Source organism: Podarcis melisellensis, assembly GCF_964234715.1.
Source record: "Podarcis melisellensis genome assembly, chromosome: 15".
Taxonomy (NCBI): Eukaryota; Metazoa; Chordata; class Lepidosauria; order Squamata; family Lacertidae; genus Podarcis; species Podarcis melisellensis.
This window is the reverse complement of record NC_138532.1, coordinates 29452005-29735942: the sequence shown is the minus strand read 5'-3', so window position 1 is coordinate 29735942 and position 283938 is coordinate 29452005. Positions and strand designations below refer to the sequence as shown.

The 283938-nt window shown below is 48.8% G+C and overlaps 6 protein-coding genes across 18 annotated transcripts; 3 read left to right on the top strand and 3 right to left on the bottom strand.

The window, feature by feature from the left end:
• The first annotated feature begins 45585 nt into the window (after positions 1–45585).
• On the top strand, positions 45586–103668 carry ELN (elastin). Of its 7 annotated transcripts, none has more exons than XM_081889462.1 (35): positions 45586–45760; positions 70636–70683; positions 71494–71535; positions 72829–72861; positions 74324–74359; positions 75630–75746; positions 76278–76388; positions 76717–76779; positions 78000–78047; positions 78958–79029; positions 80026–80058; positions 80202–80273; positions 81622–81669; positions 82219–82281; positions 83080–83124; positions 83380–83472; positions 84245–84310; positions 88475–88597; positions 88969–89007; positions 89652–89804; positions 90698–90754; positions 92224–92316; positions 92767–92823; positions 93718–93846; positions 95219–95269; positions 95772–95876; positions 96021–96068; positions 96654–96692; positions 96979–97050; positions 97730–97771; positions 98715–98741; positions 100052–100096; positions 101549–101578; positions 101682–101711; positions 102854–103668. In XM_081889462.1, the coding sequence occupies exons 1-35, from the start codon at positions 45676–45678 to the stop codon at positions 102868–102870; spliced, it is 2232 nt and encodes a 743-aa protein (XP_081745588.1). In that variant the 5' UTR covers positions 45586–45675; the 3' UTR covers positions 102871–103668. The 7 variants fall into 7 exon arrangements, with proteins under 7 accessions (XP_081745588.1, XP_081745590.1, XP_081745591.1 ...); XM_081889466.1 differs by having other exon boundaries at positions 45587–45760; positions 92224–92325; positions 92761–92823; positions 93718–93783; XM_081889463.1 differs by having other exon boundaries at positions 45587–45760; positions 92224–92325; positions 92761–92823; positions 93718–93828.
• A 4491-nt stretch (positions 103669–108159) lies between these two features.
• Positions 108160–149437, top strand: LIMK1 (LIM domain kinase 1). 3 transcript variants are annotated; one of them, XM_081889477.1, is made up of 16 exons: positions 108160–108587; positions 110703–110799; positions 128096–128234; positions 129758–129867; positions 130988–131182; positions 138945–139050; positions 139624–139799; positions 140987–141170; positions 142370–142456; positions 143209–143340; positions 143838–143897; positions 144487–144552; positions 144672–144819; positions 146292–146347; positions 147220–147377; positions 148199–149437. In XM_081889477.1, exons 1-16 carry the CDS (start codon positions 108530–108532, stop codon positions 148359–148361), a joined length of 1935 nt encoding a protein of 644 aa, XP_081745603.1. In that variant the 5' UTR covers positions 108160–108529; the 3' UTR covers positions 148362–149437. The 3 variants fall into 3 exon arrangements, with proteins under 3 accessions (XP_081745603.1, XP_081745602.1, XP_081745604.1); XM_081889476.1 differs by lacking the exons at positions 108160–108587; positions 110703–110799 and adding an exon at positions 113895–114132; XM_081889478.1 differs by lacking the exons at positions 108160–108587; positions 110703–110799 and adding an exon at positions 118228–118316.
• A 5377-nt stretch (positions 149438–154814) lies between these two features.
• On the bottom strand, positions 154815–211336 carry LOC309357422 (septin-4-like). Of its 5 annotated transcripts, XM_081889563.1 has the most exons (12): positions 187361–187625; positions 175613–175939; positions 174033–174126; positions 173080–173166; positions 172117–172240; positions 170020–170154; positions 168749–168866; positions 167236–167337; positions 166226–166322; positions 163928–164090; positions 156512–156611; positions 154815–155666 (listed from the first exon to the last, which is right to left on the bottom strand). In XM_081889563.1, exons 1-12 carry the CDS (start codon positions 187496–187498, stop codon positions 155607–155609), a joined length of 1545 nt encoding a protein of 514 aa, XP_081745689.1. In that variant the 5' UTR covers positions 187499–187625; the 3' UTR covers positions 154815–155606. The 5 variants fall into 5 exon arrangements, 3 of the variants coding, with proteins under 3 accessions (XP_081745689.1, XP_081745690.1, XP_081745688.1); XM_081889564.1 differs by lacking the exons at positions 154815–155666; positions 156512–156611 and adding an exon at positions 163527–163775 and having other exon boundaries at positions 187361–187617; XR_014163126.1 differs by lacking the exons at positions 154815–155666; positions 156512–156611; positions 163928–164090; ... (6 more) ...; positions 174033–174126; positions 187361–187625 and adding exons at positions 198870–198972; positions 202605–202649; positions 205500–208501; positions 210733–211336 and having other exon boundaries at positions 175807–175939.
• A 1422-nt stretch (positions 211337–212758) lies between these two features.
• Positions 212759–223779, top strand: VPS37D (VPS37D subunit of ESCRT-I). Its single transcript, XM_081889647.1, has 4 exons — positions 212759–212957; positions 217055–217226; positions 220028–220110; positions 221050–223779. The coding sequence occupies exons 1-4, from the start codon at positions 212829–212831 to the stop codon at positions 221545–221547; spliced, it is 882 nt and encodes a 293-aa protein (XP_081745773.1). The 5' UTR covers positions 212759–212828; the 3' UTR covers positions 221548–223779.
• An 8869-nt stretch (positions 223780–232648) lies between these two features.
• Positions 232649–234344, bottom strand: DNAJC30 (DnaJ heat shock protein family (Hsp40) member C30). The gene has a single exon (XM_081889569.1). It carries the CDS (start codon positions 234255–234257, stop codon positions 233589–233591), a length of 669 nt encoding a protein of 222 aa, XP_081745695.1. The 5' UTR covers positions 234258–234344; the 3' UTR covers positions 232649–233588.
• Positions 234345–237362: 3018 nt separating this feature from the next.
• MLXIPL (MLX interacting protein like) lies at positions 237363–282871 on the bottom strand. The gene is made up of 17 exons (XM_081889565.1): positions 282429–282871; positions 271935–272041; positions 271281–271363; positions 269564–269653; positions 267871–267915; positions 267488–267683; positions 265910–265990; positions 249517–249698; positions 247880–248444; positions 246510–246583; positions 245935–246100; positions 244083–244189; positions 242836–242955; positions 241751–241878; positions 241042–241165; positions 239649–239778; positions 237363–239001 (listed from the first exon to the last, which is right to left on the bottom strand). The coding sequence occupies exons 1-17, from the start codon at positions 282716–282718 to the stop codon at positions 238880–238882; spliced, it is 2610 nt and encodes an 869-aa protein (XP_081745691.1). The 5' UTR covers positions 282719–282871; the 3' UTR covers positions 237363–238879.
• Positions 282872–283938: the final 1067 nt, after the last annotated feature.

Genomic DNA, 283938 nt, shown 5'->3' with positions numbered 1-283938 from the left:
GTTATGCAGAGGTAAATGGGCAGTGCTGGACATCAAACATCATCATCATCATCATCATTATTATTATTATTAATGATGATAAATTGTCCTTCATCTGAAGATCTTGGGGCGGTTCACGAGATAAAAATACAGGATAAAAGCACAAAATAAATAGTTAAAATGAAAGCAACTGCAGGCCCCTCTCAGCTTCCCCAACCAGCCGTCTCTGAGGCCCGTTCTCGTGTTTTACTTCCAAGCGGGCAAGGGAGACTCTAGAAAGAGGAGGGGTGGGGGAAATGAAGCAAGCCTCAAAGCAGCTTACAACAATCCGGTTGAAGTGAGGACAGCATTAGCTTGGCTTGGCCATGTAGGGCCTTGACACTCGAAGAGGCACCAGGGTCGCTCGCACCCCACAACCCAGCTCCAGGGCTGATAAAAACAACCCTGAGCAGGATTGATAGAGTGGCAACGGAAGAATGTAAGCACACGGATGTGTCGGGGATTTAAAGGATGGTGCGCAGGCATGTTTTGAGAGCCATCTTTTTCTATAAAGGGAAAAGGGAGACGGCTCACAAATTAGCCAGCTGGGACTTGTGGGGAGAATGCCGCACATTCCTCAGGGCCTGGGGCAGGGGGATGCCACTGCTAAAGTGTCAGTCAACCCTGATTCCAGGAACAGAGATGGAGTGGACATCGGCCATCTGTAAGGAAGGGACAGCTTTCCAGGGGATTTCCATCAGCGCCACCATTCCTGTGGCTGTTTGCCACTGGGAGTTATTGTAGAGTTGGGAAAAGGGCAACCTGAATAATCAAGGGAATAGAGGGGCTCCCTGACGTGGGAAGGTTGCAGCCTGTTGCCTTTCAGCTAGAGCTGCTATCTTTCAAGCACTCCAGTGTCGTCTTCTGGAGCGACCCGTTGTGTTTTACACTGTACCCCAATTCCCTAAAAACTGAAACATCCCTTGGTGCTTTCAATGTGCAGCTTTGGGGGGTGTGCAAAACAACCTCCTCGCTCTTCCTGCGCACCTTCTCCAGAGGGACCCTGGGAACCCATCCTCACCTCCTTTCACTCCAATTGGCATGAAGGGTGTGAATACTGTGTCCAATTCTGGGTGCCACAGAAGGATGTTGACAAGCTGCAAGGTGTGCAGGGCAAGGGCAACCAAGATGATCAAGGTTCTGGAAACCAAACCTTATGAGGAACAGTTGAAGGAGCTGGGCATGGTTAGCCAGGAGAAGAAGGGACTGATAAGATAGCCATCTTCGAATATCTCAAGGTCTGGCACATGGAAGATGGAGCAAGCTTGTTTTCTCCTCTCTGGAGGGCAGGACTTGAACCAATGGCTTCAAGTTACAAGAAAGGAGATTCTGACTAAACATCAGGAAGAACTTTCTGACAGTAAGAGCCCTTTGACAGTGGAACAGACTCCTTGGGAGGTTGTGGACTCTCCTTCCTTGGAGGTTTTTAAGCCGAGGTTGGATGGCTCTCTGTCATGGATGCTTTAGCTGAGATTCCTGCATTGCAGAGGGTTGGACTAGATGACCCTTGGGGTCCCTTCCTACTCTACAGTCCTTTGATTCTATTATTCTATGATTTCTCCATCGCTGAAGAGCTCCCCTTTCAGTGGCTCTAAGATACTGGAGAGAGGAACCCTGCAGCAGAAAGAGAAAGGGATCTTTAACCCCAGACCACTACTCCACCTTCCAGGGGTATAGGTAACCTCAGGCTAAATGTGCCCCTCTCAACTTTCCTGTCTGACCCTCAGGAATCTCCCTAGGCCACACACACTCTCCCAAGCTACTCCACTCCCTGGGCCTGCTCTGCATCTGCCTCAGGTGAGTTCACCTGGCTGCATTGTGCTTTTGAACAGGGATCATGTCCCTTGCTTGCCTGAATGGAGCGATGGGTACGTGCGAAAACCTCAAACTTTTGCATGGCTGGGACACACCCTGTGGTTCAAAGGCCAGAGATGCACCCATTGGCCAAGCGCTTTTGGCCCCTGCCCACCACAGCCATGAGGAACACAGCACACACCCATCTTGCTGTGCTACAGTCTCTCGTTCTCTCCCCCCAATAACTGCCCCAGATTGTCGTTCAGCTGTGGGAGCATGAAAGGGCTCGCTCTCATGCTTGAGTGTTGATTAGGCATGTGGCGAAGGAATGCAATGTGGAAAATTGGCCCGGAGGAAGGTGGGAGAGAGAAAGAGTTTCCAGCAACTGCCCCATCTGGGAATCACAGGGCAAGTCATCCACATACACAACCCAAGCTTTCATCTTCACCTTCATTGCTGCCTGTTCCTCCAAAGTTGGCTCTCTAAGCCCACTCCCAAGTTGTCTGCTGGTGCAGAAGCCCTCTTCCAGGCTGCATGGTGATGGCTTGGGTACTCTTCATACCTTTCCTCCCTGGGGATCCTGGTTACACTGGACTGTTATGGACATCCTGCCTGCTGCAAAGGAGGAATGGAAGGGATTGCGAGCTTTCTCCGGAGCCGTGCCAAGGAAATGCTCAGGCAACCCCTGCCAAAGACTCAGGACAGATTTAAAAATGTCCTCCTTCATGTAGTGCCTAAACTACAGAACTTGCTTGTGCAAGAGGCAATGGTGGCTACCAACCTGGATGGCTTTCAAGCAGGATTGGACAAATTCATGGTGGAAAGGACTGTCAATGGCTACTAGCCACTATGGCTGTGCTTTGCCTCCACATTCGGTTTCCCACAATGGGTCTCTGGTTGGCCATTGTGAGAACAGGATGCTGGACTCGATGAGCCACTGGCTTGATGCAGCAGGTTGACTTATGTCAACCTTAAGAAAACATTCATCTTATCTGTGTGGGGAGAGGCTCACCCGAAGACGAGAAGGTGGGGGTTGCTGAAAAGGCGATTCCTTCCCCACCTCTGTCCTCTTAACACTCACTGTGGAGAGAGCCAATGAGACCACCCCATGCACCTGCTTCCTTTGGGTGAAGGGTGAACATCCTGGTTTCTGCAGGGCCATTGGGCACTTCCTAGGTTCTGCTGCCCATTGGGCACTTCCTAGGTTCCTTTGGTGGTGGACTGGTTGGGCCCGTTTTGTCCTGACCCAACAGGCTCTTCTTGGGTTCCTATGGAATCTGCGGAAGGGGAGAAGGATCCTGTGCTCAGGTCCTACTTGAAGGTTTCCTGCAGACATCTGGGTGGTCACCAGGAGAACAGGATGCTGGACTAGGCGGGGCATTGACCCATCGCAATGCAGGAACACGCAGCTGCCCCATAGGGGGATCGAACCTGCAACCTTGGGATTATCAGCACCACCACACTTCAGTGCTGAGAAGCTGAGATGTCCTTCTGGCCTGACTCTCCCCTCTCTTTCTCTCAGGCAGGGTTTGAAAAAGAGGCAAGGATCCTGCGAAACCTGCCAGCTGCGTCCCCACTTCTGCCTCATGCAAGCAGGGCCGGGGTGGAAGCGGGGAGGAGAGAAAGGGTCTGGGGAAGGATGGAGCTCAGCAGAGAAGAATGTGTGCTGGGTCCCTGGAGGCCATTGTGTATGTGTGTCTTGCTGCCCCATGGAGCGAGGTAGAGGAATGTCTGCTGCGCTTGGGAGACAGCCTTCGTACGGCTGTCCTTGGAGACTTCCTTGCCCCCAGGCAAATACCAGAACAACTCGCACAACATCACACGCAGACGTTTTCTGGACTGGCACAGAGTTCCTCTCCCAGGCCAGCGTCTCGGCGAGTCCCCCCGAGGCTTGCTTCTCCTCCTCGCCCTGCCAAAGGCCCTGATTCATCTCCTCCGTCCTGTCAGCTTGGGAAGAACAGAGTCAGAACCCCGCCGGATGAGCCCAAAGGCTGGTCCTTGACCCGGGCCTGATTTCCAAGAGGAGTTGGCCAAATGCCTCTGGGAAGCTCGCAAGCAGGAGGCCAAAGCGACAGCCCCGCTCCCAGAGCTGCCCGCCAGTGACTCAGACTCAAAGGTAGACAGCTGCTGAACGCAGATGCTCCATTTCTAACTGTCGTGGATAATGGCCCAGCTGGATGAGATCAAAGGTCCATCTAGCCTAGCATACTGTCTCCAACAGTGGTCAGTACAGATGCCACTGCACAACCTAACCAACAGGCCTTGAAATCCTTCCCTCTTTCAAAGGTACGCTGCGATAAAATGATTCATCTGCCAGTTTACTCCATCAAGCCTCCCAAACTGCTTCCATCCCAGCTGGTTGTTACAATAACTATCACTTTAAAGAATTGTTGTCTGAGCTTGCTTTTTCCCTCTCCCCTCCTCATCTCTTTTTCCTTTTGTGCTATGTTTTCAGTTCTTGTAAGCCCAGGGACAGGACCCCTCTTCTTTCTTCTTCTTTCATTCACTTTTAAACCTGCCAGCATGGCCTGTGTTCAGGGGTGACAGAAACTGTAGTTCACATCCAAAGGGCACCATCTTGGTTATTACTGAATTAGCATGTGCAAATCCAGCCCAAATTTGTGCAACGTTCCGATCACTTCTTTATGTACCTAGCAACACCCCTGCACCTTAGGAGCCATGAAAACCCTGTGTATAATCCTGTTGTGGTCCATATGACAACCCTGCGGGGCAGAGTGCTGTTATTATCCCCAGGTTGCAGATGATGAATACTGAGGCCAAGAGAGGGGACTTGCCTCTGGCTACTGAGTGAGTTGACAGCAGAGACAAAATCTGAACCAGGGAGACAGCTTGATTTGTAAACTGGGTCTTTTAACCACCAGTGCCACAGCTTCGCTTGAGAAGCAGGGCTTGTGGATGTGGTGAGAACTGTTTCCTTTTAAAACCCAACCACAAATTGCATCCCCAAGGAAGTGGGGATGGGAGAAAGTGCTCCTTCGCACAGCTCTGCCTAGTTAAGACTCTGGAATCCGCTCCCGCAAGAGGCACCAATGGCCACCAACTTGGACGCCTTTAAAGAGGGTCAGACGAATCATCCTTGGAGGAAAAGGCTGCGAACTTCCTTCAGGGCGAAGCTTCCCATTAGGGCATCTGGGGGGGGGGGCACTGTGAGAGCAGCATGCTGGTTTGAGATGGGCTCCCTTTGCTCTCACCCAGCAGCCAGGCCCTTTGGAGGCTCTGCACTTTCCGATCTCAAAAAGTCGCATGTGGGTTAGACAAATTCATGGAGAATAAAGCTGTCACTGCCACTAGCCAGGATGACTATGTCTCTCTCCACAGCTGGAGGCAGTTGCTGGCATCCATCTGAGGAGAGAAACAATGGGGGGCGGGGTGAAGTCTAACCGCTGCATTAGCAGCACCAAAGTGATCTCTCTGGAGTGCAAGCCTGGGCAGTGTGTATGGAGGTCTTGGGCTGCCTAGAGAACAAGACTCGATGTGGTCCAAAGCAGAACAATACCAGCTTGGCTGAGGGAGTTGCAAGAAGGAGTGCCATCCCGTTGTCTAAGGGACTCCAGATTTGTGTAGGGTTTACTCCTTAGCCTTTTCTCTCCCGAATATATGCTGCAAGGTTTAGGACCAGAGTTTTCCTTCTCTAATCAGGAGAGTTGCTGTTGCCCTAATACCCTGCTTTTGGGCTTCCCCAAAGAGGCATCCGGTTGGCCATTGTGGAACAAGGATGCTGGACTAGATGCCCCCCCTTTTTGACCTGATTCAACAGGACTCTCTTCTTATGGAAGCTCCAGCTCCGGAGGCAGTCTACCTGGATTCCATATGATGGCTGTGCTCTGCCTCCCCAGTTGAAGGCAGCAGTGCTGCTGAATACCAGTCGCTAGAACAGGGGTCTGCAACCTTTAGGACAAAAAGAGCCACTTGGACCCGTTTCCGGGGGGGGGGGGTGACCTGGGAGCCGCAAAACTCGCCATTATAAAAATAACCTTTTTGTCACTTTTTTATTATTTCTTTGACCCCTCAGAATTACTCCTCCTCATAGAAATAAACGTTAAATTAACAAGTTACCTTTTTTTGTGTGTGTGTTCTTCACTCCCCTTCAAAACAGTGACCAGCGTACATGCCCCTTACAATGTAGCAGGCGACCGCCCCCATGCGACGTCACAGCCAGTACAGCGCCTGCCACAGTGGGGAGTGTCGGGGAACACAATGCGCCTCCTCCCCTCATTAGTATCCGCCCCCGAGCCGCGGCAAAGGTGTAAAAGAGCCATATGCGGCTCCGGAGCCGCGGGTTGCAGACCCCTGCGCTAGAAGCTGCAGGAGGGGAGAGGACTCTTGTCCTCGAATCCTGCTTGCGGGTTTCCCTTTGGGGCATTTGGTTCGCCACTGCGAGGACAGGCTGCTGGACTAAATGGGTCCTTTGCCTGACCTGGAGAGCCAGTGTGGTGTAGTGGTTAAGAGCGGTGGACTCGTAATCTGGTGAACCGGGTTCGCTTCCCCGCTCCTCCACATGCAGCTGCTGGGTGACCTTGGGCTAGTCACACTTCTCTGAAGTCTCTCAGCCCCACTCACCTCACAGAGTGTTTGTTGTGGGGGAGGAAGGGAAAGGAGAATGTTAGCCGCTTTGAGACTCCTTTGGGTAGTGCTAAAGTGGGATATCAAATCCAAACTCTTCTTCTTATTATTATGTTCTTATTTTCTAGGTTCTTGAGGTCATTTGGCTGCAAGAACTGCAAGAACTGGACTAGATGGACCTCCTTCTTTCGCCAGATCCAACAGGACTGTTCTTAGGGTCTCATGGAACCTCCAGGTCCAGAGACAGTCTATCTAATTTCCTAGGTTCTTAGGATCATTTGGTCACTGTGAGAGCAGGATGCTGGGCTAGATTGGGGCCCCCTTCTGCCTGATCCAGCTATAGCATTCTTCATCTGCCTTTATTTCTTTTCTTTTTTTAAAAAAAAGAAAAAGGCACGAGCAAGGCATCCTCAGCCCTTAATTTGACCCTCCTTTCCTGCTCAGATTGAAGATGAGGCTTTGGATATTTTGAAAGCGTTGTCTGCTGTGAAGTGGGGGGGGGGAGAGCAGGGGGCGGGGCAAGGGGCGGGGCAGCCTCATACCTTCCATGTTACTTCATTCATTCCTGCCTCCATTAAGAATTGTGTTTATTTCTCTGGGAGACTTTTGGCCCCGGTGCAAAGTTCCTTTTCGCACAGCGAGCGAGCGAGACGGCAGCCAAGCAGCGGGGAGCCACCCCCCCACCCACAGGAATGCGGCTCCTTTGACAAGGCTGGCCGGCCGGGACCAGACAGGGAGTGCACCTGCCAGGATCCGAGCCCTCCTGCCTCCTCCTCCTCCTCCTCCGATAAAGGCATCCGTGCACAGGAAAAGCTGGGTAGAAACGTGGGAAAGCAACAGAAAAGGGCTGGATCCGGAGCAGAAAGAATGCAGGGAAGCAGCAAGCACCTTTGGGATTGGAAGGGAAAAACCCAAACCCCTAAATATGCTCTGCTTCCAGAGGCTGTGGGACCTTGAGACTGACCCTTGCTGGTGCAGGAGGGCGAACCATGCCATGCCAGGTTGTAAATTGGGGTGGGGGCAACTGTGGTCCTTCAGATGTTGACAGGCTGCAATTGATGGGAGCTGGAGTTCATCAACATCTGGAGGGCTGCAGATGTCTCCCACCTTGACATCCTTGGCCAAAAAGGGCTCTGCACACACACTTTGGGGGGGGGGGCAACAGAATGAGCCACCCTTGGAAGAGCTGCTCTTAATAATCCATTGTTCTGATCCGGATCGCTTTTTGATCAACTTCTGGATAGAGAGCAGATGAGAAGATGGGAACGAGCTTTCCTTCTCCCTCTCTCATCACAGTGGAGCTGGCGGGCGTCCCATAAAGCTGTTGGAAGATTCAGGGCAGGTAAAAGGAAGTCCTCCTTCATACAGTGCTGTGGAACTGTGGAACTCACTTCCGCAGGTGGCATTAATCAATGGCCACCAACCTGGAAGGCTTTGGGAGAGGATGGGACAAATTCATGGAGGAGGAGAGGGCTACCGATGGCTGCTAGCCACAATGGCTATGCTCTGCCTCCAGAGAGGAAGCAGAGCTTTTGAACACCAGTTGCTGGAAGCCACAGGAGGGGAGATGACTTTTGGACTCAGGTCTTACCTTTGTGTTCCCCCAGCGGCATAACGGGGCAGGGCTGGGGGCTGTCACCTCCGGCACCCCCTACAACAGGCTGTAGGTCAGAGCTGTGGGGAAGGAATCTGTGCCTGGGCCGGGCCTTTATGCACTGACGGCTCGATGCTGCCCTGCTGGAACAACACTCTCTGATCAAGCCTGGCCTGGCAGTGGGAGATGAGGAAAGCAGAAGCAGCATCTTTGTGCCCCTCTTCTGCTTGGCTCCAGTGCGCAAGGAACTTCCTCGTGCAATGGCCCAGCACCACTGGGCTGCCCAGTCTACCTGCTCTTCCCCGGACAGCGGCAACTGGTGCTACGCTGCTGCATTAAGGGCATCTGGTTGGCCACTTTGAGAACAGGATGCTGCTGGACTAGATGGGCGAGGGGCCCTATCCTGCAGGCTCTCGTTCTGTACTTCTGTGGCCATGTTCTGCTCTGGAGGGCCACAGGTTCCTGCAATACTCTCCGTCCTGGGTCTCTGAGGAGCAGGTGGGAATCTGGAGAGGAGAAGCCCCCCTCTCTGCCTTTGCGCTGGGCTGGGATCCCACTTGGCAGAGCTCGCCCCTGTCAACCGGGAGCTGGCCGGGCCGCCACTCTCTCTGAGTCACCCTCCGTGTTTTGTCTGCCCCGATCCAGCCCGCCTGGAATCAATTAGCCTCCCATCTATCTGCACTGGCTCTTCGCTGAGGCCTGTTTGGTTGCGAAACGGACAAGCCAGCATCCCCACATTGCCGTCCGTTGGACCCTCTGCTTCCTGCGAGGGACGGGTGGTGGAGGGGAGCCCGGAGAGTCGCTCTGGACAGCTTGATTTGCATCTGTCCGGCGAGCTGAGCTGCACGCCCTGGAAGTATCAGTGTGTTTGGGGGGGGGGGACGGGACAGTCCCCAGCCCCGGCAGCAGGGACAAGACAAGACAGCGTGCTTAGAAAACATGAGTCCTGGCAGCGGTGCTTGGACAGGAAGCGGCGTAACCCCCCAGTCCTCATTAAGGCGGCTGCATTCCTCTAACTGGACCTCCGAACCACGGCCTCCTCCCCACAGCCCGCCTGTCCCTCTGCTGCTCTCAGGCGCCTGTCAGCACCCCCAGTCTCAGCCTCTTTTGGTTCCTTATTATCCTGAACACAGACTCAGCCATAAGGGAAAGAGCTCCGTGACGGACTGCGTTGAGGCAGGGAAGCAGGGCTGGAAGGGTTGCCTATAGCCTGGGCTAGAGCATCTCTTTTGAATGCCTGGCCCTTGGCTGAAAACCCAGGAGAGCTGCTGCCAGCCAGTGTGGACAGTACTGGGGTAGATGGACCCGAGGGTCTGCCTTGGCAGAAGCTGGCCTCCTGGGTTCCTATTTAAACCCTCCCTTTCCTCAGAAGCATGAGGTCTTGGTTTTTGATGAAATGATTAAGCTCGGTTTTACAGCGCATGTATTGGACAGCAGAAGGTAGCAGGTTTAATCCCCATCATCTCCAGTTAGGGAGAGACCCTGCCTGAACACCCTGGAGGGTTTCTGCCGGTCAGTGTATGCAGCACTGGGACTAGCTCACTTAAGGAGCTGCCTTTCTTCCTAAGGTTATTGCATTGGCTGCCCACAACTCCTCCAGTGCTGAGAAGTGCTGAGCCGGGAAAACGAGGGCCAAGCCCCCGATCAAATGAAGGCAGAACTGAGTCTGAAATCTGTGCACTCTTTGGGTCAGAGAGAGGAGACAGGGATGCAATCGATTCAAAAGGCGCTCTGCACGTGCTCAGAGGTACCCTCTTCTCCATCATTACTGCACAACCCAAGAAGGAATGTGGGCCTCTTGCATTGGAGGGGGTTGCAATAGATGGCCCTGGAGGATCTCCCCAACTCTATGATTCTGTGATCTTCATTCAGTTTACACAACACATTTGTCAATAAAATGGTGAGAATATAGCAATGTTCTGGTGGATCAGAGCAAAGGCCCATCCTGCTTATTACCACCAGTGTCCCTAGGACAATGTAGCATTTAGTTTTTATAGGCAGAATGTTGTTGCATAGGAGGCTGTTACTCAACGATCAAAGCAAATTGCTGCTACAATTAGCTCAATGCTTTGAGTTACCTGGGAGGAGAGTGAGCACTCAGGTCTCAGCAGAGCCCTCTTCAGGTCTGGAGAGGGATTGCAGTGTTTAGCCTCTGGACAGCCGAGACCCAGGAAGAAACCAGCCTGTGAAATGCAGTTTCTCTCTGTTCAGATGCAAACAGGTCTGATCTGCACCTCCCAGGCTAACATATAACATTCAGGTTTCACACTTCTCTGTCGTTTGCGAAATAAGAACATAATAAGAGCCTTCTGAATCAGCCAGTGGTCCATTGAGCCCAGCACCCTCTTCTCACAATGGCCGACCAGGTGCCTTTTCTGGGAAACCCACAAGCAAGAGACAAGCACAATAGCCCTCTCGCCTCCTGCAGTTCCCAGAAGCACTGCTGCCTCCCAACCATGGAGTCAGAGTCAACATGGTTAGCAGCCTTCAATAGCCCTCTCCTTCACGAATTTGTCTTATCCTCTTTTTGAAGCCACCCAAGTTGGCGGACATCACTGCCTCTTGTGGCAGTGAGTTCCGCAGTTTAACTCTGTGCTGCATGAATACAGACTTACTTTTTTTCTGTCCTGAATCTCCCAACGTTCAGCGGGAGCATTGTAAAAATCTGAAGTTGCTGGCAGGCCTAGATACAGAATGACTTCTGCGGAATAGTAGAAAACCTTAGGAAAATAAGACAATTGTGATATATTATGATGGAAAATGGAAAGTGTGTTATATCAAATGTGTTGTGGACCCATGATGGGGTAACTGGAAGTCACTATAGAAATTATAGATTCAGGTGGATAGCCGTGTTAATCTGTCATAGTGATAATAAATAACAAGATGAAAAAATCTTTTAAAATAATTCCAGTGGCACGTTAATGATCAACTAAAGCTTTCAAGGTATGAGCTTTCGTGTTCATACCTTGAAAGCTTATATTTAGCTGATCTTTAAGGTGCCACTGGAATTATTTAAAAAGATTTTTCCATCTTTCATCTTGTTATTTATTATAGAAATTATGTAAGAAGAAATTAAGTTAATTTTTGGCAAGGTGGATTATTCTTTTGATGACGGTTTGCTTTTTAATCTCAATAAAGCATTAAAAAGAATTTAAAAAGAAAGAAAGAAAGAAAGAAAGAAAGAAAGAAAGAAAGAAAGAAAGAAAGAAAGAAAGAAAGAAAGAAAGAAAGAAAGAAACAGAGGGGTAAACTTTTCTTTCCCCATGCAGTTCTATCTGTCGTGTTGCCAGACCTCAGCCCTCCAGCTTGTAAGTTCTGCTTTGTAGCCTGGTCTGCCCAGATTCCAGGGCTGAGCCCAGCGCTTGAGCTGTGACAACAGGCAGGCCTTTGATTCCTTTAACAAGTTGTGCCAGGCGGCAGGCCAGCTGAGCAGCTGCACGCCCAAAAGATCTTCCTTAATCCCAGATGCGTGGGCAAGCAGCACCCCACACAGACCTCCTTTTCTGCCTGGGTTGCTGTCTCAGTGAGGATTGCTGAGCAGAAGCCGTTTACCCCACCCCAACCTGTTTAAGGTGTATACCAAGAATACTCCAGCAAATTATACATGGAGAAAGTGGACAGAGGAATCATTTTTCTCCCTTTCTCTCATAATGCTAGAACTCACGGACAGAGGCGGTTTTAGGGTAGTGTGACTGGGGGGGTGTTGCACTGGGCGCTGCAGGAGGCACCAAAAAAACATTGTAGGACTGGGCGCGAGAGGTCGGGGTTGCGAATTTTAGCGTCACCTGGGGCGCTGCTGAAATTTGAGAGTCTGCCACTATCATGGACATCCAAAAAGAGAGTCCTCCTTCATGTAGTCAATTGTTAAACTATGGAACTCCCTGCCACAGGAGACAGTTATGGCCACCAACCTAGATGGCTTTCAAAAAGGATTAGACAAATTTGTGGAGGAGGAGAAAAAGACTACCGATGGCTATTGCTGGAGGCAGCAATTGCTTCTGAATACTGGTTGCTTGAAAACACAGGAGGGGAGAGAACTCAGATCCTTCTAGCGGGTTTCCCATTGGGACATCTGTTTGGCCACTGTGAGAACAGGATGATGGGCCATGGGCATGATCCAGCAGGCTCTTTATACATATTGATGTTCCTTTTGGTTTTAGGGTTCGGGGGAGTTGTGTCTAAGGTAGGGGTGGCTAACCTGTGGCCTTCTGGATAGGGCTGAACTCCATCTCCCATCATCTAGGCCCATTGGTTGCTCTGGAGGGGCCCAGATTTTTACCCCGTCCCCTGTTCTGGGGCACAGACATGAGCACCCCTGCTTTTGAGTCTTGTGTCCATTGTGCTTCATTCGGCCCTCTCGTGCCTCTTAAGGACTCGGACCCAGATGTATGTGGGTCAACAACATGCTTGCCTCTCTCTCTCCCCCCCCCACTGCTCCATCCCATTCCTCTATATCTACCTTGGCTTGTAAACAGACCCCCTTCCCCAAACGCTCCGGCCTGCGCGCCAAGTGGCTCTGTTATGTGGTAAGATGTAAAGCATTTTAATCAAATATTCTCCTTTGCTTTCCCAGGCTAGATTCCTAGAAGACAGGAATTTATGGTATAATCCCACTCCAGCCAGGGCGAGAGCCAGCCAAGGTCAACACCATAAGACAGGCAGCTCTTGCCAAGCGGAGAGAACAGCTCGCTCCGCGACGGGGGTGAAAGGGGGGGGGGGAGAGATAGAACAAGAGGACCTGGAAAGCAGACAAGTTGAAAAACACACTTGGAAATGAACGAGGCCCAGGCGAAGAGGAAAACAGCGGAGAGGAAGAGTCCCACCCTGTCTGCCTGACTCCACCCCTTCGCTCGCTTTCCTCCGGTGGGGGCCCCCACTTGCATGGACCCCAGAAGCAGGTTTTCCTCAGCACCAAAGGGTTTAGCTAGGGATGCACAGACCACCTCTCCTGAGGCATCTGCCTCGTCTCACTGAAGCTGTTTTTGTTTCTTGGCACGGCTTCAAATTCCTCAGATGTTTTGCCTGAATCCAAATCTGTTTGGGGTGAAATTTCAGGGCCAGCACGTGCTTTAAGAAACACGTCAAATTGCATTCGTGCTCGTGAAATTTTGGTGCCAATGCGAGTTTAAACGAATACATCAGTTTGCATTTGGGCTCGTGAAATTTCAGGGCCAGCGTGAGTTTAATGAAGACATCAAATTGCACTTTGCTTGTGAAAGTTCGTTGCTAACATGAGTTTAATGAAGACATCAAATGGTACTTTGCTCGTGAAATTTCAGTGCCAACATGATTTTAATGAATACATCCAATGGTATTTTGCTTGTGAAATTTCAACATGGGTTGAATGAATACATTAAACAGTGGTTTGCTGGTGAAATTTCAGCGCTACATGACTACATCAAACTGTGTTTTGCTCGTGAAATTTCAGTGCCAACATGATTTTAAAGCATACATCTAATTGTATTTGTGCTTGGGAAATGTTGGTGTCAACATGAGTTTAATGAATACATCAAACCATATTTTGCTCGTGAATTTTTTGTGCGAACATCGGTTTAATGACTACATCAAATTGTATTTTGCTCGTGAAATTTCTGTGCCAATGTGAGCCTGAATACATCAAGGCTCTCTTGCTTTCTCTCTGTGCACGTGCTAAGAAGGTTTCTGTGTAATTGACCAGAAAGCTATTTGCTGCTAAAATGACTCTTGGGAGATTCCATAGCAAGACACTGTTACATCTCATGGGATGCTTGAAAGAGCCCTGGAACACTTAGGTCCTCCTGGGCAGAAAGAATTGCCTAGAACAGCCTTTTCTACTAGCAATCCCCATCCACCTATGTATGTGCAGAGCATTGCAGGATGAGACACAATGGCTGCCCTTTCCTCCAGAGGTATCAACTACAAAAGAACAATAGCTGTTCTACCCCCATAGAAGTACAGTGGACCCTCTGGATATGAATGTACCATATTTTTCTGTATATAAGGCTATATTTTTTCCTAAATTTTTGAAGTTTAAAGTAAGGGGTCAACTTACACATGGATAGTGCATAGTGCATTTTCTTAATTTTGAGTCTCCCCAAAATAGGGGGCATCTTATACACGGGAAAATAAGGTAATTCATTTCAGGGGTCCATATGTATCCCAAAAAATTCGCAAGTAGAGATGCCGCTTCTGCGCACGCATGCGGCATGATAGAGCGCTTCTGCGCATATGTGCGCAATGAAACCTGGAAGAATACACTTCCGGGTTTGCTGCATTCGCAACCCGAAAGTTACATTACCTGAAGGTAAGGTAACCTGAGGGTCCACTGTACTAATATTTGTGTTGCCTTGATGTTAAAATTCACGCAGGGGGCACACAGCTTGTTTGAAAGGAAGCCAGCGTGGAGTCATGCATTGTGGGGAGAGCTGGATTCAAACCCTGACTCAGCCCTGAAGCTCATTGGGTAGCCTCAGACTGGCCACTTTCTCTCCCAGCCTGACTTACATCGCAGAGTTGATGCAGTGACAAATCAGAATGTTTCACCTGCGCCCCTTGTAGGAACAGCAGGACGTGATTTGAAAAGAAATAAATTTGGAAGTTGTAAACTCACCTGTTAGCTGACCAGAGGGATAACCTTGTCAACATCTGCTTTTAGCTCCAAACAAATAAAATAAGTCTGCTTATTTTTTCCCTTTCCTTTCCTTATCATAAGCATTCTGTTACACACCACCCCAATATTTAAGTGGCAAGAGAAACTAGGGGTTCCAGGTGCTTATTCAGGTATGGTTGAGCAGGTGGTCGTGGACCAGATCCAGGCACTCGTGGAGAAAATTGGTTTTCTAGATCCATTTCTCTCAGGCTTTAAGCCTGGTTTTGGCACAGAAAGTACCAAATGATGACCTCTGTCTGGGGAGAGACAGGGGAAATGTGTCCCTGTTAATTCTCAATACCATCGGCCATAGCATCCTTCTGGAACTGCTGTCTGAGTTAGGGGTGGGTGGCACTGCTTTGCAGTGGTTCCAGTCCTACTTGGGTGGTTGTTTCCAGAGGGTGATGTTAGGGGTTGATGTTAGGGTGATGTTAGGTGTTAGATGTTAGATGTTAGGGTGATGGTAGGGTGATGGTAGGGGTGTTCTTTGGCCCTGTGGAGCCTTCAATGGGGGCTTTGTCAAGCTCTCCCCATATGAACCAATCTGGATCCTGCGATCATCATCTGAGGCCCTTCTTTGGGTGTCGAAGAAGAAGAAGAAGAAGAAGAAGAAGAAGAAGAAGAAGAAGAAGAGGAAGAAGGGGAGGAGGAGGAGGAGGAGGAGGAATTTGGATTTGATATCCCACTTTATCACTACCCGAAGGAGTCTCACAGGAGGTCCAGAGGGTGGCAACACAGAAACAGGCCTTTTCTCTGGTGGCTCCCTGTTTGTGGAATGCTCCCCCCAAGAAGGCTCACCTGGCCCTTCCATTATATATATTTTAGGCACCAGGCGGAAACATTTCCCTTCCACTAGACACTTGGCTGATTAACAGTCTATGGCCTTTTAAATATGGCTGTTGGAGGAGGGCTCTTGGTTTGTTTTGTTTCTGTGTTATTAGGTGTTTTGTGTTTTTCATTTTGTATTTTTATGTTGTGAACCACTCTGTGATCTTGCGATGAAGAGCGGTATACAAATGCTATTATTATTATTATTAATAATAATAATAATAATAAATATCATCATTCAGACTGACCCCACCCCAAACTCATGAAAAATATGGATTGTATTTTTCTTTCTCCTCATCGAGCTGGGCTGCAGGGCAGCATGTTGTGTAGTGGCTAGAGTGTCAGACTAGTGAGAGCTGAGTTCAAATTGCCACATGGCCCCGAAGTTCACTGGGTGAACTTGGGTCAGTCGTTGCCTCTCAGCCTAGGCTACCTCATGGGGTTGTTGTGTAATGGCTGGTGCCTTTGCTCTGAATGAGTTTCTTTAAGCAACACCACATCCCTGAACAGGATATAGATATTGATATATAGATGATATAGATATTGATATTGATATAAGCATGCCAACAGAGAGAAGAGGCTTTGAAATGTTTGTGAAATGTTCCCCTGGTTCAGTGAAGTGTATTTCTGAGCAGCATCTTAAAAAGCCGAGACATCACCTTGCCAACAAAGGTCCGTATAGTTAAAGCGATGGTTTTCCCAGTAGTGGTGTATGGAAGTGAGAGCTGGACCATAAAGAAGGCTGGTCGCCGAAGAATTGATGCTTTTGAATTATGGTGCTGGAGGAGACTCTTGAGAGTCCCATGGACTGCAAGAAGATCAAACCTCTCCATTCTTAAGGAAATCAGCCCTGAGGGCTCACTGGAAGGACAGATCCTGAAGCTGAGGCTCCAATACTTTGGCCACCTCATGAGAAGAGAAGACTCCCTGGAAAAGACCCTGGTGTTGGGAAAGATGGAGGGCACAAGGAGAAGGGGACGACAGAGGACGAGATGGTTGGACAGTGTTCTCGAAGCTACGAACATGAGTTTGACCAAACTGCGGGAGGCAGCGGAAGACAGGAGTGCCTGGTGTGCTCTGGTCCATGGGGTCACAAAGAGTCGGACATGACTAAAAGACTAAACAACAACAACAATTTCTGAGCGCTGCCTTTCCGTCAGTGCTGAATGAACACAGCCAAGCACTCTTCCTGGTTATTATTCCAGTGACAGGCTCCCAGTGTGGCTTCTGGGGTGGTGGGCCCCCAGCCCCTCTCCCTCCCACAACTGAGCCATCACAGTCGGGAGGGTTAACTGGAAACGTCCCATGTTTCAATTCTTCCATTGACAGCAGCTTCCAAGGGTGTACTTAGAAAGCATGGAACATTGAATGGGACTGCCTCCACCTCTGCGAGGCGGTCCCCTTGGCTTGCGAGATGGCTCTCTTGTCCAAGAAGCTCAAGGGCTCCCGGCGGCTTTGGGGAATGCAATTTCTCAAGCTCTCCTTTTGTGGGCTCTGCGAGCGCCTCTCCTCTTCATTCCTCCCCCCCCTTCATTGGATGCAGGACCCAGCCCTGAAAGGGACCCTCAAAATTGGAATTGGCACCCCTAGGTAAAAGGTAAAGGGACCCCTGACCATTAGGTCCAGTCGCGGACGACTCTGGGGTTGTGGCACTCATCTCGCTTTATTGGCCAAGGGAGCCGGCGTACAGCTTCCGGGTCATGTGGCCAGCATGAATAAGCCGCTTCTGGTGAACCAGAGCAGCACACAGAAACGCCGTTTACCTTCCCACCGGAGCGGTACCTATTTATCTACTTCCACTTTGACGTGCTTTCGAACTGCGAGGTTGGCAAGAGCAGGAACTCACCCCGTCATGGGGATTTGAACCGCCGACCTTGTTTAACCCACAGCACCACCCGCATCCCTGGCACCCCTAGAGGTACCATTTAATCCCCATTCCACATTGGTAAGAATGATCTTTTTGTATGGCAGCATCTAACCTTTGGAACTCCCTGCCCATTGACACCAGGCAGGCACCTCTTTCTGGTGCCTGCTAAAAACATTTTTTGTTTTGGCAAGCCTGTCCAGATGTTTAGGAAGTCGATGCAAGTTCTGATCTGTTTTTAGTCTGTTGCTATTTAATTTTTTTTGAAAGCCTTAAATTGTTGTTGTTAATTTTTCTTAGTAACATTTTTTTTTGTAAAAAAACACTTTGACTTTGATTAAATAAAATGCACATGACAAAGCGAGAAATGAGCATGTGCAGAGGGCTGTCTCCTTGTGGCTTAAACATTCCAGTCAGCAGGCAGGTTGTGGAGGCAACTCTTTTTCTGGAATGAGAAACACTGCCCCGAATTTTAATCCTACACATAGCTGGCCTGGCTTTTCAGTTTCTGATGGATCTCTCCTGATGTTTTATTCTGAAAATCAGAACCCAAATGATCAAGGGGAAGGAGCGACTCCCCTGCAAGGAAAGGTTACAGAACTGGGGGCATTTTTAGGCAAGAAGCAAAATGACAGGAGTTTATAAAAGTTTGCATGCATGGAGAAAATGGATAGAGAAAGCTTTTTGCTCCCTCTCATAATATTAGTGGACATCAAGAGAAGCTGAATGTGGGAATATTCAGGACAGACGTCCTTCTCCATGCAGCACATAGTTAAACTATGGAACTCACTGCCACAGGAAGCAGCGACGGCCACCAACATGGACGGCTTTAAAAGAAGATAAGGCAAATTCATGGAGGAAGATGGTCAGTGAGGATGCCTGTTTTGCTTGAAAGGGAAGAAAACCTCTGAGAAGCTGGAAGAGAGGTTTTGTCACAGGATGACATTTAAAGGGGAAACGATGGAAGAATTGGCAACTTGCTCAAGAAATCCATGGTGGGGGTTAAATCTTCCCACACAAAGTATGGTTACTGTAGCTAAGACTGGATGTACACAGGCTGAAAAAGTCCAGTGAAAAGTGTTGGCCGTAGTCCCCCTCTCCTGACATCAACAATGAAATTTTGGAGAGATTTATCATCTTGGTTTTTATTTATATTCCCCCCTGCACTTAGGCCCATTGTCAAATATAGGGACACAGGAAGCTGACTTGTATGAAGCCAGATCCGTGGTCCATCTAGCTCTGTATTTTTTAATTTTAATTTTTCTGCATTTATATATTACCTTTTCCTCCAAGGAGCTCAAGACGAGGTACATGGCTGAACCCCATCTCATTTAACCCCCACAACAACCCTGTGAGGTAGGTTATGATGAGAAGTAGTGATTGACCCAGGGTCACCCAGTGTGACCTTCAGGGCCAAGTAAGCATTTGAACCCTGGGCTTTCCCACTCTAACTGCTAGACTACACTGTGACAAATGGCCTTCCAGGGTTTTAAGCAGAGAACCTTTCCCAGCCATATCTAGAGTAAGGATGGGGGGGGGGATTTAATTTATTTCATATTTGAAGACGAACTCGGATACCATTTGCGAAATGAAACACATCCCCCCCCCTTTGAAACTTGCATTTTTCATAATTTTGCAACGCATGTCCACAGCCAAGTAATGTGTTTGGAAACATAACAGGGATGCATTAGTGATATGCATTACATTCTAGGCAATTGCTTTGCAGAAATGTGTACACGAGGCAAAATGGCCCACAAGAAAATGTGGATATTAAGGTGAATTTGCATGACAATGCTGATGAATTTTCAGGAGGACTTAAAAAAATTAAAAAGTCCTGAACTGAACTGAAGATTGGGAAAAGGAACAACAGGGAGAAGCTGAATTGACAAAATTCCCCCAACCCAGAGATTGAACCTGAGTCCTTCTTCATGCAAAGGCAGGTGTCCTACCAATAAGCTTTGCCTCTTCTGCTCCTCAATATTCTGAATCGGAGACCTATTTAAAATGGAACACAGAAAACTGTCTTGTACTGAACCAAAACCAATGGTCCATCTAGCTCAGGAGAATCTACACTGACGGGCAGCAGCGGCTGTGGAGCGTTTCAGAGAGGAAGTCTCTCCTAATCCTACCTGGAGATTCCATTGGGCAGAGGCACCGACTTGTGCAGAAGATTGGGGGGAGGAGCGATGACACATGCGTGATGTTGGGATGTCGCACAAGCGATGCCAGGACGTCTGGAGGAGCCAGGGGCAGAACCGAACGTGGCAGAAGGGTAGTTGCAGTGGCCAGAAGCTCCTCTACCCTCTCTCTTGGCCTCCTCCTTTTGCTGTCCTCCACTGGCCAGGGACTGCTTGCCCCTTCTTTCCCTTACACAGCAGCAGGAGGAGAAGGAGCTGTGGGCCACTGAAGCCTCGCCTCACCACACCATGCTGGACTCCACAATTGGCCTCTCCTTCCTCTTCCTGCCGTCGCTAACCACTAGGTGCTGCTTCCCCCTTCCTTGCCCTCTGAGGGGCTGGCTGCCGAAGCCACACTCAGATCCACACTTGGCCTCTTCTGCCCCCCTGATCATTCTGAACATTTTTTGGGGGGTGAGGCTGGGCCACCTAGGAATTGGTGCCTATGCCATTGAGCATCAAACGTGGGGCCTTCTAAACACCAAGCAGGTGCTCTGCTTCTGAGCTGCGGCCTTTTCACATGGCAACAGCAACAACAGAGGGAAACGTCATCTTCCCTGCCAAACGAGGCAAAAACAACATTTTACGGGAAAATTTGCAGGTGTTTTGAGCCTCAGTTATTCCCATGGGAATCATCTTTTCGGGATACGAAAGACAGACCTGCTTTCTGAGCGCACGCAGTGATGAGTTCTCTGGGAGTAAAAACGGCCCCTCCGAGGGAGAGATGGTGCTTGCGATGCAACAGGATCCCTCGCCTCAATGTTGGACGCGATTTACTCATTCATTTAAACCGTTGCTGCCCCGCCTGTCATCGAACTCGATCCCAGGGCGGGGTTCGAAGCACAATTAAATAATCTCCTGATGATTGAAACATCTGTTTCAATTATAATAAACCCTGTCTGGTTTTAGAGAAGGGGTGGGTGGGAATCATTGCACGCGGGAGGCCTTGGGTTTAAATCCTGGTGGCGTCTCTAGGTAGGGCTGGGAACATCCCATGCCTGACACCCTGCAGGGCTTATGCCAGCCAGTGTAGGCAATATTGAGCTAGACGGACAAACAGTATGACTTCGTATAAGACATGTTCCTGGGTTCCTCTTTAAGTTGCCCCATATCTTCAGAATCATGGGGGCTGGAAACCTATGTTGTTAATGGGGGGAGGACCACAGTTCAACTCATCATACTTTGCATGCAGGGAGTTGCAACTTCAATCCCTGGTATCTCTTGCCCGGACCCCACCAGGAGTCCTGTGTCAGTTTAAGAAGGATATTGACAAGCTGGAACATGTGCAGAGGAGGGCAACCAAGATGGTTCAGGGTCTGGAAACCAAGCCTTAGGAGGAAGGGTGGAGAGATTTGGGGCTATTTAGGCTGGAGAAGAGAAGACAAGACGTGGTATGGGAGCCACCATCAGATATCTAAAGAGCCATCACATGGAAGATGGAGCAAGCTTGTTTTCTGCTGTTTGGTAGGGACCCAAACCAATTGATTAAAATGGCAAGAAAAGCGTTTCCAACTAAAGATCAGGAAGAACCTTTGATGGCCAGAGCTGTCTGACAGTGAAATGGACTCCCTTGGAAGGTGGTGGACTCTCCTTCACCGGAGAGGTTGGATGGCTGCCTGTCAGGGATTCTTGAGCTGTGATTTCTACATTGCAGGGGGTTAGACTAGACAACCCTTGGAGTCCCTTCCAACCCAACAATTCTGATTTCTAGGCAGGAATAGGAGAGACCCCTCATATCCTAGAGAGCAGCTGCTAATCTGTTGTATACAGCACTGAGTTTGGCTGATCAATGATCTGACTCAATAAAAGGCAGCTTCCGATGCCCACCTAGTCCTGAGTTGTAGCAAGGTCTCTGAGGGAATGGGTCTTTCCTATCACTTGCCTGCTACCTGCAGGGATATTCTGAGGTTCTGATACTTCCCTGCTGAAGACTGGGATTGGATGGCTTAAGGCTGATGACGCTTGACTCTAAATGGCCTTAGCCCTGAATACCTGAAGGAGCATCTCTGCCTTCACCATCCAGCTCGGACACTGAGGTCCAACTCCGAGGGCCTTCTGGTGGGTCCCTCACTGCAAGAAGTGAAGTTACAGGGAACCAGGCAGAGGGCCTTCTCGGTGGTGGCACCTGCCCTGGGGAACACCCTCTCAAGAGATGTCAAAAAGATCAACAGTTATACAAGCATGATTTCTGTTCTCACCCTGAAGCAAAGTTCTTAACCTGAAGCACTATTTCTGGGTTAGCGGAGTCTGTAACCTGAAGGGTATGTAACCTGAAGCATATGTAACCCGAGGTACCACTGTATTGGGAACTTTTTGGTGAATTGTGTGCTCTTTTATGCTATGTTGGAAGCTGCCCAGAGTGGCTGGGGCATCCCAGTCAGATGGTTGGGGTAAATGTAATAAATTAGCAGCAGCAGCATAAACTTTATTGCACTAGCCAAAGGCCATGGCTTCATAAAAAACTCAACCATCACTACATATACAATAAAACCACCACCAAATCTACTAAAATTCTTTGTCACCTCCAACCTTTTCCATTCATAAAGAGCGCCTCTTTAAAATCCTTGCCACATATCTTCTGAAACATCTGTGCAGAGAGACTTCAGAGTCATAAGGTCAGGAGCTGGGGAAAATTTGGGGCACTTGGGTTGAACTCTGGGACCCCCTGTTCTTCCCTGGGTCTCCCTCTCTCTCTCCCCTCTCCCATCATCCTGTCTCTGAGACCCCTTGCCTGGGCGGGTTGTGGATGGACTCTCTGAGATCATTCCTTTCCAACTCCCCGCCATCTCTCCCTCCATCTCGCTCCCTCGGGTGTTGCCTGGGCCAGGGATCGGTGACTCAAGCAATAGGCATCCCTAGCGCTGTCCTCTGGGATCTGGCTCCAGGGTTTAACGAGGAGCGGTTTGTGGCAGTGAGCAGCGGCCGGCGGGGGTGTGGGGAACACACACAGATGCACGCAGATTCGAGACACGCTGCCCTCTGCTCCAGCCTCTTCCTTCAGCTGCAACCCTGCTGCGGTTGCTCCCTGGTGGAGGACCCAATCTGCCACAGGGTAGGCTTGGAGTAGTCATGGAGGGATCCTTCCCATGGTTCAGAAAGCCCGCTGGAGAGGCCAGGGGCCCTGAGCCAGCTCTGATCCTGGTCATCATCATCATCATCAGTGCTATTTTTCTAGAAAAAGAGGTGCCAGAACTCAACACAAATACCTCCCTTGTTCTCTTATAATGGGAATGATGCCTACCTGAGAGCTGCCAGAACTGAGTTCTGGTGAGTTCCCCCTGAAAAAGAGCCCTGAATAATAATATTAGTCAGTGGTGGTGGTGTTAGTGTCTCAGATTAGGACCTGGGTTCAATTTTCTCACTCAGCCACGTAGTTCACTGGGGCCTGTCAATCACAGGGTTATTGTGGGGATTTAATGAGGAGAAGCCCCACATGCACCACCTTGAGCTCCTTAAAGGAAAAGGGGGGATATACAGTTGTACCTTGGTTATTGAACGCCCTGGAACTCAGACGTTTTGGCTCCTGAACGATCAAAACCTGGAAGTAACTGTTCGGTTTTCGAACGTTCTTTTGGAAGCCGAATGTCCGACGGGGCTTCCGTGGCTTCCGATTGGCTGCAGGAGCTTCCTACAGCCAATCAGAAGCCGCAATTTGGAAGTCAAACGCTTTGGAAGTCAAACAGACAGATTCCATTCAACTTCAAAGGTACAACTGTAAATGCAATGAATGAATGAATGAATGAATGAATGAATGAATGAATGAATGAATGTTTTGGGAGGATGATTCTGGGAGACCATCAACTGTGCATGAAATGAATATAGGATGGGGGACACCTGGCTTACTAGCAGTACATGTGAAAAGGATCTAGGGGTCTTGGTCAACAGTGTGATGCAGCAGGGGGGGGAAAGGGGGGAAGCTAATGCTATTCTAGGCTACATCAACAGAAATATATTGTCCAGATGTAGGGACGTAATAGTACTGCTTTATTCTGCCTTGGTCAGACCACACCTGGGGTGCTGTGTCCAGTTTTGGGCACCACAATTTAAGAAGGATGTTGACAAGCTGGAACATGTGCAGAGGAGGGCAACCAAGATGATCAGTGGCCTGGAAACCAGGTCTTCTGAGGAACGGTTGAAGGAGCTAGGTATGTTTAGCCTGGAAAAGAGGGGACTGAGAGGAGATATGATAGCCATCTTGAAATATCTCGAAAGGCTGCAACATGGAAGAGGGAACAAGCTTGTTTTCTCCTGCTCTGGAAGGCAGGACTTGAACCAATAGCTTCAAGTGACAAGAAAGGACATTCCAACTAAACATCAGGAAGGATTTGCTGACAGTAGGTTGTTTGACAGTGGAATAGGCTTCCTCGGGAGGTGGTGGACTCTCCTTCCCTGGAGGTTTTTAAGCAGAGGTTGGGTGGCTATCTATCATGGATTCTTTAGCTGAGATTCCTGCATTGCAGGGGGTTGGACTAGATGACCCTTGAGGTCCCTTCCAGCTCTCTGATTCTATGGCTATTATGCCTATTGTCACGGCACTGTCAGGAATTAACTCTATATTGTCAAAAAGCACACTTACAAGTTAGGAGAAGGCAGGTCCACTAGTCCTACGTCTCCCAGTTACTTCTAGGTGTGCGTTGAAGGCGTCTTAGCACTGCTTTTAAGAGGCACACCTCTTGTAAGGCAAAGCACTGGATAAACTGCTGGCTCTGGGCATCTTGGGGGAGATTTAGCCTGTCTCTGAACCGAGGCTTTTCCGTCCACACCCACCTGCCCACTCGGGGCACGTCTGGGTCAGCAGCAAGGCGGGAGGGGGTTGCGGCCAGCTCCACGAAAAGGAACCTGGGAACGGCCAGAGGACGGCGATAAGCCGGGCATTTCACACCCTCCCGTGCCAAGGAAGGGAGCTGGGCGGGGAGGAGGAAGCTGCAAAGGTGCCAGCGGGGCACAGAGGGGAAAGTGGGCGAGGTGAGTCAGAGGAGGAAATGGGGCTGGCCAGAGAAAGGAAATGCCTTATTGCTCTGGATAAGGTCCCATGGACCGAGTGGCACCAGGGAGAGGAGGGTCCTTCTGGGTTCTTGTGCCAGGATTCCGCAGTGGGCTCCCTGCAAAGAGGAGGAGCTCCTAGGAATGTGGGCAGGGGTAGCCACAGATATCCCCCCCTCCACTCCCATGTGGTTCAGCTGCCCCATATACAGTGGTACCTCAGGTTACATACACTTCAGGTTACATACGCTTCAGGTTACAGACTCCACTAACCCAGAAATAGTGCTTCAGGTTAAGAACTTTGCTTCAGGATGAGAACAGAAATTGTGCTCCGGTGGCGCGGCGGCAGCAGGAGGCCCCATTAGCTAAAGAGGTGCTTCAGGTTAAGAACAGTTTCAGGTTAAGAACAGACCTCCAGAACGAATCAAGTACTTAACCCGAGGTACCACTGTACCTCGGGCAGCCCCGATTCCAGGTTCCAAACGACTGTTGCTATTTTGTCTCTAATTTCCCCCTTGGAGAACATCTCATTTTTGAAAACAGATATTTGCAGAAGTAGGGATGGAGGGGTTGTTGTCGGCCTCCATCTGTCTCGGAAGACAATGGAGGACAATGGCGCCTTCAGGGGTGAAGTCAAACCGTTGCAGAGTTACAGTGCCTGCTGTAGCTGTAGAGACCAACACGGTAGAGACAGGTTTTGTTGCAGCTGGGGAAGATGGAGGTGTCCACTTGTACTGATGTAGGGATGAAGTAGGGGTATTTGATTCAGTTGGCATGTAAAGGAAAATCTACCCCATTTGCAAGATCCAGAACTGAAACACAGAACCAGCCTTTGAATTTGGTCTTTTCCTGAAATTTGCAGTGTACTTCTCCAGCGAAGTAGTGTGTACAAAAATGCACGTACTAGGGTAAAGTGTGCATAAAAATGCATATATATCCGTGAAAATGACATTGTATTTGGGAAATATTCTGAAGATGGTCCCTTTCACTCTGGCCTTTGACAATCTGAGATGTGTGTTTTCACACAGGGCTGTCATGTGTATATTAGGCAAAATCAAATACAAGCACCTGTACTTTAGGAGACATTCACTGGTGAATAGGCACGTGAGAGCCACTTTAACTCACGTGGTGGATTCTGCACATGGAATTTGACATTTGCGAAGCTGATTTTATTCCAGTTCTGATACAAAATGAGCTAACCTATCCCTCTTGGCTCCAGATTGGAACTCCGCTCCTCAGTGGGCGTTGCATTATTACTGATTGTGGCCACCTAGTTTAACTGTCTCGGAAATTTGCGTTTTGGAGAACGAGGAAGCCAGCAAAGGTCTCTCCCCCCCGTTTTTTTGCATTTTATATCCACCTGCTGCTCTGTAAACACTTGGGCATCACACCTTGTGCGCAGTGCCTGTGTTCAGGCTGGCAAAGACATCTCTTAGGTGGGCAGATGAGAAGGCTGCCTCTGTCTTGGAGACAATGGTCCTTTCAGCAAGAGAGGGAGGCTGTGTTGGACAACCCAAGCCACATTGCTGGGCTGGCTTGGATGTGGAATAAATGGCCAGCCAAATTTGAAGTGTCCTGGCTCAGATGGTTGGACCAAGCCTCTCCCCCCCCCCCAAGCAGATGGGCTCTGTGTGTGCGCGCACATGCAAACCGTACATTTTTCCGCATGTGCGCTCACCCGTCACATATCTCCGAAGCAACCCCAGCGCTCTGTCCTGCTCTCCAACTTTCCTTTAAGAGTCACCACGGGCTCGCTATCAAGCCGAGCGAAAATGCAGCCCGGGTGGAATTGGTTTGAATTAGTGGCAAAAGGCTCGGGACGGAAATGGAACATCAGCCTTAATGAGGCCTGTCGCTTCTGGTAACGCTAATGGCCCTGGAGTGACGCTTGCAGGGGTTCCATATGGGCAGGGACCTCCGTCACCGTCTCCTGTGACGTTTGCTCCAAAGCAGCCACACGAAAGCATCATGGACACACTGAGCGAGAAGGCTTGGCGTGGGCGCCTCCAGCGCACTGCGGAAGATCCTCAAGCATGCCATTCAGTGCGCAACGCGTGTGCATTGCCCCAAATGCGGATGCCGGGCTGTTAATGAGAGCCAGATGTATGGAACATACAGTTCCAGTGTTCTTCCCTGCAGGGCATTGAAAGCCAGGAGGTGGCCACCATCGCTCTGTGGGGCTGATGTTCCCCTGTCCTGCTCTTATGCAGCCATGCAGAAGTCAAATGGGAGACCCAGGGCCATGCATTTTTTAAAAATGACTACCATCCCATGTGAATGCCGTTTAAAATACCTCCCCCTGGTGGTGGTCACCCCATGGAGAACCTTACTCGTGCACAGCTTTGCAGCAGGACTTTGCAGCAGGACTGTGGAGTGCAGGAAGCTGCCGTAGACTGAATCAGACCGCTGGCCCATCTGGGTCAGTGTTGCTTACACTGATTGGCAGCAGCCATAGTCACTGGCTCCAGGAGGCTGAGGCTCTGTGGGTCCTCAATTCTTTTTTTTTTATGGGGCCAGGCCCCCTATCGTTGAGGCCAGGCCTCCCTTGAGACCATTTGCTTGACAATACATGTGACTCCTGCCTTAGATTAGATGGCCCTTTGGGATCCAACTCTGCAATTCTGTGATTCTTTTGGTTCTATGATTCTATGACCTGGCCATGGTCCGCCGAAGCCTTCAGACTTTGGTGCCACCCTGAATATCAAAGCCCGAGTCCCACATGTATGCAAATGAAAAATCACATCTGTCTTTTTCTGCATCAATTGCGCAATTTATTCCAAGCCCAGGCAAAGGAGACGGGGATGGGTGGAATTCCTTCCCACTGAATTCTGGTTGCTGTTGTTGTTGTTTTCCAAGGAGGAGATGTTTTCAGCCTGGTTTGTGAGGGAAGCTGGATCTCTCTGCCATCCCCCACGATGCCACAAGGCTTTCTTCTTCTTAATATCAGTGGGTGTGTTGTTGCGTCTCATTGTGAAGCCCTCTGCTCCAAGGAGGACCATGTGCTGCAAATTAGGGATTCTTTCTTTATTTGCTACCCAAGGCAAAAGCATCTGCTTGTGGTGGAAGGCAGGCTGAGGTTGCATCAGGCTTTGCAAACAAAAACACCTGATCCTCAAAATGGGGCTTGGCTTGATCAAAAAGCAAGATCCATTTAATCCAACACCCTGTTTCCAGACATCCAGCAAGCAGGAGATGAAGGCAAATTTCGCATGTTTTCTTCTTCTTTTTCTTCACGAATAGACACATTTTTGTGCATTCTTTCCCTTAATGGGTGCATTTTTGTGAAGAGCGTTCAGTTCAAGAACTGCACTGCAAAATTCGGAGAAGTGTGAATTTATGCATGGCATGGAAAGAGCGGCTAGAGAAAAGTTTCTGTTCTCTTTCTCATAACACCAGCACTCTAGCATCCTGTTCTTCCAGTGGCCAGACAGATGCCTCGTCTGGGAAACCAGCAAGCAGGATTCTAGCACAAGAGCCTTCTCCCCTCCTGTGGCTTCCAGCAACTGGTATTGAGAAGCCTCTGACCGTGGAGGCAGAGCAGAGCCATTATGGCTGGCCAGCTTCATGAATTTGTCTTGTCTCACTAGGTTGGTAGCCATCCCTGCCTCCTGTGGGAGTGAGTTCCATAGTTTAACTAAGTGCTACACGTCATGGTGCGGATGCCCACCATGTCTAGCATTATGAGAGAGAGAAAAGCTTTTCTCTATCCACTTTTTTCATGGCAGGCATGATTTTAGAGATCATATAACAACAAAAACAACAACAATTATTATTATTATTATACATCATGTCACCTCTTACTTGCCTTTATGATACTAGCAGTGCTGTTTTCCTCTCCTAATGATCCCAGTAAGAGTTGTTCTCCAGCAGAATGGACTCTGTTTGGAGGTTGTGGACTCTCCTTCACTGGATATTTTTAAGCAGAACTCGGATGCCCATCTGACATGGATGCTTTAGGGGATTGGACTTGATGACTCTGGGGGTCCCTTCCAACTCTACAATTCTATAATTCTGTGCTTTCAAAGTTGCCACCAATAGGCTTCCCTGAAGAGAGAATCTTGAAGCATACTGTACATATGGGTGAGTTTGGGAATGTCATTCTGGATGATGCCCTGAGTCTCTTCCAATTCTTGGGGTTCAGTGAGGTTTGGAATCTAATAGAGGAAGTTGTTGAAGTGGTCAGACAAGTTTCTTTGTAGGACAGTGACCTTAGCTCATGGGTAGGCAAACTAAGGCCCGGGGGCCGGATCTAGCCCAATCACCTTCTAAATCCAGCCCATGGATAATCTGGGAATCAGCGTGTTTTTATATGAGTAGAATGTATCCTTGTCTTTAAAATGCATCTCTGGGTTATTTGTGGGACCTGCCTGGTGTTTTTACACGAGTAGAATGTGTGCTTTTATTTAAAATGCATCTCTGGGTTATTTGTGGGGCATAGGAATTTGTGTTTTTTTTGGTTTTTGTTTGTTTTTTCAAAATATAGTCCGGCCCCCCCACAAGGTCTGAGGGACAGTGGACCAGCCCCCTGCTGAAAAAGTTTGCTGACTGCTGCCTTAGCTGGCCACTTAAGTGCCCTCATTAGCATCCCAAAAGAATGAGCAAAGTTGCAAGAGCTGCACCTAAGTGATGAGGCCCTCCAGTCTGATGGGTGGGCTCCCCCCCCCCCACCTCCTTGCTTGGCTGCTAGGTAGGAGAACAGGAGCCTGTGTTTTTTGGGTGTGAGCTAAGCTGGAAGCCTGCATGCTCTGCACTGGCTCCAAAGCTGTGACTAATGGAGAAGCAAGATTTGTTGCGGAGGTTAATGCTGTGTCTCCGGTCGTATCCATGCATCAATAAAACCATATATCCTAAAGACACCACAGTCTCCGCTGGCTTTCATTCCAAGGAAACTGAACTCTGAGCAGTCTCCCACCGCTCAGAGGGTGGGGTGGAAGGTAACTATTCTGTGCATGCTCAGAGGTCACCTCCCCCTCAACGAACATGACTGCATTTTCCAGGACGGCGCCCTGATCAGGAAAAACAAGCTCACATGTGTGAGCTCACAGGTTCAGGGGCTGACCTCTGGCTCAAGCAGAGCTGTTTCTTCAGAACTCTTGTCAAAAGGCCTGGACGGTGGGTTGGTCTCGGAACAAGCTGCCAAGGGTTTATTTTATTTTTGAGAAAACGGAGACTGGGTCTGTCTGGTGGGCCCTACAGCTATGCCGAGCAGGAGGGGCTGGAAAGACCCTAGAGGGGCATAAATTCTGGGGGCTGCTGGCACCAGGACCCCCATCTTCTTTCTCCTGGACCCTCTTCTTCTCCCACCATGGTTAACTCTCCCAACTGAGGTGTGTGCCCCTCTCTCTGGAACGCGGTCACTGAGCACCAAGGGGAGTCTTGCTGGAATATCTCAGCCCTGTTTTCCTTTGCAAACATGCCCAGCCCATGAGAGCCACACACCGCCTCTCCCAGCTTTGTGCGGTTTCTGGAGGAAGGGCCCATCTGCCTTGCCAACCATGTTCTAAGCCTCCTTTTCCTGTGATCTGGAATGCTGCACCTGGAGACACACAGGGGCTATTCATGTCCGATGCAAGAGAGACTTATGTCACCCTCGAGGCCTGCCAAGGTCCCATTCAGCCTGACAGGTGCTTGGCACACGGAGAGGGAGAGAGAGAGCTGGGAGTGGGAGATGTCAAGCAGCCAAGGCACCTTTGCAGCAACAGGCAGAACGAGCAAGAGGAGCCCAGAGGGAAAGAGCGCTGACTTGCCTGCCTTGTTCAAAACAGCTTCTCCCCCTAGTCTTGTCTAAAGGCAGCATTGCAAAGAAAGTGATCCGTAATGTCAATGTTATTATCTAATGTCTTTATATCCCGCCTTGGAATTCAAGGCGGCTTGCAACATTGAAAAATAGAAAGTGATAGAAACTCAGTTAAACCAATAATTCAAATGCATTTTGAAAATACAGGTAGAAGCAGTTAAAGTCCACAGTAATGCCCAGTTGGCCCTGACAGCAGCACAGGGATCAGCATTGTCTGCACCTTAGTGTTTCACAGCAGTACACGTGAAAAGGATCAATGGATCATAGTAGACCATGAGTCAACAGTGTGGTGCAGCAGCAAAAAAGGCTAATGCAATTCTAGGCTGCATCAACAAAAGTCTGGTGTTCCGATCAAAGGAAGTTATGATACTGCTGTATCCTGCCTTGGTCAGAGCCCACCTGGAGTCCTGTGTCCAGTTCTGGGTGCCACAGATTAAGCTGGAAGGTGTGCAGAGGAGGGTGACCACGACAATGAAGGGTCTGGAAACCAAGCCTTATGACAAAGGAGTTGGGTACGTTTAGCTTGGAGAAGAGAATATCTTCAAATATCTGAAGATGGAGCAAGCATTTTTCTGCTGCTCCAGGGAAAAGGATCCAAACCAATGGATCCAAATTTCACGAAATTCTAGGAAGCACTTTCTGGCAGTAAAACTGTTTGACTATGGGATGTACATCCTCAGAAGCTGGTGGACTCACCTTTGTCTGAGATTTTGAAAGAGAGGTTGGGTGGCCATCTGCCAGGTCTCCTTTAGCTGTGATTCTGGTGGTTCCCCCACTGCGAGAAGGGAAGTTACAGGGAACTAGGAGGAGGGCCTTCTCGGTAGTGGCGCCTGCCCTGTGGAAATCCCTCCCATCAGATATCAAACAGACAACCACCTGGTAGGCTACTGTGAGGTCAGGAAACGGGGCTGGATGGGCCATTGCCTGATCTAAGAGGCTCTTATGTTCTTCTGCAAATAAATCCAGCAGTTAGAGCAAGACATGAAATACCTGGTACGTGTGTCTTGGGCAGTAATCATTGTCAGGAAAATAGGTGTGTTACAAGCACTCCCCTATTTTTCTCTGAAAATGGTTGGAGAACATGGCAAACCCAGATATCATTTGCAGAAAGAAGCAAGGCCACCAGGTATCGTTTTTTCAGGACCTTTGAATTGCGGCGACCCCTGGGATGTTTATGTCCTCCCAGCAGCTATTGACCTGTTATATTCATGCAGGTTGCACTTCCTCCCTGGTGGAGTTTTAATCCGCGTCTTTGTTTTAAGCTGTAAAGATGGCCCCGGATCCAACCTGAAGCCTTTGGGGGCCGTGCAGATTGAGCGCTGAGTGCCTGCACTGTGACTCACCCTCCGCTATGTTTAGAAGCCTTGCAGGATGCATTTTGCTCCGATTCCAAAAACATCTTTCCTTGCCCGAGTCAGGGCTCCAGTAAAAAGGGCGAAGATGAAAGGCCGGCTAATTCCAAGAGTTGCTCATGCTGGGGCCGGCAGGCGACTGGAGCTGTGTTGACCTTGGCTCCTCACGGGCTTGGCATGCTCTCGCCTCGCTCGGAATCGGCTTGTGGAGCTAATCTCTGTCTCCCACACCAGTCCCAGCCTGCCTTGTCCAAACCGCCCCCCCAACTCAACAAGAGAGGGCGGGGGAGATGAGGAGCAGGACAAACTAGGCAACATCTTCCTCAGGAAAGGGAACACTCTGGGTACACATATTTACAGTGTGCTGCTTTGCAAGGGGGAGGGGGCACCCTTGTCTGATCTCAGCTGGAGCCAAGGTGGAGGAGACACCTATAAGGGCTCGAATGTCCATGCAATAATACAATCATAGAATTGGAAGGGACCCCAAAGGCCAAGTAGTCCAACCCCTTGCGATGTGCAGATGGCCATCCAACCTCTCTTTCAAAACCTCCAAGGAATGAGAGTCCACTGCTTTCCAAGGGAGTCTGTTCCACTCTGGAACAGCTCTCACCACCAGAAAGTTCTTCCTAAGGTTTCATTGGAATTGCCTTTTGTGTCCTTTGGATGCATTGGCTTGGATCCTCCCTAATGTTTAGTCAGTGTCTCCTTCACACAAGGGGCACTTGGCATAAGAGCCCTACAGCTGGACCCCTGTAGTCCAGCATCGTGTTCTCACCTTGGCCAACAAAGCTGCCCCAAGAAGAAGCTCATAAGCAAAACCTGAGCACGACAGACAGCAGCAAATCTCCCCAGCGACTGGCATTATTCAAAGATGCCCTCAGATTAACAAGCCTAAATTAGTCATGTCCATTAATTCCCATGGGTTTACTCTAAGACTAGCCTTTGGTGCAACCTCTAGGCAGCTATCTGTAATTCAGCAAGGAAATGGAGTTAAGTTCCTCAATCCCTAGAAAATTCAGTTAGATCAAACAACTTTACTAGTTTGAAATAAGAAGCTAAGAGGAGCTTGCTGGATCAGGCCAATGGCCCAGCCAGCTTGTCCTCACAGTGGCCCACCAGATGCCTGGGGGGAAACCCACAAGCAAGACCTGAACACAGGAGCATTCTCCCCTCCTGCAGTTTCCAGCAACTAGTAGTCAGAAGCTTCTACTGCCTCCAACCATGGAGGAAGAGAATAGCTTTCACGGCTAGCAGCCATTGATGGTCTTACCCTCTGTGAGTTTGCCTAATCCTCTTATCTAAATTGGTATCCATCACTGTCTCCTGTGGGAGTGAGTTCCAATCTGCGAAGGGGAATTTCCTCTTACCTGTCCTGAAACTTCCAATATCCTGCTTCATTAAATGGCCCCACCTGAGTTCTAGCATTATGCTGGAGGGGTTATGGAACTCATTGCTACAAGATGTGAAACTGGCTATTATTTCAGATGACTTTTCAAGGGCTTGCCAAGGATCTACAAAGGATAAGTGTATCAGTGGCTATCGGTCATGATTTTACTTTATTTGTAGGCTACTTTTTACCACAGTGTGTTCACAAGGCAGTTTCCAACAACAGTTATTGAAACAAATAAAGAACCCAAGTACCACAATGTTTAAAACCACAGCATTCATATTCTCCCATACAAGCCTGCCTGGATTCTGAGATCTTCAGCGGAGGCCTGTCTCTCAGTCCCCCAACCCTCACAGGCACAATTGATGGGGATGCAGGGCAGGGCCTTCTTGGTGGATGCTCCCAGGTTTTGGAACTCCCTCCATGGAGAAACCAGACTAGCTTCCTCCTTGCTGTCCTTCTGCCGGCAGGTAATACTGCTTTATTCCAACAGGCCCTTGGGAACTGATTGGCGTTTAAGGAAAGGGCTTTTAATAGCACTGCAATTTCATTGTCTTCATTTTAATCCTTTTTAAAATACAGTTGTACCTTGGATCCCAAATGCCTTGCGAGTCAAACGTTTTGACTCTTGAACGCCACAAACCCGGAAGTGAGTGTTTCGGTTTGTGAACGTTCTTTGGAACCCGAATGTCCAACAGAGCTTCCTGTTAGCTGCAGGAGCTTCCTGCAGCCAATCGGAAGCCGTGCCTTGGTTTCTGAACGTTTTGGAAGTTGAACGGACTTCCAGAACTGATTATGTTTGACTTCTGAGGTACGACTGTATTGCTTTAATCCTATAAGAATTTAATTATTGTCCTTTATATGTTTTCAGCTTTTTGTATTTCATCAGCATTTCAAATCGTGTAAGCCACTTTGAGTCCCAGTCGGGGAGGAAAGGTGGAATATAAATAAATACATTAACAAAACAACAATAACAGAACAATGGAACTCTTGAAAGGCAAAGCTGGGCTCCTTTCTTGTCACTTAAATCCATTGGTCCCACGCTCTTGAGCAGCAGAAAGAAGCTTGCTCCATTTTCTGTGCGATGGCCCTTCAGATATTTGAAGATAGCGATCATCTCTCCCCTTCTCCAGGCTAAACATACCAAACTTCCTCAACTGTTCCTCATATGACCTGATTTGCAGACCCTTGGTCATCTTGGTTGCCCACCTTCCAGCTGGTCAATATCCTTCTGAGAAGGTGGTGCCCAGAACTGGCCAAGTGTGGTCTGACGAAGGCAGAATAAAACGGGACTATTACTTTCCTAGACTTTTGTTGATGCAGCCTAGAATTGCCTGAGATCTTTTTGCCGCTGCAGCACACTGTTGACTTGATGTTAAACATGCGGTCTCTTTGATCCTTTCCGCATGTCCTTTAGGTATGGCCTGCTGCTACCTCCCCACCACCCCACCCTGCTCTCTCAATTCCACCGCCATGCCTCTCCCAGCCCAATCCCTCCCCTGCAGCACATCAAAAGAGGCAGGTGCCGTGCGCAACTTGTGTGTTCCTCTTGCGCAGCCCCGAGCACGCTACAGTCAACCTGCCTTGGATCCCTCTCTGCATGCTTGTTTTGCAATACTCCACCACAGCTGCGTAAAAAAGGAAAAAGGGGGGGAAAGAGAGAGAGAGGCTGTGTTCATTCAGAAGCAGAATCCACATCCGCCCAGACAGGCCATCTGGAGCCATCCAGAGCCAAGTGGAAAAGATAGAAACCCACTTGAGAGAGAGAGAGAGAGAAGAGCAACAGGCAAGCTCTTGAAGAGACAGAGGCCGTCTCTAATTGAGGGCACTTCGATTGCTTCTTGGTCAGTGACCGGAGGCTTCCCGCCAGGCTCAAAACAGCTGGGCGTGCAAACATCTGGCCGGGGTCCCTCACTGGCTGCCCCCTCCTCCCAAGACAGCGCATCGTCAAGCTGCGCAGTTATTGCTGCAGAGAGCCAAGGGCGCTGTCTTTCCTCTCCAGCACGGTTTTGCTTTTTGCCCATTGCACCTCGCCCCTTCAGAGCTCCTGGAGGGGGCCTGCACAGAGACAGACCAGCATTTCAAAAATCGGGCAGGGACTGAGTTGCCGCGTGCCATCACAAGACACGCCCAGCCTTAAGCCGTAGAATGGGTGATGGCGGCAATTTGGGGTCTGCAGGGCACACGAAGGGGCCACGAGGGCTGGGAACTGTGGAGGCAAGATGGGTTGTGCACACATTGGGGCCAGATAGACTTCTGATGCATAGGGTGGCAGCGGGGAGAGCATGAAGCCATCTAGATGTGGTTCCCTGGTAACAGACCATACCGGTTGGGCTAAGGGCAGCTGGAGTCCAGAAACATTTGGCAGGCCCCCAGGGCTGCAGCGCCAGTCATTGAGCAGGGCAGGCGAAGTGGACCACATGCTTAACATGAGCCAACAGTGTGATGCAGCAGCAAAACAAGCTAATGCAATTCTAGCTGCATCGACAAAAGTCCAGTGTCCATATGTTGTTGTTTAGTCATTTAGTCGTGTCCGACTCTTCGTGACCCCAGGGACCAGAGCACGCCAGGCACTCCTGTCTTCCACTGCCTCCCGCACTTTGGTCAGACTCATGTTCGTAGCTCCAAGAACACTATCCAACCATCTTGTCCTCTGTCGTCCCTTCTCCTTGTGCCCTCCATCTTTCCCAACATCTAGACCCTAAAGCACAGTTTAGGAAGGATATTGATAAGATGGAAGATGTGCGCAGGATGGCAACCAAGATGATAAAGAGTCGGGAAACCAAGTCTTATGAGGAACAGTTGAAGGAGTTGGGCATGTTTAGCCTGAAGAAAGAGAAAATCGAGAGGTCATATGATAGCCATCTTCACATATCTGAACGGTTGTCCCTTGAAAGATGGAAAAAGCTTGTTTTCTGTTACCTCAGAGTGGAGGACCCAAACCAATGGATATACATTGGTACCTCGGGTTACAAACACTTCAGGTTACAGACTCCGCTAACCCGGAAGTAGTACCTTGGGTTAAGAACTTTACTTCAGGATGAGAACAGAAATCATGCGGCAGCAGTGCGGCGGAAGCAGGAGGCCCCATTAGCTAAAGTGGTACCTCAGGTTAAGAACAGTTTCAGGTTAAGAACGGACCTCCAGAACGAATTAAGTTCTTAACCAGAGGTACCACTGTAAGTGACAAGAAAGGAGAGTCCCAACAAAATGTTAGGAAGATCTTACTGCTGATGAAATCTGTTCAGCAGCAGAATGGACTCCCTGCTAATGGTGTGGACTCTCCTCAATGGAGGTTTTGAGAGAGAGGTTGGGCGGCCGTCTGTCAGGGCTTCTTTAGCTGTGATTTGTGCATTCCACGAGGTTGTACTAGATGACTCTTGGGGTTCCCTTCCATCTCTTCAATTCTATGATTCCATGAAGAGAAGGCTGGATAGAGCCACATTTGGCCCCAGGGCCCCAGGTTCCCGACCCCATCTCTACAGCCTGAACACTCATCGTAGTGAGTCACATGCTGAGCAAAACCTCCACACCAGTAGTCTGAGTACCTGTCCTGGGGAAAGGAGAAAGGCAGGGTAGCCAAGCTGCTTCATGGCGTGGTTATTCCCTCCAGCCTCATCCTATGCAAGGTCTTTTTGTTTCTGCCTGCACATTCCAAAGCACCAGTTCAATCTGAGCTGAATCCTGCTCATGCTGCTGTCTTTGTGGCTCTCTCCTGCTACATGCAGAGCTCCGCCGGCCACAGCGCTGATGGCAGGAAATCTCACCTGTGGCTGGGCATCTCTAGAGAGTGCGGCCCCCTGTGTCCTGTTAGGTCCTCTGCAGAGGTAGGTGCAGCAAGCAAGAGTGAGAGGGTTGCTTCACTGGCGCCACCTATAGGTTCAAAGAAGACCTTGGCGAGCTTTTCAAACTCTTGAGCTGTGCTATTCTAGTTACAGATGGATGATTCTGTACTTTCCAATTTCTCTCGGTTTATCATTCTCTCCCCCACCATCTGAAGTTCAGTCACCCCTTTTCTGCATCCGTTTGCAATATATTTAAAAAGTCTGCATGGAAAAACAATTTGGTGCACAATTTTGGACTTAATATACACACTCCATTTTTGTGAGCCATTTCCCTGTAAAATGATGGATTTTTGTACATGAAATGTGTGTTTGCTATAATTCACCTTTTCTGAAAGCACTTCCCTTAAATAGTACACTTTTTGGAGCACCTTTCCATCGGAGAACTGCACTGCTATATTCAGAGTGCAGATGGGCAATTTGGGTGGTTTCTGATTTTTTTTTGTTCACTTGCCCACATTTTCACATCAGTTTGGGGATCTTTCTTTTTTCAGTCTTTGTCAGCATTTTACTGTGAAGTCCTCCCCTAATATACTTTGCCTAGATGCACATTCCTCTACCTACTAAAAGGCTTCTGGGTATGCCACTCTCACTGATAAATGCACAGTGCATCGTTATAGACACTTTACGTTGATATATAGGAACATAATAGGAGCCTGCTGGATCAGGCCAGTTGCCCATCTAGTCCAGAATCCTGTTCTCACAGTGGCCAACCAGTTGCCTCTTCTGGGAAATCCACAAGCAGGATTCGAACCCAAGAGCCCTCTCCCCTCCTTCCATTTCTAGCAACTGGTATTCAGAAGCATTGCTGCCCTGACTGTGAAGGCAGAACGTAGCCATTGATAGTCCTCTCCTTCATGAATTTGTCCTGTCCTCCTTTAAAGCCATCCAAGTTGGTGGCTATCACTGCCTCCAGTGGCAAGGAGTTCCACAGTTTAACTATGCACTGTATAGTCTTTTATCTGTCCTGAATCTTCCAGCTTTAAGCTTCATGGGGTGTCCACAAGTTCTAGTGTTATGAGAGAGGCAGGAAACTTGACTGGAGAACTGCAGCTCAAGATTAGGAAATGTGTGTCTTTCAAAGATTGGCTGTGTTTTGAGTCTGCATATTGTTTAGGAAACTGTGAAAGCAGGAGGTGAACTGAAACAAGTTTCTCTGAAATACAAAGGGATGCTGAGTTTCTTCCACCTAGGAGGTTGGGAACAACGGACAAGTTGTCCTCAAAACCAACTCGGTCAACTCTGCTTCTTGTTCTTTGCGGCCTGGGCTGCCAACTGATCACCCAAAGCCCAACCTGCAGCATCCTTGTGCCATTGACTGCAGCAGGTCCAGTAGGGGGAGGTTTCAAATGCAGGGATCCCCTGCTATTATTGCCCAAAATGAAGTACATAAATGCATTCTATTGGAGGGAAAGCGCTGACGAAAATGTATGCTTGATACTAAAATGCATACAAAAATGTGTTTGTTGGGAGTACTGCAACACAACACAATTTGCACATGATGGTCCAGAAAATATGCAGGGAATCTCCCTTTCTCCAGATTTTACCTGTCTGAATGTGCTGTTTCTATTCTGCTTCTTTATGTTGTGTCATTTTTTAAAAAAATTAAAATACTTTTCTAGCATTTTATGTCACTAATGTAAGGCCTTTCAAGCTCAGTGGCAGAGGACCTGCTTTGCATTAAGAAGGTTCCAGCTTCAATCCCTGGCAGTGTCTCTATGTAGGGCTCGGGAAGCCTGAAACTTTGGACAGCTGCTGCCGGCCAGTGTAGACAGTACTGAGCCAGATGGACCAAGGCTCTGAATGTAGCTTAGAGGCAGAACACCTGCCTTGTATATAGAAGGGTCCAGGTTCAATATACAACATCTCTAGGGAGGGGCTGGAAAGACCCCTGCCTGAACCCCCGGCAAGCTGCTGCCAGTCAGTGTCGACAGTATTGAGCCAGTGGACAAAGGGTTTTAATGTAGCTCAGTGGCAGAACACCTGCCTTGCATACAGAAGGACTTGGGTTCAATCCATGGCATTTCTAGGTAAGGCTGGAAAAGACCCCTGCCTGCCCCCCCTGGATAGCTGCTGCTAGCCAGTGTAGACAATACTGGACTAGATGGAGCAAGTGTCGAGGCTTTCCATAAGGCAGCTATATTCCTATGTTCCTATGAGTGGTACAGTCGTCAAATAAAATGGTAGACTGGTAGAAAAATGACAAAACTTCAGAATGTTCATTTTGTTTAATAGCCTGCCCCATCTCTCAGGTTATGCAGATAACCTCAGATATGCAGATGACACAACCTTGCTGGCAGAAAGTGAGGAGGAATTAAAGAACCCTTTAATGAGGGTGAAAGAGGAGAGTGCAAAATATGGTCTGAAGCTCAACATCAAAAAAACGAAGATCATGGCCACTGGGCCCATCACCTCCTGGCAAATAGAAGGGGAAGAAATGGAGGCAGTGAGAGATTTTACTTTCTTGGGCTCCATGATCACTGCAGATAGTGACAGCAGTCACGAAATTAAAAGACACCTGCTTCTTGGGAGAAAAGCGATGATAAACCTAGACAGCATCTTAAAAAGCAGAGACATCACCTTGCCGACAAAGGTCCGTATAGTTAAAGCGATGGTTTTCCCAGTAGTGATGTATGGAAGTGAGAGCTGGACCATAAAGAAGGCTGATCGCCGAAGAATTGATGCTTTTGAATTATGGTGCTGGAGGAGACTCTTGAGATTCCCATGGACTGCAAGAAGATCAAACCTATCCATTTTGAAGGAAATCAGCCCTGAGTGCTCACTGGAAGGACGGATCCTGAAGCTGAGGCTCCAAGACTTTGGCCACCTCATGAGAAGAGAAGACTCCCTGGAAAAGACCCTGATGTTGGGAAAGATGGAGGGCACAAGGAGAAGGGGACGATGGAGGACGAGATGGTTGGATACTGTTCTCGAAGCTACCAGCATGAGTTTGACCAAACTGTGGGAGGCTGTGGAAGACAGGAGAGCCTGGCGTGCTCTGGTCCCTGGGGCCACGAAGAGTCGGACACGACTAAACGACTAAACAACAATCTCTCAGGACTTGGGGTGACTCTCAGTTGAAAACCGCACTTTGAAAAAATCAATCAATCTGTAAGACATTGAACTTTCCCCTAATACTTTTGAGTGCCCCCCCTCAATTGCTGGAGCCTTTCCCTGCACCCCAGGGGAGAGTCGGCCCTCCTCTCTTGGACCAAACTGAAGTCCACCTAATCTAGCATCCTGTTTCTGACAGCTGCAAGCCAGATGCCTCCAAAACGGCTACAAGCAGCACATAAAGGCAAAGGCCCTTCTCCGTTGGTGGTCCCCCAACATCTGGAGGTACTCGGAGATAGGTTGCCCCTGAACCTGGAGGCTCCACATAGCGTGGCTAATCCAAAGATTTGACACCTGTACCCAGCGACAGCTGGGCGGATGCCTCTGGGGAACTCAAATGCATGGCACAGAGGAGAGAGCCATCTTGTGTTGTTTCAGCATGCGGGATTTGAGGCTAACTGCTCCTGGACCTGGAGGTTCTACTCAGGGTGGACTTGAGTGAGCACATTTAACAGTTGAAGACGTGGGTGTTTGCTGCTGAAAATGGCAGGCCCCTTCTCCATCCACAACACAAGAGACAGCATGGTGGAATGGCCCTAGTGCAGGGTTCAAATTTCTCCTCCATAAGAACATAAGAGCCTGCAAGGTCAGGCCAATGGCCCATCTTCCCAGCATCCTCTTCTCACAGCGGCCAACCAGATGCCTCTTCTGGGAAACCCGCAAGCAGGATTTGAACACAAGAGCATTCTCCCCTCCTGCGGCTTCCAGCAACTGGTATTCGGAAGCACTGCTGCCTCCAACTGGTAGCCATTGATAGCCCTCTCCTGCTCCATCACTTTGCCTAATCCTCTTTGAAAGTCATCCGGTTTGGTGGCAATCACACCCTCTTGTGGGAGGGAGTTCCAGAGACAATGTGCTGTGTGAAGAAGGACTTTCTGGATGGCCGTAGTCCAGCTGTAGTTGCTCAGCCTGGCCTACCTCACAAGGCTGTTGGGAGGCAAAAGCAGGTTGTTGTGGAGGAAAGATTGGATAAAACACTTGGAGAATTGTGGGGTTTGTTTGGTTTTGCAATCAATAAATTCCTCGAAATGAATAAAGAGATAACGAGTAAGTGGGAGGAGGAACTCCTGATGGTGATGATGTATCACCTCACAAGGCTTTTCCCTTGGCACCCCCATTATGGGCTATGGAGAAAAGGAGGCCTGAACGCCACAATCTCTGGTGGTGAGGGATCTCCGACCTGTGATCTTAATTATCAACATCTCCCCTTTTGGCTGGTGAGGACATTCTGGCTAACCCGTATATGATGTTTATTCTTCCTTGGAAAACCCCACCTGGAGTGTATCTACACACAGGAAAAAACCACTATAAATAAATCAGAAATTAAATCGTTATAATAAAGGAAAAAGAAAAACGCTATGTAAAATTGCATAGGAATTGTTTTTTGCTCTCCAGTGCCCTCTGGTGTTGCATGTTTATAACGCATTCAAAACACTGGTTGTTGTTTTTTACCAATGTAGCTGAGTCCCTGGAGTCCTGTGTCCAGTTCTGGGCACCCCAATTTGAGAAGGATGTTGACAAGCTGGAAGGTGTGCAGAGGACGGTGACCAAGAGGTTCAAGGGCCAGGAAGCCAAGTCTTGTGAGGGAATTGGGGGTGCTTAGACTGGAGAAGAGAAAACTGAGGTGGGATCTAAGAGCCATCTTCAAGTATTGGAAGGGATGTCGCATGGAAGATGGGGCCATATCCTGCAAAAAAATCAAAATCCAGGATGCCATCTTTCCGGATGTTGTCTTCCCGCTTTTTATCACAAGAGCACTGCGGCTATTTTGGTTGCCATGGTTTGTCAGACACAGTGCCCCAAAACATGCGTTTTGGGGTCACTTGAAGCCTGGCATCTCCCAGATGCAGCCTGACACTCTAACCACTCTGCCACACTGTCTCTCTTAAGATAAGGCTCTGGCCTAGTTTGCACAAAATAGAAAGTCCACCTATTTATTTATATTGCCCCTTTTTCTCCAAGTATTTCGAGCTGTTATGCATGCCTCATCCTCCCCCCTTAATCCCCATGGCACCCCTGTGAAGTAGGTTGGGCCAGTGAGGTAGTCACACCCAGTGAGCTTTGTGGCTAAGAAATAGAGATACAAACCTTGAGATCTTAGCCCAACATGCTGATCACTGTGCCACACTGCCTCTCAGCCATCGCTTCTACATGTGACAGGGAGTTCCGTAATTGAATGGCTGCATCCTTTGCTCATTCTGAACCAACCAAATGGACTTTGATGAGTGCCTGCGAGCTCTGGCGTTTGGGCAAGTCTCCTGAGGCAGGGAGTTCCATAAGTGAACGGATGCATCACATTAGGAAAAGAGGCTTTCTTTGCCTTGTTGAGTGCCTGCAAGCTCTGGCCTTCTGAGAAATATCCTCCTCGCCTGCCACCTTGTACATGTAGGGAGAAGGAGGCCCACGTCTCTTCCTGCCTCCTCCACTGTGCCCGACAGTTTGGCACAGGCGCCTAGGTGTGGCTGGGGAAACGGGCAGGCCCCTGCCCAGCTGCCTGAGCCAATGCCACTGGAAAGTCTTATTCTGCCCGGCGGAGGGCTGCCGTGTTTTTCCAACCCTGCAAATATTCTGGGGCTCAGATTGCCAGGCCTCCTCAGGGAAGTCGGCTGAGGAAACTGTCAGATATTTGCAGGGTGTGGCTTCCCAAATGTCTGATATTTGGTTTCTCTCTTTCTCAATTGAAAATCGCTGGTAGGATGCTCCGTTCTTGAGCCCTTGTTTCTAAAGAAAACTTGCTCTCAGAGGAGTCTGTTCTCTGGGTTTCTGCCGGAGTCACTGCTCTGGGTGTGCAGCAGAGGGGTGCAGCGGTTTTGCCTGGGGAGGAAGGGCCCAACTGCAGCTCATGCAGGGTAGCAACGAAATTGCTGATTCAAAGGAGGAGAGCCCAGACCAGTGAATCATGCAGGTTTGCAACAGGCAGCCTCCTCCGGATCGGGTGATGGAATGACCCAATTATGCCCCAGACAACAATAGGGACGAATTGCCCACTGTAGACCCAAACAGCAACCTCCTCTGAGATGGGGACGGATGCATCTGTCACCTTTGGGTTTTAATTCTTCTTAAATTCAGTCTGCCATATTTCTGAATCGGTTTGCATATTTTTTAAAAAATAGCTCTCATGGAAATTAATCAGTACCTGGCTGATGGTCACCTGCCTTTTGATCCTTTCCAAATGTTTTTTGTCTATCCTGAAACTCCTGCTAGCTTCATGCCACATCCTAGTATTTCTGAGATAAGAAGCAACATTCCTCTCTACACCTTAAATAATGTTTTGTGGTCTTCGGCACAAAATTTCAAAAAATAAATAAATCGGAAAAGGGGCATGCCCTCTCCGCTCTTTAAGGATGAAAGGGAGACACGCTCCAAACTCTGGCTAATCACAGTCCATGTTTCTTAGATTCATAGAATTGTAGAGTTCAAAGGGAACCCCAAGGGACATCTAGTCCAACCCCTAATCACAGCTAATGAACCCCTCGCAGACGGCCATCCATCCTCTTGTCTGAAGGCACTGAGATGAACCTTTTTAAAAAAAAAAAATCCCATCCAACAACCTGGCTAATGTCTTCCAAACACTGACATCCTGAAAATGATGGGATCTGGCGAATAAATTTGCCAGACGGGGGTGGGAGGGGGCAGGGAAGGCACCCATTTCTGGCATCGAGGAAAAAAGTCAACAAAATACAGGCTTTCTAGGAGGCTGGGAAGAACAATTCCTTGGAAGCAAAAGGTTCCAGAAATTCTTGAGTGGGGAATTCTGCGCCCCATGCCAGATTTCTGTGGATGGGGGGTTATGGCCATCTGTCTTCTCTATATGTGACCCTACACATAGTGGTGGAGCAGTCCTACTCTATCTGCCACTGCTGCCCACACCAAGGTGGGTGGCATAGCAAGGGATGGGACTCTATCAAAGGTCACACCTGGTTTCTGGGGCCTAGAATGAAGATTTTATTAGCATCTTGAAGATGGCAAGAGTTCTCCTAGGCATATACAAACCGTGCTTCAGTCATTATGGTCCGGTATGCCCGAGGCGTCTCTACTCCACCTTCTGTAGCAGGATGGAGAGATACTCTTCTTCTAGGGTCTGCCCCGAACATGTGCAGAGAGCATTTCAGTCACCAAAGTGAGAAGGAACATCATTTGGAAAGATCTCCAATCCTGCCATCTCCTAACCACCTTCTTCATTACAGCTTTCCTTGTAATCGCTTTTACTAGGAATTTTGTCAACGGGTTGATGGATGTACCCATTTCACAGAAGGGCAACTGAAGCCTAGAGAGTTGCCCAGCACTTTGTGGTGAATGCAGCAAGGCAAGACATCTTGAAATTCACCACCTACGTCCCCAAGATGTTTGGGTCTCTCTTACTGCCCTGAAGGTGGGGGAAGGGGATAAATTTTGCAGGCGAGACTATCTAATTCGCACGTTCCCAAACAACCTGAGAACCGAACCTTTGACATATGCACTTCTCTGAATTTTGCAATGCAGTTCTCCAGCCAAGGAACAAAAATGCATTCTTGTTAGGCAAAGTGTGCCTAACATTGCATCTATTAGCAAAAAGGACATGCCCGAAATGCATAAGATTATGTGAAACCGTTTTGCAAAAAACAACAACAACAACCCCGCACAGAGCCAGGCCAAAAATTGCATGCAACAAAATGCATGTAACTGTGTGCATTCGGAGCTGACGAATTCTCGTGAGGGCTTTTCGGAATAAATAAACAAATTGCAAACCGATGTGGAAACATGCAGAAGCAGACTGGGCGACAGGAAGAACAAGGACCTGGAATGGACAAGTTTATCTGTGCCACTCCGCCTTTGCAAATGTGGAAACGAGAGCATTGGTGTTGTACTTGTTGTTTTGCTAAAGGTCAGGGGTCCGCGACCCCCTTGGCTCAGGGCCACTTTCAGGCCACGGCTCCCTGTGTTGCAGAGCACCGGTCCAGGTGTAGGATGTCTTAGCTCAAACAAAACTGAAGCAACCGCTTAGCGGGGGCTGGCTGGCTGCGGCCCAGGGGTTCAGCTGCTCAGAGCTGGAACCCTTTGGAGATAGCTTATCTCCAGACTCTCCGACTTAATTTCCGCCACCTTCCCCCACCCCTGCTCTCTCCCCCACCCCTAGTCCTGTCTGTTCAGCGGGGACCCATTTCCATCCGGCTCCCATCCTCAGGGCCCCTCACATTCCATTCCAAGACACCCCCCGCTTCCAAAACCCATTCCGATGTGGGACCCTCGCCCCCCTCGTCCCACAACCTGACTGCCTCCTGGCCCGTCCTCTTGGCCTCAGGCCTTGATGCCCTGCATTGGTCCGGGGCATCTGATTCAGCCAGAACTTTATCCCCCTCCCTAAAAGGAGGGGGGGAGCCGCTGTACCAATCTGGATCCCCCCTCCCTCCAGCTCCCTCCCCCTTTTCCTGAAATCTCTCTTGGCAGCAGAGCTCGCTTTTGGCAACAGATCCCACCCGCGCTGGGGAGAGAGAAATTACAAAGGCAAGCCAGGCTCTTGGAGAGAGAGAGATCCGTGTGTGTGTGTGTGTGTGTGTGTGTGTGTGTGTGTGTGCCCCCTCTCCCAATGACGTAGTGTCCTGAGCCTTGTCCCCTCCCCTCATCCCTCCCCTCTCTCCCCCCCCCTTTTACATCCTTGGAAGCCGCAATTAAGCAGCTCCGCTAGGATAAAACACTCCGGCGGCCAGCGGGCTGGGGCATTGCGTCGAGAGAGATGGCCAGGCTACGGACTCCTTCCTTCCTTCCCGGGGCTGTCACTGTCCTCCTGCTCTCCAGTCTCCCAGCTTCGTGGCAAGGAGGTAAGAGGCAGCGGGAGCAGCAGAGAAGGCTCAGGACCAAAACCGCAGACAGCCTCTGACCAGATGCTTTCCCCCCCGGCCCTGGAAGGGGTCGCCGAGCTGCCTCGCTTCCAAGCCATCTGCGGCGGAGGCAGTTCCGTCTGGGCAATTGGGGCACCTGACCTCCGCCTGCACCCAGCTTTTTGCTTTCTTGCAACAGGCCACTGGCTCTCACAGGCTCCCCTCTGAGGTGCACTTGTAGAACTCGGCAAGGAGCAGGATGGGGGGCAAGACTGAGAGGAGTCACTGCTACCTCCCTCTGCTGTGGGTCTCTACAGCTCCTGCCCCACTGGTGGGCACCTGCCATCGCACCTTTTAAAAACTCAGTGCCCGCTCCCCCCCCCCCCGCCTCTGGAGCAAGACTCACTGCTCCAAATCTCAGACCAATCCTTCTACTCCCTGCTTGTTGGTGACAAGGGGCAAAAGTCTGGAGCCCCCGGTACTGCCCCTCACCACCTCCAGGGTCTCTGAAATCTTCCGGGTGCACCCTGGAGGTGGCTGAGGTGCTGCCTGCCCACAGGGAGTCACTAATATTACCATTGAAAAACTTTAAGGGTCTATCGTGGTGGTTGAATGGAAGGGGGGCAGGATATGAAGCCAGTGGACTCCAGGAGAGGACAGGAAGGGCTTAACTGAATCCCCAGAAGGTGTTTGCCAAACACCAAACCTCAGCCCCTCAGATGGTGCAAGCATGTAATGCAGTGTTTCTGAGCATGTGCAGAGTGCATTGAGGAGCCATAGCAGTGCTTTGAGGATTGGGGCACAGAACGTCAGAGTAAAAAGGGTTCCTCTTGAACCCCAACATTTACTTTCATCTTCCTTGGTGTTGGGGGGGGGGAGTTAGCTCACTGCTTGCCCCTACAAGTGAGTTTGGTCATTGCTGAAGAATTAGCTGTGGTTCCTGCTTTGCAGGGAGTTGGACTAGTTGAGTCGCTGAGTCCCTCCCAGCTCTACAATCCTATGAATTATTGCATGTCAGAAGGATGTGCCACCTGCACAGCCCACACAATTTGCACAGGTCGCTCTCCTGTGGTGACGATGTGGCTCTCCCCGGGCGACCACGGACGCTTTGCCCAGTCGGAGAGCAAAGGGAAGCCCATGGGAAGCGGGAGGGCAGGATCCGAGTGAGGTTCCTGCCTTGCACCCGATCCCAAAAGGGGAAGCAGGCAGGAGAAGTGGGTCGTGCCCATAGGATCCCATGGGGTTCATCAGAAGGGATGCCCCTATCCCGGACGCCTTTGTCCCATCTCTGGGAACACCGCGGTCCCGCCAAGCAGCCGCCGCCTTTGCCTGCAACTTGGGTGTCCTCTTGGAAAACATGCTCTTCCCGGGTTTTGAACACAGCAAGAGGCATTAATGAAACACACTCTCTTGCTTTTCTATTTTGGCATTCCCCGCGAGATCGTACTGTCTCCCCTTGCCGCCCTCAGGAACTGTCATCGCTTCAGTCCAAGCATGTGGGGTGATGGCTTGAGGATCCCATTAAAAAAAAAATCTCTTTGGGAAGACTCAGATCTGATAGGCTGGAAGAATTCCCCATCTCTGGGTCAAACTAGACAGAGACCTGCTGTTCAGAAGGCTGGGCTTTCTCACTCGAGCAACCTGCTTGACAGATCATCTCTGCAGTAGGGGAAGGATTGCCTAGGGCTCAGATGTTGGGACCTGGGTGAAGAAAGGCACCCAAGGATAGCCACGGTCAGGGCTGGGGAGCTGGTGACCCCAGAGACATTGCAGGACTCCAACTCTCATTATTCCCCATCGTTAGCTGCTGGGAGTTGGAGTCCGACAGGGTCTGTAGGGTCACAGATTTTCCCTTTGCTATAAGGGGCCGGGGGTGGCAGCCAGACAACTGTTGAGACATCATGGGGGAACCTGTGAGGTAGCTGTGATGGGTGAAGCAGGCCCACTCAAGTTAAGAGAGGGTCAGACTAGATGACCGTTGGCACCCCTTCCAACTCTACAATTCTGTGATTCTAAGTCTCGCTTGTGGAGCACTCCCGAAGTGAACTAGAGGAACGCACACGACCCGTCTCCATCTGTTCCTTCTGAGCGGGTTTTTCCACGCTGGTAGACCGAAGTCATTTTGCTGCGAGAGTCCATTTATTTATTTCCTTCCTTATTACAATGGTACCTTGGTTCTCAAACTTAATCTGTTCCGGGAGTCCGTTCAACTCCTGGAACAGTTCGAAAACCAAGGCGCAGCTTCCAATTGGCTGCAGGAGCTTCCTGCACTCAAACAGAAGCTGCGTAAGCTGCGTTGGATGTTCGGCTTCCAAAAAATGTTCGCAAACCAGAACACTCACTTTTGCGGCGTTCGGGAGCTAATTTGTTCAGGAACCAAGCTGTTTGAGTACCAAGGCACCACTGTAAATTTATATCTTGCCCCATCCTCCCAAAGGAGCCCAGGGTGGGGGCGAGAAGGTGGTCCCCAAAGTCACAGGGAGACCCTGACTGGACGGGCAGCGGGATCCTTCTTTGGAGTGAGGTGGCTGGCTCACTCCTCTGCCAAGCCCCCTAAGCTAGCCTCTACTCTGCACCCCCTAAGCCGCCCTGCTGCCTCGGGAAGAGCTGAGGATCTTGTCAAAATAAGTCATTCATCAGTCCAGTCAGATTGTGTCAGGGCCACTGGGACAGGGCAGAGATCTTGCAATCCAGCCCTTTGCTTCGGGTGGTAAAATGTCATGACCAGCACCCCATTACTGCCAGCCAAGGGTGGCAAGTCAGCTGAGAGGGCAGGGGTGGCCAGGCTGCTTGGTGTGCCCAGCTGGTTCCTTCATCACCTTGCCACCGTTCAGTGCTTCCCTGCCACCAGAAGCAGCCTCCTCTTCATTTTGCCCAACAGTAGAGCCGGCCCCGATTCCACCGGGAAACTCCTGGCTGGAGCTGGGGGTGCCCTTTGCATGTTTGCTGTTCAGGCTGCCTCGTACGAATTGCTGCAAGTGTGGCAGGTCTGGGAGCCAGGGCGTTTGGAGTGTGCAAAGCAGGTGCCAATTGGGATTGCTCCCGAGTATGGCTACACATGCATAAGGTCCCATGTTCTCTCCCCAGCTGGGAGAGACCCCTGCCTGAACCCCTAGAGAGCAGCTGCCGGTCAGTGCAGACTGTCCTGAGCTAGATGGACCAAAGGTTTGACTTGGTAGAAGGCAGTTTCCTGCGTTCCTATGAAATAAGTTGGATTTCCGCCCTCCACTTTTCCTGGGCGCTCCTGGGATGTAACCAGAAAGTCAGCCTAGTAAGTTGGCTACTGATGGTGCTGATAATGCTAAGGTTCCAGGTTCGATCCCCGTACGGGACAGCTGCATATTCCTGCACTCCAAGGGATTTGACTGGATGGTCCTCAGGGTTCTTCCAGCTCTACACTTCTATGAAATAGCATCCATGAAATAGTTTGAAGGTTCAGGACCTTCAGACCCATGATATGGATTAATTTCTGGGCATATGAACATAGCGGCTGGCTGGGTTCTCAACAGCAGTTTATAGAGGGCCCTAAGCACCTTGCAAGGAAAGGGGAAATTGTGGTTAAAAAGTGGGGGCAGGAAATCTGGGACCCGGGGCTTGGTCCCCGCTAACAACACCCCTGTATTTCGCCACCATTCCTCCGATAGCCGCTTCTCCACAAATATTTATCGGGGAGAAATTGTCTCTGAAAGCCAGAGGCATGCCTGCCTGCACTTTTTTGTCCTTCCTACAAAGGTGTGTCCATTATGAGAGACTAGATGCCCCTTTGGGTCCCTTCCAGCTCTACAGTTCAGCTATTTCCTCCTGCCTAAACAGGAGTTCTGTGCACAAAAGATCTCATGAGAGTTGGCAGAGCTCTGATTTCCCCTTCTTTCATTCCTGGAAGGGAAACGACCACAGAAGGGGAAGCTGGCTCCCCAATAGCTCTTTTCCTAGTCGCCAGGGGTGAGCCGAGATTGCCTGCTGGTTGACCACAGCTTGCAAATGATCAAGAGGGTGGTTTTTCTTTATGAGGTGCTAGAGTGCTTAGAGATCCCTAACAGTGGCTAGTAAATTCTTTTGGTAATGAAAAAAATGGGCCGTTTTTTGTTTTTAACACAAGCTAGTATTCTCTTCTGTGGTCAGAAGGTCAGTTTATGTATGTAATTCCTACTCTGTGTTGCTTTAGGCAGCGGATAAATTGGATTTAACTTTCCCCTCTCACACAGACACCCATTCGAAACCTGGAAAAAGCCACATTTTCCTATACATTAAGGATCCTCAAGGCCTTTTCACACCCACCCGCTGTGTTCTGAAGTGAGCGCCAATGAATTAAATTGTGGAGCTCTCTCCCCCTGGAGGCAGTGACCCACCACCAATAGGGATGGCTTTGGAATGGAGAAATTCACAAGCTATTGGTGGCTACTAAGCATGATGGCTCCACAGTTGGAGGCAGCAATGCTTTTGAGTAACAATTCCTGGAAAACACAGGAGGGGAGAACGCTAGCTGCCTCTAAAAGTGCTCTGATGTCTTTTGATTATTGCTTTCCGCTAGTTTGCTTTCTTTACTTTGCATTTGATAGGTTGGACACTGCCTCAAATCCCAGCTCTGGAGAAAGGCAGAGAGTCCAAATACAGTAAATTTAAAAGATAATAACTTACAAATACACCCACCCCCACCAGAAAGGATCCAGATTTGCATAAAATGTGCACCTGCTGATTGTTATGCATTGATAAAAATTTAGGGACAATGACTATAGTTTCAGAAGAAATGCAATAATCTCACCCCAGTGGCCAAGTTCGCTGAGCCTGCAAGCTTAACCAGCTGCCCAGGTGCTGATGACTGTGGACGGCTCATTTCAAGCCTCCCAGATCCCCCTTCGGTGTACGGGACTTGGACCACCTGGTTCAATGGTCCTCAAAGTGGATAGCACTCCCTGGCAGGTGGTCAGATTACCTGGTGGGGGCGGCGGCTCTGAGATGCAAGGGTGTGGCGGGGGGGGGGGGGCGCTGGAGGTGGAAATGACCACAGCCTTTGAAAAGCCGAGATTTTTGTGGTTCCTGCATTGCCAGGGGTTGGATTCTTGGGAGTCCTTCCAACCTTGCAATGCTGTGATTCCATCAGTTTTTGTTGCATTGATCAAAATACTTTTAAATGGCTTTTGAATGAATGTGCAATTAATTGTTGGTGCTTTGAATTTTATTGGGCTCTTGCCTTGCTTAGTGGGTCGCGCAAACCACTATTCTGAAAAATGTTTTTTGTAGTGTTTTTTTGTTTGTTTGGTGGTGGCCAACGGAGATGGGTTTATTTTCTCTTTCAGGGAAAAAGGTTTGGTGTAGATTAACAAGTGACCATAATGATAATAGTTGGCGGGGGGATGTGACCCCAAAAAGTCTGGGAAACGCCAAGCCAGTTTTTCAAATCGGAGGGCCGTTGGCTGCAAAATAGGGCACATATGAGGCCACGCTTGTCCCAGGAGAAGTGGCCTCCCGTCGGCTGATCCTTGGCGTGTTTACTGGGAGGTAGCTCTCACTTGGTCCATGTGGCCTTCCTCCCACATTGAAGCATTCAGAGAATTGCAGGGAAATTGCTTAAGGAAAACAGGACGGTGCATTTTTTGAGTTTGGCAGGCCTTCAGATCCTTTAAACCGGTCAACAATTTTGAGGAATCAGGGCTTGGGTTCTGTTCCAAAGCAATCTTTAGAGTTCAGTGAGAGCCTGGGCCTACGTCTAGGAACCATGCACTCCGCTGGACTGGACTGTATATATTAAAAAGCACTGTTGCAGACACTGTGCAAAAACATAAAGATACAGCAGCCCTGCTTGCAGGATTGCAGGCTGATGGGCCTCTGCAAAGCAGTAGCTAGGTCACAGGCTTCCTAAAACTCGGCCCTCCAGATGTTTTGAGACTACAATTCCCATCATCTCTGACTACTGGTCCTGCTAGCCAGGGATCATGGGAGTTGTAGGCCAAAAACATCTGGAGGGCTGAGTTTGAGGAAGCCTGAGCTAGGAGGATAGGAGGCGGAAGGGGAAGGGAAGGTTGCTTAACCCCTCCTCCTCCCGCCCTCCCCTTGGCTTTCTCCCACCTTGTTTTTCCCTCCCGCCAAGAGGCTAGAAATATATGTGTCCGGCTGCCTTGGGAAGCAGAGGGAGGGAGGCAGAGAAATGGTAGCGGCTGGGAGGGAGGGGCAAATGTTTCTTGTTTTTTCAAATCGGAATCATAGAATTATGCAGTTGGATGGGACTCAAAGAGCCCTCTTCTCCAACCCCCAGCAATCTGAATTTCAGTTCCCCACATTTCAACATCAGTCTGCAAATTTTAGTGATAATAAAAAAAGTCCTCATGAAAATTCATTTTAGGAGAGATTTCTCCTAACTGGGAAGGCTTGAGGGAGTTAGGGGTGTTTAGCCTGCAGAAGAGAAGACTGAAAGCTGGTAGGATAGCCACCTTCAGATATCTGAAGGGCTGTCACATGGAAGAAGGAGCCATCTTGTTTTGCACTGCTCTAGAGGGGAGGATCCAAACCAATGGATCCCATTGTGAAGAAAGGAAATTCTGATTAAACATTAGAATCTAATATAGCCGAAGGAGCGTCTCCACCCCCATCGTTCAGCCCAGACACTGAGGTCCAGCTCCGAGGGCCTTCTGGCAGTTCCCTCTCTGCAAGAAGTAAAGTTACAGGGAACCAGGCAGAGGGCCTTCTCGGTGGTGGCACCCACCCTGTGGAATGCCCTCCCACCAGATGTCAAGGAAATAAACAACCACCTGACTTTTAGAAGAAATCTGAAGGGCAGCCCTGTTTAGGGAAGTTTTTAATATTTGATGTCTTATCATGTTTTTAATATTCTGCTGTGAGCGGCCCAAGTGGCTGGGGAAACCCACCTAGATGGGCAGGGTATGAATAGATGATGATGATGATGATGATGATGATTATTATTATTATTATTATTATTAACTTACAGTAAGAGCTTTGGGACATGGTAGCCTCTCTCTCATTGGAGGTTTTAAAAGAGAGGTTGGGTGGGCACCTGTCAGGGGTACTTGAGCTGTGATTCCTGCATTGTGAAGGGTTGGATTAGATGACCCTTGGAGATCCCTTCCAATTCTTCAATTCCATGATTCTCTGAAATCTTGGAGACCCCCTGCCAGCCAATGTCGGCAGTACTGAGCTAGATGGACCAACAAGCTCAACTGGCTCTACAGAGTGGCAGACTCTGCACAAGGCATTTCACTGTGTTCTTATGAGTGGGGCCTCCATCTACAGAGGAAGTCTACCTCTGAGAACAAAATCACGGGAGCCAAAACAACAGGGCTTGGTTGTCATCTGCAGGTTCTTCTTCCATGGTTCCTACGGGGCCTCTGGAGGCAAAATGAGGAGGCTGGACTGAACGGGCCAGGAAGGGAGGGAGAAAAATGTTTGCTCCATCAACGAAAACCTCACAGATTTTTGGAGCTGGCACCAAATGGGACTTGCAAGGCTTTGGAGGTGGTCGGAAACTGAGCAGCTGCTTGTTAGAGCTGGGGCAAATTAGCAGCCCCAATGTTTTCTTTCCCGATGTATCATGGGCCCAATGTTATTTCTTATGGTGTCCTCGAGAAACCTTTGTTAAGAAGAGGCCTGCAAGATAAGATAACGACCCTTACTAGGCTTTCTATCCTCCTTCTGTAACCAAAAAAAGGATTGGGATCTGAGGCTTGCATGTGGGGGGGAAAGGAAAGTCTCGCCTCCCTGATCCCATAAAGATATTGTGCTTTTCTTGTTCCTTTCCTTCCTAGCTTGCATGCCCTTCATGTGTTTTCTTAAGCTGTTCGGGACATGGCAAGGCCTTGCTTAAGCCGTTAAGTCAGTTTCTTAAGCTGCCTCTCCCCTCCCTCCTGAGTAGCGGGAGCAGAGGAGGGTTTGGGAATTAATGCAGCAATTGGCATAAAGGCACCCAGTTCATAGCAATAGACCCACTGTATTCTGCTTAACGCAAGTCAACAGTGTGATGGTCAATGCGATTCAGCAGAAGTCTACTGTCCAGATCAAGGGAAGTTATAGGGCCGATCTAGTCTGCCTTGGTTGGACACCACCTGGAGTCCTGTGTCTGGTTGTGAGCACCCCTGTTTAAGAAGGCTATTTTCAAGATGGAAGGTGTGCAGAGGAGGTGACCAAGATGATCAAGGTTTTGGAAACCGGGTCTTATGAGAAACGGTTGAGAGAGCTGGGCATGAGTTTAGCCTGGAATAAAGGAGATTGAGACGTGATATGAAAGCCATCTTCAGATACCTGAAGAAAGATCGGGCAAGCTTGTTTTCTGCTGCTCCAGAAGGCAGGGCCCGAACCAATGGATTCAAATTGCAAGAAAGACGATTCTGACATCAGGAAGACCTTTACGGCCATAAGAGCTGTTTGACAGTGGTGGTGGGCAGAAGCTGGTGGGCTCACCTTCCTTGGAGGTTTTTAAGCAGAGGTTGGATGGCCTTCCTATTGATTCTATTACGCATTTTTTCTTGCCTTTTCCCCAAGGAACTCGTGACAGTGTAGAAAGCCTTCTCAGTCACTTGAGCATCAAAACAGCCCTGTGAGGTGGGTGCATCATGCTTAAAGATGAAGACTGGGCTGAAACTGGAAATTGTGCTTCATGACTCAGTGGGGATTTGAACCCAGTTTTTTTTTTCTGATGCAAGTCTGACACCCACAGTGCTGGGTTGGGGGGGTCTGTCAATTTCAATTTCTACCAATTTATCATTTTTCCAGTCTTCAGTTTTCCACGTTTTCCTATCAGTTTACAAATTAGTCCTTCAGAAAATTTGTCAGCTTTTTGTGCAAAGCAATTTGCCCTTCCATAATGCTTGGGTGTATTTTATTATTTGACTATTAGATGCTCTTTAGCCACACTCTACCCCAAGAGTATGGATTTTTGTACACATAACTTGGCTGGAGAACTGCATTGCAAAATCTGGAGATGTTCAGATTTTGAAGGATGGGTTCTCTGTTTCAGTTTGCATGTTGCTTTGTGCAAAGTGCAAATTAGGGAGGCTTGCTTTTAAATGCAAACTGAGCTGTACTTCTCTACCCATCCCTAGTCATAGCTCAGTGGCAGAGCATGCAAATGTTCCCAGGTTCGATTCCTGGCATTTCCAGGTAGGGGTGGGAGAAATTCTCTGCCAGAAACTCTGGTGAGCTGCTTCCAGTCAAAATACTGAGGTGGCAGGACAGGGTATAATAGAAGGCAGCTCCCTGCATTCTTGTAAGTGGAGCCTCCTTATACCAAATTAGTCTACCTCTAAGAACCAGTGACGGGACGTGGGTGGCGCTGTGGGTTAAACCACAGAGCCTAGGACTTGCCAATCAGAAGGTCGGCGGTTCGAATCCCCACGACGGGGTGAGCTCCTGTTGCTCGGTCCCTGCTCCTGCCAACCTAGCAGTTCGAAAGCACGTCAAAGTGCAAGTAGATAAATAGGTACTGCTCTGGCAGGAAGGTAAACGCCGTTTCCGTGCGCTGCTCTGGTTCGCCAGAAGCAGCTTAGTCATGCTGGCCACATGACCTGGAAGTTGTACGCCAGCTCCCTTGGCCAATAAAGCAAGATGAGCGCCGTAACCCCAGAGTCGGTCACGACTGGACCTAATGGTCAGGGGTCCCTTTACCTTTACCTTTAAGAACCAGTGATGAAAAAGCACAGCTGCACTGACCAGGGTGGCTGATGGGAGTCGTGGTCCAGCAACATCTGGAGGGTACTGAGTTGACAAAGCTGGTTCTAGTCCCAGAAAAAAACTATTATTTGGGCCAGAAATTTGGCTGCACTTGCTTGACTGCAGATGCAGACCTGATTTGTCTAAGTCATAATGCAGGGGGTTGGAGGAGATGACCCTTGCAGTTCCTCCCAGCTCTAAAATTCTATGATATTCATCTCTGCCACGGCAGTCTTGGGCCTCCTGAGCCTGGCGTGTCTCAGCACTAAGGCGATTAGCTTGGCTGTTGTTGGGACACAGAGGGGAGGGAGGGAGGCCGAGGCAGCTGGGCACGAGATGCCGGCACTTGGTGGCACTCTCAACTCCTGACCTCTCTTCCCCAATCTGAGCTTTGGCCTTGGGGACGTGGGTGGAGGAAAGGAAGCTTTTTTGTGAAGAAAGGTGGCAGCATTTGGGACTCTTTAGTTGAGAGAAATGGCGAGGAGGAGGCGACTCGATAGAAAATGACGCCTGGAATGGAGAAAGTGAGTAGGGAAAAGTTTTTCTCCATCTCTCATAACACGTGAACTGGTGGACACCCAGTGACGCTGAGTGTTTGAATATTCAGGCAAAAGAAAGTCCTTCATTCAGTGCAGAGTCCAACCATGGAGCTCTCCATGATGGCTGCCAACTCTGATGGCTTTAAAAGAAGATTGGACAATAATAAGGCTGTCAATGGCTATTGGCCGTGATGGCTATGCCCTGCCCCCGTGGTTGGAGGGAATACCAGTTCTGAATACCAGTTCCTGGAAACCACAGGAGAGGAGTGTTGCTCTTGTGCTCAAATCCTGCTTAATGTACTTCCCAATGAGACATCTGGTTAGGAACTGATTCTATGGGTGGTTTTGTGGGGTAGACCATTTGACCTCTGCTTTTCTCATCTGTGAGATTTGGAAAGTCAGTGTCCGGGAGATCCACCAGAATCCCAATTCCCATTTGCACGCCCACCCGACCAAATCTGTAGGTTTCAGAAGGGCAGCTTGTTGGGGGTCTCCTCAATGTCTCTCCAGACTTTTCCCTCTGGCGGGAATTTGCATGAGGCGCCATCAGAAGTCCTTGGCAATACATTGGATTGGGGTGGGTGGGAAATGACCTCCAGAGTTGACAAATGTATCCCTTGGCCCCCCCACCCCCAAATGTTAACACCCACCAAGAGAGCAACCTTTCTCGCTTCCTCTCAATTTTATACCCCCGAAACAAATCTGGGAGGAAAATGAGAAAATGATCCCTTAATTTCCCTGTGACAAGAAAACATTCTCAGTCTGAGATCACGGCAAATGCAAACATTGCTCTCCATCTTTGGAACATGGTGGGGTGTCTGTGTGTGTGTGGAGGGACAGAATCTGATTATCTTGCCAGAAAATGTCCCCCCTCTCCCTTTTGAGACACCCCAGGCCACACCTTCAGCTGAACATACGTTCCCAGACAGGAGATAAACACAGACCCGTGTGGGGATCAGATTGGCTAGAATAGCAGCCAACTTTCTCGATTAAAAACATGACTTAAGAGCCTAAGAAGAGCCTGGTGGATTAGGCCAGTGGCTCATTGAGTCCAGCATCCTGTTCTCACAGTGGCCAATCAGATGCCCCAATGGGAAAACCTCAAGCAGGATTCAATCTCAGAAGCAACTCTCCCTTCCCACGGTTCCCACGAACTTTCATTCATAAGCATTGCTGCTTCCATCCATGCAGCCGTCATGCCTAGTAGCCATCAATAGCCCATGAATCTGTCCAATCCTCTTTTTAAAGCCACCCAAGTTGGTGGTCATTGCTGCAGTGAGTTCCACAGTTTAACTCTGCTCTGCGTGAAGAAGGAGTTGCTTTTTCCTGTCCTGAATCTCCCAGAGAGAGGGAGGAAAAAAAACCTTTCTCTACCCACAGGAGGCAGTGACATATACCAGCCTGGATGGCTTTAAAAGAGGATTAGACAAATTCATGGAGGAGGACAGGGCTATTGATGGATACTAGCCGGGATGGCTATGCTCTGCCTCTGTGGCCGGAGGCAGTAACTGAATACCAGTTTTTGGGAACTGCCAGAGGAGGGGAGAGGGCTGGTGTGCTTGGGTCCCGCTTGCAGATTTCACAGAAGAGGCATCTGTTGGGCCACTGTGAGAAGAGGATGCTGGAACAGATGGGCCAATGGCTGGGCTGTGGGGCAGTGCCTGGCATCATTTCCTGCTCTGTAGCCTCTGCCCATGTGCTCCTCTTGCCCTCCTTGTCCGCACCTGGCAGGCTTTAGCTTAGCCTGCTCCCTTGCAAGGCAGCCAGCTACAACACAGAGACACAAGCATCCAGGCTGCCTGCTATCATCCCCAGTTGCCTGTTGCCTGAGGAACTCCATTATCTCAGGGCCTTAGGCCAAGTGGAGGCATCCAGTCGAGTCCTGATTGGCCAGCCTCGAAGGTGTGTGAGTAAGAAGGAGCTGGGAGGCCCATAATCCTTTCCCAGAGGGAGGCAGGGCGGATTATCGGCGTAAAAATCACCATTCCTGGGTCCAGTTTCCGAAGGCCATCTGCGTGTGAGTCAGGTCTCTCTCTCTCTCTCCATCCACCGCCCAGGAGCTCTCTCCAATTGCTGCTGGATGTGTGTGTCTGCAGACACCTCCATGCCAACACAATCATATCTGTAAAAATAGGAGAGGTTAAAAATATATTCAAGTTGGTTTGAAATATAACAGACAAAGCTCCCTCCCTTGTCTGAAATGCCAGCTTCCAGGCTTGTATCTTGCGCTGGCCAAGAGATGAGGCATCTGTGCCGTCTCCAAACTGAAGCAGGTGAAGAATCAGAGAATTGGAGAGTTGAAAGGTCACCCTTGGGGTCATCCAGTCCAGCCCCAGTAATGCAGGAAACACAGCTCAAGAATCCGTGACAGATAGCCGTCCCACCTCTGTTGAAAAACCTCAGTGGAAGGAGAATCTGTCACCTTCTGAGGTAGTCCTTTCTACTGTCAAACAACTCTTACTTTCAGAAAGTTCTTCTTAAAGTTTAGTCCTTATGTCTGCAGTTATTTTGCTCATGAAAGCCACCTTTAGCCCCAGAACCTCTTTTGAATGTCAGTTTTTCTCCCCTCTGTTGTATGAAAAAGCAGGCACAGAAATCTCTGGGCATGTGCCGAGTGCATTTTGCCTTCACAATCTACATTGTGTCAGTCGCCGCTGAGTTTTGTTCAGAGTGAAATATCAAGGTGGGTTTTGCACATTACTGAGGAGAACAGCTCAGGTGGCAGAGTTTTGACTCTCCGCCTGTCTGAATTGGGAGGCGGGTTTTGATGCCCAGTGCCAGTTTTAGAAGAGGCAAGACATCTTCCTGAGAGTAAAGGCCAAGATCTCCTCTCTGTGCCAGCATCTTTATGCCTGGAAGCTGAGATCGTTCTTCCCGCCACCTCTAAGCTATGGAACTCATTGCCACAGGAAGCAGTGATGGCCGCCAACCTAGATGGCTTTAAAAGAGCATTCAAGAAATCCATGGAGGAGGGGGCTATTAACCATGATGGCTGTGCTCTGCCTCCAAATTCAGAGGCAGCGCTGCATCTGAATACCAGTTGCTGGAAACAACAGGAGGGGAGAGGGCTCTTGTGCTGGGGTCCTGTTTGCAAGTTTCCAATTGGGGCATCTGGTCAGCCACTGTGAGAACAGGATACTGAACTAGATGGGCCCCCTTTGGCCTGATCCAGGAGTGTCTTCTTATGCTGCTACAGGACACCAGTCGCAGCCTACTTGGCACCGAGGCTGTGCAAAGCTTTGCTGCAGCTCTGCTGGAGGAGCTGGAAAGGTCTGCTGAGAGCCGCCCCCACCCTGCTTGTCTGCGGACTGCTCTCACACACAGCAGGCGCCTCAGTGTTCCCCAAGGAGATCAAGGGAGGCCGCAGCATTGAGCCCACAGCACCAGCTCTCGTGCCAAACCCTCGCCTCTTTGACCTGTCGTAAGCTCTGGGAAACGGGCTGGGGGCAATTGGCGAGGATGTCTGGGATAGAGGGACACACCATCAGGATAGTCAAAGCGGAATGGCCACAGAGAAAGCCAGGGAGGCCAGCTCTTGGGTGTTAGGGGTGGGTGGGGGGCAGTGGGGTCAACAAGGCCCCTTGAGTTGAGTCGAGGACTGTGGCATCTGGCTAACAGATGCCTATAAATAGGAGACGTTCATGAGAAGCGCCCATCATTGCTCGGGAATGCTAAGAAACCTAACAGATCAGTGCAGTTTTCAAGTCTGTGCAGTTTGGAAAGGTTCGATCCACCATCTTCATTCCAACTGCCAATATCAAAATTTAGATGCAAACATGCCCTTCTATTATGGATACCAATATCTCAAGAGAACAGACAGACAGACAGATCGTTATCTAGTAGATGTGAGGCATGCTGGAATCGTAGAATTGGAGGGATGAACCCTCTTTAATCCAACAGTGATCTTTTGGTGGCTGTATCTACAGGGCAGGCTTAGTGTGGCTTCCTATTCACTCATTCCTCTCAGGAAATCCCTGCGAACTGATGTTCTGCAAAGGGGACAGAGCAATGAGGGTTCCCTGCCTCCCACATGCCCCAACCGAAAGAGTGACTCCCAGAATGCTTTGGGAGGCATCGCAACATATATGAAACTTGATGCAAGAACATAAGAAGCGTCGGTTAGATCAGGCCAGTGGCCCATCTAGTCCAGCATCCTGCTCTTAAAGATGCCAAAGCAGCTGCCTGTGAGAAACCAGCCTGCAGGACCTGAGTTCAAGAGCCTTCTCCCCTCCTGTGGTTTCTAGAAAATGGGATTTGGGAAGCATTGCCATCTCCAGCCACGGAGGTGGAACAGAGCCATCCTAGCTAGTAGCCATGAAGAGCTCTCTCCTCCACAAATGTGTCTAGTCTTCTTTTAAAGCCATCTAAGTTGTGGGCCATCACTGCCTCTTGTGGGAGGGAGTTCCGCTGTTTAAAATACGTACACTTCCTTTCCTCTGCCCTGAATCTTCCATGTTTCCTTTAATTTCACTTTGCAGTCTGCATGTTAGTATATGGGTTTCATTGGAGCTTAGACCTTGGCAACTGTTTACAGCCGAGCCACTTGAGAGCAGGGACGGGGTGGAATCCAAGCAAGAAAGACTCTGGGCTCACGCAGAGTGCCTTTCTCTTGTTCCTAAATCGCCAACTGTAAACAATTGTTTGTCCGTCTCCAGCTGTAAAATTTCTGGCAGAGGAGGGGGGGAAAGGCACACGCCCCGTTTTATTTTCATTTTTAATGAAAAGAAAATACGTAAACATTGCAGCAAAACAATGAGCTCTTCGGAGGGTTTGCTGAGTCCCATCCCACCCTTTGCGTGCAAACGGTTACATCCTTTGCAGGGAGAGCATTGATTTGCAAAATGGCACCCCCTCATCCCTGAAAACACTCATGTTTGCAGCAAACCGCCTGGGGGGTTAGTGAGTTTAGGAAAGAAGTCTATTTTCCAAATCCCCCATTTTGTTTTTCATAGCAAGCCATGGAAAAATGGGGAGGTGGGGGGCGGGGAGAGAGCATTTTCCAAAAGTTGATTCATTTTCTGGGCACAAACATCAGTGATACAATTAAGCAGCCTTTGACTGTCCTTTTCTGTTTGGTAACAGGGAGTGAGGGTAGAGCAGGGCTTAATTAGACTATGGTTGCATCCTCGTTCCAATGCCAATCGTATGGGGGAAATCGAGCACCTCTGAGCATGAGAAGAGTGCCTTCCTTTGCAACAGTCCATAAGTATGGCATGCATGGCCTGGAGAAAATGGACAGAGAAAAGCTCTGCTACCCCTCTCATATTAACACAAGAACTTGCAGATATTCAATGAAGCGGGATGTGAGATGATCAGGACAGATAAAAGACTTCTTTATGAAGCACAACTCATTCTTGCAGGAGGCCGCCATGCTCACCAACTTAAAAATCATAGGATTTTAGAATTAGGGTCATCTAATCCAACTCAGAAACGCAGGAATCTCAGCACCCAGTCCCCCATCCAATTTGAAACCAGACCCTCCAAGTGTCACTATTTTCCACGGACAGTCACGGGTTTACAGAAGCTCTCCCGGTTTCTGATTTGATGTCTCATTTTTCCTGAGGACATTCCTTCGGATGTCCCTATTTTTATCAGGAAAATGTTGGAGGGTATGGAGTTATGCGACCCCCGAGCCAAGGAGATAAGTAACTGTACTGTACAACCTTTAGCAGACATCGGAAAGCAGCTGTATGGGGACTTTTTGTTCAATGTATAATGCTTTATTATGTTTTTAAATACAGTATGCTGGGACAACCCAATCAGATAGGTGGGGAATAATAATAATAATAATAATAATAATAATAATAATAATGGAATAGGACATCTCTATTTTCACTGGACAGATGTTGGAGGGGTATGTTATTTTCAATTCCTCTCCTAATGATCCCTAGCCTTTTTCACGCCCTCCTTGGGAAAGGCATTGTAGGCCTCTCTCCTTTTGCTCGGCAGTTGCAAAACCCAATGCATTTAGACTGAGGAGACGGCGAGATATAAGCCGAGTGATAAATACAAATAAATCTCGGATAGTCGTCCGTCTGCGAGGCATCAGATTCTGGCTTGCCAAGTCTCTCCGCGTGCAGCCGCCTCACTTCCTGGAATCGCTCTCCATGGCTGCCCATTCCTGAGTCACATTGCACAAGGAGTGTGTGTGTGTGTGTGTGTGTGTGTGTGTTGCAACAACTCCATTTTATACATGTTCACTGACAGTCCAGCAGAGCTGCGGTTAGAGAGAGAGAGAGACAGAGAGAGAATGATGGCCTGTCTTGCGTCCCCTTTCCCTGGAAATTCAAGAGCAACACTTTGGCAGAGCTTTATTTGTTAAACAAAATCTATATGCCACTTGATCAAGGCTCCAAACGGTTTACGAGAAGTCATCCATCAAAAAACAGTAATTGAAAACATTTGGGAAATGATTAAAATTAACGGCAGACTAAAGAGAGATTTGAAGTACATACGTACATGCCTGGGCAGGCTTGCCTGAGCAAAATCTTTAAGCAGGTGCTGTAGAGAGTGCAGCCGAGGCTCCTGCCTGATGTCAAAAGGCAGGGAGTTCCAAAGTTTGGGTGGTGCCATGCTAAAAGAACAGATTCTCACAAGTGCAGAGGTTGTGTGGCACCTGTAAGTGGGCCAATTCTGCAGAGCAAAGCAGTTGAGTGGGCACATTACGGAGTCAGGTGGTCCTGCAAGGAAAGCGGTCCTAAGTTTTCAACAGGTATTTGTACCAGCAGCAATGCATTGCTACCTTGCCCTGATAGCAAACTAGCAGCTTGTGCAGATTCCAGCTAAATGCTAGGAAGAATTTTCTGGTAGTAGGAAATGTTCGATAGGCGAGTGGACAACCTTAGAAAGTGGCTGGACTCTCCTTCCTTGGAGGTTTTTAAGCAGAGGTTGCCATCTGCCAGGTTATCTTTTGCTGTGATTCATACATTGCAGGAGGTGAGATTAGATGACCCCTGGGCTCCTTCTTAAACTGTGGTGCCCAGAACTGGACAAGCTTCCCTTTGCCGATTCATCTTCTCTGGTCTGGAGAAATAGCTCCTGCTGTCAAAGGTTTTCCGGGGCAGAATTCTGGACCCAATGGGCTGTGTTTGATGGCAGGCCTATTTTCTGGGGCGGAGGGGGGGGGGAGAGAGAAAGAGAAAAAGAGAAGCATGTTCTGATTACAGGCAAAGGCAGAGGGGAGCTGGCCCGCAGCCACTGACAATTTTGGGAAGGAAACAAAAGATTGTGTTTTTGTTTTGATTTGATTTGTTTCTTACAAAGGAGACACAGAGAGCTCTAGCGAAGCCAGCTGCGAGGGAAGGCCAGGATTGCTCCAGCCACATACCTGGGCAGATTGAAGCCTCAGCGACATCTGCTGGGCAAGGCAGAAGCGGCACAACTAATTGTTTCCTGGGCAGCAGGTGATTGTGCTGATCTTCCTCAGGAATGGCCACAGCCTGGCGGTCGGGCACCTGCTATGCATGCAGAATGTCCCAGGTTCAGTACTGAGTGGCGTCTCCTGGTAGAGCTGGGAGACCCTTGTCTGAAACTCTGGAGACACTGTCAGTGTAGACACTGCTGATCCAGATAATAGAATCAGAATTGTAGAGTTGGAAGGGATCCCCAAGGGTCATCTAGTCCAACCCCCTGCAAGGCAGGAATCTTTCGCCCAACGTGGGGCTCGAACCCTTGGCGCTGAGATTAAGTCTCATGCTCTACCAACTGAGCTATATGGACCAGTGGTCTGACTTTGTCAAAGGCAGTTCTCTATGCTCCTATTTGGGAAATGCCTGCTTAAACCAGCTCTTTGTCTAGAACCATGAGGACTAGAATCTTACTTTACTTCTGGTGAAAGCACCGTCGCTCAGCAGTGCAGCATCTGCTCTGAATGCAGAAGGTCCCAGGTTCCATCCCCAATGGCATCTGCAGGTAGACCTGAGACTGTCTCCTCCTATGAAGAGCCATTGCCAGTCAGTGTCAACAGTACCAAACTAGATGGATCAGTGGTCTGATTCTGTACAAGGTTGCTCCCTGTGTTCCTCACAGAGTAGGCAAAACTGATGGGCAGGGCAGAGATCCCACATTGGCTGGGATTATCTAGTGTGACATATTTTCAGTATTATTACGTATTCATTGTGTTTATGAACCACCTTTTTTCTCCAAGGCAGTGGTGTAGCGTAGGTTGCCGATGCCCTGAGCAAGGCAACTTTTGCACCCCCTAAACCATGGACCATTAACACAGATGCCAAGAGGAAGTTTTCTAGGTGGGGCTTGGCGATCTCACATGGGGCTGAAATGGACCAAGTTTGAGAGTTGTAGATAACCTTAATATCAGAGGCAGGCAGAAAAGCAAACACAACTTTCCGCTTCCCTGTTTCTTTGTTTGTTTTGGGCAAGTCTGTGCAAGGGCTCATTTCTTTTAAAAGAGGCGCTATCTGAATCCAGGGAGGTGGGAATCACAGCATGGAAGAGGATAGCAGCAAGCTGGGAAGTGCCAGTATTTTTTCTTTTGAAATTTTGTGCCACCTAATAATTTTGCACCCAGGGCCTCTATCCTCTCCTCCCCATGCTAGACCACTGCTCCAATGAGCTCTAGGTGGTGGACATGGCCCCCCTGCCTCATTTAATCCCCACAACAACCCTGTGAGGTAGGTGAGGCTGAGAGGCAGTGGCCAGCCCTCAATGAGACCTACATAGCTGAGTAGGGGCAGAATTCGAACCCTAGTTTCCCAAGTCCTTGTCCGATACTACAGTACATTGGTCCACCAAAAAGGCAGAAGGGGATACATCTGAGCCTCTTCCTGCTCCTTTCTCCTCCCTCAACGCCATCCCCCCTCGCCGGCAGCCACGCTCCTCCTCGGGTCTCTGTTTATTTCATCACCCTCCTCTTCCCACCCTCCTTCCCTCCATCCGTTTTGGCGAAGCCTCTTGCCTGTTTCCCAGTTCACCCTGGCTTGCATGTCTTGGGGATTCTGGCTTGTGTTGACTTCACTTTGGGCCGCTGTCCAGCAGCCAATTAAGCTAGAATGCCGGAACTTTAAACCAGTTCTAGACCCGCTCCGGAGAACGGGGGAGGGAAGGCAGTTAGAAGAGGCATCGGTGTGTTTTGGGGTGGGAATGGGGGGGGGACCAACCTAGAGAGTTTTGCTGATCTAGAGATTGAAGGTCTGTTTCTTATGCTGGTTTCCAGATGTTTTTTCACTGCTCTCTCCAACACGGACAGAGCAGATGTTCAGGCGGTAGTGCTTAATTGAACATGAGAAGAGGCTGCTGGATCAGGCCACTGGGTCGTCGAGTTGCAGCCTCGTGTTCTCCCAGTAGATGGCCTGATGCACCACTGGGAAACCCAGAAGCAGGATTCGCCACTTGTGATCCCCAGCATCACTGCCTCCAACTGTGGAGGAAGGACATAGACATTGTGGCTTCAATAGATGTCCAGTCCTCTTTGGAATCCATCCAAACTGGTGGCCCTCGCTGCCTCCTTTTGGAGGGAGTTCCTGAAGAACCTAGGGAGATCCTGCTGGATCAGGCTGAAGGCCCATCTAATCCAGCATCTTAGGAAAATGAGATGGGTTCAAATGAGAGATTCTGACTAAACACCAGGAAGAATTTCTGGCGGTAAGAGCTGGTCTGGACCCTATTGGAAGGTGGTGGACACTCCTTCCTTGGAGGTTTCGAAGCAGAGGTTGGATGGCCACCTGTCAGGATTTGGCCTAGGACCCTTGTACCTACGTGACCACCTCTCCTGGTATGCCCCGCAGAGGACCTTAAAGTCCATAGATAACAACACTTTGGAGGTCCCAAGCCTCAAGGAGGTTAGATTGGTTTCAACTAGTGACAGGGCCTTTTCAGCACAGGCCCCGATGTGGTGGAATGCTCTGTCACAAGAGGCTAGGGCCCTGTGGGATTTGACATCTTTCTGCAGGGCCTGCAAGATGGAGCTGTTCCGCCTGGCCTTCGGCTTAGATTCACTCTGACCCCTTATATGGGATTTGGTATATAAATTTTCCCTTGGCTTTTTTTACTGGCCCATGTAGGACCAGCATGGATAGCTGGCTCGGATGAATATCTGACGTTTCCTCCCTTTATGATCTTGATTTATGGGCTACTACTAAAATGAGGCTGCATTTTAAGCTGCATTTTAAGCCGTATTTTAATTAACCACTTGTTTGTTTGTTTGTTGTTGTTGTTTCTATTATATTTTATTGTCATTCATATTTGGTGTTAGCCGCCCTGAGCCTGGCCCTGGCTGGGGAGGGCAGGGTATAAATAAAATATTATTATTATTATTAATTTCCTGAGCTGTGATTCCTGCATTGCAGAGGGTTGGACTAGATGACTCTTGGAGGTCCCTTCCAACTGAATCATCTTCACCATCACCTCCCTAAGCGGCACGGCTTATTCCTCAGTCTCAAGCCTTCTTTGCATGCTCCCGAGTATTGTAGCCTATCTTTTGTGGTTGTTGTGTGAAATTGCTGCAATAAAGTATGCAACTCTGCTTTTTGGAGGGGGAGGCGGAAGTGTTATGGAAATTCTGTGAGACACTCTGTAATTTTTACGGAGCTTATGAAAATACGCTCTAAGCTCAAAGGCGGGAGGTGGTGGGTGCAAGATTGGGCATGGCTCCTCCGCTCCTCCAAGGCACACTGTGGCTCACGACTTTGATTTGGGGATGGACTGGGGTTTTGCTGCCAATGCACAGCTTGACTCGCTTGCTTGAGCCCTCCGTGAGTCTTCGCTCAGTTGCCTCATCTCCCTTGGGTGCAGGTTCAGTGGGGGTGCTTGGGCTCATGGGGAGGGGAGATTGAGAGGGCACTGTCCTTTGACTGACTGTCTTTTCCATGGTTTGAAGAGAGGGAATACAATCTTCAGAGAATGACGCCAGTGTTAATTAGCTAATTAGGGGGATGCTGTGTGTGTGTGTGTGTGTGTGTGTGTGTGTGTGTGTGTGTGTGTCAGAGAGAGAGAGAGTGAGTCCTTCTTTTTTCCACCCCCTAAAAAACTAAACCTCTTCACAGCCCAACTTGGCCTTTTGTTTGACAATGGAACAAACTCCCTTGGGAGGTAGTGGACTTTATTGGAGGCTTTTCAACAAGAGTTTAGAGGGCCACCTGTCAGAGATTCTTGAGCTGCAATTCCTGCATTGCAGGGGGTTGAACTAGATGGCCCTTGGGTACCCCTCCAACTCATAGAACTGTTTTGGACTGAAACATCCTCCAACCTCATCAACAGGGAGCTGTGTTCCCATCAGCTGAATTATCACATGACCACACTGACTGGGGCTGATGGGAGATTTACTTATCTATCTATCAATCATCTATCTATCTATCTATCTATCTATCTATCTATCTATCTATCTATCATCTATCTATCATCTATCTATCTATCTATCTATCTATCTATCTATCTATCTATCAAGATTTACACACTGCTTGATTGCAACCCCCCCCCCCAAAAAAAACCCTCTCAAAGAGGTTTACAAAAGGATAAAACGATGAACTTATCCGTAAGCAGAATTAACAACAAAAGTTAAGACTTTCTGAAAGTTAAAATAACAATAGCAGATTAAGTACTGGAAGCAGATTAAAATTCACATCAATTTTCTAAACATCTGAGTGGGCTTGTCTAAACAAAAATGTTGTTAGGAAGCACCGAAAAAGGAACCGGGACTGTTTATGTATGCGGCAACGGCTGCAAGGATGCTACTAGCCCAAAGATGGAAAGAACGTTCAGTAGTCCTGTCTAGGGAAGAATGGCAAGCCAAACTGCCGGACTACGCTGAAATGACAAAACTGACCAGAAGACTCAGGAATCAAGAAGATACTGACTTTAAAAAAGAATGGGAGAAATTCATTTACTTAGGAGACCATTGTAAACAAATTCAAACGTTAGCTGGACTTTAAAAATAACTTGTAAAGAAACAAAAGAGATGGATAATTTAGAAAGATAAAAATTTTGGAGAATGTAATATGTAGTTTTAGAAAAAGTATTTTAAGGACCCATGCAGGGGACAGGGGGAAAGCCACAAGATTCAGAGAATCTCATATATGGATATGCTGAAAGTCCCCCCCCCCTTTTTTATTATTTTGGATTTGTTCTTGTAAAAACCAATAAAAATATTTAAAAAGAAAAGAAAATGGTACATGCTTGGTATCAAGAGGCAGGGAGTTCCAAAGTGTAGGAATGGGTATTATGTAGTCCAAGTCATCTAGAGGGCCCCAGGCTAGGGGAGGTTGGTCTAATTCCTCACTCTGCCAGCTGCTGCTGCTCTCCCTACTTGGCAAGGGCACTCTCCAGATTTCCTAGTGGCCATCCCATAATAAATCATTGTCATTGGGGGTGGGGCAGGAAAGGGGGAGATGCCCGCTTGAGGCAAAGAGCACATGGGCAGAAAATTCCAGTTTTCTTTGCTACCCCTTCACAACTTATCCAGAGAACAGATATGTTTGGGTGTTGCCATTCTTTCACAACTATCGCCAGATCTGCATTAGATTGACTCTCTCTTTTTTAAAAGCCTTCTCTCTTGTTAACAGAATGTTCAAAGCTTTAGAGGGAAGAGATTGATGTGCAACTGTGTGGTTTGCATTTCTTTCTGTATACAAGCAAAGCAATGTCACGCCATGTGGCCCACCTACAGGAAAGATGGGCAACATCTGGAGAGGGGGATCCAGATGTGCTTGACTCCAGCTCCTGGCATCTGGCCTCGGGGTTGATGGTAAGAGCTGGGAATCCACCAAACACCTGGAGACCCCCACAGATCTCCCCCAAACTCAGCTTGGGAGACTGGCTTTTTAAAAAGCTCTTTCAAGAAATGCGAATATAAGAAGTCTGTGGGATCAAGCCAATTGCCCATCTAGTCCAGCATCCTGTTCTTACAGTGGCCAATCAGATACCTGTGGGAAACCCATATGCAGGACCTGAGCGCAAGTGCCCTGTTCCCTCCTGTGGCTTCCAAAAACTGGTATTCAGAAGCACTGCTGCCTCCAAGGCCCCTCGGTGCTGGAGGCCCCGGACCCTGGCTGACAAAAGGTCCCCTCCCTTTGTTGCAGCGAAAGAGAAGCACTCTGCTTGTGCTCAGGAGCAATCCTCTTTCTTGTTCCTACTTCAGAAGAACCTGCTGGATCAGGCCAGAGTCCCAGCAAGTCCAGCATCTTGTTCTCACTGCGGCCAACCGGGTGTCTCTTCCGGCGAACCCACAAGCAGCATTTGAGCACCATCGCACTCTTCCTTCCTGCAGTTTCCCGCAATGGGCATTGAGAAGTATTTCTGCCTCCGTCTGTGGAGGCAGAGCAGAGCCATCCTGGCCAACAGCCATCTATAGGCCCTTTCCCCCATGAATTTGTGCAATACTTATTTGAAGCCCAGTCGGTGACCATCACTGCTTCTTGTGGCAGGGAGTTCTGCAGTTTAACAATGTGGGGCATGCAAAGTGCTTTCTTTTACCTGCCCTGAATCTCCCAACATCCAGCTTCCTTGGATGTCCAGTGTCACGAGAGGGGTGGGGGGAATCTTTCCCTTATCCACTTTCCCCATGACATGCTTGCTTTTATTTTTTTATTTTTTACCAACAACCAAACACAAAGAGTGAAAGCCCCCAGGCGGCTGATACATTGGGTATACATAATCAATAATAACATATTCAAATCAACCAATTTTATATACGTTAACACTCATCCATCCACAAGGACATGCATGCTTTTATAAACTTCTATCAGGTTGCTTCTTACATTTTCACTCAATGAAAACCCCCCAAATGCTGCAGCCTTTCCTTGGGGGGGGGGTTTCTCCATCCCCTTCCACTGCTCTGCTTGTCCCTTTCTGAGCCTGCTTGGCACAGGCTGGGGCTGACGTTGCAAACGGGTTCTGGGGCTGAGCCCCATCTCGAATGAAGCTCTATGTGGGAGACAACTCAGCTCCTCCCCAGGGCTTTGCTTCCAGCTGAGCATCTTTCAGCTCCCACCAGCCCCACCAATAGCTCCTTGGCCCGGAGAGAGCCCTTCCGCAATCAGACGGTTGAGAAAAGGTCAGCTCTGTTGTTTGACTCCCAGGGCAAAGCATGTTGAACTTAAACACAAGTGTTTATTTAAGAGGGGAGGAGCAAGGAAGGCGTATTGGCTGGACGGGAGGGCGAGAAAGGGGGGAAGAAGGCAACATGAAAACAAAGGGTGAGCTGTTCGATGGTTGCGCAATCCGCACGGAGGGTCAGAGGCAAAGCAGGATTCCACCCCGGAAAGCCAAAGTGCTGTCAGTGACTGGAGCAGCAAATGACACAGGCCAGAGATGGTGGGGGCGGGCTGTGCAAAAAAAGAGAGCGCAGATCTTAACACGATACATGCCATGTTAATTGTTTCTCTTTATGCATCCAGGAAACTAGCAGATCACACTTGCGAATTTGGTTCATAGATTCCCAGAATTGTAGAGGTGGAAGGGAACCCCAAAGGCCATCTAGCCCAACCCCCAACCCCAGTGACACAAGAATCACAGCTAAAGAAGTCTTGACAGATCACCCTTGGACTTGTGTCCTGAGCCCTTTTAATACCCAGGAATGCTCCTGAGTGGCAGGAAGATGGGAGCGGGGGAAAGATGGAGGCCAAGGGAGTCTTCTAAGCCTCTCAATACTTTTGTCTTGGATGGGCACAAATGGCATTTCCCTTCATCACCAGCTATGAGCCAATCAAACTCTCCTTTCCTTTCCAGGGGTCCCAGGTGCTGGCGTTGGAGTTCCCGGGCAAGGCTACTACCCAGGTAAGGGGGTGCTACTACCTGCTGTGTTTATCTTTGTGTTACAGATGTCACCAAATCCACCCAATTTTATTTGTGTGTGGAATTTCTCGGTCCCTCTCCGCAATAAGACACCCTTCTCAAAGCCCCTTTCTTGCAAGAGAAGGGTCACAAACAGGAATAATGGGGCAAGATAATGCACTGCCCTGTGGAATTCATGCATGCATTCTTCCATTTGTCTGGCTGATTGATTTCTGATCCTGCTGACATGCCCTCTCCCTAAGGGGGAATCGCATCGTCTTAAAAAGCAATCTCAAAATAATGCATAATCAGTCAATGAGAGCTGGTGCTGTATAGTGGTCAGAGTGTGGGGTTAGGACCTGGGAAACAAGGGTTTGAATCTCCCACACCATCATGAAGTTCCCTCGGTGACTTTGGGCCTGTCACTGCCTCTCAGCCTAGCGTACCTCATAGGGTAATTTGTGGGGATTAAATGGGGGTGGGGACCATGTATGCCGCTTTGAGCTCATTGGACAAAAAGGTGGGCTATAAATGCAATCAATCAATCAATCAATCAATCAACAATCTGTGAGTCAACAACAGTAAATGCTACAATTGATAGCACCATTTGTATCGGGTGAGGCCTGTGGCCCCCTAATTGTTGCTGAACTGCAACTCCCATCCTCACCCCTGAGCTACTCTTGCTGGTGCTGAAGACAGTTTCAGTTCCCATCAGCGCCAGTGATGGGTGCTGCGTAAGCCTGCTTGCGATGGCTAGGCGCTGTTTGAGGGCCCCTCCTGGGTCTCCTGAGACAACTGTCTTGATCCCTACAGGAGCTGCTGGCGTAGGAGGACTAGGAGGACTTGGTGGGGCAGGTGAGTCCCTGGAGGAGGGAAAGGATGCTCTCTGCCTCCTGTGCTTGAGTGACCGAATGGTTTAGAAGACAATGCATGGGGCAGGGAACATAGGTGGTGGTCCTTTCCCCTGTTTCACCCATGGATCAGTGGCTACTTCTCAGGATAGCTGCATTGAACCTAAACTGAACCAAGGATCAGAGAAGGGCAACCCAAACAATCGAGGAGGTGCAGCAAATCCCCCACGTGGAAAGGTTGCAGCATTTGGGGCTTTTTAGTTTAGACTAAGGCAAGCAAGAGGAGCTTGTAAAATTGTGCATGGCATGGAGAAAGCCGGTAGAGGAAAGCTTTCCTCCGTCTCTCAAAACGCTGGCCCTCCTGGACATCTAATGAAGGAGAACAAGGGAAGATTCAGAACCAGCAAAAGGAAGGACTACTGGATAGCTTAGTTGGTCAGAGCATGGTGCTGATGATGCCAAGGTTGAAGGTTCGATCCCTATAAGGGATGGCTGCATATTCCTGCATTGCAGCGGGTTGGACTAGATGGTCCTCAGGGTCCCTTTCCAACTCCATGATACTTCATGCAGTGCATAGTTAAACTTTAAAACTCCCTCCCACAAGAGGCAGGGATGGCCACCAACTTAGACAGCTTTAAAAGAGGATTAGACAAATTCATGGAGGACAATAAAGCTATTGATGGCTACTAGCCAAGATGGCTATGCTCTGCCTACATACTTGGAGGCAGCAATGCTTCTGAATACCAGCTGCTGGAAATAGCATCTATAGGGTGTCACATTCGCTGCCCATGATATACTTTGGAGCTTAGCATCAGACAGTTGGGAAATGTGAGTCTTCAAAGTCCATTTTAAAGTCTTCAGGGTAGCACCCATGTTTGCCTTTCTGGGGAGGGAATTCCACAGAATGGGGCCAGTCACCATGAAGGCCCTGTCTCTCTTTATGTCCACCAATCTAGTTCACATTAGGGAAGTGTGAGGACAGGGAATTTCAGGCCTGGATGCAGCCCTCTATGTGGCCCCTGAGACCCTCATCTGCCCTGCACCTGCCCGGAGTGGTTTTGCCTCGCAGGGATGGGTTCTTGACCTGAGATGTTGCCTCTTGCTTGCTTGGATGGCGGTTAAAGTAGTGTGTCTTTTTGTGGGTGTGAGAATTTCTGACTGTCATGGGGCTCGGGTGCAGCCTACCATACAATGGTAAGTGTCCCAATCCTTTACTCTGCCCACTGTTGCTTTTGGGGACACTTCTCCTGACATTGGCGCTCATCTAACTGTACCCAATGCCTCCCTTTCTCCCCAGGATTTGGAGCAGGAGCAAAACCACCCAAACCAGGTAAGTGGCCATCTCCACTTCCCCTAATGCTCTTTGTGACTGACATGGTCTCTCCTCTCTTGTTGTGGCTACTAAATGGGGAGAGGAGGAGGACGAGGCAGCCCAGTGGGCTTACTTGTGTACTCCTCTCCCCAGGTTCTGTACCAGGGATGGGGGAATCTGTGGCCCTCCAAATGTTGACCACATCATGATCGGCCACTGGGCATAGCCAGGATTTTTGTTAGGGGGCGGGACAGGCCTTTTGTTGGTCGGGGAGGGCAGAAACTCAGTTTGCTATGTGTTTTATTGATTTTTATTGATTTAGAGAGGCAGCTGCCTCTCCCTCCCGCCTAGCTATGCCCATGCTTCCGGGGCTGGTGGGAGATTGAAAAGGTTTGGAAAAGAGCAAGGGGGTAGAATGCCTCCCCTGTGAGGAGTGGTTGCAGCCTCTGGGGATTTTTGGTTTAGAGGAAAGTAAAGCAAGATAGACCTTTATAAACTGATGCACAACCTCAAGAAAGTGGATAGGGGAAAGTTTTCCCCCTCTCTCTTATAACATTGCAACTTGTGGACATCAGGTGAAGCTGAATGTTGGAAGCTTTGCGACAGCTAAAAGGAAGAGCTTCTTATTCCAGCATTTGCAGGGGGTTGGACTGGATGACCCTTGGGGTCCCTTCAAATTCTGTGAGTCTGTGATTCACGCAACACCTAGTTAAACTGTGGAACCCACAGTTCCCACAGGAGGCCGTTATGGTGACAAGCCTAGATGGCTTTAAAAGAGGATTGGATAAATTCAGGGAGAAGAGGGCTATCGTTGGCTGCTAGCCGGGATGGCTATGCTTTGCCTCCATGGTCAGAAGCACTGGTGCTTCTGAATGCCATTTGCTGGAAACCACAGGAAAGGATAAGGCTTTTGTGTTTGTTTTTTTTAAGAATATTTATTAAAGTTTTCAATAATAATACAGTAAAATCAAAAAGAAAAAAGAAAAATACAAAAATACAAAAATAAAAATAATTAAAAACACATAAAGTTTCCATTACTTATTTTTCATTAACTTATTTCCCAGACCTCCTCATACCTCCCTTTTTTGTATTCCAATTCAAATTGTTAGTTCAGCAAATCCTTATCAATAAGTTTTAACCTATTTCTAAACCTTTTTTTCCATATTCTCTTAGAACATTACAGCTGGAAACCACTTAATTTCTGTCCAACATCAATCAAACATTCATTAATTTTGCAATATTTCTGTAAATAGTCTTTAAATTTCTTCCAATCTTCTTCCGCCGACTCTTCTCCCTGGTCTCGGATTCTGCCAGTCATTTCTGCCAGTCCCATATAGTCCATCACCTTCATCTGCCAAGGCTTTTGTGTTTGTGGCATTTGGTGGCTACTGTGAGAACAGGATGCTGGGCTAGGTGGGTCCTCTGTGGGCTGATCCAACTGCAGGACCTCTGACGCCCTGGCTTCTTTTCTCCTCTGCAGGTGTCGGAGGGGTTGTCGGAGGCACTGGAGCACTAGGTAAGCTTGCCCTGCGCACGTGAGCTCTCCAGCCGTTTCCTGGGAAGGTCTAGCTGAGAGCAGGTATCTCAGACCCACCACCGGCTCTTCTAGGGCTCCCAAGCTGGTGAGAGGGAATTGTCTGGAGGATATGCAGAGCACTGGCTCAGCACAACTGCTGCCTGGGGCAAAGCAGAAAGGTGCCAATTTATCCCATTCCATGCTCAAAAGCAGACTGGCAGCTGAGTCTTACTTCAGCACTGGCAATGGGGACAGCGCCCTGTGCTGCATGTGAGGGCAGAATGCCTGCTTGACCTAGTGGTTCTCAAAGTGTGTGGCATTGTGCCCATGGGGTGGGCTTACCTAGGTGGGTACTAAGAGGCAAGCGCAGAGGCTGGAGGTGAAAACGACTATCAGATTTTGAAAAGCTGGTATCACTGAATCATCAATTTTCTAATTGGATTTTGAATAAATGCACATTTAATTGTTGCTGCTTTGAATTTTATTGCGCTGTTATCGGTCTTAGTGGGTCATGCAGGCTGCTATTCTGAATAATGCATTTTATAGGGTAGGGGGGATGAATTTATGGGACCAGGGGGGTGGACCCCCCAAAAAATTCTTTTGGGAGCTGCTGGAACTCGCTCCCGCAGGAGTCAGTGATGAAAACCAGGTTGGATGGCTCTTGCTAGTTTAAGAGATGGGCACATAGAAAGCAAGTGGAGCCCAGTGTCAGGGACTGGCTGGACAAAGAGGAGTTTGGGAGGCACCAGCCGGGGAACCCCTGAGGGAAACCCCCAAGTAGGAAGGCTCAGAGCCTAGGGATTGGTGGCGGGACACTGGGGAGAGGTCAAAGGGGGCAGATTGGGAGGAGCAACTGGATGCTGAAGGGGCAACAGGGTTTAGTGAGCAGGAAGAGCCTGTGACAGGGTGTTCAGACTCCAAGGGGTCAAGAGGCTGCAAAAGAATCCAGGGAGTCTGCCTCTCCTGCTGCAACAAACTCCCCTCCCTGCTGGTCTCCAATAACACAGAGAATAATGAGGATGGGGGCTTAGCAGAGGTCAGAAACGCACAGACGCAGATGGCTTAGAAAATGTCTGGGAGAGGAGGAACCTTAGAAGGGGTGGAAGGCAGCTGCTCCATAGGGGCAAGAGCTGCTTGGAAGTGTTGCTGAGTTCCATGCCATTTTGAAGACAGAGTTAACTTCACTGATGACAGAGTCCTGCATCTTTCAAGCTGACCTGCATCTGACTCCAGCCCTGACACTCAGTGCCGCTTTCCTTTTCTGCCCTAGGTGGTGGTGTCTATCCAGGTGGCGCCTATCCAGGAGGTGTCTATCCAGGAGGTGTCTACCCAGGTGCTGGAAGCCCTGCAGCGGCAGCTGCTGCTTATAAGGCAGCTGCCAAGGCTGGTGAGTCAAGGCTGCAGGTGTCTCTGATGATTATGGAGGTTCTTCTGCTTGCTTACTCCATGGGACACAGAATCCGCGCTCTGGCTGCCTCTCTGCCCCACAATGCAGCCATTGTTTTGCTGGTCTCCCCTCCTGATATTTTCCCCTTAGAAGGCAATTCCCAAACAATCCCTCGGTGGTGATGTTGGGCTGTCGCAATACAGAGATGCAGTCCTTTGAGGAGGCTTCCCATTCTAGTCATTCGAATGCCTTCTCTGCACCAGAGGATGCCATCGCTTGTGCTGCAGGGGCATAGCAGAACAGGCAGCCTCTTGTAGGCTTCTGGATGAGTCCCTGCTCTGGACAGAAACTCACCCAGAAGCACAGGGAATGTGCTCCTCTGAGAGCAGGTGATTCCTGCTTTTAGGCACTCAGAAAATAAATATTTTGGGTGAGGGGGAAGGCAGCTTTCTGAAATGTGATCATGGCTGCTCCAGCTATGACAACAGAGTCTGAGTTCCTGAGACTCTGTTTGTGTTGTTCCTTAAACAGGCGTTGGGGCTGGTGCAGGTGCAGGTACTGGTGTAGGCGTACCTGGAGCTGGCGTGGGTGTACCTGGAGCCGGTGTAGGCGTACCTGGAGCTGGCGTGGGTGTACCTGGAGGTAAGCTATTTCCACAGGGTATGTTGCCTTGATCTCCTCCGACCCCAGAGACTTAGGAACACTGGAGACAGAATTGGCCCATCTAGTTCAGTCTTGCCTGTGTTTCCTGTCAGCACAGGAAGTGACACAGGTTACATTCCACCCCGGCAAAGGCCTGCAAGGAGGGCTCAGAACCAGGCTAGAGGGGCATGTGGTCTAGAGAGGAGGCGTGGCTTGGAAAGTGTCCACGGAGGCCTGGAAAGCCACATTCAGCCCCCAGGCCTGAGACTCTCTGGCCATCCTAGGGCAAGCGATGTGATATTTCTCTTTCTCTGTCTCCCTCCCGCAGGTGGCGTCTTGCAACCAGGAGCTGGCGGGGCTGGTGTTGGGGCCAAGCCTGGCAAAATCCCTGGTAGGTCGAAGGCTGCCCCCTCTAAAATCCAGGGGCAACTTGGGGAAGAGCCAGGTGTTTTTGTAGTGGACAGGGAAGAAATCTGTGCAGTCTGGTGTGAGAGCTGGAATGCAGCCGGTCCTCTTAAATGGTCAATTCTCCGAATTTTGTGGTGCAGATCTCCACCCAAAAGTTTTGTATACAAAAATAGTGTATCCGTTAGGAGAAAAGGGGCACCAAAATCAATGTGTTTGTGAAAACAGCATACAAAATTATATGGCACAGATTATCTTGATCCAGAACTGGTGTAGTTTGAAATTTCCTTAAGAGTTTGAACAATACAGTAGTTATCTCAGCATCTTTTAATCAACTCCTTCAGACCATTTCTTTTTTAAACAAAAAGTATTTTATGGTTCTTCCACATAAAATAAACATAATTCAAAATACAATTACATTGGTACCTCGGTTTTCGTTCCGGAAGACCGTTCGATTTCTGAAACATTCGAAAACCGAGGCGAAAAGCGATGGCTGCAAGTTCAATTGAGAAAATTGAAAAACATGCAGTGGAAGCCGTTCAACTTCCAAGGCATGTTCAAAAATGGAAGCATTTACAGTACTTCTGGGTTTTCAGCGTTTGAAAACCGAAACGTTTGGCTTCCTATGTGCTCGAAAACCGAGGTACCACTGTGACAGTAGCAATATCAGCTAGTCTGTAATTTATTTGAGGGAAAGCATAACAACAGCTTAAAGTTGGAACTACCACTTTATTAAGTTGATTAAGCATATTTAAATTTCTAGTCCGCTAGGTCTCTCCAGACATTTCCAGTGGTCTGGGGAGGTTGTCTTGATTGATTGCCATGTCTAATATGGGAGATGAATGGCTAGTAGGATAAAGGCCTCGTCTTGCTTTGAGCCACCCTGAGCTGGAAGGTCAATTTCTCAGCAATGGACCACACCTGAGCCTACCAGGAATCTATTGACAGACCTGTTGCTGGTCACCAACATTTAGCAACTACTATACGAGCAGCAAAAATGTCAACACCTCCCAGTGAGATACATGTTGATTTGATTCATCTATTATTCCTAGCAAGGGTAACAAAGGAGTTGGATTTATCTTTCTGTTACAAATTGATCCCGTTTCTTCAAAGGCGGCTAACCATTTCTGTAGGCTGCATGTTGCAGATGCTCCACTGCCTTGGTTCCATGGCTGGTGCTCACAGTTTGCGCTCTCTCCTCAACAGGTGTGGGGATCCCTGGCGTCTTCCCTGGAGGTGTGCTCCCTGGCACAGGTGAGTTCTGTCGCATTCTGGAGAAGGGCCATAGCTCAGTGGTACGGTCTCAACCTTGCATGCAGAGGGTCCTAGGTTCAGTCCTCAAGGCCATCTCTAGGTATGGCTGGGGCTGTCCCCTGCTGGAAACCCTGGAGAGCTGCTGCCAGTCAGTGTAGGCAGTACCAAGTTAGGGGAACCAGAAGTCTGACTCTCAGGGTAAGGCAGCTTCTTCTGTTTCTGTTTAAATCTGCCCTTGATCTGGAACCATGAGGACTGGAATCTTAGCTCAGCTGCCTTGCAGGCAAAAGGTCTCAGGTTCAGTCCTTTCATAGAATCATAGAATTGTGGCTTTGGAAGAGACCTCCCAGGGTCATCTAGTCCAACCCCCAGCAATGCAGGAATCTCTGTGAAAGCATCCATGACAGATGGCCATCCAACCTCTGCTTAAAAACCTCCAATGAAGTAGAGTCCACCACTTATCATGGGAGTCCGTTCTGCTGTGGAACAGCTTACTGCCAGAAAGTTCTTCCGGATCTTTAGCCGGAATCTCCCTTCTTGTAACTTGATGCTGTTGGTTTGAGACCTACCCTCCAGAGCAAAAGCTTGTTGCCTCTTCCATGTGACAGCCTTTGAGATATTTGAAGAGGGCTCTCCTATCTCCTCTCAGTCTCCTCTTTTACAGGCTGAACATACCCAGCTCCTTCAACCATTCCTCATAGGGCTTCAACTCCATTTAAGGCAGATATCTGTATTCTCCCATAGGAACTCAACAGTTCAGCACATGGTGTCAAAAGTCAACACATTCTTAGCACATCCCATCCAGTTTCCAGTTTCCAGTTCAGCTTTTGAGCGCATTCAAATAAAGACTCACATTTGAAGCCCTGCTGTAGTTTTTAAAAGAGTCCAGCATCTTCTGTTCCTCTTTCAGGGATCCGTTATCCTGGTGTAGGAGTCCTGCCTGGTGTTCCCACCGGAACTGGAGTGAAGCCAAAAGTTCCAGGTGAGCCTTCTTACCCCTCCCCAATGATGGCTTGTATCCATTCCTTGCTCGAGAGAAGGTGGGGTTTGTTACCTTCAGATGGGCTTTGCTTCTCAAATTATTATGGCAGTTTTCATAGGTAGGGAGTCTCCTGCAGCCGACTCTCAAGTCGTCCGGTTGCTAGAACAAGCGTAGCCATTGTGGTGCCACCAGATGTCATTGGACTCCAACTGCCAGCAGAGCCGAAGGTCAGGGCTCATGGGAGTTGTAGTTTGACAACATATGGAGGGCACCGTGTTGATTACCCTTGCACTAGAATATGGGCCGTTTCACACATGATGAATGCTCACTACTACAGAACTCCAGCTGTAGTACTTACTTAAGAATATCAGAAGACCCTGCATGGATCAGGCCAGGCACCCAGGGATGGTGATGGGAGTTTGGCAGCATCTGGAGGACCAAAGGTCTCTTGCACTTTGAAATCCACTCTTTTGGCCAAAACGAGCTTTACATAAAAACTATTATGTGTGATCAGAAAATTAATTTATTTCTCATTCATTGCATTTATATACCCAACCTTCCATCTGAGGAACTCAATGTGGCGCACATAGTTCTCCTCATCCTCATCTTACCCTCACAACAACCCTGTGAGGTAGATTAGGCTGATAGAGACTGGCCTAAAGTCACCCAGGGAGCTTCATGGCTGTGTGTGGATTTGAACCCTGTTCTCTCCCAGGTCCTCATCCAACACTCAGCACTAAATCAGGCTTCCTCAACCTCAGCCCTCCAGACGTTTTTGGCCTACAGCTCCCATGATCCCTAGCTAGCAGGACCAGTGGTCAGGGATGATGGGAATTGTAGTCTCAAAACATCTGGAGGGCGGAGGTTGAGGAAGCCTGCACTAAATCTTGCAACACTTCAAGCCGATTGCATTGAAATGTTTTGACCACCATGTATCATGCTGCTGGACCTTTGTGTGCAAGGACAGCCACTGATCATTATCGCTTTTCCTTTCAGGGGCAGGAGGAGGAGCTGTCAACGGGCTCTCTCGTAGGTTATCAAAACACACCTATGCATGTGCCCCATTCCCAACAGAGCCGGGAGGGAAACAGATTGACCCACCCTGGTGGAGTAGGGTGGTGAGAATGGTTCCACTGTGGGAAGCCTCATTTTCTTTTCCTTTGTTGTTCTAGCCTTCGGAGTCTTTGGAGGGCAGCAGCCTGGGCTTCCACTGGGCTATCCCATCAAGGCACCCAAACTCCCTGGTGAGCCTGACACCTAGAACCAAATTGCTGTTGAAAACCCCATTCTGAGATGGTCCTCTTTCCACGATCGAAAGAACGCCAGGCATATCTCCCCTCACCTCTTGTTTTTGGCAAGCCACCCAGGCTCTGGGTTTGAGTCCTGTCTGAGACTGTTGACTCACTGTGTGCGACTCGTGCAGGTCACCGCCCGCCCTGGCCTCAGTTCTGCTTCCGTAAAATGGGACCAAAACCCACCCTTGGTTGCAGAGCTGTTAAGTGGCGGTTTGGGTTCCTATAATAAAGGGCTGTAATGTTCATGTCAAATGTGAAAGGCAAAGGTGAGGAACCTATTTTCACCTGAGGGGCCACGTTCCCTTCTAAGCAGCCTTCCGGGGGCCGTATACCAATGGTGGGTGGAGACAGAAACAAAAGTGGGTGGAACAACAAAGGCTAATTTTAATTAATGGGTAATGGTCAGTGTTTTTTTTTCTGGGGGGACACAGGGGTACGCATACCCCTAAACATTTTGTGAATCTTTGTACTTTTGTCTATTTAATATATTTACTTTTCCCTGATTTGAACTATAAAATGGTGATTTTCTTGAGTCAAAATGAGAGTATCCCTAAACATTTTTTAAGAAAAAAGCATGGATAATAGTAGTTCTGCCTTTGAACACCAGGCTTGTTTTTACATTTACACACACACACACACACACACACACACACACACACACACACACTTTCCATTGTCCAGACAAGTAAGAAACAATATCATCATCATAATTTATTAGTTATACTCTGCCCATCCAGCTGGGTTTCTCCAGCCACTCTGGGTGGCTCCCAACAGATTAGAGGATTATCAGGGCAAGGGCGGATCCTAGCTAGGAAAAATCACTCAGAGGGTGCCTAGCAGGGTCGGTAAGGGGTGTGGCCTGGAGACAGGGGGTGTGGCCTGATGAAAGTCTCAGTAGCCAGATAGTGAGGTTGGGAGAGCCTCTGAGCCTGAGGTTCCCATCACTGGTGAAAGGCATCTCATTTCTGTTGTTAATTTGTTTAAATGTATTCAGATGGACAGCTTCTATCTCTAAGGCAGCTAGCCATGGTTTTTAGCGCAAATGCAAACCATCCCTTTAACATCTCAGCTATTGGGGGGTGGGGAATTATTAAACTGGCTCTGCTGGCTTAACTTTCTGCTAAGGGGTTAAGGACTCGCTTTGCATTCAGAAGGGTCCCACGTTTAACCCCTGATATCATCTCCAAACTGAAAGGAGCTCTAGTAGGCGGGTAACCAAAGCCCATTCTGTGCTTGATGTGGCAGTGGCATGCAGTTCCTTAGGCTGACATTATGATTTTTTTCTTTTCTTTTCCAGGTAGCTATTATGGCCTCCCATACGGTGCCGGGAAGGGGCCTTATGGAGGTGAGTTCTCTTGGTCTCAAGTGCCTAGCTTCTGGCCTGGGGGAGATGGGGAGGGGCTGAGAGAAACGGGTGCATTTTGGGGGATAAAAGTATGTGGGTCTGTGTTAGGGATGGACTTCTCCAAGGTTCGACTCTGGGTACCACAAATGAGGCTGGCTGTGCAGGCACCTCAGTGCTACAGATTTTAACTAGTCGGTTTGAAACCTGTTTTACTCTCTCAGCTTTTGAGTGAGGACTGCACTTTTTGAGGGGGGATTTTGAACCTCCTTCGGAAACTCCGTCAGTTGCCATTCAAAACTACAATCCCTTGATTGAGAAGCAGAGCTGATGCTGGCACCAATATCTCAGTGTAGACGTCTAGTTCCTTGCATCAATAAGGAGGAGGGGACTGTACCACATCACTCTGAAGCAGTCTGGGGATGGGCAAAACCACAACAAAAGGCCTCCGATCCTTGGAACCCGCATCGCCAACCCCTGGCCAATTTCCTCTGGGCTTTGCATTGGGCAGTTCTTCTCCCCTGAAGACTTGACTTCTCTTTGTGGTTCTAGGTGTTGGGCCGGGCGGTGTGTACGGTGGTGCCGGAGGGAAGGCCGGTTACCCAACAGGGACAGGTAAGCGGGTTGCGCTAGCACACAACACCTGAACTGTTGCAACAGGGTGCCCCCTTCACACGCAGGGGAAGGAGAAGGACCCCGAACCAAGGTGTGCCCGCCCTTATATAGACATTTTAAATTGCCCACCTTGGAGTCAAAGACCACCCCCAGAAACATCATACCTACATCACAGAAAGGGTGGGCTAAAGCAGAAATCTGAGTGGGTTGTTTACCTCATAATCTGAGTGGGTTGTTTAACTCCTGTCTGGCAAGTTACCTGTTAATGTTTACTGGATTGATACCCTGGGGAGCTGGCGCTAACCGGAGGTCTCCATTTGACCTTGCAGAGAAAACACCTGGTCAGCCTGGGAGTCAAAATGGCTCCATGGCTGCTCTCCTGTGCAGCTTCAGACATGTGGCCTATATATCTATGTGCATGTTTGCTTGGTACATTTATGAACCTTCATTATATACATAAGACCTTAATTTATATATTTCAGCAGACAGAAATCAACACGTGCTTAGCCAACCTGCTGCCTCCAGATGTCGTTGAACTACAACTCCCAGCAGCCCCAGCCAGGCTAGCCAGGCTAGCTGGGGCTGATGGGAGTTGGAGTCCAAAATGGCCCTGCTGGCTGAGGCTGATGGAGTCAAACAACTGCCAAAAGGCTGCCAAAAGGCTTGGCTTCATTGTGTTACTTGGTTTGGATCCTAGATTTCTGAAGCCAGTAAGCTGGAAGGGATATCTGTGCTTTGTGTCCTGAAGATTCTAGCAATGTGGCCACATCGCTGAAGCTCTTTTTGTTCTTTTTGCAGGTGTGGGAGCTCAGGTAGCCGCTGCAAAAGCAGCTGCCAAATATGGTGAGTGACATATGGAGGAGCCCATATGTAGCCATGCTCTGAAGCCCAGGCTCTGGCTAGCCCTCATTCACTCCTCTTTCTTTCTTTCTTTCTTTCTTTCTTTCTTTCTTTCTTTCTTTCTCTCTTTCTCTCTTTCGCTCTTTCTCTCTTTCTCTCTTTCTCTCTTTCTCTCTTTCTCTCTTTCTCTCTTTCTCTCTTTCTCTCTTTCTTTCTCTCTTTCTTTCTCTCTTTCTTTCTTTCTTTCATTCTCCGAAGGTGCTGGAGCTGTGCCCGGGGCAGTCGGAGTCCCTGGCGCTGGGGCCCTTGGAGGAGGCTTGGTGCCCGGTGCTGGTGTCCCAGGAGCACTAGGTAAATGACCTTGGATGGGTAATAGGCAAACAGTTTTGTAGAGTTAATAGTCAATGCCTTTGGAGGAGTGATAGAGAAGCATCTTTTAATGGGCAATAGTAAACACCTTTAAAGGGGCAATAGTAAACACATTGGTATGTATGTATGTGGGTTTGATTTTTTTTCCTTTTAGGTTCTTTAAATTTTGACAAAGTAATAATCATAAATAAATAAGAATAAGAATGTGCACCCCACCGCCGAGACCATTCCATTGTAACTATCCAACCTCCCGAAATTTCAACACCTCTTGCAGTGGTTTGGCCCCTTTCTGTATTAACAGTACAAATCCTACAAACACCCTCCATATCTCCTCAAAACCATTTCTCCTGCATATTTAATGGCACATGTTAATTTATCATTAATAGCTATGTCCCACACCTCTTTATACCATTCTTCCATTTTATATTCTGCTTGCCCCTTCCACTTCCTAGCTATCATAATTTGTGCAGCTGTCAATAAATTTGTGAGCAAGTCCTTCACAGCCTGCGAGGCTTCTTTTCTTTGTTTTTGTAAGTCACCTTGAGTTGCCCCAGCAAGAAAAAGCAACTAATAAATTCAATTCAATTAATAATAATAAATAAATGATACTGATAATGATAAATGTGTTAGGTGAGTGCCTTTGCCGTCATTGTGGCCAAAGGATTCTGCAGTTGTGCTCTTCAAAAACTAGCCCATCCAGGTTGGCCAGGTAAAAGGAATAGCTCTCAGTTTCTCTCACCCTTTTCCACTGCAGGTGCAGGTGGACCAGCGGCGGCAGCGGCGGCGGCAGCCAAAGCAGCAGCCAAAGCAGCAGCTTACGGTGAGCTGGTTACCCAATTGATCAATAAAACAGCCCAGAAATCACAGGGTTTCTGCAGCGATTAAAACAAACAGAAGCCGTAAGTGTAGAACCGCAAGTTCCATCAATAGGTACAGTAGAGCTTACTGAGAATGCCTGCTGAAATCAAAAGGTCTTTGCCAAGTGCCTGAAATTCAACAGGGAGGAGGAGATGGCTTGCCTGATATAAGCTCCACACAGTCAGTTCCAAAATCCTGAGGCTCTCTATGAAATGTGGCTCTCTATGAAAGTTGTTCTCCTTCTCTCCTAACACTAGAACTCACAGGCATTCATGCGGGAAGATCCAGGACAGAGAAAAGAAAGTCCTTCTTCACGCAGCACAGAGTTAAACTATGGAACTCGCTTCCACAGGAGGCAGAGATGGCCAAACTGAAAGGATTGGATAAATTTGTGGAGGAGAGAGATATCAATGGCTACTAGCCAGGGTGGCTCTGTCCACAGTAAGAGGCAATATGCTTCTGAATAATGCCAGATGTTGGGAGTCACAAGTTGGGAGAGTTTCTGTGGCACTCAAGTCCCTTATGGACTTCCCTTTGGGGCACAGTGGGCCACTGTGACAGCATCATGCTGGGCTATGTTGGGCCACTGAGCAGTCCAACAGGCTCTTCTTATCTTCTTATAGATGTGAGCCAGGCACCTGAGCCCAGGGGGACTACTAACAGATAACCCCTTTCCCCAAGATCTCAGTGGCTGGGCAAGGATATATGGAATCAGGTGGTCCTTAAAGTATCCAAATTGTTGAGGACCTTTTAATTTAATCCAGACTCTTTGAACTCAGCCTGGTAGCATATTAGTGGCCAGTGCAAAATTGATAGGGGAAGGGGTCCAGTTTGGAGTGGGAGGAAGGGTACTTAAGAGAGTGGGGCCCTAAGCTTTAGCTTGTTTAACTTATACGTAAATCTGGCACTGATTTCAATGCTCCCCACGCTTCGCTCCAGATTGCATCTCTTTCCCCCTGATCTTTAAGAGGCCTGCCAAAGACATGGATCCCCAAACTCAGATTTTCCATGTTTTCTAATGGAAATTTCATTCCTGCCACCCAACGCCCTCTTGCGTTTGGATTCGTGAATCCGGTTTGGATTGGGGCGGGCGAGAAATCTTGCCCCAATTGCACAGAAGCAAGGATAAGTCCACTATCAAGTATGGATCCATTCCAGTGCTTCTTGAGTGCTGAGAATAAGATCTGATTTGGGGGTGGGGTGGATCTTCTGGACAGACTCCAGCTCCAAAGGTGTGAGCTCAGCCAGGCTGGAGCCCCAACACACACACACACACACACACACACACACACACACACACACACACTTTCTTGGAGTCCTTAGTAACTCTTCCCCCGGCCTCAAGCATTGCACACCCAGCCGCACCTGATCTGCTCCGGAGAGCAATAGCAGCCTGGCCTGGCCTGGCCTGGCCTGGTTTTCCTGGGATCTTCCCAGAACGCCATCTGGTTTTGATTGGAAGCAGGCGGCCAGCGGGGAACTGTGCAATTTTGGGATTGAAGAAAAGCCACAGTCGAATCAGGTTTCGCTGGAGTGTGTCTGCAAGGAAGAGAGGGAGAGAGAGAATGTGCTCCTTTTCCAGCTTTTGCTGCGCTTAGTAACCTTCTGCCCTGTGATTGGTTAGGAGCGAGGGTGCCAGAGCTTCATGGATCATCTCTATCCACACCACATTGGAGCTTATTGTGGGGGAGGGAACTTCCAGCGTTGAAGTTAGGGAACTTTAGATGCTGGAGTAACTCGTCTCCACAGCAAGACCACAGACCAAAATCTGGTGTTCATTTCTAGTCACTTCAGCTCAAGAAGGATAGTGTAGAGTTGGAAAAGGTTGAGGAAAGGGCAACTGGGGATGGAGCAAATCTATGAAGGAAGGTTTCAGCGCTTGGGACTTCTTAGTTTAGAGAAAAGGCCAGTAAGAGGCAACATGATAGAGGTTTCTAAAATCATGCAAGGCATGGAGAGAGTGGGCAGAGAAGTTTCCCTTTCTCTCTCATAATAACACTAGAACGACAATGAATCTGAATGTCGGAAGATTTGGGACAAGATTAAGGAAGTCCTTCACGCAATGCAAAATGAACCTGTGGAACTCCCTCCCACAGGAGGCAGCGGTGGCCACCGACTTGGAGGGCTTGGAAAGAGGATTGGACCAATTCATGGAGGAGGAGAGGGCTATTGATGGCTGCTAGCCAGGAGGGCTCTGCTCTGCCTCCATAGCAAGAGGCAGCAATGCTCCTGAATTCCAGTTGCTGGAAACATAGGAGGAGAGAGGGCTCTTGTGCTCAAATCCTGCTTGCAGGTTTCCCATAATGAGCATCAGGTTGGCCATTGTGAGAACAGGATACTGGACTGGATGGGCCCTTGGCTTGATCCAGCTGTGCATTTATTATGTTCTTGTGCTATGTTTAGCCCTGCATTTCCAAGGCATCGTCCTCGTATAGAGGGGCGTTGGCAGAAAGCAACTTATGACAGCCCTGAAGTGGCAGCTACTCGCTGTTTGTTTTTAGCCCAGAGGTGGGTGGTGGTGGTTTGGATTCCCAGCCACCCCCTCCCCCTGTGAAGCACCCCTTGAGATTGAAACAGAGGCTGGTTCAGCCTGAGTCTATCTCTCAACTTCATTCTGAAGCCTTGCACTCCATTGACCTGGGTGCAGAAATGTGGCGGATTTAAATATGTTAAAACTGATGCATATGCAAATATGTTTTTGCTCACAAGTCCCGGGTTAGAAAGTGCATCAACTGCTTATGCTGTAATCTTTTTTTGCAGAGGTGGGTTGCGGGAGAGATAGGCTACAGTGAAATTTTAGATTATTCCATTGATTCCTTATGGGTACCTACATTCCCAAAGGAGTTGGAGATGGGAGGGCCTGCTGAAACCAGAAGTTCAGGCTGCATGATGTTCCACATGCTTTTAGCTCTATGGCCCAAGCAGAGTTGGGATCCCACAGAAGAGGGAAGCTGCCCTCTAGTGGATCAGTCTGGCAACAACACACATGTGATTCTACGGGGTGTTGAACTGCATATTGGGGGGGGGTCCTCAATTTAAGACCAGATTAACCCTTCACTTTCAATATAGCCAGAAATGTTGACATGGTGGTAGGAATCATAATTCATTGTGGGGCAGCAAAAAGCCCCTCATGTCACGTACAGATATTCCTATGAAAGCGAATCCAGTGATCTTGCCCATTGGGCTGCTTTGGCAATTTAAAATGTTTAAACTAAAGTATATCACTGATGTACTTTTTCACGACCGTTCTTCCACTTTAAGCCTCAGTAGGATTTGCATCTGGGGAGGCATGTGAAAGTTTGCTATATATCTTAGACACCCATCCTTCGAATTAAGTCCCACTGAATTGCCTTCTGCGTGAATGTTGGGTGCGACTTGCAGGAGAGAGGTCTTGCATGGGTTAAAATAGATAGGGATCTCCACTCCCCCCAAACTATCCCTGTATGTTTAACATAGTGGCATACCCTCCAACATTTCCCAGATGAAAATAGGGACATTCTATTCTACATCAAGAGGCTTCTCCTGTGTTTGATCTCCCACACTCATATATTTCATGTACACCTATACATCAGTCACCTTGAGAAAATTGCAACCTTTAAGCTTAGCCTACCTCACAAGATTGTTGTAAAGAAAAAATGCATGAGGGAAGAGGTCTTGTACAGCCGCTTCAACAGATCAATGGAATGGAATCATAGCTGTAAGCTGCTTGGGTGTGAAGGGGAGGAAAATGGAAAACAGGGACATTCCATGATCAAATCAGAAAGTGGGATGGCTTCTGTCATTCTGGGACTGTCCCCGGAAAATCGGGACGCTTGGCGGGTATGCAGTGGTTCCCGAACTTTTTTGGGGCTTGCCTCTTTGGTTCCATAAACTCATCTCCAGTGCTCTCTATTCTATAAAAAACACATGATTCAGAACAGTGGTTTGCATGAGCCCCTAAGAAATATAACAAAACAATGAAAGAGTCACAATTAATCATGCCTTTATTCAAAATCCAATTGAAAGTTATTTGGTTTAATTAATTCAACAAAATGGATTAATTTTATACAGGGTGCAACTCCCCAACACCATTCCAGAGGCCAGCTGTGTTTCTGGCAATTTTTTACTCTCCTCTCTCTTTCCCCAGGTGGCCGAGTTCCAGGGACGGGCATCGGTGGCGCTGGTGTCCCAGGGGTTGGGCCAGGTGGCGTAGTTCCTGGCGCCACACCTGGTGTTATTGGAGTCGGCCCAGGAGGAACTGGGGTAGGAGGTATGTGTCACGGGGGGGGGGGGGGGACAGATGAGAAAGGTGAAACCAAATTGGAGGGATTTGATCCTGTTTGCACATTCGTAATCTGCTTTTCATGACTTACGAAACACAGACCCCCATCCTTTAAAATTTGCATTTCTCTGGCGTTTGCAGTGCATTTCTTCAGCCGAGTTACGTGTACAAAAATGCACGTACCGGAATAACTGTGCGTATAAATAGTGATTCTTAATTCATTTCCTGCTCTTCACCCTAAGGTCCCAGGGCAGGTTACAGCATTAAAGCACAATGTCAAAAGCAATTTTAAACAATTATAAGCATACCCGCTTGACCTCCTGTTTCTGAGACCTATTTTCCTGTTTTCTCTTTGGCAGGAGTGAGTCCCGCCGCAGCGGCAAAAGCAGCAAAGTATGGTAAGATCCTGAGTTGTTGAGTCACAGTTTTGGGTGGGGTTTGAGATGGTGGGCATGGAGAGATCCTGCCTCAGGTGGACTCCATAGCACTGGGCACACCAGGCAACCCCCCTAACATCCTTGTGCCCATGTCGAGTTTCATGTATCAGAGGCGAAGAATAGCTGGAGGATCCACTTGAGTCACCAGTGAAATACCACTACTCATTATTTTTTCACTTACCCAGCAATGGGGAGGGGCGCCCGCCTTCCAGCAAAGATCTTCCACTGCAGCCAGCCCAAAACAGATCCAAATAATCGGTGTCATCCAAAACCTCCTGGATTAATAGAATTGTAGATTTGGAAGGGACTCTCAGGGTCACCTTAGTCCAGCCCCCTGCAAGAGTTAAGGAGTGGAGACATCGCCACTCACTCTTGCCCCAGAATTGCAAATTCAGTCCCTGGCAGGACTAATCGGCTAGATCCAGGCCAGGTATCTTCTGAAGAGGCCAAAAGATGACCTCCTTTAAGGGAGCTGCATGGTCCCTCAAAGAGGCAGTAGCCACCTCCGGGGTCTAGATTGTGGATCTTTGGCTGCTTTTAATGGTGGGGATCTGATGAGCTGGTTGGAACTGGCCTGGCTATCATATTCATTTCTTCTGTCTCAGGTCTTATTCCTGGTGCTGGTGTTGGTGGAGTTCCTGGTGCTGGTGTTGGTGGAGTTCCTGGCGCTGGAGTTGGTGGAGTTCCTGGCGCTGGAGTTGGTGGCGTTCCTGGTGCTGGCGTCGGTGGAGTTCCCGGTGCTGGAGTTGCTGTTCCAGGTGCGTTTACATGAGAAGGTAACAACATGGGACCAGTTTACATGCAAGATCACTTTGATTTGCAGAACTGGCACAGCTGCAAGTGCCACACAATGCTCTTTACGTGTTTGCAAGAAAATTCATTTTTAGCATGGCAGCACCTACACTTGGGAACTCCCTGCCTTTTGACACCAGGCAAGCACCTTGACTGCACTCTTTTCAGTGCCTGCTAAAAACATCTTTTGTTCAAGCACGCCTGCGCAGACTTGTAGACATCTACTGTGTCTTTTAATACTTTTTTTTAGCATATTGCAGATGTTATCTTTTGAATTTTTAAAAGAGTTGTAGGGGGTGTTGGTAAAGTTTTTTTTTAATTTCATTTTTATAATGTATATAAAACAGAACAATGATATCGACAGATGAACATTGAAAGGAGAAACTACAAGACAGACACACAGAATGAGTACAGTTGCACACAGGTGAAAAGAAAGCAAGTTACAAGTAAATAATTATGCTATCAGCATTATCTGATAGCATAGTTCCAGATTTCTGACGTGGGCTGCCTTGAAAATGATGGTTTCGCTGTATATATAATAAAGGAATTCCAGAGTGAGTGGTACCAAGCGTCCAGTATAAGATTTTCGGTCCCCCCACCATTGTGATTCCTATTCAAGCTGCCAAGGTCATATATAATTCTTTTGGCAATATATCTACATTGGTATCATCAGAAATATTCAGCAACTTAAAGAGTTGTTTTTACCGATAATTCTGTTGTTTGACTTGCTTTGTAAATCACTTTGGGGTTTTGTTTTTAAAACCAAGCAGTGCATAAACGAAATAGACAAGGTAGCTCCAGGAGTGCATGGGTGCCATGGCTGGCTAGCCCCTTGACTCATTTTTGTCTATGCCAACAGGAGCTGGGGTGTCGGCAGCAGCGGCAGCAAAGGCAGCGGCAAAGGCAGCCGCCTACGGTAAGCTGAGCATCCTCATCCTGTCCCAACAGTATTGAGGCTGCTGGATAAATCAGGGCAGGCCGACCCAAGGCAGGAAGGAATGGAAAGATTTCTTTAGGGAAACAGAACATGAGCTCGATTGTTTAAGAAAATCAGGCGATTATAAAGCAGCACTCCAGACAGACCACCTGATGCCACTTAATATATTACTGGAAAACCCATAAAGTCTAGAGCAGTCATAGGCAAACAGGACCAGTGGTCAGGGATGATAGGAGTTGTAGTCCTAAAACATCTGAAGGGCTGAGTTTGCCTATGCCTTGTCTAGAGCAGGAGCAAGGAAGTTTTTTCAGCCCTTCTGTTTCAGGAAACTTTTGGGGGGATGCGTATGCCAGAGGTAGGCAGGGCCAGAGGCAAAGGTTTCAATCTGAAAGTTTTAGTCCTTTTTTGTGGTGGGTTAAACCACAGAGCTTAGGATTTGCCAATCAGAAGGTCGGTGGTTCAAATCCCCATGACGGGGTGAGCTCCCGCTGCTCGGTCCCTGCTCCTGCCCACCTAGAAGTTCAGAAGCATGTCAAAGTGCAAGTAGATAAATAGGTACCTCTCCGGCAGGAAGGTAAACGGCGTTTCTGTGTGCTGCTCTTGTTCGCCAGAAGCGGCTTAGTCATGCTGGCCACATGACCCGGAAACTGTACGCTCCCTCGGCCAATAAAGCAAGATGAGCGCTGCAACCCCAGAGTCGGTCATGACTAGACCTAATGGTCAGGGGTCCCTTTACCTTTATTATTATTTTAACTTTTTGAAACCCTTAATTTCCTTAGAGATAATTTTACTGTTTTTCCTTTTTTGTAAGCCGCTCTGATGGTTGGCTTTTGGCTTTTGTTTTTTACAATCAAGCAGTGTATAAATCTTAAGAAATAAGTAAATAAATAGAAATGGGCAGGGCAACACATGTAGATTTTTGCTAATTTCTACACACTCTCACACAGCCCTCTCTGTCCTCCATGTGGGAGAGCAAACATGCATTGCCAGGGACCCACTCCAGCCATGCAAAAAACTCTTGAGGAGGGTATGAAGGCCCCGCTAACCATGCCAGGCTAGACAAAGCCAGGAGCAGCAGGTCTCGATGAATTCACAGAATTGTAGAATTGCAAGTGACCCACAGGGGCCACCTAGTCCAGTTCCCTGCAACTCAGGAATCACAGCTCAAGAATCCCTGATAGGTGGCAGTCCAACACCTCTCCAATGCTTCAGAGTCCACCACCTTCCGAGGGAGTCCGTTCCACTGTCAAACAGCTCTAACCCTCAGAAAGCTTTTCCTAATGTTGAGTCAGAATCTCCTTTCTTATCATTCGAATCCACTGGTTCAGGACCTCCCCTCTGGAGCAGCAGAAAACAAGCTAGCTCCATCTCCCAGAGGGCGGCATTTCAGGTATTTGAAGGTTTGTGGCAAATGGCTAATCTGACCTCTTGTTTGTCATTTCCTGCAGGGACTGGTGTGGTGCCTGGCTATGGCGCCATTGGTGGTGTGGCACCTGGTGGAGTCGCACCTGGTGGAGTCGTACCTGGTGGAGTCGCACCTGGTGGGTTAGGTAGGTTCCCCCCTCTGTGGGAAGTCAATGCCTTCTCAAGGCAACAGAGCTGCTCGTCCCGAAACCTTGGTCTTTGCAATAACATGGAGGCTGCTCCTGCTCTGTGGAACAGCATCAAGATGTGATGAGACACCCGCTCTCTGCATTTCCTGAAGACAATGGGAGATGTGAGGCAGTTGTAGTAGGGGGGAAGATTCCTGGCAGGCTTTCACATCTGGATGAAAAAGGTATCTACTATGAGTGCACACCACCCACTGCTCAAAAGCATCCAGGGTCCTGGAAGGATGGGAGGAGAATGGTAGATGGGCTGGGCTGGGGAAGAGCTTTAGCTAGCGGCCAAGGTGGTCAACCACTGCCATCAGACCTGGTGCGGGTGGTCCTGCTGACACCTCTCTCTTTCTCTTTCTCTCTCTCTCTCTCTCTCTCAATTCTCAGTGCCAGGAAGCCCCGTGGCTGCTCAAGCAGCAGCAAAAGCAGCCGCCAAAGCAGCCAAATATGGTAAGGAGGGCCACTGTCGCGTGTAGTGGTGATAGTGTCCGACTGGGACCTGGGAGACGAGGGTTCAAATTCCCAGTTGGTGATGGAAGCTCACTGGGTGACCTTGGGCCAGCCACAATCTCTCAGCCTCACTGGGTTGTTTGTGGGGATTAAATGAGAAGGGAAAGAACCATGAATGCTGCTTTGAACTCCTTGCAGGAAAAGTGAGATATTAATGTAGAAAATAAGTAAATATCAAGACTTCCAATCAGCACAGGAGATAAGGATGGCAAAGGAGATGCAGATCAGTTTTTCTTTAGCCTTGCAAATAGCAGCTTGTGCACAAACATAAATTTCCATGACGCTCTTGGATTCCTGTCGTTAAAAAATATTGACACTCTGGAGACACAGGCAGAGATGCTCATGGAGGCTGGTCTATTAGGACGAAGAGGGTGCTGCCCCACTGCCCTCAGCCAGCCCCCACCCTGCCTGCCTTCTTCAATTACAACCACTCCATCGAGTGGCTCTGCCTATCAGCTTCCTCCTCCTCCTCCTCCTCCAGCCCCTTGTAGGGAGGAAGAGGAGAAAACCAGGTGTTGGCTCCACCCGTCATTGGCTCTAGCGCCACCTACTGGTAGGCTCCCTGCCTTCTGCCCTACCAATCCTGATGGACACCACTGGGGCAGGCTCTTCCCCCTTTTGATGATGTAGCCTCATTCCAAGAAGACACAGAAAACACCAGTGGGAATGCAGCTGGCGTTAGGAAGTGAGCAGGCTGAGCAGGGAGCCTGCAATACCCTCTCCTAGTTTTGATCTAAATGTTTTCCTCTGAGGACTTTGGATCCACCCAGGTGCTGTTCTCAGGGTGTGGTGGGGCTCAGGACCATTTTCCAAAAGTGTGCCTTGCCCCAACAGGAGCAGGAAGAGGCGTTGGCGGCGTTGGCGGTGTCGGCGGCATTGGCGGTGTCGGCGGCATTGGCGGTGTTGGCGGCGTTGGTGGCGTTGGCGGAGTTGGCGGCGTTGGTGGTGTTGGTGTTGGTGGCGGTAAGCAGTCATTAAGTGCCAACAACTTAGAATTTTATCTTGTTTTATTTGGGGCATGGAGATTTCCAGGTGGCTCCATGCAGGGCAGAAACTTCCTGAGCAGTTCACAACACAAAATGAACGTGAGCCAACCCAGAGAGATGCTCATGGGAAGCCAAAATAATGATGAGGGGTTTTTAAATGAAAACAAATTTCTTTCCTCAGCAGCAGCAACAGCAACCCCGGTTTAGATGGCTGCACACAGCTGCTGCTTTTAACTTATTAAAGCAAGGCACACTAGCTGACTGCACATCTCGTTGTATCAGGGACTGGGTGGATGAGGCAGAGTGGTGGAAGCCACTTGCCCAAGAGCCCCCAAGGAAGGCAGAGAAGAAGATGACTTAGATCCTGGGTCCTGGTGGCAGGATACTGGCCGCAAATCAGAGGAGGGGAAAAGCTGGGAGGTACTAGAAGCAGGAAGCTTGAGGTATCGTGAAGAGACAGAAGCAGGCTGGTGGCCCAGCACAGGGCAGGAGGATGAGGTTCCCAGCTTGGATGAAGGCTACAACAGTGTGAGCCTTGAGCCAGTGTGGTGTAGTGGTTAAGAGCGGTGGACTCATAATCTGGGGAACCGGGTTCGCTTCCCCGCTCCTCCACATGCAGCTGCTGGGTGACCTTGGGCCAGCCACACTTCTTTGAAGTCTCTCAGCCCCACTCACCTCACAGAGTGTTTGTTGTGGGGGAGGAAGGGAAGGGAGAATGTTAGCCGCTTTGAGACTCCTGAAGGGGAGTGAAAGGCGGGATATCAAATCCAAACTCTTACGACAGAGGAGAGCCAAACCCTGCATCTCTCCCACAGCTCCATCATGCCAGCCTCTCTGCTGATGGCTCTCTGGCCCCACTTACTCCTAGAACATGAAGGATGTTATGTATTGCTGAGCAACAAGCTAGGCAGGCACAGAGATAGGTTCCCGGGGCTTGCTGTAGCAGAAGATTACAAGGGAGGAGCCCTGACTCAGAGGGCTAGATAGTGATGGAGGGGCTGCACGCCAGTTCAAGCAACTTCTTCATGGGGGGGGGGAGTATTTGCCTTTATGAGCCTCCTTGTATTTTCCCCCCTTTCCTTAATAATTAAACTAACTGCACATTAGCCTCATGTCTCCCCCTCTGACCTGTGAATGACCTGATCTTTCTGTCAGCCCCCTGACAAATTGCTGGAAACCACAGGAGGGGAGAGGGCTCTTGCGCTCAGATCCCGCTGGAGGGCTTCCCATGGGGGCATCTGACTGGCCACTGTGGGAACAAGAAGCTGGGCTAGGGTCATCTTAGTTCTTATGTCGTGGTGTCCCAATGGGTTTGGCCCTAATCCTGACTCCTTCTGTTCTCCCACTAGTTCCTGGGGGAGCGGCGGCAGCTAAAGCAGCAGCAAAGGCAGCTAAATACGGTGAGTCCCCGTTGCACCCATCCTGATCTCATATCCCCACCTAATCCAGTTCTTCCATGCCCCTCTGCTCATCCTGGCCCACTGCCCCATAGTGCCAGCCAGTGAGCTTTTTTCCCAGATGCAAAAACATGAGATCATCTCTGAAGCATCCCACATTGCCACGATTCAGATTGTAAACTTTCTGGGGCATGAGGCCTTAGTTGTGTGCTCACCGTTCATTTTAAACACCTTCAGGACACATTCCCACCTGGAGAATCCTGAGAACTGTACTTTGCCCCTCACAGAACTACAGTTCCTCACACCCTTAACAAAGCACAGTTCCTAGGTTTCTTGAACTGGCCCAGTCATAATGGAGCAGAGCATCATAGAATTATAAAGTTGGGAGAGGACTCCAAAGGCATTTGGTCCATCCCCCCCTCCCCGCACTGCAGAATTCACAGCTAAATGGGTGGTGGTGGTGGAATTTGGTCAAATTTTGCCCCTATTTCCAACCTCTTTGTAGGTCGTGGGGCAGGTGTCTTTCCTGGCGGTGGAACAGGCGTCTTGCCAGGGGGTGGAACAGGCGTCTTGCCAGGGGGCGGCGTTGTGCCAGGTGTTCCTGGAGCAGGTAAGGGACCCCTTCAGCTACTCCTCATCCTCAGATCTTGGGGAATTCGCACTGGACAAGATTCCTAGTCCAGTTTTGCTGTGCACCAGAAGAGATCCCTGGGCATTGGGGCTCTGACACAGATTGTTTCTCCTTATCTCACAGGAATCCCCCAAACTGGACTGCAACCAGGGGCCAAGCCACCCAAATATGGTACGTATGAGTCCCTGTCAGGGAAATGGGCAAGACGTAAATAATAATCATAATCATAACGATAGTACTGGAAGTTCTGCCTATCCACTCACCTGCCCACACCTCACCCCAAAAACAAAAACAAAACAGTCACAGGAGATCTAGCTATCTGTTGACAAAAGGAAGCCCATCTTCACGCAGCACAGAATTAAACTGTGGAACTCCCCACCACCGCAAGAGGCAGTGATGGTCACCAAACTAGAGGGCTTTAGAAGAGGATTGGGTCAATTCATGGAGGAGGAGGGGGCTATGAATGGGTACAAGTCACGATGGCCGTGCTCTGCCTCCCCAGTTAGAGGCAGCAAAGCTTCTGAATACCAGTCACTGGGAGTCTTTGCGTGGAGCAGGGGAGAGGGCTCGTGTGCTCCTGTTTCCCATAAGAGGCATCTGGTTGGCCTCTGTGAGAACAGGATGCTGGACTGGATGGACCTGATCCGGCAGATGCTTCTTATGAGTTGAAGAACTGGGAAACATGGAAAGTGTCTGGTCGGCAGTGGGGAGAAATGCCTTTGATAAACCAAGACTTGCTTTTTCTCACCCCAACAGGTGTGCCAGGAGCTGGGCTGGGTGGCTTTGGCGTACCAGGTACGATGCTGCAGACCCAAGGGGAGGGAGGGGAGAAGAGGGGCCTCCACACAAGACAGGGCATTCTTTGGGACAAGATGGACAGCTCCATGGCTCACCCCTTGTCCTGGCTACACATCCGAAATCACTTGGGGGCTGGGCTGTGGGGCCTGGGAGCATTCCAGGCAGTCATAGGCTGAATAACTTCAGTATCCTCCATGTTATTTACACTATGGGTCCTCCACATAGAGCTTATTTCTAACAAACCGTGAGGGTGGGTTTATGACTGAGCCACTTTTTCTGGCAGGCTTTGGTGGACGAGGAGGATATGGGGTCCCCGGCGCAGGGGGAGCAGGCCTTGGTGGTGCTGGAGCTGGAGGTGCGTAGAGATTGTTCAGCCAGAGCACTGGGAAGGAAGCCCCCAATGTTGTGCTCTGAATTTGGGGGTGGTGTGAGGGGACTTTGCAAGATGTCTTGGTGGCCTTACCCAACAGTGGCCTCAGTGAGTTGACCCTCTGCTTTGTCGTTGCTCCCAGCCAGAGCCTGCAAGGAAGCAGGCAATGGGATCTGTTAACTGTTGTAGTTACACCCTGTTGTATCTACTCCCAGTTTTAGCAACTATTCGTTGTAGCTACTCATCCTCACCCCTGTTTCCCCCTCCCTGCTCACCACCCCTGAGCCAGAGTCTGAGTCAGACTTATGACGAAGCAGGATTAAACTCTCATCATGGAGGATAAGATGAATATCAAAAGCTACTGCACAATTACCTCTTTTGGGGCAGCCCATTGGCATTTTGTATTGGTACCTACGACACCTTTCTCAATATAGAAGTACCAGCACCACATTTTTATTACCCCCCCCCCAAATAGTACTGGATATACCACAAATGTTACAGCCCCAATCTGCTTCCTACGGTCCTATTTTAGGGGGTCCTGCCTCCAGCTCCCCTAGCTTGCCCATGCCCTCTGAGGCAACCCCACTGCTTCCTTGAGGTCAGCAGGCCGCAAGTCTGACTTCCAAGACGAGCTTCTAATTTTCCCTCACGCTCTCTTGCACAGGGCTGACGTACCCAGGAGCCGGTGGCAAACCTCCCAAACCAGGTATGAGCAAAATGGGACCATGTGGTGGAGTTGAGGTAATGGCGGAAGGCAAGTGGCGGAGCTCAGTTTCCTTCAGAACTCTCCAGATTGCTCCAAGGTTCAAGGCAGAGATTGGGGACCTCAAATGTGGCCCCCATACCTCTCTGGCACTTAGGACTGGCCCTAGGCCATGCCCCTCCTTGCCCTGCCCTGCCCCCTTCTTGAATGTCGGTGCCTGGCTGGAATGTGTCTTTGGAAGGTCATAAAGCCTCTTCGCTTGCCTGGATAGAGGAAATGTGTGTATAAATATCTGACTTTCAAATGACTGGGAGACAGCCAGGCATAAAATGGCAACCCTCACATCTGTAGCCCCACCCCTTTCTGCCTCTGGCTCTGCCCACCACTGGGAGCGGCCCTCACAAATTTGCTCATGAGGCAACACGGCCCTTGGGCTGAAAAGCCTTCTTATTTATTTCTTACCATTTCATAAAATCAATATACCACATGATTGTACACACACACACAACCCTCAAGGCTGTGTACAAAAGAGCTAAAACAATAAATTTATTGATAAGGAAAAATGGCAAGAATGATTTAAGGCACCTGGAAAGTTAAAATAACAACAGACTAAAAATGGATTAAAACTCTTCACCCATGAAGTAAAATGGTGGAGCCTCATAAAGGACAAATTTACCCTAATGGAGGTTCCTACCCCCATGGGAAAAAAATAATTGGGGATTGTATGTTTGACCGAAGTCTTGAGATTTCATAGAAGGACCCCCCACCCAAAAAAAGCCTTCAACTCCCCTAAGGATGCAACATTGAATCTGGATACGTACATTTCAGACTTTCGGTGTATTTCTATATTGAACAGGGCGTTGCCAGAGTTGTGTGATACACACCCCAATTTGACCTCCCTCAACAACATCTATTCTGATCAAATGTCTTCTTATTTCTATCACAGGTTATGGTGCTGGCATTCCACAAGTTGGTGAGTTGATGAACTAAATTCCCTTTATTATATAGTGTGTGTGTGTGTGTGTGTGTGTGTGTGTGAGAGAGAGAGAGAGAGAGAGAGAGAGAGAGAGAGAGAGAGAGAGAGAGAGAGAGAGAGAAATTATAGAACAAAGTTCAATAATGATGTCACTGCGAGACAAATTTGGTTTCAATAAAAATGCTAAGTCTTTTCTTTAAAAAACAACAACACACCTAATATTACATTATTATTATGCTTTGTAGCCAAGATCATTAGACATCCAAAATGCTTGCTTGTCAAGAAAAAAGAAAGAAAGGGAAATAAATAAACAAAAGAAAAATGACATATGAAGCAGAACAGGAGCAGCTTAGTGAGGCGAGAAACTCACAAAAAACTGTAAAGTACTGTGAATAGATTGAAAGGGGAAAATATCTTAATTTACATTGTCATTTAAAAAAAATGCTGTCTAAATGATGTTAAATAGAGCTTTTCAGCAGAAAGAGAAAATAAAATAGAGGACCCCCCCCCCCCGGGCTACATCTCTGATGGTTTGATGAAACAATAATGTTGTAACAAATTATGTAACAGAATTAAAATTTAAAATAACACCAAGACTCAGCAGCTACATTAGTATTAGTAGTAAGCCTTCCGCTCGTTCTCTAGAACAAGCAAGAAATAAGGTTAACTCCTTTTTATGTTAAGCGTCTTTATCGGGGGTCACCAACCTTCTTATATATTTATGTATTCATATGATTATTTAATGCATTTATATGCCACTCTTTTCTCCAAGGAGCTCAAAGTGGCTTACAAACAATAATTAAAAACAGATCTCAGAACCCATTTAGAACGGGCAATTAAAATCCAGTTTGCCCTGGCAGCAACCCAGTTGGCCAGCATCGCCTGCCTCTCCGTCTCCAAAGCTCTGTCGAAGCAGGAAGGCCTTAGCCTAACAAGGAGGGAGCCAGGCGGACCTCTCCTGGGTAGGGATCCCACAATCTGGGAGCAGCCACAGTAAAGGCCCTGTCTCTTCAGTGCCTCTGATGTTGATGGGACTGAGAGAAGATGCTCACCCAAGGATCTGAGCACCCAGGCTCAGAGCATCCTATCTTTCTGGCCCTGAGCTGTATAGGAATGTGTGAACTGATTCCACCCAACTGGTGAGAGGGGACAGATGGGTGGGAGAAGAAGGAGGAGGAGGAGGAGGAGGGGTGTGGAAATCTGCAAGGGGTTGTACTAGACCCTTGGGGTCCCAGGCTTGTGGAATTCCTGCAATATTGAAGCTTTTCTGACTCTCTCTCTCCCACCCATTTTTTCCTCCATTGTAGCGGGCGGAGCTGGCTATGGTTATGGTTTGTCTCCTATTTACCCAGGTATGTTAATAGGGGGCGGGGGGGTGAGTTCAGTTCCTGAAAAACCCGGGTGCAGGGAGAAAGCAGTGGCCTGATCATGGATGACACCCACAAAAGAGCTGAAACAGACCAGGGGAGCAGTCAATTTGGGGGCAAGCAGGTGGTCTTCAGTGAGGTCATCTCCCTCATAAGGTATGCCTTACACCCTGTCACTGGTACCAGTTCATAAGAATCTAAGAGCCCGTTGGATCAGGCCAATGGCCCATCTAGTTCAGCATCCTGTCTCCACAGTGGCCAACCTGACACCTGCAGGAAACCAGCAAGCGTAAGATGCCTTGCTCCCACAGGAGGTAGTAATGGCCGCCAGCTTGGATGGCTTTGAAAGATGCTTGGTCCATTCATGGAGGGGGGGGACTAACAATGGCTACTAGCCATGATGGTTTTGTTCTGCCTCCATGGTTGGAGGAAGCAGAGCTTCTGGATAGCAATTGCTGGAGACCACAGGAGAGGAGAGGGCTCTTGTGCTTGAATTCTGCTGTCACGGATGCAGAGGTGCCAGTGGGGGAACTCCCAAGGGAAGACGTCTCAGAGCCAGGGGATTGGTGGTGGGTCAGAGAGAGAAGAGGGAGCAGACAAGGAGGAGAAGGTGTCAGGGCCTGAGGAGGCAACAGGGTTTAGTGAGCAGGAAGAGGCTGTTTCAGAGAGCAGTCCAGAGGCAGAGGCAGAAGCGGAGGCTGGAGAGGAGGAGGGCCAAGAGGCAGAGATGAGGCAGTCTGCTGAAGAAGCCAGGGAGTCTCCCCCTCCTGCTGTGACCAGCTGCCCTCCCCACTGGTTCCCCAGAACCAGAAGAGGTAGGAAGAGGGCGGAGGAAATGCAGGCAAGACGACAAAGCCTCAGATCGCTTGCAAATAACTTAGGCAGCTGTGGGAAGGTGGGGACCTTCAGTCCCCACAACTGCCTCCTTGGGGCAAGCTGTATCGGGAACAGTTGCTGTGCTCACTAGGCCGGAGCTGTTTAGTTCCTTTGAATAAAGAGTTAACTTCACGGACACCTTGTGAGTTATTGCTGACTTGTTCCCTACTCCTGCCTTGACACCTCCTTGGGGGTTTCTCATATCAGGCATCTGGCTGGCCACTGTGAGAAGGAGGTGCTGGACCAGATGGGCCTCCTTTGGCCTGATCCAGCTACAGGGCTCTTTGTATGTTCTTATGCTCAGAGATGAGAGTCCCATACTAATGATCTGAATACAAGGAAATATAACAGGATGCTTAGGTGTTTCCATAGAATCCTGGAACAGTACAGTCATCTAGTCAAGCCTTTGCCATGCACCCCTCACCCAAACACACACACACACTGTGACCTTTGCCATGCACCCCTCACCCAAACACACACACACAGTTCAGAATGTGGGGGGGGGGGCTGCTGGCTTCTCTGTGTGGCTAACCAGTTTTCCTGCCTGGTTTGGGCTTGCAGGTGGAGTCCCTGGCCAGCTGGGCTATGGTGGTAAGTGCATTGTTTTCTGCTGGCTGGCTGGGTGGGGGGTCAAGGGTGAATCCAGGAGATCTTGAGTGACCTCACCCCGTGTTTCTCCCTTGCTTCTCCACAGGCAAACCTCCCAAGCCGTACGGCTACAGAGGTAAGTCGCACCCCAACCCAGAAGCAGTCCACTTTCAAACTGTTTCTGTCTTGTTCCAAGAGCCTCCAGGTTCAAAGGCAGTCTACCTCTGAGTGCCAGGCTCTAGCAACGGGGATGGGGTGGGGAGAGCTTCTTCCCATCAGGACTCGCCTGTATGGGGAGGGTCTCATAGGCCTCCGGTGGGCCGCTAATTGGAACAGGAGGTCAAAGGGCAAATTCTGTTGGTCTGGCTATTTTTTCAAAGGGGCGGGCGGGCCAGGAGAATGGCCACCAATCACATTATGTTTGCGGACTTAAATGATAACAGCAAGTACCAACAGGTTCACTTGCCTGAATTCCGCCCCAAGTTGAGAATCAGCACACAAATGGACACAATTTGGGGTACTGTTCTCCAGTCCATCGGAATCTTCCACTATCCCTACCTGTGAGCCATCCATGAAAAATGCCCCCCGGACACACAGTGTCCTCCTCCTCCTCCTATCGTTGTTTTATTTTATTTTAATGTGTTTATCATGCCTTTTTCTGAAGGTGGGATTCAGGGTGGCTTGCAACATTATTTTTTTTAAAAAAATAAATAAATAAATTACAAGGTAATAAAAACAAAGTAGTTTTAGAACCAGCAACTGAAATACAGTTTGCCCTGACAGCAGCCCAGAAGATGGTTAAATAAGGACACCCCTGGTAGCAAAGGAGCTAGTCCATATGAACCCATCCACCAGTTCTGGTGTGCTCCAGGTGCCTCAGGGCCAGCCCATCCACGAGGCAGGGTGAAATGGAAGCCCCCGAGGCATCACCCCCACAGATGTCCTTTAATGTCATCAACCCTGTCCTGTGGAACTCTCCACCACTGGAGTTTCAGCAAGCGCTGAACGCTTTTCAATTCCACCAGACCTAGTCAGGCAGTTCAGAACACTTCCTCCCACAATGTCTGTTTCAAACTTTTTGAATGGTTCCATGGTTTCATTGCTGTAAACTGCTTTGACATATATATTTTTCTGATGTTGCAGTATGCTGGTAATATTATTATTACTATTTTTACAAATAAGTAATACAAATCATTCAAAGGCAGCTGGGATGTGAGTAAGGCATGTGTCACCACTGATGGTCTTCCTCTTCTATTCTCCTCTCCCCACACCTTGCAGGCCGCAAGAGGAAGTAGCCCTAACAGACTGCCTACCATTCACCTCATGAACTTTGGTGCTACTGCCTGGTCTCGAATGTACCCCCTCACCCCGAGAAAAGCAGATTCCACCACCACCGCCATCGTCACCGCCGCCCTGTGCCTTTTTGCCCCACAGACCCCAAACAGCCCTCCTCCCTCTCTCACTGGTGCTACACCCAGCCGTCCACTTCCTGGGCGGTGGGGGGGCCTCTTTGGTGCTGCGGCCGAGGAGGGCCGCTTTCGGAGGAGGGGGGAAGATGCCCGAGCACTTTAGCCCACTCCTGAGCCCTGTCCGGGGGGGTCAGTAGTCACACTGGCCAGTTGGCCCCACTCCCTTTCCCAGTCTCCGCCCCCTCCCTCTCTCTCCAGGCTCCAGTTTTTCTGGGGGGAGAATGCCACTGGGTTGCCACGGGAGCCCCTCCCCTGGCACACTGCCTGCGTATCGGCAGGGGAGGGGGAGCAGGCCAGGCTGGGGGGTCGGTGCCAACAGGATTAACCTTAATCCTCCAGCTGCTGCCTGTCAGGGCCGCAGCGGATTAGCACAGCCCAGGCCACATCCGGCCTTTCAAGCAAGAGAGCCAGAGGCCACGCCGTCCAAGTCTGAGCAAAGAGGCCGTCCTGGGGGTCCCCCGCCCCTCCCCAAGGGACCGTGGCCGACCTGCTCCATGACTCTTCATGTTTAATCACTTCGATGTAACTGGGATGGGACACTTTTTATAAAGAGGAACAGTAAACCGCTTTCCGGGAAAAAAAGAATTAAATAAAACCTGACTAATAAATAACTTTTTAAAGGAACATTTCTTGTGCTTTTTCCTCCTGGAGACGTACAGTCTGGAACCTAGTTTCCCTTGAGCAACCCGAGCAAACACAAACTGAGTGTCTCTGAGCCTGTGCAGAGGGGCAAAGTGGGCGCATCTTGGCAGGTGTGACTGTTTATTATTAGATGCATAGAATTGTAGAGTTGGAAAGGACCCGGAGTCACCTGGTTCAACTCTTTGCAGTGCATCATGGCTAAAGATCTCTGACAGGTGGCCATCCAGCCTCTGTGGGAAAACCTCCAATGATGGAAATTCCACTACCTTCCGAAAGAGCCCGTTCTACTGTCCAATAGCTCGTAACACCAAACTGTTCTTCCCATTGCTTTTTCTAGAAAAAGAGGTACTCAAACTCACCATGAATGCCACCCTTATATTGACAATGATGTTCACCTGAGAGGTGCCAGAACTAGGCGATATATTGTGCAAAACCAGTGTGAAGTCCATATCGTGAGATCGGTTTCATAATTTTTGACCTGGCAATATATTATGAATCACGATGCATGCATGTGCATGTGGTGATATATCACAATGTTGAAAACCAGATATCACCCAGCCCTATCCAGAATCGAGTTCCAATGAGTTCTGGCCAAAAAAAGGGCTCTGGTTCTTCCTGCTGTTTAGTCAAAATCTCCTTTCTGGTAATTTGAATCCATTGGTTCCAGTCCTCCCCTCCAGAGCAGCAGCAAACCAGCTCCCTCCGTCTTCCATGTGGCAGCTCTTCAGTTCTTTGAAGATAGTTTTCATACCATCCCTCAATTTTGATAGATAGTAGTGAGATGCACACTTGGAAATGGCCCTCTCTGGATCCTATAGCTTAGGGGGAGGAGTTGGGCTGTAGGGCTCATTGAAGATCCAGAGGTGAGCTTGCTAGAGTGGAGCAAAGCACTTTGCAACCAGCAGTTCAGCTCCTTTGCAGCCTGATGAGGAGCTGAGCTGTTTCACTGAGAGTCATGCAGCTTTTATTGCAGAATGCCCAGCAATGGGGCAACTTCTGTAAGCAATGACACAACTGAGAAAATGATGGTGTTGGTTTGGTTTTAGAAATACATTTTATTAAATTCCACACCTACAAACCATCTCAACAATAAAAAACACTACAGGAAAAAAACAAGACAGTAGAAATCGGAGAAACTGTAGCTGAAGAATTAATTATCCTGGAAAATATTACAGAGGAACTGTTTTGGATTGCCATTATACTAGGACCATTATATTTAAATGTAATATTTTTCTTTCCCTAGTCATAAAACCCACACGTGAATAAATGCATCTGGTGGAGATGAACTATGTTACTCCATGTTTGCAAATAGAATAAAATCATAAAATTGTACCTTACTGCCGAAAACGAATCTGCAGGGACCCTGCAGCACCTGTGTGAATTTCACAAGGAAATATCAGTGTTTGTGGTGCAAGTGAACCAAAAATAGGCAGGAAATCAACACTGAGGAGGGGAGAGAGCATCGGGAATCATTGGGGAACGGAACTGAAATTTCTATGGACCATGTCATAATGCCATACCAATCTATGCTGCGGTCGCATTTTGAACATTGTGTGAAATTCCGGCCACCTCACCTAAAAACGGATATTGCAGAACTGGAAAAGGTTTAGAAAGCAACAACCAAAATGATCAAGGGGGTTGAAGGAGAAAATGTGTGGCATTTGAGGCTTTTTAGTTAAGAGAAAAGGCAAGTAAGAGGCGACGTGATAGAAGTTATAAAATTATGCATGGCATAGGAAAAGTGGAAAAGGTTTTCTTCCTCTCATAGCACTAGAAGTCGTGGACATCCAAATGAAGCTGGATATTGGAAGATTCAGGGCAGACATAAGGAAGTCCTTCTTCATGCAACTTGTTCCCACAGGAGGTAGTGATGGCCACCAGTCTGGATGGCTTTAACAGAGGATGGGGCAATTTTATGGAGGATAAGAAGACTATTGATGGCTTCTGGCCATGATAGATATGCTCTGCCTCTGCAGTTGGAGGCAGCAATGCTTCTGAATACCAGTTGCTAGAAACCAGAGGAGAGGAGAGGGGAAGGGAGGGGAGGGGGGATCTTGTGCTTTGGTCCTGCTTGCAAGTTTCCCAGTGAAGCATCTGGGGTGATCACTTTGAGAAGAGGATGCTGGACTAGATGGGCTGTTGGCCTGACCAGCAGACTCTTCTTACGTTCTTAATGGAAGTTAGCCAGTGCTTCTCGTGGAAAACAACAACAACAACAACACATCAACAGAATCTCAATATAGCCATATGCACAATTGTCCCAAGACTCCTTTTTGCCAAGTTGTTCTGTACAGTGGCAATGTGTGCAGGGGGAGAAAGGAGACACATACACAAATAAGCTGAAGAAATTGAAGGCTGTCACTACTTGCTGCCCTGTACAAATTGAGAAAGGCAGAAATACAACAACAGAACAAGAGGAGATCCCGAATGCATCAATTAAGCACTCTTAAGAAGAGTCCTGCAGATGGATCAGGCCATCTAGACCGGCATCCTGTTCTCACAGTTGGTGACCCGGTGGCCATTGTGGGAAACCCACAAGCAGGATTCATGCACAAGAGCACTCTGGCCCCGCCGGGCTTCCAGCAGCAGGTATTCAGAAGCATTGTTGCCTCTGATTGTGGAGGCAGAGCATAGCCATTGTGGCTACTACCCATCGATAGCCTTTTCCTCCATAGATGGCTGCGCATTAGCAACCAGAAAATAGACAGCAGATAAGAACCTAAGAGGTTGTTGGATCAGGCCAATGGCCCATCAAGCCCAGTTTCCTTTTCATATAATTGTTGAGCTGGAAGGGACCCCAGGGTTATCCAAGTCCATCCCTCTGCAATGCTGGAATCTCAACACGTAGTTCCCCATCCAATTTGAAACCAGACCAGACCCTGCTTAGCTTAGCAAATGTGCCAGCAGTTTTAGAGGCCAACCGATGTCCCAAGGGAAAGCCCACAAGCAGGATTCAAGTAGAAAGGGACTCCCCCTCAGGCCACCATGGCATCCGGCAACTGGTATTGATAAGTCTTGCTTCCTCCCACTGGCTAGAGAGACTGGTGGTCTGAAAGCAGTCCTTGGTTGGTAACCATGAGGACTGGAGTCTTAACCCAGTGGTGGGAGAACATCTGTCCCAGGTTCAATCCCAGGTGGCATCTCCAGGTAGAGACTCCCACTTTGGAGAGCTGCTGCTGGTCAGTGTCCACCATACGGGGCTGGACTGCTGGTCTGACACAGGACAAGGCAGCTTCCTACTGTTATGAGTTTATGAGTTTCAGACACAAACAACACCCTGTTACAAGTTTCTGGATGCCAGATACTGAACTTCTGGATTCAGTAGATGTTAAAATATAAACTGAGCCAGTTTCCTGACCAGGAAATTGCCTGGGATGATGGAGAACAAAAGCCATTAGGAAAACCAAATGCATGGGGTCTCAGCTCAGAGATAGTTGGGAAGACAGAGAGTTCGAAGTAGAGTGTTAGAGTTGACCGTGAGTTAGAGTTGTGGGCTAGAAAAAGTGACCGGCTGGAAAAGGCAGAGTCAGAGCACAATGGTTGATGTCTGTTTGAATCCAGAGAAGCAAGAGCCTTTTGGGGCATTAATGCCGGGAACTGCTGCATCGTAGGCTCAGTTTGCATATACAGAGGTCCATTCTTAACCTGAAACTGTTCTGCACCACTTTAGCTAATGGGGCCTCCTGCTGCTGCCGCGCCGCCGGAGCACAATTTCTGTTCTCATCCTGAAACAAAGTTCTTAACCCGAGGTACTATTTCTGGGTTAGCGGAGTCTGTAACCTGAAGCGTATGTAACCCGAGGTACCACTGTATGTGTACATAAACTATGTATCATAAAAATACCTGAGTCCCCACTATGCCTCGTTTTTAAAAGGAAACATGTAGGGGTGAATTTTCGTATTTCAAATTTTTAGTGGCGCCCTCTGTGAGGCCAAAATCCAATGTCCCCTGCCTCTTGCCTTCCGTTCTGTGCGCTATGTCACAGTTGTGGCGCCCTGTGGTGTCCCCTCGGCTTGGCGCCCAGTGCCGGCGAACCGGCCATGCTGCCCTAAATATGGCTCTGAAAGCATGGACCCTTGGTAAAGGTGCCTGGAACCCAATAGCGTCTCGCACAGCTCAGAGATTGGGGTGGCACACAAGAATACGTTTTCCTCTTCCCTGCACTACCCCCTCGCCTTTTGTCTGCAGTTGCCCCTGGGCACTCTGCACATACTCAGGGGCCCCTTCTCCAGCCACTCCTGAAACCCTGGAGAGCGCGCGTGGACTATCACAGCTTAGCTGTGGTCTGACACAAGATCATACATTTCTCTTCACACACACCCCCGTCGGTTTTATCTGCCATTGCCCCCAGACCCTCTGCGCGCACTCAGGGCTTCCCTCACCATCTCCTCCCTTTCCGTCAGCTAGGCTTCCCAGGGAGCGCGCGGCGGCGGGGGATGTGTGCGCGCGCGCGCGTGCGTGTGTCCGGTTCTGGCTGGCTGGCTGCATCCCTGCCGGGACTCCGCTTCTTCTAGCCCCCCGCCCCGTCCAAGCGAGAGGGGAGGCGCCTGGCCTTGCATCGCCTTGCAGCGCACGTTGCATTATAGCTGGAGACGGGCGGAGTAAGAGGGGTCCCTCTGGCTGGCTGGCTCCTCTTTGGACCCGCCTCCCTCCTCCTCCTCCTCACCCCCGCCCCATTTTCCCAGGGCTGCCGCGCAGTCGGCCCGGGCGAGTCCGCAGCCGGCGCAACCAAGCAGCCCGCCTTGCCCGCCCTGCCCCCTTCGCCGCCCGGCAAGCGCAGGGAGCAGACGCCGACGCCGACGCTGCTGCCGCCCGAGCCGGGGGGGTCTGGCGCGGCGTCCGCATGAGGCTGATGCTCCTGTGCTGCACCTGGAGAGACGAGCCCATGGGAGAGGACGAAGGTGGGTCCTGGGAGAGAGCCCTCCCCGCCCCCACTCCACGTCGCCCCTCGCCCGGCCTCTGGCCTGACTCCTGGGGCGCGGTGGTGACGGAGTGGGGTGGCGTGCAGGGCTCCTCCGCCCCCTCCCCTGCTTGACCTTGAGCCCCACAGGGGGTGGGAGAGAGAAAGAGAGAAACGTCCGGGCCGCCCCCTTGCTGCATTGCACGCGTGGCAGGCATTCACACGTGCAAGAGGCCGGCAGGGGTGGGGGCGAAAGGAGAGATCTACTTCACGCGCGTGCGCTAGTGGGGCTTGTGGAGTGGTCCTCGGAAGGTTGGGAGAGGCCCCCATGGCCTACATAGCCCCTTCACTCGCCTTAACGGGCGTGCGCAGACTAAGTGGGAGCGCGTCTCTGAGCACGTGCAGAGCGCGTTTCCTCTCTCCCCACCTCTAGCCCGTTGTCTCTGCGCTTTCAACTCACCCCAGGAGGCGCGGACGGGGAGGTTAATCAGGTGCCCATCCGGTGGGTGCTGTCCAGGGTGCTGTTTCTCCCGACCTCCTGCCGCAGGCAAGGGAGTCTCGTCTGACCGGAATGCAAGAAAATGGGGTTTGGATAAAAGACTTCGGGGTTGATTCTAGGATCTATGCTTTCCCACTTCCTTTCGCAAATATTTTCGCTACTTTACTGAAAGTTGAGGATTCATAGAGCCTTTCCTGAGTGTGGGAATTCTCCTTTTGCAAACGGGTGGAACAGGAGAGGGTGAATAAAATGCTCGTTCACAGCAGGAAGAAGGGTGTCCCCCTCGCCCCACAAATCCTATCATCTTTCTGATCCTCATAACCCCAATGGCATCTGGGCCCAGAAGAGGGTGGGCATGCTGTGGTTACAAAGAAAAAAGAAAGCACTCTCTGTGCATGCTCCAAGACACCCTTGCTCCCCTGTAATTGTTACAGCATGGAGGCCTGCTACTGAAAACAGGTTCAGAGTCTGGGTGCAAGGAAAAAATTATCACCCCCCCCCATTCTGTTCCCCATTTCTAGGGTTGCCTCCCTGGTTTCCCTGCCACTCCTCTCCACACACACCCCCAATCTATGGGAGTGAAGTAGGGGACAGTCCTGCTGTTATATAAACAGGAGATCGATCTGTGGCCACCAGCCATGGGAAAGGAGGTCATAGGGCTAGCCTCAGCTAGGGGCCTCTGGGCATTTGTGAGCAGCTGGGTGCAGGAGAATTGCCATTACCCCCCCCCCAATGCCCCCTCTCAAGAGTTAACAGGGATGAGGCTCCTGGCGGAGCCATGCTTCAGGTTCGGATTACGGAAGTTATTCTGTGTGTTCTCAGAGGCACCCTTGTTCATTCAGTGTGCGTGCTGCATTTGTTTGAGCACTGCTTCAAACAAATCTATTCTGGGGGGGCACAGGAGGATGAGGTGCATTCTGGGGGAGAGTGAGAAATCACCCACAGCCCCTCTGGAGTTTTGGAGTGCCTCTGCACTATACATTTAAATCAGCGTCATGCAACTTTAAATAGCCATGCCTTTCCCCCAAAAAAATCCTGGGAAGTGTAGTTTGTTATGGGTGCTGAGGGTTTTTAAGGGACCCCTTATTCCTCTCCCCAAACTGCAAATCCCAGAGTGGTTCGACAGTCAATCCCTGTTCCCAGGGAACTCTGGAAATTGTAGTTCTGGGAGTGGGGGCTAATAGGGGTATTTCTAAAAGCAACTCAACATCCTTAGCAAACTATGGTTGCCAAGATTCTTCGGGAGAAGCCGGGCCTGTTTAAAGTGGTCTTGGACTGCTTTAAATATGTGGTATGGATTGACTCCCTCCTTCCTATCTGAGGCCACACCACACATCCAACATGCATTGAAAGCCTGTTTGGCTTCCCAGGATCTGTAGTTTGTTAAGGGCTCTGGGAACTGTAGCTCCTCAAGGCCAAAACTGCCGTCCCCAGAATTCTTTCGGGGAAAGCCATGCCAGTTTGAAGTGGTACTTTAAAAGTGTTGTGCAGACAAGGGCCCTGTTTGTAGGCCTACATCTGGTTTTGGGCAAAAACTGAAATCCTGCAGTGAGAGCCCAGGCTGTGCTGATGACCCCCCTCCACTCAACCTGCCCCCACCTCTGTTTTCCTCTCCAGGAAGCAATCTGCCGATATGCGCCAGCTGCAGCCACAGTATCTACGACGGCCAGTATCTGCAGGCCCTCAACGCGGACTGGCACACCGACTGCTTCAGGTAGGACCGCTCTGGTAGGGCGGCTGTCACCAGTAGGGTGCGAAGGGGGAGCCTTCACCCTCCCAGCTGCTTTTCTGAACTGCCATCTCCCATCAGGCCCTGCCAGGAGGGTCAAAGGACAAGGACAATTGGAGTTGTAGCCCTGCAAGCTAAGGGAAAGGACTATAGCTCAGGGATGGAACACTTGCTTCGAGTGCAGAAGGTCCCAGGTTCAATCCCCAATGGTGAGAGATTCTCCTGTCTGAAATCCTCGAGATCTGCTGCCAGTCAGTGTAGACAGTACTGGGCTAGATGGGCCAGTGGTCTGACTTCCTGTGTTCCGATCTTGAGAACCACAGTTTCAGAAAGCAGTGAGGCGGTTATTAGAGCAAGGAAAAGTTTCAAGATCTGGGGCTTTTTCCTTTAGAAAGTGGTAGTGTTGGATTAGGACCTGAGAGTGGCCAGGGTTCAAATCCCCACTAGGTCATGACTTTGGATCTGTCGCTGCCTCTTGGCTTAGCCTACCTCACAGGGTTGTTGTGGGCAGGAGAACCTGGGAGGAAAAAAAGGTGGGCTATAAATGCAATCAATCAATCAATCAATAGATAGATAGCTAGCTTGACTTTCCATGGTGTGCAAACTAGGCCAGAGCTACATCTAAAGAGAGGCTGTGTTGCAAAGTGGTTACATTATCGGACTAGGACATGGGAGACCTGGGTTCAAATTCCCACTCGGTCATGACATTCACTGGGTGACCTTGGAGGCCAGTCGCTGCCTCTCAGCCTAGCCTGCCTCACAGGGTTGTTGTGGGAATTAATTGAGGGGAGAGGGGAGAACCATGTACACTCCTTTGAGCTCCTTGGAGAAAAAGGAGAAATGCTAGGAAATTCAGGGCAGACATAAGAAAGTCCTTCTTAATGCAATGCATAGTTAAATGATGGAACTCACTGCCTCAGGAGTCAGTGATGGCCGCCGGCTTGGATGGTTTTAAAAGAGGACTGGACAGAAGGGCTGCCGATGACTATTAGCTACAATGACTATGGTCTGCCTCTGAATCCTACTTGCTGGGGATCCCAAGTGGGGAGAGGGTTGCCCTGGCGCTCAGCCCCTGATTATGGGCTTCCTGGAAGAGGTGTCTGGTTGGCCATTTTGAGGACTGGATGCTGGACTAGAAATCGGCTTCTTTTCGACTGAGCCATCCCAGGACTCTTCCTATGTTCATTGTTGCTTATCTGGCCAGAAAGGAAGTGCCCCCCACCCTTAGAATATTCTTTAGCACGGGTTGGTGTGAGCAACGAGATCCAGCGCTCTCCTGCCAAGGAGGTTCGTGGCCTGGTCCTGGGACAGCTTGAACAGCTTCTTCTGCACCAAAGAATCATGCAAACATCGAATTGTAGAGTTGGAAGGGCATCTAGCCCAACTCCTGCAATGCAGGAATCGCAGCTAAAGAGTCCCTGACTGATCGCTGACCAACCTCTGTTGAAAATCCTCCAGAGACGGAGAATCCACTGCTGTGGAAGGAGAATCCTCCACTGTGGAACAGATCCTATGGTCAGAAAGTTGTTCCTTGTCAGAATCCCCTTTCTTGCCATTTGAATCCTTTGGTCTGGGTCCAACCCTCTGGAGCAGCAGAAAAGAAACTGGCTCCATCTTCCCAGTGAGAGTCCATCAGATATTTGAAGGTGGCTATCATATCACTTTTCTTCTCCAGGCTAAATATAACCAATGCCCTCAACCTTTCCTCCAAAGGCTTGGACCCTTGATAATCTCTGTCACCCTTCTCTGCTCACCTTCCAGCTTGCCAATAGCCTTCTTAAACTGCAGTGCCCTACCACACTCCAGGTGGGGTCTGACCAGGGCAGATCTGGACAGTAGACTTCTTCTGAAGATGCCTATCATAGAATTGTAGAGTTGGAAGGGACCTTGACGATCATCAAATCCTGCAATGCAGGAATATGCAGCTGTCCCGTACGGGGATCAAACCTGCAACCTTGGCATTATCAGCACGGTGCTCTAACCAACTGAGCTATCCTGCTTGCACCTCTCGGTCTTCTCTTCTCCAGGCTAAACTTACCCTCTCCCCTCCAGCATATGTTCCAGGTACCTGGTGGGGAGGGGGCAAAAGACGAGAGCCACCTTCCTCCGCTGATCATCTGTTTCCCCAACAGCTCGGCTGCTCCATTCATTCTTGGCTTTACAGTCCCTCCCCCCTCCTCCTTCTGGGCAGCCATCAATATGGCTGGTGGCATCTGGCAAGCACAGAGACTTGGCTCTCCTTCCAAGAGACACACTCCTCACACGTCCAGCTCGGAGCCGATTCCCTGGGCCCCGACCCTGGCTGCTTTGGGGTTGTGTGCTTTTAAAAGCCTGGCTGCCTCCCTCACCAAGCAGGGAATAAAATAGCTCTTCTCTCACTCTCACACTGGCGTCTGCTTGGAAGAGTCTGGCTTGAGGACAAACAGGTGCGTCTGTGATCCATCTGAGGACATGCATTTTAACTCTGGAACTTGCTCCTGCAGGACGCAGTGGGGAACACCAACCTGGATTCCTTTAAAAGACAAATTCACGGAGGAGAAGGCTGCTAACCATGATAGCTATGCTCTGCCTCTGAGCTCTTCTTATGTCCTGATGGAACCTCCAGGCCCAGTGGCAGTCTATCTAGATTTCCAAGTTCTTAGGGGCATTTAGCTATTGTGAGAACAGGGTGCTGGGCCAGATGTGTCTTTGGCCTGATCCATCAGGTTCTTCTCACATTCTTATAGCTCTTGCATGCTGGGGAGATGCCCAGGCATCGGTGCTCCCCCCACCAGCTAGTGGGGCATGGAGGTGGGTGGAAATTGCATGTGTCCTCTGAGGTGGACAATGCGCAGGCTGGCTCGATGATGCAAGAGGCGGTGCAGAGAGAGGCCTGCGCTTCAGCCTCCCAGCTGTGGCAAGAGCACATCTGCGCAGGGCTGTTGACAAAGATAGCTACGTGACTCCCAGGGGGCGGCTGAGAGAGAGGCCCGATGCTGCGCGGAGGCGCAGTCACAGAGGAAACTCCCCTCCTTGTGATTACAGAACAACTTCCTGCCCTGGGGCTGGGCTGGCTGGAGTCAGCTTCCGAGGCAGAACAGAGCAGAGCAGAGCAGCGCAAATTGCAATGGCAGTGAGGAGCTACTCTTCGGGGTCAGAGCTGGCGAACTCGGGGGCTTATCTCAGGGGCCGGGCTCAGCCCCTGGCTGCCCAGGGGAGGCAGGGAAGGGTTTGCCTCTGCCCACGTTCGAGGCACCAGCAGTGGGCAGGTGCCAAGGAGGAGACCCCGTTGCTGGCTGCCGTGCTCAAGAGCAACCACTTTCTGACAGCAGGAGCCAAGTAAGTCTCCACCGGATATGATGGAATTCAGGATTTGAACTCAGAGTTGGCAGGAGATAAAAGCCGACCAGCTGGGCCGGGCGCTGGGTTGGGTTGGTTCAGTGCACTGCCTCCGACTGTGGTCAGCTAGGCGTCTCTGGAAAGCTTCCCAGTACAGTTGACGCTTGAGTTGCGAACGTGATCCGTGCGGGATGCACGTTCGCAACCCGCAGCGTGCATAACCCTCAGTGACGCATCTGTGCACGCGCGGGTTGGGATTTGGTGCTTCTGCACATGCGCAAAGTGCAATTTAGTGCTTCTGCGCATGCACGGCAGCCAAAAGCCAGAAGTAACCCATTCCGGTACTTCCGAGTTTCGGTGGTCCGTAACCTGAAAAACCGCAACCTGAAGTGTCTGTAACCTGAGGTATGACTGTAGTGCTCCTGTTGCCCTTTGGCTCTAAGCATCTGATATTGAAAGATACTTCCTCTGAATGTGGAGGGTTTATTTAGCGGTCACAGGTGAGAACCGCTGACTAGGGTTGGGTGATATATTGTTATATCCTCCAATTTGCAGTCCTTGGCATAGAACAAGCAGTGTTGCAGTCCTTGGCATAGAACAATGACACATGGCATGATGAAGGTGGCTCAGGTGGTTAGAACATGGTGTTAAAAATGCCAAGGTTGTGGGTTTGATCCCCGTATGGGCCAGCTGCATATGCAGGGGTTTGGGTAGAGGACCCTCAAGGTCCCTTCCAACTCTGCAGTTCTATGATTCCATGGTGAAAGTGGATAGAGAGACGTTTTTCTCCCTCTCTCATAACACTAGAACTCGTGGACATCCAATGAAGCTGCTGGAAGATTTGGTACAGAGGAAATAAAGTCCTTCTTCATGCTGTGCATAGTTAAACTGTGGAACTCCCTCCCACAGGAGGCAGTGATGGCCAATAACCTGGGTGGCTTTAAAAGAGAATTAGGCAAATTCATGGAATTAGGCTCTTGAAGGCTACTAGCTATGGTAGCTATGCTCTGCTTCCACAGTCAGAGGCAATAATGCTTCTGAATACCAGTTTCTGGAAACTGCAGGAGGAAAGAGGGCTCTTGTGCTCAAGTCCTGCTTGCTGCTTGCTTCTCTATGGAGCATCTGGTTGGCCACTGTGAGAACAGGATGCTGGAGTAGCTGGGCCATTGGCCTGATCCACCAGGCCTTTCTGATGTTCCTGTTGTTCTTTGTCTCTAGCATCTGGTGTCCAAAGATACACTTCCTCTGAACATGGAGGTTTGATTTAGTTGGCCTGGTTCTCCATGGTATTAAAACTGCCTTTTAAAGCAAGAATGGAGGCTCCCTGTTGGGCTTGTCTTTGCATTTGGTTTCTGATTCAGAAGCATCCCCACCTAAAGTTATAGGCAGCAGTGATTCTTTTGAAATGGTCACGGGGGTGGGGCATGTCTGTTCGGCTCACTTACACCTAGGATAAAGAGATCCAGCAGGTTTCTGTGTGGTTTCCAAAACCTGCTGTATGTGGTTTGACCCGAGGCAAAAGGAAGGTGGAAGGAATTTGTATTGCACTCTGGGATGTGAAATCCCATTCTGTTTTCTTCAGACTGGGAACAGGGAGCTGCCAGCTCCTGGTTGCCTCGTAGAAGCTTCTCAGTGCCAGCAAACTGGAAGAGTTTTGCAGCTTCTGATTCTATTTCCAGATCAGCGGCTACCACTTGCCAGCACGTGCCTGCGAAGGTCACTTTTCATTGTCCTTGGTGGAGAAAGAAAGGCAAGCTTGGGCTCCTTTTGTCAACATCCTGTCTCGTATTATTAGGATCACTGGTCTTGGGCAAGGTGGAATTCTGAAGGAAATGGGAACAGGAGCAGAAAATGGCCAGTGTCTGCTGATTTGTTCCTTGTGTGGGACAGAAATCAGTCCAGTGAATGCTATCCACATTCACTGTTGTGGCTTTCAGTCTGCAAACGATATGTAATTGGTGGTGTTCCTCTCCCCTGTTTGCACTGGATTTCCTTTGCATTGAAACGAATAGTGCTGATTGATTGATTGATTGATTGATTGATTGATTGATCTACTATATATTTTGGAAAGTAGTTTGCCTGCCTGCCTGCTCTATGTATTTGGACATGTCTTGGGATAATGTTTCCCCAGTGTGGCATGATAGTGCCTGAGATAGAGGAGTATTTTTCCCATCTATGTTTGAATACCATCTGATCCGATTTTGAATTGAGATACTGTAGTAGTAGTAGTAGTATTTGTAGTTGTAGAAGTAGTAGTAGTAGTAGTACTGGTTGTTGTTGACCTTTCCCCCCAAGGAGCTCAAGGTACCATGCATGATTCTTCCCCTCCTCATTCCAAAAGGAAGCCAAAACTCATTGGGTGGGTGTCCCACATTTAACATCATTTAAACTTTAAACCTTTAAGAGGAAGTCCAGCTATCAGAGTCCATGGCTTGGGAGCAGACCCTTTTCCATTCGCAGAACCTGGTTTTGACTGTGCTTACTTTTAAATGCTGATTTTCCTTGGTAGGTTTTTGGAAATCCCATTGAAACCCCAAATGGCTGGGCCTGATGGGTTCTTTTCTGCATTAACCCCCAGGGCAGACTCTGAAAAGGGAAGTTGACTAGGTTTGGTTCCTCTAGGTCAGGGTGGTCCAACTCTTCATACCAAGTGGTACTTTGACACAGAACCTGTGGGCCACACACAGCGTGGAAGGGGATTGAGGTCAAAATTTTAGCTAAGAACCAAAAGTGTTCAGGTATAATACCAGTCCATAATAGGAGATGGAGATCTGGGAAGAAGACTGGTCACTGTTGTCATAAAACTTATTTGACAAAAGGAAAACCAACAACTAAGAAAGATGTTGTTACATAATTAGATACGTAACTGGTGATGTCAAATTCCAGAGGTGAGTTGATTGTCTTGGTTTTTTGCCAAAAGCTGAGCTGCAGTCAAATGAAAATGGCATGTGTGATGTACAGAGTCTTCCATGTGACTCTTAATGGAGGGAGCATTAAAATTAGAGGCTTCCCTGCCCCCAGAAGCTTACAAATTAAATTGTGTTTGAGAAGGAAGCGGCAAGGCAGCAAGGCAGATGCCCTTATTCCCTGTGGGCAAGGCAGATAAGAAGGAAGGTGAGACAAGAGAGAACTTCGAGTGGCTGCAGTTTCATGTTTTCAAGCTCCCATTTTGTTGTGGGCAGCGATGAAGGGGCCTGAACTGTAGGCCTCACAGGAAAGTGTTGTTTGTTTGTTTTTAGGAGGAAGGAACCGAACATTTCTTGCTTGGAACTAACTTCTGTGAGCTCATGAGTGCTTGCAATCCACTGGATTCTCATGGCATGCGCATAATTTATTTATTGCCTTGACACCCCATATTTCTGTCTCTCCAAGGAGCTCAAGTTGGCATACATGTTTCTCCCCAACCTCATTTAATCACCACCACAACCCTGTGAGGTAGGTCAGGCTGAGAGGCCGGGACAGAGCCCAAGCTTCATGGCTGATGGGGGGATTTCAACCCTGGTCTTCTAGTTCCTAGCCTGACACTCTAGTCACTATGCCACACTGGGTCTCCACACAGCCTTTTGAGAAATTATTTTATCTTATTTTACATTGCGATGTTGTACTGAGCCACTGATAGCCCTCTTCTCCTCCTCCTCGAATTTGTCCAGTCGTCTTTGAAAGCCATCCAAGTTGGTGGCCTTTGCTGCCCCCAGGGGGTTCCACAGCTGAGCACGATAGTCTTTGGTCTGTTCTGAATATTCCCAAAATTCAGCTTCCTTGGATGTCCACGAATTCTACAGTTGTGAGAGGGGAAGGGAACCTCTTCTCTATCCACTTTCTCCATGCCGGGCATAATTTTATAAACTTCAATCAGGTTGCCTCTTTTACTTGCATTTTCTCTGAACTTAAAAACTCCCAAATGCTGCAACCTATGTGCAAATTAGTGTGGTGCGGAGGGGGAGGAGCGGGGAAGGAGGCCATCCACCAGCAAGGAAGTGTGAGTGGGCTTTGCATGGAAGTGAAAGCGATATCCAGCGGATGCTGGGTGCCAGATATCAGGCTACCACAGACCAGTTGCTTCTTGTAGACTTCCAAGCTGCGTCTGGTTGGGCAGCGCTTTTGCTCAGATCCAACAGGGCTGCCCTTAGGAATGGACCTGCCATGTTCAGAGGAAGTCTATCCCTGAACACCACTTTCTTCAGGTAGGTGTGGTGGCTTTTGCTTCCATTAATATTTTTTAAAAAATAATATCTCGAACGACTTATATTCAAAAGAATTTCAGATCAGCGCATGGAAAACAGAACTCCGATACAGCAGGGTAGAGTCTCAGAGTGTTATACAAACCAGAGGTCTGGTACTGTAGGGAAAAAATAGGTTGCAACATTTGGGACTTTTTTTGGTGAGTAAGAGGCAACGCGATAGGCAAAATTATGCCTGGCATGGAGAAAGTGGATGGAGGAAAGTTTTCCTTCTTCCTCTAACGCTAGACATTCGATGAAGCTGAATGTTGGAAGATTCAGGACAGATAAAAGGAACTTCTTTATGCAGCGCAACGTTGAACCGTGGAACTCACTCCCACAAGAAGCAGAGATGGGCACCAATTTGGATGGCTTTGAAAGGGGATTTGGCAAGATCATTAAGGAGAGGGCTGTCATTTGCTAAAAGCCACAATGGCTGTGCTCTGCCTCCACAGAGGCAGCAATGCCTATGAGTGCAGAGGGGGAGGTTTCTTGTGCTTGGAGTCTGCTTGCTGAGTGACAGTCTGGCCACTGTGAGAGCAGGATACTGGACTAGATGTGCCATTGGCCTGATCCAGCAGGCTCTTCTGATGTTCAAAAATGGAGATCCAATGCAAAAAAAGCCAGAAACTCTAATCGATATACATTATCAAGTATAATCTCACAACAAAATACAAAGTGTAGGTCAAATGCAGCGCAAAAGAAAAAGATCAAGCAATATACTGTACCAGGCAAAAGGCAAAGGCAAAAACCAAATAAGTGCTCATTCACACTTTAACTTGACCCATATTTTGATTGGATTGTGTATTGATTAATTCCACTGCGTCTGAGAGCTTTTATCGCCGTTCCACTGCTGTGCCTTGTGAAAATCAGATCTTACCTGCTGAATCAGATCTCATCAGCTGCGTGGAAAAAACTGGGGAGATTTTGCTTACTGAGCTTCTGATTCAGCGGGTAAGATTGGATTTCCACAAGGCACAGCTGCAGAACATTGAGGGAAGCTTCTGGACTCGGGGGGATTAATTGGGACACAAGGCGATCAAAATACGGAGCAAGCAAAAGTGTGGATGAGCCCTAAATCTCAGAATGCTAGGACTGTAGAGTTGGAAGGGGCCTGAAGGGTCATCTAGCCCAGCCCCCTGCAATGCAGCGAATAAAAAGCAGATGCTGTACAAAATAATAAAAATAAAACAGCATACAGGAATATTAACACTAACCTTTCCAAATAGCACTATGCTCTCAATTCTTATGTTCTTCTGCTCCTTACTCTTAGGTTTGTATGCTCCTGCTAAATCCCAGGAAACCCAGAATAGCCATTGTTTGGTAGCCAGGCATGGGTTAAACCCAGCTGGCTCTGCTATTGGCTCCCCTCTCTCCCTGCTTAGAGTTTGAGCTGGGAAGTTCCGCAAGGGTGATGTAATGGGGTGGCCCCCCTGCAGGTGACGTCAGTCATTGCTGCTTTGGCATTCCCCTCCTCACTCTGGAAATGAGGTGGGGAGGAGAGGAGGGGGCTGAGCAGCAATGATGCCATGGAGGCTCATCACACAAGCCAGAGACACATGGACCAACTCCCCCTCTGGCAGGAGCGTTTCTTTCATGGGGGTGGGATGGAGAGTCTGGGAAGACCCTCTCTGCCTGGGGCCACTGGGAGGGATCAAGGGGTGCAGGGGGGTCGCTGCTGGCTTGTGATGGAGCCCCCAAATGCCAGCTGATTCCTGGCACGTTCACACCATGAAAGGGGGTGCATAAGAAGATAAGAGCCCTCTCCCCTCCTGGGGTTTCCAGCAACTGCTATTCGGAAGCATTGCCGCCTCTCACCAGAGCACAGCCACCCTGGCTAGTAGCCATGGAGAGCCCCCTCCTCCTCCTCCTCCTCCATTGATTTGTCTAATCCTCTTTTAAAGCCATCTGGGGTCGCTGCCTCCGTGAGGTCAGCCGGGGTGGCACCCGCAGCGTGCAAGGCTATTGTGCAGAACACCTGCTGGGTGGCGCCATCCTTCTGCAGGTGCTTCGTGCTAGGAGAGGTGTGTAAGTAACTTCATCAGTGAACACGGAGGCTTATAGCAAAAGGCTGGTCCCCTCAGGGTAGTTTCTGCCCTTGGGGAGGGGGCAATTGCAGGCTTCTTCTACCAGAAGAGGGAGGGAGGGAGAGAGAGAGCTTCGCACGACAGCTTGCCCGGATGCCTCCTGTCACGTAAATCCATTGCACCAGCGGCAGGCTGAGTCACACTGAATACCTTTCCGCAGAAACTCCTGCTGCAGGCTCACCGCTCCCAGGGTTCGTATTTGGTTGGCCAGCCGGCGAGGCAGCCACAAGGAGGCAGGCCTCAGACAATGGGAATCAGTGGCTGGCCTAGGTGGCGCTGATGCAAGCAAAGACCTCCCTCTCCCTCCCCAAATGATCTGGACATGGAAATTAACTGCACTGTAAGAAGGTGGCAGATTAGTAAATCAAGGCAGGTGTTTTCCCAGAGAGTGGCCAGTCCAGAAGCCTTTTCTTCTTCCTCCTCCATATTCTGGAAAGTTTCATTTCTAAATCTCGGCATGCTTGCAAAGCACAGATGTATGTTTGCACCCTAAGTTTGGGAGGTGCACCTTTTTATTGCCAGTGACACCTGTAGTTTTGGTTTTTTTTAAATTGTCAGAGGCAGTGGGGTGTAGTGGTTTGAGCGCTGGACTATGATCTTGGAGACCAGTGTTCTAATCCCCACTTGGCCAGGAAGCTCACTGGGTGACCTTGTGGGACAGTCATGCTCTCTCTCAGCCTAACCTACCTCACAGGGTTGTTGTGGGAGTTGACTGAGGAGGGGGAGAAGCATGTACTCCACCTTTGTAGACTGTTCAGCTAACTCCACCTCTTGCCAACCTGGGCCTTCCAGCTGTTTCAAAGGACAGTATGTTCATCCCCTGGTTCCGCTGCTGATGGGAGTTGTAGTCCAAAACAGCTGGAAGGACCTAGGTTGGCCAAAGGGTTGGCATAGCTATATGATTGCCCAATGCTGGTCTCCTGCATGAGAGTCATCACTGCTCAACTCAGTGGGCCTTACTTCCAAGTAAAGAGATGTAGGGTGGTGCGGTTCTGTAAATCTGGCCAGATGGTTGTGATCCAACTGAGTTCTACTTGAATTGGTCCCATCAAAAGCAATGGGCCTAAGTTAAATATACTCTTTTATTTCAGTGCGTCTGTTTTGAGTCTATTTTGTGTGGGACTAGTGTTGGACACAACATATGTCATATTTCATGTGGAAGGTGCTGAGGCTTAAGAAAAGAAAACATGTGTCACCAGGCTAATAAAATGATTCACACACAAAAAGGTCACAACTCACTATGCAGAACCTGGGGTCCTGGGTTCAAATCACAGCCATTCTAGAGGATCTCAGCTTGACTTTGGAGACTAGCTGCTGGTCAGAGAAGAGGACCTTTGGGGCTAGATCAATCCAGTTCTGATTCCCTGGAGAAGTCCCAAAGGGCAAGTCGGGTCAGTTGTTTCAGAACCACGGAGAGCTCCTCATGAGCAAGTTGCTCCATCAGGGTTGGATGGGAACCAGGGCCTCAGCTCAGTTGGCATTAAAAGAGAACTAGTAGACAAATTCATGGAGGATAACACTATCATAAATGGGGAGAGTTTCTGTCATGCTTTGGGGTTTCCCATAAGCATCCGGCTGGCCCCTGTGGGAATGAGATGCTGGACTGGAAAGGTCCATGACCTGATGCATCGCAGGGGGTTCAGCTTTGGGCCCCTCCTGATTCTGTGATCCGGCAGGGCTCTTTTCACACTCTTAGACCATCCTTCAGATTTGCAGGATTTATGAGTAAACCTTAGGAGCAAGGTTGCCGATAGCAGCCTTTCTGCTCAGTTGAAGGGTGATAGTGGGTCCCCAGGGATGCCTGCTTGGCTGCCCTGATCCACCAGAAGCAGGGGGGAGGACAAGCTGGGAGGGACATTTGACACCCAAATGTAAACAGAGTGCTCAAGGACAAAAGGAGCGTTGCAGACAGAGGCAAAACCAGCCTTTGCAGGTGGCCACTTTTCAGGAGACACCTGAGCCCAGCTTCTCCCTTTTCAGATTGGCATCTCCAAACTGAGAATGAATCAGAGAGCAGCTAAAAGGAGACGCAGTGGGAAATGCCCTTGGGATAACAGGAGGACTTTGCCAGAAGCAGAGGCTGTTTGAGAATACAAGAGCCTGCTAGGTTACGCTAGTGGCCCATCTAGTCCAGCATCCCATTCTCCCAGATGCCTCTTTGGGGAAACCTGCAAGCAGGACTCGAGAAAAAGGTCAGGATTGGAATATAATTAATAATAATGCCATTAGCTGCTGATTAAAAGGGGATCCTGGTAGAAAAATGAACGTGTGCTGAGAGCTCTGTTCCTAAAGCTCCATGTTAGAATAAGGTGGGACCCGGAATGGTTAGACTGGGAAGGTTTGGGAAGTTGGCACACCCTTCATCTGTCCTGAAGTGGGATCTGGGCCTCCTCCCAGGGCTGGGTCTAAGGCTGCCCTTGTGGAGGTGCCAGTAAGGGGGCGTTTCTGTAGCTTGCTGCTGATTCCATGCCACAATGGCGTGAGAATACATGCAGTGGCTTTGCAACCTGTCAGACCCAAACAGGAAGTGAATCTGGCCCATCACTTCCTCCTTTCCTCGGGAGAAATCCCCACCAGCCGTTAGCTCAGCACTGCCTGGTTCCTCCCATGCAAAATATACATAAGGGGGGATTGGAACCCCCCGTTTTTTATCCTCATCCCTGGCATCTAGACTGCCCCTGACTCTGGAAGTTCTGTTTAGCCACCAACCGGACACACAGACACCCCAATCCCCTTCACTCCCATTTATCTGTAGGATCCCCATTTGGAGTCTCTTCAAGGACTGCCCCCACCTCTTGTGGCAGGGAGTTCCACCAGTGAATTCCTGCATTGCAGGGGGTTGGGCTAGAAAGCCCTTGGGGATCCCTTACAACTCTATGGTTTCATGCTGCATGTGAAGAAGCATTTGCTTTTGCCCACCCTGGATCTTCCATCCTTCTGCCTGCTTGGGGGATCTTTGAGATTTCTAGCTGACCACAGTCTGAAAAAGGACGCTGGGTGAGATGGTGGGGTGGAGAAAGCTCGTGCGCGCGCACACACACACACACACACACACACCTCAGTCTCCCAGAAGTCTAGAACTGAGCACCCCAAAGGAACATACAAATCATAGAATAGTAGTCTGAAGGGATCCCAAGAGTCATGTAGTCAGAACATTGGCCCATCCATCTCAGTGTTGTCTGCACTGATGGGACAGCAGCTCTCCATGGTTCCAGACTGAGCCACAGTCAAGCATAGGTCAGCAGTAAAACACCCAGTGTCAGTGAAGTTAACTCTCTATTCACAGCAAGCAAAATATCACAGGCCTTGTAATTCCACCAACTCCTCCCAGTAGTTCTTGCCCCAATGAGGCAGTTGCGAGGACTGAAGGTCCTTCCCCACAGCTGCCTAAGTCCACTCCTCTCCAGGGTTCCCCCCCCCCAAGTAATCAGAGACTGAGACTGTGTCTATGCACAAACAAATCTCTGCTCTGCTGTTTTCATTTCTCCATATGTTTTAGGAGACCCACGGGGAGGGGAGCTGGTTGTAGCAGGAGGGGGAGACTCCCTGGCTTCCTGACCAGCCTGCCTCATCTTCCTCTTGGCCCTCCTCCTGTTCAGCCTCCGCTTCTACCTCTGAACCCGTCTGCCACAGTCTCTTCTTGCTCACTAAACCCTGTTGCCTCTTCAGCTTCTGACACCTTCTCCTCCCAGTCTGTTTCCTCTTCTCCTTCCAACCATTCATGGTCACCCCACCACCAATCCCCTGGCTCTGAGCCTTCTTCCCTGGGAGTTCCCTTGCGGGGTTCCCTAGCCGGTGCCTCCCACCACTCCTCTGCCTCCAACCAGTCCTTGACACTGGGAATGTTCCCAGTCCTGCCTTGTAGATGCCAGGGATTGAACCTGGGACCTTCCGCATGCAAGGGAGAATCATTGCCACAGAGAAGCTCATCCCTCTCACCATCAGAAAAACCCAGCTGTTCCCAGTAATAGCTGGTCCTTGAAGGCAGACAGTTTGCTCTGCCTGCAATCAGCTCTGGCACCCCTTGCTGTTGGGTTCCCTTCCTTCTACCCTGTCCTGTCTCAATGGGTTCCGGCCACCATCACGTCTGACCTTCTGGTGTAAGGAAAGTTCTTACAGTATTTGGACATGTGATTACGGGTGAGTTTTGCCTCCTCATTGTTGGGGAACTCACCCAGAAAAGTGTCACAGCTCTTTTGCAAGCCAGGAAATGACCTTGACGGAGGTTCATAAGGGTGGAAAGTAGAGTTGCTTCCCTAAACGTTCAGTTTCAGAGACGGAAACAACGGGTGACACGTTCAGATCCCTGGCCTTGTTTTGCCAGCCTTTGACGCCTCTTTGTTGCCGCAAACAAACTGCACCTAGCCTGTCTCTCTTCCACAGGCCCACCAGCCTTTCAGGGTTGCCAGGGATTCACCAACCTCTGTGCCAAAGAGACAATTTCACGGTGGATATATTTTGAATGTGGTTGGCAGTCACATCCGGATTGTCAGATGTCACCAAATATTCATCAGTGTTCAGAGTTTTTGAAGAGCTGAGCCACCTCTGCCTCCTTACCATAGCTTCCCATAAAAACTGCCTTCTTTTCTTTTCTTTTCTTTTCTTTTCTTTTCTCTTTTCTCTTTTCTCTTTTCTCTTTTCTCTTTTCTCTTTTCTTTTCTTTTCTTTTCTTTTCTTTCTATTGCTCCTGCTTTGCCTTTAACCGTTAGCCCTCCCACAAACCTCAGGAAGTCAGGAGGTAGTGATGGCTGAATAAGAGAATTAGACAAATTCATGAAGGATAATTCCATGCTGGCCATGTTTTTTGGTGAAGACTTTTTGTTTGTGTTATAATGCATATAAAACAGAGAGAACGGTGATAACAACAGATGAGAATTCAAAGATGACAAGCAAAACTATAAAATAAGCTTGTAGAATAAGTACATTTCCACATGGGCTAAAATAACAAAGTCCAAGTAAAAAAATATTAGCGTTTTCTGATTATTAAGTCTAGCTTCCGATTTGCCAGGCTGGGGACAAGGATTGTCATGAAAATGATGTTTCTGCTGTAGACGTCATAACGCAATGCCTAATCATATAAAAAGTGTCTGGAGGTTCTAATCCATGTGAAAATCTCAAATTATGTGTTATTTTCTCCATTATTCCAGTGCAAAAGGTACCAAATGTCCAGTGTAAGATTTGGGGCCATTTTCCATTGAGTTGCAGTTACTGTTTGAGCTGTCAAGATCATATATGAGTCCAATTATTTAATTTTGGGCAATAAACCATGGTTTCTTTAGGAATAACTATCTGCCAATTTTTTAAAAAAAAAACCCACAAAAAACTTGCGCCCATTTACAGCACCACTATAAATGATAATAGGTACCAAGTTTATTGCAACCTCCCCAACAATTAAGTGATATAGAAAAAGTGTTTTAGATATCTGCCAAGAAGGGTAATACATTCTGTGACGGCTGTGTTTGACCTCCGTTGTCTCGGAATGCCCATTGCTGGAAATTGCAAGTTGGCATAGCATTGCTATTGCACCCAGGTCCTGCTTTTGGATCCCTCATTCAGGCATCTGGCTGGTCATAGTGCTGAACTATGATGGGCCCAATCCTCTGGATATTGTAATGAGCCCAGGGATCATGCCAGCTGACAATGAGAGGATTCCCCTTTGTCCTAGTCAATTTAATGCTTTGAAAAATGTATTGACCGTTATTTGACCCGCTGAGTCAATCATTTCCTCAATCAGTCAAATGCCCAGCCTGAAATCCACGAGTCAAGCTTAGGGAGGGAGGGGATTTATTTTATCTCTTGCCCTGATATCCTACCTTTCCAACAAGGAACTCCAGGTCATAATACATGGTTCTCCTCCCACCTCCAATTGTATCCTTAAAACAGCCCTGAGAGGTTGGTTAGAGAGAGTATGGCTGGCTCAAGGTCATTCATGGCTGTCTGGATTTGAACCCTGGCCTCCCAGGTCCTAGTCCAACAACCTAACGACTATGCCATGCTGGAAGGGCATTACAGTAACTCAATATTAAGTGGATCTGACTCAAAGGGACCATTTCAATCTTTCTCCAAACTTTTGGAAGGGCTGCTGTGCACACATTGCTTGGTTGAGGGCAATGGCCGTCTGTTAAGATGCTTGAGGCTGAAGCTGCAGTTGGTGCAGAATGCTGCAGCATGATTGCTGACAGGAATAAGGCCTTGGCACCATATAACACCTGTGCTCCAAGAACTGCACTGCTTGCCAATTTGCTCTTGGGCCAAGTTCAAAGCGTTACTATTAGTATATAAAGCTCTTAACAACCTGGGACCAGTTTACCTGTGAGATCGCCTTACCACATCTATATCCATTTGCCTGCTTTGATTTGAAGAACTGGCATTGTTACAAGTGCCACATAATACCAGACTCTCCCAGTGTCCTTATTTTCCAGGGACAGTCCCGGATGTACAGAAGCTGTACCGGTTTCTGATGTGATCCTGGAATGTCCTGCTTTTCCTTAGGACATCCCTATTTTCATCGGGAAAATGTTGGAGCGTAGGGAACGTAGGGAACATGTAACCGCTGAACCAAGAAGATAAGTAACTACAGTCATACCTTGGTTTCTGAACAGCTTAGTTCCCGAACGTTTTGGCTCCTGAACATTGCAAACTCAGAAATGACTTTTCCAGTTTGTGAACTATTTTTAGAACCTAAACATCTGACGGAGCTTCTGAGGCTTCTGATTAGCTACAGGAGCTTCCTGCAGCCAGAAGCTGCAATTTGGTTTTTGAACATTTTAGAAGTCGAACAGACTTCCAAGGTACGACTGTATGCAACCTTTAGAAAACACCTGAAGGCAGCCCTGTATGGGGAAGTTTCTTAACGTTTAATATTTTATTATGTTTTTATATATGTTGGAAGCTAAGCTGCCTAGAGTGGCTGGGACATAGATAATAAAGTTATTATTATTATTATTTGTTGTTGTTGTTAAATAAAAAAAAAGGTAAAGGAACCCTTAACCATTAGGTCCAGTCATGACCGACTCTGGGGTTGTGCGCTCATCTCGCTCTATAGGCCGAGGGAGCCGGCATTTGTCCGCAGACAGCTCCGGGTCATGTGGCTAGCATGACTAAGCCGCTTCTGGCCATTTACCTTCCCGCTGCAGCGGTACCTATTTATCTACTTGCACTTTGATGTGCTTTTAAACTGCTAAGTTGGCAGGAGCAGGGACCGAACAATGGGAGCTCACCCCGTTGTGGGGATTCGAACCACCGACCTTCTGATTGGCAAGTCCTAGGCTCTGAGGTTTAACCCACAGTGCCACCCACGTCCCTTCACACTGTTGCTAAATAGGACATCCCTATTTTCATCGAAGAAGTGTTGGCGGTTATATAATACCCGTTCTGCATTTGTAAGAAATCTATATCTTAGTGTGGCAGCACTTAAACTTTGGAACCCCCTGCCTCTTGAAATCAGGCAGGCGTCTTCAGTGTACCCTCTTCAGCACCTGCTAAAAACATTATTGTTTGGGCAAGCCCATCCAGATGTTTAGAAAGTTGATGCAAGCCTCAATCTGTTTTTAGTCTATTGTTATTTTCACTTTTTGGAAGCCGTCATGGAATGAGTTAATAAATATGGGTCCTGGGGCCTGACGTCTCTCTCTCTCTCTCTTGCTGTCCTTGCAGGTGCTGCGAATGTGGGGCGTCCCTTTCCCACCAGTACTACGAGAAGGATGGACGCCTCTACTGCAAGAAGGACTATTGGGCGCACTTTGGGGAGCTCTGCCACGGCTGCTCAGAGCAGATCACCAAAGGGCTCGTTATGGTAAGAAGGGGGGTCCAGGAGAGAGCAGAGGGATCTCCTCTAGCCCAAATACTTTGCTGAAATGAAGACATTCTATGTCTTTGGCATCTCCATGATCTACCAAACCAGTCGCTGCATCAAAAAAGGAGGCAAGGTTCGTCTGCCATGGCTTCCTCTTGAGAAATCCATAAAGGTAAAGGTAAAGGGACCCTTGACCATTAGGTCCAGTCATGACCGACTCTTGGGTTGTGGCACTCAACTCACTTTATTGGCCGAGGGAGCCGGCGTACAGCTTCCGGGTCATGTGGCCACATGACTAAGCCGCTTCTGGCAAACCAGAGCAGCGCATGGAAACTCCGTTTACCTTCCCGCCGGAGCAGTGCCTATTTATCTACTTGCACTTTGATGTGCTTTTGAACTGCTAGGTTGGCAGGAGCTGGGACTGAACAACAGGAGCTCACCCCGTCATGGGGATTTGCACCGCTGACCTTCTGATCGGCAAGCCCTAGGCTCAGTGGTTTAACCCACAACGCCACCCACATCCCTCAGGAGAAATCCATACTAGCCTCTAATATCAACACATTATTTTCTAGATGTTCCCAGACAGACTCCTTAACAACCTGCCCTAGAATTTTGCCCAGTATAGCCATTTTGTTGGCCTGCCTGAATTTCCCAGAGCTGTTTTCCTTTTCTGTTTTTGAAAAGCAAGGGCAATCCCATCCCACTCCTTTTGCCAATCTCCCAGCCCCTCACCTTCTCTCCAAAAATGCTCAAAAGAGGCTCTGAAATAACCCACTGCAAGCCCCCTCTTTAGACTTCTTTGTTCTGCATTTCCCAGGCTGAACATAGTTCCCCTAGCAGAAGAAGACAGAGGCCGAAAAGGAACTGAGTGGTTCCTATTTCCTCCAAGTCACCTCTTAACTGAAACCACAGTCACCTGGTGTCATAGTTCTGGGAATTAGGTCTTATGTCGTGTTCTGGGAGGGGGTTACATGCCCCCTATAGGATCAGACTTGCAGGGCTCCTGGATTCCAATATGTCACTGACAGTGAGCCTTTCTTGATATGTGCCTTTGCAGGTGCAGTTTGAATCCAGGCTCAAAAGCAAACGGACCAAGCAGGGCTTGCTGTCAGTGCAGTGAGCCCCTCCAAAGTTATCCATTTGCAGGTGTGGCTTGAATTTAGCTTGCAACTGCCAAGTGGGGCTCCCTATTGGTTCCTGTTGGTTTGTTTCAGAATTTATAAACCCCTCTCCATAGAACTAGAGAACCGGAAGAGATGTAAATATGTAAATACAGTGGTACCTTGGGTTACATACGCTTCAGGCTACAGACTCCACTAACCTAGAAATAGTGCCTCAGATTAAGAACTTTGCTTCAGGATGAGAACAGAAATCAGGCTCAGGCGGTGTGGCGGCAGCAGGAGGCCCCATTAGCTAAAGTGGTGCTTCAGGTTAAGAACAGTTTCAGGTTAAGAACGGACCTCCAGAACAAATTAAGTACTTAACCCGAGGTATCACTGTACACGTGTCTGTTTCCCTCCTAGGTTGCTGGAGAGCAAAAATATCACCCCGAATGTTTCAGCTGCCTGAACTGCCGGGCGTTCATCGGCGATGGAGACACGTATGCGCTGGTGGAACGGTCGAAGCTGTACTGGTGAGAGGGGAGAACAGCTGGGCTCACTTTCGGGGGGGGGGCAGTGCTTGGGCAGGAAACAGTCAGAGAGAACCAAAGGGACAGCTTTCATTATTGCAGGCTGCAACTGGAGATTTCAGGCTCCGCTGTGGAGCTTTGTCCCTTATCATAAGAGCATCAGAAGAGGCTGTTGGATCAAGCCAATGGCCAATCCAGTCTAGTCTCCTGCTCTTGTAGTGGCCCAACCAAATGCCTCAAAGCAAAGCCTGAAAGCAGGATTCGAACATAAGAGCCCTCTCCCCTCCTGTGATTTCCCTCCTGTGGCTTTGCTGCCTCCAGCTATGGAGGTGGCTAGTAACCATTGGTAGCCCCCTCCTCTATGAATTTGTCTAGTCCTCCCAGACCCTTGTTCTGGGAAACAAGGGTCATTATGTAACTTGTAAACTGTGATGCAAAACAACACCGGTTCCTCCACTTTAATTTACTGATCCAAGTATTTGTTTCTTGTAACATCAGTGCAGCTTGTTTTCTCTGCAGTTTTGTGCTATTTCCAAACTCTTGGTACTGGGATATTTTACCAGAACACAGCAACCCTGTCACATAGACAGCTTCTTGAACACTGAGGGCAGCCGGGGACAGTGTGGAATTAAATTACATCTTCAAATAAAATGTGTATGGGTTATTATTATTATTATTAATTGATTGATATTATTATTTCTAATAGTTTCTAATATGCATTTTTTTAAAAAAAAAACCATTGTACTTAAGTGATCACATGAGATGTTGTGAGCCACTTTGGGCACAATTTTGTGGACAAGTGGCATACAAATAAACAGATGATGATGATGATGATAAGAGTTCAAAGGCACATTTCCAGCCAGGAAGAAACACTAAAGGAGGGTGCAGGGGAGCACCAAGGAGAGATTTGGCCTGGTGGGCAGGAGAATTGAAGAGTGCCAGGCAAAGAGGCCTGGTTTCCCTCACCCTGATCTAGAACCCTCATTCGGAGGAGACCTGTTGGAACATCTCAGGAGCCTCGAGTTACGCAGTTCACTCCATTTCTCATGGGACTTCCAGGGCTCGCTCACCATTTGAGAATGACTTCCCTAATGCCTCACCCTTCTCCTCCTCCCTGCCACAGCGGACACTGTTATTACCAGATGGTGGTGACACCCGTAATGGACCAGCTGCTCCCAGAATCCCCCGGCACCCGGATCCCACACACGGTCACCCTCGTCTCCATCCCCGCCTGTTCTGATGGCAAGAGGGGCTTCTCCGTCTCCATCGAGGCTCCACATGGAGGCTCAGAGCACCCACACACTGTCCGTGTCAGAGAGTAAGTACAGCCCGCCAGGCGTCAGGCTCTTGTCTTGCCCTTGTTCAGGTGATGTGGTTCACCTCAAGGAACTGCCCACACTCAGCCTCCACAGCCTTCTTATTCTGATCGTTCCAGTGAATAATAGCCAACACAACTTGAAATCCACCAAAGCTTCCCATTTCAAACACAGTTTTAAATTTATCATGTTTTCCTGTGAAATTTTACAGGCAGCATTTTGATATTTGCATGTTCTTAGACTTCACAGTGCCTGCTGATTTGTTGCGATTCTAGTAGGCTTCAGATGCGAAATCTCATATACTGTCGGCTCTCAAACACCAAATGGCATGTCAAATCCTAAATTACCATTGCATGTCAAATACCAAATTACTATTCCATGCTGTCTTGTCTAATGCACCCTCTCCAGACACTATGGAATTCTGAATAATGTGATACGGCTGTTACAAAATTTTGGATACCATGATTTGCCATCTTTCAAATGCCATCAAATATTATCAGGTGTTTTTGGTTAACATGCTTTATTCTAGGGACTTCCGGAGGCGGCGCAAAATGGCAATGGCGGTCCTCTTTACTCAGTGAAGAGGGGCTCCGCGAAAAAGGGTCCTCCGCTACGGCGAAGCGGAGACCCATCCAGATAAACCGCAGGCAGAGCGAGCCTGTGGCCGTGGGACTCGGCGGGTGCCAGAAGCCCCCCCAGAAGCGAGGAAGGGACCTCGTAAGAGGCTCCGGATCGTGAACGGGGGAGCGGCGCTGTGAGTTCATCGCTCTTTTCGCGGAAGTGAAGCCGCGCTGCTGTTGCTGATGAGCGCCGACCTTTCTTCTTGAAAAACATCGAGATTGGCTGCAATCTACCCGTGAGTAAGGGGTACCAAAGAACTGATTAAGGATTAGCTTAAATTTGTCTATTTCGGCTGAAAACGGGAGGCGAGTAACAGGAAGTCCGCCTTCCGGTCCTGCTAATCGGAGCAAAGCAAAGAACCCGATGCGGGCTGAAGCGTTAAAAAGAGATCTCGAAAGAAGTAAGAAGGGGCATTAATAGACTGTGTGTTTCTAGAAATTGAAAAAGAGTGAAGAAATAAATGTTTTGGTTCAGTGTGCTAGAGAATCTTCCTCCTATTGTGAAGAGATGTGGAATTGAAGGGGATAACCGAGTTATTGGACTGCCAGTGTTGCAAATGAGTACTGTCAGGCTGCTGAAACTTTTCTCTTAACATAAACTGTTGCATTGATGGATACACTATCGCTTTAATACTGTCATCGAAACCTCTCCGTTACTTTGTGGCACTAATTTGAAACAGAACTTTCTGAAATCCTCCTTTCTGAACTTGGGGATTTCAGTTGAAGTAGGAGCTTTGATGGTGGAAAAGAAACTTTCTTTCCTTTGAAAACCCCCCCTAGTGGATTTGCGGAGGCATAGTGGCCTGGGAACTGTATCTTATTGGGATTTTTTGTGGTTTAATTGTTTATACTCTGGACTTGCCTTTCTCATGGATTGAAAGACTATTTGACCTTGAACAGCAGCTGGGGAATGAGTGGCCCAGCGAAAACAAGAGCAGCTAAAGCTAAGGAAGCTTTAGCTGAGGAAGCTAAAGAAAAGAAAAAAGACAAGAGAGCTGGACAGCTTGTCCAAACAACCTTGATTCATCATCGTAGATCCTCGGTGCCAACTGTGTTGACGGCGCAGGAGGAGGAAGTTGAAACGCCTGCTACAGAAGAAATGGCAGCTGGAGGAACTGATCCAGTCCTGAAACAAATTTTGGAACAATTGGCACTTTTGAATAAGAAGGTGGACGATCAGTCATCTAAAATTGATAGAGCTACATCTACTATCAGCAAGTTAACAGATCAGGTTTCGCAGCACACTCAGGCTATTGAGAAACTGCAAGGAGCTACGGCGGAGAACTACAAATTAGCTGCGGAAGCCAATCAAAAAGCTGAGCAAGCGTGCAAGAAGGTGGAAGAGATCAAAGGGGAAGTAAGACCTCTGAAAAGACAGGTAGGAGAACAGCAAGCCTACCTGTCAATGGTGGAACTGAAAAGTAAGGAATGTAATCTTAGGCTGAGGGCTGTCCCAGAGTTGGAACAGGGCAACCTAGAGAAATTCTTGACGGAGCTGTTTTCTAAATTCTGGGGGGTTGAAGAAGATAAAGATTTCAAGATTGTGACGGCCTTCAGACTGGGAAGATCGGTTAAAAAAGATAAGTCCAGAGACTGTTTGGTTTGTTTGAGAACAAGAGAGGAAAGAGACAAGATATTAGGCCAACACTTTAAAAAATCCCTGGAAGTCGAAGGTAAAAGGGCAGAAATTTATAGAGACATTCCTAAATATTTGCTGGACCTTAGAGCCACATACACAGACTTGGCCAAATTGTTAAGATACAACGCAATCCCTTATAGGTGGGAATTTCCTCAAGGTCTGTCATTCACCTATAAAGGAAAGAAGGTAAGAATTAAAACACCAGAAGACCACCAGAAGTTCCTACACGACAACGAGGAGGACCTCCAAAAGAGAGCCGTAGATTCTTGGCCTCCACCACCGGGATTACCACCAGGATCCATACCATCTGGAGGCGGCCCGGCACCACAGCTTCCGGAAAAGGAAGACAAATTAGATACCCAACTGTGATACCCAAGAAGTAGACCGGGATGTCTCTACAGCTTCTTAGCTGGAATATAAATGGCGGGAATTCTCCAGAAAAACGCAGAAAAGTATTTCATATTTTGAAAAAAGAACAATTGGACATTATTTGCCTGCAAGAAACACATGTGACAAGACTCCATAGAAAAGTGCTAATTAATAAAAGGTTAGGCCAAGAATTTATTTCATCGGATAAAGTTAAGAAAAGAGGAGTGGTGATCTATGCAAAGGAGAACTTGTCCCCAAAATTTGTATTTAAAGACGAACAGGGCAGAATTTTGGCAATTGAAATCCAGACACAAGGAGAAAAGTTTTTAATTCTAGGAATCTACGCCCCAAATGATGGAAAATCGGAATTTTTTAAGAAGCTGCATGAGATTATGCTGGACTATTTGGACTATAACAACATTATCATGTTGGGAGATATGAACGGTGTCGCCTCAGTGAATATGGATAAGTCACAAAGTGCTAATATAACGAAAGATGGCAGACTTCCAAAAACCTTTTTTGAAATGACTGACAATTTGGATTTGATCGACATATGGAGGATCAAGAACCCTCTAGGGAAAGAAGGAACTTTCTTTTCTGAGGCCCATATGACATGGACGCGAATCGACCAAATATGGATAACTAGAGGGCTGGCACCTAAGACCAGAAAAGTGGAAATCTGCCCAAAAACCTGCTCCGACCACAACGCCTTGGGAATGGAATTGAGACTAAATACAACCGGATCGTTCAGATGGAGAATGAATGACGCCTTGTTAAGAGATCAGGAGATTGTTAAGAAGGCCCAAAAAGTTTTAAAGGACTATTTTGAAATAAACTTAAAGACAAATGTGGAAAAAAGAATAATCTGGGACGCAAGCAAAGCAGTGATAAGAGGGTTTCTTACAACAGAACACGATTAAAAAAAGACTCTGGAATGAAAAGAAGGAGAAGATCTTGGAGAAAATAAGAGAAGGAGAGAGAAAACTGAGATCCAGGCCTAAATCAAAGGAAGTATTGAGAGAAGTGAAGTTTTTCCAGGCACAATATTCGAAACTGATAAATCAAGAGGTGGAATGGAAAATTAAACAAATGAAACAAAGATCCTTTGAATCTGCAAACAAATGTGGAAAATTGTTAGCCTGGCAGCTGAAAAAGAGACAAAAACTTAACACAGTTACAAATCTAGAGATTGAAGGGAGAATGGTTCAGAAACCCGATGAAATTAGAAGGTCCTTCCAGAGATATTTCAAAGAACTCTATTCTCAAAGGCCACAAAAAAGCTCAGAGGTGGACCAATTTGTTATAACTAATGGATTACAAAAAATACCCCAGGAAATGAGAGCAACCCTGAACTGTAATATCACAACCCAAGAAATTGAATGCGCCATTCAGAACCTCCAACTGGGCAAATCTCCGGGACCTGATGGGCTTACTTCCAAATATTATAAGGTACTGAAGGACTCATTGACACAACCATTGCTGGAAGTTTGCAACCAGATTATGGAGGGGAGGAAGGCACCGGAAACGTGGAAAGAAGCCTTCATCACGTTGATCCCAAAACTAGAATCTGAAAAAACTCAACTTAAAAACTACCGTCCTATCTCACTCCTAAATGTGGATTATAAAATTTTTGCAGACATTTTGGCAAGTAGGTTTAAGAAAGTCTTAAATGAAGTGATTCATAAGGACCAAGCAGGCTTTCTCCCTGGTAGGCATTTATTTGACAACACAAGAAACATCATTGACATTTTGGAGTTTTTACAGATTAATTCAAACACAAGAGCGGTGTTGATTTTTATTGATGCGGAGAAGGCCTTTGACAACATTTCTTGGCTGTTTATGAAGAAAAATTTGGAAAGGATGGGAGTAGGGCGGGGGTTTGAAAATGGAATAGAAGCAATTTATTCAGAACAAAAGGCCAAATTGATAGTAAACAACGTGGTGACAGAGGAGTTTAAAATTGAAAAAGGGACACGACAGGGGTGCCCTCTATCTCCTCTGTTGTTTATTTCAGTCCTGGAGGTGCTACTGAACATGATTAGAAATGACCGGTTGACACAGGGAATTGTGGTCGGAGAGAAACAATATAAACTGAAAGCTTTCGCAGACGACTTGGTATTAACATTACAGGAGCCAGCCTCTAGTACTAAAAGAGCGTTAGAATTAATTTCTGATTTTGGTCGGGTGGCGGGATTCAAGCTGAATAAACAAAAAACTAAAGTTTTAGCAAAAAATTTGACAACTACTGAAATAGAGGAGTTCAGAAAAGAAACAGAACTAAATGTGGTTAAAAAAGTAAAGTACCTAGGGGTGCACTTGACCTCCAAAAATTTGAATTTATTTAAGGACAACTATGAGAAATGTTGGTCAGAGATAAAAAGAGATCTGGAAACATGGTCAAGATTAAAACTTTCCTTGTTGGGCAGAATAGCTGCTATAAAGATGAATGTATTGCCGAAAATGCTATTTTTGTTTCAGTCCCTCCAGATCGTGGATAAGGTGGAATGTTTTGGAAAATGGCAGAGGGATTTATCTAAATTTGTCTGGCAGGGCAAAAAGCCCCGAATAAAGTTTAAAATACTAACAGATGCGAAAGAAAGAGGGGGGTTTGCCCTGCCGGACTTGAGGTTATATTATGAAGCTGCAGCCCTCTGCTGGTTGAAGGATTGGATCCTATTGGAGAACACCGACGTCCTTGACCTGGAGGGATTTGATAATGCTTTTGGGTGGCATGCATATTTGTGGTATGACAAGGTTAAAGTTCATAAATTGTTCAAAAACCATATTGTCAGAAGGGCAATTTTCATGGTCTGGTCAAAATACAAAGACTTATTGGAGAGTAAAACTCCGAGGTGGCTCTCACCGATGGAGGCCAAAGCACGTAAAAGACTCAATATGGAGGCCCACTGGCCTAAATATTGGGAAATAATTGAAAAAATTGGAGATAAATGGAGGTTACAGAGTATGGAAAAGTTAAAAAACAAGGTGCGAGATTGGTTGCATTATGCTCAAATCCAGGAAGTTTTTAAAGCAGACAAAAAAGTGGGTTTTCAGGAGGAAAAATCGAAACTAGAAACAGAGTTGCTTGAGCCAAAATCCAAGCTAATTTCGAGAATGTATAACTTGCTGCTTAAATGGAACACACAGGATGAGATTGTCAAATCCTCTATGATAAAGTGGGCACAGGACTTGGGGCATAACATTATGTTTGAAGACTGGGAAAGGTTATGGAACACCGGAATGAAATTCACGGCATGTACTGCCTTGAAGGAAAACATTATGAAAATGATATACCGGTGGTACATGACCCCAGTCAAGCTTGCAAAGATATATCACCTGTCCGATAATAAATGTTGGAAATGTAAGGAAGAGGAAGGGACATTTTTACACCTCTGGTGGACCTGCCCGAAAGTGAAGGCCTTCTGGGAAATGATACATAATGAACTAAAAAAGGTGCTGAGATTCACCTTACCTAAGAAACCGGAGGCCTTCCTTCTGGGCATGGTAGACCAGAGGATGGTCAAGAAAGATAGAACTTTCTTTATGTACGCTACTACAGCAGCGAGGATTCTGTTGGCAAAGCACTGGAAGACACAAAATCTACCCACATTGGAAGAATGGCAGACGCAGCTGATGGACTATATGGAGTTGGCTGAAATGACTGGCAGAATTCGAGACTCGGGAGAAGAAGAAACGGAGGAAGTTTGGAAAAATTTTAAGGACTATTTGAAAAAGCATTATAAGTTGTATGAATGTTAAAAAATGCTCCTTTCTAGGAAGGTATACCTTCAGTATCGGCAAATTTCTGAATTGATAAATAAGACACTATAAGACAGAAGTGAGGTAACGAAATATTTTTATTGTGTGGAAATTAAAAATTAATGCAATTGTATCGAAATGTTTACAACAGATAACACGATAAAATGGAAGATATATTGTTATGTATAAAACAAGTCAACAAATTGCTGAGGTTTTGGTTACACAGGGAATGCAGTGCTCGGGAGATGGGGGAAGTCCATTGGATTTACGGAAGTATGTATTTGAAAGTGGAAATTTGTTTATTAAAAACCTAATAAAATATTTATAAAAAAAAAAAACATGCTTTATTCTAGTGTATATCCCACCAATTCCTCCAAGGAACTCTAGGTGGCACCCATGGTTCTCCTGCTCCCCATTTTATCCTCACAAGAACCTTGTGAGGCTGAAAGACAGTGCCTGGTCCAAAGTCACTCAATGAGCTTCATTGCTAAGAGGAGATTCAAGCACTGGTCTCCCAGATCCTAGTCTGACATTCTAAGCACTACACTACGCTTAATATTTGAAATATTCATTGAATGTCAAGTGAAATTGGAGCTCGAGGCTCCAGCGGCGCAAGTGGTTCCCCTGTACAGGGTGCCAAGCCAAGAGGGCACAAAATAACAACCACCACCACAACAACAATATCACCTTTATTTATATGGGTATCTACTGAGAAGATCAGCGGGTGGTGCTGTGGGTTAAACCACAGAGCCTAGGACTTGCCGATCAGAAGGTCAGCTGTTTGAATCCCCACGACGGGGTGAGCTCTCGTTGCTCAGTCCCAGCTCCCGCCAACCTCGCAGTTTGAAAGCACGTCAAAGTGCAAGTAGATAAATAGGTACCGCTCTGGCAGAAAGGTAAACGGCGTTTCCGTGCGCTGCTCTGGTTCACCAGAAGCGGCTTAGTCATGCTGGCCACATGACCCGGAAGCTGTATGCTGGCTCCCTCGGCCAATAAAGCGAGATGAGCGCCACAACCCCAGAGTCAGCCATGACTGGCCCTAATGGTCAGGGGTCCCTTTACCTTTACCTTACTGAGAAGATCCATTAAAAAAACAACTGCACCAAAAGGAATTATTGTGAAAATATGAAATATTTAGAGAGGAGCAAATTTCGTCCTCTCTCAGGTTACCATATTACCAAAGTCCACCCTGGCTCCAGCCTGGTCAATTGTAAATAAGAAATTGATGCATTGTGACAGTGTGGTCCTGCTTTCTCCTCCGCTAGGAATTCTGGAGCCTGGTTTGCTCCTCTGGGACTTGGGTTTGAGGGGGGTGCCCCCATATGCCAGCCTGGAATAACCCTTTTCTTGCCTCCCTCTCCAACACCCTGGAAACAGATTGAACCCAGACTGCATAAGTCCTGACATGAAGAACTCCATCCACGTCGGCGACCGCATCCTGGAAATCAACGGCACACCGATCCGGCATGTCCCCCTAGACGAGGTGATGTTCTGGGGGGTTCTTTCTCCTCCGTGCTTTTGAGAAAGCAACTGCTGGATCCCATGCCTTGCTGGGAAACATCTGGGCTCCCCATAAGAACATCAGAACAGGCCATTGGCCCAGCTTGTCCAGCATCCTGATCTCACCGGGGCCAGTTATCCCTAGGAATCTAGATAGACTGCCTCTGGACCTGGAGGTTCCATGAGAAGAACCTGGCTGGTGGATTCAGGCCCAAAGGAGCCCGTCTAGTCCAGCATCTTGTCTTTGCAGTGGCTAGCCAGCTGCCCTAAGGGGAAACCCAAAAGCAGGATTTGAACACCAGAGCCCTCTTCCCTCCTGCCATTTCCAGTAACTGGTATGGAGAAGCATTGCTGCCTCTGATTGTGGAGGCAGAGCTATCAGCCCTCAGTAGCCCTCTCCTCTTCCATGGATTTCTCTAATCCTCTTTTAAAACCATCTAGGTTAGTGGCCATCACTGCCCCCAGTGGCAGGGAGTTCCACAGTTTAACTCTGCACCGGGCAAAGAAGTCGCTTATTCACGCCAACCTGGCCTGTCTTACTGTCTCCCCTCTGCAGATCGACCTGCTGATCCAGGAGACCAGCCGCCTGCTGCAGCTCACCATCGAGCATGACCCGCACGACATGCTGGAGAGCAGTGGCGGCAGCCCCCTCTCGGAGCTGCGAAGCCCCCTCCGTTCCCCCAGCCGCACCCCCTGCCCAGAACCGTCCGCCATCCGCCAGCGCTCCGTCATGTAAGGCAATGATGCTAAGCAGCCAGTCCCAAATCTTGGGGGGGGGAGGTATGCCTGTACCCCACCACTGGAGCAATGATGGGTCAGGGATGGTGGAAGTTCAGCAAACCTGGGGAGCACCAGGTTGGGGGACGCAGGAGGCAGGGTTGTACCTGCTTTTTTTTGCAAAATGTGTACACTGCTTGGTTGTAAAAAAAATGCTCAAAACAGTTTACAAAGAATATAAAACAATCAAATTATCAACAATAATAGTTTTTTTTAAAAAATTACTTATAAGCTTTTACAAGATATACAAAAAATCAAAAATCTGAAACACCACCAATCTTTCATATATCTCTTATTTCGGCTCCCTTCCCCCTCTTTCTTCAGTTTCTTATTTTTATGTTGTTTTTATCAACAAGAAGAATTAATAACAAGATAGGATGTTCAAAAAGTTAAATAGCAATAAACTAAGAACAGATTGAAACTCACACCAACTTTCTAAACATCCCGGTCAGCTTGCCTAAGCAAAAAAAAATTATAATAAAAATTAGCAAGCTCTGAAAAGAGTGCAGCACAGGCACCTGCCTGACTTCATTAGGCAGGGAGTTCCAGAGTTGTAGGCACTGCCAAACTAAAAGATCAAGTGCTTATAAATACAGAATGGTTATGATGTGGCACCTGTAACAGGGCCACTTCCGCTGAGCGAGGCTGCTGAGTGGGCATAAGGCAACCTCGCAGGTAAGCTGTTCCTAAAGTGTTAAGGGCTTTGTATACTAATAGTAATGCCATGAAATTGGCCCAGTAGCAAATCAGCAACCAGTGTGGATCTCTGAGCACAGGTGTCACATGTTGGTAAGGCCTCACTCCTGTCAGCAGTTGTGCTGCAGCATTCTGCACTATCCTCAGCTTCCGGATCAGGTGCCAGGAAGCCCCACATAGAGCACATGGTGGTAATCTAGTCTTGGGTAACCAGTGCATGAACTGCAATTCCCAGCTGCATTGCCCAGAAATCTTTGAGAAAAAACATGCTTCAGTCATGCTCTGAAGGTACAGGGCCAAAGCGGTTGGGTGGGCGCAGTTGGGGTGATCTTGCAGGTAAACTGCTCCCACATTTCCCTTTTCAAGAGGGCAGGTGTGACCACTATCATTCCTCTGTTGTACCCCTGCTGATGCCCCCTCTCTCTTTCTTACCTTGATCCTCTTAGGAGAAGCTGCAGCATCGACAAATCTCCCTGCTCCAGTTCCCTGGGCTCCCCTGCCTCACAGCGGAAGGATATCGGGCGCTCCGAGTCCCTCCGAGTCGTCTCACGGCTTCACCGCATCTTCCGCCCCTCAGATCTTATCCACGGCGAGGTCTTGGGCAAGGGCTGCTTTGGGCAGGCAATCAAGGTACCAGTGTGCCCGCTCTGCCTTTCCCCAGCTGGGCCTTGCCCATGGATCGATCACACCAGCCCTGGGCAATTCATTGATTCTCCCCTGGCCTCCTCGCTGGCCCAAATAGGACTAATTTAGCCAGCTAGCCCTGGTGATCATCTAATGTTTATTGGATGGATTTCCACCCTAAATTAATTTTGAATTCTGAATTTATTGTTATTCACGTTTTATACTGTCTTTTATGCTGTTTTTTGTTGCATCAATTAAGTGTTTTAAATTTGTTGTTAGCTGCCCTGAGCCCGGTTTTCTGAACCGGGAAGGGCGGGGTATAAATAAAAATGATTTATTATTATTATTATTATTATTATTATTATTATTATTATTATTTATTACTGATGATGAACATGCTGTGACATCACTCTGGGATGCTCGCACAAGATCTCGTGGGGCCATCTGAGCTCCTGTGAGATCTCGTTTGGGCTTCCCCAGCCTTCCAGATCCCACATGCTGAGCCCACCTTGCCCCCCCCCACCCCCCAAACAAGGCAGAGAGCTTAAAAGCTCCTTTCGTGCTGTTTCTCCTTGGCTACCTGGCACAAAATGAGCTTTTAAGTTGTCTGCCTTGCTGCAGTTGGGCAATGCCCATTCAGTGCTCCAGTTGAATGGAGGAGTCTCCTCCCCCTTCCCTGCTAGCTGTGGGGTGGCTCCAAAGGTTTGGGTATGCACAATTTCCGTGCATTTGTGGAACCCTTGGAACTGAACCCCCACATGAGATGCGCTAATACTGTTACTGATGTTTTAAAGGTTTGAGCTTCCTTTCTGGGCAGGGCTGGATTTAGATTTGATGAGGCCCTAAGCTACTGAAGGTAAAGGGGCCCTTTATATGTCCAGCTGTCCTTTGTCAACAACAAATTGTCGCTGGTTTTTTTTGTGTTGGAATATATGCGATATGGTAATTTATGGACCTAATAGGCATCTAAAGCCATTTGCACGTATCAAATAGGAGCCTACACAACACAAAACACTGTTGCTGTATGTAGGTTTTATTGGTTTTTTTTATCTTATATTTTGGAAATGTACATCCAGTTTTCCTCCCTTTAATTTTTTGGGGGGCCCCAAGAGAGTGGGGTCCTATAGCTTGTTTAGCTTATACGTAAATCCGGCACTGAGAGTGGACCACAAAACGTTTAAAGAAATAAATGCATCCTTTGGCAGGTGACGCACCGGGAAACGGGAGAAGTGATGGTCATGAAGGAACTGATCCGCTTTGATGAGGAGACCCAAAGAACATTCCTTAAGGAGGTAGGTCTAACCTAAGTATATTCCAGTAGCTGTGGAGTCCCCTCGCAACATCCTGCTCTGTTTTTCCCTTGATAGCTACCATAGAGTCATAGACTCATAGCATTGTCATGTTGGAAGGGATCCCAAGATATTCTAGTCCAGCCCCTGCAATGCAGGAATCACAGCTAGAGAATCGCTGGCAGATGCCCATCCAACCTCTGTTTAAAAACCTCCAATGAAGGAAAGTCCGCCACCTTCCAAAACGTCCTTTCATCTGTCTTACACTCAGAAGGTTCTTCTTCTTCTTAAGGTTTAGTCGGAATCTCCTTCCTTGTAACTTGATTCCATTGGTTCAAGTCCTCCCCTCTGGAACAGCAGAAAACAAGCTAGCTCCATCTTCCATCTCTCTCACGGATTGCCTGTATGTTGGCAATCCATGGCTGGTCCTTCCCTTTCAGAATGTTGGAGGGCATCCCTTCTGTGAAGTCACAGAAATCCAACCAATGGGAGCCTGTATGTTGGCATTTTATGGCTGGCCCTTCCCTTTCAGAATGTTGGAGGGCATCCCTTCTGTGAAGTCACAGAAATCCAACCAATTGCTTGGGAGAAGCCAGGAACAGCCCTAATACAGTCTGAATAAATCTGCTAGGCTGCTCTTCCCCACCCACCCTGACTGCTTCTGGCCCCAGATAAATTATTGGATAATCTCTGCTGCTCCATCTTGGCCTGGTGGCTGACCCCCTCGTGGTGCTCTTCCGCCCTCCCTCCCCCAGGTGAAAGTGATGCGATGCCTGGAGCACCCCAACGTGCTGCGGTTCATCGGGGTTCTCTACAAGGACAAGCGGCTGAACTTCATCACGGAGTACATCAAGGGAGGGACGCTCCGTGGGATCATCAAGAACATGGTGAGGGCATTGGCAGAGATTACAGCCTGGGTGACTCGGGGGCTTGGGAGACCCTCATTTGCACAACACAGGGGTTGGCGTCTTCTGCCTCCGCCATCCCACCCACCACCAGCTCAAATAAGGCGGTTACAGCCTCACCTAATTTTGCTAGAATATAATTCCATAGAATTTGAGAGTTGGAAGGGACCCCAAGGGTCATCTAGTCCAACCCCCTGCAATGCAGGGATCATGGCTGAATTTGACAAACGGCAGGAGGGGATGCATTCACAACCTACCAAGTGTTTGTGAACTGCCCTGGGGTTTTCTAAATTAAAAGCAGTGCATAGAAAATATCATTTATTTCATTTATGGAGCAATCCCCGTGAGGCATCCCAAAGCAACTTGCAATATCCTTTGCCATCTACAAGCCCACAATGATTATCCCAACTGCCTGGCTGTCTTTGCTCCTCTGCCCAGAAAGCGGGGTGCCCCCTCACCACTTGCATCTTTGCTTTCAGGATGGTCAGTATCCCTGGAGCCAGAGGGTCAGCTTTGCGAAAGACATTGCTGCAGGGATGGTGAGTATACAGGGGAATCGGCCACCTTCCTGCAATGCAGTGTGACAAGGTGCTATGTGAGGTTCGGGAGTGAACAAAGCCATCACAAGATCCTCTGGGGAGATATATTTTCCTGGTTTGGACCAGGGCATTCAAAACATAACTGGAGGCATTCCTGGAGCTGTCGATCCAGAAGAGCTTCACTGTCCAGAGACAGTGTACCTCTGGATGCCAAGTGCCTTTAGCAGGGGGAAAGCCAAGAATTAAACATAAAATTATGATAGAAATAAAAGAAAGAGGAGGCTTTGCCCTGCTAGACCTGCAAATGTATTATGAGGCAGCCTGTTTGTGTTGGTTAAAAGAATGGATTACATTGGATAATGCAGACATCCTGCACTTAGAAGGTTATGGCTTAAAATTTGGCTGGCATGCATGTCTTTGGTGTGGGAAGGAGAAAATTTATAAAAGTTTTATGAACCATATTCTTAGGAAGAATCAGTATAGCGTTTGAAAGAAATATAAAAATCTGCTGAAAAGGAAAACGTCTTTAGTCTTCTGAAAAGAAGCACGGCAAAAATCTAACTTGTCTCCACTCCCCTGCCACTTCCAGGCTTATCTGCACTCCATGAACATCATCCACAGAGACCTGAACACGCACAACTGTCTGGTGCGGGAGGTGAGTTGTTGCGGTACCAGGTCCAGTGCAGCAGGGAGGGTCTTTCGCTTCCTCTGTCAATGACTGAGGATCTTGAAGTTGCCATGTGGCTGACGAGGGCCATTTCTCTCCCCGGACAGAACAAAAGTGTGGTAGTGGCCGATTTTGGCCTTGCAAGGCTGATGGTCGATGAGAAGAACCAGCTGGCCACTCTGAAGAAGCCAGACCGCAGGAAGAGGTACACGGTGGTGGGAAATCCCTACTGGATGGCTCCAGAAATGATCAACGGTGAGTGGGACAGAGGGAGGGCGAGTGGGGACATCGCCAGGGCTTCCTTGCTTGGCGTTCAGCTTCCAGAGCAAGGGAAGGGTCATGGGAACAAGGGAAACTGCCTTACTTTGAGTGAAACCGTTGCTCCATCTTGGTCAGTGTTGTCCACACTGACTGGCAGCAGCTCTCTGGAGTTTCAGGAGGGACATTCCCAACCCTGTTGGGGTCGACCCTGGAACCTTCTGCATGCCAAGCAGGTGCAAATAGTCCGATCCCCATGGTTCCACATGCAGGAGGCAGCCTTACGCTGAGTCTCACTATTGGTCCGCCTAGCTGAGTGTTGCATGCACTGACTGGCAGCAGCGGCCCTCCAGGGTTTCAGGCTCAGGGGTCTTTCCCAATCCTCCCTGGTGATGTCACTGGGGATGGAACCTTCTGCATGTCACTGAGCTACCTGTCAGGGATTGGCTGGATGACGAGCAGTGCAAGGGGCGGGGTCTTCAGACGAGGAACTCCCGAGAGAAGCCACAGAGGAAGAAGGTGCCGACCCAGGGGAGTGGTGGTGGGACACAAGAGGCAGATCAGAGGAGGGAGGAAGCCGGGAGGGGGAAGAAACAGGCAGCTTGGGTGAACAAAGAGAGCCAGAGGCAGGAATCCCTCCAAGGACAGGAGAGGGACATTTTAAACTGTGTTTTAACCTGTTTTTATTTTATTTTTTCTTATTATGTTTTTACTGAAATTTTATTGGTGTTAGCTGCCCTGAGCCCAGGGAGGGCCGGGTATAAATACATTATTATTATTATTATTATTATTATTATTATTATTATTATTATTATTATACTTCAAGCTCAGGGTCGGAATAAGAGTTCAGGGAGGGGCCAAAAGCTGCAAGAGCTTCACAGCAGCTGCCCATTCCCTCTGCCTTGAGCTCCCCTCACCCTTTGATTCCAAGATCACGCAGAGCGTTACACATAGCCCAACGGAAAGCTAGGAAAGCCCAAGGCAGGGGGTTCCCTCCTCCCCAACGGAGTTTGCATCTCCTTGGGAGACGTCCGGAAGAGGAAAGCTAGGAAGAAGAAGAGGTGCAACATTTTCAGTGAGGGCAGCCATGCCGGAGTGATATCTGTTGTATACAAATTTCCCGAATGAAGCAGCTGACTTGACTTTGAGTCACCCTCCTGACCTGCTGATAAACCTGCTCCCCTGACAGCCCCCTGACACTTGCCTTGTAAAGTGGGGAGCAGTTGACGGCGCGCTCCCAAGCGACCTCTGTGACTGGGCTGAACAATCCAGTTTGAGCTGCACTTTTGGGAAGATGTCCCTCACGAGGGTTGTGCCTCTGTGGCCCTGGTGAAATGGCTCTTTCTTTGGCACGGAGGAGGAGCACCAGGGTCTGCAGGCAGCACCATGTGGGCAGAGAAATGGGTCGCTGAGAGAGTGCTTGTAGGCCTGATGCCTGGGTAACGGACTCCCTCTCTCTCCTTGTGCAGGCAGGAGCTACGACGAGAAGGTGGACGTCTTTTCCTTTGGCATCATCCTTTGCGAGGCAAGTAGGCTTGGCTGCACCGGCTGCTACTCCCCACTTTCCCAAACCATGCCCTTTTTGCCTGCCGAATTAATCACTTGGGATTTCAGCCGTGCACCTTTTTCTCTGAAGCGTGCGTGAATAGAGAAAAGCTTTTTCCACTTGACACTTGAACTAATGGACATCCAAGGATGCTGAATAATGAAAGGTCCAGGACTTTCAGAAACTATTTGGAAGCCTCGCTGCCTCCGACAGCGAAAGGAGAGCATAGCCATCTTGGCTAGTGGCCATTGCTACCCCTCTCCTCCTCCATGAATGTGTCTAGCCCTCTTTTAAAGCCATCCAATTTATGGCCATCACTGCCTCCTGTGAAAAGAAAAGACAAATAAAAGACAAATAAAAACACTTATTACTTATAACCTAATTTAACTTTCATTGTTAACTGACTTCCTCAGATCCCCCCTAACTGAATTTCATTGTATCACCTTGTAACAGATCTCCAAAATCATATTTCTTTTAAACTTAACTCCTTCAATTTACTATCCTCTTCTCTTTTATTAGTATTCTTATCCTTAATTCTTTACAATCCATTCTTAATCTAGTCCTAAGCCTATTTGATACTTCCAAGTGATTTCTAATTATCTTAAGTTACAATATTTGGCTAAATATTCTTTGAATTTATTTCTTCCAATCTTCTTGGTATTCCTCTTCCTTCTGGTCGCGGATTCTTCCAGTCAGGTTGGCCAGCTCCAAAAAGTCCAACATCTTCATCTGCCATTCTTCTGTTGTTGGTATCTCTTGCCATTTCCAATTTTTATCTGTGTTCTAATCCTGGATGAGACCTCAATGTGGGGAGGCACGTCTAACACCTCCTTCCTCTCCGTTGCACACAGATCATCGGGAGGGTCAGCGCAGACCCCGACTACCTGCCTCGGACCCTGGACTTCGGCCTGAATGTGAGGGGCTTCTTGGACCGCTACTGCCCCCCCAACTGCCCCCAAAGCTTCTTCCCCATTGCCGTCCGCTGCTGCGACCTGGATCACGAGAAACGGTGAGCGACAAGGAGGTGGGGACCCATGTATGGGAGGTGGATTTAGTGCTGGAAAGGGGGTCAGGATGTTCTGAGCTGTCCCTCAGGGGTGGGCCCATAGGACCTAATTTGCATATGGTAATTTATAGCTAGCTGTAGGTTCACATTTGGAAGTTAAATGTCGCAGGAGGCAGGGCAACCATTTTCCCTGTCCAGATCACCCGCAGAGACATTATTTGGTTCATTTGCACCCGCCAACACCTATTCCTATTCTCAACAGGCCCCAATTAAAGTATCCTTCAGTTACTCCCATTTGTTATCTCCAGATAAACTCCTGTTTTTTGATTCTGTGATTCTTCTTCAAATCATTTATTTCAGGCACCCCCAACCTTCGGCACTCCAGAAATTTTGGACTACAATTCCCATCATCCCTGACCACGGGTCCTGTTAGCTAGGGATCATGGGAGTTGTAAGCCAAAACATCTGGAGGGCTGCAGGTTGGGGGTGCCTGGTTTATTTTCTCAGATCACGACCCATTCACTCCCCACCAACAAATGTATGTACTGACCCAGAAACAATCAGGCCCCTTAGAGAACTATTGGAGGGCTGTGTCTCTTGGGCTCACCCCTTGCAACACCCCTAATCAATTTTAGGGGGGGCAGTACCTCCTGGCCCCTCTTGCAACACCCCCTAAACCCACAGGTCCATGAGATGTCTCCTGGGCCCCACCCCTTGCAGCACCCCTGCCAGCAGGCTCTTCTTACGATATTGTTGAGCCTCCATGCACAGGAGCAGTCTACCTGCAAGAGCGAATCCTCATGTCCTCCTTGCTCTTCCTCCAGGCCTTCCTTCAGCCGGTTGGAGCAGTGGCTGGAAGCCCTCCGGATGCACCTGGCCATACAGCTGCCCCTCATCTCCCAGCTGGAGCAGCTGGAGCGGGACTTCTGGGAGACGCAGCGGCAGGCTGAAGGCGGGCTCCCCGCGCACCCCGAGGTCTCAGAATGAGCGCCAGGGGGCTGGAAGACGCCTCCCATCCTGCTGGGCCGTCCTGCAAGCTCCCTGCGTCCACCCCCTTCCCCCCCATACCCGCCAGAGCAGGTCTCTGGGTCCAAAGAGGCCACGTCCATCCGTGGCGTCCTGTGTGGCTGGGAGCTGGTTCTCCCTGCTTCTTTCCCTGGGGGTGGGGTGGGTGGGATCTGTGCCTGGCATGCACAGTCGTCAGAAGGGGCACCTTGAAGCTCTTGTAAATACCCTTGTATATGGAGAGGCACCTGGACAAAAACCCTGCAAGGGAAAGGGGGGGTGCCCCCTTGCCCCACACTGCCCCCAACCTCTGCCTGGCACGCTTTGTGGCTGCGAAAAGTCTTGGAACACCCCACTGAGCACGTTCCTTCCTGTTACCGGCTGGCTATTGCTCCACAAGCTAGCGTTGTGTGCGTGTGTGCGTGTGTGAGGTTTTCTTTTGGGGGTGGAGAATCTCTGGGGTGCCTCATTCCAGCGCCCCGCAAACAGCCTCTCTTCGCTCCCCACCTTGGGCAGAGTCTCCCACTCCTGCAAAGCGGTGCCTTCAGATTTTCGTCGTCCCCTGGTTCTCTGCCCGCCCGCCCTTCATTTGTTCTCTGCGTGTGGGTCACTTTCGCGGGGACGCAGGACTCGCACCTGTGATGCGCAACATTCAAGGCATGGCCTGTGCACTGCCCAGAGCCCGTATGGTGTCCGTATCTCTCTGTGCCCAGATGTGTGTGTCTGTCTGTCTGTCCGTATGCCCTTAGACAGTCTCCTAACCCTGCTAGTGGAGGACCTGTTGTTGCCCCTTAGTTGTGGGTATTTGGAGAAGTGCTCTCGGTGTGCATTGTGGGGTGGCATGATGCGCTTGACCCCTCCCCTCCAGCCGCTTCTCTGCTCTGCCTCACCCTTCCATGCCAAGCTGCTGTTCTGCTGGTGGGGGTTCTGTCGTGCTGCGGGGAGTTATTTGTGACATCGGCCCACTCCTCTTTTTCCCACGGAGAGCTTTGGGCACACAGGCTTGCATCCTCCAGAAATGCTTCCCAGGTCTGAGGCGGACCCCCACAGCTTAGGAGTGGAGCCATCGGGCATCTCTTGAGAGCCCACATTCTTGCAAGGGGCCCACTGCTAGGCCTCCTGGCCTGCTTCTTCTCTTTCCTTTTAGGAGCACCTTGGAGAAGATGAAGAATCATAGAATTGCAATCTAGCTGTGACTCCTCCCAACTCTACCATTCTAGGAGTCGATAAGCGGCAAAAAGATGCATACAGTGGGACCTTGGTTCTCAAACTTAATCCGTTCCGGGAGTCCATTCAACTCCCGAAACTCTTCGAAAACCAAGGCGCAGCTTCCGACTGGCTGCACTTAATTGGAAGCCACTTCGGATGTTCGGCTTCCGAAAAACGTTCGCAAACCGGAACACTTACGTCCGGGTTTGCGGCGTTCAGGAGCCGATTTGTTCAACAACTAAGCCATTTGGGAACCAGTGTACCATTGTACTAGGAAAAATGGTATAAAAAAAGCATATTATGAGATATTCGGACTAAGATGCTGGTGAATTTTAATGGAAACACTATTTGCAAACTGGCATTGTCACTGAGTCGCTCGCTGCCGCTGGTCTCCACTTGGATCATTCCTGATCCTGTCTGTGTTGACCTGACTGGGTCCCTTCCTGCGACATCTGGGAGGAAGGCAAGCTTGCGAGAGTGTGGGGCATCAGAGCCAGGGTGACTCAGGGCTGTGGCCTTCTCTGCCGTGGGGGTCTCCTTCAAACAAACTGGGAAGTGTTGCATTTCCACGGGGCCCGTGCAGTGTGCACCCCTTGTGTCCCAAGTCAATCCTGATCTCCCATTTGGGGCTCCTGAGCCCCTTGCTGCTATCTTTGTTCTCTGGACCACTCCACCCCCATTCTGTTGTTTGTGAAGGGGCCTGGGCCAGCCACCTCCAGCCCCGCCCCACCCTACTTTTGCCAGCTAGTGGGGCTGGTCGGATCCTGGCCTCTTGTCTTGCATTGATTTCTCATGCCACGCCATCCCTCTAGGTGCTTTTAAACTCCCTGGTTGCTGAAGGGTTAGGCCCAGCATCTGAAGGAGTTTTTCCATGCTGGGGGGGCGGGATCTTCCACACCGCCTTCTGCATTTTGGGGAGGGGTGCTTCTGTGCGCTACGTCTGAGGCCCCCTCCTCCCCCCTCCCCCCACTACATTCAGGTTATTTTTTCTGTAACATAGTTGAAGAGAAGAGTTTGTATTATTTTTTCATATACAGCTGCCCTTGGCGCTTTTTGGAGTTTTGCCATGTTTTCACTCTGCCTCAGTTTCGCCTACGCGGAAGTATTAATTTGGGGAGTCATTGGGTGGGTGGGGAGCACGCGAGATTTTTTTTTTTTACATAGACTGTGAAGCATCTGTACGCACTTTGACCCGGAAGTGAACCTAGATGCCGCCTCCGCAGGGGAGGCGGAAGATTTGCAAAACAGGGATGTGAATTAAATCACGTGGAATTAATAAAAAAGATATTTCCACCCCACACTCCAGTTTCCTGTTGTTTCCTTGGAGGGAAAGGGGGATAGAGGAAGTTGTCATGTACTGACTCAGACCATTGGTCCATCCAGCTAACAGTATCACCTACACTGGCTGGCAGCAGCTGTCCAGGGTTTCAGGCAGGGGACATTCCAGTCCTACAGAGAGATGCTGCTGGAAACTGAACCTGGAACCTTCTGCATTCAAAGCAGGTGGATGATGGAGCACCCTTGCTTTTGGCTGCTCCAGAGTGGAGGACCCAAACCAATGGATTCAAGTGGCAAGAAAAGAGATTCTGACTTAAACAGGAAGAACCTTCTGACGACAAGAGCTGTTTGACTGTGGAACAGACGGAAGCTGACGGGCCTCTCCATTGGAGGTTTTGAAGCAGAAGTTGGATGGTCATCTGTCAGGGATTATTTGGCTGTGATTCATGCATTGCAGAGGGTTGGACTAGATGACCCTTGGGGATCCCTTCCAACTCGACACTTATTGGATTCCATGAAATGCCCTCTGGAGGCGGCCAGGGCTAACCACCCCCAAATGGGAGCTGCATGGAGCAGTACTTGGCGGTGGTGGCATCTGCTCTGCTTATGCAGTCCCTCCTCCAACCTTCTGGACTCCAGCCAGCTAAAGGGCACACTTTCTTGTCCATGCGCTGCTGCCAAACTTGTGATGGTACTGCTCAAAACCAGGGGCTTTTTGGAGGGAAAGGGGAGAAAAAGAATGGCTGTCATGCAGGGCTTCAGAAACTCAGCCTTCCCTGCAAGTGTGTCTCTCTCTCATTATGAGAACATAAGCAAGCAGGTATTTAGAAGCCCCATGGGTATTCAGAAGCACAGCTAGTATCCACTGAATACCCCTGTCCCTCCATGAATCTGCTTTGAAAGCCTTACAAGTTGGTGGGCCCAACAGCTTCCTGCAGCAGTGAGTTCCACAGTTTAGGCACTGCGTGAAGAAGTATTTTCTTTTATGTGTTCTTAGTCATCCAACATTCAGATCCAAGTTTTAGTGTTACAAGAGAGGGAGAGAGATAAATATCTATTTCTCTAAAGTAAAAAACAAACCCAAACACTGCAACCATTCCTCATAGGAGAGTCAACTCCATCCCTTTGATCCTCTTCATTGTCCTATTCTGAACCTTTTCCAATTCTGTGATCTCCTGTCTGAGATGAGGCGACCAGAACTGCGTGCAGTATTCCGATCACGAATGCACTGTATATTTGTATATTGGCGTCGTGATATTGCCACAGAGCAATGCAGTCCACATGCTGACTCCTTACGCTGCATTCAAAGAATCACAGAATCGTAGATTTGGAAGGGACCACAAGGGTCATCTAGTCCAACCCCTGCAATGCAGGAATATTCTGCCCAACATGGGGCTCAAACCCACCACCTTGAAAGTCCAATGCTCTACCAGCTGAGCTATCGCAGCAGTACACGGACCTAAGCTTCAGACCCAAATCAGGACGAGGCCCCAACAAACTCATGGAAATCAGCTACATTTATTAGCAGGATAAAAAATATTTCGACTGGAGCGATTTGAATGTATAAACCTATAATTTTTGTGGGTTTTTTACAGCTTTTAAATAAATAAAGCTTTCCTTCTCTTTTCTTGGTACGACCGTGCAAAGATATAGACCTTCTCTGTTTTTGGTAAGAAAATAGCAAGTTTTGTAAAATAAAGAAGCAAAACCAGAAACAATCATTCCTCTCCACCCCAACACAAACCTCCGTCACAGCTCCCCAAAATAAGAGGTTGAGGCAGGGGGAGTTAAGGCATCCTTTGCCAACCTGGTGCCCCCCACCCTAGACGAAGTGTGGTGGACTCTTCTTTCTCAGAGGTTTTTCAACAGAGGTTGACAGCCAGGGATTCTTTTGTTCTGAGATTCTATGCTACAAAGGTGTGAGTTTGTAGATCTGGGGCTGAGGGTCACCTCTCCACAGAAGGTCTGCCATCTCAAAAGCAAATCGGTTTTCCAAAGAGCTTTGTCAATGCTCCACCACTCCAATTGCAATAATAATAATAATAATAATAATAATAATAATAATAATAATAATAATAATAATAATAATATCTAAAACTGAGTGACTTGGAAAAAGCAGGCATTTTGCCAACATCTCATGCAGAAGAACATGTGGAAATGTAACTTTTCTCTTCCTGGCTGATGGCGGGAAATAATAATTAATTATCAACAGTAAACAATAATTGACAACAATAATAAATATATCAAACAATAAAGGAATAACAAGAAGGCAGTAAGAAACCTAAGGAGTAAAAAGGGAGTATTTTGAAGCCGAGCTTATGCTAGGGTTGCCAACTTTTCAACCAGCCCCTGCTCTCCTGTGCATTAATAGCAGGTCAATCTGCAGACATGGGACCCTGGTTAGGAGGGAGGATTTTCCTGCCACGCCATGAAAAGCATTAGCTGCCGGTTTGTACAAATCAAGGTGCTGTTGAAGGCACAGGAGCAGGCTGGGGTGGCTTCTTCCCTGGTTAGTTGGCAACCTGATCTACGTGTTTGGTGGCTTGACGCAAAAGCGGCCTAAAATTCAGGGCCTGCGGTGGTTGTGAGACACGGCGTCTTATGGGCTTTCCTCACGCAGAGGCTTCTGCACAAGGTGACCATTGTGACGGTTCTTTGAGCTCTCAGGCAGGGGTTTCGGAGTCCCTGGCTGAATTTGGGCTCAACTCCAGATGTTGCAACAGCCAGTCATGCAGGCAGCTTAAAACCAAGAGAATTCAGGCATCGCCACCACGGAAACTAGCAGGTATCTCTGATGCGAACAAGGAATAGAGCCTTCACTGCCAGATGAAGCCTATTCCAGATGACTAGATGCTGGTAATATGAGGGAGTCTTTGCAAGCAAGCAAGCAAGCAGACTTTGTGATGGTGCGTCCACACCAGGGTTTGTCCTTCTTCTTCTCCAGATCGTTCCCCATGGAGGCCACTTCTTGAAACAGGAGATCTGCCCCACCTTCCACATGGAATGGGCTTGGATTCCGGCAACTCTCCGGCGGTCCCTTCCAACAACCCCAGGGAGAAGGCTGTGCAGAGGAGCTGGTGGCTTCGACAGCACCTCTCTGCCCCCCGAGTCCATCTCTCACCACCAGCCCCTTTTTACACATGAACAGTGAATGTACGGTTTGGAGACGGGGTATTGTGCAGCTCGGCTCGCTGACTCGATCTCTTCAAGCTTAGCATGGCGCATGGATGCTCAGCAGAGATGGGGGGGTTGCAGCAGGCTCACAAGCACGGCTCCGAGGGATGCCTGCAGCATGCAGAAGCAGCCTCTGAAAAAGGTGTCGCTCAAGTTTATAGACCTCTTGGAAGATTTCTGAGCAAATTAGGCCACCGAGTAGAAGTTCATTTTGCGATTTGGCTCCAGTTTGGGTTTATTTGACTGAGCAAGAAAACACACCCTGATGCTCTCCTAGTTTGCGCCAGAAACCCTTATGACACGAGGAAGTAAATTTCTCAGGCCAATTGTCCTTAATAAAATTAACTTGCAAAAAAAATTAAACAATTATTTTAATTCCGTGTTTTGTTTTGAGCATTTATCAATTATGGGGGCTGGGAGGGTTGCTGGGTTTTTTGCCCCCCCCCAAAAAAAACCCCGGATATAAAATAAATGTATTTCGTATTCATAGGAACAAAGCCACCAAGGATTTCTTGGGTGCAAAAAGATACTGAACTCCCATTAATTTTAATTGGACACCTTGCACCAGTTGACACCCATAGTCTTTCAGATTAACTAAAAAAATATTAAGAGCAAAAAAAAAAGTAAATTTTTAAAACAACCCCATGAGATCGCCTTACCCCTTTATGCCCACTTGACTGCTTCAATCAGCAGAACTGGCACTGTTCCAGGTGCCACATAATATCCGTTCTGCCCTTTTAAAAACTCCCAACTTTTATCACAGCAACATCTACTGTCACTTTAACTTTCCTAAAGTCTTAAATTATCAATGTCACTTCTTATTGATAATTTCATTGTTCTATCTTTTTGGTAAATCGCTTTGAGGGTGATTGGGGGGTTTTTTTACAATCAAGCGGTGTATAAATTTTATGAAATAAATAAAATTTGATCTCTCAAACGGGCAGTTTGATAATGCATCTGGGTTTCGAATTTGTAATTTCACCTATAAAGTGTCCTGTCACATGTTTTCAGCCACAGAGAGGGCAGAGGGTGTGTTTGATCAGAGAAATGACTCATATTAAAAAGAAAAAAATCTGGTACCTAGTCAGAGGCAAAAGCTAAGGTTGCCATGGTGGGATTTGCTGGGCAAATGATCCGAAGACACACATTGCCATCATCAAGGAGCAAAAAATCTGTGTTTGCTGAATCCTTCTGCGGCTGGAAAAGGAGGTATTTGAATTGCACGTGAATTGCACCCGAATCATTATCACGACGGCTGCCAAAGGGTTCAGGTCAGGCAGGAGAGCAAGAGGCAGAACATTCTCACATGCTGGAGAGTCGCAGGCAGAATCTTTGGCGCCCGGGTGAGCTCCTCGTTCCTTAGGAAATCCGATCTAGAAGCAGGGCGGAGTGTCGGTTATAAGGCGATGATCATTGCATCAGATGACCGTTAGCTTAAGGTGCAAGGTGCATCGTCAGGGCCAAGCGCTGGGGAAGGGCAGATGGAGCAGCTGAGATGTAAACATTTTGTGTCTCTGGGGGGCGCGAGGAGCAAAGGTGTTTTTGCAGGATCTGAGGGGTCGGGGGCTAGTGGGCATCTTCCATCTGCCGCTGGATTTTCTGCAACATGTCCTGCATTCGGCGTAACTGAAAAGGGGGGAGGGAATCAGACCTGGGTTGCAAGGCACAAACATTATGCACCCCCCCTTGATACTGGGCCTGGGTCTTTTAAATTGTGGCTCTGTTCCCTCTGGCGTGGATAAGCCACAAGGAAAAAACTCCACCTTGGGATTTAGAGGAAGACATGGCAATTTATTTTGGTGGTTAGCAAATTCATATATAGGCTGTTCTGAATTGAGGAAATCTCAGAGCGGTTAAATCTGGAATCACTCATACTGCCGAGGGTTTGGCAGGTTCAGTCTGGATGATGCCCTGAGACCCTTCCAATTATTGGGGTCCCATACCCAGTGAGGCTTGCAATCTAAGGCAGGAGGCTGCTGAACTAGCCAGACAAGTTTGTGACTTTAGGTGGCCGCTTAAGTGTCCAGCATCCCAAAAGAATGAGCTCAGTTGAAAGAGCTACCACTAAGTGATGGGGCCCTGCAGGCTAACAGGCGGGATCCACAGGGGCCAAAGGGAAACCCTCAAGGAGGACTTGAGTGCAAGAGCTCTCTCCCCTCCTGTGGTCTCCACCAACTGCTATTCAGAGGCATTGCTGCTGCTTCCGACTGGGGGCAGCCCTCTCCATCTATTTGTGTGATCCTCAAAGTTGGTGGCCCCCACTGCCTCCTGCAGCCACGAGTTCTTGGTCTGTTTAGGGCACTTCCCAGCCCTACTGGGCTCCCATCTCTTTCGCGCTCATCCATAGCTGTCAACTTTTCCCTTTTCTTGCGAGGAATCCTATTCGGAATAAGGGAATTTCCCTTTTAAAAAAGGGAAACGTTGACAGCTATGCTCTCATCTGACCTGCAGGTAACCACCATGCCACTCACCTCGTCGTCCTTCTCCCGGATCAGCTTCTCCGTCTCCACATCTGGTGTTGAGGGGATGGCCGGAATGGGGAAATCTGTCCCACTTTCTCTTGTCAGTTTGCTATTTATTTATTTTAAAGAGAGAGAGAGAGAAAGAAGCCATCAAGGCCAAAAGCAGGAGAGACGTGTTTGCACCCACCACCACCACCACCCAGACTCTGCAAGACACAGCTGTTCAGAGATGCCTAAACAACTGGCTCTTCTCCACCCCGCACTGAGGTCCTTAAATTTACTCACTTAACTGCTATCCTACAAGGCTGTCACAAAGTCATCCAACAATTAAAATGAAGAGTAATACTTTTAAGGAGGGGAGGGGGAAGCCCAGCGTCAGGCTCTTTGGGAAAGTGTTGCTCTCAAATCGCTCTTCACCCCGCAAAGCTTACCTAAATAAGTAGGACTTTCTGAGCCTCCACAGCGAACCAGAGTGTTGAACCTCCTCTGGGAACTCACTCCAGAGTCTTGGGGCTCTTGCAAAGAAGGACTTTCCTCCTCTGTCGGTCTGCTCCAACAAGGGGTGTTCTTAAGGAGCATCTAGAGATACAACAGGTTTCCCCCCACCCAGATCTGGCTGGGCTACAATTTCCAACAGCAGCAGCAGACCTTGGGGCTCTCAAATTCCAGCGGGGTCCTGTGCAATGCCAAAATTCGGCACCCCTTCGCCATGTGCTCGCCATTCTAAATAATAGTGTTGGTGCCTCCCCCCCCAAGTGGTTTCGTTCCCCTCAATCCATGTCTGCCATCAGCCCCAGTCAGCATGACCAATGGTCAGGGATCCTCGTCTGCAAACCCAGCCAGGTCGCTGAGCATCTGTGGGTCAAGTTGAACTGTGGAACTCACTCCCACAAGATGTAGCAATGGCCACCAGCTTGGATGGCTTTAGAAGAGGACTAGGCAGATTCATGGAGGAGGAGGAGGAGAAAGCTATCAATCATGGCTACCAATTCTCCTTCCCCTGGCAGAGGCAGTCTGCCATGGGGAGAGTTGTTGTGGCCAATGTGTAGACAGGATGCTTGACTAGGTGGGTCTTCTTAGGTTCTGCTAGGTGGCTTTCAAAAGATGGAAGTGCAGGATAAGTTCTGCTGATGAGGAGCTCATGGTGGGTGTGCAGCTACAGAGACCCCATCCTGCTTTTTCTTTGGTGGGGCAGTCTAAGTCAAAAAAAAAGGACTGTCTTCTGCAAAGGACGACACCTGGCTTGGCATTCAGTAGGTCCCAGGTTCAGGCCTCCAAATTGGTTCCTCCAAGCAGGGCTGGGAGAGGCATCCTCTCTGAAAGTCTCTGCAGACGCTGCTGCGAGTCAGTGTAGACAATACTGGGTGCATCTGTCTCAATAGAAGCTTTCTATATAATATTTCCATGGCTTGATAAGTGGCCAAAGGGCAGAGATGTTGTTGCAAAGGCAGATTAGTGGATTTGGAAGAGGGGGATTAATGCGGCATGCAGGCAGATGGTTATATTGTGCACTATACGCTTGTGAAAATATACCATTAATTAATTTAATTTTTTTAATGTCAGCAGGGGCTCATGACATTCCCAAGCATATGTGTCCCTCCCATCCAATTTCTCTCCAACTTTTCTACCCCAGCCCCAGTCACAAGCTCCTGTGATGGGGAGACGCATCAAAAAGTCGGGGCAAATCCCCAAAGGTACCATCATGGACAATGGTCTTCGGAGAAGCGCTGGTTCTCGGTTCATGTGGGAACCCTGTGCTGTGTCAAGCCTGCTGAGAGATGCCTTTCCCGGGTTTCAATGAGCCTTGGGGTGTGTCCCTTCCAACTCTGTCATTCTGTGAGTCTATGTTCCATCCACAGCCCCCTTCCTCTTGCCTCTGAATGTAGTACCACGATCCTGCTTTGTCCCCGCCCTAAAGGGTTCTTAGGGTAGCAGCAGAAGATGTGGGATGACCCAGAGCACCTTACCCAAGCACCATAAAGGATACTGATGCTATAAGAGGGCCAGTGTGTGCAGTGGTTAGGGACTCAGACTCGGACCTGGGAGAGACCAGGATTCAAATCCCTACTCAGCCAGAAAGTTCACTGGGTGACCTTGGGCCAGTCTCTGTCTTCTCTCAGACTAGACTGCCTCTCAAGATTGTTGTGTGGATCATATGATGAGGAGGAGAACCATGTACACTACCATGAGCTCCTTGAGGCATAAATGCGAGAATTGAAATAAATAAATGCAATGCTGCTTCGTAGAGTCATCTGGATCTGGTGACAGTCTGGACCAGGCATAGGCAAACTCCGGTCCTCCAGATGTTTTGGAACTACAACTCCCATCATCCCTAGCTAACAGGACCAGTGGTCAGGGATGATGGGACTTGTAGTCTCAAAACATCTGGAGGGCTGGAGTTTGCCTATGCCTCGTCTAGACCCTCTGAACGTTTCAAGGCCCATCTGCAAATTCAGTGCAGTTCCTGACCCCCCAACCAAACTTTCCGATGATCTGGAGAGCAGCCTGGAGAGTAACTGAAGTGGAGTGAAAGAACATGGCACATGGCCTTGAGGAATGAGGAGTGGGCCGTGGGCAGCCATCTGCCAAAGATTATTTAGCTGTAATTCCAGCACTGCAGCGGGTGGGGCTAGATGACCCTTGGGGGTCCCTTCCAAGTCTACAATTCTATGATCCTGTTCTGATGCACTTCGTCAAAAGCCAGGTTGTGCAATGTATCAATGTCTCCCTTCCTCCACACAGCAGACTTAGTGAGGTGGAGGGCAAATCCATGACACAGGCTTCCCCATTTCCCACGCACCCCCCCCCCATCCTTGTGCTATGACTTCTGCAGTTGTCCAGTGATGGCAATATGACACTCAAGAATCTCCTTCGCCAACCCTTGCTAGGTGAGAATCTACTTCAGGGGTGGGAAACCTCCAACCCATGAGCCAAATTGGGCCTAACAAGGGTCCCTGTTTGGCCCACGAGGCCGTTGCCCACAAGCCATGCCCTACATTTAAAGGGCTGTCACGTGATGACTTTTCAGCAGAGTTTGGATGGCCATCTGTCAGGGATTCTTTAGCTGTGACTCCTGCATTGCAGAGGGTTATGCTAGGTGACTCCGGGGGCGAGTGGTGTCCCTTCCAACCCTACAATTCCATGGCATCCAGCCTCAGCCAATTAGCGGGCCTTCAAAGCGCTTTCCAAGCCCTGGAAGGTGCTTTGAAGTCCCTGCAATCATCGCCTGACGAAGGGGCCCGCCACATTCACCACTGGTGGAGAAGCATCACCACTTCCAGCGCTGATTTTGGGCAAGATTGCGCTGATTTCGGGCAAGATCTCAACCAAATGGACACCATCTTGCTCCCAAATTGGCGATATTGCTTCTCTGTCGTCGGGGGGGGGGGGGGGGAGCAGGCAGGGCATGCCGCCTGAGGGCTTCTGCTGCCTGAGACAGAGGCTTCACCCTGCCTAAAAGGTGAGTCGGCTCTGACTTGACATCATTGTGACATCACATGATTGACAGCCTGCACTGGCAACCTTCTGGGGCAGAGGTGGGTGGGGCCAGAGGCAGAAAGTGGGCAGGGCCAGAGGAAAAGCTGGGCTCATCCAACAGCAGTGACTTCCTTTGATGTCTTTACAGCCAAATTCTCCTTTGCTTGTGAAGCTCCCGTCCACTTCAACAGAGCTGACCTCAAACCACATCCTATATTTTTGTTTTCTCTCCTGTTAAGGAACAACCCCTCCTTCAATCCCCCCTCCCCAGCTGCAGGCATGGCTATTTATGCTCACAACAACATCACCCCTTTGCCAGGTGTGGGGCACAAGGCCGCATGGCCCTTTGGGGTCAATAGTGTCGTGCCAAATGGGGGGTGCACTCCCCCCCAAAAAAACCCACATTTTGCTTTCCCACAGACACAAGGCAAGGGTCCGAGACAAGGATGGGTTAGAAAGAAAATAATTTATGTAAAAATGTACGGATGCCAGACAAAACACAGGTCTCCAGGAGAGAGAGAAAGAGAGAGAGAGAGAGAGAGAGAGAGAGAGAGAGAGAGAGAGAGAGAGAGAGAGAGAGAGGAGGAGGAAGTTGGTGGCGCAGCCCCAGGGTGGGGGGCGGGTGGGAAACACCGCGCGGATCTTCGGCCGGGAAAGGGGACCTCGGTCGCTCACTCCATAGAACAGTCGCTGCAGCAGAGTCTCAAAGATGAGGAGTCCCTCCTTGGTTCCCCCAAAAAGATGGCGGCAAGCAGAACAAGGGAATTGAAACACTAGGCTTAGATTCACCACCAGGGAAACCAAGGCAGAAGGAGGCTGAGACATTGCAGGGGGTTGGGCTAGATGACCCTTGGGGTCCCTTCCGACTCTACAATTCTATGTTTCCCATTATGTTGGTCTTGCCCCTTGATCTTTTGTGCAGGGCTCATGGCTGAAGATGCCGACAGAGGGAGGGGAGTGCAGAATAATACCCCAGACAACTGAAAGGCCAACCCATGGGTTGTGTAGGCAGAGCTTATAGTTTGGGTGTGATGCGTACTTGTCCTTGGCAAGGAGTTGTATCAGCAACCCCCATAGGGAAAAAAATACCACTTTACTGCAATTGCCACATTAGAAATTACAGTGGTGCCTCAGTTTTCGAGCGTCTCGGAAGCCAAACATTTCGGTTTTCGAACGCCAAAAAGCTGGAAGTAATTGCTTTCATTTTCGAACGTGCCTCGGAAGTCGAATGGCTTATGCTGAGTGTTTTTCGATTTTTCCAATTGAACTTGCAGCCAGCCCTTTGCGCCTCGGTTTTCCAACGTTTCGGCGTTTCCGTGTGCAGCTCTGGCTCGCCAGAGCAGCGATGTCACACTGGCCATGTGACCCGGAAGTGTCTCCGGACAGCGCTGGCCCCTGGCCTCTTAAGTGAGATGGGCGCACAACCCCAGAGTCTGTCAAGACTGGCCCGTACGGGCAGGGGTACCTTTACCTTTACCTTTTTCCAACGTATCAGAAGTCGAACGGAACGGATTACATTTGAGAACTGAGGTACCACTGTACTACATTTTACACAACCCTAGTAGTCAAAGCGTCCAGAGTGAGAGCAGGGCAGAAGGGAGGAAAAAACTGCATGCCTTCGTGCCACAGTGCAAGACGGACAGGAGGCTTCTCCTGAATAAGATCTCGCTGTAACAACGACAGGTGTGTGGCCACACACGCCACACACTCCCTAGTCTGGTAGGTGATTTTTGCCCCCCCCCCACTTGTTTGGTCTACGTCCCTGGTGGGGTCTGGCTTCCCCAACCCCTAGGTACACCTCTCTCTGTGGTGTGTGTGTTCTCCTGTCCTTTGGCCGAGTGACAGGAATTCCAACTCCAGGGAGCAAAAGGGCAGTCACGGAATGTTGGCAAACTGCAACTCTCGTTGAGAAAGCGAGAGGTCAGTTTAGACGGGGACTGAATGCAAGCAGAGCATGGTTGGCTGGAAGGAGGCAGAAGAGGAAGGCGGCTAAGAGCAGAGGAGATCCAGAACGGGGTAAGAAGCTAGCAGCCCGAGGGAAGGAAAAGGGTTGTGGGTTAAGAAGCGTGGAGATCAGGGAATCACGAAAGGATGGGGCAAGATCTGAGAGGAAGAGGGATGTGGAAAAGAAGGCATTAAGGGGCTGAGGGAGGACTTGGGTAGGTGGGCCGTACATGCTTCTAGGATGGAAGGAGAGGGTGGGCATATGAGCTTCAGAGACCGACAAGCTACAGACCAAAGAGGCAGAGAAAGCCACTAGGGGGAGCTGGAATTCAATCTACCGGTTGGAATTAACCAAAGCAAACTCATGCTGGGGAGTCCCTGGGATGACCACCTCCAACCTGGAACCACCTAGATGTTCTGGACTAAAACTCACGCAGCACATAGCCTGTGGAACTCCCTCCCACAGGAGGCAGTGATGGCCACCAACCATGATGGCTTTAAGAGAGGGTTAGACAAATGAATGGAGGAGAAAAGATCTACTGAAGGCTACTAGTCACAATGACTGTGCTCTGCCTTCAGTGATGCTTCTGAATACCAGCTGCTGGAAACTCCCATAAAAAAAACATCTGGAGGGAAACAGCTTAGCAGGGGCTGCCCTAGTGGAATGGTTACTGATCCCTCCTTCTTACGGAGGGAGACCTCTCTACCCTTGATCATTTTTAGGGTACTCAGCCTGAGGACAGAGCCTGTTATTGTGGTTGATCTCTTATCTAGTTAGTTCATAAGATTTATACATCCCTTGATTGCAAAACAAAGCAAGACATCACACCCGGTTTACGGAAAGAATTAAAACAATAAAAACATCAGCGGTTAAAAAGAGCTATTGAAAAATAATTAAAATCAACAATAAGCTGAAAACCAGAATAAAGCACACATCAATGTTCTGCGTGCCTGGGTAGGCTTGCCTAAACGGAAATGTTTTTAGCAGGCCACCAGAAAGAGTACATCAAAAGTCAAAGAGTACAGCCTAAGTCAAGAGGCAGGGAGTTCCAAAGTGCGGAACAGTTATTATATGCTATTTCCGCAAAACTAAGTGGCGCTGTGGGTTAAACCACGGAGCATATAGGACTTGCCAATCAGAAGGTTGGCGGTTCAAATCCCCCCGACGGGGTGAGCTCCCATTGCTCGGTCCCTGTTCCTGCCAACCTAGCAGTTCGAAAGCACGTCAAAGTGCAAGTAGATAAATAGGTACCGCTCCGGCGGGAAGGTAAACAGTGTTTCCGTGCGCTGCTCTGGTTCACCAGAAGCAGCTTAGTCATGCCGACCACATGACCCGGAAGCTGTACATCGGCTCCCTTGGCCAGTAAAGTGAGATGAGCGCTGTAACCCCAGAGTCGGCCACAACTGGACCTAATGGTCAGGGGTCCCTTTACCCTTTATGTTTTTAAGTAGTCAAGTGGGTGTATAAGGGGTAAGGTGATCCTGCAAGTAAACTGGTCCCAAGTTGTTGGGTTTGTTTGTTGTTGTTTTTGTAACCCTTTAAGAGTAAAGGGGTGGGGGGCAGGCAGTTTCTTAAAAAAAAATAATGCTCCAAATAAACCAATGGATTTCAATTGTGAATAATTTATTTAAGTTGCAAAATGGTGGCCTGTTGTGATTTTAATAAACTCAAGTCCTGCTTTGGGGGGGCGGGGGCTAAAACAATAGTGTTTTCTGGGGTTTTTTAATAAAAAAAGAAGAGATAATGATCTTGGAATCGTAGGCAGCGCTAACCTTCCTGCAGAATCCTTCTCTCTCTCTGTCTTACACCCTCGCCCCAGCTGGGGGCGCTCTCCATCTCTCCGCCTGAAGCCTGTTATTAGGGTGGAGGGGGCAAGAGTATGTTATTGAAATCGGGGAGGGGGAGTCGCACTCTGTCCCAGAGCGGGGGCATATCCCCCCCCCACTCCCTGATCGCGCCAGCCCCAGATAACACATGCAAGCGCACACAGGCTAACGGCTTACTTGCGATTCCGCTCTTTGACCACCATCCTGGTCATGCTCTGGATGCACTGCGCCCGGTAGTTCTCGTAGTGGGTCTCCCGCGTCACGTCCTTCAGGTCCTGCATGTGGGTCCTCACCAGCATGGTCCGCAGCTTGACAAAGTCGCAGTGCAGAGGGTTCTCCACTGTGCGGGAGAAGGCAGCATTAGCAGGCGGAACTCCCCACCACATGAGAGGGTAATGGTGCAAATGAAGACGCCTTTAAAAGTGTGTTGTTGGGGGGTGGGATTGTACAAATTCATGGGGGATAGAGAAGTCTGGTTATTGTGTGGCTACTAGCCATGATGCTCCTGAATAGCATTTCCTGGAAGCCGCAAGAGTGGAGAGGGCTCTTGTGTTTGAAACCTGCTTGCGGGTTTCTCACAAAGGCATCTGGTCAGCCACTGTGAGAACAGGGTCTGGACCCAGGAGGGCTTTTCTTATACAGTGGTACCTCGGGTTAAGTACTTAATTCGTTCCGGAGGTCCATACTTAACCTGAAACTGTTCTTAACCTGAAGCACCACTTTAGCTAATGGGGCCTCCTGCTGCTGCCGCCGCGCAGCCGGAGCACAATTTCTGTTCTCATCCTGAAGCAAAGTTCTTAACCTGAAGCACTATTTCTGGGTTAGCGGAGTCTGTAACCTGAAGCATACAGTGGTACCTCGGGTTACATATGCTTCAGGTTACATACGCTTCAGGTTACAGACTCCGCTAACCCAGAAATAGTACCTCAGGTGAAGAACTTTGCTTCAGGATGAGAACAGAAATCATGCACTGGCAGCGCGGCAGCAGCGGGAGGCCCCATTAGCTAAAGTGGTGCTTCAGGTTAAGAACAGTTTCAGGTTAAGAACAGACCTCCTGAACGAATTAAGTACTTAACCCAAGGTACCACTGTATTCCAGCTTCCAGATCCAATTGTTCAGGGCCGGAGCAGGCATTATAAAAGGACATGGTGTGATGTATATCATTTAAAGCCCCCCCCCAACCCACCATTGCCACTCTTCTTTATTGGCCGATACTTGGGGAGGAGGGACAGTTAGAGGGGGGGGGGACACATCAGGTCACATGCCTTTTTCCTCTGCATGTTACCAGAGAGATGCAAGGAGATGGTTTGAGGCTATTCCTTTCTCTGCACACAAGCCGTGCATTCCTCTGAACACCTGTAGTTCAGCACTCAGGAAGGAGGGGGAGAGGACAAAATCTTTCTGGGACTTCTACCCCACTGCTTGCAAAGGTAAGACACCCCACTGCCAAAATTAATTATTTCAAGCCCCTGTAACTGGTCATAAATTCAGTCCCTGATCAGTTTTGGGCTGGCTTTGCTCTGCTTCCTGCATGGGCCCGCTAAGCAATTTGTTGCTGCTGCTGCTGATGTTGTTGTTGTTACTACAATTACTGCTACCAAAATTTCTATGCTGCCCTTCATCCGAAGATCACAGGGCCATTTACAATAAAAACACAAAAATGCACACCATAATAACAAACTATAACAATAACCGCCCACCAAGAGTTTAACAGGCTAACTAAACAAAGGGATGAGAGGAATGTTTTTGCCTGGTGCCTAAAGATATGTTATGAAGGCCAGCCTCCCAGGGGAGAACATTCCATGAGTGGGGAGCCACCAGAGAAAAAGGCCTGTTCTCGTGTTGCCACCCTCTGGAACTGTTATAGAGGAGGCACATGAATAAAGGCCTCCAATGAAGAAGCTCAAGGTGGCAAACATGGTTCACCTCCTTCACATTTTATCCTCACCTCAACCCTGTGAGGTAGGTTAGACTGAGAGTAAGTGACTGGCCCTAGGTCACCCAGTGAGCTCCATGGTCAAGTGGGGATTTGAACCCTGGTCTCTCCCAGGTCCTAGTCCAAACACTCTAATCAATACATCACACTGCCTCTCTTGAGACCAAGCTCTGGCCTAGTTTAGGCATCATGGAAAGTCAAATGTTTGTTTGTTTGTTTGTTTGTTTGATTGATTGATTGATTGATTGCATTTATGTCTCACCTTTTCCTGCAAGGAGCTCAAGGTGATGGACATACTTTTCTTTCCCCCCATTTTCTCCCTACAACTCTGAGAGGTAGATTAGACTGAGAGGCAGTGGCTGAGCTCAAGGTTGCCTAGTGAGATTCATGGCTGAGTGGTGGGGATTTGGTCTCCCAGGTCCTAGACCGACACTCTAACCACTATGCCATGCTACCTCTTGCCTCCAAATTCAAGATGAGTGGCTTTCCTTGCAGGCACAGCAGAACCAGCACAATCTAGGAAAGGCTGTGTTGGTTACCTTCCACGATGCCCCACGGATACAGCCTCCCACGGATCCGCCGGCCTTTCGTCTCCACCACCGTGTTACTCCCAATGACGGCGAAAGGGATGCTCTCCTGGAAGAGAACAGGGGCAGTCAGGGGCCTCGTGGCATTGCAAAGAACACAAGTGACTGTTTGCAAAATATTAGGAGCACAGAAACAGGGAAGGGATGGCTCAGGAGGTTTCTGGCCTGGGTCACTTTGAAAAGCATTCGTTTGTAAATCTGCTCCATCCATGTTTAAAAATATATATATTTATATTCCACTTTTAAGGAGTTCAAGGTGGCATATATGAGTCTCCTGCACCTCCTCATTTAATCTACACAACAACCCTGTGAGGTTGGTTAATCTGAGAGGCAGTGACTGGCCCAAAGTGAACTTCAGGGCTGAGTGGGATTCGAACCCTGCTCTCTCAGGTCCTAGTCCAACACTCTAACCGCTACACCACCCCTGGTTCTCCATTTCCATCTTAACGGAATGTTAAGTTATCATGGGGTGTAGCTCAGTGGCAGAGCACCTGCTTGGCGTGCAGAAGGTCTCAGGTTCAATCCCCAGCGGCATCCACAGGTAAGGCTGAAACCTGAAACCCTGGAGTAGCTGCTGCCAGTCTGTGCAAAGAATACTGAGCTAGATGGGCCAGTGGTTTAACACCATATAAAGCTGAATTTCAATGTTCTTACATTTTCACACACACACGTACAGTGGTACATCAGGTTATATACGCTTCAGGTTACAGACTCCACTAACCCAGAAATATTACCTCAGGTTAAGAACTTTGCTTCAGGATAAGAACAGAAATCTTGCAGCAGCAGCGCGGCGGCAGCAGGGGGCCCCATTAGCTAAAATGGTGCTTCAGGTTAAGAACAGTTTCAGGTTAAGAACAGACCTCCAGACCGAATTAAGTTCTTAACCAGAGGTACCACTGTATAATGTATTTAAACAGACATTTCAACACATATTTTTTCACAAAATATATCTTCCCCCTCACCTTGAGGGCTTGATCCTGAAGCTTGAAATCCTCATCTTCATCCGAATCACATTCAGGAAACTGGTAGATGCGGATTCCAAACTGATCAATTTCATCTCGGATCTGAAGAAGAGGAACTTAAAATTTATACGCAGCTCGATTGTAAAGAGCAAACAAACCTCAAAGCCCTTTACAAAAAAAAAAAAAATTAAATTGCCAATAAGAAAAACTAGCAACAACCATCTAAGACATTCGAAAAGTTAAAATAACCATAGACTCTAAAAGCAGATTAAAACTCGCTTCAGCTTTCTAAACGTTTTGGTAGGCTTGTCTAAACTAAAATGTTTTTAGCAGGTGCCGAAAAGAGGGCAGTGAAGGCGCTTTGCCTGATATCAAGAGGAAGGGAGTTCCAAAGTGTAGGTGCCATACAACTAAATCCGGGTTCTAACAAATGCAGAACGAGTATTACATGGCATCTGTTCCACCAACTGAGTGGGTGTGCATGGGGTAAACAAATTCCTAGAATCCTAGAACCGTAGAGTTGGAAGGAACCCAAAGGGTAATCTAGTACCCACAGCATCTGGTTGGCCACTGTGAGAACAGGTTGCTGGAGCTGACGGACTCCCTTTGGCCCGATAGTAGCCACGAGGCTCTCCAGATGCTCCTCTGGCTGGCATGAGAGGACAGTGGCGTAGCGTGGGGGGTGCAGGGGGGGCCGGCGGCACCGGGCACAACATCTGGGGGTTAGGGTTAGGGGGCGCAAATCCACGGGTTAGGGGGCGCAAATTACTTGCTTTGCCCCGGGTGCTGACAACCCACGCTACGCCACTGTGAGAGGATCTCAGGTCACAGCAGATATCCTGGGACAAAGGCGCTTCTCCTGAACTTCCCACCGCCCGGGAAAGTAGGCAGGGCCACCAGGAAAAGGTTTTTAAATATACTTTTAACAAAAAACCAGAGGCGTTTTTGTTACGTATAATTGGAGACAAAATTCCTTAAAAAGATGCACATTTATTTATGCATGCTACAACGGCAGCAAGGATACTTTTGGCTCAGAAATGGAAGCAGCAGGAACTTCCAACAATGGAAGAATGGCAGACTAAGATGATGGAATATGCAGAATTGGCAAAGCTAACGGGGAAGATCCGAAATCAGTGCTGCGAACTGTTTGAAAAGGACTGGAGTAAATTTATACAATATACAAAAGAAAACTGTAAACATTTGAAAACGTTTGTAGGTTTGAGTTGAAATATTTTGTAATGTTAATATTGGGACCTGGTTTACATTTAATGAGGTAAATTTTATTAAGAAAGAAAGAAGGTAAATAAGTGGTTACAGAAATGCTAAGATGTAAGTGATTATTTATGAAAGCCAGAGAGTGGGATGGGGGGAAGTCAAAGCTCAGTTTGAGCATTGTTTTTTGGTTATGAGATTATGTAATGGAATGTGATTATGGTAAAATGTAAACTCAATAAAAATTATTATTAAAAAAAAGGAAGGTCCTCATCTCCCCTCCCCACTCCCAATTCCTCACCTTGTTCTTCATTCGCTCGACCTCAGAAGGCATGAGAGTGTCTGCTTTGGCTAGAACGGGAACGATGTTGACTCGCTGGTGGAGAGCCTTCATGAACTCGACATCCAGAGGCCGCAGCCTGCCAAGGAGAGACAAGGCAAGTCTCAAATGTACAGCGCGCGCACACACACACACACTGTTTGTGTTAAGTTGATTCAGCTCAGTTCAGAGGATGGCCGCATCTGGCTGTGCTCTGATGTCTATCGATCCCACCTTCGTCGCCAGTGTTAAGTTGTGGGCGAACATATCAGACGACACAGCGATTCTTCCAAAGCAGCTCTTTATTTGTAAGCTGGAACAGAACTGAACTGAGGAGCTCAGTCAGCCTGCTTATATAGAGCTCCACTAGAATGCAACAGTAACCATTTTCTGTAACTAGCCAATCACTGAACATCACTTTCGATCCTTCATTTGCATAACTATCTACAGTATCCCCCTGCTGGCCCAGGGTGAGAACTTCAGTACATAACAGTTTGGGGAAGACTCAGTGGCAGAGCAACATGCAGAACATCCCAGATTCATTCCCCAATGGCAACTCCAGGTAGGGTTTGGAGACACTCCTGCCTGAATCCCTGGAGAGCTGCTGCCAGTCAGTGTAGACAAAACTAAACAAGAGGAGCCAATGGTCTGACTAGCATAAGGCAGTTTCCTAATTAATCCAGCTCTCTATTCTCAACCATAAGGACTAGAATCTTTGTTTTTAGGGGAAGGTCTGCAGCTCAGTGGTAGAGCTTGGGAGACAGATCCCTGCCTGATAAACCTGGAGAGCTGCTGCCAGTTAGTGTAGACAGCACTGAGCAAGACAAGCCAATGGTCAGACTCAGTATAAAGCAACTTCCTGTGGCCCTAGGCTTAGTTTCTGTTTAGTTTTTTTATTAAGTGATTTATAAAATTTTCAAAACAAAGTAAGGAAAACTTCAAAATTGTATTTCCTTTGCTGCATAATGAGCCCAGGTGATGTGGTCCAAGATGCACACTGAGGTCTTAGCTGATTGTTTTGCAACATCACCAAGTTTTGTCTTTCTATTCAAATTATTTCATTGAATCGTAGAATTGTGAAGCTGGAAGGGACCCCAAGGTTCATCTAGTCCAACCCTGCATGGCTTGGACGTTTTGCAACAATTTGGGACAGATCCGTCAGTTTCAGCATCTCATCTGCCCAATTTTTAGTCAAGTTCTGCAATCATCCCATGCCCCTCCCAGAGCCCAGGCAGGCCAGACTCAGTTCGTACCCGTGGCCAAAGGGCGAGATGAAGTAGAGGCAGCAATGGACACGGTTGTCCAGGATGTTCTTCCGGTTCAGGCCGCTCTCGTCCCTGAAGTACTGTTCAAACTGCTGGTCTACGTAGTCAGCCACAGGCTTCCAGCTGCAGAGGGAATTAGGCAGGCTTTAGAGTGCAAAGAGTCCCCGATGTGGTGCCCACGGGCGCTAGCGTGCCCACCAGCGTTTCCCATAGCGCCCACAAAAGGTGTGAGTAAATATCCTGAGTTCCCCAGCCCCATACCTAATCAGAATCTAGGCAAATCATCTGCTATGGCTTCTGTATTTATTTGTTTGTTTGTTTGTTTGTTTGCTTGCTTGCTTGCTTCTCTACTGTTATTATAATCATATTTTTGTCTGTTTTTACCATAGCAACTCAAAGCAGCTTACAACTATTTTAAACAAACCAACACAAGCAGACATTAAAAGCAACATTTAAAAAAAATCTGTGCTCTGAAAAATTAGATTAAAACATTTTGCCTGAACGAAAAGGTCTTAGATAAATGAAAGCCAAAGACCTGGTGAAAAAAGAAAGCTTTGTATTTCTTATTTTATATTTACATTCATAATTTAGATTTATATTCCACCTTTTTCTTTCCAATGAGCTCAAGCTGGGCTACATTACTCTCTCTCGCTCCTCATTTAATCCCCACAACAACCCTATGAGGTTGGTTAGGTTGAGAGGCAGGGGCTGGGCCTTCAAGGTCACCAAGTGAGCTTCAAGGCCACGTGGGGATTTGAACCCTGGTCTCCCAGGTCCAATTCCGACACTCTAACCAGTACACTATGCTGGCTCCCTTGGCTTCTGTAGTTTCCTATCCTGAGCCATTTTTTAGGAAGATCGCCAAAATCTACACTTCCGACAAGGGTTGCCATGAGTCCAAATTTTCTGTGATTTCCGCCCAGACGCTATTTCCGAATTTCACAGGGCTGTCTGTGAAGATGGTTCATAAACTTCAGCTAGTGCAGAATTTGAACATATTACACTGATCCTGGTCCAACTGCACTGTCTACCAATTAGCTCCAGGCCCAGTTCAAACTGCTGGTTTTGACCTATAAAGCCTTAAACAGCTCAGGACTGCAATACCTCAAGGATCGCCTCTTTCCAGATGAACCTACCCAAACCCTGAGATCATCTTCTGAGGCCCTTCTTCATGTGCCTCCTCCACGAGAGGTTTGGAGGGAGGCAACACGAGAACAGGCCTTCTCTGCAGTGGCTCCCTGTTCGTGGGATGCTCTCCCCAGGGAGGTTCACCTGGTGCCTTCATTATACACGTTTAGGCCCCAGAGAAAAATGTGACATCCAAAGCCCTTTTAAAATGTGTTGGGGAGGGGACTTTATTTGGGTGTTTTTTTAAAAAAAAATTGATGTATTTTGTGTTTTTATATTGTGATTTTATGTTGTAACCACCCTGAGACTTGTGGGTATAGGGCAGTATACAAATTCAATAGTTAGATAGTAAGCTAATAATAATAATAATAATAATAATAATAATAATAATAATAATAATAATAATAATAATACAATCGTACCTTGGAAGTCGAACAGAATCCATTCCAGAAGTCCGCTCGACTTCCAAAATGTTCGGAAACCAAAGTGTGGCTTCTAATTGGCTGCAGGAAGCTCCTGCAGCCAATCAGAAGCTGCGGAAGCCCCGTCGGACATTCGGGTTCCAAAGAACATTCGCAAACCAGAACACTCACTTCCGGGTTTGCGGCGTTCAGGAGACAAAACATCCGAGTACCAAGGCATTCGGGATCCAAGGTACAACTGTAATAATAATAATGATGATGATGATGATGATGATGATAATATCCCCAAATGAACCCGTTTCACTGGCAGATCAAAGCACTGCAGCTCTCGCCTGGATCCTGCTCTCATGGGATTTACCTGCCTCACAGCCAGTTAGACTTTGTCTTCCACATATTATTTTTATCCCTCCTTGGCCCCCACCCAAAGGTCAATGGCTTAATGGGATTCCCTCCAAGCAGCTCTGCTGAGAAGCTGCCAGGGCTAATTCCTCTCTGCTTCTCTGCTGCCCCCCAACCCCCTGGGAGGTGGCCGTACCACTCTGTGTTGTTCAAGGCATCTCCAAAGCCTGGCGTGTCCACGATGGTCAGGCGCAGTTTGACGCCCTTCTCCTCAATGTCCACCACATGCTTGGTGATCTCCACCGTCTGGAGGATCCGTTCTGGCCGTGGGGAAGATGGAAGGAAGGAGTTCAGAACATGGAGGGTTTGAGGAGGAGCAGGGGGCCCAGAGGGAGTAGGAGAAGATACCTCACCCTCAAACCCTGAGAATCCCTCTCTGCCAAGAACAGAACCAACAAATCAGGGCAGGATGCGTCCAACCAGGTCAACGTTCTGGGTATAAGAAGCAGTGGCTGTCCCATCCTCCTCACTGCTTCATCACCAGCATCTAAGTATTGGAGGTAGACTATTCCTAAACATGGAGGGTTTCTTTAGCTGTTACAGATAGCAGTCGCTGGCTGGCGTGACCCCCATGAGAACTGCCTTGCAGGGGTCTGCTGAGCCCAGAAAGGCCTGCAGCTCAGAGTTACAGCACTTGCTTTGCATCCAGAAGGTCCCAGGTTGCATCCCAAGTAGGGCTGGGAGTGCGTCCTGCGTGACACCCTGCTGCTGCTGGTCAGTGTCAACAATACTGAGATAGGTGGATCCATGGTCTAGCTTGATATATGTTGCTATGTCTTAAGGGGAAAGCCATAGCTCAGTGGCAGAGCATGTGCTTGGCATGTAGGAGGTTCCAGCTTCCACTCCCACTGGCATCCTCCAGGTAAGTCTGGAAGAGATTCCCCGCCTGAAATCCTGGACAGCTGCTGCCAGTCAGTGCAGACAATACAGACCCAGTAGCCTGACTTGGTAGAAGGCATTTTCGTATTCCATTGGGAGCCAGCCAGATCCCCCCTGTGTGGCCTGAGAGCAACACCCCCACCTGCTCCCCCAGTTTAGCGATTCCGCTGTGTCAGAACAGGGGCAAAGGCTGGTCCAGAACTCCCACCGACCGACCTACCTTCGGCATTTAAGAGTTTGCGGTCTTTGTACAAGTCTGTGAGGAAAAGGCTGTTCACCAGGGTGGACTTCCCAAGCCCGGCCTCTCCTGGGAAGAGAAAGTGGGGGGGGACAAGCAAGATCAGTCAACAGGAAGGTGGATCCTTAAGAATCAGACTTTTGGGAAGAAAAGGAAAAGTGCAGACCAAAGATAGCTTATTAAATAAAGAGAACAAGCTCAGGCCATGCTTAAGGTGGTACTATTTAATATTAAAAACTTGGGACCAGTTTACATTTGAGGTCGCATTATCCCACTTGACTGCTTTGATCTGGCCCTGTTACAAGTGCCACATAATATTCGTTCCTCATTTGTTCTTACAAACCTGATCATTTGGTGTGGCAGAATCTACACTTTGGAACTCCCTGCCTATTGAGATCAGGCAGGCGCCTTCGCCATACTCTTTTCGACGCCTGCTAAATACATTGGATATCCACAAGTTCTAGTGTCATGGGGGACGACGACCTTTCTCTACCCTATTTTCTCATGCCATGCCTAATTCCACATACTTCCATCATGTCTCCTTCTACTCACCTTTCCTCTCACCTTAAAAGCCCATTTCCTCATAAGGGAGTTACTAGTGTGGATGACTATGAGGGAAAAGGTTAAGGCATCCACCTTGGGGTGGCAGCTTTGCCCTCTGATGTGCCACCACCCTCTGCCAGCCGCAATTTCCATCCTGATCCGGTACTGGCCAGAACGCAGTCCCCAGAAGGTCTGTGAACCACCCAAAAGTGCGTTGGAAGTGCTCCTAAACGTACAGCTTCAACATAAGTTGGCAGAGAGCTAGAAACTTGATAGGCTGTTTTAATCAGAATTCATTGTCGTGCATTGCACTGGATCTACCTTGAAATATTCATGCGTAATTGAGAAGGCGGGAAGTGGGAACAACTGCCCCCCCTCAAGTGCCCTGGTACCTGCAACCATGAGAGTGAAATCGAAGCCCTTCTTCACAGACTTCCGGTGGACTTGATTGGGGAGCGTGGCAAAACCCACATACTCTTTGTCATCCTGGAAGGAGGGAGAGAAGGAAGGAAGGAAGGAAGGAAGGAAGGAAGGAAGGAAGGAAGGAAGGAAGGGGAAATGTGTGGTTAGAAGAATCTCAGAATTCCAAACAGCTGGAGCAAGTCAGTCCAAACCACTTATTCATATACTTGTTGTTGTTTACTAGCCATCGTATCCTTGAGAGGCCTGGCCTGGTAAAAGGTTTGAAAGACCCTGCAACAAAAATCATATGCTCTATATTGCCTAAGAGAGAAACACCACCTAACTGGACAGTCCTACATGCATCCACTCTGAAGAAAATCCCATGGAGTTCAATGTGTGCTGGGTATACTCCACATGCTATATTATTTCTACCATCTCCAGCGAGGTCCTCCCAGAGATTGCTCGTGAGATTTATCAGTTTATTTAGAACACTTCTTAGCCACCCTTCAGCCAAAGCTTCCACCAAGGCAGGGTGGGCAAAAGTGTGAAGGAGATGAATTCGCAGGATGGTTGGAAAACATGTTAACATAACAAATGACAGGAAGGCAAAAGAACGCATATGCCATGCCCACGAAACAGTGGCGTAGCGTGGGTTGTCAGCACCCGGGGCAAGGCAAGTAATTTGCGCCCCCTAACCTGGGGCAAGGCAAGTAATTTGTGCCCCCTAACCCGGGGCAAGGCAAGTAATTTGTGCCCCCTAACCCGGGGCAAGGCAAGTAATTTGCCCCCCCAACCCCTAACCTGTCGCTGCTGCCAGCTTCTTCTTGCTGCTGCCTGGTCTGGTCTGGTGTGGTTCTCTCCCACGCTTAGCGCTGTGCTGGGCGGCCGCTGCACTGTCCCTCCCCCAGATAGTCCCTCGCTCTCTCTCCGCACCGCACGCCTGGCACCCACCCCCTCCACAGTGGGCGGCGACCTGGCGGCTCGGCTCAGATTCGCACAGCCAGCACTGCAGTGAGAGAGAGTGAGTGAGCCAGGTAGGGGCAGAGAGCTGTGAGTGCGAGCGCGCCCCCCCCGATGTTGCGCCCGGTGCAGCCGGCCCCCCTGCACCCCCCACGCTACACCACTGCCACGAAAGCTAAGCACCCGCCATTTTAAGAAATCTAAACTGGGTTGAGGAACCTGCACTCAGAAGACTGGGCAAGCTTGTTTTCTGCCACTACAGAGGGCAAGACCCATACAACCCTACTCAAATGACAAGAAGATTCTGACTAAACATTAGGAAAGGCAAGAGCTGATTGGCAGTGAGGCAGACTACCAGGGAAGGTGGAAGACTCTTGTTCATTGGAGGTTTTTAAAGAGAGGTTGGCCATCTACTGGCGATTCCTGCATTGCAGAGAGTTGGTCTGGATAACCCTTGGGGGTCCCTTCCAATTCCACGGTTCTATGAACCTCAGGAGATGAGGCTAAAGATGCCCACCTCAACGCCAAGAAGTTTGGAGCTGGTTGTGTACGGGAAGCTTGAGAGAAGGAAAGCCAAAGTGAGATCCGGGAGAGGGGGTGTTTGCCATACCTCATCAGACTCATAGGGGTCCAGCCTGCCCCAGGGGCTTCTGGGACGGGACGGGCTGGGGGGCGTTGGAGCGGCCATGTGCTGCTTGAGATCCAGAGGCCGGGGGCGGTGGAAGCCCTTCTGCTCCTTCTCTTCCGAGGCCTCGTCGGGGAGGGTCCTGAGCGCTGCACTGGGGAACATCTCGGGCTCTGCGCCGCCACCGCTGCGGCCCCTGTCCTTCCAGGCCTCTCCCGGCTCCACACGGCGGAAGCCCTCCTCAGCCGGGTAGTCGTTGAGGAAATGGACCAGCTCGGCCTCCTCCGAGTCTTCCTTCAAGAGGTGCTTTATCTGAAGCAGCAGAGGAAGAGAACAGGAAATGCACGTAAACACAGGGTTTAAAACGGGGGTCTATCATGGGAGTAAAATGTGGGGGTCACAACCTTTAAAACCTGCTTCCAGTTTTCTGAGGTTAAAGAACCACACAGGTGGTATCGCCCGCCTTTGCAAATGTCAAAACTCTTTCTTTCCAAAACAGGTAATTGTTGGATGGGTTGTGATAAACTTGGTACATGTTTATTGTGGGAATATAAGTTGGCACAAGATTTCTGAGATTTAATTTTGACAGTATTACTGTAATTAGTAATTAGTATTACTATAGAGAATCTAGGTTTGTTGTCCACACTCAATGTTACTGAATATTTTTGTTGATAGCAATGTACATATATAGTCTAAAGAACTAGTCTTATAGATGATCTTGGCAGCTCAAATAGTTATGGCAGCACAATGGAAAACAGTCCAAAATCTTACACTGGACGCGTGGTATAACTCGGGAATACAGCTAGAATGGAGAAAATTATGCATAATTTGATATTTCAACAAGGACCAGAACCTCAAGGCGCTTTTTAATATGATTTAGCATTCCTTTGTTATGAAGCAAAACCATCAATTTCAAGGCAACCCTCATCACAAGTCTGGCAAATCTGGAACTATGCTTGATAATCAGAGAACGCTAATATTTTTTTCTTGGATTTGGCTATTTCAACCCATGTGCAACTGTACTCATTCTATGTGCCTATTTTATAGTTTTGTTTTCCATCTTTTGATTTTCATCTGTTGTTATAACAGTTCTCTCAGTTTTATGTACATTATTAAATGAAACAAACAAACTTTATAAAAGAAAAAAAATGTGATCTGTTTATTTTCCTGATCTTGGTGCAATGAACTTTCTTCAAACTTTCTTTCCAACCAGGGCCGGCTCTAATGTTAGGGAGAGGGAAGCAGCTGCCTCAGGCGGCAAAATGTGAAGAGGTGGCAGTGAGGTCTGCAGGACGAGGCACCACCTGTCCTGCCCCTGAGCTAGCATTGCACTCCCTGTTGTGGACAACGACCCTGCCTGGTCACTATTGTTGAAGTCAGATACAACTACCAGTCGCATCACCTCATTTCCATCTAAGACAGCAAAATGTCTTGGGCCAATGCCACTTCTAGCTACCTGCAGCCTTCAGATCATGGCACAACTATTATTAGCTCCACTGCCAATTCATGTCATGTCTCCCAAGTGCTAATGGTAGCAGTGTTGTAGCCACAGCAATCTTGGTAGACTTCTTCTTTTCTTTTTGTTCTATTCAGTAGTCTTGCAAACACTGAGTCTGCCAAGATCGCATCTTGGCTTATTTCCCTGCTCCCATCTCCCAACCCGAAGATACCAAATTGTAACTTATTCATTCTATCTTACCATATAAATAAAATTGGAAGGCTCTTATCACGCAGCAGTTTCCGTAGCTGCCAATAGGGGGCCGCACCAACTCCAGCATTATGACAGAGCAGGACGTAAGAGAGGGCACAGCCATCGTGGCTAGTAGCCTTTGACAGCCCTCTCCTCCATGAGTTTGTCTAGTCCCTTTTTAAAGGCATCTAAGCTGGTGGCTAAGGGACACAGGTGGCGCTGTGGGTTAAACCACAGAGCCTAGGACTTGCCAATCAGAAGGTCGGCGGTTCGAATCCCCACGACAGGCTGAGCTCCTGTTGCTCAGTCCCTGCTCCTGCCAACCTAGCAGTTCGAAAGCACGTCAAAGTGCAAGTAGATAAATAGGTACCACTCCGGCGGGAAGGTAAACGGCGTTTCCGTGCGCTGCTCTGGTTCACCAGAAGCGGCTTAGTCATGCTGGCCACATGACCCAGAAGCTGTACGCCGGCTCCCTCGGCCAATAAAGTGAGATGAGCGCCGCAACCCCAGAGTCGGTCACGACTGGACCTAATGGTCAGGGGTCCCTTTACCTTTAAGCTGGTGGCTATCACTGACCCCTATGGGAATCAGTTCCACAGTTCAACTACACGCTGCGTGAAAATGTACTTCTATGATTGTATGATTCCTTTCATGTGTCCTGAATCTTCCAACATCCAGCTGCAACGGATGTCCCGAGTTCGAGTGTTATGAGAGAGGGCGTAAAACCTTTTTCTAGACACTTTCTCCATGCCATCCATAATGATAACCTATGGAGGTCCACAAGGCCTCTATCCCTGATGAACGCAAACCCACAGTGATAACCAAAACCCCAGCATTAAATCCCATAACAATAATACCATAGCAGTGCAGCGTTTATATCGACGCCCGTTGCCAAAATAGGGGTGGAGGCAGAGAAATGACAGGAGGCAGAAGGAAACATGTAGCTACAGTCAACTTTGCATGCACCCCTTAATTCTGGAATTAATTCCAGAAATTCTCCAGCTTAAATTCATACTCGTAGAATTATAGATTCAGAAGGGACCCAAAGGGCCATGCAGGAGTCACAGCTAAATTGAGGAAGAGTCAATGAGAGGAACAAGGAAGGAATGCAACAGGAAAATCCATGGTGCTTATTTGCATCTTCCAAACATAAAGAGCTGTTGGGTCAACCAAGGAAGGAAAGTGGGTTAGGCCACAGGAGAAGCTAAGACAGCTTGAATCAGGGGTCCATGGAGGAAAATCCAGAAGGCTCCCTCTCCCCACATGCCGAGGTCTTACTGCTTGCTCCCTGGGGATCCTGGCAGGCTCTTCCGGATGCCCAGGGAGGCCAGGATCAGCATCCTCCTCTCCTGGGGCACCAGCAAAGGGCATTTCTGCTGGGCAGGGTTGGGTCTCTGTGAAGTCATCCTGGGCTGGCAAGGTCTCTTCCACCTCTGCAGCCTGAGTCGAGAGTACAGGGCAGGGCACAGGAAGAGAGGCGAGAGAAGTGGTTGGGACGGCAAAAAAGAGGGACAGAAACCAGAAGATGGAGCAAAGTTAAAGCAGATGGAAATGTCTCAGACCCAAACCACACACCGGGGGGGAGCTAAGGCAAGAGGATGTTTTCATTGCATAATGGTTGTTGTCATAGATCAGGAACCAATTGCAACCCTCCAGATGTTTTGAACTCCAGTGCTCGCCATGCCTGGATGTCAGCCTTTTTGTCCCTTTTCGAATCATAGAACTTTAGAGCTGGAAGGCACCCCAAGGGTCATCTAGCTCAACCCCCGGCAATACAGGAATCACAGCTAAAGAAACCCTGAAATGTGGCCACCCAACCTCTGCTTAAAAACCTCCACCACCTCCCAAGGGAGTCCATTCCACTGTCAGGCCGTTCTTGCCATCAGAAAGCTGTTCCTGAAGTTGAATCTCCTTCCTTGTCATCTGAATTGATTGGTTCCGGTCCTCCCCTCTGGAGCAGCAGAAAACAAGCTGGCTCCATCTTCCCCATGATGGCCCTTCCAGTATTTGAAGCTGTCTCTCCTGTAACATGCCATGCTGAATTTTATAAACTTCCACCATGTCATCTCTTACTCTGCTTCTTCACCTAAGTCCTTCAGTTAGAAAACCTCCTCCTTGCCCCCAAGCCCTTCGAACATTTGTTGCCGCTTTACACCAAATCAGGCAATGGGCCCATCTACCTCAGTACTGTCCCCACTGACCGGCAGCAGCTCTCCACAATTCCAAGTGGGGGTCTTTTTCTCAGCCCTGTTCAAAGATGCCCGGGAACAGACCTGGGACTGTCTGCGTGTAAAGCTATACTATTACACTATTTAGATCATTTGTTCATCTAGTTCAGGGTCAGCCACCTTTTTCAGCCGAGGGCTGGTCCACCGTCCTTCAGACTATGTGGTGGGCCGGACTATTTTGGGGGGGGGGGAATGAACAACTTCCTATGCCTCACAAATAACCCAGATGTATTGTAAATAAAAGGACACATTCTACTCATGTAAAAACATGCTGATTCATGGGCCGGATTGAGAAGGCGACTGGGCCGCATCTGGCCCACGGGCCTTAGGTTGCCTACCCCTGATCTAGTTCAATGCTGCCTACGCTGACTGGCAGAGGCAGCTCTCCAGCATTTTAGGCAGGGAATCTCTCCCTGAGCCTTACCTAGAGGTACCAAGGACTGAACCTGCATGCCACAAAGACGCTCTATCCCTGAGCTACAACCCTCCCTATATATAAAATGAGAACTGTATACTAATCCGATCATTGGTTCATCTAGCACAGTGTTGTCTACACTGACTGGTAGCAGCTCTCCAGAGTCCCAGGCAAACTGTCCTTATCAGCTGGAAATGCTGGAGACTTTTTTCATGCTTTGCGACTGCAGGATGGGCCCCCTCTGCCCAAAAAGAGGCGGCTGTTGCCATTTGATGCAGGACTGGCAGGAGAGGCTGCGAGCCTCAGCCGTGGGGTGGGGCAAGGCCAGAACGAGGTCAGGATGGCTCCCTCCTCTCCCCCCCCCAACAGTGCACCATCTGGAGAGGGGCTCTGCTCATCCACCCTAATCAATTTCACTCATTATGTCTGCCTAATTGCCGCGTCCCAGATCCCAGCCAAACTCGCCGACTCTGACCTTGGAGAGGTCGCAAAGTGGTGAGCGACTGCTTTAGGCCCATGCGGTTGAGCAACCAAACACACACCCAACAGATTCTGCGCTCCTGCTCTCTCTTTGAGCAGAACCTTCTTGCGAGAACATCAAGCTTCTAGACCTCAGCTTTTTCCTCTCTACCTCTCCATCCCAGATTTCAGTCTCCTCCCTTTTGCAGTTCCCAGGACCTACGCCTACCGGGAAGCAGCCCCAATTGGGCCCATCAATGCATGAAATCCTAGTCAGAAAGAGTTAGGACCCAAACAGCGCTCTCTGCCTTTGCAATCTTCAGGGACTGGTATACAGAGGCATGCTTCCTTTGAAAGAGGGAGAGCGTTCTAGCTAGTCGCCATGAATAGCCTTATGAACATAAAGAGATCCTTGCTGGATCAGGCCAGCGGCCCATCTAGCCCAGCATCCTGTTCTCACAGTGGCCAACCAGAGTCCCCAGTAGAAAACCTCAAGCTGGACCCGGGTGCAAGCAAACTCTCTCCTCCTGCGACTTCCAGAAACTGGTGCTCAGAAGCATCACTGCCTCCAACTGTGGAGGTAGATCTCAGCCACAATGGCTAGCAGCCGTCAATAGCCCTCTCCTCCTCTGTGAATTTTTCCAATCCTCTTTTCAAAGCCATCCAGGTTGGTGGCCATCACTGCCTCCTGTGGCAGGGAGTTCCACAGGACTTCCTTTTATCTGTCCTGAATCTTCCAACCTTCTGCTTTCATAGCATGTCCCTGAGTTTCTATTGCGGAAAGGGAGAAAGACTTTCCTCTATCCACTTTCTTCATGTCATGCATAATTTCTTAACACGTCCATCATGTCTCCTCTTCCTCCTTTTCTCTAAACTAAAAAGTCACAAACACAGAAACTCCACCCCCCCTTTCTTCTTACTGTCTACTGAATGTTGGTGTAAATTGCTAAGGGACTTCTTGTGTGTGAGGCAATACATAAATCTAACTAATCTAATAAACAAAAGCCAATAATGTTTCCTGCCGTGAACAACCTATCGCCAAGGAAGACACACTCTTGGAGCAGAATTCCCAGAATATGGTTGGTGCAGGCAAATTTGTCAATTTCAGTTTATCTTAGCTTCTCACTTGTACATTTCAGTTCTCTATAAATGCATGTCTATTTGCGAACCTTTTTTTTTTTTTTAAGTCCCTGTGAAAATCCATGAAAATTTCTCCTTCATATGCAATTCTTGGCTAACACACACATTTTTGCAAAGCAATTTCTCTTCATATAATGCATCTTTGCTTGCAATTTTCACCAACAGATGCATTCTTATGCACACTTTGCCTTATATAGTATATTCATTTTTCTACACATTATTTGGCTGAAGAACTTCATTGCTAAAAACTCGAGGGGCGAATTTTGAAAGACTGTTGCAGTTCAGTTTGCACATTGTTTCACAAAAGTGTGAATTCGTTACGTCCACCTTTCAATGCAAACTAAATCGGATTTCCCCCCACGTCCCTAGTGAGGTTCACCACATGGACCACACATACCATGTAACCCCCTTAGGTTCCAGCATGAAAGAAAGGCAGGATATGAACATTTTAAAAATTGAATAACTGAATAAAAGTCGAGAGAGGTAGATGTGCTCTGCAAAAGTGAGATCCTGTGAAATGAGCTTTCATGGACCAGAACCAAAACCGCCGAGGCTCTCAGAACAAGAGTCAGAAATGGCCACCGGTCAGGAATTCTTGCATTGCAGAGGGTTGGACTAGATGACTTTGGAGGTCCCTTCCAATGCTACAATGCTCAGCTTCCAGAGGCAAAGTCAACCTGTAAGCAACGTTAAATTTAAAGGGGTGGGGTTGAGAAGGGCAGAAGATTGGGTGCAGAAAATCTCCCTACTACGCCCCTGGCCCCCAGAGGGTGGACACATTGCTTCCCTTGCACCCCCCAGAGCCCCGAAAGGAAAGAAGGTGCTGCCCCTGATAGTGCCAGATCCAGCCCCAGAAACTGGGCATCCTCCTCTCCGCCTGCTCAGTACCTTTTGATCATTCGTTGGCTCTGGGACGGACGAGGCCATTTTCCACTCTGATGCGAGATCTAGGCTGCAAATGGAATATTTTGCTACAGGGCTTGTAAGATCAGGGGAGAGTGCAGTGGGATGAGCGCGGGGGGGGGGGGGGCGGAGAGCATGCCTTTCATTTGCATGGCCACATCCCAGCAATGGCTGCATGTCCTTCGACCCGCCTGGGGGCAGCTGTTTTGGAACAGCGTGCAATGGAAAGGGTTTCCGCCATTGGTGCTGGGTGGCAGAGGGAGGGGAGCCAGCGCTTACTGCCGGCTTCCATTCATTCACTTTGATTCCAAATCCTCTGAAGGAACAATACAGAAGCATCTCTGAGCATATGCAGAGTGCCCTGCACTTGCCAGTGAACTGGCCTCAGCCAGAAGAGTGATAAAGTTTCAAAAGCGTGGAGCTATCAGGACTTGAATGTGGATCACATCCCTGGTCTCTGAATGCCCTTCTTCTAGCAGGAGGACTGAGTTAACAAGAACGTAAGAAGCACCTACTGGATCAGGCCCCCGGCCCATCCAGTCCAGCGTCCTGTTCACACAACGGCCAACCAGATGCATGTGGGAAATCAGCAAGCAGGACTGGAGGACAGGAGAACTTCTGGTAGCTGACATTCAGAAACATTGCTGCCTCCCAATTGTGGAGGCAGAGAATAGCCATTATGGCTAAGAGACACTGATAGCCCTCTCCTCCTCCATGATTTCATCGAATCCTCTTTCAAAGCCATCCAAGTTGGTGGGCATCACTGCTTCATGTGGCAGTGAGTTCCACAGTTTAACTATGCGCCGCATGAAGAAGGACTTTCTTTTCCCCGTCCTGAATCTTCCAGCATTCAGCTTCCTGGGATGTTGACAAATTCTGGTTGTTATGAGAGAGGGAGGAAAACTTTTCTTGATACGTTTTTCTACATGCCAGGCATCATTTTACAAACTTCTATCGTGTCTCAGCATTTTTCTAAATTAAAAAGTCCCAAACACTGCTACTTTTCTTTACAGGAGAGTCATTCCATCCCAGTGATCATTTTGGTTGACCTTTCCCAAACCTTTTCCAACTCTACAATATTCTATTTGAGGGGGGACAGCCAGAACTGTACGAGGGGAAAACACTCTGCATATGCTCAAATGAGCTTGCGGTGTGAAGCCATCTTACAGGTTCAACAGGATGTCAGCTGGTTGCTTACAGCAGTCAGTAGGGAGGTCAATGCAATTCTCTTTTGAACAGTCAATTTAAATATTATTCATCCCTAGAAATCCTCGTCTCAGCATCAGCCAGCTTAGCCTATCAGCACATGAACTCAACCAGAAGTGAACGGCATTGCAGAACTTGTTAAATCTGAGTTGCGAGGAAGGCTGTTGGCCCGATTTGCAAATATTTTTCTAGCTTGATTAAATCATATGCCTTTTAACCAAGTAGTTTTGAACCAGATGGATTTAAAGGCATGTCCGTACCAGCAAATCTCAATGATTTAGCTTTCTTGTTCAGATAAGAAGAGCAACAATAGATCAGACTGAGATCTACCTAGTCTAGTCTCCTGTTTCCAATGCTGCACAGCCAACTGCTTCTGGTAAGCCAATGAATGGAGGGGAGGTTAACAGCCCTCCCCTGTTTTCTGACCCCCAGGATCCATTAAAATATTTTGCCTCCTAGCCTCTCCCCAAAGAGTTCCTCAAAAAGAGGGGCGAAAGAGGTCCATTATGCAAGGAAAAAGCTGTACTCTTTTCGCCAGCAGTGTTGAAGATCTGGAAAGTCTTGAGAAGCTATCCGCTGCCCCCAGATTTATTTATAAGTGAACTGTTGCTTCCGCCACACACACACAAACATGCATAGAATGCCTGGCTTGTTGCATGAGATTTTAAAATATATTGAGAATCTCTGGCATGAACTTCCGCATGTTGTAGAAAGCCATGGGAAAATTACATGAGTGGTGGAGGTGCTTATTTATTTATTTATCTCATGAAATTTATATACTGCATGGTTATTAAAAGGGGGGAAAAACCACTCATAGCTGTTCACAATAAAATTATCAATAAGAAGAATTAATTAGTATTTAAGACTTTATAAAAAGTAAAATAACAACAGACTAAAATTGATTAAAACTCGCAACGACTTTCTAAACCTGTGGACAGGCTTGCTCAAACAAAGATGTTTTTAGCAGGTGCCCAAAAGGAGCAATAGGGAAGTCTGATTATCAATAGGCAGGGAGTACCGAAGTGTAGGTGATGCCATGCTAAAATATCAAGTTCTTACAAATGTGGGGCGGGTGTTATGTGGCACCTCTAACAGTGGCAGTTCCGCTGATCGAAGCAGTCAAGTGGGCATCTATGGGTCTTGCAGGGGTGGGTGGTGTGAGAATGACCCACTGCTTAGAAATAAACAAGACCAGAAAGGCAGAGAGCATAGATCATTTCAGTGCAGAGAATGAACCAAAGTCTTCCTAAGAAAGATCCCAACAGGGACAGGCTGAATGTCCATCCCTTCTGATATCCCTGCTTCCAACAGGTGCCTCTAGTAAAGATAGCAGATCTCCTCTGTGGTTTAATCCCATTGCTTGGTATCCAGAGATAGGCTGCCTCTGAAGCCATTGTGAGATTCCCTTTCTTCCCCCTATGAATATGCCCAATTTTTTCATGCCTCTGGTGACCCATCCCATCCCACGGCCACAAATCCTACATGTTTGTTACACGCTGGGAGAAAGAGGCCCTTCCGTCTCACCCAGAGGATTTTGGGCCAGCTCAAGTGTATGATGAGAGGAAAACAATGTGGGATGCCCAAAGGGCGACTCAGGGAGGAGGTGATTGCCTCAAGGTCTCTCTCCCCCCCCCCACACACACCTCTCTCTCTCACACACACATGCACACACCTCGTTCCAGAGGGTGGCAAAATGAGGGCAAGAATCAGGGTGTCATATACATATACATATACATATACATATACATATACATATACATATACATATGTATATATACATCCTGCATTGATTCTGTGGGTCCCTACATTTCTACGATTCCTGTGAAATGAAATTAAAACCTCCCCATGTCCCAAAGAAGAATGTTTGTGTTGTTTGTGCAACTAGGCCAAAGTCTGGTTAATGTTGACGTTGCTTCCTTACTAACGCTCACTTGGGTGACCCTGGGCTAATCCTTCTCCTCTCTCAGTGTGGCCTACCTCACAGGGTTGTTGTGAGGATGAAACAGTGGGGAGAGGAGAACCATCAACATCTCCTAGAGCTTTTTGGAGTGAGGGGGAATATAAATGTAAGAAGAAGAAAATGTATTGCTGGATGAGAACTTTGTGGATTTTGTATTGTCGCGTTTAAAAAATAATTCTGGCTTTTATGCATTTTGTTCAGTTGTTTTCTGACTTTTTTGCTGCATAAAGTGGCTGAGCGGCAGTGTGGCATAGTGGTTAGAGAGTTGTACTAAGACCTGGGAGAGACCATGGTTCAAATCCCCGCACTCGGTCATGAAACTAGCAGGGTGACTGCCTCACTCCCTCACAGCCTGACCAACCTCACAGGGTTGTTGCAGGAATTAAATGAAGAGGAGAACCATGCATGCCACTTTGAGCTCCTTGGAGGAAAAGGTGGGAAATAAATACAATAAACTGATAAATAAATGGCAGAAATAGTATCAACAACAGCTTGGGTTAACAGATTTCAATGAGTATCCACCTCTGGAGCATTTAAAATGCTTTAGAGCACAGCACATACAACACCCCTGCGAGGGAGGCTCACATACACACACACTGTATCCATTCACCCCATATTCCAGGTGGTAAAACTGAGGCTGAGGAGAACAGATCCTTGCCTAAAATGAGCTAGATAGTTTGTGGCTGGTGCCAAGCGCAGTCCTGACTCATCCTCGTTTCTGCTCCCTGGCGCCGAAGAAGGGGAACCCCCAATCTTACTAACTGAGAGGAAGCCCCCTCTCTAACCCCCTTACTCCAGATGCAGGAAGGACAGCATGTCTGGAATAAGGACCAGTGTTGCCTAGTGGTTAGAGCATCAAATAAGGACTGGGGGAGAAGCTAGGGTTCAAATCCCACTCAGCCATAAAGCTCACTTGTTGACCATGGTGACCAGTCCCCACCTCTCAGTCCTTAACCTACCTCACAGGGTTGTTGTGTGAATAAAAGAGAACCCCAACTATATGCCACCCTGAGCTCCTGGGAGGAAAGTTGGGACAGAAATGCAAAAAATATATAAATAAATAGTTTGACTTTCCGTGATGTGCAAACTGGGCCAGAGCTCTACCTTACAAGAGCCAGTATGCTGTAATGGTTAGAGGGCTGGGACCTGAGCGGCCAGGGGTTCAAATCCCCCTGCCACTAAGAAACTCACTGGGTGGGTGACCTTGAGGATCAGCCACACTGCCTCTCAGCCTGGCCTACCGCACAGGGTTGTTGTGCGGGGAGGGAAAGACCATGTATGCCACCTTGAGCTCATTCGAGGAAAGAAGCTGGGGTGCAGTTCAGTAAATAAATAAATAAGCAGGCAGGCAGGCAATCTGCAGATGCTCAGAGTTTCCCTTTCCCCTGGCTGGAAAAAGCGCTAAAGAAGGTTATTTGTGGCCAAACCGGCCAGGGAGAAGGGGGAGCTCCTACCTGTGCCTCCGAAATGCAGTTCTGGAAAGCCGCTCGGGGCAGAGGCCTGTCTACTTCTCTCCCCCCGCGCGCCCCAGTTCCTCCCCATGGCGATGCGGCGGCGGCGGCGCCCTGCATCCCTTCCCGGGAGCAGGGAGGGCGATGCCTCTCGGAGCAGCCGAGAACGCGCCGGCCACTTACGCAACGATCCGGATCCCGGCGAATAACGCCAGCCCGGCTCCGGAGTCACTCCGGATTGCCCCCGCCCGCTGCTCCAGGCGCGCACCCGCGAGGCTTACCATGGCAGGAAGAAGCGGCCGGGATGGATGGATGGATGGATGGGGCCGGCAGGTGAGGTCTGCGGGGCTGGCTCCGTTCCTCTCCCAGCCGGGCGCCGGATTAGGGCAGCCGACCGAGGCAGGCAGGCAGGCAGCCATGTGACCGGCGGCAGGACGGGCGGGGGAGCCTCCCTGCCTGTCTCCCTCCCTCCCTCCGGGCCTCTGCGGCGGAGATCCCAGGACGCCAGAGTGTCTCTGAGCATGGGCAGTGGGCAGCGCTCCCTCTCTTTCTCTCTCTCTCGGAGCCAGCGTGGGACCCTCCGCGGCTCCAGAACGGGGCGGAGTCTCTGGGCACGTGCAGAAGGCAGAGTTGGCATTTGAACCCGGGGCGTGGGCTGATGCTGTGGAAAGGAGCAACGGGACGCCCCTGCTTCGGAAAGGAAGAGGCAGGATTGGAAGAAAGGGGGAGGGGAAACAGGTGCTTTGGGGGGGGAGAGCATGTGCAGAGTGCAGAACTGCTGTAGCTGCCAGCGGAGTCCAGGGCCAACTGCAGATGCTCTGCCACCACTGAGCTAAGATTCCAGGCCTCATAGTTACAAGGGCTGCTTTAAAATAGGGAAACTGTACTAACTCAGGCCTTTGATCTATGTAGCTCAGTATCGTCTACACCATGGGTAGGCCGGATCCAGCCCAATTGCCTTCTAAATCCAGCCTGCGGATGGTCCGAGAATCAGCATGTTTTTACCTGAGTGGAATGTGTCCTTTTATTTAAAATGCGTCTCTGGGTTATTTGTGGGGCATAGGAATTTGTTCATCCCCCCAAAAAAATATATATATAGTCCGGCCCCCCACAAGGTCTGAGGGACAGTGGACCGGCCCCCTGCTGAAAAAGTTTGCTGACCCCTGGTCTACACTGATTGGCAGCGTATTCTCTAGGATTTGAGGTAGGGGATATTCTGACTCCTACCAGGAAATTCCAGGGTTTGATTGAACCTAGAACCTGCATGCAAAGCTACTGTTTAGCTACCTAGCAGCTCTAACCTACAGGACATTAGATCTGGGCTTCCAAGCAGCTCAGGCTTAGCAAAGTTCTCTCGGTTTACCCTGATGTTTTCCTGCTTTAATTTACCTCGTTTTACATTTTGCAAGCCTCTCAAGGTTTGTATAGCAGCACAGAAAAGCAGAGTACAGGTGTTGAAAGTAGACCATCTCCGTCTGCAAACACAGACTAGAAGCTTTGCAGGTCATCGATCTGAGCTACTTGGCGGCTCGGGTTCAGCAAGGTTCACTGCGTGATGTGAAGGAGGCAGGAAAGAGGAGGCCAAAATGAGGAGATCAGCAAAGTGGGCGGCAGGGATGAAAAGAGCAAGAGCTTTGAATCAGGGTGTTTCCCTTTCCGCTCGCGGAGAGCTGGCAGGACAGAGGACTCTGCCGCAAGGAAGCAAAGAACCGGGGAAGTCTAAATCTGTAGCCTGTCCACTGAGAGCCTTCCTCCAAGATCTGGGATTACTGAGGATTACCCTCTTAGGCCTTCCAGATCAGATGCATTTCTCTGCCACAGCAGCAACATTGCTGGTGCGCCTTCCGCCTGGATTTGCAAGGCAAAACGCAGACTGGATAAGAGGGGGGAGAGGCAAGGAAGAGGAGAGACGTGGTAGAAGTTTGCAAAATTATGCTTGGCATGGAGAAAGCAGATAGAGAAAAGTCTTTCTTCCTCTCTCGTAACACTAGATACCGTGGACATCCAATGAAGCTGAATGTTAGAAGACTCAGGACAGATAAAAGGAAGGACTTCTCCACACAGCATGGAGTTAATCTATGGAACTCACTGCCACAGGAAGCAGTGACGGCCACCAACCTGCATGGCTTCAAAGGGAGATTGGACATATCCAGATAGGAGAAGAGGGCTACCAATGGCTACTAGCCAGGATGGCTGTGCTCGGCCTTCAATGGTGGAAGGCAGCAATGGTGCTCAATACCGGTTGCAAAAAACCACAGCAGGGGAGAGAAAACTTGTACTGGAGTAGAAGAGTGGGGGGTGGGATTCACATCTGTCAATCAATGTGCCTCTTTGATCTCAGACACCAGGAAGTTTTGTTTGGTCAGAATCGAGTATACACTTCCAGAGTTAATTACTTCTGGTAAATGAGCCACCATAACCGCTAGAGGGCCGTGAAAAATTTGTGTCCCAGGCTTTTTTAGACTCATCTACCCAGGTGCTAGGACACGGGTGGCGCTGTGGTCTAAACCACAGAGCCTGGGACTTGCCGATCAGAAGGTCAGTGGTTCGAATCCCCGCGACAGGGTGAGCTCCCATTGCTCGGTCCCTGCTCCTGCCAACCTAACAGTTCGAAAGCACGTCAAAGTGCAAGTAGATAAATAGGTACCACTCTGGCAGGAAGGTAAACGGCGTTTCCGTGCGCTGCTCTGGTTCGCCAGAAGCGGCTTAGTCATGTTGGCCACATGACCCGGAAGTTGTATGCCGGCTCCCTCGGCCAGTAAAGCAAGATGAGTGCTGCAACCCCAGAGTTGTCCATGACTGGACCTAACGGTGAGGGGTCCCTTTACCTTTATCTTCACCAAGGTACTATCTGCAGTCCAAGGGGTACATTGGTTGCTAGATGTGAACTATACAGTACTGGCATTATTTTCAGCTCTCCTACCTCACAACTTGTGCTCGAATCCTGCTTGCATGTTTCCCACAGGCATCTGGTTGACTACTGTGAGAACAGGATGCTGGACTAGGTGGGCCACGGGCCTGATCCAGCAGGGCTCTTATTATGTTCTCATGCCAGGGCAACATCTCATGACTCTGGTGCTGCACTGCAATGGGGAACCCAGGATACTGCTTGATGCTGAGCCAGGCCACTAGTCCATCTACTTCAATAGTGTCAACACTGACCGGCAGCAGTCTTTCCCCCTCCCCCAGTCCTGTTTGAAGATGCCCTTGGGGATTAAACCTGGGACTGTCTGCATGCCAAGCAGATGCCCAGCTGCTGAACTACAGCCCTTCCCCAATTTCTGCCATTCCGCACCTTTGCAAAATGTGCCCATTTGCCAGAGGAAGTGCACACACCCTCCCTGGTGAAAATAGCCACATTTTGGCACCTGGTGTGGAAAAGGAGGGGGAAACCCACAGGCACATGTGTGCAGCACATTGTTATGCCCTGCTGTGCTCCTGTTGACCTCAGCAGGGCTTGCAGAGAGGCGGCCTTCCTAGAGGATGCTGCCTGCCAGATCCCAGCAGCCTGCCTCCCACTGTGCTCTGGCCCTTGAAACCTGTGGCTCTGGGTGGATGCTTATCTACTTGCCTCACAGCAGGGCTGGCCCTTGGAGAAAGAGAGAAGCCTAGCACCATCACAGATGACAACCCCAGCAGCATGTAAGGCTAGTTGGAAATCGGCTGCAGGCAGCAAAACACGGCAGGCAGCAAACGGCACATGGCGATGTGCTGAAAATGCAGGCACAATCTCTCCAAAGCCGCCAACGAGGACGGCGTGCCGTAAAGAGCTGAACAGCCAGTCGGGAACTATGCAAGGAGCCCGGCATGTGGGATGCTTGCAACAGATGCTTTGGCACACAGTGCCAAGAGGGGAGCTGGCAGTAGTCACGGTTGGAGGCTGTCAATGGCAGCATTTGGAGCCCAAGCAAATCAAAGTAGCACTTGCTGGGGAAGCGGGAGAAGAAATGGCAATCAACCCTGAAGCAGGTGGCATAAATCTTCTTTTGAGCAGCGAGCTTCACCATCCTTATCAACATCTTAAAGTTGGAGAGTTGGAAGGGACTTCCAAGGATCATCTAGTCCAATCCGCTGCAGCGCAAGAATCACAACTCAAGAACCCCCGAAACACGACCAAACAGCCTCTGCTTAAAAACCTCCAACAAAGGACATTCCACCACCTTCGGAGCTTGTCCGCTCAACAGTCCAACGGCTCTTACTGAAAGTTCTTCCTAATGTTGAGTCAGAATCTCCTTTCTTGTCATTTGAATCCACTGGTTTGGATCCTCTGGAGAAGAAGAAAAGACGATTGCTCCATCTTCCATGTGGCAGCCCTTCAGATATTTGAAGATGGCTCTCATATCCCCTCTGTCTTCTCTTCTCCAGGCTAAACTTACCTAGCTCCCTTCACTGTGGCTTATCAATAAGGTTTGATTGCCGGACCCTTGATCATCTCAGTCGCCCTCTCCTACACATGTTCCAGCTTGTCAATATCCTCCTTGAACTGGGGCCACCAGAACTGATCACAACACTCCAGGTATGGCAGACTAGAGCCGTACTATTACTTTCCTTGACCAGGATACTAGACTTCTGTGGATGCAGCCTAGAATAGCATTAGCTTTTCGGCTGCTGCATCCCACTGTTGACTCATGTCAAGCTTGTGGTCTACTAAGACCCCTAGCTACTGTCACATGTGCTACTGTCAAGTAAGTCAGGTGTCCCCCATCCTATATCCTATCCAGAGCCCTGCTGGATTAGATACGCAACAAAGGTGGAATCTAGGCATATATAAAAATACAGTGTGAAAATGCTCTTTTTAAAAGCGTTTTGAAAAATATATGGAATTTGCCATAAGCTCACCATCTCCATCTAGTGTCACATTTGTAAAATGCACTTAAAACATTATATTTGCAGCTGTACAGTGGACACTCGGGTTGTGAACGTGATCAGTGCAGGATGTACGTTCGCAACCCGCAGCAGCACGTCTGCACACGGGCAGGTTGCGATTTGGTGCTTCTGCGCATGCACAAAGCGTGATTTAGCTCTTCTGTGCATGCGCGACTGCTGAAACCTAGAAGTAACCCATTCCGCTACTTCTGGGTTTTGGCGGGTGCGTAACCCGAAAAAACGCAACCTGAAGCGGCTGTAACCCAAGGTATGGCTGTATAGCTGAGTCCTGGTCTCTGACCAATGCAAATGTCCCTGTGGGCTCAAACATTCCACTGGTGTTCTGTGGAGGCTCCTGGACTCAATCTCAGTCTCAGGTGTCATCAGTGGCCAGGTTTCACAACCCTGGATCCAGCAATGATCTGGACACAGGGACACAGCAGAGGCACCAGAGGGAGGTTCCAGGTTCTGATCTAACCACTGGAGATGAGGAGGCTACCCTGCCTGAGGCTGCCCAACAGGAATTCCCCAAGGAAACCCTACCCCAACTACCAGGGCCCATAGGGCCAAAGCTCAGACTTGCCCCCAAGCCACCAGACATCTCCCACTGCACATCACCAGTCCAGTGGCCCAGGGAGAAGGCAGGAGAAGCCTGTGGAATGGAGCAGGCATGCCCTTCTTCAGGTGCCAGGGCTGGTTTCTGTACCACCTTCAGCTGGCTCACCGGCAGCCACCAAACCAGAAGAAGGCAGGCCTCGCCTTCAGGACACATGCTTTGCTTACATCTAGGCTGGATTACTGCAGTGCATTCTGCATGGGGCTGCCCTTGGAGATGGTATGGAAGCTTCAATTGGGGCAGACTTGTAGGAGCCGGGTGCTCTGATCCTATCGCACTCATCCTGCACACATGATGAGGCTGCCTGTGTGCTTCTGAGACAAATTTAAGGTGCTACTATTGGTCTTTACCACCCGCAGCATTTAATTTAGTGCAACAGTTTACATACACAACGTAACACCATTAGGTTACAAAGTATAATAAAACTCAATAATCAGAAAGCATACTTTTTAACATTTGTTGAAATAAACAGGTCAGCAGATATTCAACAGTTTGATTTTGTGTGTCTGGGACCGTTAGGAACTGAATCAGGGCATTTCATTCAGCCACCTCATTTTCACCAAATAAACATACATATTTTTAAGAAGCAATTTCACCATCCTATAATGTTTGTTCTGTATTTTATTTTCATGATTATATGCTCTTTTATGCAGACTTGCCCATAGCATATGCATTTTTGCACACATTACTTTGCTGCCAAACGGCTTGGCAAAATTCAGAGGATTCCAAGGGAAAGTTGCATTTCAGTTCACCAAGTGCAAATGAGGTCGGTTTGCCTTTAAATGCAAACGGAATCAAATTCCTCCCCTTTCCCCTCCCCCTCCCTGTCACACCCCCTACTCATGGGATGGACCACCCTTAAGCCCAGCTTCCTGGGAAGGGAGGGAGGCTGCAGCAGCTCGTGGGGGAAGAGCTATAATTATCTACAGAGGCCAGATTTTATTTTGGGAAGGATTTGGCCCGCTGCCCAGGCCTCTCTCTTCCCAACAGCCAAACCCAGCAAGGCCAGACCTGTTGCAGAGACAGGCACCCAGACTGCAGAGCGGCATTCATCTTATCCATTCCTGCAGTTGTCCCCAGACACCTTTTTCATGTAGCTTCCCATGGGAGGCAGTGAGGGCCACCAACCCAAATCGCTTTGAAAATTCATGGAGGAGAGGGCTATTGAAGGCCACTAGTCACAGTGCCAATGCTGTGGCTCCACAATCAGAGGCAGGGATGCTTCTGAATACCAGATGCTAAAAACTCCAGAAGAGGAGAGGGCTTGTGTTCAAATCCTATTTGCCTGTTTCCCAAAAAAGGCATTTGGATGGCAACTGTGAGAACAGGATGCTGGGATAGTTCAGTTGGTAGAGTAAAGGTAAAGGGACCCCTGACAATTAGGTCCAGTTGTGGCCGACTCTGGGGTTGCGGTGCTCATCTCGCTTTATTGGCCAAGGGAGCCGGCGTACAGCTTCCGGGTCATGTGGCCAGCATGACTAAGTCACTTCTGGCGAAACCAGAGCAGCGCACAGAAATGCTGCTTACCTTCCCGCCGGAGCGGTACCTATTTATCTACTTGCACTTTGACGTGCTTTCAAACTCCTAGGTTGGCAGGAGCAGGGACCGAGCAATGGGAGCTCACCCTGTCGCAGGGATTCGAACCGCCGATCTTCTGATCGGCAAGTCCTAGGCTCTGTGGTTTAACCCACAGCGCCACCCGCATCCCTTCAGTTGGTAGAGTATGAGGCTCTTAATCTCAGGGTTGTGGGTTCAAGTCCCACGTTGGGCAAAACACTCCTGCATTGTAGGGGGTTGGAGTAAATGACTCTTGTGGTCCCTTCCAACTCTATGATTCCATGTTCTTATGTTCTCCACCCCTTTTAAGCCAGCCTTGCTTAATTTTTTTTTTAATAAACCAGCCTTGCTCTTGCGTCTTTAATAGCCACCAGATGTGCAACAATTCAACAGGTGAAGCTATTCATGGTGAGGTCCATTAGTATACCTGTCAGAGTGGCACATCCACCTTGAAGCCCTCGAGCAATTCTGTGGCCTTGCATAGGCACAATTAGCCAGAAGGGGAATTAAAACAGAGGCGGCACCCAAGGGTTTTGAATACATTCAATTGTTGTTTTCAAACTTCAGGGGAGGGGAGTCCACTGGTAGGGAGACAGAAGCACAACTCTCACCTGCAAGGGCAAGGGACCAGCAGACTTAAGGGTAGGGAGACTCATACATACTTTTGCAAAAAGAAAAATACTTGACTAAAGACTGAGCATGCTCAGTCACTACAGAATGTTGACTGACTGCTGAGAGGTAAAAAAAACAGACAACCAGGTGGGAGAAGGAATGGAAAATGAGGCAGGAGGAAGAGATATTAAAAGGGTAGAAGGAACTGTCTTGCTATCTAGTTCTGATTGCACTTTAAAATGATCAAAACCATTTTTTAAAAAAGGGGGGAAAAATTCACATGAAGTTAGACACAGAGCAGAGATGCTAACTTTCGTTGCTTCTCCCTGCTCAGTCAGAGGCAGGGAAAGGGGTGAGGCTCAGAGGCAGAACATCTGCTGTGCATGTTGTAAAGATCCATAATAATAATAATAATAATAATAATAATAATAATAATAATAATAATAATTTGTATCCCGCCATCTGGCTGGGTTTCCCCAGCCACTCTGGGCGGCTTCCAACAGAGATTTAAAATATATTAAAACATCAATCATTAAAAAATTCCCTAAACTTCCCTTAATTTCCAGGTAGGACAGAGAGAGACCCTTTTGCCTGAAATCCAGGAGTGCCACTGCCAGTCTGCAGTCAGCTAGATGGACCAATGGTCTGACTTGGCGTAAGGCCGTTTCCTACATTCCTGTGTCTCAGGGCACCTGCTTTGCATCCAGAAGGCCTCAGTTTCAATCCCCAGCATCTCTAAGTAGGAGTGGGAATGATGCCAAAATGAAACCTTGGAGAGTTGCTGCCAGTCTGTGAAGACAATTCTAAGCTTCATGGGATAATGGCTCTAATACCCACACACCAAGGTTTTGTTAAGGGACCCCGTTTGAAGGGCTATATGTGATCAAGGAAATACCTCCCCCCTCCCGTGGCCAAGATCCTTATACGGTGATACCTCGGGTTAAGAACTTAATCCGTTCTGGAGGTCCGTTCTTAACCTGAAACAGTTCTTAACCTGAAGCACCACTTTAGCTAATGGGGCCTCCCGCTGCTGCCGTGCCGCTGGAGCACAATTTCTGTTCTCATCCTGAAGCAAAGTTCTTAACCCGAGGTACTATTTCTGGGTTAGCGGAGTCTGTAACCTGAAGCATCTGTAACCTGAGGTACCACTGTACCCACAAGTAAGGCATTCTATAGCTGTGATTCCTGCATTGCAGGGGGTTGGAACTAGATGAACACTTAGGGTCCCTTTGAACTCTATAGCTCTAGGATTTTAAGTTCCAGTCACCGATGGTTTCCAGCAACATCATTTAAGTTTCCGCCTGGTACTAGCAACGTCTGTTAATTGCCCCTTGTGATTGCTCCACTGTCAAAATCTGTTCCCACCGGATGTGGCGGAGGAAACTCCAGTTACAAGTTCCTTAATATTCATTTCCTTTTTTTAAAAGTGCACTATTTTACTGTCATTAAAACTTGTCCACCCTCAGAACAGAAGTCAATTAGAAGAGAGTCTTCCTTCTGGCTAATCCTATAGCCATCAACCTTGGTGGCTTCCACAACGTATAGGAAACAAAAAGATTGGAGAGGATTCAGGCAGAAGACCAGTTGTTAAGTCAACACTGCCACCTACAGGGTAAACTCAAGATTGCTTGCATCCCATTTCTATTGACATAAGATAGAAAATGTGAGGGCAACCGAAGACGGAAAAGAGCCTGAGACCCAAGCCTTATGAGGAACGGTGAAGGGGGTTGGGGGTGTTTAGCCTGGAGAAGAGGAGACTGAGAGGTGATGTGATAACGCCATCTTCAAATATCTAAAGGGCTGCCACATGGAAGACATTGCAAGGATAGGACTTGAACCCATGGATTCAAGTTACATGAATTGAAATTCCGACCGAACATTAGGAAGAACTTTCTGAGGGTAAGAGCTGTTCAACAGTGGAATGGACTCACTTGGAAGTTGGCAGAGGTTTATAAGCAGAGGCTGCATGGCCACCAGTCAGGGATTCTTCAGCTGTGATTTCTGAGTTGCAGGGGGTTATTCAAGATGACCCCTTGGGTCCCTTCCAGCTCTATAATTCTGCAGCTCTATGCATCTAAATGGATGCGGGTGGCGCTGTGGGTTAAACCACAGAGCCTAGGACTTGCTGATCAGAAGGTCGGCGGTTCGAATCCCCGCCACGGGGTGAGCTCCCGTTGCTCGGTCCCTGCTCCTGCCAACCTAGCAGCTCGAAAGCACGTCAAAGTGCAAGTAGATAAATAGGTACCGCTCCAGTGGGAAGGTAAACAGTGTTTCTGTGTGCTGCTCTGGTTTGCCAGAAGTGGCTTAGTCATGCTGGCCACATGAGCCGGAAGCTGTACGCCAGCTCCCTCGTCCAATAAAGTGAGATGAGCACCGCAACCCCAGAGTCGGTCATGACTGGACCTAATGGTCAGGGGTCCCTTTACCTTTACCTTTATGCATCTAACTGGCCACATGGGTCCCAGTCAGACCTGTTTCCACAACTGCTCTGCATGTGCCAACTGGTCACACCTTAAGGCTGTTCAGGTTGGAAAATGAAGGGAATAAATTCGGAGGAAGTTTACCTCCCTCTCTCATAACACTAGAACTCATCATGGACATCCCATGAAGCTGAATGTTAGAAGATTCAAGACACATAAAAGAAAGGACTTCTTCGTGCAATGCTGAGTTAAAAGGTGGAGCTCGCTGCCGCAGGAGGCAAAGGTGGCCACTAACCCGGATGGTTTTAAAAGAAGATTAGATAAATTCACAATATGGCTATGAATGATATACTAGCCAAAATGGCTATGTTTAGCCGCCTCTGTCAGAGGCAGGACACCCCCAAATACCAGCTGCTGGGAATCCCAAGTGGGGAGAATTGCCATTGGCCATTGTGAGGACTAGATGGGTCCCCTTGGCCTGCTCTTCTGATGGTCTTATCTTGCAAAGGAACTGAGAGGCAACTGTTAGGATGGGCAACTAGGCAAGCGGCCCTGGCTATGAGACAGTATCCCTGAGTGCATCATCACCATCATCATCATCATTATTATTATTGGTATGAGAGCCAGTGTGGTGTGGTGATCAGTGTCAAACTAGGTCCTGGGAGATCAGTGTCTGAATGATGCTCACTGGGTGACCTTGGGCCAGTCATGCCCTCTCAGCCTAACCTACTCATAGAGTTGTTGTGAGAGCCTAATAGTCATTTACACCTCCACCCCACCCCCACCTGGAATAAATAAATAAAACAAATAAATCCTTTTTACTTGTCAGCCACTTGTCACACAATAGATGATATCCAGGTGACTTACAACGCACCTCTGAGTGCCAGCATAGCCCAAAAATACTTTAGAATAAAAACATACGCAGCTCATTGAAATCCACAAATCCCCTCAATGGCAGAGACAAGGTTCAGCAGCCCAAACTCACAGCAAACGGCATCGTCATAGCCCAACAAAGGTCTAGGAGTGGGGGGCAGATAAGATGTCAAGGACAGCACCAGGCAGACCTCACTGGGAAGAGAGTGTTCTACAGGCAGGGAGCCACAACCAAAAAGGCTCTGCTCTTGCTTGCCATCACCCTCTGAGTCTCCACTTAAAGGAAGCACCCAGAGAAGGGTGTCAAGATGCCTAAGGGACTCTCTGACTAAAGGGAGAGCCATCCGTTAGATACGCACAAATGATGAACCAGGATAGAATAACTTTCTGAGAGTTCAATTTTCCCCCTTCCAATGATGGGGGGAGACGGAAGCTGGGAGGTGACCTTTAGTAACATGAATTGCATCTGGCTCCCAAAGTGGGTGTTTGCACCCCCTAGGGGGCGTGGGATTGCCAAGGCGGGTGCTAAGAGGCGGGGGGGTACTGGAGCTACTATCCCTGGATCCTCGGTTCTGTTGAATTAATTCGACTAAATAGTTCTAATTCGCTTTTGATTAAATGTGCAAAGAATTGTTACCGTTTTGAATTGTGTTCTGCTATGGTCTTCCTTGCCATCCGTGATTCTGAATAACACTTTTTAAAGGTTTGGCGCCCTAGGGATGAGTTTAGGGAACCAAAAGCTTGGGGACCACACCTAAAGTGTGATGTTTAAGGGTAAGACCATTAGTATTTTGAGGTCTACTTTTAATCCACCCTATACCTCCTGAATAAAAGAGCAGACCTTACCTCCCTCGAGGGGGTTGGGTCCAATCCAACTGGGCAGGCAAGTCACTCAAATATTAAACTGCTGAAGGGAACGTCACACAGAGGGTCCCTCTTACCTCTTCATCTGGTGGGTTCAAGGAGGCATCGTCCCAAGCAGGGAAGTGGTTGGAGAGATGGGCGGTCAGGAGGTGGCAAGGACGAGAAAGAGAAGGGACCAAATTAGTGCAGCGTCACACCCAAGAGCTAAGCAGAAGGGTTTTGTGGGATCCCCATGGCTGTCAGAACGGATGCATTTGGGCGACCAGGGAGAGCTGGCTCATTCTCCTTCCCCCCATGAGAAACACCCCCCCCACCTATCCATTGCATCCATCCCAAAATACATCCATCTCAGTCCAGAGAATCCCAACAGCTGTGGCGCTTCCGGTGCAAACACAGAGTTCCCAAATCAGCTGATCCACCATGCAGTGCCTGACTTTGCCCCTAGTAATCCTAGATCCGGCCGCTGCCCTGCAAGGCTCCATCCTATGATCTCCCAGACTCTGCCCTTTGATTTCAGCCGGAGGGAGAAGGAAGGGGGATGCGATGTGGGGAGGACTGCCCCGGGTGTCACCACTGAGGGGGGTGACAAAATGCCGGGCGGCATTCACCGCGGGGCCTGCAGCACGTCCAAGCCACGTGTCTCTCCTGGGAGTGACGCTGCGGCTTGGGCACCCACAGGCTCCAAATGGTCCGCCTACCGTCTCCCCCTCAGTTGTAGGGCGGCTGAGTGGGAGAAGGCAGGCAGACTCCTCGGAGGCCCCGCCCCAGGCACCCAACAGGCTTGCTCCGCCACTGTCCAGCCACCAAAGATATGGCAACTCTTAGCATTTGTGTCATTATTACTAATAGTGGTATTGTTTTAGTCGTCGTTGCTATTAATGAGATGACGATGATGATTGAATTATTATAGTTCCACCCATGTACAAGGCTCTGTACACAATTAAAATAAGAAATTCCACCCTGGAGGGTATGCAGCCCCAAACAACAAATTTAAACAATAAAAAATCAATGCTTTAAAATGTGTAATTCACAATCCACAGCACCGTGTATAATAAAACTCGCTAACCAGCCCCAAAGGCCTTAGGAAAAAAAGATGAGTTTTAAAAAGAGACTTAAACATATGAAGTGAGGGGCAGCCCACAAATGTTCCAGAAGACGATTCTAAAGATAATGGGAGAATGAACATTGCTGACCAGTCCTGGCCTTTTGACCACCCGTCAGTGCTGCTCTCCTGTCTTCCCTTAACCATGCCACTCTGAGCCACAGGAAATTCTGGGTAAATTCAGAATTGCTGGCTCTGAGTGACTGATTGGCTAATACCATTACCAACATAAGAAGAACCCTGCAGAATCAGGCCCATGGCCCATCGAGTCCAGCATCCTGTTCTCACAGTGGCCGACCAGATGCCCCCAATGGGAATCCCACAAGCAGGACTTGAGTGTAACAGCATCACTCTCCCCTACAACCTAATTGTATGTTGCAAATCAGTTTCTGGTTTGAGTGGCGGGTGGCAGCAAGCAACGAGGATTCTGTCTTAGCATTTCCAGAGGGCTAGACGTCTGCTTACAGAGAAGACAATGGAAAGCCTTGTGGTGCCTTGAATGTTGGAAGATTCATGGAATACTGAATCCAATACAGTGGTATCTCGGGTTAAGTACTTAATTCGTTCTGGAGATCCGTTCTTAACCTGAAACTGTTCTTAACCTGAAGCACCACTTTAGCTAATGGGGCCTCCCGCTACCACTGCACCGCCGGAGCATGATTTCTGTTCTCATCCTGAAGCAAAGTTCTTAACCCGAGGTACTATTTCTGGGTTAGCGGAGTCTGTAACCTGAAGCGTCTGCAACCTGAAGCGTATGTAACCTGAGGTACCACTGTACAGTCATACCTGGGGTTGAATGTGCTTCAGGTTGAGCGCTTTCGGGTTGCACTCCGCAGCGACCCGGAAGTAATGGAGCACATTACTTCCGGGTTTCGCCACTCACGCATGCGCAGATGCTCAAAATGACATCACGCGCATGTGCGGAAGAGGCAAAACACGAACCACGCACGTGCAGACGCGCCATTGCGTCTTACGTTCCATTCAGGATGCGAACGGGGCTCAGGAGCGGATCCTGTTCGCATCCCGAGGTACCACTGTAGAGGGGAGAGGGCTCAGGTCCTGCTTTCAGGTTTCCCATTTGGCCTCTGTGAGAACAGGATGCTGGACCAAATGGGCCACTGGTCTGATCCAGCAGGCTTTCATTGTGTCCTTATGTCCTCCAGCCCACCTGTGGTGTGAATCAGTGGAGGAATGACAGGGTTTTAATGGGCCATGCTTGTGCACTAACCTAGGGAGGGGCAATGTTAGTTTTTTCTCTGCTCGTTATCTTTATCTATGTTATTATTTATTGCATCCCTACGCAACCTTCTTCTCCAGGGAGTGAATGGTTCTCCCTTCTCCTCTCACTTAATCCCCACAACAACCCTGTGGGGCAGTGGCTGGCCCCCAAGTTCACCGCCCAGTGAGTTTTGTGGTCAAGTTAGCCTACCTCACAGGGTTGTTGTTGGCAGTAATTGAAGAAGAGGGAGACCCACGTGCATGCCGCCTTGAGCACCTCAGAGAAAAAGGTGGAAATAAATAAATGTGCGTGAACGTCAAAGAACATTTGCCACTAAAAATGAAAGGGACGGGAAAGAAACAATGACTTTGCACAGGCTAACAATAACAAAGAAAAAATATCTACAGCCAAGGCCTGCAAGGGGGGGGGTGCATCAGATATAATGAAGAACCTCAAAATGTTTGGCAACTCTTTGGTAAGTCCTCTGCTGTTAATGAAGAATTTAGGGTATCTTCTATAGAATACAGTGGTACCTCAGGTTAAGTACTTAATTCGTTCTGGAGGTCCATACTTAACTTGAAACTGTTCTTAACCTGAAGCAACACTTTAGCTAATGGGGCCTCCTGCTGCTGCCACACCACCGGAGCACAATTTCTCTTCTCATCTTGAAGCAAAGTTCTTAACCTGAAGCACTATTTCTGGGTTAGCAGAGTCAGTAACCTGAAGCATATGTAACCTGAAGCATATGTAACCCAAGGTACCACTGTATTGATTCAGCTGCTGTGTAATGGGACATGCTTCTCTTCTGATAGAAATTTATTTTTTATTGTGTTTATTTCCCGCCTTTTTCTCTCATTTTATCCCCACAACATCCCAGTGAGGTAGATTTGGCGGAGAGCCAGTGATGGGCCCAAGGTCACCTAGTGAGTTTCACCGACAGGTGAGGATTCGAACCCCGGTCTCGCCCAGGCCCTAGACTGACATTCTAAGCACCGTGCTGAACTGGTTCTCTATGATGCCAACGTCTCAATGTGCATTTTACTTGGAAGCCCTGCTGTGTCCAGTGGGGTTTACTCCTAAGTCAGGATCCCGGCACAACTTGAGACTCCCCAATTGCTAGTCAAGCAGCAGCGAATGGAATAACTAGAAAATGGACAACGTCTTGCTGGAAGGAGCAGCAAGTTTTTTGTTAATCTGTGACACCGAACACACACCCCGATTTGGCCCTGGTCCTACATCTTCAGGGCTTGCAGGAAAAGGATCCCAGGAAGGGACAATTTCAGGAAAGGCCACAGAGCCATTTCAGCACAGACACACAATGACAAATCAAAACGGGAACTCTGCTTTCTTTCCCTTCCCTCTCGCCCCCTGGGATTGCGCTCCAAAAAACACCCACCTTTCAGCCACCAGAGAACGTCCGTGTGCATCTCGTCCGAGACATCTAGAACAGAGGAAGAGGGAGAGAGGCATTAGGAGCTGCAGTGCAGCATCTGAGAGGCAGGAGGGAAGCCAGCCAGCCAGCCTGGGGATCCTGCTTGCAAGATTATTTTTATTGGACGGGCTCCTGAACTCAGGAGGAGAAGAAGGAGTCAAAGGCTGGCGTCCGCACCACCTCCCTGGCTGGGGAGGGGGAGGCACTCTGGCGAAGCCGAGCCCACAGTGGTGGCAGGGAAGGTGGCACAGACCCCACGCCTTTCCCACTGGCAACCTTGGGGGTCTTCGCAAGCTGTTCTGCCCCTCGAAAGCTAAGCATCAGGGCCTTGCTTTGGCTCGGATCTAGCCCTGCTACCAGCAAACACAGCCAGCGGCATGCATGAGGGTTTGGGCTCCCCAAGATATTGTCAGACTCCAACTCATCCCCAAACTTTGGGCATGCTGCCCCCTGGGGCTGGTGGGATGTAGGTAAACTGAACTTTTAGAGGGGCAGCATCTATTTTATGGAACTCCCTGCCTTCTGACATCAGGGGGCGCCAGTGCTCTCCTCTTTTTGGTGCCTGCTAAAAGCATTTTAGTTTAGGCAAGCCTACCCAGGCAGGTAGAATGCTGACGGACGTTTTGATCTGTTTTTGGTTTATTGCTGGTTTTGATTCTTTTAAAATGTTTTAAAGAGTTGGTCTCGCTGATAATTTTATTGCTTTACAGTGGTCCCTTGGTTTTGAAATGCCTTGGTACTCAAACAACTTGGAACCCAAACACTGCAAACCCGGAAGTAAGTGTTCCGGATTGCGAACTTTTTTTGGAAACCGAACATGCTTCGTTTTGAGTGTTACGCTTCTAATTTGAGTGCCACACTTCTGTTTTGAGGGTTACGCCAAGGTTTGTCTCAGCGTTTTTTGTTTTTGCGTTTTTGTGGCTCTTTTTTGTGACTGTGTGGAACCCAGTTCAGCCACTGATTGATTGGTTGTGTGACTGCAGTACGTTGTTTATTGTTTTCATTTTATGGATCAATGGTCTCATTAGAAATTCATGTTAAATTGCTGTTTTAGGGGTTGTTTTTAAAAATCTGGAATGGATTAACCCATTTTGCATTACTTTCTATGGGACAGTGTGCCTTGGTTTTGGAACGCTTTGGTTTTGGAACAGACTTCTGGAACGGATTAAGTTTGAGAACCAAGGTACCACTGTATTCTGTTTGTAAACTGCCTTGAGGGTTTAGTTTTGTTTTTACAAAATAAATAAGTAATAAAAGCAGCAGCAACAACAACAGTAATCTTCCCCTCTTGTCTCTTCCATGCCCCCTCCAAACAAGGATGCATTGGCCCACCTGCCATTGCCTCTAGCGCCCCCTAGTGTCGGACTCCGTGCCTTACACACACATACACAAACATTCCCAATGGGCAGCAGCTGCCACTGGTGGCAAAGCAACCTGCTTGGCATGCAGAAGGTTCCCAGTTCAATCCCTAAGGGCATTTCCAATTAATGTTACGCTGCACTGTGACCCTGTCTCTGCTGACCTGAGTGAGTGCCGTATGTAGGGGCCATGCTTGGGAGAGGTGGAGAAATCCCACCCTTTCCTCATTTTAAGGTGGAGCCACCTGATTCGCACTTCCCAAATCAATCTGTCTACCAAAACACAGTTCATCTTACAAAATTCACATTTCTCCGAAATTTGCAATGCTTTTCTCCACCCAAGCGACATGTGCAGAGGTGCATGTACTTGGTGCAGTAAAGCGTGCATTAAAAGGCATATGTCCGGCACAATGACATTAAGAAATGCATTTGATATGGGGAAGCTGTTTTGCCAAAATGAGTATATTATGCAATATTGCATGCAATAAGGTGTATATTGGGAAGAAATCACAGTAAAATGCTGGTGAATTTTCATGGGAAGTTTTTTTTTTAAATGCAAACTGTGAAAATGTGGAATGAGAGAGACTGAAGAGGACATTTCAGTATTTTTTTCTGCCTTGCCCTTAGCTGAACAGGAACTGGACTGAGAGCCAGCCCTACCATAAGGCAGGTTGAGACAACGACCTTGGGCAGCCATTTTTCCACACAGGGCTGAGCGAAGGCCTTCTGTTGACTGAATTTATACCCTGCCTTCTTCCCAAATGAGCCTGAGTGGGGAGAAGGTGGCGCCAAACTCACGGATGGAACTCAACTGGACAGGCAGTGGGATCCTTCTTCAGAGTGAGGCAGAGGCCTTGGGTGGCAGGTGCCATAGGAGTGGCAAAGAGCAACCCTGCAACCCTTCCTCCTGTGCCCCCTAAGCTAACCTTTACTCTGCACCCCCTAAGCTGCTCTCCTGCCTCAGGCGCAGTTGAGGATGTTGCCAAAATAAGAGCCATTTGTGAGTCCAGTCAGATTCTGTATGTCGAATGGGGGCGGGTATCATCTTGTCCTTTGCCTCAGGCGGCAAAATGTATTGGACCAGCCCTCACCGGGTCTGATGACTGCACTAGTGTGTCCAGCCCTGCCTAGCTCAGCACAGGCCACTCTGACTGGCAGCAGCACCACGTCTTCAGAGTTTCAGGCAAAGAAACCTACCTAACTGGGGACACCAGGAATGGAATGCAGGACCTTCCACATGCAAACAGGTAATCATAGATTTGCAGAACTGGCAGGGACACAAAGGGTAATCTAGTCCAACCCCTTACAATGCAGTAATCACAGCTAAAGCTGACTTCATGTTTTAATTTATTTTTAAAAAACTAATGGGGTGGAAGGGGGCTTTTTATTTCATCTTTGCAAATCCACCTTGCCTCTGATGAGCGCAGCTTCCTCTGCCCTCCTCAAGGGGGGGCCCGGCCTGGTGGCACAAGATGCAGCCCAACAGACTCCTGCAACATACCCACAAAGAAAGCACTAAACCTCAGGGGGTCCTTCCCTCGCCGCAGGTTGATGAGGTCATCGGCCTCACTGCTGGGGCCCACGCACTGTGGCCTCTGGTCCAGGAGGGCAGGCGGCTCTTCAAAACGCGCTGTCTGTCTTGGCAGGTCTTGGCTCGAGGTGGAAATGGCGTCCTGCGGCAAACCCAAGGTTTCCTCCAACTCCCCAGGAAAAGCCGCGACAACCTTTGCTGGGTCTGGAGCCGGCGGGCTGCTTAACATCTCCCTCAAGTCCGGAGCTAAGCTGGAGCGAGGCTTCTCCCTCAAATCTGGAGCTGGCAGGCTGCAGGGCTTCTCCCTCAAATCCAGAGCTAAGCTGGAATGCTTCTCTCCGAAGTCTGGAGCTGGTAGGCTGAGGTGCCTGTCCGGAATGGGAGGGCTTTGGCCTGGCTGGAGCAAAGGCCACCAAGTTGACTGAGGCCCAAACTTGCTTAAGGGCCTTGGAGGCAAGAGTCCCCAGTTCACGGTGGCCTCTGGATCCGACAAGGGCCTGGGTCTTGCTATGGTGGTGGTGGTGGGCTGAAGAGAACCTCTTGGAACCGGATGGGCCTCAAGGCCAGGCTCTGACTGGGTCCAAGCCGGCCCAAGGCTCCCGTGCTGTGGGGTCTCCCTGACGAGGGAGCCCCTGTGTGGAATATCAGTCCCTGGAGGGGCGGACCGACTGAGGGCTGCCTCCATTTCTTTATGAAAAGGGCACCTGTACTCAGATTCGCTCTCTGGATGAGAAGCAGGTCTGTAGATAGGCTGGAATTCTTGCGGCAGAGAGTCAGGCCGGGGGGGCACACGAATGGTGGATTTGGGGACTGTTTGGAGGGGGGTCCTCTTGGCTTCGACATCTTTCAGCAAGGAGACCCTTCTTGCCTCAGGCTCCTGAGGGACGGATCCCCTTGGAGCCGGTTCGAGCCGGGCTTGGAGGGAATTTTTTCTCTGTTCGGCGGTGGAAAAGGGTTGCTGGCCAGGTGGCTCATGCCCCGGGGAGAGAGCCCGCTTCCAAGCATCCTCCATCTCCTGGTGGATTGGGCAGCGATACTCAGATTCATACACAGGGTGGAGGGAAGGCCTGTAGATGGCCTGGATTGGTTCAGACCTTGCCTGGAGGGAGGTCCGCTTCACGTCTAGCTCCCTGGGAGGAGAGCTCCTTCGGTGGGTGGGTTCAGAGTGCGGTTCAAGGGTGCCCCGCCTCAGATCTGGCTCCCTGGGAGGAGAGCTCTTCCGGCGGGTGGGTTCAGGGGGTGGTTCCAGGGTGCCCCGCCTCAGATCTGGCTCCCTGGGAGGAGAGCTCTTCCGGCGGGTGGGTTCAGGGGGTGGTTCCAGGGTGCCCCGCCTCGTGTCTGGCTCCCTGGGAGGAGAGCTCTTCCGGCGGGTGGGTTCAGAGTGCGGTTCAAGAGAGCTCCTCCTTGCTTCCGCCTCTGTGGGGAGAGGAAGGGCCAACCACACCTCTGCTTGAGGAGAGTCGCTCTTTGGGAATACGGAGACCTTGTAGGCCGGCTCTGTCTGGGTCCACTCGTCCTTGGGGTTGGGGACGTGTTTGCGGATGAGTTTCCGAGGTGGCTGGCAGGTGTCCTGTGGTCCCAATTCCAGTGCCAGCTGAGGAAACGCCTTGGGCACCTGAAAGGATTCCCTCTTTGGGGGATTTACTCGTGCAGAATCCTCCTTGGGACTTGCCATAGGCCTCAGGTAGCTCTGGGTTGTCACCTGGGGCAAGTCACTCGGATTTGGGGAGATGGGGATGCATCTGTTGTCTACTTGGGTTCTCCCTATTCTGGATGCAGCCCGGGACCTCTGGTAGATTTCCTCCCGCTGCGAATTGAGGCTCTGTTGCATCGCCATCAGCATCTGGCTGTTCGTCATGGTGAGCTGCCCCGGCTGGATGGAACACTTGCCGCACCGGTAGTCCACCACCGGCTGAGGGGAGATGTTCCGGGTGGACGTCCTCCCTTGCTGCGGAGGACCCCCAAAGGAGAGCTCATTTTCTTCCTGACACCCTGACCTCAAGGCAGGTCCCTGGGAGAGCTCACTCGCTCGGCGGGATGAGGTCCCAGCTGGGAGTTCGCCCCCTTTTGGCGAGGAGGTGCTGCTCCAGAAAGCGTCGCTTCCTCTGTAGGGAGAATTGTTCCGCGGAAGGTCACCCGGTTGTTGGTAGAACGAATTCTCAGAGACCCCACTCCCTCTCCGCAGAGAAGGGCCCGGAACGAGGTTGTTTGGCCCTCTTGGAGCAGACGGCCTTCGGGGTTCCTCGGCCCCCCTCTGAGAAAGGGTGCCCTGGGAGACCTCGCTTCCCTTCCGTGAAGAGGCAGCTGGCGGAACGGACAGTCTCCGGGGAGCCTCACTGACGCTCCCCCTCTGGGGCAATGCATTCTGGGACAGTTCACTTCCTCGCCGAGGGGAGGAGCTCTGGCCTGCATCGCTCCCTCTGGGGGGCGAGGAGCTTCTCAGAAACTCACTGGCTCTCTGAGGGCTGCTCCCTCGATGGGACCGGGTGCTGGAGGCTCCTTCTCGCCGAGGGGACGTGTTCCTCTGGGTCTCTCTGCTTCGCCGGGGAGAGCCCTGGCGGGGCTCTTGGGCTACGTTGGCTGGAACAGGCAGAACCATCCTGGCGGGCGACCCCTTCTCATTGGAGCCCATGGCGCCGCTGGCTTCCCCTGGTCCTCCTCCGTTGGGGCACGAGCCCTGCCGGCAGTGCTAAGCACAGGTGATCTTGGGCCCTCCATAAAGCACCTGGGTGTTCTGGGAGCATCTTCAAGGGCCCCTCCATTTCCTCAGCTCGGCAGGGTCCTGGCAAGATCACAAAGCCGTGATGTCATCCTGCTGGACTGTGATGTCATCAGACACAACCCTGAGGACCTGCCTAGAAGCCATGGCCTCCTCTCGTATGCACGGCCCTTCAAAGTACTGCATCTCTCTGCAATGTTGGCCCTGCATCCCCAGGTCCAAAATGATGAAATTTCCCTGCAGGTCTGAACAACTTTAAAATAACTCTGTTCCCAGGGCTTTTTTTCAACCAGGACTCACCGGAAATGAGTTCCGGCTCCTCTCAGGTGGACACCATTGCCAGGAGTTCCCTCTTTTAATAGAAAAATAGCAGTGACCTTTCCAAAGCTTAGAGACAGTTGAACAGATGCTTTTGAAAGGTGGTGGACTTCTCCTTCCTTGGAGGTTTTTAAGCAGAGGCTGGATGGCCATCTGTCATGGATGCTTTACGTGTGATCCCTGCATTGTGTTGTTGTTGTTTAGTCGTTTAGTCGTGTCTGGCTCTTCATGACCCCCTGGACCAGAGCACGCCAGGCACTCCTGTCTTCCACTGCCTCCCGCAGTTTGGTCAAACTCATGCTGGTAGCTTCGAGAACACTGTCCAACCATCTCGTCCTCTGTCGTCCCCTTCACCTTGTGCCCTCCATCTTTCCCAACATCAGGGTCTTTTCCAGGGAGTCTTCTCTTCTAATTAGGTGGCCAAAGTACTGGAGCCTCAGCTTCACGATCTGTCCTTCCAGTGAGCACTCAGGGCTGATTTACTTCAGAATGGTTTGATCTTCTTGCAGTCCACGGGACTCTCAAGAGTCTCCTCCAGCACCATAATTCAAAAGCATCAATTCTTCGGCGATCAGCCTTCTTTATGGTCCAGCTCTCACTTCCATACATCACTACTGGGAAAACCATAGCTTTTGCCCTGCATTGTAGAGGCCCTATAATTCTAAGATGGCAGTAACTAAAGCACAATGTTTAAAAAGATGCCAGTTTTGAACAACACTGGTCAATGCACTAGAACAGGGGTGGTGAACCTTATGCCCGCTGGCTGAATGTGGCCCTCCAGGCCTTTATGTTTGGCCCTCAGAGTGCTCCCCAACCCAAACCCCTCAATGGACTTGCTTTTGCCTGGCTGGAATGCATCCTTGAATTCTGTTCTTACTCTCTTTTTGTCTGAATGGAGGACTGTCTGTGGGTGTGTAGACACTAGCCTACTATACAAAGGTAAATTTTGCCTTTGCTGCTCCACCCATTTTTCCTTTGGCCACACCCACCACTGGCAGGTGGCCCTCGGGAGGTTGCCCAGAGGGGAATGTGGCCCTCGGACTAAAAAAAATTGTTTCCCCATACTAAAGGAACAGAGCAAAGCTAACAGAGATTCAGCCCAAACTACTGGTAACATTTAAGGGGAGCACCTTAGAATCAACAAATTGTAGAGCTGGGATCCATAGGGTCATCTAGTCCAACCCCTGTAGTGCAGGAATCACAGTCTCCATTTGCCGGGTACCTGGAAAGTGTTCCAAAGAGATGGGGACACCACTAAAAAGGCCCCGCAACTGCATTTCCCTACACTTCCCGTGGCAAAACGATGGAAGCACTTAGGTGGGGAAAGCGCTCTCCTAAACCCCAGGCTTTGCAATCGGTGCTTTTTTCTCACAACAACCCTGCGAAGTGGGTAATGCAGTTATTCCCACTACAGTGGTACCTCGGGTTACATACGCTTCAGGTTTCAGATGTTTCAAGTTACAGACTCCGCTAACCCAGAAATAGTACCTCAGGTTAAGAACTTTGCTTCAGGATGAGAACAGAAATCGTGCTCTGGCGGCGCGGCGGCAGCAGGAGGCCCCATTAGCTAAAGTGGTGCTTCAGGTTAAGAACAGTTTCAGGTTAAGAACGGACCTCCGGAACGAATTAAGTACTTAACCTGAGGTACCACTGTATACATGTGTGAATTGAATCAGTGTGTTAATTGCTAATTGACCGACTGTATATTATTAGTAATTTTATTGTAATATTATTACTATTATGAACTTGTAACCTACTAAGTTCTACTCAGAGTAAACCCGTTCAAATTAAAAGACCTACTGTAAGTTCATCGTGTTGTTAATTCCAGTGAATCCGTTCTGAGTAGAACTTAATTGGAGACCACCCATTATTATTCTTAGTTTTTCACTTTTTCTATTATTATTATTTTTTAAAGGTTCACAAGAAAGAAAAAGCATCCAAGAACAAATGAAGATGCACGGTAGGAAACCATCCTTAAATAATAATTTTTAAAACCCCACTTTTTAAAAGTCCACAGCCAAATTAAAAGCCGAGACCAGCAAAGTTCAATACTTAGTAGAATACCATCGTTAATGTTTAAAGAAGATTTTCTGCAAACACCTGGAGACAATCTTATCATTTATTTATTTATTTATCATTTTACTATGTTAATCTGGCGCCACCCACTGGTTGGATCCCTGGCTTTCACCTAGCCAGCCACCACAGCTTCTGACATTGCTCTTAACCAGCAGGAGGCGCCCTTGCAAGAGCTGAGCACCCGCAGAGCATCAGGCGATGATGGGAATCTTCAGGGAAGATCAGCTCAAGTCCAAGACTTTTCAGTGGAGACTGTTTACCCTAGTTTTGGCGGGCCCATTCAGGCCCCAAGATCACCACAGGAAAGTGTACATTTGAATTTAAACTGCTATGAGGTTTTTTCCCCAAAAAACAACAAAACATTGGTTTTGTTTGTAAATTTTTAAATGTAACTTGCTTTTAATGTTGTTGTTTTTTTAAAGGTATTTTAAATGACTATTTTAGACTGCATTGAAAACCACTGAGAGGCCTTTTGTCCAGTAAGCAGAATATAAATTTTGTTAGATAGTCCTGCGCTGTTCTTATTAGCTGTGTTTTAATAGATTTGCTTTTTACACTGTATTAAATCTATTAGAGTTTAATTACTTTTAAACAATTACCTACATGCTTTTAGCTTTTTGTAACCCCCCCCCCATGTTGTTTAAATTTCTGTAAATCGCCTTGAGTCCCAGTCTGGGAAGAAGGCAGGATATAATGGAACATAATAAATAATCAAGATCAAATACAAAAAAAAAAGCGTTCCTCCTGTCTCTTTTACCAGCTATCTCACAATTCCTGCTCCAACTGAGTGTATGTCCCCCTCTGTGTAGAATCGTAGAATTGTAGAGGTGGAGGGAACCTAAAGGGTCATCCAGTCCAACCCTCTGCAATGCAGGAACTGGTGTGATTGTGGTGTGAATGTGTAAATGCACCAGTGGTGTGCCTAAGGAGTGTTAAGTAGCCACAACTACTGCTAGGATGTGGGCCCCAGAGGGCTGGGGCAGCAAGAAGATTAAGGTCCACACATTCAGACATTGCTCTTGAAGGGTGCGAGATCGAGGTATGAACACACAAGCGTGAGCTTCTTCTAACCCCAGGAAACCAACTCTGGTTGGGCCAAGGCTGAACAGAGAGTCTGTGGCAGAGATGGGGCTTTGATCTGAAGGCCCTGAGATTAGCCCAGTGCTTTATCGCTAAGCATCCAGTTGTTCTCTTTAGGGTGCCACCACTAAAAAGCCCTGCTCACAAGTGCCCTCCCACCTCTAATCTCACATCACCTAGAACCTAATAACACCAGCTAGGTCAAGCCAAAAGTCCAGCATCCTGTCGCTCAAATACTAAACGTCAAACAAATGCTCACTGTAATCCTCTTTACAACGACCCTGAGAGGCTGCTCCATATTGCAGCTCCAGGGAGGAATTGGGGTTATGGTTCTGGCCACCAAGCTACAACTCAGTTCCTAGTCTTGATTTTTGCAGGATTATTATTTTCTCCAAAGAGGTCACAAGAGGAGCCGTGTAGCCGGATGAAGCCAAAAGGCCAATCTATCGAGCCCAGAATCCTATTTCCACAGTGACCCACCAGCCCTCGGTGTTTTGGGGAGAGTTGAAAGAAAGCACACTTGACATGCTCAAAACTTCATTTTGTCAAAGCAGCAGGAGCCCCGCCCCCTTTCCCCTGCTTTCCCCATGGAAGGAGGACGGAAAGGCACCCTTAGCATGGTCAGGAGCTCCTCCTTGTTGAGATGTGATCAGATGCTCGGAGAAGATATACAGTTTTGTTAAATGACACTACTGATTTCACTTCAGACGCCAAGGCAGCAGGAGCCCCGCCCCCTTCTGCTTGCTCGCCCGCTCGGAGGCAGAGAGAAAGCACTCTTAACATGCTCAGAATCTCCTGCTTAAGAGACCAAGGCAGCAAAGGACCCGTCCCCTTTAGGCGACCCCCCCTTCCCGCTGTTTTGCGAGGAGGGGGGCTGCTTTAAAGCTTTCCCTCCCCCGCCCGCCCCTTCTTCCTCCTGCCGCGCCCACTGCCTTTTTTCCATACCGGGAAAGCGTCGTCGGCGTCGGCGTCCCCTTTAAGAGCGTCGGCGCGGCCGAGGGCGCCCCCTGGCGGCCCGCGGCGGCGCTGCAGGTGCAGGTGGAGGATCGCGCGCCTCCAGGTGCGGCCGCCGCTGCTGCTGCTCCGTCGGCTCGGCCGTCCCCACCATGGAGCGCGATCGGGGCCCGCGGGGCTCGGCGGTGGACCTGGGTTTCGGGGCGCTCAGCACCGCGCAGCTCCGCGCCCTCATGCGGGACGAGACGTGGCTGGAGCGCATCGTCAAGCTGAGCAGGAAGGTAAGCCCAGGATCGGGACCCCCGAGGAGGAGGATCGGGCCCCTGGGAGGGAGAGGTGGAACGGGGGGGGCGCATCCTGCCTCTTTTTTGCACGCATCGCTTGGATGGCATCCCCGTCCAAACATGTAACCGACCCCCACCCCACCCCGCCATCCATCTAATGCCCCCCCGGCCAATTAAAACACCCACAGCACACAAAGGGGGCACCGATGCCCCCGTCAGGCCTGCCACTGCCCTCCTCTGGGGCCGTGCCACACACCCCAAAACCCTATTGCAGAGAGGGTGCCCGTTGATGAGGGGGGCATGGCATGGGGGGCACAGTGCCAGTCCAGCCAGGCCTGTGCTTGGTGCCCAGAAACGGTGTCCAGCACCACCACTGACGGCCTTTCCACAGAGGATGTGGCTATGCCCCCCCAAACACCCCATGTCCCCCAAATGTGCAATCCTGTGGGGCAAACCAGTCGTTCCCTGACTGCCTCCCAATCTGGCCGATGTGCCTCTCCATCTCACCCCCCCAATCCAATCTTGTGGGGGGACCATAATGCCCCCCACTTACCTTCAAAGCTCCTACCAGGACACCCCAAACAAATTTGAGTACAGCTGCTGTTTCCTTGGCACCCCACTTCTTCAATTACCCACCCACCCCCTACCAAAATAGATGCTACTGAGCCCTTTTGCACGGTGATTTTAATATTCTGCTGCTTCCCCAGACACCTGTCACTTGGAGCCCCCCCCCCAAAAAAAATTAACCGCCCCCTTGCAGCAGTTTTTGCAAAGGCTCCTTCTTTGTTATCTCTATGCCACTGGCGATACCAGTTGAGGGTCGAGGTGTGTGTGTGTGTGAGGGAGGCTGCTAGGGCCTGGATGCTTTGTCTGGGTGGGTGGGGAGCCTTTATCCTGGGGTGCCCCCTCCTTCCTCTCCAAAACCAGCCCCAATGCTCACAATCGCAAACCCACGCACCCTCCCCGCACCCCCCTGTCTGTTTTGTTTTTCTGGACCCTTAGGAAGGGAGTTTGGGATCCATTCCAAGGCTCCCTGAATCAGCCAGAGGATTTATTTTTGTTTTATTTGGGGGGGGGGGTTGCTGTCTGTATTGTGTTCAGGGTGGGTGGGTGGGCTTGCCGAATAATTGCCAGAGCTTTTCATACATTTGGATCACGGATGGCGTAGGGTTTTGCCTTTCCGACAGAGAGCCATGGAAACAAAGGACATCCTCTTTTTGTTTTTGGCCAACCCCTACTAAATCTAACTAGCCTCCTCCCCGTTCCAGGAATCTCATCCCCCGCCTCCTAATTCTGGCTCCCCAAAACCTTTACAGGCCCACTCAATTTTGTGTCCACCCCCACCCCTATCCAGACACGTCACAGACTGCTGTTACTGTCCATTCTCCCAAGAATACGTCGGGTCTGTTTATCTCAGAAAGGCACCTTCGCCTCGCGACCCTGGGAAGCAGGAGATCCCCCCCCCACACACACACCCTGTTTCCTGGGTTTGTCCTGGGTTAATTGCTCTGGAATAACTGCTTCTCTGTGGGGTACCCCACGGGGGTTTCTGAGGACCCCGGGACCATCCCTGTGTGTTGTCCCACAACTCCGCCTCACTCAATGCCCCAGAGATGCCCCCAAATGGGGCACGGGTGTAGAAAGGATTCCACATCGTGTGGACATTTAGCCAGGATTAAAACTGGGGTGGGTGATGCAAGGCCCTGTCTGCCCACCCTGGTTGTTGGGGGTGGGGAGACCTAAACAAAGCCTTGTAGCAGGCATCCTACTTGCAATGCTATTTGAGAATTGCTTAAAGAATGTTGCTCTGTGCAGTGGGTCATCTTGGAAGAATTAGGCGCATCTTCAGCGGGGGGGGGGGGGGGAGAGTCCAGATGCCATCTTGCTCTGAGGCTCAGTCAGGGCAGCAGGTTAGGCAGAGGTGGGCACCGTCGCAGTTTCTCATTGGCCCTGCTGCAAACTCAAGAGCGCTGAGCGGATCTAGCTGTTGGATATGGGTTGGTGGAGCGGAGAAGCATCCCGCTCTGGCCCATCTGATGAACGTGAATGTTGGGAGGTTTGGGACAGATAAGAGGAAGTCCTTCCTGCATTGCATGGTTAAACTATGGAACTCACTTCCACAGGGGACCACCAACTCGGGTGGATTTTAAAGAGAATTAGACAAATTCATGGAGGATAATAAAGCTATCGAAGGCTACTCGTCATGGTGGGGCTATACTGTGCCTCCAGAGTTGGAAACTCTGTTGCTGGAAATGGCAAGAGGGGAGAGGGCTCTTGCTTGTGGGCTTCCGATCGGGGTGTCTGGTTGGTCACTGTGAGAATGGGATGCTGAGCCAAATGGGCCCCCTTTGGCCTGATCCAGGCATCTTCTTGTGTTTCTTAAGCAGATGTAGCTGGTTTCTTCCACACAGGGGCTCCGAAGCCACTGTTGCTTGCCTGAGCCATGAGAGCTTAAAGTTTCAGAAACGGGAGCCTTAAAGACCCCAAAATGTTCATAGCTTGGGCAAGGACAGGAGAGAGCTGGGAGCCTGCTCTGAGGAAAGATGTTGTCATTGTCTGTGACAATTGCAATAGTCAGCAGTTCAGAATCTAAACTTTAGTTGCCTTGTGGCACAGAGACATTCTCTCTGGTTATCCTTGTAAAGTCGCAGCTTGCTTCTTATCCCCATATTGCAGATGGGAAAACTGAGGCTGAGTGGTGATTGTTTACCCAAAAGCACCACCAAGTGAGTTCATGGGTGTTAGATATAAATCCTCTCTGTTCAGTGTTTTAGCCATACTGCATGGTTCTTCTTCCTGTTGTTTTATAATTAAGTTTATTGGTTTGCTCCTCCATCCATCCTCTCCCCCACCCCGCCCCCCGTGGGCTCTCTGTTAATGAAGCGGGGCCTTTGTACTGGTGGCTCTACTGCTCTACATAGAGCTTGGCTCTCCCTGACTGTGAAGGGACGCCCTTGTTTCCTCCAGCTTTGAATTGTTTTGGTTGCCAGCATATTACAAAAACCTACTTGACGTCTGCAGACTGTGTTTGTCTGCCATTAAAGATTGCATTCTGCTCTGGATAGTAGCTGTTTATGGCATAAAAGCTTCTAATAAGTTTAAAAACCAGTCCATCAATTTAATATCAATAACACAACACCATCAATGTACCTGGCACTTTGAGAAGAGGTCCCTGCCTCATGGACCAAACAGTTGCACCATTTGCAAGCAACAGAGGGTGCCTGAGCTGCAGAAAAGGTTCCTGGTGAGCAAACTGGTAGCTCAAGCAAGTTAGTCAAGCCACATATTGCAGAGGATTGCGAGGCCAATCCTTTGTTGTTTGTTATATTTATATCCTGCCTTTTTCCCAGACAGGGAGTCAAGGCAGCTTACACAAATTAAAACAAGACAGATAAAGCACAGAAGGCTAAAATCATATAAAAGATGATAGTTCAAAAGTAATTAAGCTCTAATAAAACAATATAAAAACAGATCTATTAAACTACAGATGTGGCACTCTTTAAAAGCCCTTTTCTTTAAAAACAGCTGGTTCCCCAAAAGCCTGTTGGAATGAAGCCGTTGTCACCTGCTGGCGGAAGGGCAACAAGGAGTGAGTGAGTTTGGTTTCTCTAGGGAGGCAGCCACTGACAAGACCAGGCACCCCCAAACTTGGCCCTCCAGCTGTTTTGGGACTACAACTCCCATCATCCCTAGCTAACAGGACCAGTGGTCAGGGATGATGGGAACTGTGGTCCCAAAACATCTGGGGGGCCAATTTTGTACCTGGACAAGACCCCCTCCCACATCCCCACCAAGCGTGCCTGTGAGGCTGGCAGGACTGAGAGAAGAGCCTCTGTATGGCTTCTCCCATCCTGAACACCAACTAGACTAGTAGCCGAAACAACCAAACTCAGCCTCACCCACTTACCCTAAAATATTACTCCTCCTACCGTGGAGACAGAGCGTAAGCCATCCTGTCAAATAGCCATTGATAGCTATATTCTCCTCTGTGAATTTATCCAGTCCTCTTTTAAAGCCATCCAAGTTGGTGGCCAGCCCTGCGTCCTCCTGTGGGAGGGAGTTCCACAGTTTAACGCTGTGTCTGTCTGTTGCAGTTCCAGAACTTGCAGCTGGAACGGGAGAGGCGCCTGGCCTCCAACTACGCCTTGGCCAAGCAGAACCTGGCACTGCAACCACGGCTGGAGAACGGCAAGGCCTCCCTGGCCATCAAGTACCAGGAGCTGAGGGAACTGCGGGAGACATGCCGGGACAAGCAGCAGCGTCTGGGTGAGCCCCCTCCCCCCATATCCAAGCCTGGCAGCCATCTTTCCTTGAGCCTCGCCTGACCCCTCATTCTGGTTGTCTGCCAGCTGTGGCTCTCTGCACGGAAGGGGAATTCTGCACATGCTTTTGTGACTTATTTGCTGTTTATTTCCTAACGCTTCTAAACCGCCTCTTTGTTGAAAACCTCAGAGCTGTTTGCAAAAAGAGTAAAACTGTAAGATTATTAGTAAAAACCACTACGACGTTAAAATAAAAATAAAACCACCAACAAACTAAAAACACACCAACACTGTAAACAACTGACCAGGCTCGGTTAAACACAAAATGTATTTAGCAGGGGAAAGAGTGATGTCAATAGGCAGGGAGTTCCAAAGGGTAGGAATTTGATTTGAGCTCCAGGCTGGGCTTTGTCGGACTGGTGTGTCCCATGAGCAGGGCTGCCAGACCTCCAGGGCTCACCTGAAGTCTGCAGGTTGGTCTGGCCCAGGTGGAACGGGAAGCTGGCTGCAAATTATTGCATAGATTCTCTAGGGTGGGAGTCTGCCCTCCTGCCCCTCTCCCAATTAACCTCCATCTCCAGGGCTCAGTGGTAGGAGGGAGCACAGAGGAAGAACCACCAGGGGCCGCCCCCTGTGATATCACCCTAAGTCTCAGCTTTGGGCCCTGAAATCTCAGCTTCCGGGATGTTCCTGACCCCGTGACCTTATCCCTGAGCCATGCTGGCATCCTAGAATAGCATGTCATAGCCTTTTCCTACTCCCCCACCAACCATTCCATGGTGATTCTCTAGGATAGAGGTTTCCTGTTGTTGTTAATTGCCAACCATTACTCTAAGGTCCCAAGGTAGAACGCAGTATTAAAAACAATTAAAAACAACATTCAACCATAAAATTAAGGCGGTTCCTAAAACCATAAACCTCAAGGCTCAAAAGGACCTTTTTGGTGGTGGCTCCCCACTTGTGCAAAGCTCTCCGCAGGAGACTTGCCTGGCACCGCCTCAACATACACAAAGCATTTCTTTTCTGCCTGACCTTTGGCTGTGAATTCTCTGTGGCCTCCTTCAGTGGGTGGGATGTTTTATCCTTGCGTTTTAAAAAGATGAACACGTTTTAGATTTTTCTCTGTGTTTTGTCCTGGGCTAGTTTAAACGTGTGTGGGGTTTTTTATTGCCTTAAGTCACTTTAAAACAAAAAACAAAGCAACCCTCAAAGTTTAATAAGTAATAATAAATATTGATAGCCATGCCAGCTGCGGAGAGCAGAAGGGACTTGGGATCCAAAATATCTGGTTGGGGAAGTCTGGTGTATGCAGTGTGGCTTAGCAGGAGAGCCCCATACTTTTACAAGACAGCTATTCTTTTGGCTTAAAGCGTGAAAGAGACAAAAATGGCATTAAGCTCCCCTGTATGTATGCACACATCTGGCAGTCTGGATTGGGCTGTGGACTACTAGCCCCCAGCACATCCTACAGGGATGCTTAGGAAGCCTGTGATTCCCATTAGCACAGCTGCATGAGACCCAATTGCTTGTGTGGAGTCACTTTTGGACCGGAATGATGGGGCATTGAGGTCACCCCTCCAGGAACCTTCCCCTTTTATTTGTTCATTTGAGAAACTGCATTTATTTACCACTATATATCATTTTTTTAATTAAAAACACACAATCAAAGCAGTGTTCAACAATAAAACCATAAAAAGGTTAAAAACAGACAGCAGTCAACCAGTGAGGAAGGATGCATTTACAATTGCCTGCAAAGTATTGGCAGAATAGAATAGTTTCCAGCAAGTGTTTAAATGCCGGCACAGATGGCGCCTGCTGAATCTCTAACAGCAGAGAGTTCCACAGGACACCAAAGGTTCGGTTTCTCGTTGTTGTCAAACAAGCATCACCAACCTGGGGAATGGCCAGCGATGTTCCTGCAGATAATCTCAGTGAACAAGTTGGGATTTAAGTGTTCAGGCAGTCCCTGGTCAAGAAGGGAATCTTCTGAAAGCAATTTGCAAGCCCCCATGTCACAACGGAAACTACGATGCAATTTAAGGAGGAGGGTGGGGAAACATCAAAACAAAGCAATTTATTCAGGACTAGCAACTTGCCCATCCCACTAGTTCTGTACACTAAACTTTTGCCAACCTGGTGTCCTCCAGAAGTTTGGGACAATGGCCAGATTCACCCCATACATTTAGTAGACTATGATACCACTTTGAACAGTCATGGCTTGCCCCAAAGAATTCTGGGAAGTGTTGTTTGTTTAGGGTGCTGAGAACAGTTAGGAGGCCCCTATTCCCCTCCCAGGGCTACAATTCCCAGCATGGTTTCACAATCCCTCTTCCCCAGGAAGGCTGCCAGGGGGTCAATCCCTGATGTCTCCAGGTAGCAGGCTGGGAGAGATGCCTTTCTGAAATCCTGGATGGCAGCTGCCCATCAGAGCAGACAGCCCAGAGGTAGATGGACCAGTGAGTCCAACACTATAAAGGCAGCTTGTATTCATCATTATCTTTTATTATTTGTATGCCAACCATCTGACTGGGTTGCCCCAGCCACTCTGGCGGCTCCCAACAAATTGAAACATCTCACACAGTAAAACATCAAACATTAAAAACCATGAGGACCAGGAACTTACCACGATGGTAGATCACCTGTTCTTTTGCTGACCCGGACTAATGTTCCGTTTCCTAGAGCAGGATGGAGAAGAAAGGTGAAGCCCCGATGGCACCTTGGGATTAAACCCTGCTTCGTGGGAGGGAAGAGTGAGGGCACTGGGGAAGGAGTGTCTGCGACTGAGGCTGCTTTTTTGCCTGGCAGGGGCCTGTATGGCCAAGTGGACCCCCGAGAACGCTGTGAGCAGGCTGCAAGCTGAGCTGGACGGCGTGGAGGCCAAGGTGGAGGTGAGTTGCCATGATGGGGGGCTAGTAGTGAGGGGAAACACCCACACTGAAGTGCATATGGCCGCTGGCCCCACAAAACTGTTGTAGGGTTGTCAGGGAGTCCATCAGCTGGGGGCACCAGAGCCCAGTAAGCCAATTTTTCTGCTCAGCCTCATCCTCCCTGCTGAGTTCTGCGAGAGGAGGAGGAAACTCCTTGGGTCTTTTTGCCACGGTGGGCAATTCCCTTTAACCCTGACGGCTGAGATCGCAGAACCATAGAACAGTGCAAGGATCACAGCACAGACGGGTGTGTGTGAAGGTTTGCAAAAACAACCTCCCCTGCAGAAGTTTATCATTTATTTTTTAATTAAATTTGTATGCCACCCTTCACCTGTTGATCTCAGGGTGGTTTGCAACCTAAAATTGCAATACAGTCGTACCTTGGATCCCGAACACTTTGCAAGTTGAACGTTTTGGCTCCTGAACACCACAAACCCAGAAGTGAGTGTTCCGGTTTGCAAACATTCTTTGGAACTCGAATGTCCGACGGGGCTTCCGCAGCTTCCGATTGGCTGCAGGAGCCGCACTTTGGTTGCTGAACGTTTTGGAAGTCGAACGGACTTGCAGAACGGATTCTGTTCGACTTCCGAGGTACCACTGTATAAGATTTGCATTCGTTGTCCCACCCACTTTTGCTCCTGGCTCCGCCCACCACTTGCACGCGAAGGTTTCCAAGAAAGGAATGTGGCTCTGGGCTGAACAGGGTTCCCTATCCCTGACCTCTCTGTATAAATTGGGCCCTGCAGGTTTCACTTTTCCCTCTTCACTTTAATTTCATAAAGGGGTCCGAGGGTCATCTAGTCCAACCCGCTTCAAGGAGCGTCGAGAGGGGCAGAAGGCCTTCCAGAGGCTTGCTTGAATTCTCCCATTCCTTCTTCCCCCTGCTCTGTTTATTTCCAGGAGCAGATGGAGCAGTTTCTCTGCTGGGACCTCCCCGTGGAGACCTTTGTGGAGTCTTTCCAGCACGCCCGAATGCTCTCCCACCTGCGCCGCACCCAGCTGGAGAAGCTGCAGAGTGCCCTCAAACTGGAGAAACTGGAGAAGGCCAAGGACAAGCCCAGCCCTGGCAGTGAGGAGCCGCCCGCCGTCTCCCCCGCCCTCCCATTGCCAGCGCCGCCTCCGCCACCGCCTTCGGCCCAAGCCCCTCCTCCAGCGCCAAACGGGCCGCCCCCCAAGGTCTTCCAGCTGCGCTTGGCGCCAGCGTTCCTCATCCCCTCGGAGGCCGTGCTCCCCATCCCGGTGGGGACCGGCCCCCAAAAGTGCTGCCTGCCGGCCCTGGCCACCTCGCACCCTGCCGCTCCCTTCGTGAGCTCGCCCTTGAGCCTGATTGGACACATCCACCTGGCGCAGGCCCACCTGCCTTCCCAGCAGAAGAAGAAGGAGCCGCCACACCGGTAGCCGACCGCAGGTGACGGACCATTTTTACCGGAGCCTCCGTCGCGAGACGAGACGGGCCAGGGTCCGGGGCGCGGCGCTGCCAGCACCCCCCGACCTGCCGACCACTCTGCCCGCCCAGACTTGCCCGGAGCTGGGGCGTTGGGGTGGGGCAGGACTATGGCAGCTACAGGGGGGTGTCCTATATGATTTAGACGCTCGGCGCTGTCTCTGTCTCCCATCTCTTGGGGCTGCCTGGTCGGCTGGGGCTATCAAACGTTATTGTAAGTATAGGTGCCGGAGGGCCGGGGAGGGGGGCTGCCCTCCCCCATCATTTAGAAATAAGGGAAAGTCTATATTTAGCTCCACCCCTCTCCTTTTTTGTGAGGGGGACCCTATGACCATTCTGCACCCATTCGACGCCAGAAAGAGCATAGGAGCCAACTCTCAGGGGCCGAGGTCCCTTCGTCGTCGTCCCCATAAAATATTTGAGGGGGCCCCCCAAAGTTGATAGGCATTGCCATTTAAATGGTGTGCGTGTGCCGCGTCTTGTGATCGATTATGCGGGGCGGGGTTTACCTGAGCCCCCCAATATTTTATTCCATTTGGCACCCCTGAGAGAGAGAGAGGCTTGCAGGCTGCTCCCTATCCTGCTTTGAGGCGGCTGACTCTGGGTGGGAACGCCTGTCCTCCAGACCCAGCCCACAAACTGAACTTCCCCTATATAGCACAAGTGTCTCCATTTTGGAAGCCAGAGGGAAAGACCAAGAAAAGGGGTAGAGTAGAGCACATTTGGGATGGGGGTGTGGGGTGAAGGGAGTTGGGCACAGGCAGATATTCTGTTGGCGGGGTGTGTTGTTGTTTTTTTGAGCCAGAAGCTGAATTCTCCTTCTCCCCCTCGCCTCCTCACAATAATTTGTATGTTGGGAGTGAGGTGGGGGGGCGGCTTCTGAGGTAGAACTGGGAGGGCTAATTTGGGGGGTTGGGGGGCAAGGGCTGAGGTTGCGAAGCACAGGGTAGGACATGAAGCCCAAAGTTAGGCCACGGCTAGAGGATGGGTTTGTGGAACCAGCACACACGGATTCAACAGGGTATGGGGTGTGGGGCTCAGCCAGGGTCTGGGGTGGGGGGGGGCGGGGCGGGGTGGAATTTGTCTTTCCGGAAGACGTAGGGCTGAGCGACACACACACACACACAAAACTGGGGCGGGGTGGGCCAGGTGAGGATGTATTTTTGAGCCGTTTTAACTTGAATGTGCTTGCAAAAATTTGAATTGTCAGGATGGGGGGGAGGCTGCAGCGAGAAGGAGGATTGAACCAGAAAACTTATTTGTGTTTTTTTAAAAAAATAATAATCCAGAGAGTCTCAAGTGCTCCCTCATGGAAGAGGTGGTTTCTGTGTCTCTGCATGAGTCACTGGCCCGGTTTTCTTCTCTTATTCAGCCTCCTGAGGAGCTAGTAGAAGTGAGTTATTCAGTCATTGCTGAGGGAATCAGAAAGCAGTATTCTGACCTGCCAGCAGATGAGGCTGCCTGCCGCTTCTCTGCATGGGCAGTTTGTATGAAGTGTCTCGAAAAATGTTTTTTAAAAGAGCGAAACAAATCTTGAAATTTGCGTTCAGCTGTCAAAAGGTCCCCACTTTTTGTTGAGGGGCGGTGAGATTTCAGCTCTTGCAGATGGGGCATGCCCTGCCACCTGGAGACAGACAGGATGGGTAAGGATGTGTGCAGCTGTCGCACCTCTGACTGTGCCATCCCTGGTGTAGAAAGAGCATTTGGGGTGTCCCTGGGTGAGCTGGTGAGAAAGGTACAGCTGTGGGAGATGACTGTGGGGAGCGTGCTCAGGCAGGGGACGGCTTCTCCCCTCTTCCATGGGGCATGACGTCCCTGTGACTGATCCCACTTTGGGAGAGGAGGACGGCAGCGCCCTCCGCCTCTGGCTGGTTGCTGGGGTGATTGTGTAGCAGGAGGGATTGTGTACCAGGGCAGCTCCTCCAATCCGGCGCTGAGAAACCAGCCCCTGATGTAGAGAGCCAGGCGGTCTGGGACAGTGAGAGGAAGAAAGCAGCTGGAGGCCTGGATGAACCTTCTTTCTTTGCTTGAACCCAGGCAGGAGCATGGCACAGCAGCTATGATGAAGGGAATGCACTCTGCACACGCTCAGAGGCACTGTCAGCATTCCACAGGTCCCAGAGCTGAAAGCACATCCAGTTGCTTTGCCTTGCTAGATTACTCCGGTTCAAATGAACCCCTGGCCAGCCTAGACTTCCTTCTACACTGTATGATCCCTGACCTCCCGTCTCACTGCTGCAGCTGCCAGATTCTCCAATCACAGAGTCATTACAACCACCTATTTTCCCTCTGCGAGGAACAGCTGCAAAATCAAGTTCCTGGAGGAGAAAATGTAGAGGATTGGGCACTGAGGGGTTGTGATTCAGGACCATCTGAAACCACCCCTCACTCTAGAGGGCATATTCCAGGGAGCTGAAATGAAACGCCGATTTAATTTTCATAAAATTTATCCTCCGCTTGATTGTAAGGAAAACCTTGAAGCGGTTTACAGTATTTGATGAGGTCTGAATCCCAAATGTCAAGCTTGGTGGAATTTGGCAGAAGCAAAGCCAGTTTGCAAAAATAAGGGGGGGGGAGGGAGACTGAATTATTGGTAGGAAATGGAATCATAGAATGGAAGAGTTGGGAGGGACCAGAATAGGGAGCCGGTAGCCCTCCAGATGGAGCCAGACGCCGGCTCCCATCGTCGTCGTCCCTGACTACTGGTCATGCTGGCTGCTAGATGCTAATCTAGGGGGGTTGACAGGCTTATATCATGGCACTCCAGAGGGCCCCCCTCCCTGGTTTTGCAGTAGTTATGGTGGCCCCTGATCTTGAATGCTGGAAGTGCCAGGACTGATTAAAGAAAGTCCTTTTTTGTGCAGTGCAAGGTTGAACTGTGGAACTCCCTGCTGCAGGAGGCAGTGATGGCCAGCAGCCTAGATGGCTTTAAAAGAGCATTAGACAAATTCATGGAGGAGGAGGAGGAGGACCATTGATGACTACTAGCCATTATGGCTAGTTAGGGCTTCCGCAGTTAGAGGGCCAGGAATGCTTCGAAGTACCGATTACTGGAAATCCCAGGAGGGGGAGAGGCTCTCAGGTCCTGCTTGCAGGTTTTCCATAGGCATCTAGTTGGCCCCTCTAAAATAAAAGGCTGATGGGATAGAAGGGCCAATGGCCTGATCCAGCAGCCTCTTCTTAGGTTCCTGTGTTGTTAAGACTTCATCTCCCTTCATCCCTGGCCAATGGCTATGCTGTCCAGGCCTGGTGGAAGTCTAATAACACCCAGAGGAAGGCCACCGATGTTCGCCCTCCACCCTGGTTTTATAGGCTGGCTCTCTGAAACCTGCTAGTCCAAGAGCCCTGCTGGATCAGGCTGAAAGTCCACAGTGTTCAGCGTTCTGTTTCCACTAGCAGCCAATCAGATGCCTTTGGGAGGCCCACAACAGAATTCCCCATTGGTCATTTCCAATGGGACAACTGCAACTCAGAGGCAGACTACTCCTGAACCTGGAATGTCTCTTCAGCTGTTGTGACGGATGGCTGACGATATACCTCTCCATCCATGAATTTGCCCAAACTCCATGTTTTCACTGGAAATGTAACAGAGGGTGTTGCTTTAGAATATCTGGGGGCGGGGGGGGCGGGATGGCTCCATTTGCAGAGGAAATCTGACATTCCAAAATTTGTCTGAAACCTTCTAAGTTGTCTCAGCTCCCAAGGAAGGAGAGGAGGAAAGGAGGGGGGCCATTGGGCAATTATATTTTAATTCATTTAAATGCATGCAAATGTAACGCGGCTGGTTTTCTAGCATCAATACAGAACAGTTTTCCTATTTGATGACTAGGTTAAAAAAAAAATACAACCACCTGGGTTGAGCTTTGAAAGAGCCCCACATCCTGGTTTTTTTTGGGGGGGTAGGTGGGTGATAATGTATTTCCACCTATATCCAGAAACAACCCCCCCCCCAAAAAAAGACCTCACTTTCTTGAGAAAGCCTAGTGGCCTCGTTCTTGGAACATAATTTTGCTGATTTGATTTTTTTCTGCAAGATTTGAGAAACTGGGGGTGGGGGAGGAGAGGAAGGGGCAGTTTCCTGGGGTTCTCCCTGTCTCCGAAACATCAATTGAACTTTCTTGACGCTCTCCCCACCCCCACCCTATTACAAGCCAGAACCTCTCTCTTTCAGGATCCACTGCAAAACTTTCCATGTGTGTCAGGGGTTGGGTGGGGTGGGTGGGGGTCTTTAAATATTCCCACGGTCTCAATCCGATTCCGGCAGCTTCAAGGTAGACCCCATGCTGTCTTTGTGGACGTTTTCTTTTCCATGTAATGTTTTTGGAAAAATAAGTGTGGAAACAAGTATATAAATATAAATATATTCTTTGGAATAAATCGAAGGAATACATTTCTGCCAGCGGCGTTTTCAACTGCAGGGGTCATCTGCATTCTAGACACATTGAAGTATGTGGGCGGGTGGGAGACCAGCATCATGGTGGAAACAATGCGATTTTCATAGAACTGTCAAGTTGGAAGGGACCCAAGGGTCATCTAGTCCAACCCTTCAGTGCAATTTGTTTTCCAGTTTGCACATGAAAATTTGGAGGACGTGCCCATTAAGTCATAATCCCCTGTGGTCTCCGAAAGTAGCCACAGTGGCAACGCATAGTTGCCTATTTAGGCTCATGCCTATCTCTTAAATCGATGGTTGCAGACCTGCTAACAATGGCAGTCATTGGCTGCTGATGTCACAAAGGCACTAAGGGCTACTTGGTACAGAATCTTATGAGGAACAATTGAGGGAGTTGGGGAAAGTTAGGTGATATGAAAGCCGTCTTCAGCTATCTTAAAGGGGGTCACATGGAAAACAACAACACTGAACACCAGCTGTATTTGTTGGGTTGATTTCTGTTCCGGATATGAGACAAATAGGTGGTCTGCTGAGACCACAAGCTGAACATGAGTCAACAGTGTGATGCAGCAGCAAAAAAAGCTAATGTAATTCTAGGCTGTATCAACAGAAATCTAGAGTTCAGATCAAGGGAAATGATAGTCCCACTCTGTTCTGCCTTGGTTAGACCCCCACCTGGTGTCCTGTGTCCAGTTCTGGAAGGCGTGCAGTGCAGGGCAACCAAGCTGGTAAAGTTGGTAATACAATTATAGAGTTGGAAGGGACCCTAAAAGGGCATACAGTATACTGGACCCAGGAAGTCCTATTGATGCCCCATAGATCTGTGAGGAAAACTGGGAGAGCGGACCCTCTGGAAGTTAAGATGCTGATTGACTATGGCAGGGTACGTGTGTCTCACAGGCCCTGCGCTTTGCAACACAGCAAGCTTCCCTATAAGCAAAGTTTTAACAATTCAGACAAATGTTTAAAAGGATATTTGTTTTATTTACTTATAAAAATATTTGTGTACCGTAAAAATATAGCAAAGCAGTTTACAGCAATAAAAACATAAAAGCAGATAGGAAAAGCATAACAAGTGAAAAACAAAAAGGCTAAAAACAAGGATCAGTAAATCATTGTAGAAAGATATATTCTTAATAGCCTGCATTGGCTTGGTGGAATAAAAAAAGTTAACAACAGGTGTTTAAAAATTGGCCTGCTGAGTATGTAGTGGCAGAGAGTTCCACAGGTCTTGGCTTCTCATTGTTGTCATACGAGCCTCACCAACTCTGGAAATAATCAACAGCATTCCTTCAGATGTTCTCACTGATTGAGCTGGGATATCTTAAGGGATTAGGTGATCCCCAAGATACCCTGGACTTAATTGTACAGGGATTTGTAAATTAATACAATATTCGAGGCTCAGTGTGAAAAACCCAGGGCAGGAGGTGCTTGGGGCGACCCTAACAACAACCCTGTTAGAGAGGGGCTGGTTCCCTGCTGTATTAAGTTCCAACGGATTGCGCCCAGGCCTTGACAAATTAGCTTGGCTTGGGCCACAGGCCCAGCGCTCTCCAGGGTAGACAGTAACAGAACATTCAATCACAACAGAAATTCGCATCACCAACGGTTCCTGCAAATATAGCAGGAACAGCCGGCTGGCAGGGTGAGCATTTGCCTCGGCACAACACAGCCGTGTTTTCTGTTTCGGGGGAAGCACCAGACAAAATATTGGCGAGGCTCTCCCCAGTCAGACAAGCAGTGGCTGCTTCTTGGAAAAACAGAATGTTTTAAAAGATCCCCCTCCCCAAAAAAAAACAACCCATGAAATGTGTGTTTAATTAACAGCGAAACCTCCAGCAGATATTAAGAGCAGAAACCAGGCATCAATCAAGAAACACAAATAAGGAATTAAAGAGCAAAATAATTCAACACAATAAATACGGCCTAACATTCAGTAATATATTTTTACATCACATGAGAGCAGGGAGAGAAATGTTCAACAAAGGTATGGCCTCTGAAGAATAAAAGGATCTTTGTTGCAGACTCCTGTTCAGGTCTACTCTCAAGTGAGGGAGTAACTTAGTTCAGTGAGGAAATGTACAGTACTGCTATATTCTGTTTTGGTCAGATTCCTTAGCTCAGTTCTGGGCACCCCAGTTTAAGAAGGATATTGAGAAGCTAGGAGGTTTGCAGAGCAGGGTGATGAAGGGCCTGGAAACCAAGCCTTATGAGGAACGGTTGAGGGAATTGGGCATGTTTAGCATGCTGTTCACATATGTATTTATGAGGTGTTAGCACAAGGGTACACCATGCTCCTTCTAGGGTAGTTTCTCCACCTTTGGTCCCTGCTTTGCACTTAGCTCTCACCTGTGGCTCATATAAGCTGTCAGCCTGAAACATTGGTCATACCTCAGGAACAGCTTCAATTGGCCAGCTAAACCAGGTGAGGGTAGCCGCTAGGTCTCAAACCCTCAATGGGTTAGGGACTTCCTTTGCATGTGAAGACATGTTCTGGTGGATTGAACAGACAAAACCAATAGTGGGTCCAAACTGTCATGTAGGCAGTTTTGGGACTTGTCAACCTGGGAAGGTAGCCCATCTAGGAGAAGGAAGACGGATCCCAAACTTCTGCTTCCTTATATATTCTGCTTCCTTATATATTCTGCTTCCTTATGTATCTGGGATAAGAAAAGGCTAAGACGTAAACCCTACACAAATCTGGAGTGAAGTCCCTATGATGGTTGGACGGTGCCTTGTACTCCTCCTTCCAGCAACTCCTGCAGCCAAGCTGGTGCCAAATGTCTTGCTCTGCTTTCTTTTGGACCATATCAGCGAGGCCAAGAGGGGAGATTCTTGTCATCTTGGCAGCCCAGGACCTCCATATACACTGCCCAGACTTGCGCCCTGGAGAGGTTACTTTGGTGCTGCTAATGCAGCAGTGACTTCACCCCTGGAAGCACACTCCCTTGTCTCTCAAGACAGAAGGATGCTAATGATAGATAGATAGATAGATAGATAGATAGATAGATAGATAGATAGATAGATAGATAGAGGAAGAGTTGTTGGGTAGCTCACTTTCCTTTTCACAAACTTAAAAAAAAAAATCCATGGAGAAAATGGTAGGGGGAGCTTGAATGCCACCACTCATAATTAAATACTCTGTTTCTATTGAAAATAGTTCTATGTGTGTTTGTGTATGCACACATTAAGGCTGTGGTCGTGATTTGGAGTAACCCCGAATAATGCTGATTTGGGTGCACAAACTCTGTTCCCCTTCATTCAGGCTAATGCAGCTCTGTGTGGAACCAGGGACAGTGTGGAGTTTCAGCCTTGCCTTGAGCTCCTGGTGGCTCCCCCATCAGAAATCGAGCATTGCTTGCTGGAATCATAGCTGGAGAACTAAGTTGGCTGGATCCTGTCCCGTCCCCCCCACTCCCACCCCCAAGCCTTCAGGGACAGGTTATTATGCTCATGAACTAGCTGCTAAGTAACCGCTGATGGGGAGGAGGGGGTCCTCTTAGCCCCCCCAGCTGCTTAGGTTAATAGGAAATCAAACGCTTTCCCAGAGAGGGGGGGAACTGGAAGGTGGGGGGAGAGAGATCTGCTTCCCATTTGCCAGTGGGTAACCCCTGGTTACAGGCAGCAGAGTCGCTGTCTCTAGGATGCCAGCCGGGCCCTGCGATTGGTGGAGAGGACCAGCCAGGCTCTCCTGCTCGCTGATGGGCCGCCCGTTGCCCTGGCAACAGCAGCATCCAGCTCCTCCTGTGTGTGAGAGAGGGATGTCTTGCTGTTCTGCAAACCTCTCCAAAGAGCCCTAGCAACTGCGATGTGCCTTCACCCGACAGTCAGGATCGTGTGGGGTGTGTCGCAGAGGACCCCCCACCCCGGGCTGAAATAAGCAGCACATGCAACAAGGAGTATATACCCACTCCCTTTCTGCAGGCTCTGTGGCATGGCTGGGGGGCCTGTGGGGGGCTTCCAGGTGCTTTTATTTGGTTATTTACTATATATATATATTCTAAGGAGCTACGTACATGGTGCTCTCACACACATGCTGCATTTTATCTTCAGCACAACCCTTGAGGTAGGCCAGGCAGAAGGAGATGGCGAAAGGGGGAGGGGGGAGAGAGAGAGAGACTGAAGGTCACCTAGTGAACTACACAGCTGAAGGTGGGTGGGATTTAAACCTGGGTCTCCCTGGTCCTACATGCTAAGTCAATATCCTTCAACTTGCGTGATCTTTGGGATGTTTTGGACTCCCAGCTCCCTTCACCATCCCATGCTGCTTGGGGCTGATGTGAGTTGTATCCAACAGTCATGAATAGGCTGGCAGCCCAATCACATTTTTCTTAATTTGTGGGCTAGCTTTTGTGAACTTGGGGGAGAAGAGATCCAAAGCACTGAGGAAACCCAATCCTGGGACTTCAGGCTTCATGCCTGAAAATCAAGCTGAAACCAAAGAATTGTAGGATTGGAAAGGACCCCCAATAGTCATCTAGTCCAACCCCCTGCACTGCAGGAAACACAGCGAAAGAATCCCTGAAAGATGCCCATCCAACCTGTTAAAAAACCTCCAGTGAAGATTACACCACCTTCCAAGGGAGTCTGTTCCACTGTCAAACAGCTCTTACTACCAGAAGGTTCTTCCTAAGGTTTCGTCAGAATTTCCTTCCTGTTATTTGACCATTGGTTCGGGTCATCCCCTCTGGATCAGCAAAAAGCAGCTTGCTCCATCTTCCTCAAGCCTTCTCTTCTCCAGGCTAAACATACCCAACTCCCTCAACTGTTCCTCGTAAGGCTCTGTTTCCAGACCCTTTATTCCTGCATTACAGGGGTTTGGACTAGTTTACCCTTTCCAACTCTACAATATTATCATCTTGCTCGCCCTCCTCTGCACAGAAAGCATCAGAAGCAGAACTAGAGTTATGTTGACTATTGCTTCATGCTGTTAGGAGAAGGAATTCTGACAGATGCATCTTTTCCTGCAGTGGAACTAGACTATGAGCTATGAGGATATACTCAAGTGTATGAAGATTAAAGTTCAATCCTCAGTAGAAACCCACGGATGCTAATTCAATTTGCAGTGGGGGGTTGCAGTTGGGAGGCAGGATTTGGCACACAGGCCAGGTAGGGATTAGAGGCCAGATGCAAGGACCTGCACTTTGCAAGACCAGGATGAGTTCATCAGGGATAGCATTCAGCAAAGAGCTTCACTTATTTTCTGCCCAAGCCAGTCAGATTTGCATTATTGTCTGTATGCCGCCGCTCTCCCTAATGCTAGCTCAAGCATCTCATAGGTGTCTGAGGAAAGACATTTGTCCAAGGAAGTGGTCCAACAATTGTAGCAGGAGTTGAAACTCCACAGCCAAAAAGGGAGATGGAGGGGGGGCTATTCTGAATGGCCAAGGGATACCTGGGGTTGGAGGGCAGCAGCAGCAGCATCCTGAAATCAGATGCAAATACTCAAATGCAATGGAAGGGCTGGTTGCCTGGTGAGGTTTTCACTTAGGGAGAAATCACTATAATCATCTATATTTCTATCAGGTACCTTTCATAGTTTTGTGATCCAGTTATCCTACTACCTCCCCAGCTAGTTTCAGGCTTCTTCATCAGCCACCCCCCAAAAAAACTTCTTCCCTGCCATCAACCTACCAGTGAGAAGAGCTCCCTCACCAAGCCTGGCTGAGCAAGCCACTCCCTCCTTATTTAGCTGTGGGATGACGATATCCTTTCCAAATGAAAATCAGTTTCCTTTCACTGTCAGCTGAACAATGGTGCAAGGACCCCCTCTGCTGTACCACTCGGGAACAGCAACCCAGCGCTTGGAAAAACACAATTTCAACACAAGGGGAGTTGCTGAGCTGGACCAACCACAGCTCAGGGTGGTTGCCCTCCTCTCCTAACTTGCTTCAAAGGGAATTGCAAGAAGCAATGGTGAATGGAAAGAATATGGGAAGAAGAAGGGGGCGGGCTTCTCCCCTTCCCACAGCTTACTAAAAACTCACCTTTTACTAGAAGTCTTTGTCTGACCCACAACCTTCAACCCACCTGCAATTTCAGTGAAACCTACCCATATGTATTCAAAGAATAACATGTTAGAGTTTGAAGGGAGTCAAAGGGTCATCTATCCCAAACCCCTGCAATGCAGGAATAACATTCACCAAATGCTACTCTGTCCTCTCTTGGCCTTCTAAATAGCTCTACACAATGGTTGCTTGCTTTTACAACTCAACACCAATTAAAGGGTGGTGCTGTGGTCTAAACCACAGAGCCTAGGGCTTGCCGATTGGAACGGTTCAAATCCCCGTGACAGGGAGCTCCAACAGGGTGAGCGCCTGTTGTTCGGTCCCAGCTCCTGCCCACCTAGCAGTTCGAAAGCACCTCAAAATGAAAGTAGATAAATAGGTACTGCTCCGGCGGGAAGCTAAACACATTTCTGTGCACTGCTCTGGTTCGCCAGAAACTGCTTGGTCATGCTGGCCACATGACCCAGAAGCTGTATGCTGGCTCTCTTGGCCAGTAAAGCGAGATTAGCGCCGCAACTCCAGAGTCGTCTGCGACTGGACCTAACGGTCAGGGGCCCCTTTACCTTACCAATCAAAGAGGGGACCAGGCAGCTGTGTTTCCAAAAGCATCTAAGTGCTTCACTTTAAGACTTGAAAGGACAAGGAGACAATTCCTAAATGTTTCTTTGTGTCTTTATACAGCATATTAAAATAAATATCATTCACATGATTGGTTTGAATCCTTTGGATATACAGATCAAAACACTGTGGCCACGTCATTACATTCCAAACTGCAAGAGTGAATCCTACAGCATTTACCCCATAAGAGAATGCATTTCCCCAAAGACTATTAGAAGCCACCACAAAGTCTCCAAATGGGAGCTTTCTTCTCTTCAGATGCATCCTTTACCAAAACAAAGAGGTTTGTTAAGTGCCCAAGTTGTGGAGCAGCTTTTTTGGGCCCAAGTGCAGGGGGCACCCCAATGAGTCAGCAGAATCTCTATGAAAGAAAGGAAAAGTAGACCTGAAATCCCTCTCTCCCCCACCTAAAGGGAGAATTTCAAGCTACAGAGATAACACCTGCTAACTGAAGCACCATGCCCAATACATTGACACTCATAAATACCATCCACCTCTCACAGTACAATTAGGTGTGGGAAATTAAACCCACTTGCACTTTGATCCAAACAGCTGAGGCAACCAATTCCATGCCAACAATAATTGGATGATAGGAGTATGATTTCTAAGGCAAAGTAAAGCACGTTTTAAAGGTTTTTTTATTATTGGAACTGGCATCTGGAGTCTTGCTTCCCAGCACTGTGTCTGGGGGTTGCGGGGGGTTGGTTGGCAACACTCCAAATCCTTCTCAAATTGTTTGTTATGTTCTCTGGGTGACTACAGTAAGGCATGTAAGAAAGCAGAGATCTCTCCAAGCTTGGCCCTGGTGGAAGCCCGTATCAGCCTTCATGAGGGACGCTTTTTCTACCTCTTGAAGCCAAAGCCTTTGGGGAGGACACGCTTCTCCTAGCCGGTTCTGCCCGCTCCAGGAGAAAGTCCCCCAGGAGTGGCAAGCCCAAAGTGACACCTGGCCATGCCAGCTTCTCCTCCTCCTTGCTCACTTGAAGCTGACCAGGAGGATCAGAGCTGACAAGAAAGTGATGGTGGCCAGCAACTCCTGCAGGTGCTCCCGCCGCCACATGTTTTCCATCTCGGCCTTGCGCTTCTGCATCTCCCGTCGTTTCTCGCGGATGAAGCGCTCACGCTCCAGCTGCTCCCCATAGTGGGCCTGGTAGAACTTGTCAAAGTCGAATATGGGCTTGTTGTGGGGCCACGTGGAGGCAAAGGGCTGCGTCCTGGTGGCTGAAGAGGTGGTGGTGGAGGAGGACCCTGCTGTCTTGCCCGAGGGCTTCCCGGCGGTGCGCAGGTCCTCCCTGCTGAGGAGGCCGCGGTCGTACTTCCTTCGGAGGGCGACGCTGCCCAGCACCAGGTACGCCTCGTTGACGAGGGTGAAGCGCCTCGCCGCCTCCTCGCTGCCGGCGTTGCGGTCCGGGTGGTACAGAAAAGACTGCTTGTAGTATGCCGTCTTGATCTGCGCCTGCGTGGCCCCCGAGGGGACCCCCAGCAGGTCGTACAAGTCCTGTGGACCGGAGCCTGGCCGGCCTGTGCCGCCCCCGGATTCGGTCCCCGAAAGGCCCGCCGTCTGGGGCGGGCGGGAGAGCACCGTCCGGGGCGCCCACAGCAGTGGGGCCGCCGTCCCCTTGTTCAGGCCCCTTAACAAGGCCATGGGATGCCGCCGGCTTCAGCGGCCCAACCAGGCCGCCCTTCCACGACTGACCTCCGCCATCTTGGCTCCGAGGTAAAGAGCCGGCCGGCTAGTGACGTCACAGGGCCAGGACCCAATTGGGAGGCAGTTCCTTGCTGAAAAACGGGTAGCGCCGTGGTTGCTGTTGGGCGGGATGCAGACGGACGCGTTCCTCTTCCAGTAGCAGGAAAGAACGCATCACGGGTGAGGGCGGGCAAATGGCGTCATAAGGCGACGCATTTGCACGCACAGCTTGGTCGATGGAAGAGGAGGAGCGCGCAGAGTGATGGCGTTCTGGCACTCGATTGGAGGGATGCGTGGCTCGGCTATTCGCCAATGGGAAGTGGTGCGGGGGAAGGCCAGTGTGTGTTATTGGAGGGCTGTGGCGGAGGGAGAGGACGCTGGGCTACACTGCAGGGCTGTTGTAAGCTCCTCTCAGCCCACACCATAGTGTGCTTCTCCTTTTAAAAGTTCCTCATAGTTACCCACAACACCCTTGGATAAACACCATGCACTTGTCGTAAATCAGGCGTAGCATCTGAACTGAAACTTGAGTGTCAGACCTGCCCTGTCAGTCAAACTTACTCTACGTTCCTGTTTCCAGAAAGTATTTACATTTTCCTGTTTTCTCCCAGTTCAGTCAAGTACACCCCTTTGTCTTTACTCAGACCCCAATCCACTGAAGCAGGACGGTCATTGTCTTTGCAATGACTACCAGTCTGGTGCTCTGGAGCAGGATGCCAGGGTTTATCACCCAGGTAGTGTTGTCATTGGGTACGTGGTCCTATGCTTATGGCTGACCTTACCCATAGATCAAGCTCCTCCTCTGGTAGGCCTCCCTCCTCTGAGCAAGATAACGTTGAAATTGTGAGACTCCACCACAGGATTGATTTTATATGAATTTCTAAACGTACATGCTTAAAAAAAGTCTAAAAGCTAAACTAGCCACACTAATAACCAGCGGGGTTTCCCCAGCTGCGCCCTTGTTAGGGGGTGCTATTGTATAAGCATATACAATATACAATATTGTAGTTGCTGTCAAAATGGACTCTTCTGATTGGTTGCCGGTTTGACAGCTATTTGAATGATAGTTCTTGATTGGCAAGGCGTCTTGCGTATGGGGAATACAGTAATGAAGTGAGTATGGCAACTGGTCTACCCTTATCTATGAGCACATCCTGGATGTGAAGGGGAAGGAAATGAAGGGAGCAGACCAGCCAAAGTCTGGTGACCCCTGCCATGGGAAGGCGTGGGTGCCCCCCCACTTCTGATTCCGGTAACATTACCAGCACAAAAGAATGGCCAGGCTGCCCAGGTAATGGAATCAGTGACCACCTTCATATATCCTGGCAGACAGGATTTCTGCCGTAGACTGCCTCCTATGATGCATGTGTGATGCTTTTAGGGTGGTCTTTGGCTAAGGGGTTGGGCAATGTCAAAAGTCTTTAAAGGTTCCTGCACACTTTGTTCTGGGTCTCTCCCTCCTTGCATGGAGGGAAGGGAACTCTGTTGCAACAGAAAATAAAGATATGCATTGCTTTCCACTGGATCCTGCCTCCATCCATTCTTCTCTAACCAGTCATGGACTTAGGGGACTCAGGGCCCCATGGGAGTTGGTCAGCAAAAGCCAAACCCCAATGTTTACATCAATGTATACTGCATGGTTGTCACAAGCTACTCTCCCTCTGCCTCAGTCTCACCTCCCACCCTGCACCATTAACCGCAGACTGGGGTTGCTTCCAGACACCAGCTTGACACTGCAAACAAGTAATTGGAAACTATTTTATGTTTACTTGTTGGATTTCCCCTGGAAAGGATAAATCCAGATTAAATGGGGATGCATGTGATAAGTACAGTCTGGCATTTTGATGCCGATGATCTTGTGTGCATGAGAAGCACCAATACCACTGTAAAGTCCCACCTGGAAGCACCCTACTTTGCAGGGCTGTTGTCAGCCACCATGCACTGCCACAAAATGGAATAATAACAGCAGTCTACACTGCAGGGATGTTGTAAATGGGTCCCTGCCCGAACACCCTGCCATATCCGTATAATATAGAGCACTGGTTACAAAAGTGGACAGTACTGCCCTTGGGGGTGGGCAGGGAACAGAATTACCTGGGAGGGGTGCCAAGAGGAAAGAGGGAAGCTAGAAATGAAAATTACTTTGAAAAGTTGGTATCACTGGATCCAGTTCATCAATTTTGTTGAATTAATTAAACTAAATACTTTTAATTTGATTTTGAATAAATGTGCAATTAATTGTTACTCTTTTGAATTTTACTGTGTTACTACCTTCCTTAGTAGACCATGCAAATGCTATTCTGAATAATGCTTTTTATAGGGTAGGGGGCCCTGGGAATGAGTTTTTTGAAAAGTTTGGGAACCACTGATATAGAGACTGGATTAAACTGCAGGGTTGTTGCAGGTTACTCTCCCCCTTTAGTCTTACCTACAGAACTAACCATGGGCCACAGTACAGTGTTGTCATAGCTTGACTCTCTCACTCATGAAAAATGTGGGGATAAACCATTGACTATATTATAGGGCCATCGTAAGCCACTGCCAGACACACACACATTCCTGCAATGTCAGGCACACAGAAGCAGAGGCTTCTATAACTGTAAGAGGCAAGCCCCATAAGTCTACAGGAGATGCAAGGCAGGGAGAGAACAAATTAGCTAGGAATGGAGCCTGATGAAATAAAAACCTTTTAGACATGAAGCCTAAAATTTGGGGGTTTGCTTAAATGAACGTGTTGTGAGATTGTTAGGCTTATACTAACCTGCAGAAGGAGTCATCAGGGAGCTGCCTTGATATATCAAGTCAGACTGTTCGGCCCATCTAACTCAGTACTGCCTACACTGATTGGCACAGGAAGGAGTTTCTCTCAACCCTGCCTGAAGATGCTGCTGTGGATTGAAGTTGGGACCTTCTGGTTCTAAGGCAGACACTCTACCACTGAGCTATGGCTCTCTCCCTAAAAAATGCAGGAGCTCAAAGAAGCTCTTTTCAATCCCAATTGTAAAAAGGGGGGGCACAACTACAGAAAATATAAGCAAATAGATCACATTACAGAATAAACGCAAGCTTTTGCAGAAGTTTTATTGCTGCACTGGGAGGCAGTGTTTCCGCTACGCAGGTGCAAACATGTCCTTGTTACAATAGTGGCTGCTTGTTTCGGATTTGGCACAGCCTGGCACAAGATGGTTCTGATGGTTTCACTTTGAAAGAAGCAGGAGCAGCTGGGATTTATTTCCCTTGGGTGGAGGGTTGAGAATATTTTTGCAGTTTAAACATGGGCTGGAAAAGAGACGCAGGCATGAGCTTAATAAAGGGTCACCAGGGGAGTTTGCTGGCTAGCGGAAGGCAGTTGCTGTATTGTTTAGCAGGTTGGTTGATTCTGGCGCAACTAAATGTGACAGCTAAGTGAGACCTCCATGTTCAGGGGCAGTCTACATTAGAGTTCCATATGCCAGAGATAAAACACTGAGAGAGGGTATGTGCCTAGTGTGCAGGTTTCTGAGAGGCATCTGAGAAAAGAGGGCCCTGAAACCCCCTTTCACTCAGAAATTAGTGAATGCAAAAACGTAACAACAGCGGTTTGGCTAAGTTTCCCTACAAATGAAGAATGAGACCATGTACCCTGTCTGAAAATGTAGGTCTTTCTTCATTTGGGAAAAGCAACCATGTGTGTTCTACCAATATAAGTGGGGTGCCATTGGGATTCCCTTTGGAAAAAAGTCTCCTAAAATGATTGAAATGCGGGCTAAGACACAAGCAGGGGGTTGCTCAGTTGCAACATGGGCACATCTCAGAGGCCTGGGTGGCACTGATGGAGACAGGTGAGATTTGACAGAGGAAAAAGGGCATCTTCCAGAACTCAGTGACTGGGAAAGTGGCACAGTGCCACTGCAGAAGCTGAAGAGTGTCCACTATGTGTGCAGAGAGAAAGCAGACACCAGAAGATCAGAATAGTCCTGCTATATTGAGCCAAAGAGGGCCCATCTAGCCCAGCATCCTGTTCTCACAGTGCCCACCCAGATGCCTCTCCTGGGAAACCCACAAGCAGGAGCACGAGCCCTCTCCTCTCTTGCCATTTCCAGCAACTGGTATTTAACTGTGGAGGCAGAGCATAGCCATCATGGCTAGTAGCCATCAATAGCCCTCCCTCCCAAATTAGTCTAATCCTCTTTAGAGCCATCTAGGTTGGTGGCCATCACTGCTCCCTGCAGGAGCGAGTTCCACACTTGAACGATGCGCTGTGTGAAGAAGTACACAGCCTACATGAGGTCTGGTGGCAAGTCCACTTCCTACATAGGCCAGGATGTGGAGAATGCTGCGGTTGTGGCTTGCGCCGGGTGGTTTTTGAGCTGTGGTCACTAGTAAATTCAGGAAGAAATGGGCACAGAATAGCCTGCCAGGCTGAAGGAGGCTTCCCTTCCAGGAATGGGGGCTGGCCAGCCTGGGGTGTGGGCAATTTCTTCCAGGCTGCTTCTCTCCTCCAAGCCGCTCTGGACAAACAGTTCCTCAGCTGGGATGAGAGATCTTGCTGGTGCTGCTCTAGCCAACGGCCCCTGCTGGAGTCTCACCATCCTCTGGGGCTACGAAGAACCATTGCTGGCTCCTGCCCTTGTCACTGCCTGGGTGGCCTGCTCAGGGATGGCCGCCGGGTTGGTCAGGATCGAGGTGGAAACGCTCAGCTGACGGAGGGAGCTCAGGACGGCTGAAGGAAGAAAAGCAGGCATTAGACCATCAGCAAAGTCATGTAGCTGGATCAAGCCATCGATGCCGAGACAGTGCTTCAGAAGGCATTTAATAAATCAAGTGTAATAATAATAATAATAATAAGTGCAATGACAACAAAAACTTTGCCCCGTCCTCTTTTAAAAACATCAGTGAGCACTTATGAAGAACTCTGTAGCTGGATCAGGTCTAGCCCAGTATCCTGTTCTCAGAGCTGTCCACCTAATGCCCAATAGGAAACCCACAAGCACAACAGAACTCTCCCCTCCTGTGGTTTCCTGGGATTCGGGAGCATCGCTAGCTCCACTTGAGAATGAGTTGATTCCCAACAGAAGCCATTCACACTTTTGGCCTCGCGAGCCAGCACGGAGATAGCTTTCAGAATGTACACACCATTTCCTAGCTTTGCTCAACTGCTCTTTCCTGTGCTATTATTATTATTATTATTATTATTATTATTATTATTATTATGGTGTATATTTTCTACATGGTGCCTCGCTTCGTCCAAGAAGCCTCCTTATCCAGGACACATTGCTGTACTAGGAAGAAGATGGAGACAGTGTTGAAAGACCCAACTGCCATCACCCTCCTGGAGGGAAGGAAGTGGGGGTCACAGAAGCTACTCACTGGGCCGCAGCGCTGGGAGAGAGCAGTACTGATCCAGCCAGGCCAGGGACGTCTGGCCGAGGGTCTCCATGCTGCTTGTGGAGACCATCCCATTGAAGGACTCAAAGAGTGGCCTCATGATGATGCTGAACTGAGAGAGGAGGTGCTGTTAAGGACCAGAAGGGAGTGTGATGAGCTGCCCCACCATCGCCACCTTCTCTTATTTGCACTGTCTCAAAATCCGACCTGTTCACTGTCTGTTGCTGAATTTGGGGGCTATGAGCCACATGACACATCTACCACCCAGGTAGCATTTTCCCTGGAGCTAAAACCCACTTTCACCTAAGCATCAGCAGAACAACAGAATTCTAAAATGATTACATTTTACTGTCGCCTGCAACATGCATTTGACATACCATGTTTATGGGGTTATAGCGGTTCCTTGCTTTCACACCCCACCTCCTGTGTAGATTCCACAACCATGTAAGGACATAAGAATATAGTTATACTCCGCTGGATCCGGCCAATGGCCCATCTAGTCCAGCATCATCTTCTCTCAGTGGCCCAAAGGGAAATCTGCAAGCAGGACACAACCACAAGGGCACTCTCCTCCCCTGCAGTTTCCAGGAATTAGTATTCAGAAGCATTGCTGCCTCTGAATGTGGAGGCAGAACAGAGCCACCATGGCTAGTAGCCATCGATAGCCCTCTCCTCCTCCATGAATTTGTCTAATCCTCTTTTATAGCCATCCAAGTTGTTGTCCATCACTGCCTCTGGTGGAAGGGAGTTCCACAGTTTTAACTATGCATTATGTGAGGACGTACTTTCTTTTATCTGACCTGAACCTTCCAACATGCAGCTTCATTGAAAGTCCACCAGTTCTGGTGTTTTGAGAGAGAGAGAAGAATTTTTCTCTATCCACTTTCTCCATGGATAAGAGGAGACTGAGAGAAGGTATGATAGTCAACTTCAAATATCTAAAAAGCTGTCACATGGAAGATGAAGAAAGCTCCCCCGCTCTGGAGCGTAGGACCCAAACCAAATTGCAAGAAAGAAGATTCCAACTAAATCTTAGGAAGAACTTTCTGATGGTAAGAGCTGTGGAGCAGACTTCCTTGGAGGTTTTTAAGCAGACGTTGAATGACCATCTGTCATGCACGCTTTTGTTGAAATTGCTGCATTGCAGGGGGTTAGACTAGATGACCCTCAGGTGCCTTCCAATTCCACAATCCCATGATTCTATGCCTTGCATCATTTTATAAACTTCTATCATGTTGCCTGCTACTTGACTTTTATCTCAATTATTGATTGCCCCTCCACTGCTGCCTATTTCCAATTAATCCTTACAAAGTACTGTGAAGAGCAGTTGCGATCACAGACACACACACAAACACTCCCCTCCCAAAAAGGATACAACCCAGAACTTCCAATTCTGCAAGGTGCAAGAACGGACGTAGTCATCAAACATGTCCCGCATCTGGTCAAAGCGCTGGCGGGTGATGGGCACCCCCGTGGCAGGCAGCTGCTGCTGGCACAAGCTGCAAAAGGAACCACAAAGAGACAGTTTTACTTTCGGGAAAACGATCTCTGAGATCATCTGCAGGGGCGTCGCTAGTCTTTCCTAAATTGGCAAGGCTTGTTTGACAACAAGGAACAGAGCCTTTCTTGTTGTCAGCCCATTCCTGTGGAACTCTCTGCCACCAGATTCAGCAGGCACCTTCTGTGCTAACTCTTAAAATGCCTGCTGTAAACTTTTCTAAGTCTGCCTGGCCTACGCAGGCAATTAAAAACACATCTTTTCACAATGGTTAACTGATGTCTGTTTTTAACTTTTCAAGTTTTCCTTGTATGGTTTTTATGTCTTTATTGCTGTAAACCGCTTGGTTATATGTTTTTACGGCAAGCAGTATACAAGTATATTTAATAAACAAACAAATAAATCACTAGTGCTCACAAAGTGCTGTGGCTTTGCCCGCATGGTTCGATGTGAACCAGCAAATGGGGCAAAATGGGGCTCACATGAAACAGGGAAGGTCAGGAACTGGCCTGTTGGCCAGATTGGGATCCCCACCCCTGAGAAAAGCCTTGATGTGCCTCCCCCCAAAAACCACATAGAGTCCTACTTGATGGCAGCGTTCAGCTCATCGATCTGATCCCGCAGGTGTTGTGCCTCGTCCTGCAGGGCGGCTCGCTCTTGCTGCAGCTTCCCAATGTACTCAGCCGTCTTCTGCAAGGTGGTGGCTTTGCTGACCTGCACAGCATCGTCAGGTGTGGGGAGGCAGGAGGGAGAAAGCAGGGAAGGCTTAGAGAGGCCGGGTTCATCAAGAGGCCAGAGAGAGCTTCAAGAGCCCTAGCCATTCAATGTTACGGCTGCTGCACCTTTACAGGTGTCACATAACACCAGTTCTGCATTTGTAAGAAATTGGTCTTGCAGTGCGGCTGCACCTACACTATGGAACTCCCTGCCTCTTGACGGCAGGCAGGCACCTTCGCTGTATTCCTTTTGGTGCCCTCTAAAGACATTTTTGTTTAAGCAAGAATGTGGATTAATCTGTTTTGAGTTTGCTGTTGATTTTATCTGTTGAAAGTTGTCTTCCTTGATAATTTCATTGTTTTATCTGTACACTGTAAACTGCTTTGGGATGGTTTCTCTTGCAACCAAGTGGTGTAAAAATCTCATGAAATACAGTGGTACCTTGGGTTAAGTAATTAATTCATTCCAGAGGTCCGTTCTTAACCTGAAACTGTTCTTAACCTGAAGCACCACTTTAGCTAATGGGGCCTCCTGCTGCCGCCGCGCCGCCGGAGCATGATTTCTGTTCTCATCCTGAAGCAAAGTTCTTAACCCGAGGTACTATTTCTGGGTTAGCAGAGTCTGTAACCCAAAGCGTCTGTAACCTGAAGCGTATGTAACCCGAGGTACCACAGTAAGTAAGTAATTAAGTAAGTAAAATACAGAGAATGACTCCATTTCAATGCTGGACATCTGGCTGGCATGCAGAAATTATCTGGTTCAATGCCCGGCACTTTGAGGAGAGATTCCCTGCCTGAAACCTCAGAGAGCTGCTGCCAGTCAGTGTCGACAGTACAGAGCCAGATGAGCCAATGGCCTGACTCTGGATAAGGCAGCTTCCTGTGGTCTTGCGAGCCTCAGGGTGCCCCTCCCTGTCCTGTTTGTCTGTTCCCACCCCAACCCCTTGCCGCTCACCTTGAGGCTGGGCTGGGAGCTCAGGGTGCTGACCAAACTGTGAAGGGTGTCAAAGCCCAGCTTGATGTTGAAACGGCGCTTCTGCTCAGCCGAGATGTGGGTGATCCGGCGGCTCTCAGTCTGTGGAAGAAGAAAGGGCTGTTGCTAGACGGGGGTGGGGTGCAGAAAGCCACTCCTGTTGGACGGTCTTGGAAGGTGGTGGACTGTCCCTCCTCAGATGTTTTTAAGCAGAGGTTGGATGGCCACCTGCCAAGGATGCTTTTGCTGCGATTCCTGCATTGCAGGAGCTAGTAGTAGATGGCCCATGGGGTCCCTTCCAACTCTATGGTTCATATTTAGGTATGCCACGTAAATATCTAAGAGGAGCTTTGGACAGAATGCACACCTGCATTACCAGTGTGCATTGGCAAAGGCCCCAGGTTCAATCTGTGATGGTATCTCCAGGGAGGGCTGGGAAATATTATTATTATTATTATTATTATTATTATTATTATTATTATTAATTTCCCTTTATGTACCACCCTTGATCACAAGATCCCAGGGCAGTGTACAACATTAAGAACAGAGCATGAAAACTAAAAGATAATAAAAAAACAGAATAATGGGCAGAATAATAACAACAACTCCATTTCTTTCTCCCCATTTTTCTTGGAGTAACTTCCGCTAAGGTTTTCAGCATCCCAATGCTGAAAAAGGAAAAAGATACAAAAGTAGACAAAAGAAACAAGCCAGAAGATTAAGTGCCTATACCGAAGGGAATTGACCCATCTGGAAAATATATATATCACTGAATGAGAGGATTGGGAATGTGAATGAGGGAGCCAGGAAGTATGTCTTATAGCTCCCATACTTCCCACGAGGCTAGTGAGAGGAATTAATTCAGGCGACCAACCTTGGAACACAAAACAGAGTCCAAACTGCCACCAAAAGAGTACATTTGTATTACTGTTGTTTATTTTTTGCACTTATGTCCCACCTTTTTCTCCAAGAAGCTCAAGCTCTCCTCTTCCTCATTTAATCCCCACAACCACCTTGCGAGGCAGTGGGTGCCCCCCAAAGTCACCCAGTGAATTTCACAGCCGAGTGGGGATTTGAACCCAGACCCTAGTCCAACACTGCACCACAATGACTCTCTTTTCATTGGGAGGTGACTTGTCATGTTTTCTGCTTTGATCACTACCTGTCCAATGAGATGCAAGCGCTCTTCATCAAATGCATGCACAGACCCCTCTGTTTTGCCCCCTTACCTTGCTTGGCTCTGTCTTGCTCCGACTGCACGAGTAGGGGCTGGGTGAAATCATCCCCTCCACCAGCAGCACTGGGGATCCCTGCCCCGACATCCTCCGGTTACTGCCTGAGGAGGGGGGAGAAAGAGACTCTGCTGTTCTCAATCGCATCTGAGCATGCACAGAGTGCTTCCCCTTCACCACTGACCCACAGCATAGTGGAGGAGGGCAGTGTAGCTCTGGGATATGGGGCTTCTGTTTCGTTTTGTTGAGAGCAGGAAGGTCGGCATTGTCCCCTGAGCATCAGAGGAACTGCTGAATGAGGAAGCAAGATGGGTTGGTGCGTCAGTGCTGCCAAGCCTTCCATCCCATGCTCAGGTCATATATACATGGTCAATAAAACCCTATGTCTTGGTCATTCCCCAAGGGAGCAGTGGGATTACCTGTGGGGAGGGTGCTGGATCTGGGCCCCTCTGAGCGCACTGACCGCTTCTTTACAATTGACCAGGCTAGAGCCTCGAGCGAAACACCTTCCTCGCTTCATATTTAATGTTTTCCTGCTCTTCCAAAGCTATTTCCTTTTATCGTGTTTGTTTCTATTTATGAGTTGTCACCAGCCACGTTCCACACGACGCTGGGAGGGGGGTGGAGCTCATCACGTGCGCATGAAATAACACATGTGACACACACCTGTGACATCACACCTGTCGGGAAGAGGCCCCGAGGCCTGCCAACATCATGGATAGGCCTGATAGGGCCCTCTGCTACCACAGGGAGGTCCGGTGGGACCCAGCCCCTCAAGATTGGGGGGCTCAGCCCCGTCCCCTCATACTGGGGGGGACAGGGACTGAGCTGTCCTCAGCCCCACAGAGTTGGCGCCTATGATCACAAGATTACTGGTAATAGCCAGGGCTTTTATTCAGCTGGAACTCAGTTCCAGCGGCTCTCAGGGGGTGCCAATGCCATTCTAAGAAAACAAGGCATTCATGGTGAGTTTGGGCACCAGTTTTTCCTGGAAAAACAGCACTTGTAATAGCTATTGATTTCCTTATAAATCAGTCACGGTACATCTGCGGTAAGGAAAAGTTTGTGCATGTCTGGTAAGAGGGTAAAGGTGGATGTTTCGTGCTATAAATTTCCTTCACCCGTACACATTTGTTCAGTGCTTTGTTTTCTAAAAAAACACTTAGGGGTACTCTCATTTTGACTCAAGAAAACCACCATTTTATAGTTCCAGTCGGGGGAAATAAATACAGTAAATGGACAAAAGTACACAGATTCACAAAATGGTTAGGAGTATGCGTAACCCTGTGTCCCCTCCAGAAAAAAGGACTGTATTTGTTAGTAAGAAGGCGCAGGAATATTTCTCCTGCAATATTCTTTGCTGAATGTGATTGTGTTACTAACTTCCTCAAACTGCTATTCTGCATAAAGCTGTTTATAGGGTAGGGGGCCCTGGGGGTGAGTTTATGGAACCAAGGGGGCGGTGGCCCCAGAAAGTTTGGGAACCACTTCTGTATCCTAAAGACAGCACAGTCTCCAGTGACTTTCATTCCAGGGAAACTGAACCCAAGGAAAACACAGGAACACCCTGGAGGGTCTCAGAGGTTGTGGGGGGGGGGGCAGGCACCAGTATATGCAAGTCAACACAACTGCCTGCATTTTGGGATCCTTCTTTGGGGGCATGGCTAGGGACTCTCCACAGGCCACAGCCAGGGCCATGAGGAGTCCTCACACACTTCAAAATTGGCCCCTTTTGCTGACTTGCTACAGAATAGACCCTTTACACACAGAGAGACAAACGTATAACCAGAAGTCAATAGAGCTGGAGGGCTGTGCTGGGGGGTGGGGGCGGGGGGAGACTGCCACTAACCACAGACAGGGGTGGGGGAGAGCCGTTCCGTCTTGGGGACGAGCAGGGGTCCCGATGGCAGCGCGGCCGGGCCGGACTGCGAGGGGCTGGAGGCGGGGGACAGCCGAGGGCTGAGCTGGGTCATTCTGGGCAGGAAGTTGGCCGGCTCCTCGCCAAAGGCATTTTGCTACAAAGGAGGACAGAAAGAAATTGTTAGAAGGCACCGGCTCGGTGGCAAGGGTGCCTGCGGAACTCACCACCACAGGATGTTGTGGTGGCCAGCGGCATAAATGACAGGAGTGAGTGGAGGGTGGCTCGGTCAGTTCATAGCCCTCCTGGCAGCAAGAAATGGAGCTTCCAGATTCAGGGAGGGTATAGCTCTGAATACCAAATTCCAGGATCAGTCAACGGGATGGCTATCTCCATTCCGCTTTGCATATGAGCTTCCCAGCCCCGACTGATGGAGGCAGCATGCAGAATTAGATGCACCCTTGGCCTGATTCAGTGGGGTAACAGACCCATCCCTTCCCACCCCGAAGCCAGTTTGGAACCCAGAAAGGAAATGTGGACCCCTGCTATCAACAGTTGACTCCTACCAGAGGTTCAGGCACCGGAGGAGCAACGCTGTGGCTAGGACCAGGCAAAGCCTCTTGAGTTGGCTCTGGTTTAGCTGCAAGAAGGAAGGAAAAATGTGTTGAAGCCAACTAGTTGGGGGACTGTGGCCATCCTCCCCAACCTCCACCCCCTGAGAATTCTGCCTCCCTGTGCCTTAAGGTATGCAGAACAGGTTTTCTAGTGCATATCTAAGAACCTAAGGGATGCGGGTGGCACTGTGGATTAAACCACAGAGCCTAGGACTTGCCAATCAGAAGGTCGGTGGTTCGAATCCCCACAAAGGGGTGAGCTCCCTTTGCTCAGTCCCTGCTCCTGCCAACCTAGCAGTTCAAAAGCACATCAAAAGTGCAAGTAGATAAATAGGTACCACTCTGACAGGAAGGTAAACCGCATTTCTGTGTGCTGCTCTGGTTCGCCAGAAGCGGCTTAGTCATGCTGGCCACATAACCCGGAAGCTGCACGCTGGCTCCCTCAGCCAATAAAGCGAGATGAGCGCCGCAACCCCAGAGTCGGTCACAACTGGACCTAATGGTCAGGGGTCCCTTTACCTTTACCTAAGAACCTAAGAAGGGCAGAAGCAGTGGATCCCGAAGCTGGCCTGTGAGGAAGAATGAGGTTGATAGTGGTACCAGCCAGACTGGGGGCTGGGAGGGGCTGCGGGGGGGGGGGCTTGTACAGCCTCTTCTACCTGTCCCTCTGCATCTCATGCCTAGACCACCACCCATTATTTCTCACTGTGCTGTAGTTTGCAGCGCCACCTGTCTTTGGCCAAGCAAACTGCAGCTTGATGACACACTTACCTTTTTATTATATCTGTGGGCATATCCTTGATTAACTGGAATACTTTTTTTGGTCAATCAGAATTTAGCCTAGTGGTTCCCAAGGTGGGTGGTACTGCCTCCTAGGGAGCAGCGGGAGCTAAGGCAGTGGGAACTAAGAGCCAGGTGGGTGCTAAGAGGCAAGCGGGCAGCCGGGGGCTGGAAGTATAAATGACTTTCAGGTTTTGAAAAGCAGGTATCACTGGATCAAGTTCATCCACTGGGCTGATTTAATCAAACTAAACAGTTTGAGCTGGATTTTGACTAGACGTGCAATTAATTGTTACTGCGTTGAATTTGATTGTGTCACTCTCTTCCTTAGTGATTCAGGCAACCCGCTATTCTATGTAAGGCTTTTTATAGGGTAGGGGGTACTGGGAAGGAGTTGACAGAATCAAGGGGGCAGTGACCCAAAAAAACGTGAGAGAGCTGCTGCTTTAACCAACCAGTCAGTCAAACATTGCAGCCCTGAGCTCTGTGCACGTTAAAGAGCAGAAGGGACCCCTGGAAAAGAAATCCGGCTTTCCCCTTACCTGAGATCAGCAGCTGTGTCAGACACAGATTGGGCATTGCCACAAGTGGAGGTGCTGGGATTCTCGAGGGCCTCTTGGTCTTGGCATTGGCCCCCTTCGCCCTGAGCCGGTCGCTCCCTGACTGTGGCTGCCCCCTACCAGCAGCAAATATGGGGGGACTTTGCACACCAGTGTGTAGTTGTGGGGTGCTGAGAGGAGAGTGGTACCCTGAGGACAGGTCCATGCTGTACCCCGGGACGTTCTGGGAAAAGCAGGGAGTGGAGAGCGATGGGGATGGGGGTCCGGAGAAGAGCGGGGAGGGCGGGTAGTGAAACTTGGGGTTGGGGGCAGGAGGGCGCCCTGGCTCCTGGCTCAGCAGAGGGGCACCGGGCATTGGGGTGGGGCAGTAGGGCCCGTAGGGGTCTAGGCTGAGCCATTTGCCAGGGTACGTATATGGGAACACGGACTTCTGCTTGAGGTCGGGGCCGAGGCTGCTGGGGGGCGTCGAGGAGGGTGGAGCCGACAGGAGGTCATGGCTGAGGAAGGCGCCAGGCGAACCGAGGTGAGCAGGGCACCCGCTGGCTGGCTGTGGGGAGACAGAAAAGGTAGGGAACAGAAGGAGGAGGGTGCAATTTGCTCACTCTCAAAAGAAACTGCAGGAGAGTCATTCAGCAGCTGTTGTCAAGCTTCTTTTTGCAATGCTGCGGACTAGAAGCTTGCAAACCGGAAAAACACAGCAGATTAGGGGGGCCCTGGGATATTAAGGTGCCTCGGGGAGAAAACTCAAACCATTGAAAACGGCAGGAAATTAATGTTATGAATTTGAAGTGGGGGTCAGTCTGGATGATGCCCTGACTTCCTTCCTATTCTTGGGGTCCTGTATCTCTGGGGGACAAGGTATGAGAGCAACCTACAGTGCCGCCTACAGTGGTTGTGGCTGACTAGTTAAGAACAATGAATAGCACAACCAGAGATGTTAATGTGTGATGTGGACCAAATGGGTGGGACTCCCCACCCCCACCCCACCTGCTAGGTAGGAGAGCAAGAACAACAGGAGTCCGTTTGAGCTGAGCTGGAAGCCGACTGGAAGCCAGCTTGCTCTGTGCTGGATCCAAAGCGGAAATTATTGGAAAAACAAGATATGTTGTGGGGTTAATGCTGTGAGCCCCTGCATCCTAGGCTCAGGTTCTACATGTGTAAATAAAACGTCAATCTCTGCTGACTATCATTCAAAGAAAACTGAACTCTGGATGAGTGCTTGGAACTCCTGAAGTCTCTCACTGCTCAGAGATTTGGGTGGCATGTAACAATATAAATAAAGACCAAATCTTGCCGTTTCGCCATGAGGTGGGACAACTCCATCAGCCTGTTTATAGCAGGGCCATCTCACTGGACAGCAAATAGCTCAGCCTCCTGAAGGAAGCCAGACCACCTGTCCATCCCAGGAGTCCACACACACAACAATCCATGCAAATTACCAAAGTCACTCTGCACATGCACAGATAACCCATACCAGCAAGAGGGCTTCATCACCCAGGAACCTCTGCTCAAGCTACGCCTCTGACCAGGGCAGGAATTGTAAGACAAGAAAGCAAAATGGCAGAGCCTAGGGCAGAGCCATCAGCTGGTAAGACCGAGGACAAGCAGAGCTTTCGCACCTGGTGCCGAGGACTGGGCAGGACGGGAGAAGCGGCAGGGCCTGGGGAAAGTAAGGTGTCTGCAGGGCTAGAGAGGAGGGTGGTGCCGGTGGTCCCGAAGAGGGTCTCTGATGCAAAACAGGGCTGGTCCTGATAGTTCAGGGACGTCTGAGCTGGCAGCGGCCGAGGGCTGGAAAAGAAATCTGGGCAGGGGATGAGAAAGAAAGGTCAGAGCAGGCCAGGCAAATGGCTGCACCAAACATGCCATATTTTGCAACGTGATGAAACTGCGCCAATTCCAACAAATGACATTTTTATGTATTTGCATGGAGAGGCCCAATTCATGGAGACAAATTCCTGGAGGAGAGGGCTATCAAGGGCTACTAGCCACAAGGTCTGTGCGTTGCCTCCACAGCTGAAGGCAGGAAATGCTTCTGAACACCAGTTCCTGGAAACCAAAGGAGGGGAAAGTGTTTTTGTGCTCAGATCTTGCTTATGGGTTTCCCAAAGGCATCTATGCCATCTCCATGTCCCCTGGAAACCTTTCAGGCAGGAGGGGGACAAATATCAAGGAAGGCCATGATGTTTATTCTTAAGCCGTGATGATGATCAATTTTCTTTTCTTTTTCTTTTTAAAAAATTGTTAACAAAAAAAAGTGCAAACATAAGGAAAAGAAAGAAAACAGAGCATCAGAAGACTAAACCATAAAGTGTCACAGCCTGGATGGACAGAAATACAAGGATTCAGCACAGCACCAAAGGGATACTAAAGGATTAACTCATACAAAGAGTCCCCCTGCAATTAATACAGATTTATAAAAATAAAAAGATTATCCACCTGTGAGTTTCACCGTTATTGACAATAAAGATTCTATATAGTCTTAAATGAGCCAGATATTTGCATATACAAATAGTGCTGAACAATCATGTGCCTTAATATTTGTATAAGAAATAAAATCATGCATATTATTTTTAAAATGTCATTTGAGCTCTTCCCTTTAGATACTCTTTATGAGATGCACAATTTTCTCTCTCTTAACGAAATGAATGGGGGGGGGGTGCTTCCAAAGAAAGAAAACCAGAGATTTAATTCACCCCCTCCAACCTGCCAGACTCCTTGCTGCATGTAAAGGAACAGGTGAATTTTGTGTAAATTAAGGACAACCAGGAAGTTTTCTTAGGGTGCCCCAGTGTTATCCCAAAGTTTTGGGTGGGGGAAACTGTGCTCCTGCTTGCGCCAGCCCTGCGAGGGGGGCCTCCTCCTGCTGCTGCCACCCATGCTGCCTTCATCCTCTCACCTGGCCAACTACCAGTTTGGACCGGCTATATTTTCAAGCAGCAGCAGCAAGAGTGTCTACAGTTGTGAAACACAAGCATTTTTGCTGCATGGGCAGGCAAGCCCATGTCAGGGCCGCCCACGGGTCACTCAAGCCGCACCCGACACCTTCCGGGGCCCTGACCGCAGCAGGGCGGAGGGCACGGCGTTGCCACATTTGCAAGTCGAACCACCCCAAACATGCAATGCAATCGCCTTCTGCCTTGCACGAGAGCCTGAGGCTGCAGAGGTCAGGGGTCAGCTCCAGCAGGATTCAGTGTTGGTGGATGATGGGAGTTGGAGTCCAGCTGCATCTCTAGAGGGCCACAGGTTCATCATCCCTGATCTAGCCCAATCTCACAGCATCCCTCTGGGGTGCCAGGGAGAGAAAGAACTTTCTCGGCACTTGCAGGGGGCTGGACTGCATGATCCTTTGTGCCCCCTTCCAACTCTACAATTCTATTCTGCTATTCTGCTAGCAATGTCAGAGAATTCTCCTGGAAACACAAAGAGCAGTGAAAATTGCTGCAATCTGAAAATTTGTCTGAGGTCAGGAAGAGAAACCATGCAGTATCGTACAAGCAGTATTCACTATTGTTGATTCCCCCCCCCCCCCAGTGCACAAATGTAAAGTAAATCAGTAATATCGTTTTCTGCATTGTTATGACAACGCCGTTCCATGGGAATTAATCACGCTGATTTCAACCCTTGCAGATAGGGAAACAAATTAATGTAGGTTTTAGCAAAAGCTGAATTGCAGTGGAATGCAAACAGTGCTGGTTGTGATTAATGTTAGTATGGGACAGAAATCACTGCCTCCGGACAGCTGGACATGATACTTGATCTTTGAAGGAGAGTGCAGGGGATTGACATAAGAATGTATGAATATCCCTGCTGATTCAGGCCAGTGGACCACCTAGTCCAGCCTCCTGTTCTCATCCCCCAGATGCCCGAATGGGAAACCCACAAGCAGGACCTGAGCACAAGGGTTCTGGCAACTGGTACTCAGAAGCATTGATGCCTCAAACTGGGGAGGCAGAGCATAGCCATCCTGGCTAGTAACCATCAATAGCCCTCACCTCCATGAATTTGTCTAATCCCCTTTCAAAGCCATCTAGCTTGGGGGCTAACATCGCCTCTTGTGGCAGGGAGTTCCACAGTTTAACTCTGCTCTGCATGGAAAGGTATTTTCTTCTATCCGTCCTGAATCTTCCAATGTTCAGCTTCATCGCTTGTCCTTAAGTTCTAGAGAGAAAAACTTCTCCCTCTCTGCTTTCTCCCTGCCGTGCATAGTTTTGTAAACTTCTATCATGTTGTCTCTTACAGTGGTACCACGGGTTGAGAACTTAATTCGTTCTGGAGGTCCGTTCTCAACATGAAACTGTTCTTAATCTGAAGTTCCACTTTAGCTAATGGGGCCTCCCACTGCCGCCCCGCTGCCACTGCACGATTTCTGTTCTCATCCTGAAGCAAAGTTCTTAACCCGAGGTACTATTTCTGGGTTAGGGGAATCTGTAACCTGAAGCGTCTGTAACCCGAGGTACCACTGTACATACCTTTTCTCTAAGCTAAAACGTCCCAAACGCGGCAACCTTTGCTCATGATCATTCTGGAAGCCCTTTTATCAATATTTTCCAACTCTGCAGTGTGCTTTTTGAGGTGAAGCAACCAGAACCAGAACACACACTATTCCAGATGTGGTCACAGGGGTCTTCTTCTGTGTGCGAAGAAGGTGCTCTGTGCCACCGAGTGAGGCCTCTTCCCCGTGAATTCAGGCAGGCTTCGTTGGGGCGGGGGTATGAATTGAGCTATATCCTTCCCCTGCTAGTGGTGGGGAGGCCATGAGTTCAGGTCACATCCTAGCACCAAGTTACCTAATTTGTACTTTCTGAACCAGCCGCCTTTTGAAATATGCACACCTTTGAATTCTGCGATGCAGAATTCTCCAACCAACATTTTTTTAAAAAAAAAATGCTTCAAAAGTGTAAATTAGGGGAAAGCATGTTCAAAAGCACTTACATTCATTGAAGTAATGCATGCAAAATGAATTAGGGAAAGTTGTTTGCAAGAATGTGCATAAGAAAATAATTGAAACTGCCAATATAGTGCAACTGCATTTGAAATACTGCTCCCCTCCCCTCAAAAACAATGATATTGTAGAGCTAGAAAAAACTTCAGGAAAGGGCCACTAAAATAGTCAAGGGGGTGGAGCAGCCCCCTTGCAATATTCGGGACTTTTCAATTTAGAGAAATGGCAAATGTGAGGTGACATGGTGGACGTTTGTAAAATTATTCCTGGCATGGAGAAAGTGGATATAGAAGAGTTTTTCTCCCCCTCTCAAACATAAAATAATAAAAATATAATCCTTTTAAAGACATTTTTTAAAAAAAGATAGGTGTGCAATAGCCCTGAGTCAGCTTGGAAACGTACGAGCCCCTCAGTGGGTGGGTGCGGTTTCTCCCTTCCAGGTCTCCCTCCCTGCCCTCTTGCGCTCGCCTTGCGTGCAGCCTGTGGCTAACCACATCCCGTGGCCTTCCCGAATCCGAGCCCCGTGACCCTGCCGTGCCCCCCCTCTCCCTTCCTGCCCCTGCCCCTGCGCCGCAACCCTCTCGCTTCCTCAGAGTCAGACGACCCCCAAACTGCTGCGGCGGCACTTTCAGGGCTCCTGCGAAGGGACACACATCCAACACGGGCTTGTTTTCTTCCTCATTCCGGAGTGGAAAATTCGCAAACCGCAACCCCACATCAACCCCTCTGTGGCGTTTCTTTCCACCGCCTTTGCTTGGGCTCCTTGACCCATTTCAAGTCCTGACCTTTAAACACAAAGTCACCCATTTAAAACCCTTTTGGGGTTTTTTAGCCACTTGCCAACAACTGATCGCGCCTGCACGAGTAAAAACTAATTGCCCCTTATTTTGTCATTTATCAGTTTCACACAATTTATGCACTGCTTGATTGTGGAAAAAAGAGAATTTTTACCGGTAAATCTCAAAACGGTTTTCAAAAAGGAAAAAAACAATAACATTCTCCCTAAGAAAAATGGGCAATGGTAATTTAGGGCTTTCAAAAAGTTGAAATAACAATAGACTAAAAACTAAGGCTTGCATCAACTTTCTAAACATCTGCGTAGGCTTGTATAGAATTCCCCCCCCCCCGCCCCCAGGCACCAGAACGAGTCTTGTGAAGGTACCTGCCTGATATCAATAAGCAGAGAGTTCTGTTTTTTTAATATTTATTTATACAACAAGAAAAAAACACACACACAAAAACACAAATACCAAATTACACACAAATTACAAAAATAACCATAGACACATAATTTTCTTGGCAAACAATAAAACATCTATTGGTCTTAACACTAAAGACCCAACTTCCCGTCTATTCCATATTTCAAATTCATATTACTTATTGCCAATACACATTTTTTTCATAATTAAACTTATTCTCAATAAATCTAATTTCTTCTATCTACCTAGCAACTATTACTGAAGTTCCTCGAATGCTGCAACAGAATTTAAACTACTATATTTCTTTTTCAGATATTCTTTGAAAACCTCCCATTTAGAAACAAATTCCTGTTTTGATTTATTCTTTATTTTTTCTGATAAACCATCTAATTCGGCATATTCTGTCAGCTTTTGGATCCAATCTTGTATAGAGGGGATTTCATTACTCTTCCATTTTGCTGCGATCAAAACTCTTGCTGCCGCCGTCGCATATAAAAAGATACTCTTCCTCTTTTGTGGAATATCCAAATCTGTTATTCCCAGGAGGTAGGCCTCTGGTTTTTTATTGAAAGAGATCTTTAGCATTTTTTGCAGTTGTGCATGTATATACTCTCCCAAAATACCTGTATTTTCCTACATGTCCACCACATATGGTAGAATGTTCCTGAGTCTCCGCATCTCCAACAATTACTTGCACATTTTTATACATTTTTGAAAGTTTCCATGGTGTTAGATACCATCGATGTTGCATTTTTTGAAAGTTCTCTCTAATCGTGTAACAGTTTGTGAATTTCCAATTGATCTTCCATAAATTTTCCCATTGGGCCATGGTTATTGAATGGCCAAAATCCTGGGACCACCTCACCATTGCCACTGTTACCTCCTCCTCCTTGACTGTCCAGTCAAGGAGGAGTCAGTAAGTTTTGGAAAGAGTTTTTCTTTTAGAATTTACAAAATCAGATTCGAATCAGGAAATTTCTACTGAGAACCCCTTTTGTTTGTTAGATTTAATTTTTTTAAATAACTGATGGTATTGGAACCAGTCTGAAATGTGTTCTCTTATTTCCTCAATTTTAAAAAAAATTTATTTGGTTATCTTCATTTTTTAGAAGTATTTTATATGTTGGCCAGCTTTCCTGAGTATTTTTCCGTTTTACTGCTATGGCTTCTACTGGAGAAGTCCGCCACGGAACTTTAGGCTCCATCAGGTCTTTATATTTTCCCCATACAGCAAAGAGTGACTTTCTTATTATATGGTTGGTAAATTTTTTATGAATTTTCGCTTTTCCATATATTAGGTAGGCGTGCCATCCCCAACGGTTGTCAAAACCTTCCAGGTTCAGGAGGTCCGGATCCTGCAACGTGCACCAATCTTTTAGCCAGGTGAAACAGGCTGCCTTGTAGTAAAGTTTTAGGTCGGGTAGGGAAAAGCCTCCTCTCTCTTTTATGTCTATTAAGATCAGGTGTTTAATCCTAGGTTCTCTTTGCCATATCTTGAGACAACCTGCTTCAGCCAGTATTGGAATCATTTGAAATAAAAAGATTAATTTTGGAAGCACATTCATCTTTATAATGGAAATCCTACCCAGAAATGTTAATTTTAGTTTACTCCAGGTTACCAAGTTTTTTCTAATCTCTAGCCAAGTTTTGGTGTAATTATCCTGAAATAAGTTTATGTTCTTGGGGGTGATCCAAATCTCTTCCCTTTAGAAGAGATTTTCAGGCCCAATATTTTTTCTAAGTCGTCCTTTTCTTCTGTGGTTATATTTTTAACAAGCATTTTTGTTTTTGTTATATTCAGCTTAAAGCCTGCCACTTCTCCAAATTCTTTAATCAGTTCCAGCACTCTTTTCAGACTTTCTTTAGGGTTTTCAGTCATAACAAGTAGATCGTCCGCGAAAGATTTATTTTATATGTTTTGTTTCCCAGAGTGATGCCTTTAACAAGCTGATCCCTTCTTATCTGATTGTTCAAGACTTCCATCACCAAGATAAATATCAGTGGAGACAGTGGGCAGCCCTGTCTGGTTCCCTTGTTTATTTTGCACTTCTCAGTAATTCTAAAGTGTAGGAACTTACCATATTTTTTGCTCTATAATACTCACTTTTTCCCTCCTAAAAAGTAAGGGGAAATGTGTGTGCGTCTAATGGAGCGAATGCAGGCTGTGCAGCTATCACAGAAGCCAGAACAGCAAGAGGGATTGCTGGTTTCACTGTGCAGTGATCCCTCTTGCTGTTCTGGCTTCTGAGATTCAGAATATTTTTTTTTCTTGTTTTCCTCCTCCAAAAACTAGGTGCATCTTGTGGTCTGGTGCGTCTTAGAGGGCAAAAAATACGGTAACTGATTTACTGACACAGTCCTTTGCACAGTTCCCTGCTGGGCCTCCTAGCACAGGCCTGCAGCAAAGGTTGCAGGCCAATGTTAGGTGGCCTACTAAAGGGAGACAAAGGAAACGGAGGACGAAATTGCTAAGCTTCCTGCATTGCAGGGGGTGGACTAGATGAGCCTCAAGGTCCCTTTCAACTCTACACTTCTATGATTCTATGACTATGGCAGCTGATTTGCCTTTAAGTGGGCAGTGCAGTCAGCCCCTCGTGCCCGGGGACAAAGGCAAATGCAAAGTGCTGCAGAAATGCGGTGAAGTGAACCCAAGACCGGGAAAATGAGAGAAACTGAAATTGACTGATTTGTCTGTTCCTGCTCCCAGCCCCTCCAAAAATAACTCCCCTCCATAACACACAATATGCCTTCCTAAACACACACACACTCAGGCATCCTGGGCCAAGCCATTTCCCCTTTTTGTCACCCCATCAAACAGACGCGCCCCCCCCCCAACACACCTCCCCTCCAGCACATTTACTACAGCCCTCATTGCTTCATGCAAACACAACACCGCCTATGCGGTTTTCTCCTCCACCCCCTCCTTACACCAAAATATCCACATATATAACTTCTCTCTTCCTTTCCACTGCAACTTCCCCTTTGCATGTAAACACCAGATCATCAGCATTTGCCTTTTTTTCAAAGAGCTGTAGTAGCACACATAAATAAACCACCACGCTCTCCCGTTCCTGCCAATTGCTTCCTTGCACAACAGCCCTGCAAGGTAGGGATTCTCTGAGCCTACAGAATGTGCCTAGTTCCATGTTTGCAAGCAGGAAATGTACCTTGAGCCCTCAAATGCCACCGTAAGAAAGCCCCAGCATTCATCCCTTAGGAACACATTAAGCTTCCTGCATCCCCACCCCACAATGAGTTAGACCATTGGGAGTCCATCTAGCTCAGTATTTCCTGCACTGGCTGGCAGCAGCGCTCTCGGATTTCAAGCAGGGCTCTTTGCTTGGGTGTCTGTGGGATTCTTTTCCCCCAGTGGGGATTCAAAGGGAAAGTGAAAGCTGGGAGCAGGCTGCTTTCTCCTCCAGAAAGAACCGTGCATGGACATTTTGCCTCATCTCTCACATTCTACAAACACTAGGGGGGAAATTATCTTTAACAAATAATAATAACAGCTGGGAATCTTGGACTAAGACCTGGGAGGCCGGGGGGTCAAATCCCCACTCAGCAATGACCTTAGGGGCCAATCACTGCCTCTCAGCCTAACCTACCTCACAGGGTTGTTGTGGGGATTAAATGGGAGAAGAGAACTACCGTATGTATGCCACTTCCAGTTCCTTGGAAGGACAAAAGATGGGATAGAAACGTAATAAAGAAACAATAAATACAGGCCAAACCTGCAGAGTACTTTGCTATTGATTTTAGCTCATGTGCTAAAATGTGGGACAGAATGCACTGGTATGGGTTTGGGGAGTCAGTCTGGATGATGCCCTGAGTCCCTCTCAATTCTTGGGGTCCTGGACCCAGTGAAGGTCAGAATCTACCAGAGGAGATTGTTGAACTGGTCCCTCGGTAAGAGAGGGACCTTGGCTGGCCTCTTCAGTGTCCTTATCAGCATCCCAAAAGAAGGAGCTCTGTTGCAAGAGCAACCACTAAGTGATGGGACCCTGCAGGCGAATGGGTGGGGCTTTCCTTCACTCCCTCACCTAGTTGCTAGGTAGGAGAGCAATAGCTAGTAAGATGCATATGAACTGAGCTGAAAGCAGCCTGGAAGCTGGATACACAGAGACCTGCTTGTTCTGTGCTGCATCAAAAGCTGTGACTAATGGAGAAGCAAGATCTGTTGGGGTGTTGATGCTGTGAGCCCCTCCATCCTGTGCTCAGGTTGTACAGATGTGCAAATAAAACCATATATCCTAAAGATACCACAGTCTCCTCTGACTTTCATCCCAATGAAACCAAGCCTATGTAAGCAGCTGGATTCTCTCAGCACTCAGAAATTGGTGTGGCCAAAAACTGGTGTACTCTGGAGCCAAAAGAAACAAAACCACCAGAAATTGGTGTGGCATTCAGCAGTATTTTAAAATACTCTTATAAGTCACCACAAAACTAATTCTAATAGTAGGTGACTAAGAAATTAATGGATTGATTAAATAATAAGCCTCATCTTTAGTCCCACGCCACATACAAATAAGCAAAACGAGAGAACTTTGTCTATCATGGAGAGAGCAGAGATTTCATGGCACCGCAACTTCCAAGCTGGATTGCGCCATGCCCCAAATTACAGCTCAGGCAGCCGCCTCTCAAGTTTCCATTCCGATCACGAGTTTGAATCCTCTTCTTGCATCAGCCAAGATGTTAAAAGAGAGACTAAAGCAACCTCTTGGCTTTATAAAACGTGTGTGGTGGGGGATGCACACGTTAAGATTAAGCCACAGAAGGCCCTGCCCTACCCCGATTTGCAAAAAGCAGGTATGGAAAATCGTCACCGGGTTATATTAACACCGAGAGGGAGGCAACTGGGAACTGGCACAGAAGCAAGGCAACTCACAATTTGTGGTAGCACCCCAACTCTGGAGTGTGTCCCCTCCTCAAAACCACATGTGTCATTGCCAACATTACAATCTTTTTGGCACCAGGTTAAAGCCTCCCAATTTGCCCAGCCAGGGCAAAAGTGATTTTAGCTGGAATTCTTATGTTAAGAATGTGAACAGAGCCTGCTGGATCAGGCCAATGGCCTACCCACTATCCTGTTCTTATAGTGGCTGACCAGATGTCTCAGTGGGAAGCAGGATTCGAGCAAAAGGGAACCCTTGTATTCAGAGACAAGGCTGCTTCTGACCGTGAAGGCAGAGCATAGCCAGCACGGATACTAGCCTTCAATAGCCCTCTCCTCCTCCTCCTCCATGAATTTGTCCAATCCTCTTTTAAAGCCGTCCAAGTTGGTGGCCATCACTGCCTCCAGTGGGAGGGAGTTCCATAGTTTAACTCTGCGCTGAATGAAGAAGGGTTTTCTTTTGTCTGTCCTGAATCTCCCAATGCTCAGCTTATATCCAGGAGGAGAGAGGAAGGAAAATATTAGTCCTCTCTCCATGACATGCATAATTTTATAAACTTCTATTGTGTCACAGTGTAGTGCGGTGTTTAGAGTGTTGGACTAGGACCTGGGAGTTCAGGGTTAAAATCCCTGCTCAGCCATGAAATTCACTAGGTGGCCTTGACGGGGGGCTGTCGCTGTCTTTTCTCAGCCTAACCTACCTCACAAGATTGTTGTGGGGATAAACTGAGGTTGAGAATAATGTCCACCACCTTGAACTCCTTGGAGAAAAAGGTGGGATAGAAATACAGTAAACAAACACATGCCTTTTCTCGAAACTAAAACGTCCCTGACATGCAAGAATAAGGAATAAAATGTGGTGATAACATATTCACCAGACCCACACAGGTGATCAGGTGACTGCCAGGTACACAGAAGAGCTTGGCAAGCCTTTAGTACAGCTCTGGTTGGCACCTGTGGCCCTCTAGATTTCGTGGGGAGACCCCTCAAACTCCCAGCATGGCCAGTGGTTAGAGATGATGGGTGTTGGACTCCAGTAGCATCTGGAGCGGTGACCCCCAAACCTCCTTGGACCTGGAGCATATCTGGTAATCTAAGAGGCTATTATGGGTACCAAACACAGGTACCAAACACACAGACATGCCCATTTTACAGAAGAAAAACTGACGGCGGTCAGAATTACTCCCAAATCAGACAAAACTCAACCAAAATGAAACACAGACAAGAGAAGCGGGCAACTATACCTGACAACAACCCCGCCCCAAAGGTTTGATCCCCCAAAGCATGCCGGGAGGGACACAACTCTCTGAAAGTGTGACCGGCTTTCCAACTGCCCTCAGCTCCTGAGCCTTTCACTGCGGCCTCCTGGGCAACAACTGGGAGAGAATGCTTTTCAAGGAGCAGAGCTGGAGCCGACCGTAGCGTTAGGTAAAATGGAGCAGGTTGTTCCGGCAAGAATGCTGGGCAATGGTGGCGTGGGCAGGGCCCATCCTGCCTTTAAGTCAGCAGCAAAGTCTCTCAGGCCTTTGCCAGGTTGACCCAAAGCAACGGATTCAAGTGGCCAGGAGATTCTAGCTAAACATAAGGAAGAGTTTTCTGTCAATAAGAGCTATGTAACCATGGAACGCTCCTTCACTGGAGATTTTTAAGCAGAGGCTGGATGGCCATGGGTCAGGGATTCTTGAGCTGTGATTCTCCCTTCCAACTCTACCTTCCTCTGATTCCCACTGCCAGCCGCTCTGGGATTCAGTGAGGGAGGGTGGCCAGAGAGCAGGGGGCCGACTGCAAGCGAGATTAGGCAGTTCCCCACCCCCTTACCCACCCCCTGCCCCCCACCCCAGTCTCCTACCTGCAGAAGGGGTCCACCCGCGGTCGGTTACCATCCCTAGGGTGGTCTGCCACGGACCTGCCATGGGGACTTCTACATATGGCTCAGGTTCCTTCTCCAGCCTCGGTTCCTCATTCACGCTGCCCTTTGATTGACAGGCAGGAGCCCAGGAAGCCTCTGGCTGGCTGGGGACAGAGGTGGTGACCTTACCCCCAAGCCCATTGCAACAGCCCTCCGTGGGGCTGGCCCAAGTGCCTTGCTTGGACTTCCCTCCACCCACCCAAGCCATGCAACCTCTTAGAGCATCTGGAAGCAGGATGGAGGTTTTCTCAGCCTTCCACAAGAATGTGAGAAGAGCCCTGCTGGATCAGGCCAGTGGCCCACCTAGTCCAGCATCCTGTTCTCACAGTGGCCAACCAGATGCCTGTGGGAAATCAGCAAGCAGGATTCGAGCCCTCTCGCCTCCTTCTGTTTCCAGCAAATGGCATTCAGGAGCATTACAGCCTCTGACCCGTATAAACAAAAATGACTATTGATAACCCTCTTCTCCAATTATCTTTTAAAGCCATCTAAGTTAGCAGCCATCACTGCCTCCTGTGAGAGCGGGTTGCATAGTTTAACTCTGATCTGCATGAAAAAAGAACTTTTTTCTGTTTGTCCTGAATTTTCCATCCTTCAGCTTCATGGCTTGTCCACAAATTCTAGTGTTAGGAGAGAGGCAGGGGAAAAAAACCTCTATCCACTTTCTCTATGCCACGCATAATTTTATAAACTTCAGATCCTCTTGGTGTCCCTATTTTCCAGGGACAGTCTTGAATTTACAGAAGCTGTCCCGGTTTTTTGATTTGATACTGGAATGTCCCGCTTTTCCTTAGTACATCCCTATTTTCATCAGAGGGTACAGAGTTATGTGAGCCCCGAGCCAAGGAGATAAGCAACTATACAACCATGAGAAGACACCTGAAGGCAGTTTTTAAATGTATAATGCTTTATTATGTTTTTTTATATGCTGGAAGCCACCTAGAGTGGCAGGGATAACCTAGTGTGATGGGCTGGGTATAAATAATAAAATTATTATCATTATCGAATAGGATGTCCCTGTTTTCATTGGAGAAATGTTGGAGGGTATGAAACTTCTATCATGTGGCCTCTTAATTCACCTCTTAACTCTTGTTTTCTCTAAACTGAAACATCCCAAACACTTTTCTACACCTTTTTCAACTCTAATTTTGGAGGGATGTGAACCGAACTCCAGGAGTTTGCAAAGGAGTCCAGCACTTCAGGTCTGGAACAAGAATAGACCAAGAAGGAAAGGGTCTCTAAGGAAATTAAGGCAGCTGCAAAGCTGGCCATCTTACCAGCATTTAGAGGTGAGGGAGAAATTCAGTTTTGTTTGCATTTTCCTGATAAACGACCAGAACTTCTCAAACTAGGCAGCAAACTGGAAGGCAGCTATCTTTTGAAATTCACACATCTCTGAATTTTGCAGCCCATTACTGCAGATTTTTTTTTTTAAATATTGTTTTAAAGGGGGAGCAGGGAGACTGGTGCAAAAGACTGAGGACTCATCACACACACAAATTTTTATTACGTATTATCTTTACCATTATTTATATTCTGCCTTTTCCCCAGACTGGGGACTCAGGGTGGCTTACTGTTAAAATAGAAACAGCCAAAAACATTTCGGGGGTGGGAGGAATTAAAAAGCAATTAAACTAGCTGATTTATTTAATAACATTTATACAACAACAACCCTCAAAGCAATTTAGAAAAAGGTGAAAGGATAAAATCAAGAAAAAATTCACAGCAATAATTTCGAGCAAACAAAAAGTTAAAATACTGAAACTGATTAAAATGCACACCAACTTTCTATGCATCTGGGCGGGTTTGTCTCTAAACAGGTGCCAAAAAGAGTACAGCAAAGGTGCTTCCTTTATATTAATAGGCAGGGAGTTCCAATGTGTAGTTGCTGCCAAGTGGCAGGATCAAGAGAATGGCCTCCTCCCTAGATCTCACACCCTGGGAAGGTTTGTATTCTTTCAGACAGCCTGGTACAGGGCGCACACACACACACGGTTGATCCTAACCAAATCATGAACCTTACTGTGTGATTTTGGACCAGCCATTTGCTCTCAGCCTAACCTACCTCACAGGGTTGTTGTGAGGATAAAAAGGGAAGGAGGAGAACTATGGAGGAAAGGTGTGGTATAAATACAATAGATAAATAAACTCAACCCCCCTTCTTCAGGTCCTCAGCCCTCTGTTGCTCGACAGCCCCAGCTGCCCCTCTTTCCCCTTTCTTGGGTCAAAAGTTTCCCTTCCTCTCTCGTCTCGCCCCCAGTGCGGTTTCACATTCCTGTAACCCAAACTCTATTTTGGGAACTGCTGCAAGACATAGGCACTCTATTCTCATTCAATATATTGACCGTCCCATTTTTGCCCCCTCTGCTAGTCTGGCTTAAACACACACACACACACACAGAGAGAGAGAGAGAGAGAGAGAGAGAGAGAGAGAGAGAGAGAGAGAGAGAAATTCCTCAGAGCTTCTCCATCCATGCTTTAGTCAAACCTCTGTTTGTCGTTTAAAACCATCCTTTTAAAAACCTGGCTTTTCTTTTGCTCTCCACCCAGACTTCATGGAAATCCAGGACTGTGATGCGGCACTACAGATCCTGCAGCTGGAGCTGTGTGACAACAGCCTTACATTTCTATATATATAGGAAGGAAAAAAATCTGCCCCTCCCAATGGCCCCCAAACCAGTATCTGTTATTCCTTGGGAGTACAGAATGATGCATTTTGTTATCAAATACGGTACGGAGATATTCTCAGTATTGGCTCTCCGTTTGTGGAATGCCTTCCACAAACAGCTAGTGCTGAGCCTGGTGGGTTTTAGGAGCCACTCAATGACATTTTTATTCCACTAGGCTTCGGACTAAATGGGTTGAGCCACGTGTCCTCGTTGGTATGTTGTATGTGATGAGGGGTTATTTGGTTTCAGGTAATCTTTTTTATGCTTTGTGTTTGTTTTTAGATGCCCTGAGATTATTTTAATGAAGTGTGGGCTAGAAACCACTCTAAATAAATAGCAAAATGGTGCCTGTTTCCTGTTAGAAAAATTAAAAGAAAAAGAGAGAGAAGAAACCACTCATGCCTCTACTACAACCCACCTCAGAACAGAAATGGACCCTTCTAGAATATTTGAGGGGTCACTAATGCATGGTTCATCGCTAATTCTCAGCCATGATAACTTCTAAAGAGCCTGGCTTCTGAGTCAGGGCAAACCAACCCCAAATTTTTCGTATAACACTATGAAGTCCTTTGTTGCCGTCTCTCTGCTAAAAATCCCTAAATGTTGTAACTTTTCCTCATAAGGAAGCTGCTCCATCCCCTTGATCGTTTTGGTGGCCCTTATCTGAACACTTTCCAGCTCTAAAACATCCTTTTTTGAGGTGAGGCCAACAGAGCAGTACGCAGGCTTTCATCGCTGAGTATTTTTGTGTAACGGCATCATGATATTGGTGTAATTGACTGGCGTAATTGACTAGCAAGCAGACTGACCACGCTTTTATGTTTTCAAAAACTAAAAAGAAAAAGGACAGACCTGAAGTTTGATCCCGGTACAGTGGTACCTCAGGTTACAGATGCTTCAGGTTACAGACTCCGCTAACCCAGAAATAGTACCTCGGGTTAAGAACTTTGCTTGAGGATGAGAACTGAAATCGTGCGGCAGCAGTGCGGCGGAAGCAGGAGGCCCCATTAGCTAAAGTGGTACCTCAGGTTAAGAACGGACCTTTGGAACAAATTAAGTTCTTAACCCGAGGTACCACTGTATTGCAGAGACTCCTCTTTTTGATGCTAACTCCTAATATTGCAACCAGGGCTTTTTTTTCAAGCTGGAACTCACCAGAACTCACTTCCAGCGCCTCTCAGGTGGGGGCCATTGCCCTTGTAAGAGAACAAGGGAGGTGATCATGGTGAGTTCCAGCACCTCTTTTTCTAGAAAAATAGCCCTGGTTGCAACCCACAACTCAGCCTCAAACAACAGAGCTACGAACATAAGAACAGCTTGCTGGATGAGGCCAATGGCATCCTCTTATCACAGTGGCCAACCAGAAGCCCCAATGGGAAACCTGCAAGCAGGATTCAAGCACAAGAGCAGCATTCTCCCCTCCTGCGGTTTCCATCACGGCTCGTAGCCACCAATAGCCCTCTCCTCCATGAATTAGTCTAATCTTCTTTTAAAGCCATCCAAGGTGGCGGCCATCACTGCCAAACTTTCCTCTTTCCACCTTCTCCATGTACCAGGCATCATTTTAAACACTTCCATCGTGTCACCTCTAACTCACCTTTTCTCGAAACTAAAAAGAGGTGTGTCGGTCTTGTGCTGCTCAGGGGCCCAGTGTGTAGAGGCCAGTGGCGTAGCGTGGGTTGTCAGCACCCGGGGCAAGGCAAGTAATTTGCGCCCCCTAACCCATGGATTTGCGCCCCCTAACCCTAACCCCCAGATGTTGCGCCCGGTGTGGCCGGCCCCCCTGCACCCCCCACGCTACGCCACTGGTAGTGGCTCCAAAGCTGCCCTCTGTTTTAATCCGCTTTCAAATAACCGCAGAATTGCAACCTTAGTAGTGCTCAAGGGGTCCCAGCGTGGAAGCAACCAGTGTTCGGATATTCCGTTCCACCTTAAGGAGCAGGTGTGATTGTTGTGTGTCACATGCCTGTTTACACTCCAGCACAGCTTGCTGGGAACTTCCGTTTGTGTATAGCTTTTGCTTTTGCCACTTTGCTTTGGAAACAAAGGGGATCAGACATGTTTCCTTTTGTCCTGATGTACGCTGAATAAACTGCTTGTAAATATGTTCACACAGCCTCTCCTGCCACTTCTGTTTGCGCAATGTTTACTCTGCTGTAGCTTCTGAAGCTCAGGTCGCAAATTCATGCTGCACCAAGGACTGGATATTGCCAGACACACGGGCCAATGGGCTGGAGCCAGCTGGGGGCCTGCAAATTGCCCCCATTTCCTTGGTTGCTTGCCAACAACTGGTTCCCCCCAAAGTCACTCCAATTTCCCATGCCTCCCTTCCCCCGTAAAGGTGACGCCCACCACCACCCATTGCATTAATTTCTGACCTTAGAAACAAAGCTGGCTCCTACCAGATATCTCCATGAAATCGTCGAGGGTCGGCTGCAGTGGCGCCAGGTCTGGTTGGATCATGTCTGCATTGCCAATGTAGGCTGTAGGCAAAAGAGAAGAGAGAGGAATCAGCACATCACCAAGCTTTTCTCTTTCCTAAGAAGCGTTGGCATGGTGTTGCGGTTAGAGCGATGGACTAGGACCCAGGAGACCAGGGTTCAAATCCCTACTCGGCCATGAGCTATGAATACCATTGTGAGCTCCTTGGAGAAAAAGATGTGACAGGGATCTAATCAATAAATAAATCAACACACATCAATATTCTACATATCTGGGCAGGCTTGCCTAAACAAAAATGTTTTTAGCAGGCATCAAAAAGATTACAGTGAAGGTACTGCTGGATATCATGAGGCAGGGAGTTCCAAAGTGCAGGTGCTTACAGATCCAGATTGGCTGTTATGTGGCACCTGTAACAGGGCCATTTCCACAGATCAAAGAGGTCAGTAGGTACATGTGCAGACTCTCCAAGCGTCCCTATTTTCCAGGGACAGTCCCAGATTTGCAGAAGCTGTCCTGGTTTCTGATTAGATCCTGGAATGTCCCACTTTTCCTTAGGGCATCCCTATTTTCATAGGAGAAATATTGGAGGGTATGAAGCTATGCAAGCCAAGGAAATAAGTAACCGTACAACCTTTAGAAGACGTCTGAAGGCAGCCCTGTACAGGGAAGTTTTTTAATATTTGATGATTTCTTATGTTTTTATATATGTTGGAAGCCTCCCAGAGTGGCTGGTGTAACCCAGCCAGATGGGCAGGATGATGATGATGATGATGATGATGATGATGATGATGATAATAATAATAATAATAATAATAATAATAATAATGGAATAGGATGTCCCTTTTTTCATTAGAGAAATGTTGGAGGGTATGACATATGGACTAAGGTGATCTCACTGATAAACTGGTCCCAACCTGTTAAGGGCTCTATATACTAATTGTACGGTATAGGAGTATATACTAATAGTATATACTAAAATACTATAGTATATTACTAATAATATAATATAATTATATATAGTAATAGGGACACGGGTGGCTCTGTGGTGTAAACCACTGAGCCTTGGGCTTGCCGATCGGAAGGTCGGCGGTTCGAATCCCCTCAACAGGGTGAGCTCCCATTATTCAGTCCCAGCTCCTGCCAACCTAGCAGTTCGAAAGCTCATCAAAGTGCAAGTAGATAAATAGGTACTACTCCAGCTGGAAGGTAAACGGCGTTTCCGTGTGCTGCTCTGGTTTTGCCAGAAGCGGCTTAGTCATGCTGGCCACATGACCCAGAAAAACTGTCTGCGACAAACGCCGGCTCCCTCGGCCAGTAAAGCGAGATGAGCGCCGCAACCCCAGAGTCGTTTGCGACTGGACTTAACTGTCAGGGGTCCTTTACCTTTATATTAATAGTAACACCTTGAACCCGGCCCAGTAGCAAAGCAACAACCAGGGCAGGTGTCTGAGCACAGGTGTGATGTGGTGACAAGGCCTCACTCCCACCAGCAATTGTGCTGCAGCATTCTGCGCTTGTGGGTTCCAGCACACAATTACCTTCTTCTGGTGACAACTGAGGGGGGCAGCTGGCCTGGGTCATGGTGAAGAGGGTGTCGGAGATGTCCGAGATGAAGCTGTCCAGATCGAAGAGCTGCCTCCCATCGGCCTCCTTCTCCTCGTCCCGCAGTAGCATCGGGACCACGTTGGAGAAGAGGTGGTTGCACCAGTTTTCCGGAGACTTCCAAGGTTCATCCTGAAGAGGAGAGACAAGCAGGTCTGGGAGGGATCCACCCAGGACCATTCCCCACCCCCAAATGGGGACCAGGAGGACCCTCGTTCCCCATCCAGCAAGCCTGACTGGTTAGGGCCCCTGCGTCGTAGGGGGTTGGACTAGATGACCCTTGGGGTCCCTTCCAATTCTGTCAGGCTTCTTAACTCACTAGTTTGTGGCCGGCGGTTTCCTCTTCCCGGCTGAACCTGCGGAGCTGCAAGGGAAACACAGGCGACAAAATGATTGAAACATTTTTAAGAAATGAATAAAACCAAGGCTAATCTAAAAACCAGAATAAAACGCACATTAACGTTCTGAGTGTCTAGGCAGGTTTGTATAAACAAAAATGTATCAGTAGGGGCCAAAAAGTGTGTAGGGAAGGTGCCGTCCAGATATCAACAGGCAGAAAGTGAGATCCATTAGAATCCCAGTCTGCAATAAAGGAATCAACATTCCCTGCGCCTCGGAGGAAACAGCTGGATGCCGAAGCATTGCAGTTAAAGAATTTAAAGTGGATTGGTGACCTTTTCCTTCAAAATGGTAGGATGGGCTTCATATGGCAGCACCATTTCCTTCATTTGGTGCAGATATTTTATTTTATTTCGTGAACTCGACTTTTAATTGTTCCCCAAGAAATGAAGGGGAGGAAAAACGAAAACCAAGACCGTTAAGTTGTGGGTGAACATATCAGACGACAGAGCGATTCTTCAAACAGCTCTTGTTTATTCACAGGCCAGAACTGAACTGAACTGAAGGGTTCAGCCAGCCTGCTTAGAGCTCCACTACAACATAACAGAAACCATTTTCTGTAAGTATCCAATCACTGAACGTCAATTTCAATCCCTTATTTGCATATGAGGACCTGAGTGAAAACTATCTACAGTATCCCCCTGCTGGCCCAGGGTGAAAACTTCAGTACATAACAGAAAGATTCCAGGATCAAATCAGAAACTGGGACACTTTTTGTAATTCCGGGGGTGGAACTACACTTTGTGCTTTATAACATTAGGAAAGGGTTAAGAAAATGTTTCAAAATGTAATGGTTATATTACCATTTTTTGTGTGTGTATAACACACACACCCGTGTATAACGCGGCCCCTATTTTTGGGGACTCCAAAATAAGAAAATGGGGGGAGATTGCCCAGAGTTGCTGAGCTTTTTTTTGGGGGGGGGAGAATTGCCCAAGGTTGTTGAACTTATTTTTAGGGTAGGATTGCCAAAAATCGCTCACCCTCCTGACCTACCCTGCCACTCACATGTGTCGCAAAAGCCGTCAATCACCCACCCAATTGCCACAGTGTCAGTCAATCAACACCAGCCCTTACCACAGCCATCAATAACACGCACAATAGCCCCTGACAATCTCCGGCTCGTGGCAACAACAACCAATCCCGCACCCCCCCAGCCACTATCCGTGTATAAGACGACCCCCAATTTTTAACATAATTATTTAATAAAAAAAAAGCTTGTCTTATACACAGAAAATTACTGTAAGTTTCATTTAGAATGTTAATAATGTGTTATTAAAATTTGACAGCAGAGGGCTCTGCAGAGCTATACTACTAGCTAGCTAAAACCTGGTCGACCTTGTGGAAACAAAACGAAAGAGAAACTAAATGGGACTCAGGTTTTAGAATAACATTTCTAATAGCGTTTTAAAGGGGACTGTAGATCTAGCCTGGGTTTGTCCCTGGAAAATAGGGACACTTGGAGGGCAATAGCCACTAACAGCCGTATCATGCTATCACTGGCTCTTGTGGGAGGGAGTTCCATCGTTTAACTATACGCTGCATGAAGAAGGACTTTCTTTATGTGTCCTGAATCTTCCAACAAATTTGAGGGTGTGGGAAAGAAAGCTGACCCTTTTCTTGTAGTAGATCCGCCACTTGTGATACTCCTTCATCACCACCTCAATGCGTCGCTTCCAATAGTTCCCTTCCAGCACGACAGCCTAAGAAGGAAAAGGAGAAATGGAGGAGAGGGAGAAGGGAAGGAGGGGAGAGAAATGGTTAAGAGCTTAAGACACAGCTGATACAGAGGGAGGCCAAGTTGGGGGCTTGCCTGGGCCTCAAGAGGGTCTCTAGTGCCCTCACAGCATTCAATTGGCACAGATTGTCCAGGAAGATCAGACACAGAGACATGGCCTGAAATAATTTTCTGTCTCTGACCTCATCCAAACCCTGGAGACTTTGCCTAGGACCCCCACTCCCATACAGAATATATATTTGAAGTTTTATAATTATGAGGAAAGGTAACATTTATAGACAGAAAACAAGCAAGAGAAAAGACACCAAACAAAGAAACAAGCAAACAAAAAAGCATTACGCAGAGGCAATGAAATATGAGTACAGCAGAATATTTTCCAGGTTTAACAAATACAGTGGTACCTCGGGTTAAGAACTTAATTCTTTCTGGAGGCCCGTTCTTAACCTGAAACTGTTCTTAACCTGAGGTACCACTTTAGCTAATGGGGCCTCCTGTGCCGCCGTGCGATTTCTGTTCTCATCCTGAAGCAAGGTTCTTAACCCGAGGTACTATTTCTGGGTTAGGGGAATCTGTAACCTGAAGCGTCTGGTACCCCAGGTACCACAGTACTTCTACACATGCCACAATAATACCTGATGTGTTGAACACAAAGTGGATCCAACAAAAAGGTTAACCTTAATTCCCTTGATTTTTCATCATGTGTGCACCATAGGAATAGAATAACGGCAGTGAAGGCAGCACAAAAGGCATACTTTGCTGCCTCCATTGCATCCTCATTGTGCCGTCCAGCAGATTCCCTAGGCAGTGCAGGCCTCTTATAGTCTGGCCCTAAGGAGATGGCAGAACCAAAAGGAGCTCACTGTGACTTGTTTGCAAAGCACTTCGAGAATACAATTGATTGCATCCACTGGGATCTTGACTCTGCTATTACAGTATAGTCGTACCTTGTTGACAAACGCCTTGCGACTCGAACATTTTGGCTCCTGAATGCCGCAAACCCGGAAGTGAGTATTCCAGTTTGCGAATGTTCTTTGGAACCCGAACATCTGACGCGGCTTCCGATTGGCTGCAGGAGCTTCCTACAGCCAATCAGAAGCCACGCCTTGGTTTCCGAACATTTTGGAAGTCGAACGGACTTCTGGAACGGATTCCGTTCAACTTCCGAGGTACAACTGTACCTTCATTACATATATTTAGGCACCAGGTGAAAACATTCCTCTATAAACCAGGCCTTTGGATGTGCTTGCGGTAGTGGGGGTTATTGGTTTGTTTGTTTCCATTATGTATTTTGTGTTCTCGCTTTGCATTTTTATGTTGCAAACTGCCCTGTGATCTTTGGATGAAAGGTCCTATGCAAATTTAATAAATAATTTTTAAAAATCAATAGAATCAGAATACAATATGATAAAATGAAAGAGCATGAATGTGTTGTATTTTATTGGTTGTATTTTCATGCAACCCATTAGCTGGGGGACTATGCATTTATATGTGTCCATATTTGTAAAGAAAAGGAAATCAAACCATAAACACCCACCCACCTCACAAACACACAGTTTTCACCACAGAGATGGAAATGTGTTTGGGATACTCACCTCTGGTTTCCGGTGCTCATCTGCCTCTGAGCCATCCAGGGGGGTGACGAATCCACAGACGGGACTCTTCCGCCGTTCCACATCTGTGGCAGAGGAAGACTTCAGAGCACAGTCCCGATCCTGCTCCTCCACCACCAACCCCTCCTCCCCCTCCTCCTCCTCCTCAGTGCAGGGCCTCTCTAACCCTTTCCCACCCAGCAAAGATACAGCCAGACTTCTGTCACAGCTGACGATCCCTTCATAGAACCATAGAATTGCAGAGGTGGCAGAGACCCCAGGGAACATCTAGGCCAAGCCCCTATAATGCAGGAACCACAGCTAAAGAATCCCTGACAGATGGCCATCCAACCTCTGTTTGAAAACCTCCAACGAAGGAGAGTCCCCCACATTCTGAGAGAGTCCATTCCACAGTCTAACCTCCTGATGTTTACTCAAAATCTCTCCTCTTGTCATTTGGGCCCTTGTTTATTTAAAAGGTGGCCCATGAAGATAAAAAAAGGGGAAATCGCAGAAGCCCAGTTTTCAGTTCTGGGTGCAAGTTAAGCTCCTTTTAGCTTGGGTTGCAATGCAGGCCCAGAACCCCCAAACTGGCCCTCCGCTTCCTGTGGCCGAATCCAGTCCCACCCACCCCTCTTCCCCAGCCCCAGAACTTACACTGGATGTACCAGGCTCTCCAAATGGCATTGTTGAGGCGTATCTTGTCCCGGCAAAGCAGCCGCAGCCCCTTGAAATTCTTCCATTTGGGGGACACCAGTTTCTCACTAAAACGTCAAGCAGCAGAATATGAATGGGGTGTGTGTGTGGAGATACATGCAAAAAGTGAACGTAAACGGATGCTGTCAGATTTGGGGGGTTTAGGGTTAAATTATAGAAATGCCTCAAATTTTTAAGGTTCTAGATGACCTGTCACATGACTTTATTCGCTTTGCAGGGAGGTTAGACAATGCCTACTGCTTCTGGAGCATTTGATTAAAGTTGATTGAAGTTGAATTAAAGTTTGCTTGAAGTGCAGCTGCTGTGGCTTCATCCAAGGGGCTTCAACTGGGAGCATCTCACTCCACACCCTGCCCTTGGGCCATTGAGCTAAGCTAAGTTTGAGGGGTCAGTTTGGATGATGCCCCGAGTCCCTTCTAATTCTTCGAGTCCAGTGAGCGATAGAACCTAATAGAAGAGGCTGTTGAACGAGTCAGACAAGTTTCTTTGTAAGACAATGACCTTGGCTGGCCATTTCAGTGTCCCCATGAACAGCCCAAAAGAATGAGCTCGGTTGCAAGAGCTATCACTAAGTGCAGACCATCCGTGTCCCTATTTTCCAGGGACAGCCCCAGATCTACAGAAGCTGTCAGTTTCTGATTTGATCCTGGAATGTCCTGCTTTTCCTGAGGACGTCCCTACAGTGGTACCTCAGGTTAAGAACTTAATTCGTTTTGGAGGTCCGTTCTTAACCTGAAACTGTTCTTAACCTGATGCACCACTTTAGCTAATGGGGCCTCCCGCTGCTGCCACGCCACCGGAGCACGATTTCTGTTCTCATCCTGAAGCAAAGTTCTTAACCCGAGGTACTATTTCTGGGTTAGCGGAGTCTGTAACCTGAAACGTATGTAACCCGAGGTACCACTGTATTTTCATCGGAGAAATGATGGAGGGTATGGAGTTATGCAACCTCCGAACCAAGGAAATAAGCAACTATACAACCTTCAGAAGACATGGGCAGGAGAGCAATAGTCAGTAAGATGCATGTGAACTGAGCTGGAAGCAGGCTGGTAGCTGAAGACACAGAGACCTGCCTGCTCTGTGCTGAATCCAAAGCTGTGACGAATACAGAAGCAAGATCTGTTGGGTTCCGATGCTGAGAGCCCCTCCATCCTATGCTCAGGTTGTATAGATGTGTAAATAAAACCATATATCCTAAAGACACCACCATCTCCACTGACCATTCCAAGGAAACCCAACTTGGAAAGTGTCTGGAGTCTCCCACTGCTCAGAGACTGGGGGGTGACGGCATGTAACAACGTAATGGTAGCGTCCTAATTTAATAAAGAGGAACTGAGCTGGCACCAGGACTTGGCTTGCTCAGGCATCTGTCTGGGGCTCCCAATCCAAAAGGGGGGCCCCAGACCACAGCAAAACGCACCTAGCCCCCCCCCACCCGGCTTGCTTTTCCACTCCAGCCTTGCAACCTGCTTGCTCATCCGCCTCTCCCCCTGGCCAAAGGAAAGGTGAGGGGGAGGCCCAACAGATGCCCCTGCCTGCTGGCTCAGTGGCTCTCTGCCTAGCAAGGTGGGAGCAGTGATGATGAGGCTGATGAGCGGCAGCAGTTGGCAGCCCTGGCAGTGTGTTTGTAGCAGGGGGCTTGTTTTTTCTTTTCCTCGTATCCAAGTTCCCAGGAAGAGTCCAGATGCTGTTTGCTCTGCTGCTGAGAAGAGGGGCCTAATGGGGCCAGGCACAGATCTGTGTGCAGAGACCCGCACTCAGAGCAACCCCTCCTTGTCTCCCGGATAGGAAAGCAAGTAAACAACAGGTGCGGTGGGGAAAACAGAGGCCAAGAGCTGGCGGTGAGGGGGCAAAACCATGAAACTGTTTGGTGGCCCTGGTTTGGCCACTTTCTCAGCCAAAGTTGCCTTACAGGATTGTTGCGAGAAGGAAATGGGAGTGGGTAAGGGAAGGACACGGGTGGTGCCGTGGGTTAAACCACAGAGCCTAGGGCTTGCCAATCAGAAGGTTGGCGGTTCGAATCCCCGCGACGGGGTGAGCTCCCATTGCTCAGTCCCAGCTCCTGCCAACCTAGCAGTTTGAAAGCACGTCAAAGTGCAAGTAGATAAATAGGTATCGCTCTGGCGGGGAGGTAAACGGCGTTTCCATGCACGGTTCTGGTTCGCCAGAAGCGGCTTAGTCATGCTGGCCACATGACAGGGAAGTTGTATGCCGGCTCCCTCGGCCAATAAAGCGAGATGAGCGCCACAACCCCAGAGTCAGCCACGACTGGACCTAATGGTCAGGGGTCCCTTTACCTTTACCTTTAAGGAAGCCTTGCATTATACTCTGAGCATCTCGGAGGAAAGGGGCGAGGATTAAAAAAAAATGTCATATAGAGAAAGATCAGGACAGAAGGTAGGTCTGGAGGCTTAAAGCCTAACTGAACATCTCCAGCTACATTGTAAGCTGGTCTAACACACTGTTCATTTTGTTTTCCACCAATACATAATAGGATGTCCAGGTAACCTCACACTGAAAGATGGAACCACTTTACATTGAACAATAATGCATGCAATTAATATGACATGCTGAAGAAGGAGAAGAATAGAATTATAGAGTTGGATCATCGGATCAAACTCCTTGCAATTCAATGCAGGAATCACAGCTCGAGAATTCATGACTGATGATCATCCAACCTCTGCTTTAAAACCCCCAAGGAAAGAGAGCCCACCACCTTCCAAGGGAGTCCGTTCCACTGTCAAACTGCTCTCACTGACAGGAATTTCTTCCTAATGTTTAGTCGGAATCTCCTTTCTTAAATCCACTGGTTCCGGTCAAAGTCAGAAAAGGCGTTCTTATTTTCTTGGGCAGTTGGGAAGTTCCCATCATACGATATTGTTAAATCTGTTTTAAAGGTAACTTTAAATCTGCTTAGGTAACTTTATTTCTGTTTTTTGCTCAGATACAATTCCACAGTATGACCACATTTGGAATACTGCGTAGGGTTCTGGTCGCCTTGCCTCAAAAAGGATATTGCAGAGTTGGAAAGGGTTCTGGAAAAGGCCACCAAAATTACCCACAGGAAGCAGCAACGGCCACCAACTTGGATCACTTCCTATGGCTGCCCTAAGGATTTAGTGAGGTAACTGAAGCAATTTGCACAGCGCAGCTGCATCCGTTACCCTGCCGGGCACTCTGCACATGCTCTCTCACTCTGGAAAGGGCTGAGGCCTGACCAGCCAAGCCTGCCGTCCCAGTTTAAGGAGCCTGTCTGTACTCTGTCATCCGCTGGGAATTTGGACTTTTCCAGGGCAAACATGTTAAGCCCGTGACAAGCAGGCAAGTTAACCAATGGGAAGGCAGCAGCTCCCGGGCGCAGGGCCAACCGCCCCAGGGGCCAAGGCTACCCAGCTGTTGGGAAGCCAAGGGTTGCCACAGTGCAGACTCTCCCCTTTAAAGGGGACAGCACACTGAAGCACCCTGGATGCAGGGCCGCAGCCCAGATCACAGAGCCTGCTGCTCTGGAATTGGCCCTGGAAAGGGAGACGGCCGGAAGTCTCAGCTCTGTCACAGAGGGGCAGTGTTGTGCATTGGTTAGAGCAGTGGTTCCCAAAGTGGGGATGCTAAAGGGGTGCTAGGGGGCAAGGGGGTGGCAGGGGGTCCTGGAGGTGTAAATGTCAGTCGCTGGCTCAAGTTCATCCATTTTGTTAAATTCATTAAATGAGATCGTTTTAATTGGATTTTGAAGAAATGTGCAATTAATTGTTCCTGTTTTGAATTTTATTGTGTTCTTATCTTCCTTAGCGGGCCGTGCAAGCCAGTCTTCTGAATCAGGCTTTTTATAGGGTTGAGTAGAGGGCACTGAGGAGGAGGGGTTTATGGGGCCAAGGAGACAACGGCCCAAAAAAGTCTGAGAGCCACTGAGTTAAGAGTGTCAGAGTAGGATTTAGACGACCCAGGTTTGAATTCCTGCTCAGCCACGAAGCTCATTGGGTGTGGGCCAAATACAGTGTCTCTCAGCCTAACCTACCTCGCTGGGTTGCTGTGAGGATAATGTGGAGAGGAGGGAAACCTTGGAGTATTGCTCCTTGGGGTGCAAACATGATAAATACATTTTTTAAAGGAGATTGCAACCAAGGCAGCTTTTCAAGATAAGTATTTGTGTATATGCAGCCCAAATCGGCTCTGATGTGCATTCACTACTTTGCATTCACCAAAGAGAGTTATGGGAAGCGCATTGGAGGGGGGGGGGAGAGAGTCCAAGAATTCCCAGTGGGATTTCACACTCCCTGCCAAGCGGGATGCAGAAATCCTTCTGGTTCACAGAGCAGAAACTTAGCCCTCGGAAAACACCCTTTCCCCCACATGTCTGGGACAGCATCTGGGTCCCAAGCGACAGGGAGAAGGGAGGGTAGGGAGGCTACAGAGGTGGCCCCATTCTTGGTGGGGAGGGACACAGCAGATCTGGGCTGCCCCAGAGACACAGACACAGTGAGGGCAAAAAGGGACGACAGCATCAGCTGTACAGGGAAGAGTCGTGAAAATGGGTGTGTTTGCCCAGGATGCCACAGTGACGTAGAATCACAGAACTGTAGAGTTGGGAGGGATCCTGAGGGTCATCTAGTCCAACCCCCTGCAATGTAGTAATCTTTTGCCCAACGTAGGGCTAGAACCCACAACCCTGAGAGTCAAACGCTCTGCTGACTGAGCGCCCCAGTCAGATCTGGCCCACATCATGGAACATTCAAGCAGAGCCATTCAGGAGAGCTGAGATATCCAAACCCCATGGCTCACAGCTTCTCATGCAGAGGTTCCAAGGATGAGCCAAGAAAGGCAAATATCCTTAGCTATGATTCCTGCATTGTGGGGGGTTGAGCTAGATGACCCTTGGGGTCCCTTCCACTCTGCAATTCTATGAATCTATGCAAGGGCAGGGAATGTCCCCTGCCTGAAACCCCCAAAGTGCTGCTGCCAGTCAGTGTGGGCAACACTGAGCTCGCTGGACAGCTGGGTCTGACTCAGTAGAAGGCAGTTTCTTATGTTCCTAAGCAGCCCTCAATTGGGAATCATGAGCACTAGGATCTTAGCTCAGCAGCAGAGCACCTGGTTTCCTTGCAGAAAGTACTCTCAGGAGGCCCCAAACACTGTCAGGATTGGGCTCGGGCTGAAAGGCTCTCAACTCAGTTCACACTGAAAGGCAAAAACGACTGAATCCACTCTTTCAAAGCCACTTTCCTTCCAAATTCGTGCTTGGTCAAATCTTGCAGTGTAGTTCTCCAATCACACAACGTGTATAAAAATCAAACATATTAGAGCAAAGGGTGCATAAGAACCATGCAACTATCAGGGGAAAACAACATATTAAAGAGGCATCGTAATAAAGAAGATTGCTTTGCAAATACACCTCTCTCTCACTTGGGGGAAATTGTGTACACATATACATGCCTCGGGAGAAATTCACACAAAAACAACAGTGCACTTTCACGAGGACTTACATTCAGATCACATTTCCGCAGCCGTTTGCAATATCTTGAGGTGGAGTTTGCAATATCTTGAGGGGGAGAAATGAGAAACTGGGGAGAAGCAAAACTGATGGATTCAGCAATGCCTGTTTACCATTTATCACATTTATACTGCCAAGGATCTCCACGGCTCCCCCATTTTATCCTCACAACAACCCTGTGAGGTAGATTTGGCTGAGAGCCCAATGAGCTCCATGTGGGGATTCAAACCCTGCTCTTCCATGTCCTAGTCCAACACTCTAACCTCTACCCCACCCTGGATCTCTGCATTGTTGAGTGCTACTAGCCATTACCACAACCTCTGTTGGAAATGAAGGCCATTCAGTTAAAGTATTCCCTGAGTGAACCTCCGGGCACCAATCTGAGTTTTAGTGTATGGAGTGGGAGAAGTCATCTCCCTTCTGTCCCTCCCCTCTATGGCAGTTCTTAAAAAAACAAACAGCACATGCATTTTTCCTGTGTGTGTATGCATGTCACAGCTCAGCTTTTCTGTCAAAGCAGACACCAAACAAGACCGTTTGCGGTGTGGACGGCTGAACACCACGGGGGTCCCTTTCCCGTGTTCCTGTTGACCGGATCTGCCTGCGCTTGGACTGCCCTGCTGGTCAGAGTAAACAGGACTTGAGCACAGCATGTCCAAAAGTCGATGGAAGACTTGGCATTGTCCTCCCAACCTCCTTGTTCGACAGCAGGCAGGTCTGCGTTAGTGTGATAGGAATTTTATGGTTTTAGATATATGGCAACGTTCATAACCACATGTACATAGATCAGCACAGGAAAGCCAACCTGGAACCATTTTGATTCCTAAACTGAGCAAATGTTTCTCTGCATGGTCAAAATGGAAAAGTCTCCCCATTGTCTCTTTCCTCACAAATCCTGTCTTAAGGACACATTTAAGATACAAGGTGTGAGCCTGTGACATGGCCCAGAAAATAAGTATTTTACCACTACAAAAGAATGGCCAGGCTCCCCAGGAAATCCAATCAAGTAACCTGCCAGACAGGAGATAAACTGTGACAAGAGAAAAACAACATTTAAATTTCTGTGATGTAGGTGGGATGTATCTGAGGGGTGGTCTTAGGTTACACGCCTTCTGTGATGTATGCATAATGTTTCTGGGGGTGGTCTCGATCTACAGAATGGGAATTTCAAGTCTTTATAAACCCTTGCACAGCATTGTTCTGGGTCCTCTTCCTCTCCTGCGTGTGAGGGGAGCACCCTGTTGCAACAGATCAATAAAGATCAAGCTTACTAGCTGATTGCTTCTCAATATTCTCTGGTTGGCCTCTGTTATTTTCTCCTACCAATAGGGAACCTATGTAAGGACTCTATATGGGCTCTTGGATACCCCATAAGGGAAAAGGGCATAATTTTATTTACAACATTAGCAACAACACTCCAGTGGCATTGCTTCAGCAAGCTGGGCCCGGGAACACTCTGAATTGCATATTTTCAGACCTTCCAAGTGTCCCTACAGTGGTACCTCTGGTTGCAAATGGGATCCGTTCCGGAGGCCCGTTTGCAACATGAAAAGCACACAACCTGAAGTGCCGTATCTGCGCAGGTGCGTGGTGCGATCTGGAGCTTGTGCGCATGCGCAAGTGGCGAAACCCAGAAGTAACCTTTTCTAGTACTTCCAGGTCGCCACGGGACGCAGCCTGAAAAAATGTAACATGAAGCAAACGTAACATGAGGTATGACGGTATTTTCTAGGAACGTCCCAGTTTCTGATTTGATCCCAGAATGTCCTGCTTTCCCTTAGGATGTCCCTATTCTCATTGGAGAAATGTTGGAGGGTATGGAGTTATCTGATCCCTGAGCCGTCTGAAGACAGCCCTGTATAGGGAAGTTTTTTTAAAAAATGTATAATGTTTTATTATGTTTTTATAGATGTTGGAAGCTGCCCAGAGTGGCTGGGGCAACCCAGTAAGTTGTGTGGGATATAAATAGTCAAACTATCATTATGGAATGTGACGTCCCTATTTTCATCAGAGAAATGTTGGAGGGTATGTATTTTTGCACGGCCTGGAGAAAGTAGATGTATTTATTCTCCCTCTCTCCTAAGACTCCAACATTTCTCTGATGAAAATAGGGATGTCACATTCCATAATTCAACAACAACAACTTTATTATTTATATCCCGCCCAACTGACTGGGTTGCACCAGCCATTCTGGGCAGCAAGTAACATATATAAAAACATAACAAAACAATATACATTAAAAAACTTCCCCATAAAAGGCTACCTTCAGATGTCTTCTAAAGATTGTATAGTTACTTATTTCCTTGGCTTGGGGGCCGCAAAACTCCATACCCACCAACATTTCTCCAGTGAAAACAGGGGTGTCCTAAGGAAAAGCAGGACATTCTAGGATCAAATCAGAAACCGCAGGGACACTTGGAGGGTCTATAGAACTCATGGACATCCATTGAAGCCAAATGTTGGAATATTGAGGGCAGATAAAATAATTTTTGTACTCAGGTCCTGCTTGGCATCTGACTGTCCTCTGTGAGAACAGGACTCTGGACTAGATGGGCTGCTGGCCTGATCCAGAAGGCTGTTCTTCTGATGTTCTTGTGGAGTAACAGCGCAATACCACAGCAGCAACCAAGGCAGTGGCATAGCGTGGAGGGACAGATGGCAAGACTCAGGTGGTGGCAGTGCCCCACCAAGGACGCACACATGCATGTCCCACTCCTGCTCCTCAGTTCCACCCAGCAGCAGCAGCAACGCATGGAGAAGCCAGTTACGGGACACAATATTTGCCTTAGGGAGCACAATATCTAGGCCTGGGTCCCGGCAACCCACGCTATGCCACTGAGCCAAGGGCCTTCCTGGTCAACCCTGACAGGTGCTAACAGGCAACAAAAATGTTTAAAAAGCACCCCCTTTTTTAGATACAGGTCAAATGTGCCCTGGTCATGTCACAAGGGTTGGAGACAGAGGATGGCTTATGAAGTACCCACTAATCTAGGCGTGGGGAACCTTTGTTCCTCCCAAGTTTCCTGAGCTTTTGTAGCTTAGTGCTCTCTGGAGGGCCAAAGTCCCACCAAAACCCTAAGGGTTTCCAAAACCCTAGCCGTTTTGACAAAAGCAGCAAAGGGACGAAACCTAAGGCTCACGCATTTCAGCTGGCATTGGTGGCTAGCCCTGATATGGTCCGGGAGGCAGAGAGCTCAGCCCCTAACTCTGTGCCAGGCTTTGCAGGCGGCATCAAAGAAGAGAGGCTTTCTGTCCCCAACAGCAGTGATGTGGCGGAGAGTTCCACAGGCTAATCGTGCATCGTGTGAAGTAGTCCTTTGGGAGTTCCCAGAGGAATCTTACTGCCCCCTGCTGGAGACAGGCCACGGGTGGGGGTTGAAGAGAGGTGATGGGCTCCAATACAAGTTTGCTCTTAGACATGGACTCGCTTGGAAAGTGTTCTCTCCTTTGCTGGAGGTTTTCAAGAAGAGGCTGGATGGTCATCCATCAGGGATTCTTCAGCTGTGGTTCCTTCCTTGCAGGGGGTTGGATTAGATGGATTTGGGGTCCCTTCCAAATCTATGGTTCTGTGATTCTACTGTTCACAACTCCACCCCACCCCATGGCTTTTAACTCTACAAAGAAGTCCATCCATGTTATTCAATCATTTAGAGCTCCGTCGTCTGTACAGCCTAAACTTTCCCCTAGTTTGGGATTTTGGGAGAGTGAGAGAGAAAAGCAAGCTTGGCTAACAGTACAAGATGTATGACAGTGAGAACATTTACCAGTGAGAGCTATTGGCAGACAGGGGCCCCAACGCTGCAATTAATCTGCGCCTGCCCTCCCAGGACGTAAAAAGCCCCATAAGAATATAAGAAGCGCCTTGCTGCATCAGGTCAGTGGCCCATCTAGTCCAGCATCCTCCTCTCACAGTGGCCAACCAGATGCCCCCAAGGGAAGGCTGAGAGCAGGACCTAAGCCCAAGAGCCCTCTCCCCTCCTGCGATTTCCATTCAGAAGCACCGCTGCCTCTGATCATAGAGACAGAGCATAGCCATCGTGGCCAATAGTCATTGATAGCTCTCTCCTCCTCCACAAATTCGTCTAATCCTCTTTTAAAGCCATCCAGGTTGGTGGCCTTCACTGCCTCTTGTGGGAGGGAGTTCCATCGTTTAACTAAAGTATCGCTTCTGAGCAGTTCCTTCTCCCAGGCGAAGGAGAAACCCGAAAGAAGATAAAAAGAGCCTGCTAGGATCAGGCCAAAGGGGGCCAATCCTGTCCACCATTGTGTTCTGACAGTGGCCTACCTATCAGAAACGCAGCGGGGGCTCAGTCGGTACAGCATGCGACTCTTAATCTCAGGGTTACAGGTTGGGGCCCCATGTCTGGCAAAAGGGTTCCTGCATTGCAGGGGGTTGGACTAGGTGACTCTTGGGGTCCCATCTACAATTCTATGGAACTACACCTGTGAAGAGGGACGTGGGTGGCGCTGTGGGTTAAACCACAGAGCCTAGGGCTTGCCAATCAGAAGGTCGGCGGTTCAAATCCCCGCAACGGGGTGAGCTCCCCTTGCTCGGTCCCTGCTCCTGCCAACCTAGCAGTTCAAAAGCACATCAAAGTGCAAGTAGATAAATAGGTACCGCTCCGGCGGGAAGGTAAACGGTGGTTCTGTGTGCTGCTCTGGTTCACCAGAAGCGGCTTAGTCATGCTGGCCAAATGACCCAGAAGCTGTATGGCTCCCTCGGCCAATAAAGCGAGCGCCGCAACCCCAGAGTCGGCCACAACTGGACCTAATGGTCAGGGATCCCTTTACCTTTACTTACACTGAAAAACCTCTTTCCTATGGTTTCCAGGAACTTCCTCCAGCCTCAGATATTCCAGAGGACGAGACAGCGAATAGATGCCCACCCCAGTTGCACCCCAGACCTGTCAAGAAACAGACTTGGCCGCCAGTAGCCACCTGAGACTCACCTGTAGGCCAGGCTCATGCACTCAAAGAGCCGAGTGAGGGTGGGGTCAATGCTTGGAGGGGCAGGGGCTTCCTGCTCCGCCTGATGGTGGCGCCGGCGAGGTGCCACATCGCTGTGCGGAGACGACACCATGAAATGTCCACTGTGGATGACCTGGGAGCAGGTGGGGTAGCCTGCCCCGGGCCTAGTGCCGCTGGGGGCTGGGCTGTCGGAATCGGAATCCGAGTCATCTCTGGGTCCCATCTGCGGTTCCAGGTAGAGTCCTGAAGAGCCCGGCTGGAGAGATGCCATGGGGAGGGGCAAAGGCCAGCTGGCCCAGAGGGTTCCTTGCAAGCGGCCTCTGCGGTCCAAGCTGGTGCCCCACGTGGGCACCTTTTGACGATGGCGCACCTTAGTTGGCAAAGAGCCCGACCTCTTGCTCCCTCTCCTGCTGCCACCTGCTCTCGCCTCCTGTAGCGACTGTATTTATAGAGCAGCCCGGTTGGCTCCACCTTCTGGTGGGTGGGCACAAAAAAGTTGGGGGGGGAGTTAACCACTCGTGGGCTTGGTGCATTCAGAAACGAACAACTGGGAAGAGGCAACTTTCAAAAAGACTCCAGCTAAGTTTGCCAGCTTCTGAAACGCAAAGGCGACCCTCTGGTCTTCTGCCACGATCAGGTGATATGGCATGTGGAGGAAACTGTCCCAGCCACTTTCTCGCTTCAGTTGCTGTATATGTGGGGGGCAGGGACCCCCCCCTCTACACACACAGAGAGAGACAACTGCTGCCAATGAGCTACTCAAACAGGGTTTGTTTGCCTTGGCTGAGAGTATGTGCTGGAGAGGGAATTATACCCAGTGTTTACCCACTGCTAATGTACTCCCCTTCCCAGAGTTCCCAGCGAGCAAACACCGATTAAAGGACAAAAATAAGCAGGAGGAGAGCGACCCGGGTGCAGCGCAGCATCAATGGACATGAAAAGCTGCTCCCCACCCACAGGAAACAAGAACGGAAAGCGCAAGCAAGGGGGCTCTTGCAGTCTTTGGCGGGGGGGGGGGACCACAGATGGTGCCTGTGTGTTTGAGCACCCACAGAGGAAAAAAGGCAGCCAAGCAGATTCATAGGAGGACCATAATAAGGAGAGCATACCCTCCAACATTTCTCAGATGAAAATAGGAGTGTCCCATTCCCTCTTTTGATAATTTTACTATTTATACACCACACATCTTACTGGGTTGCCCCAGCCACTCTGGGCAGATTCCAACATATATCAAAACATAATTAAACATTTTTTAAAAAAGAAGTTCCCTAAACAGGATTGCCTTCAGACAGCTCAGGGTTCAGATAACTCCATACCCTCCAACATTTCTCCAATAGGGAAAAGTGGGACATTCTGGGATCAAATCAGAAACCAGGAAAGCTTCTCTACATCAGGGACGTCCCTGGAAAATAGGGACACTTGGAGGATCTGGGAGAGCTTGCTGGATCAGGCCAAAGGGGGCCCATCTAGTCCAGCATCCTGTTCTCACAG

Excerpts from the sequence above, each read along its gene's own strand:
- ELN (XM_081889460.1), top strand. The coding sequence starts at position 45,676 with ATGGCCAGGCTACGGACTCCTTCCTTCCTTCCCGGGGCTGTCACTGTC. Across the intron at positions 76,780-77,999 it reads CAAGCCTGGCAAAATCCCTG|GTGTGGGGATCCCTGGCGTC; the intron begins GTAGGTCGAAGG and ends TCTCCTCAACAG. Across the intron at positions 101,579-101,681 it reads TGGCCAGCTGGGCTATGGTG|GCAAACCTCCCAAGCCGTAC; the intron begins GTAAGTGCATTG and ends GCTTCTCCACAG.
- LIMK1 (XM_081889476.1), top strand. The coding sequence starts at position 113,921 with ATGGCAGTGAGGAGCTACTCTTCGGGGTCAGAGCTGGCGAACTCGGGG. Across the intron at positions 131,183-138,944 it reads CACACTGTCCGTGTCAGAGA|ATTGAACCCAGACTGCATAA; the intron begins GTAAGTACAGCC and ends CCCTGGAAACAG. Across the intron at positions 141,171-142,369 it reads GCTTTGGGCAGGCAATCAAG|GTGACGCACCGGGAAACGGG; the intron begins GTACCAGTGTGC and ends ATCCTTTGGCAG.
- LOC309357422 (XM_081889562.1), bottom strand. The coding sequence starts at position 208,161 with ATGGGCTCCAATGAGAAGGGGTCGCCCGCCAGGATGGTTCTGCCTGTT. Across the intron at positions 202,650-205,519 it reads CGAGGGAAGGACCCCCTGAG|ATGTCTCGGACGAGATGCAC; the intron begins GTTTAGTGCTTT and ends CCTCTGTTCTAG.
- VPS37D (XM_081889647.1), top strand. The coding sequence starts at position 212,829 with ATGGAGCGCGATCGGGGCCCGCGGGGCTCGGCGGTGGACCTGGGTTTC. Across the intron at positions 217,227-220,027 it reads GGACAAGCAGCAGCGTCTGG|GGGCCTGTATGGCCAAGTGG; the intron begins GTGAGCCCCCTC and ends TTTGCCTGGCAG. Across the intron at positions 220,111-221,049 it reads GCGTGGAGGCCAAGGTGGAG|GAGCAGATGGAGCAGTTTCT; the intron begins GTGAGTTGCCAT and ends GTTTATTTCCAG.
- DNAJC30 (XM_081889569.1), bottom strand. The coding sequence starts at position 234,257 with ATGGCCTTGTTAAGGGGCCTGAACAAGGGGACGGCGGCCCCACTGCTG.
- MLXIPL (XM_081889565.1), bottom strand. The coding sequence starts at position 282,718 with ATGGCATCTCTCCAGCCGGGCTCTTCAGGACTCTACCTGGAACCGCAG. Across the intron at positions 272,042-282,428 it reads TGCATGAGCCTGGCCTACAG|TGAGAAACTGGTGTCCCCCA; the intron begins GTGAGTCTCAGG and ends TTGACGTTTTAG. Across the intron at positions 248,445-249,516 it reads TGCCCAGTCCTCGGCACCAG|CCAGCCAGCGGGTGCCCTGC; the intron begins GTGCGAAAGCTC and ends GTCTCCCCACAG.